This window comes from Hoplias malabaricus, chromosome 9, assembly GCF_029633855.1.
Source record: "Hoplias malabaricus isolate fHopMal1 chromosome 9, fHopMal1.hap1, whole genome shotgun sequence".
NCBI classification, from domain to species: domain Eukaryota; kingdom Metazoa; phylum Chordata; class Actinopteri; order Characiformes; family Erythrinidae; genus Hoplias; species Hoplias malabaricus.
The window spans coordinates 6,255,326-6,488,037 of record NC_089808.1 but is presented as its reverse complement, the minus strand read 5'-3'; the positions used below and the strand labels follow the sequence as shown (position 1 = coordinate 6,488,037).

Here is a 232,712-nt window from a genome sequence, read left to right as displayed (position 1 = left end):
ACTAGGTCTGTTTATGTAAAGAAAAAATTACAAGAGCAGGGGCCTTATTTATAAAACTCTGCGTGGATTCTGGAGTGAAAGTGTGAATGTGCCCAAAGAAACATCAGATTTATAAAACCGTGCACACACCTGAACACTGTTCTCTTTATAAATCACAACCTTATGAACCAGCATCATGTTCCCCCTCCGTAATACACACCTTTACCTATAAATGGTCAATGCAAATAAACTCGGGATAATTTAAATATGGAGTTCACCGTTCATTTTCACATGAGATAGTGGAGTAAATGGAGGATCGAAGTACAAAAAACAGATACTTCAGTAGTATTTATTGTTTCAGTGCTGTTTGGTGGCATCGGTCGTGGCATTAAAAAAACAAAAACACAAGCTGGTTGAGGGACAACACGTTTCTGCAGCAGTAATTAATTGGCCCATTAACCAGTCATCATCATTCGCACTAAAAAAAAAAAAAATCTTCATGATCTCTAAACACCTTTTCGCCTTATTTGTCAGCAGCTAGGTTTTAGTAGCATCAAAAAAAGCCATTATGACAGACACGCACTATTTATACAGACCTAAGATTCTGTGCAAGTTACAGCTGTTTAGGCTTGTGATTATCTTCAGCTATTACCAGCCCATAACGAGTTACTGTCTATTTATTAAGGAGTTTAATTTCTTCTTCTTCTTCTTCTTCTTCTTCTTCTTCTTCTTCTTATTATTATTATTATTATTATATCTTATATAGCACATTTCAAAAAAATAGTTTAAATGCACTTTGCAAACGAATGTATTACAGTGGGATAAAACCCAAACAGACAAAAAAATTATTTAAATGAAAAAATCTGAATAAAATACAGAGTGAAATAAAACAGGCGAGAGTAACACAATAATACGAATGAAGCAATGGAACGATAATTGTTTTTTATATTTTTCCTTTTTATTTTACAGAAGTGAGAGTTAATCTTCTTAATTCTTCTTTAATCTTCGTTTTCTAATCTTTGTGTGTTATAGACTGATACGTGTGAGGGAGGTTTGCTTGTTTATTTGCAATTCTCTATTTTACCACATGATGTCACTAATTTACGCTCTCTCTGCAGAGTTCTATGGGTCAAACGCGTGGGTCAAACCTTGCTTAAACATATGCTCATTTTTTACACAATGCATTTCTTTGTAAATCAGTTTCGTGAGATGTTACATACGCACATTTCAGACCCATTTTTGTGCATACTTTATTAATGAGGCCCCAGAAGATAATCTCTCTTAGCTTAGTGTCAGCAAATATCTGGATGAGGACAGATTCCGTCAAGTGAACAATAGACAGACGTGTCTCTGAATGCAGCACTTTAACACCAATCTCCACTTACATTAATACACCACACTAATGCAGTGTTTCCAGAAGAACATTTGCATAGATTCTTTACAAATGAATTACAAAGAAAGTACAGGTTCTCATCTGTACAGCCGTGACACTGAGGTGAATGAACATTGAAGAGATCAGACACTCACCTGATACAGTCAGTTGAACAGCTGCATTGGTCTCTGAGTAGCGTGAGCTCCGTGTCCCTGTTCCACCACATTTGTACTGACCACTGTCAGACTCTGTAACAGAACTGATACTGAACTGCTGTTCTGTTCCACCAAGTGTTTGACCGTCCTTAATCCAGCTGTAGGTCCACTGAGTGTCTCCTCCTCCCTTTATATCACAGCTGAAAGTGACAGTCTCTCCTCTGAATGCGTGTTTAGGATTTATGGTCAGCTCAACTGTTGGTCTCTCTGTGGAAACATAATAATAATCACAGAACAATGAATTATAAAAAGATATGTCTATGAACTGTATAAAGATTGATCATTTAAGAGATATGTGTGTCATGAATCATGCCATTGTCTTAAAATAATGTTTAATTTATTAGTAATTATGTAAATGTGTGTCAAGAAATATATTTTACTGAGAACACTGTGTAAAACATCTCTTTCTCCTGAAAGGGTTCTTGTAAACTTATTGATGTTTTACCACCTCTGAAATCTAAAAGTATATCTGTTAAGCAGAAAGCAGGGTGATGCAGCATAGTGGAAGATCTAAGAAAAATGAGTGCAGGAAGGCTAAGTGTAAATGGAGGAACACTAATCTTCACATTCATTCTGAAATTTATAAAGAGAAACTCAATCATTATAACTTGGAAGGGAAGGAAATCAATCAATCAAACCAGACAATCCTATTTCTTTGAGACCATCAGTAAACTCAAACAACATCTGCACTTATTTACAATATCTGATAGGCTGAGAAAGCCACCTCTGCTGCTGAATCCAGAACCACTTTCTGTGGAAAATTGTAATGAACTTGCAGCTTTCCTCAACAATAAAATGATAAACATTCAGAAAGTGATTATTAATACGTCTCTAAACAGCAGAGCTGTTCTGTGTTTGGTTTTGATTGTACAGCACTTTGACAGGCCTCTGTGGTCTTTAAATGTGCTTTAGAAATAAAGTCTGACTCGACTTGTTCTTGTACAGCCTCAAAGTCAGAGATGTACGCTGTCTGAATTCACTCCTATTGATCAGAAATCTCCAGCAGCTAAAACCATCTAAGGACATGCTACAAATAATACATGGTCGCTCCTTTCAGAGATCTCAAGTGCTACAAACTGTAGTGATTAAGCCTCTCTTAAAAAGAGCAATTTAAACAGTAGTGTCCTGAATAACTTCAGACCGATCTGTAATCTTCCATTCATAAGCACAATTACTGAGGAAGTTGTTTTGGAAAATGATTTTTTTTGCACTGAAATTAGGCATCTGAATTTTGTTGCTTTTGAATTTAAGTCTTCAGATTTCCACCTCTGAATATAATTGCTCTTGAATTCAACTCCTGAATTTTCAAGAACACATTTTCACTGTTATTATTCAAGATTAATAAATTCAGATAAAAAAAAAAAAAAATCAATCTTAAAAAAATTCAAACTATATATTTCGAAGTTGCTCAAATACGACAGACCAAATTTAGATATCAAAATACGAGTGAAAAAATTCAGAGTACACATCTGGGATACAAATGATAAGCAATTGATTCATTTGGATTTTCTGTTCCACCTCAAATGGTGCAGTAGTTGCACACAACTTCCATACAGTGGAAAAACTACATGTTTAGCTTCCTCCCATGGTTATTATCTCATTATTTTTAAAGCGTGTCAAAAATCTGAAAGGCTCACTATAGACAAAATATAACAGACTATTGATATCCTGAATAATAACAGAGAAAACGGGTTCTTGAAAATTCACGAGTTCAATTAAAGAGCAATTATATTCAGATGCATAATTGCGAAGCAAAATATTCAGAGGTGGAAATCTGACTTAAATTCTAAAGCAACAAAATTCAGATGCATAATTTCAGTGCAAGGGTGGCACGGTGTCGCAGTCACACAGCTCCAGGGACCTGGAGGTTGTGGGTTCGATTCCCGCTCCGGGTGACTGTCTGTGAGGAGTTGGTGTGTTCTCCCTGTGTCCGCGTGGGTTTCCTCCGGGTGCTCTTGTTTCCTCCCACAGTCCAAAAACACACGTTGGTAGGTGGATTGGCGACTCGAAAGTGTCCATAGGTGTGTGTGTGTCTGTGTTTCCCTGTGAAGGACTGGCGCCTCCTCCAGGGTGTATTCCCGCCTTGCGCCCAATGATTCCAGGTAGGTTCTGGACCCAACGCGATTCTGAACTGGATAAGCGGTTACAGATAATGAATGAATGAATGAATGAATTTCAGTGCAAAATAATTCAGTACTACAAATTCAAAGGAGGTAATATTTCAAAGTCTGATGAGACAGATTTGCTTCTATACTGCAGAACCTACAATTTTACAGAGAGGGAGAGAAAGAGAGCAAACATACACACATAACGCAGCGTAACATACATCACAGCACAGAGACTGACCTTATTAAGGTCCTAAATGACATTCGTCTGAATTCATGTTACCACTAGAGCAAACAAAAATAATAAAATAGCATATAATAGCTAATAGCTATGCAGAAGACAGGCAGCTATAGTCCCATTGACAGTGTATCTTTGCTTAGAGGCTTAGAGTCAGTAAATATCTGGGGACAAATTCCACCAAATAAATAAGAGACAAACTGACCTGTCTCTCCCAGAATGCACCACTTTAACACCACATCTTCTCTTTCATTAATACACTACACTGAAACACTGTTTCCAGAAGAACATCTGCATAGATTCTTTACAAATGAATTACAAAGAAAGTACAGGTTCTCATCTGTACAGCTGTGACACTGAGGTGAATGAACACTGAAGAGATGAGACACTCACCTGATACAGTCAGTTGAACAGCTGCATTGGTCTCTGAGTAGCGTGAGCTCCGTGTCCCTGTTCCACCACATTTGTACTGACCTCTGTCAGAATCTGTAACAGAACTGATACTGTACTGCTGTTCTGTTCTAACAAGTGTTTGACCATCCTTAATCCATCTGTACGTCCACTGAGTGTCTCCTCCCTTTATATCACATCTGAAAGTGACAGACTCTCCTCTGAATGCGTGTTTAGGATTTATGGTCAGCTCAGCTGTTGGTTTCTCTGTGAAAACATGAAAATCACAGAAAAATAAATTATAAAAAGTTACATCTATGAACTGTATAAAGATTGATACTTTAATAAATGCATGCCATGAATAATACAATTTTCTTAAAATAATGTATTGCCTAATTATGTAAGTTTCTAGAAGAATATAATGCCCCCCACTACCACAACACTGCTGCTATAGGTTCTTGCTGTGTCTGACTGAGAGAGGTGCCACAAAGATATACTGCAGTCAGATTACACAAACACACTTCATCAGTTCATCATTATATTTGTGTACACTGATGTCCCTGAAACAGCAGCACAACAAAACCCTCCTTTCAGCTGTAACAGACACAAACACTGTCAGTGATTGAACACGATATTTATTTTATTGATGTAATAAATGACAGCTATACAGCGATTAATTAATACACAAAAATTAGTAGATCTTCAGAAAGGAGGGGACAGAGCATTTCTTTCATGGCTGGGCAGGGAGGACGAGAAGGTGGACGTACACACGAGGAATTATTGTTAAACACAGACAGAAAGAAACTAAACCAGGACACTCAAAATAAACTACAACAAAAACAAAATAGAAAACAACCGTTGGACGGACGGACGGATGCACGCACACACACACACAGACAAGGGAGCACTGCAAACAAAGAGGTATACATACACAGGACAAACGAGGAACATCTGGAGACACTAATGAGACTAAGGTGGGGCTAGGGCAAGGCTACTCACCTGATTTAGTTTTCCTTTTCCCTGAAATTTACTTGATCCTCTGAGTGAGATTTATCATTTTTAAGATGAATAGTGCTTTATTTAGCACAGGAGTATTTTGCTTGGGGTATTTGTGAACTTAGGGTTAGGATTCAATGTGCAGCAAGCAGTAGTTGCTCACATGTAACAATATTATATGTTAGACTCCTATGTGACCTCAGATAATTCAGAGGATCCAGTGACGTTTGGATGATGCAACTCCAACCAAATCAGTAATTCATGTCATTAATGTGTTCAGATTTTTAAATAATTGTGCTAAAACTGATCCTTTTAATAATCAAGTTTATCAATGTTGTTCATCAATAATGCATCTTAATTCATATCACAGTTTCTAAATACATTTAACGACTATATCTGTGAGGCTTTCTTGCACTGCTGAAATGTACAGCTTATATGTCATTATTCATAAGAAATGATACTTGTTTTAACATATAAAAACAATTTACCCTATTTTTAAAATTTGGTCAAATCACAGCATGAACTGAACACTACGTGACAACAGTTACTTCACCTCTACCCTTCATTAAGATTACACAGATTACAGTAAACTCACATCTAATAACTCTAACTTTAGAGGAGAACTACTCACTGAAACACTATCATGATCAGAATTACAAAACATCTAATTCAAACATATCACTCATAAGAATGACATTACTTTGACATTAACTAGCCTGTCTCTTCCAGAATGCACCACTTTAACACCAATCTGCTCTTACAACAATACACCGCACTAATGCAGTGTTTCCAGAAGAACATTTGCATAGATTATTTACAAATGAATTACAAAGAAAGTACAGGTTCTCATCTGTACAGCTGTGACACTGAGGAGAATAAACACTGAAGAGATGAGACACTCACCTAATACAGTCAGTTGAACAGCTGCATTGGTCTCTGAGTAGCGTGAGCTCCGTGTCCCTGTTCCACCACATTTGTACTGACCTCTATCAGAATCTGTAACTAAAATGATACTGAACTGCTGTTCTGTTCTACTAAGTGTTTGAGCATCCTTAATCCATCTGTACGTCCACTGAGTGTCTCCTCCTCCCCGTATATCACATCTGAAAGTCACATTCTCTCTTCTGATTGCGTATTTAGGATTTATGGTCAGCACAACTGTTGGTTTCTCTGTGGAAACATAATAATAGTCACAGAACAATGAATTATAAAAAGTTACATCTATGAACTGAATAAAGATCAATACTTTAATAAATGTATGTCATGAATAAGATTGGACTGGGGACATGACAGGAACGGAGAAAGGAGTGGAACTAGGTGACTGAACAGGAGACACATTCTGGGACTGAAAAGGGGACTGGACTTGGGACATGGTAGAAGTGGAGACAGAAAACTGGACTGGAGATTGAACACTGGACGGGAACTGAGACTGAACAAGAGGCAAGGCAAGGCAAGGCAAGTTTATTTATAGAGCACCTTTCATACAGAAGCAATTCAAAGTGCTTTACAGAAAAAGAAATTACATTAAAAGCCAGAGTAAAATCATAAATTCCAATAAGACAATTACATAAAAAGAGTAAAATGATTAAAATGATTAAAACAATTTAAAATGACAATAAATGAAAAGAAATAAAAGAAATAAAATGCCGTTACAGAAAAGTGCAGAATATTTTAAACTGAGCTGTAAGCCTGCTCAAACAGGAGTGTTTTAAGTCTTGATTTAAATGTGTCTAACGTTGGGGCACTTCTAATATTCTCAGACAGCTGGTTCCATTTAAAAGTGGCATAGTAGCTAAATGCTGCCTCTCCATGTTTAGTTTTGACCCGAGGCAGGACTAACTGACTAGTTCCTAAAGATCTGAGATCTCTGCTCGGCTCATATCTCTGTAGCAGATCTGATAAATACACTGGTCCTACCCCATTTAAACATTTATAAACCAGTAATAACACCTTAAAGTCTATTCTGTAACAGACTGGTATCCAGTGTAAGGATTTGAGGATGGGGGTGATATGATCTCTTCTCTTGCTCCGAGTGAGAACTCTGGCAGCTGCATTTTGAATCAGCTGAAGATGTTTAATGGTCTTTTTTGGAAGTCCAGCTAAGAGACCATTACAGTAATCAATCCTGCTAGAAATAAAAGCATGGATAAGTTTCTCCAGGTCTGGATTAGTCAGAAAATCTCTAATCTTACTGATGTTCTTAAGATGGTAAAATGCTGATCTAGTAACCGCTTTAATATGACTACTAAAACTGAGATCTGAGTCCATTAATACACCAAGGTTGCGAGCCAGTTCTTTAGATTTGAGGGCTCTCGAGTCCAGATACGTAGCCAATCTTTGTCTCTCAGTGCTATTCCCAAATAGTATAATCTCAGTTTTATCTTTATTCAGCTGCAGAAAATTGTGTCCCATCCAGTTTGTGATGTGTTCAAGGCACTTGCTTAATAAGTCAACTGGGCCAGAGTCGTTTGGGGACAGGGCCATGTAAATCTGAGTATCATCTGCATAGCTGTGATAGGACAGCCCATAGTCCTGTAGAATCTGGCCAAGAGGAAGCATATATAAATTAAATAAAAGTGGACCAAGAATAGAGCCCTGGGGGACACCACAGGTTACTGGCATGTTCTCTGAAATATTATTTTCTATTTCTACAAAGTAGTTCCTGCCTTCCAGGTAAGAAATGAACCACTTCAGGACTGTTCCTGAGAGTCCAACCCAGTTTGCGAGTCTATCTATAAGAATCTTATGGTCAATGGTATCAAAGGCAGCACTAAGGTCAAGAAGTAATAGAAGAGATACCTTTCCAGCCTCTGTATTTAAGCGGATGTCATTAATTACCTTGATTAGAGCAGTCTCAGTGCTGTGATTAGACCGGAACCCAGACTGGAATTTGTCTAGGCTACTGTTAATGGACAAGAAACTAGTGATTTGCCTGAAAACTATTTTCTCAATGATTTTGCCAATGAACGGTAAATTAGAAATTGGCCTGTAGTTACTTATCTGAGAAGATTCTAAATTGTTCTTTTTTAGAAGAGGCTTTACAACTGCAGTTTTTAGTGAGCTCGGAAAAACCCCCGACATGAGTGAGGTGTTTACAATGTGGAGTATGTCTAGTGCTATAGTGTGAAACACACTCTTTAAAAAATTGGTTGGTAGTGTGTCAAGACTGCAAGTGGATGATTTGAGATGATTAACTGTGTCAATTAAAATATTACTATCAACAGTACTGAACTCTGACATTTTAACTAAGGAGTTTTTATGAGGTGATGGAGAGGGTACAGACTCATTGTTGGATATAGATGTACTAATCGCTTGTCTGATATTCTGGATTTTAGTGTTGAAAAAGAATGCAAACTCATTACATCTCTCAGTTGATACTAATTCAGGGGCCATCGGTGTGGGTGAGTTAGTAAGTCTGTCGACCACGGTGAAGAGGATTTTGCTGTTGTTAGTGTTATTGTTGATGATGCTAGAGAAATAGGATTGTCGTGTTTTGCATATTGTCGCGTTGTATTGACGTAGCCTATCTTCTATCTATTTCTTTGTGAATATGAAGACTTGTTTTACGCCATCTGCGTTCTGCCTTGCGACACTCCCTCTTTTGGATTTGAACAACAGAAGCATTTCTCCATGGTGCTTTCTGTTTGCAAGACATGGCCTTCATTTTAACTGGCGCAATCTCATCCATTACACTGACAATTTTTGTATTAAAACTATTCAGGAGATCATCAACAGAGTTGGATCGTTCACATGGTGTAGTGCACAATTTACTCATGAAAAGTGTAGCTGTGCAGTCCTTTATAATCCTTTTCTTGACACAAACTCTTCTATCTCTGATGACTGGTGAGGCCCACATATCAAAGAACACACAGTAGTGATCTGACAGTGCGACGTCCTTCACAGTCTCTGATATGTTGAGACTCTTTGAGATAACAATATCCAGCGTGTGACCATGACAATGAGTACTCCCTGTAACATGCTGTGAAAGGCCAAAAGAGTCCAATATGGCAAGTAGTTCCTTGGCAAAACAGTCCTTGGGATTGTCGATATGTATGTTAAAGTCACCAGCAATAACAAAATGGTCAAAGTCTGTAGAAATAAAGGACAGCATCTCTGTAAATTCATCAATAAAATTAGCACTGTACTTCGGAGGCCTGTAGACAGTTACTAGTAATATCTGTGGTGTCCCTTTCAGAACTACACAGAGATTCTCAAATGTTGTGAAGTCACCAAATGATAACTGCTTGCACTGAAAAGAACCATGGAACAAAGCAGCTAGACCTCCACCTTTTCTGCTGGCACGAGATGCATTTAAAAAATGAAAATCTGGAGGAGCCGACTCCAATAAAACAAGAGACAGGATAGAAGCAGAGACATGAGACTGGACAGGGTACAGGACAGGACAGAACCAGACTGGGATGGAGATGGGACAAATGACTGATGGGGGAATCAAGAGGAGATGAAACACTGGACTGGAAAAGAGACAGGACAGATGTAGGAAACGGAGACCAGACTGGGGACTGAACAGGAGCAGAAACGGGATTGGGCAGGAGCAGAGACAGGTGACAAGACGGAGGATAAGACATTGGACTGAAACAGGGACTGGACTTGAAACAGGACAGGAGACAGATCTGGACTAGGCAGGGGAAGAGGACCAGGACATTAACAGGGACAGACACAAACACAGTGACAGGGACTGGGACAGACACATAGACAGAAACAGGGACCAAGACAGGAACAGACAGAGGGACAAAAACAAACATTAGTGAGTCCCCAGGACTGGTACGAGTCTGTGGCATTGTCTGTGAAACCAGCCTGGGCACAGTTCCAGAAGTCAGCCCCAAAGTCCTTGGGACTGATTTAGGGACACGAACAGGCACACACTGGACTCTTTAGCAAAGGGCTGCACATTTCATCTGTTACTGGGGAAGATTTAAGGTTCTCTGACTTTTCTTTTTTTAAATATTGGAATTTCTCTATCTGTATAAATGATGTTTTTGTATAAAGAAATGATTGGAAGAACACTATCGAACCATTAAGAGCCTATCTTGGTTTAGAGTCAGTAAATATCTGGATGATGGACAGATTCTGTCAGTTAAACAAAAGACATGGCTGACCTGTCTCTCCCAGAATGCACCACTTTAACGCCAATCTGCTCTTACAACAATACACTACACTAATGGAGTGTTTCCAGACGAACATTTGCATAGATTCTTTATGAATGAATTACAAAGAAAGTACAGGTTCTCATCTGTACAGCTGTGACACTGAGGTGAATGAACTCTGAAGAGATGAGACACTCACCTGATACAGTCAGTTGAACAGCTGCATTGGTCTCTGAGTAGCGTGAGCTCCGTGTCCCTGTTCCACCACATTTGTACTGACCTCTGTCGGACTCTGTAACTGAACTAATACTGTACTGCTGTTCTGTTCCACCAAGTGTTTGACCGTCCTTAATCCATCTGTACGTCCACTGAGTGTCTCCTCCTCCCTTTATATCACAGCTGAAAGTGACAGTCTCTCCTCTGAATATGTGTTTAGGATTTATGTTCAGCACAACTGTTGGTCTCTCTGTGGAAACATAATAATAATCACAGAACAATTAATTATAAAAAGTTACATCTATGAACTGAATAAACATTGATACTTTAATAAATGCCCCCCACTACCACAACACCGCTGCTATAGGTTCTTGCTGTGTCTGACTGAGAGAGGTGCCATAAAGATATACTGCAGTCAGATTACACAAACACACTTCATCAGTTCATCATCATATTTGTGTACACTGATGTCCCTGAAACAGCAGCACAACAAAACCCTCATTTCAGCTGTAACAGACACAAATACTGTCAGTGATTGAACACAATATTTATTTTTTAGATGTAATAAATGACAGCTATACAACGATTAATCAATATACAAAAACTAGTAGATATTTAAAAAGAAGGGGACAGAGCATTTCTGTCACGGCTGGGCAGGGAGGACGAGGAGGCGGACGTTCACACAAGGAATTATTGTTAAACACATACAGAAAGAAAATAAACCAGGACACTTGAAATAAACTAGAACAGAAACAAAATAGAAAACTACCATGAACCGTTGTGGACATGAACACACGGACACACACACACACACACACACACACGCACACACACACACACACACACACACATCCAGACAAGGGAGCACTGCAAGCAAAGGGGTATACATACACAGAACAAATGAGGAACATCTGGAGACACTAATGAGACTAAGGTGGGACTAAGGCAGGGCTAGGGCAGGAATAAGAACAAAATAAACAGAGTCATGTCTTAAATGAGCACATTGTGGGGAAACAGACATAGGACAGTACATGACAGAAGCCCCCTCTAAAATGCGGAACTCCCAGGGCACATAGACCTAGACACACCAGGTGCTGGTGAAGGAGAGAAGCCTGGAAAACAAGACAGGACAGAAGCTCAGACATGGGACTGAAAAGGTAACTAGACAGGAGACAAAACTGAAAAGGAGACTGGACTTGGGACAGGACAGGGGCAGAAAAAGGAGACTGAACACTAGACTGGAACAGGGACTGGAATGGAGATTAGACTAGGGACATGACAGGAACGGAGAAAAGAGTGGGACTAGGTGACTGGTCAGGAGACGAGTTGTGGGACTGAACAGGGGACTGAACTTGGGACAAGGTAGAAGCGGAGACAGAAACCTGGACTGGAGATTGAACACTGGACGGGAACTGAGACTGAATAGGAGACAGGATAGGAGAAAAGACATGAGACTGGACAGGGGACGGGACAGGGCAGAACCAGACTGGGATGGAGATGGGACAAATGACTGACGGGGGAACCAAGAGAAGACGAAACACTGGACTGGAAAAGAGACAGGACAGATGTAGGAAACGGAGACCAGACGAGACGGAGGATAAGACATTGGACTGAAACAGGGACTAGACTTGAGACAGAACAGGAGACAGATCTGGACTAGGCAGGGGAACAGGGACCAGGACATTAATAGGGACAGACACAAACACGGCGACAGGGACTGGGACAGAGACATAGACAGAAACAGGGACCAAGACAGGAACAGACAGAGGGACAAAAACAAACATTAGTGAGTGCCCAGGACTGGTACGAATCTGTGGCATTGTCCATGAATCCAGCCTGGGCACAGTTCTAAAAGTCAGCACTGAAGTCCTTGGTGCTGATTTAGGGACACAAACAGACGTGACAGGAGCCACAGTCACAGGAACAGAAGTTTTACTTGATGTAATACCTATGCAGAAGACAGGCAGCTATAGTCCCATTGACAGTCTACCTTTGCTTAGAGTCAGTAAATATCTGGGGACAAATTCCATCAAATAAACAAGAGACAAACTGACATGTCTTTCTCAGAATGCACCACTTTAACACCAATCTGCTCTTACACTAATACACTACACTGAAACACTGTTTCCAGAAGAACATTTGCATAGATTCTTTACAAATGAATTACAAAGAAAGTAGCACATGTTCTCATCTGTACAGCTGTGACACTGAGGTGAATGAACTCTGAAGAGATGAGACACGCACCTGATACAATCAGTTGAACAGCTGCATTGGTCTCTGAGTAGCGTGAGCTCCGTGTCCCTGTTCCACCACATTTGTACTGACCTCTCTCAGAATCTGTAACAGAACTGATACTGAACTGCTGTTCTGTTCTACCAAGTGTTTGACCATCCTTAATCCATCTGTACGTCCACTGAGTGTCTCCTCCTCCCTTTATATCACAGCTGAAAGTGACAGTCTCTCCTCTGAATGCATGTTTAGGATTTATGGTCAGCACAACTGTTGGTCTCTCTGTGAAAACAATACAGCCATAGAACAATGAACTGCTGCTGTATTTCAGAAGAAGGGCTGATTAACTATATTGAATTATATAAAAATAAACAATAAATCACAACAAGCATTACATTCTGCACAGGTTGTTTTATTTTAGATTTTCCCAATAGGTTACATTCAGCCAATAAACAGTAACAGTGCATTCAATCAAGCAGGGCTGTATAACCATATATTAGTGAATTAAATCAATACTGAGGGTTGTGAAAGTGCATTAATGATCAGTGTAACAGGAGTTATTTTCATCATATTATTTTTTTCTCAGGGTAGTAAAAAGTTTCTCTTTTGTCAGAATCACATCATTCAGAGCTTTTCAAACAGCTGCTCTCACAGTGGATCACATGGACACTGCATCATTGAGATTATTTTTTATTACAAAGCACCTCACGGAACAAATGGCTTGTAATTCACCCACTTTAATGAAAACTTCTTTATTCCTGCCCCAGCAGTGGGTTTCTGTTGCTACCTCTTTCTCTAGTGTCTACAAAAAAATGACGGATTATAAAATGTGTTTAGGGTTGAAGCCTAATAAACAGTCAGCCACCAGAGTCAGTGGATCCAGCACCTTTTCAGTACAATCAAGTGTCCCTCGCCTAAATACATACCACTGATTCGACCACTGAATTGGCAGTTTATTATGTAGTAGGAGTTTCAGTTCATTTTCTGAACAGGAAAGATTCATAGAATGCTGATATTTCCTTCTGTAAACAAAACAAATAAAATTTAATACTGTTCTTCTACCTAGTTTTTCTTTCCCATGAAATTCACTGGATCCTCTGAGTGAGGTTGTTTATCAGTTGTGAGAGGAATAGTGCTTGCTCTTTCACATGAGTATTTTGCTTGGAGTATGTGTGAAGTTGCCTGTCTATACAATGGGCTGTAAGAAGTATTAGCTCACAGCTAACAACATTATCAGACTCCTATCCAGCTTATTTTGGAGCACAGAAGTAAGTAATGGCTCTTATTTATTTTTTTGTATGAGACATCCTGTTGGCTGTGTTAATTCCCATGGGCCCAGGAAAATTGGGGCGGTGGGAGTGTAGGAGCAGCACTGCCCTCCTCCCTCAATCCACAGCTGAGGTGCCCTTGAGCAAGGCACTGAACCCACAACTGCTCCTGTGCAGCGGCTGCCCACCCCTCTTGGTGTGTGTTCACAGTCCATAATGCACTATTTTGTGTGTGTGTGTGCATATTTACTGCCACAAATGGGTTAAATGCAGAAGACAATTAGAAGTCTCAGAGTCACAGAGGAGGTGTCAACCTCAGAGTTATCATCCAGAAGGGCATGACAAAGTGGACAGACATAACATGCGCAGATTTGTTTAATATCATCTTGTGGAGTGAGCGGGAGACAATGGCTCAGGACCCAGAGGCTCAGCAGCCACTCCACTAATGTTCCCTCTGATTAATGTTAGTATATTTCAGCTATACATACAAACCGGATTCCAAAAAAGTTGGGACACTAAACAAATTGTGAATAAAAACTGAATGCAATGATGTGGAGGTGCCAACATCTAATATTATATTCAGAATAGAACACAAATCACAGATCTAAAGTTTAAACTGAGAGAATGTATCATTTTAAGCGAAAAATATGTTGTTTCAAAATTTTATGGCATCAACAAATCCCAAAAGAGTTGGGACAAGGCCATTTTTTAACACTGTGTGGCAACCCCCTTCTTCTTACAACACTCAGCAGATGTCTGGGGACAGAGGAGACCAGTTTCTCAAGTTTAGAAATAGGAATTCTAACGAATAAAATATTGACATTTGCCATCTAAATATCATTGCATTCAGTTTTTATTCACAATTTGTTTAGTGTCCCAACTTTTTTGGAATCCGGTTTGTATAAGAAAAATATTTGTTACTTATTATGAAACATTTTTGTTAATGCATTATTACATCTAAAATTATATGTAATCTATATATATTTAATTACATAGTAATGAATATATTTAGTATTCTCCCCGTGTCTGCGTGGGTTTCCTCCGGTGCTCCGGCTTCCTCCCACAGTCCAAAAACACACGTTGGTAGGTGGATTGGCGACTCAAAAGTGTCCGTAGGTGTGAGTGTGTGAGTGAATGTGTGTGTGTCTGTGTTGCCCTGTGAAGGACTGGCGCCCCCTCCAGGGTGTATTCCCACCTTGCGCCCAATGATTCCAGGTAGGCTCTGGACCCACTGCGACCCTGAACTGGATAAGCGCTTACCGATACTGAATGAATTAATATATTTAAATAAATATTATTCATAATAATATAGTAGGGCTCAGAGACATTTTTTTTCTTTTAACCAAAGCTGCTAAATAAATACATATTAAATTAACCCTAAAACAAATACACAAACTGGATTCCAAAAAAGTTGGGACACTAAACAAATTGTGAATAAAAACTGAATGCAATGATGTGGAGATGGCAAATGTCAATATTTTATTCGTAATAGAACATAGATGACAGATCAAAAGTTTAATCTGAGTAAATGTAACATTTTAAAGGAAAAATATGTTGATTCAAAATTTCACAGTGTCAACAAATCCCAGAAAAGCTGGGACAAGTAGCAATAAGTGTCTGGAAAATGGAAATTGAGCATATAACGAACAGCTGGAAGACCAATTAACACTAATTAGGTCAACTGATAACATGATTGGGTATAAAAAGAGCCTCTCAGAGTATCAGTGTCTCTCTGAAGCCAAGATGGTAAGAGGATCACCAATTCCACTATTGTTGCGCAGAAAGATAGTGCATCAATACCAGAATGGTGTTACCCAGCGTAAAATAGCAAAGACTTTTAAGTTATCATCATCAACCGTGCATAACATCATCAAAAAATTCAGAGAATCTGGAACAATTGCTGTGCGTAAGGGTCAAGGCCGTAAAACTCTACTGGATGCTCGTGATCTCCGGGCCCTTAAACGTCATTGCACCTCAAACAGGAACGCCACTGTCAAGGAAATAACAGAATGGGCTCAGGAATACTTCCAGAAAGCATTGTCAGTGAACACAATCCATCGTGCCATCCGCCGTTGCCAGCTGAAACTCTACAGTGCAAAGAGGAAGCCATTTCTAAGCAAGCTCCACAAGCTCAGACGTTTGCACTGGGCCAGGGGTCTTTTAAAATGAAGTGTAGCAAAATGGAAGACTGTTCTGTGGTCAGATGAGTCACGATTTGAAGTTCTTTATGGAACACTGGGACGCCATGTCATCCGGACCAGAGAGGACAAGGATAACCCAAATTATTTTCAACGCTCCGTTCAGAAGCCTGCCTCACTGATGGTATGGGGTTGCATGAGTGCTTGTGGCATGGGCAGCTTGCATGTCTGGAAAGGCACCTCTGTCTCCAGCCGTCTGTTGAGTGTTGTAAGAAGAAAGGGGGATGCCACACAGTGGTAAAAAATGGCCTTGTCCCAACTTTTTTGGGATTAGTTGATTCCATGAAATTTTGAAACAACACATCTTTCCCTTAAAATGATCCACATCATTGCATTCAGTTTTTATTCACAATTTGTTTAGTGTCCCAACTTTTTTGGAATCCGGTTTGTATAAGAAAAATATTTGTTACTTATTATGAAACATTTTTGTTAATGCATTATTACATCTAAAATTAAATGGAATCAATATTTATGTAATTACATAGTAATGAATATATTTAAATAAATATTATCCATAATAATATAGTAGGACTCAGTGACATTTTTTTTTTCTTTTAACCAAAGCTGTAGAGCTTTTCATTGTTTGAGGCAGATGAAACTTGTATAAAAGTGTGTTATTTGTGACAGTGATTATCCTGTTATTTTCCAGACTGCATTTTAATTATTATTCCTGAAAGCCTCGATCTCCACCAGAGCCGCTCTCCTGAACACTTATTTTTAAACAAATTCACTTGCACAAAACATAAACTATTTTGCAGATATACATTAAGGATTCTAACCCAGAATATCAGAGGAGAGCTGAGCATAGTAAAAAACTGTATATAATTCAGCCCATGATTTTCATGATTTCAAAATAAGGTGGATATGATGTCTAGGAATTCTAGTGACTTTTGGGAGATATAGTCAGTATCTCCAGGCAAATCAGTCATTCATGGCATTATTTTGTTGAGAACATTTAAATACTTCTGCTTATGTTTGTTCTTTAACCATCAAGTGCTCAGATTTAAAACACAATATTGCTGCTGTAAATCATTTTAAAGTATTCATAATACATCTTAAATGTATTACACTGTTTCTAAATGAATTTAATGACTGTATTTGTGAAGTTTTATAAACTGTTGTAATCAACAGCTCATATGTCATTATTCCTAAAATAACAACAGTTACTGCACCTCTACCAATCATTAAGATTACACAGATTACAGTCACCTCACATCTAATAGTTCTAACTTTAGAGGAGGAATTACTTACTGAAACACTATCATGATCAGAATTACAAAACATCTAATTCAAACATATCACTCATAAGAATGACATTACTTTGACGTTAACTAGCCTGTCTCTTCCAGAATGCACCACTTTAACACCAATCTTCTCTTACATTAATACACTACACTAATGAAGTGTTTCCAGAAGAACATTTGCATAGATTCTTTACAAATGAATTACAAAAAAGTACAGGTTCTCATCTGTACAGCTGTGACACTGAGGTGAATGAACACTGAAGAGTTGAGACACTCACCTGATACAGTCAGTTGAACAGCTGCATTGGTCTCTGAGTAGCGTGAGCTCCGTGTCCCTGTTCCACCACATTTGTACTGACCTCTGTCAGACTCTGTGACAGAACTGATACTGAACTTCTGTTCTGTTCTACCAAGTGTTTGACGGTCCTTAATCCATCTGTACGTCCACTGAGTGTCTCCTCCTCCATTTATATCACAGCTGAAAGTGACAGACTCTCCTCTGAATATGTGTTTAGGATTTATGGTCAACACAACTGTTGGTCTCTCTGTGGAAACATAATAATAATCACAGAACAAGGAATTATAAAAAGTTATGTCTATGTACTATATAAAGACTGATCAATTAAGAGATAGGTGTGTCAGGAATCATGTCATTGTCTTAAAATAATGTTTAATGTTTATTAGTAATTATGTAAATTTGTGTTAAGAAATACATTTTACTGAAAACACAAAGGAGCTGTTTCTCGATGCTATGTCCAAAACACAAAACATCTCTTTCTCCTGAAAGTGCTCTTGTAAACTTATCGATGTTTTAGCACCTCTGAAATCTAAAAGTGTATCTGTTAAGCAGAAAGCACCAGGGTGATGCAGCATAGTGGTAAGATCTAAGGAAAATGAGTGCAGGAAGGCTAAGTGTAAATGGAGGAACACTAATCTTCACATTCATTCTGAATTTTATAAAGAGAAACTCAATCATTATAACTTGGAAGGAAAAGAAATCCAGACAATCCTATTTCTCTGAGACCATCAGTAAATTCAAACAACACCTGCACCTTATTTACAATATCTGATAGGCTGAGAAAGCCACCTCTGCTGCTGAATCCAGAACCACTCTCTGTGGAAAATTGTAATGAACTTGCAGCTTTCCTCAGCAATAAAATTATAAACATTCAGAAAGTGATTATTAATACGTCTTTAAACAGCAGAGCTGTTCTTTGTTTGGTTTTGATTGTACAGCACTTTGGCAGGACTCTGTTGTCTTTAGAAATAAAGTCTGACTTGACTCGACTTGTTCTTGTTCTCTCCCAGCAGAACAATGGCGTACTCTCCAGCACCCCCTCTAGGATCTCCAAGAAGGCCAGGTACTCTGAACTGCTGTTCGGTGCATAAGCACAAACAACCATCAGTGCCCTTTCCACAATCCAAAGGCACTAAGCAGGGGGGCTATGAGTAAGCCCACTCCTGCCTTATGCCTCTCACCCTGGGCAACTCCAGAGTGAAAGAGCATCCAGCTCCTTTCAAGGAGATTGCTTCCAGAGCCTATACTGTGTGTAGAGGTGAGCCCAACTATATCTAGACGGTACCTCTCAAACTCACGCACCAGCTCAGGCTCTTTTCCCACCAGAGAAGTTACATTCCATGTTCCAAGGGCCAGTTTCAGTAACTAAGGATCAGAACGCCAGGGCCCCGCCCTCGGCTGCCACCTGATCCACATTACACCATACCCAGATTACTACCACTCCAACAGGTGGCGGGCCCATGGGAGAGTGGACCCATGCTGCTCCTTCAGGCTGAGCCGGAGCCCATGAGTAAAAGTCCGACCACAAGACGCTCGTCGAGGAGCCCCTCCCCCAGGCCTGGCTCCAGGGTGGGGCACCAATTCATTTACAATAACCAGCATTGTATGCAGTGCAGCATTAATGTATTTTTGCCATGAACTCCAGCATTAATAAGCACTCCCTAAGGGCAAGTCAGTATTTATTAAAGATGAAAACTTTAGTTATGATCTTGAAAATTTCATAATACCTTTTTATAAATGTAGGTTGTTCCACAACATTAATTAGCACTTACTAACAGAAAAGTATCTGTAATTAAGAAGGAGTTGTCTGCTTTAGAATTGCAATTGCAATAAAAAAATCTTTCAGTCTAATGGCCACTAACATTTTATACCATGATGATAAACAAAACTTTTGTAAACACACAGTAAGCTCATTGATATCAACAGTAATTGTGAATATTCCTTGCAAAAATATGTAAACAATATTCAACATATTATAAATATTAATTTATCATATGTTTGCAGGCTAGCTTAAAATGTTAATTTTAAATAAATAACTTAGATGCTTTTTAATCATTAATTAACTGATTAAAATTTAATAAACATAATTAACTGTTAAGACGCAGACCTTAAATTAAAGTGTTACTGTGCTGGGTAGCACTGCTTATTATATAATAATATACAACATTAATTAATGCTGTTTACATTAGTGTATATAATAGATCTTTATTATTAATGATGTACCTTATCAGTTGTTCACCTAATAAATTAAGCGTTTACAACTAGTTGATCAGCACTTAATGTAAAATAATAAATGTTAAGAGGACTTTAAATAAATAGTGAAGAATTTGTGCTGTGTATAAATTATTGTGGTAAAGATATATTCCTGGAGTCTGTGCTGAGACAAACACTGAAGGTGTCACTGAAATCACTACAGTTTGATTAATCACAGTATATAAAGCCAGAAATCATAGAATATACTACTGTTGTAAACATGAATATGTATAAACAATAAGTGTTAAAGCACTCACCTTTGACACTGAGAGTAAAATTGGCACTGGACTGTGACAGTAGTGGTCTGTCTGTTCTGTTTCCTCTGCACCGATACTGATCTTTACTCTGGACATTAACATTTCTGATGGTGAGTGTGTCTGTGTTTACAGAGCGTTGCTCAGAGTGAGATACTGCAGTCCATTGACCCCCTGCATACTTCTCCCACTGATATGTCCACCCAAGAGAATCCTTAACCTGACACTTCAGAGTGACTGAGTCTCCACTGAACAGGTATCCCTCTGGTTTTACAGTCAGTGAAGGAGTGGGTAGAGCTACAGGATGAAGATAACAGAGTTTTTAGATCAGTTCCATTAATGAATAACACAAATATAATAGCTGTGTCTCTGAGGTTAAAGAGCATTGAAAAGATGCTCACAGTCTCTCCTATAAACCCTTAATGGACACCACAGTGTTTTCTCTGTGGAAACAGGAGTGGCTCAGTTCCCACAGCAGGGAGGCACAACTCCAGTCCTGGAGAGCTGGTATCCAGCAAAGTTTGGTGATTCCTCTGCTCACACACACCTGATTCAACTCATCTGTTAATTACCAGGTTTAAGGGGTGTGCTTTAGCAGAGCAATCACCAAACTTTGTTTGTTGGATACCAGCCCTCCAGGACGACTGGAGTTGTGCACCCAGGATCTAAGAAGAAGATAATAAAAAATGTCGTCAGCCTTCCATCAGTCAAGCTGCATTCATTCTGCCACAAACCACTGCTGTCATTCTTTGACTTCACCCTCTATTAGTCTCCTCCTATGCACAGAGATGGTAACACTCTAGACCTGATATTCAGCAGATATCACAGTAACCCCTCTTCACCTGCTCAGTCTGTCAATGTTCTTCCTTTGCTCAGTGAACTCTATCCCGCAATCATCTCTTGTTCACTTTTCCAAACTACCCTTCCTCACACTGACACTTCTTCCATTTCCTCCCTAGATACAGCCACAGACATTTTCCTTTCTTCTGAAATGAACCACATGCCCCCCCACCCAGGTCTGTGTCAGACCTGCCCTTATATCAAATCAGAGAAAAAAAAAAAAACTAGAAGGATTAAAAAAAACCTTTTAATTGATAAAACCTACTTCATTCTCTTTGAACCACATCTGACCACATTCATCGCCTAGAGATCACTGTTAGAAGAACAGTATGAACATTAATGGACAGTTTGTTAAATGGTGTATCTTAAGAGTTGTTTATCTTAATAAACGTAGTGTTTGCCATTAGTCAGCACTTATGTAAAGTGTTATGCACTTGTTACAGGGGCTATTTACAGAAATAGTGAGGCATTTGTGCTGTTCATAATTATTTTGATGAAAATATATATTCCTGGAGCCTGTGCTGAGACATACACTGGAGACATCATTATGTAAGTTTTCAGTTTATTAATTTAAATATTTATTAAATTAAAAAAGTGTTAAGTCACTCACCCTTCACAGTGAGGTTAACAGGAGTACTGTACAGTGATGATTGTGTTCCTCCAGTTTTCCGTACTCTGCACCGGTACTGATCTCCATCCACAGCAGCTACTGTAAAGCTCTGAGTGTCTCTCTTTTCAGTAACAGACTGGAACACTGCAGGCGACCCTCCAGGACCAGCTCTTTCCCACATATATGTCCAATCACGATCAGTCGTAATCTCACACTTCAGAGTGACTGAGTCTCCAGTGAACAGCTCTCCCTCTGGTTTTACAGTCAGTGAAGGAGTGGGTGGAGCTACAGGAAGAAGATAACAGAGTAATTATATACAGCTCTATAAATGAAAATAAATTTAAAATCTGTGACAATTAATGAACACTGAAGAGATGATCACAGTCTCTCCTATAAACATTTCTTTATCATTTTAGAGTGTATGAGATCCAGTACACTGGAGTTTTACACTCCTACAGTCTCTGCACATTACTGGAGTCAGAGGCTCACTGTAAACACTGTATTGCATTATTACATTAGTTCACTGGAAGCTGTCTCTCCAGTCAATGTTTATTTAACTCTGGACCCGAATCCCGCATTTTGCGGGGTAGAAACACACCTTATATAATCAGCTTTGTAAGTCTTGAATGTCTGAATGCGTCTGTGAGCTCCGTATACCGTTAGAAAGCGCAGATCCTACCGTTTCTAAAAATAGCGCTCTCATCGCGGTGCTGTGAAGCCTCTGGGAGTAATCCAGTGTGAAAAACCACCTAAAAATCAAGGCGCTCCTTCAAAATGTTTGTCTTATGTCCTTGTCATGAAACATTCTAATGATAGGCGCTAAAATCAGAAAAAAAAAAACCGCTGCAAAGGGACAAGAAAGACGCTGTTTACTTTCAGTTTCGTTTTGACTCACATAACGTCAACCCACGCTGTCTCTGGGCAGAAAAATATGAGTCATCAGCAAAAACATATTCCTATTATTGATTTATAGTTTTTCAAGGTTTTTTTTAGGTTTCACATCAAATAACACTGCATTAGATCAACAAATATAAACCAAAAAGCTTAAATAATTATTTATTGTGTGTTTTCTAAATAAACAAGTATTATTTCATCATTTTTTAAAAGGATTATAATAATAATCATAATTGTAAATATTATCAGCATCTGAGAAAACTGCCAAAGTACCAAAATGTTTTTTATTTGTTGGGATATTGTCCATATTTGCCCTGAACTAAATTCCTGAAAGTCTGGGCCTGCTGTGACTGTCAGAACTTTATCAGTCATACATCCCACAGCTTAGAATATCAAGAAAAACATGTCCGTCTGATGTTACAAATTTATTTTATCACAGTAATATGACATGTAATAAATTAGCATCAAAAATGCTTATGTTTTCAACTAACAGACACCTCACACTAACAATCTGTGTCAAGATATCCGATGTGGGAATATGATTTCAAGGCTGTACATTGAGAAATATGAAAAAAAAAGCAGGCGCTAGGTAAAATTTTTGGTCAAAACATGACAAATTTATAGAAAAATTGATTTATCAGTCAGCATGAAAACCTCAAGTGATTACATATTTGAGTAGCTAAGGTTCTTTAGAAAATAAAACAACATATTGAATATGGCTATGTCACATAATTACTGTTTAAATGCAACTGAAAGAGGCACTGACAAAAAAACGGAATAGCAAAATAGCTATATATATAGGGTCCAACGGGTTAAAACACAGGAACAAATACCGTAAAACATGTGAACTTTAAGACGTGAGCTGTATTATGAAGCGTTACACATTTTTCATAACACCTACAGATTAGGGTTAGACATACAGTATGAAAGTGAAGAAACAGCTTAATAAACATAATGTTCACCATTAGATGTCAAAATGTTCATTTTATTAATAGAAGTACTCACCCTTCACAGCGAGGGTAACAGGAGTACTGTAAAGTGATGATATTGATCCTCCAGTTTTCCGTATTCTGCACCGGTATTGAGCTTCATCCACAGCACTTACTGTAAAGCTTTGAGTGTCACCGTTTTCAGTGACAGGCTGGAACCCTGCAGGCAACTCGCCAGGACCAGCCCTTTCCCAAAGATAGGTCCAATCAGTCGAAATCTCACACTTCATAGTGACTGAGTCTCCAGACAACACATCTCCCTTTGGTTCTACAGTGAGTGTAGGAGTGGGTAGAGCTACAGGAAGAAGATAACAGAGGATTTATATAAAGATCCATGTATGAAAATTTATTAAAAACCTGTATTGCTGTGAGACCGAAGTTAATGAACACTGAAGGGATGATCACAGTCTCAGCTATAAACTCCTGCTTAATACACACCACAGTATATGTTCTTTGTGGAAACAAAGGAGTCAGTGTACTCAGTGTTCATTTACATCCAGATGCACACAGTTTGTATACACTTTAATCATTATTAGAACAATATTTAACACCATAAATGAACAGATACTGTATGAGATCCTGTACACTGGAGTTTTGCACTCCTACAGTCTCTAAACATCACTGGGGTGCAATATTACAGTAGTTCACTGGAAGCTGTGTCTATAACATCAACCTGGACAGGGACTGCAGATGGAAAGTAGCCATTCAGCTAAATCTGGCACATTTTATATTAAGAAATTATGTTGATTTATGTGTACGGTCCATGTTATTTAAATAAATAAATAACAGGATAACAAATCTATTTATGTACATAACTTATAAAACATCAACAACAGGTTTCAAACAATTTAGGACAAGGCCAACAAGACTGGGAAAGTTTGATTATATATTGTGTGTATTAATATCTGCCAGAGGTTGTGCTCGTCCCTATCAGTGCTGTGTTTATGATTATAAAGACTTGTTTGTGTCATGGCCTCATTGTTCTTCCCTTCGTCTCTCTGTTCCCCCTAAATTAGTCTATAATCACACTAATTTTGTAGATGAAACTACTTGTGTAAAACTAAAAAAAAGAATTATCTACAACGAGATAAAGATAAGAAAAAACTCACCTGATTGAGGCTGGTCAACATCAGTGGTGACATGTACAGTTTGTCCACTGTAAACTACTACAAACAGCCCTAGAACAGAGGATTAAGGGAACATGAATATTGCATTAATATCAAATCTAAACTGTTACCATATCCCAAAGTGTTTTCTAGCTTGTTACTTCAGTGTTGCACTCAAAGGTACCAAATGTGTTTCTGTCCCTCAGACAGAATATACAAAATATTTAATTACACATAAAGGGACTATTTCTACAGCAAAAAATCATTTTATATATGTACATATCATATCTGGGAACACAAAACATTTTCACACATGCACAAAATATTTCTACACACGGAAAACTTTATTACACATTCACACATTCAGTTAAAAGACATATTTGGTATTTTTGCTCCTGGGTTCCCCCTACATTTGCAGAGTGTAATTCCTATTTACAGCATTATCCAGAAAACAAGGGAAGAGGGAGAGAAAGGGCGGTTATCCTACAGCCCCCAGCTCCAAACGTTACATAATGCAGTTTCTGAAGAGCTGAGCACAGATCTGCAACAACAAAGGCTCTATTAAATGTCAGTGAAACATCATAATTATGTTGAGGCTGTGCCTTTAAAGGGTAAAAATACTACTTAGTGTTACTTTAAGTCAAAAAATTATATTGGTCAAATAAACCATTTTACTTTGGCACCCTTTAAACACCTAAGAAACCTCATAACATTGCTAATGCAAGTCTATAATGTAGCAGACTGGGTCAGACACTTGCAGTTATAACCAGGCTTAGAGTAGATAATGGAAAAGGGGAATTCAAAACAGATTAAAAACTGTCCATGGTTGAGAAAATAATACAGCAATAAACAGGTGAATCTGAATAACAACATGAAAAACAAATCCAATGTTTCCCGTGTGTTTCTGGCTGTGCCCAATGATTCAAGTAAGCTGTAGACCCACCGCTACCCTGAACTGGAAAAGAAGTTACAGACAATGAATGAATGAAAACAGATCCAGACAATGTGCAGGAAGACAAAACAATTAATAAATGCTCATCAAGGCAGAGTGCAGGGAATACGTGAGTAGTTAGGAACACTAGCTGATGATCTAAACATAATTATTGGGCAGTCAGACTGTGATATATATACAGTATATACACACAATACACGCTGTAGTAGTCTCCATATGGCCACACATGTTTTAGATGAGTGGGGTGCTCCAAGCTCTCAAAGTGCTTAGAGAGGCTCAGGAGGAAAAAAATTGAATACCTCTGGTTAAGACATTCCTAGTTGGAAAGAGAACAGCTTCATTTCAGGTTCACCCTGAAACTTTCATGCGATTTGACCCTGGACTAAGACTAGAGCCACCAGAAGGGTTGACATTTTAAATGATTCTGGGGGAAATTAACATTACAGGGTAGTGCAACATGGCCAAGCATGCTTTTCAATCACCAATCACCATGCTGAGTAGTGTGTAGTGTAGTCTAGTAACTTTTAAGAAGTATTTTATAGTTGTTGTTGTTTTGAGGACACCGACAGTGACTATGGGTTGTGTTAATCCAATGTCCTTGCACATCTTTGCACAAGTGGTCTCCTCCCATGGTGTGTGAGGGCTTCTGCTGAGCTTCTTCTGAACTAACTATGTTGTTCTCATCTTCAGTGTATTTGCTACAGTATTTTGTCATATTTTCTCCAAAGTAGCAGCCAAAACCTAATCAGCAAGGCAAACGCCAAATATTTGACAAAACATTCTCCTTTTGAATATAACACCATGTCCAGTCCCCACACGTTAATACATCCAGCTAGAAAGAAATGTATTTGGCATTAGCTTCCTTACTAATTTAGTGTCAGTATTTACTTTTAGATACAAGTCTCACTGATTAATATGCTGATTTACCATGGACATTTTTAAATGACCTCAATTAAATCGTTAACAATAAATACATTTATCATCAAAATAATAAATACTGTGAGTCGACTAGATTTCACACCAAGGTATGATTAATTTACAAATCAGAATTTGAACAGCACATTTTCTTAGATTTTCTTAGATCTGAGACTAACTCCAGTCCACTATTCCTTAAAAAAATGCAATAGAAACACACTAAAGTTTCAAAGTTAAAATATATTAAATAATGTTATAACAGGATAAATCATTTAGACATGTAATGAATACCTGGATTAAGTCCAGCTTAATCTGCTCTACCAGTGTTGCTCAATTAATATGTATCACACTTATTCAAAAGAGTTTTTAATGGTAAATTCTACTTACACTGGTACTGGCAAAATTTTTAGGAAATCTTCATCAGACTACAACATTTCACAGAGACATCATAAGACTCAATTTACTGGGGAATGTGCTTAGCAGAACTACAGGACACAACTTGCAAATTCACTACAGACACCACATTTCCCATAATGCCCTGGCTATTGCTTTTAGTTAGAGCCAGTTTATTTAGTATATTCACACACAAAAAAGGACATATAATTTAATACATATATTTAAATATCTAAAATAAAGTTAGCCATATAAAGGTCAAGATAAGGACAGATCATTGCAATATAGTTTAGTTATATACACTTATGACATTATAACAGGAGTCACTAATAGCTGGACCATGGTCCAGGACTCGATGCTATTCTGTCTGCACCTATAACGCTAAAACGTTCAACATTCCCTTTATTGTGGACTGAGAGTTTATTTTAACTGGTGTAACTCCCACTCCCCCTGGTTTCCTCCCACAGTCCAAAAAACACACGTTGGTAGGTGGACTGGTGACTCAAAAGTGTCTGTAGATGTGGGGGTGTGTGGGTTGTCCTGTGAAGGACTGGCTCCCCTTCCAGGGTGTATTCCCGCCTTGCGCCCAATGATTCCAGGTAGGCTCTGGACCCACCGCGACCCTGAATTGGATAAGCGGTTACAGATAATGAATGAATGAATGAATGGTGTAACTCCCATTCACACCGGTTTCCTCCCACAGTCCAAAAAACACATGTTGGTAGGTGGACTGGTGACTCAAAAGTGTCTGTAGGTGTGAGTGAATGTGGGTGTGTGTGTGTTGCCCTGTAAAGGACTGGCTCTGGGCCCACCACGACCCTGAACTGGATAAAGGTTACAGATAATGGATGAATGAATGAATGAATGTCCACTCACTCCACATTCAGATTCTCCAGTAGTATAAACTGATCTCCCCACTCCACCCATATTCAGGTTCATCAGCATGAAGGTTTGTGCAAATGAAGCTTAAAACTCAGTCATATAACAGCCCCACCTGCTAAAACAACACACATTCAACAAAGCGAGGCGATGCCACAAATGAGTTTGTCTGTTTTGTTTGGAGGCAAATCAGTCTCATCAGACTTTGAAATATTACCACCTTTGAATTTGTAGCACTGAAAATATGCATCTGAATTTTGTTTCTTTTGAATTGAACTCGTGAATTTTCAAGAACACGTTTTCACTGTTATTATTCAGATAAAAAAATTCAAGCTTAAAAAAAATCTAACAAATTTCGAAGGTGCTCAAAATTCGATAGACCAAATTCAGATGCCAAAATACGAGTGAAAAAATTCACGTTTAATGTTGCAGTAGTTGCATTCTGTTACCGCTAGATGGCAAAATATGAACACAACTATGACAATGTTAGAAACCAAATTACATCACTGAAGAAAGCTATAATATTATTTTGCAGTGAGCAGTTTAAATCATCTCTCACTTTCAGCATTCATTGTCTGAAACCACTTATCCAGTTTTAGGGTTGCAGTGGGGCCAGAGTCCACCTGGAATCACAGGGTGAAAGGCAGGAACTGTGTGACTGTGACTCTACATGCTGCACCACCCCACCAGTTTATCAATTTGGGCTTATTTTACTCACCAGTACATACAACAATCCTGGCCCTGCTCTATAACATCACAACTAACCTAACTGGGTGATGGATTTCAGCAACTTGTGAGAGGTTGTCACATTAATATTTATTCAAAAGCAGTGCATATTGCCTTTTTAGCTATATACATTATATTGGATTTTATTTATTCATTAAAATGTAACGTTATTTTTGACTTTTTATTCCCATGCAACTCAGTTCATCAGGCCTCATTTATAAGAACTCCTGCCCCACTGGATGTATAAAATCAAGTTTGGCCCTGTCTCCGTGCGCTGGCTGAAAGCAAGCTGGGTTGCATTTCTTAGTGGTTAATCACAGAAGACTTTCCAAATTCATTCATTTTTGGTAGTTGATTTCTCTTAAAAATAATGGTTCTACAAACCAGGTTTTTTTTATGGAACCCAAAAAGGGTTCTTTAGCATTGCACAAAATTAAAAACCTGGTTTGTTTAAGAGACGTGTGTGAACAAACTTTTAAAGGTTTTAAAATACTCATTTAAATGTATTGGCAAAAATGATTCTTTATGGAAACAAAAGTGGTTCTTTATGGCATTGCTGAATTAACTTTGTTGCACCTTAATTTTTAAGAGTGTCTGTCCAGTGCCTACAGATGAGTAATGTGGCTTTTCTGAAAGGTTGATGTAGCATACTTGTCATTAAATTAGCCAGAGTGCACATATAACATGCAGGAAAATTAATGCACCAAATCTTCTGGAAAAGTCTGAACATTAGATGAGTCCTCAGACTAAACATATACACCAAAACTGATAGTAATAAAAATATTAAAAGATTTACTCACAGAGAGTTACAGAGAGAGCACTGAGCTCCATACTGTCCCAATAACGACTGACTGATTCAACAATGTTCTGTGTTCAACTATCATCACTTCCTGAGAGAGAGAGAGAGAGGTGGTGGAGAGAAAGAGAGAGAGAGAGGTGTGGTAGAGAGAGAGAGAGAGGTGGTGGAGAGAGAGAGTGCAACCAGCCAACACAAGGCCAATGTCCCCTCACTGAAGGAGAGATCATTTTAATTGATATTAGACACGTTTTTCACTGGAACACAATGTTCAGAGGGCAACCCCTGAGTGAGTCACCAAAAATGGGGAAGAAAAAGATGATTTTCTGTCTGAATGTATTCAATATTCGTGTAATTGTTTATTTATTTTTTTTGTTATAAAAATGTTAACATTTAAATATATGGCATTAAACTATTCCGCTAATTGTATTCTTATATTGTTCCTCCCTCTGGGACGGTGGCTAGAGAAAAAGCCAAAAATTTGTCATTAAAGACGAGTCTTCCGTTGGTTGTGCATTATCCCAAAAACAAATGAGAAAAAACATACAAACGTCAGCAGTGTCATCAAACATGTCAAAAACATGCCAAGTCAGAAATGAAATGGACCAACCACAGTGCCTTGCAGTGATTTTCTGGCAAATGATAGTTTAATGTCAAGCAAAATGTAGTGGCATCTTATAACGAGACATCAAGTGATCTGTCTGTGTGTGCATGTGTCTGTGTGTGCGTGCATGTGTCTGGGTGTGGGTTTCCTGATCAGTTATCTGGGGGTGTCTCAAGACAAAAAGTACAAGAACCACAGACTAAAGGAGCACCCACTGTGCTCCTTATTGTCTGCTCCAATCCAGAAACTTTACATGAAGCACATACCATTTATGGAATATATGCATGTGCAAGACTGATCTAATGAATCTACACACATCCAAATATGGTCTTGACACGGTAAATTGAAAGAGGAAGAACACGAATGCTGTTGCTTTTTTTTTGTGTGTGTGTGTGTGTGTGTGTGTGAGCGTACTGTTGCTGACACTTAAAATTTAATGTGTGAAAGTTTAACATTTTAACAAGAATACGATACACAGAGATCAGCAGCTTAACTCGTAATGTGGAGGAACCATGAAATGTTTATTAACCTCATTGCTCTTAGTCTAACCTCAGTGATGGTCACTGACCAAACAAAGGAACAGGATTTAATCTAAATTAATTTAAGACCACATGGGTCAGTATAATATCACAGTGTAAACCGTGTGAACACAGTCAAACCAGAGACGTCTAACGACATCAGTTATCCCACAAAAACACATTTGGTTCAGTTTCCTTTAAAACCTGACCATCATTCCAAAGTCAATCAAATATATATTTTCTCTGACCAGAGGCATCTTGTAACAAACAGAAACACTTGTCATTAAAAAAAACAGATACCCTGCGTTTTAATTCTGATATTCACTTGCCTTCACTCACTTTCACTGACCACTTGGAGGTGTATAGTACTTATGTCAAACAAATGGCCACACAAATGGACCACACTCACACTCGGCACAAACACAAACGCACATACTGCTGACCTGATTTATTTGGTGATTCACAGATAAAGTTTGCTGCAGACTGTCCACATTGTCATATTGAGAAAAAGACACATATTTTACAAGAATGAGTGATCACAAAAGCTGAACATCAAATAAGTGTTGTTTCAATGTTTATAACCTAATTAAAATGCAAAAAATATGTAGAATATAGATTTTGTAAGAATATATTACAGTTTTTTACATTTTAAGCATTGTGGAGCATTTTATTTATTATTTCGGCTAACTGCTTTGTCCAACATTGTTTTTGCTGTTACTATGGAAATTGCATCATGTCACTATTTATTCTGTGCAAGTTCTGCTTCTGAAGTGGACTTCAGTGTTCACTCGTTCCTTCCTACCTTCGAAGGCGGACCTAACACACTTCAGTTCATACAGAAATGGAACGGCCCTTAAGATGGAGTCAGAGATTCCCCTGAGGGAAATTTGGTGAGAGCAAATTAAAACCAGTGACCCCACTCTGTCATTTTACGTGGCCTACCATTTTGTGACTGAATTGCTGTCGTTCCCAGTCACTTCCAATTTGTTATAATAACACTCACAGTTGACTGGAATATTTAGTAGTGAGGAGATTTCAACAGGACTGGATTTTTACCTGGACATGTTTCACAGTTCCTGTGAGTGACTTATTGCTTCTAAAATGTTTTTAGAAGCAGTCTGCATGCCTAGGTGCTTGATTTTATACACCTTATGCCATGGATGAGTGAATATTTTTGACAGTATAGTGTATGTTCTATGTGATGTGCTGGGAGTCTGTACGGCTTCTGTCTTGGACAGGTTTCTGTTGTAAATGTGAATTTCTGATCTCAGTGGGATTTTCTGGTAAAATTAAATCAATGAGATCAAATAGATCAATTGAGCTCACTGCTGACTGCTGTTGTATTATTTTTTTAATTTCAGAGATATTCACCTGTCCATCATTTGTGTCATTTTATGTCTGTGTACTGTGAGCATATGTTCAATAGAATAAAATCATAAAATCATAGGTACTTAGTTCTAAAATTTATTAATAATAAACAGAAAACACACCCTTTATTTACTATGCCATCCCTGTCCCTTACACTTGAAGATCAAGTGACCAGTGCCTGAAATTTTGTTATTCCCAAAACCCTTGGACATTGGTTGCTTATTGTCTTTTAACCTAAAAATGCTTAATGTTTTATATTGTTCACACACACACAAAGTACACTTTTGTAACTTAGCTAAGCAAAGAAACAAATAACAATAACAGCAAAAAATACCACAATGAGAGCAGTAATAAATTCAACATGTGTCACATATTGATATTGAAGTAATGTGGTTAATGTCAAAACCCAGTATAACATTAAAACTTCCTCCTTGTTTCTACACCCAGGCTCATCTAGTTTTACAAGTACAGACTGTAAATCCAGTAGGATTGCTATGTCTAATCCACTTGTACCCACTCAACACACAATAACACACCACCATCGCCTGTGTCACTGCTGTGCTAAGGTTGACACATGACCCAAATAACTGTGGTAGTCCTGACCACTGAAGGAAAGGAGAATGTGGGCTAAAAGTATGCAAAGCAACAAGTGGTTCATCATCACATGAACTTTGACCCGAGATGTGGTTTTTGGGTGAAATGGTGTGAGAACAAACACTCAGAGAGTTAAATATGTGTGTGTGTGTGTGTATATATATATATATATATATATATAGTGTTCAGCAAAGCTAAAGTTTAGACTACAAAATTCCAATTAACAAGAATTCAACCACAGGTGAGTCTAATTATTCATTAAACAGGTTTCCAGCAGACGATTGATTACGGGCATTACGTCTGCAAAGAAAACCTCTTCCAATTTCATGCTGTCAGCAATGGCACCACATGGAAAAGAAAATAATTTACACAAAAAAGGTGAAGGCTACAGGAACATCAGCAAAGCTTTGCTTATTAGTCACCAATACTGTAGCAAAAGTGATACAAAAATTAAAAAAAGATGGAAAAATCCAATCTGGGGTGACTGTTTCTCGTGACACAATACGCTGCATACACAGGAATGGCATGCATGGGTGTCGTCTACGAAGGAAGCCTTTTCTGAAGCCCATGCACAAAAAAGCCCACCTAGAATTTGCCAGGGCCATTCTGGAAAAGACAAAGACCACTGGGACTCTATACTCTGGAGTGATGAGACCAAGATAAATGTTTTCGGAACTGATGAATTATAAACTGTATGGCGTTGCAAAGGTGAGGAGTGCAAAGAAAAATGCATGGTGCCTACAGTGAAACATGGTGGTGGCAGTGTCCTTATGTGGGGCTGCATGAGTGCTGCTGGTGTCGAGGAGCTGCATTTCATTGGTGGTATCATGAATTGATAGATGTACTGCTCTATATTGAAAGAAAAGATGCTACCATCGCTCCATGCCCTTGGTTGTCATGCACTTTTCCAACACGACAATGATCCAAAACACACATCTAAGGCCACTGTTGCATTTCTGAAGAAGAACAGGGTGAAAGTGATTCAGTGGCCAAGTATATCTCCAGATCGGAACCCAGTCGAACATCTATATGAAATATAAGATCTATTTCAGTTTTTTATTTTTATTTTGTTCTTTTAATCATAAAATCTTAACAAAATGTAAAGTGCCACTTTCCAACCACAACATTTTAAACATTAGTAGTCATTTTCCAGTCAGTAGGTCATATAATGAGCCAGGAGTTTCTGGGCTGTAAGCAATCAACTTTCAGTTCCCAAAAAGCAAGATGCAGGGGGATGATTATCATCACCTTAAGAACAGGAGACAAAGGGGCAAATAAATAAAAATAATGTTGGGTGGGGTGATCAAAAGTTTCTCTGTAAAAAAGGTCAAAACTATACAACATTAAATAAAATATATCTCACAGTGCACATTTGAATTGCTCAGTCTGCCACTGAGAGTCTGAAGTCATGAACAGAACTAAATGCATTTTAACACCTCATCTTCTCCTCCTCCACTCACCAAACCCACAAAACAGCACTGAAAACCCACCAACACGTGTTAGACAGTTCACTTACACAGAAACAACTGAACATATCTATATAACAGTTATAGCAGTTTTGTATACAGAGAGTTTTCCATGGCAACGATGCAGGTTTACCTAAAATTGTTTCTTCAAGTTATTTTTTTAAATATTGACTCGATAATTTCCCTTTTAAAAACAAACAGCAGGATTGTCCCTAAATAATCTGTTCATTGACCTAAAGAGCATAATCTGCATCATGTGACAGTAAGAATCCATCCCAGCTTCTAGTGCGAAGGATTTTTTTTAATTCAAGCACAGCATATCAGTCCCCATCAACAGAGAGAATTTAGTTTTATATCAAAACTGATGACAGCAGGTGGTCCCTCAATAAAGTTGAGGACTTTGATCCAGGGCTGGGCAAACAGAGAGCTGAAGAAAATGATGAATGAGAATGATGAAATTAAAGTTTGTGAAAAACTTTGAGCAAAATGGCAGGTGGCCAGTGATGAGTTTCTCAGCGTCAAAATTGAACTCCAGCAGGATATTTCAAACCAAACGTTTTGAGGTCACCTGGTGAGCTGATGATGTCTTCAGCTATGTGTTTCTGAACAGAAACAGAGTAAAGCTCAGAACCCAAATATTCTAAAGCCAGTATTACAGAGCAGCGAAGCAAGAGGATGATCACTGATAAGTGGACACTGAACAAACACATGAGGGACCATACAATAACTGTCTGGCACTGTTTTCACCAGTGATTCAGTGTTTATTACTGACCTGAACTACAGCATAAATACCCAACTACATGACTACTCACAGCCTCCCAAACTTCACTCAGAGTCTACATCTCAGTTCTACCCGAGCCCCCAAAGTCCACAGTGTTGCATGCTATTTTTAACTGTGATACAAAGTATTTATTTCATTATCACAGCTTTTCAGAGGTTTTATTGAGATACACATTATCTTTTGTTGAAAGTGCATTCTCCATCTCCCCTGAGAGACTCTTTGGCTGAGCTGCCCCTCTGAGCATAATCTGTGACACTTTTTTTACTGAAGGTTATGGCATTGGGAAGTGTTAGATTGTCCTTTCTGTCAATGTAAAACCCACATCAATAATATTTTTTATACACAATTAATCTGAGCTGATCTGCAAATGTATTGTGGGCCAACACTAGCTCTGTTGTAGCAGTCACATTTAAAATTTGTCATGGCATTCTATCTGTGGTCCACATCTAACTACACTATACAGGCAACTGTGTGAGTGTTTTTCATCTGAAGTCATGGGCATTAATAAGGAGTTTGTCCCTCTATGCTGCAAGACACTACAGCATTAATGAGTCTTAGCATGTCAGCTCTTCCCAAATATGAAACTCCGTTACTCTAGAGAACATGGGTCCACCACTCCACAGCCCAGTCCTTGGGGTCTTCATAAAAAACAAGTTGATGCTTGCCATGTTGACCTTAATTTCATTTGTGGATCTTCCCATGTGTCATATCAGCAGTGCTTTTCTATGAACATTAAATAAGAGGTGTGTAAGTCAGTAATAGAGCAGCTGTGTGAGGAAGGGGTGCAGCTAAAAGTAGCTGAATTTACAAGTAAGATTTACAGGTTTAAATATGTTTTTATATAAAATTTTCAATATAAACTTTTTGAAGTCTGGTGCCATTATTAGCTAATGTTAGCAAGTGTATAAGTGCACAACTCCAGCCATGGAATGCAATGCAATTTGGTTATTTTTCAGTTTTCATAGTTTGTGACAGTTGGTCATAATTGTTGGTAATTCTCATCCTGTCCACTAAGGGTCAGTATTACAGTGGGGGAGTTGTTTACTGGCTGAACCACAAGATAGAATGAGAGTTTTTGTGGAAGTGGTTACTCCTACATTTCAGATCTGATGTTTTAAAGCCCTTATTTGAAGAACACACAAAAATGTTTTAAGCACAATTTTGTTTTCATACATTTCAAACTGTACTAACAATCTACTGCGTGGGTGGACTACGCAGTAGTAAGGACAAGCGAAAGTTCAAAAAATGAAATACTCTGGCTCAGATTTGGGCCACATTTTGGTCAAACATCATTGCTATGTGGGATTTTTTTGGGTATTTTACTTTTAATCCAGTTTGAAATGTAAATGCTTAAAGTTGAAGTTTGAGTGTGTAAGATTAATGTAGAAGAGGATGAATAACATTTTTAAATAGCATAACTTTGCAGGATAATATTAATAAATAAATACAATCTATTTGAACTTAGTCATAATGCTTTGAGGCAAATAAGAACCATTCCGGTGACATCAGGAGGCAGCCTCCATAGACTATGTCCATTTGTGTGACCTGGTGAACCCCTACTCACCTTGTGTGACACCTAGGCCCCTGCTTGTGGCCTCTTCTGCCACCTTGATCCCTTACAAACCTAGTCCCTTCATAAAAAGTGAAATGTGCTTTGCTGAATTTTGTTGAAGAATCAGTATTAAAATAGTAGTGCTTGAATTGGTTAACTGACCACCTTAAGAATCCAAATACACCCCTACTTAAATAGTTCATTCATTCATTCATTGTCTGTAACTGATAACGTAGTTCAGGGTCATGGTGGGTCCAGAGCCTACACAGAAACACTTGGTGCAAGGCAAGAACACACCTGGATGGTCACATCTCAGGTCACCACACACTCTCATATTAACAGTTATGGACACTTCCAAATATCCAGTCCACCTACCAACATATTTTGGACTGTTGGAGGAAACCCACCAAACACCCCACAGACCAGAACAGAGCTCAAACCCACAACCCCAGGACCCTGAAACAGTCTGTAAAGCCAACATGCTTTCGTTAATCATTTTTACTAGTACGTTCCAATGGGTAAAGACACTTCAGGTCAAGTGATGGATTTTGAACCTTTAAAAGGTTTTTCACACTCCTACATCTCTTAAACATACATGGTTCTTTATGTTTTTTTTTGTTTTTTTTTTTATGGCATCGCTCAACAATCCCTTTGTAGCACCTTTATTTTTAAGTGTTCCTGTCCTCAGTCACATAATGCCAGCCATCAGTAAGCAGTACACAGTGATCAATGGCACTGTGAGGCAGCATGAAGAGGGCAGCATGGGCAAAGAACAAGCTGCAATGCATTGGTCAGTGATTGTCTGGCTTCACTGCAACAATGGCAAAAGTACTTAGGAACCTTAATGCACTTCGCTGCTAGTACTGATGTGTTACCAGATTACTAGAGTACTAATCATGTGACTGATGATGGTGTGACTAATTATGGTCTTGGCTCTGTAATGTAAAGTACAATAAACGCTGTTCCTATTTCAGTATGAGATGTGATATTCTTCTTGTTGCTGACACTGCTGAACATTGAAGTGTGACCATTTGCCAGAATTCTGTGCAAACTGATCAGCAACTTAACTCCTGAGGGGCATGAAACAAGCATGAGATCAGACTGAGGCATTTACCTCACTGCTCTTGCTTTGGCATCAAAACACAACAATTTTCCAAAGCATTAATAAAACAGGACCACCAACACCAAAATAATTTTGGACCTTTTCTGTTCATTCAACACAAAATCACAATGTATACCCGACGCTAATGGCTTCTGAAGAAGTAAATTAGCTTGAGCCAGTTTGGAAGATTGTGGAGCTACACTCTACAGGAAAGTAAATCTACAAGATTGAGGGCTGTGACCACACCTTCTGCAAGTTTGACATCAGTGTGTCTGAGTTATTTTTCCCCAAAGCTGTAGCTTTGCTGCCCTCTCTTGCCTCAGTATCACTTTGTCAACCTAAAACTTTGAGTGGGTGCATTATTTGAAGGGGGCAGCATGGTGGTGCAGCAGGTAGTGTCACAGTCACACAGCTCCAGGGACCTGGAGGTTGTGGGTTTGAGTCCCGCTCCGGGTGACTGTCTGTGAGAAGTTTGGTGTGTTCTCCCCGTGTCTGTGTGTTTCCTCCGGGTGACTGTCTGTGAGAAGTTTGGTGTGTTCTCCCTGTGTCTGTGTGGGTTTCCTCCAGGTGCTCCGGTTTCCTCCCACGGTCCAAAAACAGGTTGGTAGGTGGATTGGCGACTCAAAAGTGTCCGTAGGTGCAAGTGTGTATGTGTGTGTCACCCTGCAAAAGACCGGTGCCCTGAGCCTGCAGGAGTGTAAATCAGTGCTAAACCAAGTAATCAACTTTGACGTGGGTATTAAAAGTAATGTTGATTATCTACATATAAATGCCATTTGTCTTGACTTATCCCGAGGCATCCAGATTATGGTCTAGTGGCTGTTTTTTTTTTTTTTTACTGATTCCCCTGTTCTTTACACCCTGTCTGTTCTTGAAAAATAAAAAGATTCATCTAGCCGATAGTTCTATGTTAATTTTTGTAGTATATTTGGCATGTTCCTTGCCTGACATTTGACCAATTAACATTTAATTAACACTTATGGGTGATCATAATTAGACATATAGCACATCCATAATGCTACTATTTCTAACACTTGTGCCAGGATATCAGTCAAGAAGGAGACCGTTGAGAAATGCTTTAGGCAACAAACAAAACATCAAAGAGGCCACTAATGTGGTTTGAAAGAAATTTGCATCATTTGTTAAGTAACTCTGGTCATTCATAAAAATATACTTGCACTGACTGGTGAACTTTCAGTGTTTCATGGTTTTCTGTTTCCTAGTATAGAATCACAAATGACCTCATCCTGTTGAATGGTGCAGTAGAAATTTCACTAGCAAACCCACCATATGCCTGCCTCTGAGATCTAGTCAAGTTTACTGGTTTTGTCTTTGAGTTTCAAGTATGTGACAGAAAATCCCCCTTTTGCATGTATATTTAACTTAATTAAGTTTAGCTCAGTTTAGCTCAGTATTTGTGGGCTGGCTTCCTGTTGGGCAGTGTATGTGTGAGTAACTTCCTCCCTCCAAGAGAACAGTGTAGCAACTACATTCTCAATGTGTATCTCAGTGAGCACAGACTGCCCAAAGACATAGAAAAGATTAATTAAAAAGGCATTGTCCATGAAACACCTCCTCCCTTTGGCTCTGTGCGCTGGTTTGCAGTGCAATGTAGGATGAATGTAACAGGATCTTCTGAGATGGAAAGAAAATGCAAAGGAGGTGCAGAGAAACTGTGAGAAATAAAAGAAACTTGTTATTCAAGCAACAGTTGGGCCACAGTATGTGGTCACAGAATGTTTGCCACAGTAGGGCCTTCATCAACTCCCGTGGCTGATGACAGTGGTGGTGGTGGCAGATGCGGTTCTGGCAGTGGCACTCTGTGAACAGAAACATGCAGTAGAACCTGTGGTATAAAAATCTAATAATGTCCTTACCACTAATGACTTTTTGTAAGACATTGTGTACACGGACTGGATGAGAAAATAAGCCTAGGTTAGCACTTATGTCTTCCATCCTGAATTAAATGGTCTTAAATGTGAGAACACTTTTTAAAACCACCACTCAACAACAATAACAGTAAGTCAGTGGACAGCATTCTAATTTCATTATTATACTATTATTGTACGTGGGGTGAGTAGTAGGCTAGGCCAAGGCTAAGCTACTTTTTGGCCCTGGTAAAAAAGTGAAAGGAATGGACAATATGAAAGGAAAACTTTTTTAAAATTATATAATTTTGTCTATTGCCTATGTTATGCCAATGCAGCTGCATGTCTCTTTACAAGAGAATCCAATAAATCTAGGCATATTTGTAAAGCCACCACTCACGAACATGGTTTTAAAGAGTTGCACAGTTAGTACAAACATTCAAAAGACAGAAAAGGTGTGCATTATCGAATGTGGTTGGCTGGGCTTGTCCAAAATGGGTTTACCCTCCATCTGACCAGAGAAGACTCAGACCACAAAATGATTTGCTGTATTTCAACATACGATTTGCCTGATGTATTTTAATTGAAAATGTCAAACTAATTTAATTGGCTGAGAAATCTCCATTGCATAAGAATATTTGAATATGATCACTTAGTCTAAATTGCTTATTAACACCTGTATGGGCTGTTTTTCTTGTGCTGTTTGAGTTGAATTGATATTTTATTCTATACACATGAATATTTGTATGTATTTTGTTCCTGATTTCTTAAAGTGCAAAGTGAAGACTGGGCTGCAGCTCTGTGAAAGAAGTACAGTGTATACTATGGGCTCAGTGTGACAATATGTAGAGTAAGTAGAAAAATACAATACAGGTCATATTTACTCTGCAGGATATTAGTATTATATAAAATTGTCAGGATCAATACACCACTGCTTTCCCAACACTAAGTGCTGCAATGGCTTCACTGATGTTGCTTCTGCCTCATTAATGTGGAAGTTTGCAAACCTCAGTCTGCCGGAATCTGAGAGTCTTAAGTCACGAACAGAGCAAGTTACCTTTTAGCTGTGGTTCTCAAATTTTCTCTTTCCCCACCTCAGATGTAGGGGGATTTCTGCACCCCACCTGTACTATATTGCACCCCCAAAAAATGGTAATATAATACACATGCATGTTTACAATTTTCTAATTTACTGAAGTAATGTCAACTTCTGTATCTAAATCAGTAGCTTAACATTATAACACCAGATACAACATTAACATCAATGTTCAAATTTTCAAAAATACAGAAAATTGGCTTATTAATTAAACAGTGCTTCAGTTTCTCACGTTTCCATCTGTGCAAATATGAGCAAAGGCAGGTACAAGGGCATAGGAGTGAGTTTGATTTTGGTGGGGAACCTATTTACTGAGTCAAAGCCCACCATATACACAAAACATATGCCACAAGATGAGGCAGTAAAATACTGCATATATAATCATGTGAAACAGCATTTGATTAACAGTAACTTTAGAGAGTGAGGCTGTGTCCCAAATGGCATAATATGGAACTTTACCTACTACACTACAGAAACACTGATAAGGGTGGTATATAAATATATTCACACTACCCAGTGGAAGAGACTAACGTTAACTTGATGCATGTATAGAGTGCTTTCTCACAACCTGAACACAGCTCATATTAACGTTAACTAACTCTCAGATCCTCCTGTGTTTCGCTAACAGTTATATACGAGCCGCTTTTATAACTGTAATTAGCCATCATTGTTACAGTGGTGCAGCACGTAGAGTCGCAGTCCTGGTTTGAGTCCTGCTCCGGGTGACTGACTGTGAGGAGTTTGGTGTGTTTCCTCCGGGTGCTCCGGTTTCCTCCCACAGTCCAAAAACACATGTTGGTCCAGGGTGTATTCCCGCCTTGCGCCTAGTGATTCCAGGTAGGCTCTGGACCCACCGCGACCCTGAACTGGATAAGGGTTACAGATAAAGAATGAATGTTATCTGTTGTGCTCTAGTTACTGACCTCAAGCCCAGAGCTGGTACAAAAAAAAACAGTTATCTCTTCCTGATGGTGACTAGGGGGCCAGTGAAGCTGATGATCGGAGCAGCTTTATATTTGAATAGGTGCCTTAATGAAGGCTGAAAGAAGACCCACCCTGTGACTGACTCGCAGCCAAAACACATTAATCTCTGTGAGACATGTTTAAAATAAAGATTTGCAAATAAAAGCATATATCCTATCTAATGTTCTTTTCATATGTTTAAGGGCTATTAATGAATCCATTGTGAGTGGGTGGGTGCTTTTTACTGAGTGAGCTTTATAGGCAGAACAGAAAGGCATTAATAAAGACAGGCTCCTTAATAAAGAAATGCTTGTTTCTTTAGATTTGGGTGCGCTACTCACACCCATGTTGAGAAATTTCCATTCACACAAACACTCACTGGTTTAGGTTCAGAGACCCAGCTCACAACATTAATATAAAAGTATTTATGTTATTTGACCTATTTAGTATTTGTAAGAACTGTAATTTGAAGGACACACTCTGTGTTCACAATATAGGAGTTTAAAGATCTTTATACTTTAAAGATCTCTCTCTCTCTCTCTCTCTCTCTCTCTCTCAGGAAGTGATGACAGTTGAACACAGAGCAATGTTGAGTCAGTCAGTTGTTACTGGGACATTATGGACCTCAGTGCTCTCTCTGTAACTCTCTGTGAGTAAATTTTCTTGTCATTACTTCATTAAACAGGTGCCAATAAGGTGATCAGTGTTCACAGCCTGTTGTTCTAACATTGTGGATGACCAGTGTATGTGCTTGTCTTGCTGTTTTTATTGCTGCTGATGAAGCTGATGCGTAGCGTTGTAGATGAAGTGTTGTTTCATTTAAAAATGCTTTGGGCTGGTGCAGCAGAACACCACAATGAGATGCTTCAGGTTCAGACCCGCAGATAAAGCTCATCACACTATATACATTTCTAAACAGTCTGTGAATGTAAAGGAGTTATTAGTGGTTTTGTTATAATTGTTTCACTCATTTAGTCTCATGAAGTGAATATAATTTGGATGAAATGTGATTCTGAAGAAAGGGATGATCTCAGTTTTAACGCCATGTTCTCTGTTTCTCTTCCCTGTTTTAGTGTTTGGTTCCCTTATCCAAACAGAGCACGCTCAAGGTGATTCACATTTACATTTGTTGAATTCTGAGCTGATAATTGTGTTCACAGAGTGGGATGAAGAGTTTGAGTTCAGTGACAGATGTGTGTTTGATGTGTGTGTTTTTACAGAGCAGTATTATGCAGTTCTGGGTGTGGAGCCAAACTGGACAGAAATATTCAGTGGAGAGACAGTCACACTCAGATGTGTCTGTTCAGGAGGGAGAGTAACTGACTGGATCTACCATTGGTACAGTGGTCACACTCAACCCTACGAATCTAATGAAAACTATTACATAATTTCTGCCATTAAAACACACCACAGTCAGAAATACCGGTGTTACTGTGTTGAGAAATACTATCGCCTACCTTCTGCTTGGAGTAATGAAGTGACTCTCACAGTGATCGGTACATGTCTGATCTTGTTACATGTAGTAATTCTTCCAATAACATTTTAATGAATAGATCTGAGATTAAAGGTGAGTTTGAGTGGTTTAAAGTAACATTTGTGTGATGTCATTGTACAGAGAGACCAAAAGCTTCACTGACTCTGGATCCTGGTGGACAGATGTTTATTGAAGAGACAGTAACTCTCAGATGTGACGTACAAAAACACACGGACACTGAGTGGAGTTACAGCTGGTTTTACAGTGGTCACCCAGTTTATAATTTAAGTAAAAGCAGGGAATTTTCATTCAGTGTAAAAGTGCCTTTCAGTGGTAAATACACCTGCAGAGGACAGAGGAGGAGTGACTCTCAGAAATCAAAGATCAGTAATGCTGTTACACTGACTGTATCAGGTGGGTGTTAATCTATTATTATTCATTAACTCCATCATCATATCACTACATTTAACTCTCAGGAACATACTCTGTTCTTTGTCTCTTCCTAAAGCTTTACGCACTGCTATATTGACTCTGGGGTGGGGGTGGGAGTAATTAATTATTTTACATACATTTCTTATTTTATAACATTTTACATAAAAATGCAATAAAAGGTTAGATAAAAAATGTGCACAGTAGGTAAACAATCTTTAAAAAAATGAACACAATTGCCATATTTTCTGTATCTGTAGCTAATTTAAGCTGTAATTTTACAATAAAAATGAATTTTAATTAGGTCAAAACAGAGATACCTCCACACACGAGATAACTCCACACACAAATACAAGTGCTGCTAGCTGAGTGAAATTATGACTGAAGTAAAATATTTCCTGAAAAATGAGTAGAAGTGCAAAAATAGAAGTATTACACTGTAATACTGAGTATCTGAGTATTACACTGTAAACTGTGAGATCACTGTTATTTCATGTTTGGTAAAATAAGTTATTATACAATCTAAGACATAATTACAGAGGGATGTAGGAAATCCTTTGTAAAGCTCTTATTAAGTTTCATCAAGACAAGGCAAATCTTCCAAAATGGCTTTAAAATACAATCCTATTTATACAGTATGTATTTACAGTAACACTAAGTTATAACTAACATACAATAATAAACAACATGACTAAGACAAACAATAAATATAACCCAGTAAAAAAAATTAGAGAATGACTTTAATGGATGTTTTGATCTGAAATTAAATAAACAATTGGGTGGCCTTTAACATTTGTACAGTCCTAAATAACGGAAACCTCTGTTTAACCACCACTGTTTAATAACCTCTGTGCCAGATGTGTTAACATTATGACAGCTGTTTAATGTTCAGGTAAAAGAACAGTGTGTGAAGTCTTAATGATCTCTTTCGTTCCTACAACAGAAAAACCTAAACCTGAACTCACATCAAGCTGTAAAGGACCTGCAGTGAGAGGACAGCCAGTGGTTCTGTTCTGTGAGCTGGGTCAGTCTGCTGGATGGACGTTTTACTGGTCCAAACACACACACAACCCTGAGAATGAGATCAGCACTGAAACACACTCCTACACCATCAGCTCAGTCAGTGACTCTGATGGAGGACAGTACTGGTGCAGAGCTGGGAGAGGAAACCCACTCTACTTCACCCACTACAGTGATGCACTCTGGGTAAAAGTTACTGGTGAGTGACACTGTTTACTGTCTCTAATTAGTGCTGGACATGACACGTTTTAATTGTTGTGTTATTTTCTGCATAAACATTGTTGTATGGTAAATATTTTGAATAACTGAACTGTTCTAAAGAAGATTGTTTGACTTTCTGCCCTTTAGTCCAGTCACAGCTGCTATACAACACTTTTCAATTTGGCTTTAACAAGATAATAATAATAATCATAACAAATCTGAACGGTCATTTCTGTGTTGAAGGAGTGTCTCCTCGAGTCTCTCTGATGGTCAGTCCCAACAGAACTCAACACTTTAGTACTGACTCTCTCTCACTGCGCTGTGAGGGACAGAGGGACTCTACTGGATGGAGAGTGAGACGATACACACACAGTGAGAAGGTGTCAGATTGTTCATCAGTTACAAGATCTACCTGCAACATCAGCTCCCTCTCCACATCCCACACTGGAGTGTACTGGTGTGAGTCTGAATCTGGAGCAGGCAGTGAACCTCTCAACATCACGGTGCACTGTGAGTCTACATCAGTGGTGCTGCATAGTTCTGTCAACAACTGAATCACATTTATTGCATTTAGTGACTGTCTGTGAGGAGTTGGTGTGTTCTCCCCATGTCCCTGTGTACAGATAATGAATGAATGAATGAATCTCTCTAAGAGCTGATGAGTGGTGAGCATACACTGAGTTACTGCAGATTGGTGGTCATTGAGGCAACACCGTAATGTCACAAAATATGTTCAGCTTTATGAATGCCTTGAAAAGTTCTGAATAAATGTAAATATCATTCATCATCGTTATATTCTTCATTCATATTTCCTCTGTCCCAGATGGTCTTGTAATTCTGGAGAGTCCTGTTCATCCTGTGACTGAGGGAGAGTCTCTGACTCTACGCTGTTTATATCGTGACCCAAAGCCCTCAGTCCTCACAGCTGATTTCTATAAAGATGGATCACTCCTCCAGCCCCAGACTACAGCAGAGATGACCATCCACAATGTCTCACAGTCAGATGAAGGTCTCTACCACTGTAAACACTCACACAAAGGAGTGTCACCAAAGAGCTGGGTCTCAGTCAGAGGTGAGAATGTGATGATGTTATTAGTGTTTGTTGTTAAATATCCAGTAAAAAGGTATGAAAAGTGTTTCAGTGAAATGAACAGTTGTATGTTTCAGTGCGACCAGCTGCTGAATCTGCTCCTGACCTGGTTGTAGCGACTGTGGGAGGGAGTTTCTGTCTGTTATTCATCATTTTTCTGATCCTGCTGTGGCGCTACAAAAGTAACAAAGGTCTGAAAACTCATGCATCTACCTTTTATTTAATATCATTAAAACAGCTGTATGTTGATGAGTTTACAGGTAGGAGTATCAGATGTTTAAAAACATGTAAACTATGATTGATAACAGCTCTGAGTTCCCTCCTCATTTATAAATCAGCTGAAAGTCCTCCTTCTGGAATGAACATTGATTGTTGCTATATGCTTTGAGGAAAATATTAAATCCGAGTATATTACAAATAGAGGAGGGTCCATTTGTATTTTGCAGCCATATGTGATGGAAATGTAACTTTATTTATAATTATGAAAATAATGAAAATAGGGAAGCCCTCTGCATCTTTTCTAATAAGTCTGTTTAACAGTTGTTCATCACAATATTCCATTTTCAAAATTTCCTGCCCAGATTTCATCCCTTTTATATGTTCATATTTTGCCTTATATTTTTTTAGGAAATGCACATGTTTATGACTCAGTTGAACGCGCAGATCAAAGTAACAAAGGTATATTTATATATATATTTTTTATAATATATTTGATCACTTACAAAGCTCAGTCAAAGGCTAAATGATTCTGTAAAGCTAGAATCATTGAGACTAACACTGTTCTGAATCATATGCGGCTGAAGAGACCACTGATGTCACTTTCTCACAAGTCATAAACAACAAGACGTTCAAGCACAAATGTACATCTTGATTGGATTTTTCTAATATGTAGATTTGAATATTTCATGTAGGATTAAATAAACCAAATCAGCAAAATACATCTTTCTCTTTCTTCCCTCATATCAGGCAAAGATTTTCCAGCACAGGCCTCACAGACTGAAGCCATTTACTCCAACTTTCAGCTGGGCCATGACTCAGGTACTGTGTCTTTATCCAGTCACTGGATCCTGTGTTCACCATCACTCTGTAACAGAGCAGATATCACAGGCTGAAGAGAGGTACAGATCTAAAATGTTAAATCCAGAGCTAAAGGCAGTGGTTGTACACTTTAGAGTTGAAGGATCTTCTCTAATGAAACACAGGTTAAATGTGGGAATGAGGTGTGTATTATGGGATGTTTGTTAGTGAAACTTAGTAAAAATCAGTGCAGTTGTTAAGGCTGTGTTTGCTTTGTTGTGTTCTTTATTCTGCAGATCCTGTCTCTGGATCCATGGATGTGACTTATGCACAGATTGAACTGAAACCGAGGAAGAAACCAAAGTACAAACAAGGTACAGCAAAATGAGAAAAATGTGACCTTGAGCCACATCAGTCAGTGTTTATATTCAGATCCTCTTTTTCACTGTTTTGTAATGAACTGTAGATATCTCAGGAAGCTAATTCTGTGTTTATTTTAGATGAGACTAGTGTGAATGCTGACACTGTGTACTCAGAACTGAAGCAGAACACAGACAACGGTGGGTTTTATTTTAAACATTAAAACACTGAAATATTCATATATATCTCTTCATTTGGCTTAAGCCCTTTTACAGCACAGCGTTAGTTTTACAGTGAACCTAATGAGTAACTGGAAAACTGTGTCTTTTATTGGATTCTCTGTGGCACAGTGTAAGGTGTAGAAAGAAGTTGATCAGGAGAAGACCACACTGGGGGTAAATCTCAGAGGACTCCATGCTCCCTTTTATTTACAGACTATTTAAAACTATGAGAATTTGACTGAACTCTAAGGCTATGTTCACACAGCAGCTAAAAGTGGCCCAAATATGAATTGTTTCATCATATGTGACATAGATGTTTCTTTTGTGTGGCTGTGTGAACAGCACAAATTGCAATGAATCTGACTTTTTATATTCAGATTTAGGCCACTTTCATATGTGGTATTCAGATCTGATTCATATCCGATCTGTGCCAATGTGACTCTGTCTGAACTGCCAGATCGGATTTCATGTGATATTTAGTCACTCTGGCCACTGAGAATGATATCCGGACGACGGTCCAAAGCATTTTTCATTTAAATTTGAGGTGTTTAGGACGTGGAAATGGCCAAGTAAAAGCATTTTCGTATTGTAAAAAATATCGGCAAACAAAAAACATGTGAAACTCCATAATCCAGGTTTCTGTCTCTCATTTATGAGAAAATAAAACTGTATAAAGTGTTCTTTATAAAATATACAGGATACAGAAGTTTTTTTCAGTAGTTCTATGTCAGTTTTATATTGTTATTTTTGGTATGAAGCTGTATAAATGTGGACCGTGTAGATATTAAACTCATTACCAGCACTCATCTGCTTTTCTTTGGAGACTTTGTGTTTGTGAGAGACTCAGGAAATTAATACTCTGTTTTTAACATAAAGCTCATATGAAATAAAGAAAAGTGAGGTTTTCTGATACAGCGCTGCACTGTCCGTCCCATTCCTTCATTTCAAGAACGAAAGTGCTTTGTATGAAACAGATGGACATTTCCTTCTGGTCAGCACCTGAAACATCTTCCTTTGCACATGCAAATCAGTTCAGGAGCGTGATCTGTTCAGACTGATGCCAGATATAGGACACATTATACAGACAGTGTGAACAGCAGAACAAAAAAATCTGATTTGGTCACGAAATCAGATTTGGGCCACTATTACCTGCTGTGTGAACATAGCCTAAATGGTTCTATGTTAGAAATATTATGCTCTGCTTGAGTGCAGTAGCAGTTGTTTTAGACATGCATTGTGCAATAGGATGTTCTACTACTCCATCTAGTGTTGATTACAGTTAAACAGTTCACAGATCTTATGTCAGTATTTAAGATTCATAATGGATCATCCTCAGAAGCCACAGTGTGATTTAGTGGTAATAATTCCACAGAGAATTGAGACAAAACATAAATTAGTGAAAAAGCAGTTTGGCCCTCATCTTCATGTGTCAAGCCTTTAAAGATAATTTGGGACTGTGCTCATTCAAATTCTTCACTATTTGAATGTGAACATTTTGTCATGTATAGTCCACAATACACAAATCAGACACAAAGACAAAGTGTGGTGGGCCACTGTCACATTCTGGCACATCACATGACAGCCACAATGTCTGTGTTTGTGCCCTGTGTGAGTACTTTTGTCTTCAGTACAGGGGAAATGTCCAGCTCTCAACTGAGGTGTAAATTTCTCCACAGCGGCCTGTGCTCAGTCTGTCTTCATTAGAAAACAATAACAGTTACAGTTTTCTATTGTTTTTCTCCGGTAACGGTTCTGGACGTGGTGATTCAACTTTAGTAATGAACTGAAAACACAAAGACAGTCTGCAGGTAGAAGTTCTGGTCAACACTGTGTGGACAAAAGTTTGTAGACACCAACCTATCCAATGTTTCTTCTGAAGTCAAATGAATCAGTGAGAAATCTTTCCTTTGCTAGAGCAACATCCTCTGCTTTTCTGGGAAGTCTTCACACAGAATAATGTAAGATAGCTGTAAATATTTGACCTCTTTACGCCACATGAACAGCAGTGAGGTCAGATACTGATGAAAGATTAGTTCTGAATCAGAAACACAACACCACACTCATCATTCCTTCACTCAAGAAAATTCAGTTCCACTGCTCCATGGCCCAAAACTGGAGGGTTTTATGCTGCTCCAGCGCATTGGCACTGGTCATGCTGACATTAGGCTCATATGCAGCTGCTCCACATAATCCCATTATATTAATAATGCTCTTTAATGGAGATAGTTCTCTGTGTACACCAAGATTCAGCAAGGTTCACTCATTAGAAGAGGTATATTAGAATATTTAGACAGTTTAATGAAGTGACATTTATGTTGATTTGATCATCAGTAGATCACTGTATGTGTGAATTAAATTAGGTTCAGCTCTTATTGATATTTTCTGTGATGTAAGCCGTAATTTAAATGTTATTAGCCAAACAAGCACTCAGTGATGATCCTTTTTCCCAAAGGTCCATGAAGAGTGAGCAGAACTGCACTGACCCCATCCACAAGTCCGAGTCTGGATAGAGAGGCTTTACAAGAAACAATCTTTTCAAAAACATTTAAAGCCAGTAAAAATCATGAAACTTTGTGGATGTTTGGAAAGTCTACATCTTTGAGAAATATACTATAAATTGATGAGTAAAATAAGAATATATTATTAATGAAGCTTTTCATCATTCATTCATTATCTGTAACCACTTATCCAATTCAGGGTTGCGGTGGGTCCAGAGCCTACCTGGAATCATTGGGTGCAAGGCAGGAATACATCCTGGAGGGGGCGCCAGTCCTTCACAGGGCAACACAGACACACACATATTCACTCACACACTCACACTTTTGAGTCACCAATCCACCTGCAACATGTGTTTTTGGACTGTGGGAGGAAACCGGAGCACCCGGAGGAAACCCAAGCGGACACGGGGAGAACACACCAACTCCTCACAGACAGTCACCCGGAGCAGGAATCGAACCCACAACCTCCAGGCCCCTGGAGCTGTGTGACTGCGACACTACCTGCTGCACCACCATTATAATTCATAAATCCAACAGATATCAATTAAATGTTTACCATACTATGTGCTTATAACATTAAGTGATATTACTGTATTGGTTTTGAGTAAATGGCATCCAAAATCCTTATAACTGTCCATTGTGTTTAACAATTGGTCAGGTTTGCTGCTTTATAAAAAGGAATTTCTAATAAGTAGTCCATACAACTAACCGATATCAATTGTATTTGAAATACTTTGAAATATGAAGTGATATTGCTGTATAGTTTTGGAGTAAATGGCTTCCAAAATCCCAAAGTTTGTAAACAGTTTATAATGATGAGTCATGTTTGCTGCTTTTTAAAATAATAATTTCTAATACGTATTCCATATAACCATCAGATATCAGTTCAGTGTTTACCATACTATGTACCTATGAAGTACAAAGTGATATTAATGTATAAGTCTTAAGTAAATGACAATAAAAAAAACATATTTGCCCATTGTCAATTTTGCTGCTTTATAAAATTGTCTTGTCTAATAAGTAGTCCATATAACCATTTTTTATAATTTTATTGTTTACCATACTATGTACTTATGAAATATGATGTGCTATTACTGTATAGTATATCTCACCTTTTTAAAATGGTTTTTAATAATTGGTCAATTTCCATGCTTCATAAAATTGTCATATCTAATAAGTAGTCCATATAAACATCAGATCTCAGTTCAATGTTTATTGCACGTTATTCTTATGAAATATACATTCATTTTAAGACAAAACACAGTGTGTAAGTTTACATTTTATTTAGTAGAATGATCCACCACCCAAATCAAACCTCTTCTGTGGGGGTCCTGACCACTGAAGCACAGAGTAAAATGATAATAAAGCAGAGAAACAGGTGGATGACAGTCTGTAATTGCAGATCTACAAAGTGCTTCAGTTTGGTCTGTGGAGCTGATAAAATGGGCAGTGAGAAACAAGGTAGGTGTTCCTATGTATGTTCTCTTGGTCTACATTGTCTTTGCAAAAAAATATGCTGATAAACCAATGTAACACACTTTTTGTTTCTGTGTTATAACTGTTATACTTTAACTGCTCACATTATAAAATGAAAAAACACCAACATTCCTCATGAACTCATGATTTTGTGACAATGACCTACACTAATTTTGTATTTATTGAGATACAACATGAAACTGACTTGTGCTTGTGTTTTATCTTAGAAACAATCAACAATTCGCTACAAATTGTTATGAAACATGATCAATGATGCATATAATACCTCAAAAATGAGTAGATTTTCTTGATTTGCAACTGTACTATATATCACTTTCTCAGAGAAGGCCAGTTCTTTCTTCAATAGTGTACACTTGTATCCTTGCTGTCCCAGAGGCAAAGAAAACATGACAGCATTTTAAAAAAGCAGTCACTTTCCATCAATAAAGAAGAGTATGTATTGTAAATTTACAAAGATAACCAAAAACCGTTCAGAAGTGTGTGGTTTTCCGAAATTTACGACTGCACTGAAAATCACTTTCATGAATCAGTCCCCAAGTATAGTCTCACATCATGTCGCTATATTGTCCTTTGTAACAGTGTTCAAAGTTCATGTCCTGGGGAAAGTGAACTTAAAAGTAAACTTGTATTTGGTGTTAGACTTGATTTTTCCTTCATATCAAACACTTCTTTTAAGCAGAAACAATAAGAATGTAGAGTGTAATCTTGATGGATGTGTTTTGTGCTTTTGCAGCTTGTTTTAATTTGCAGTGAGTTTGGGCTTCCTTAGCCACCGTACCCTTTATCACACTGATCAATGTACAGTTTCTGACCACAGGACTGCTATTGCCCAGATATCTGGGTGGTGGATCATTTTCAGCTCAGAGGTGACACTCGCATGGTATTGTAAATGGTGCTATTATGAGTGTTTCAGACACATCAGTGTTGCAAACAGTGTCATTGCTAGGTTGAGAACAGGCCAACAAACAAATGCAAAATAAAATGCAGCCTTATACAAGTGCCTACACTGTTGAATAGATAGATAAACATGTCTCCTGAGGTAATGAATTCATACATTTCGTAAAGGTGCCACAAAGTATTATAGAGTTAGAGTTATAGATATATATTATATAAGAGTTAAAAGTTCTGGGTTCCTATCATGCTCTTGGTGATTGTCTGTGAGGTGTTTGGTGTGTTCTCCTCATGTCCATGTGGGTTTCCTTCAGGTGCTCCGGTTTCCGGTGATTCTGGGTAGGCTCCGGACCCTGAACTGGATAAGGGCTTTACTGAAAATGAATGAATGAATGAATGAATGAATGAACCAACTGTGCATAGTTTTCATCCTTAATTGCCTAGGAAGCCGTGAACCCCAACAGGCAAACCAAAGTATGCCTTATAGGCCTCACACATCTTAGCCGATGCTTTCACAGAGTACTTTTTCGCTCGTCCTTATAAATTGGATCCTGTAAACAAAAAATAAATGTTTAACAATAAAGCATGAAAACAAAATAATTTCATTCATTCATTATCTGTAACCCTTATCCAGTTCAGGGTCGTTGTGGGTCCAGAGCCTACTTGGAATCATTGGGCGCAAGGCAGGAATACACCCTGGAGGGGGCGCCAGTCCTTCACAGGGCAACACATACACACAAACACACACCTACGGATACTTTTGAGTCACAATTCCACCTACCAACGTGTTTTTGGACTGTGGGAGGAAATCGGAGCACCCGGAGGAAACTCACACGGACACGCGGAGAACGCCAACAAAATAATTTAATTCTCATAAATGTATTAAGTTAATGTTTTGCTTGTGTATTATATTCTTATATTATATTTTTTAGCAAAATATCACTCCATAATAGGGAGTTAATTTACTGTGTTGATGTATGTAATTGTAAACCTCCAAATATGTTTATAGCAGGTAAATGTGCCAAAGAGTTAAACAAAATAAAACATTTTGAGCTGCATTCATGTATGAAAGGTCTTATACAAATAAATATATTACAGGCAACTGTATTTAATTTGTTAGTAGTATAATTTGTGTATCATATAAAATGTAGAAGTTAAGAAAAGAAGCATAATGGTTTCTTGTACCAACATTTAATGGTTATTTTAACCAACGTTCATAGATATGTAGATATCGATTACAATTATAGACTGAAGGAAAAATGCAATAAGGACAAAACACATCCATTAAAACAACAAAACCTGGGCTTCATTTCACAAAAGCGATGCAAGTTCAGAAACGCAGCAAATCCAGTCACAACACAATGGAAGTTTTCTGGAGAACCCTGTAAGATGCTGCACCCCAGAGACATGATGTGTATACACAGAACAACAAAGTCTTGCCAGAATCTGACTCCATTTGTGTGCAAAGTTTACAGCAGATTACACTCATGTTCCTATTCTGTTCTCTTCACATCAAACACAGAACAGCACCTGAATCAATGCTTATATTGCATTTAATAAACTTGTGTTTGGTGTTTGATATGAAGGAAAAATCAAGTCTAACACTTCTTTTAAGCAGAAACAATAAGAATGTAGAGTGTAATCTTGATGGATGTGTTTTGTGCTTTTGCAGCTTGTTTTAATTTGCAGTGAGTTTGGGCTTCCTTAGCCACCGTACCCTTTGTCACATTGATCATTGTTCAGTTTCTGACCACAGGACTGCTATTGCCCAGATATCTGAGTGGTGGATCATTCTTAGCTCAGAGGTGACACTCGCATGGTTTGTAAATGGTGTTATTATGAGTGTTTCAGACACATCAGTGTTGCAAACAGTGTCATTGCTAGGTTGAGAACGGGCCAACAAAGTGCAACATAAAGTGCGGCCTTATACAAGGGCCTACACTGTTGAATGGATAGATAATCATGTCCCCTGAGGTAATGAACTCATACATTTCATAAAGGTACCACAAAGTATTCTTTGAGTAATGCCACAGGTGCACCACTTGAGTTAAAAGTTCTGTCCAGTCAAAGGCCTGGGTTTCCTAAGTTCATTTTTTATGACCCTGAACCTGAGTGTGTTAAACCTGTAAAGGTAAATTGGGCTAATTGATTGGATCGATTTGATTATTATTATTTTTTTTAATAACTGTTGTATTTGAAGGTTTTATTCTTGCAGCGGGTAAATCCAAATGATTTAGTAACACAAATATTCAGTCTGATTTGTTATTAGTTAAAGAAATTACATGATGTACATGGCAAGTGGAAGTAATGTAGCGAGCGTAGAGTAGATCAGAGTGTGGCTCCTTTACAGTTGTGAGACTGTTTTCAAGTGAAAATGACATCAATCCTATATCCAACACCCACACATAAACAATGTAGATTTTCATTTGTGTTCTAATAAATATCTGAAGGTTTTGGCAAAAAGGTGGCATTAAAAAGGAAAATGATATTCCATAATTATGGAGAATGTATTAATTTAATCTCTTTGTTCAACTGGGTCCAAAGAATTGAGAAGAGGAACAGGGGTAGACTGAGGATAAAAGTTTTGAAATGAGAACAATAAAGAAAATGAATAAAGTACAGAAAAAGACTGAAGACCAAAGAATACATAAAAGTAGCAAAGCGAGTTTAAAAAGTAGTTGAGAGAAGAAAATTAAGATATATTACTGTAGGAGTAAAGGAGCAAGAAGTCAAGGATTGGAAATACAGGACACGAGAGAGAAGAAAAACAAATGGAGGTAAGATAATGGAGAGAACTTATGAGAGAGGAAAAAGGCTTAGACAGAGAGAACATACAACAAAGGAATGGGGATGAGTAGTCTAAACAAAGTGCGTACATAGTTTTTGAAGCTATATGTCAAATTGTTGTCTATCAAATATTGCTTACTTATTAAATTATTATTTATGTTTACTGTTTTACTAGATCAAGAGTGTGAGCAGCAAGTGAAGCCACAACAGTGAGAGCTGAGAGGTCCAGAAACATGAGAGGAAGGAAATAAAAGAGGGAAATAGATGAATGCTAAATGGTGATATGATAAACTAGACAGAAACAGTAGCTAAGAGGGAGGATGAATGGTGTTCACATACAAAACTGCAAGTGTTTTTAGTCTGATGCTTTTGAGTCAATCTTTGTTTTGACAGCAGTTAGTGTCGCAGTCACACAGCTCCAGGGATCTAGAGGTTGTGGGTTCAAGTCCTGCTCTGGGTGACTGTCTGTGAGGAGTTCCACATGGGTTTCTTCCAGATGCTCTGGTTACCTCCCATGGTCCAAAAACACACACTGGTTGGTGGACTGGCGACTCAAGTGTTCATAGGCGTGAGTGTGTGTCCCCTTGTGATGGACTGGTGACCACTCCAGTGTGTGTTCCCGCCTTGCACCCAATGATTGCGGGTGTTAGGCTCCAGACACACCGCCACCCTGAACTGGATAAGTGCTTACAAATGAATGAATGTTAATGATTTGGTGTATTTGGTGTATTTGATAGCATGTATTTTGTATTGTAATTTAATGACCACGTGTTCCTAAACTTGTAGAAAATCAGAGATGAAGTAGATAGTGTAGCAACCTGCCACAAATAAATTAATAACACACAGTGAGATAAAATGTGCTGTGCATTATGTTTAACTGCTGGAGAAAGTCAATGCTAAGAAGAAGCCAATAGATAGATCTACCAACACTGGCCTTCTAGTCCCATATACCAGACACTAATCCATAGGTTGCAGGTCCTTTAGTGCTGCTGCCCCCAGTCTTTGGAACACTTTGCCTCAATTTCTCATCTCTGCTCATCACTGTGTTCCTTTAAGTTTTAGCTGAAAACTTTCCTCTTCTCTTCTCTTTATCCTTGTTACATTTTTAATTTTTTAACACTCTGTAAAGCATCCTTGGATTTGTGAAAGATGCTATATAAATTAAACTTCTTATTCTCATTATTATTAAAATTGTTCATCATTTCACTAAAACATCTTCCTACGCAAGAAAAAGACAAAGTGAACATGCAGCAGGCATTTTCGTGCATTTACAAGCCTGGTGTTATGCTGCATTTAAGTGATGTTGGAAACTGGGAAATACCATTTTTCTGACTTGTGAATTGCACCCGAAAGGTGAACAAAGTTGTATTTACCACTGGTAAACTCGGGATTCTACAGGGTTTAGACAATGAAACTGAAACACCTGTCATTGTAGTGTGGGAGATTTCATGGCTAAATTGGTCCAGCCTGGTGGCCAATCTTCATTAATTGCACATTGCACCAGTAAGACTATGTGCATCCAATGGTTAAAACATTGTATCCTGAAGGCGCTGCCATGTATCAGGACGACAATGCACCAATACACACAGCAAGACTGGTGAAAGAATAGTTTGATGAACATGAAAGTAAAGTTGAACATTTCATTGTCCAACCCCTGTAGATGATACATGAGTATCATCCCCTGGAGAAAATGGCAAATATGCATTTGAACTGACTAATTTTCTGTGTTTTCTGTAGATCAAATTCAAATATTTTGATCAGGTTTGTTATTACTCAAAGAGCATTAAGTTGTTATTTAATGATATACCACTTTTTGGGGACATGTTGTATACAGTGGGTGGATCTTCAGCCAAGACATTCGCTTAAATAGAGAGGCTGAAAAGTGCTGCCATGGATACCACTGACCATAAGATTCTTATAGACAGACTCACAAAATGGGTTGGACTCTCAAGAACAGTCCTGAAATGGTTTGTTTTTTCCCTGGAAGGCAGGAACTACTTTGTAGAAATAGAAAATAATATTTCAGAGAACATACCAGGGCAGCATGGTGGCGCAGCAGGTAGTGTTGCAGTCACTCAGCTCCAGGGACCTGGAGGTTGTGGGTTTAATTCCCGCTCTGGGTGACTCTCTGTTAGGCGTGTTCTCCCTGTGCCCCCGTGGGTTTCCTCTGGGTGCTCCGGTTTCCTCCCACCGTCCAAAAACACATGTTGGTATTTGGATTGGTGTCTGTAGGTGTGAGTGTGTGTTTTGCCCTGTGAAGGACTAGCGCCAATGAATGAATGAATGCCATTGACCTGTGGTGTCCCCCAGGGTTTTATACTTGGTCCACTTTTATTTAATTTATATATGCTTCCTCTTGACCAGATTCTGCAGGACTGTGGGCTGTCCTATCATAGCTGTGCAGATGATACTCAGATTTACACAGCCCTGTCCCCAAAGGACTCTGGTCCAGTTGACTCATTAAGCAAGTGCCTTGAACACATCATTAACTGGATGGGACATAACTTTCTGCAGCTGAATAAAGATAAAACAGAGATTATACTATTTGGGAACAACAATGAGAGAGAAAGATTGGCTGCGTATCTGGACTCAAGAGCCCTCAGATCTAAAGAACTGGCTCACAACATTTGTGTATTAATGGACTCAGATCTCATTTTTAGCAGTCATATTAAAGCGGTTACTAGATCAGCTTTTTACCATCTTAAGGACATCAATAAAATTAGAGATTTTCTGACTAAACTAGACCTGGAGAAACTTATCCATGCTTTTATTTCTAGCAGGCTTGATTACTGTAATGGTCACTTAACTGGACCTCCAAAAACAACCATTAAACAGCTTCAGCTGATTCAAAATGCAGCTGCCAGAGTTCTCACTCAGAGCACAAGAAGAGGTCACATCACCCCCATCCTCAAATCTTTACAGGATACCAGTCTGTTACAGAATAGACTTTAAGGTGTTATTACTGGTCTATAAATGTCTTAATGGGGTAGGACCAGTGTATTTTTCAGACCTGCTACAGAGATATGAGCCGAGCAGAGATCTCAGATCTTTAGGAACTAAAGTTAGTCCTGCCTCAGGTCAAAACTAAACATGGAGATGCAGTGTTTAGCTCCTTTGCCCCTCATAAATGGAACCAGCTGACTGAGAATATTAGAAGAGCCCAGACTTTAGACACTTTTAAATCAAGACTTAAAACATTCCTGTTTGAGCAGCTACAGCTCAGTCTACAATACTCTGCACTTTTATTCAGTAACAGCACTTTAGTTATTTTCTTTTACTGTATCATTTTAAATTATTTTAATCATTTTTAATCATTTAACCCTTTTTATGTAATTGTTTTATTGGACTTTTATGATTTTTATTCTGCCTTTTAATTTACAAACCGGATTCCAAAAAGTTGGGACACTAAACAAATTGTGAATAAAAACTGAATGCAATGATGTGAAGGTGCCAGCATCTAATATTTTATTCAGAATAGAACACAAATCACAGATCAAACTGTATTATTTTGAGAAATTATGAAGACGCAATTAACATGCATTCACTGTGTTTTTCAAAAATATGTCTTGTTTCTAACATGGAGTGTATTCCAGTCCACGTTTTAATATAACTGTTAAAATACTAATACTAGAAAAGGATTCTATATGGCACCAAATATGGTTCTTCTCTTGTATCAAGTTTGTCGTCGCAACAGTAGAGGAACCCTTTCTGGTGCCATATAGAATCCTTGTCTAAAAGGTGCTCTATAGAACCATCTATAGCACATTCTCCATCAATCTGATGAACCCCTTTAATCATGCAAGAGGTAGTTCTTGTGCTCAGGGTTCTTTGATCATTTGCTTTACTAAAGAACCCTTGTAGAGCCATAAATGTTGAGTATATATTTTTTTACCACTGTTTGAGTCTACAAACTGCAACCAATATATTTGAATGTATTTTAATATAGATTAATATATTTTTATGACATTTATCATTAAATAGATACTTTATGATAACACATTTTCTATCCATGTTAACTGTTTTAAATTTCACCTTAAAAATTTATGAGAGTATTATACACATTTTTAAATAAAAAAAATAAGTTAACACATAGAACACAACTTGCTCTGTTATTATGTAAGCATTTAGCTATAAAAACGAATTGGCATATACAAAGACAGTCTTAAGAAAAAAACAAAAAAACAAACAGGAAATAGACGTTGATGTGGAAATATATAAATATACACATCATGAGAGGTGGGTAAATGTTTTCCTCATTGATTCACCATAGACATAATGATTAAATGTTGAGCAGATTCTGGAAGGCATTGACCTGAGCTGACATAGGGTTTAATTGAAAGAGTGATATGTAGAATTCCTCAGTTTTTCCAGATTTTGAAGCAGAGAGAAAGAGAGTTGACTACATTATCAGTGCAGAGCTTTGCAGGATCAGTTACACAGAGATTGTTTAAGATAAAAAGTGAGTTCCATCTTTTAACTATTTGTTACAGACCAACTTGTGCAAGTAAAAGTGAGGTGGGGGGAGGGGGGGTCTTTCAGACTTTGCTTGGTCAGTGAGGTTTATTTTGTTTTTTAGAGAAATACACAGAGCTGCAAGTCAATGTTAAAAAAGGTTTATGGAAACAATATTCACCAATCAGCCACGAGATTAAAACCCCTCAAGGTAAACGGAATAACACTGATGATCTGGTGACAGTGGCACCTGTTGAGGGTGGGATACTGTAAATTAGTCTGAGTGTGAATAAAGCTAATGTGTTAGCAGCAGGAAAAACAGGCATGTGTAAGAAATTGAGTGATATTAACAAGGGCCAAATTGTGATTGTCTTTAAAGTTTTGCTGAGATCGGCTCCATGATGCCAGATCTTCTGAGGTATTATTGATTGTAGTGATTAGTAGCTACAGAAATGTATATTGTAACAAGTTATTCAGTTATTCTTCTCTTCTCCAGTCATTGGTTCTACAATATTTCATTTGTTATTATTTCTCCTGTTAATGAAGTTGCTGCTCAGTGCCAGTGGTGGGGGTGAAGTGCTGTTTCAGTTTTGTTGTTATTTATAATCTCTGTGTCCTTTGACCTGGTGCACCACAGCACAACCACCATGGGCCAGAAATAAGATCATTCAGCTTCAGACCCGCAGATAAAACTCATCACAATGTATATACCTTTATAAACACTGTTTGTGGAAAGGAGTTACTAGTGGTTTTGTTTGAATTGTTTCATTCACTTAGTCTCATGAAGTAATTTTTATTTATTTCTTCTGGATGAAGAATGATGTTCTCTGTTTCTCTTCCCTGTTTTAGTGTTTGTTTCCCTCATCCAAACAGAGCGCGCTCAAGGTGATTCACATTTACATTCATTGAAGTCTCTTGGAGCTGATAATTGTGTTCATAGAGTGGGATGAAGAGTTTGAGTTCAGTGACAGATGTGTGATTGATGTGTATGTTTTTTACAGAGCAGTATGATGCAGTTCTGGGTGTGGAGCCAAATTGGACAGAAATATTCAGTAGAGAGACAGTCACACTCAGATGTGTCTGTTCAGGAGGGACAGTAACTGACTGGAGGTACCATTGGTACAGTGGTCAGACTGAACTTTTCAGATCAATTGATAACAATTACATGCGTTTTGACATTGAAACACACCACAGTCAGAAATACCAGTGTTACTGTGTTGGGAAATACTATCACCTAGCCTCTGCTTGGAGTAATGAAGTGACTCTCACAGTGATTGGTACACGTCTGATCTTGTTACATGTAGTAATTCTTCCTATAACCTTTTAATGACTAGATCTGAGATTAAAGGTGAGTTTGAGTGGTTTAAAGTAACATTTGTGTGATGTCATTGTACAGAGAGACCAAAAGCTTCACTGACTCTGGATCCTAGTGCACAGATGTTTATTGGAGAGACACTAACTCTCAGATGTGACGTACAAAACCACACAGACACTGAGTGGAGTTACAGCTGGTTTAACAATGATCACTCAGTTTATAATTTAAGTGAAAGTAGGGAACTTTCATTCAGTGTAAACGTGTCTGTCATCGGTAACTACACCTGCAGAGGACAGAGGAGGAGTGACTCTCAGCTCTCAGAGATCAGTGATTCTGTTACACTGACTGTATCAGGTGAGTGTTAATCTGTTATTATTTACACTGATATTCATTAACTCCATCGTCATATCACTACATTTAACTCACAGGAACATACTCTGAAAATTAAATACAAATTCAGAATACTCAGTTCATTAAATCTCGTTCTCCTGATCTCAGATGTCCATTTGCAGAGCACATATTCTTTACTTGGTAATGGCTTTTTAACAGCTATATGTCTTTTCACACCCACAGTGCTGAGTTTTCTTGTCACAGTGGAAGAATGAACAGATCTGAAGATTTGAAATAAGAGTGGGGTTTGACTTCCTCCTGTTTCACAAATATCAAAGTGTTAATTACTGTGACAGACTTGTGCTCTAACAGGTCTTGAATGTGTCAATGTTTGGGGTCTCATTTTCTTCATATCTTTTCATAATGTATTGAAATCCAGTTTTAGAAAGTCCACTTTATGAAGTATTCATTTAGATTTTGGTTTGAGTCTGTCTCCTCCTGCTTGAGCTTTTTTTGGAGGACAAAGATGTAACTCACTGGTTTTCAATTTGTAAGGCAAGACAAGGCAGGTTTATTTATAGAGCACTTTTCATACACAAGGGCAGTTCAAAGTGCTTGTAAGAAGTGGTCTTTGACATTTGACCAGTTCTGCATGAACTGAAACAGCATCACATCATTGTGTAATAAACCTCTGTGCCAGATGTGTAAATATTGTATGTAACAGCTGTACAATGCTGAGGTAAAGGAACAGTGTGTGAACTCAATGATCTCTTTCTTTCCTACAACAGAAAAACCTAAACCTGAACTCACATCAAGCCGTAAAGGACCTGCATTGAGAAGACAGTCAATGGTTCTGTTCTGTGAGCTGGGTCAGTCTGCTGGATGGACATTTTACTGGTCCAAACACACACACAACCCTGAGAATGAGATCAGCACTGAAACACACTCCTACACCATCAGCTCAGTCAGTGACTCTGATGGAGGACAGTACTGGTGCAGAGCTGGGAGAGGAAACCCACTCTACTTCACCCACTACAGTGATACACTCTGGGTAAACGTTACTGGTGAGTGACTCTGTTTACTGTCTGTAATTAGTGTTGGACATGACACGTGTTATTTGCTGTGTTATTTTCTGCATAAACGCTGTTGTATGGTAAACATTGGGAACAAGTGAACTGTTCTAAAGAAGAGTGTTTGACTTTCTGCCCTTTAGTCCGATCACAACTGCTATACAACACTTTTCAAATTGGCTCTAACAAGATAGTAATAATAACACGTCAGAACGGTCATTTCTGTGTTGAAGGTGTGTCTCCTCCAGTCTTTCTGGTGGTCAGTCCCAACAGAACTCAACACTTTAGTACTGACTCACTCTCACTGAGCTGTGAGGGACAGAGGGACTCTACTGGATGGAGAGTGAGACGACACACACACAGTGAGAAGGTGTTTGATTGTTCATCAGTTACAGGATCTACCTGCAACATCAGCTCCCTCTCCACATCCCACACTGGAGTGTACTGGTGTGAGTCTGAATCTGGAGAGAGCAGTAATCCTCTCAACATCACAGTGCACTGTGAGTCTACATCAACTGTGCTGCATAGTTCTGTCAACAACTGAATCACATTTACTGCATTTACAGTGACTGCCCTCAGTCAATAATACCACTAGAGTCATTTTACAGCTAGTTCCTGAACAGTTCTTGAAGGGTCATTCTAGAGAAGTGTAGCAGGTTTAGGAGTGATGTCCTTTTAAATCTGACACTGTCCATTTCAGTTGGTTTAATCATTCCCTCTTTCATATCTCTGGTCGTCACTGAGGCAACTCCATAATGTCACAAAATATGTACAGCACTTTGAATGCCTTGGTAAAGTGCTAAATAAATGCAAATATCATTCATATATCCTTCATTCATATTTCCTCTGTCCCAGATGGTTCTGTAATTCTGGAGAGTCCTGTTCATCCTGTGACTGAGGGAGAGTCTCTGACTCTACGCTGTTTATATCGTGACACACAGCCCTCAGTCCTCACAGCTGATTTCTATAAAGATGGATCACTCCTCCAGCCCCAGACTACAGCAGAGATGACCATCCACACTGTCTCACAGTCAGATGAAGGTCTCTACCACTGTAAACACTCACAGAAAGGAGAGTCACCAAAGAGCTGGGTCTCAGTCAGAGGTGAGATGTAAAGATGTGCTGAAAATGCAAAACTGACATCATCAACTTTGTGTTTTATTTTGGACAAACCGTGTTGAGGAGGTGGTGTGTGAATGGAGTATTTTTACTGCAATGTACTTTTACACAGAACCCAGATATTTCAAAACAGTATGAATGAAGAAATTAGCAAATGACTAACTACAACTGTGTGTGTGTGTGTGTGTGTGTGTGTGTGTGTGTGTGTGATCTACAGTATCTTACACAGAGACTTCATCAGTAATATCAGTGCTCAGTGTGCTCAGTAGTGTCATGGCAGTGTCTCCATATCTGCTGGTGTCCATCGTGCTGGGCGTCAAATGCTACAGAGCTCGAGGTCAGAACTCTTTCAGTGCAACTGCAGATTAAATCCTTCACAGAATCTATAACAATAATAACTGCACATCAGAAGCAGCAGACATATCTTTAGTAGATCATAATTGTTCTAAGTGTATAATACTGACATTGGTCTTAGCGCAGATTTTATTTAAATGATTCTTAAAGTTTTATTCTTCAAAAATCATTTTAAAATGTGAAGTTTAAAAAAGACATTTCAGGCTGCAATAATGTCTTTACACCAGTGGGCGGCACAGCAACATCAGTCATTTTTAATCTAATTTTTTGTTTGTCCTCCAGCTCAAACCGATGAAGATCAAAGTCAGTCTGCTGTCACAGAAGAGTGAGAATCTAAAAGAAGAACTCAGTGTAGAAAGAACTCCCTCTGTGTGTTTAAAATCTATTCAAATGAGTTTTAGAGACTGATCACTTTTACCTTTAATCATGCTCCGCTTCTGTACACGTCATGGATAAAAAATCAATCTCATACATCATTTCTTTAGTTAAAACTCCAGTGGCTGTAATAACAGCTCCAGTTCTGTCAGGTATCACTCCCTCCAGTCTCACTTCAGATCCTGTCCATTTTAACCCACTCTTCCCCTAACACTGTGATTCATATCTGAGCAGAACACAGCACTGATATTCCCACCTTCCAGGACCACCACTGTAGGGGGTCTGTATGTGACGAGGACAGTTCTAAGACAAAGAGGTTCTTCCTCTAGAGACTGGAGTAATCTTTAATCTACAGATTTACCACCAGCAAATCCACAGTGAACAAGTTTTAACAAAAAACAAAAGCCACTCGGACTCTACTGTATGATGTTGTTTGCACAGATGTAAAATCTGATAATTTTATTTTCATATATTTTAAATTCATATTCTTCTTGTTTATTAATGAAATAAATTAGATAAATTGTCAGTAAATGAGTGACATGACTTGGTTTAATAAATGTGACGGAGAGGCAAAGTCTTTCAGAGAAGTATTTGGAGTGATTTTCTTTCATTTATTTTAAATCATATTTTTTCTTGTTTATCATTATTAATATCTATAATTTCATTAGTGAGTCCACCTCCAAGTTCGGTTAAAGTATATTTTCTATAAGCTCCTCCACTTCAGACTCTGTCCAAGCTGCTGAATCACCAGCAATACCTTTGTGTTTTTCCTGTTCTGTCAGAGATGTCTCTGGAGGAAATAAATGTGTAATTGTTTACAGTAAACTTAGTTCTGTTTCATTATTTTGTTGGAAGTGCTGCAAAATCTCTGTATTTTGTTAAGTTTGAATGGAGGATAATGTAACTGCCTCCGAGGAAGCTGCAGACTGTTACAATGCTCTGCTTCCTCTGAGGCAGATTCTAAAGAAGTACTTTATTTCATAGTGGATCATATTGCTCTGTATTTTCTCATTTTACAAAAATTCATTAAAATTCAAAAGCATATAAAAGTGAATGATTAATTTCACATAGTGAATCTAAACTATAGTAAACCCATGGCATCAGTGGCGGACTCAGATTGTTTGAAGGTCAGGGGTGAATAATAAAAAGGGCACCTAATGCTCGACATGGGGCCCCACTCGTGCAACAACACCTATGATGTAATGATATAAGGGCACTTCTGAAGACACATTATGGAATTTTTTTGCTGTAGAGAAGAGCTCTTCAAACTGTGGAATTGCAGTGGCGCTGGACTGGATTGGGAGTGAAATAGTTGTGTTCCTTTGTGGTAAATAGAGGAGAATATGTGCTACTTTTTATTTAATTTATTTTTGTTCTATATAAAAGTTCTGAACAAATGGAATGACTTGTTATTTATATACACTGTAGCAGTCTGCATATTGACACATGTTTTAGTTGAGGGGTGGGGTGGAGGGTAAGTTCAGGGCAGCTTCGCCCTGAACACTTAAGGCAGGCAGAAGAGGCACAAGAAACATCTCAAGCCTTTGTTTGCTTGCACCTTTAAGTGGAGAAAAGATATTTAAAATAAATACATAAGTAAATATATTAAAGCAAATCATTTGTTTGGTCCTTAAGTGCTTGTACCTCTTTGTTTATCTTCTTTTCAGTTCCTCACACAAACTCTACTTAGCTCTGTGCTTGGCTTCCTCTCTTGCTCAGTGTTGGCTCTCTGGGTGAGTCACCATGCTACATATAAGTTATTTTCAGTCACATGACTTCAATGATGTGTGAAATCCATTAGTATATGTGAGCACTGATACAGTACAACTACTTTGTCTGGTTGTCTTAGACTTGATGCTCCGCAGCATCCTGCCTGAGGGAAGCGGGTCAAAGAGTGATTTTAGATGCCATTTGTGATGCATCCAACCACTACTGTGTCGTCTGCTAATTTTACAATATGACCCCCGTGTATGGACAGCTGAGCAGTGTGCGGTGTGCTCCCAGCATTAGAACAGATTATATAAACACCCACACGCACAAATAAGAGAATAAGCTACCTAATTAATTTTGAGCTCTTCAGCACAAAGATGTGCAAATTAGAAAACATATTTTAATTTGACCTCAAACAGACTGTCTATATAAACATTATTGAATATATTATTGTTCTGTTAAAGAAACACACAACTTCAGTAACCAAACAAATGGTCTTAATACCAAGAACCTTTTTACAAACACACACACACACACTCACACACAGACACACACACAATGAAAAAATACAAACAAGTTTGAAAATGCATAGTGTTGTAAAATGTCTGGCTGGGGCTGGGGCAAGGCTGCCTGTTAAGCCACCCCCAGCCATCAGAGGGAGACATGGTGATACCATGCCTTAATTAGGAGAAATCAGTGGCACCTTTCCTCTCCTATTTACGGAAATCCAACACACACCTCAGTGCTCAGTCTTGGGTTTCTCTTATCAGAGTGTCACACAAGTCTGGCCAGTAATGTGGTAAAGTCCCACGAGTTTTCTCCTGGGTCTCCCTTTCCCTCAAACTTTTAGTTTTTCACCAGAGCTTTGCCTTTGAATTTACCTCTAAGGGTTTCTCAGGTTTCCCTCCTTGGGATTCAATATTTTCCTTTCCCCCCATTTTTCTGGTATAAATAAGTAAATAGAAATTAAATAAGTTCCTCTTCTTCCTCCTGTTCTTTTGCAAGTGACTGTTTGATGTATTTAATTTGTTTTCTCTTATTTCCTCCCTTTTGTTTTGGGAAGCTACTTCCTGCTGTTGTTTTCATTTTGCTCAGTGATTTTTGAGCTGTTCAGTTTTCTTCTTTTCTTGTATCACACTTCCTGGCACAGTTCTCTGTTGGTAGTTCACCCTGTTTACTCTAGTCTCCCAAGCCAAGGGTTTGGTGTTCAAATCCACCCTTGGGTTAGCTGCCACATTACAAGTGTGCTATGCATGATCCCTATGTGTTTTCCTCTAATAGTTTCTTTGCATCAGCCTAGTTTTGATTTTCAGCAGATGAACCTGCTGGATCAATATTTGCATCGTTGTGTTTGACCACTACCTGCTCAACATTAAGTAAATATTTCTCAGGGCACTGTACATTGTTTAACGGAATCTCCAACTCATTTTGCCCTGCAGCTGTGGCTGTTTATGACTTACAGATCAGGAGATCTGCCACCTTAAGTTCTAAAGCATTCGAGACGTTTAATATGAATTAGGGCTGGACATAAAATAAAACACAAAAAAATACAGTCCTGACACCTTTCTGACGTCACTATGCCTCAGGATCATAGGCAGGACCTCCGAGAGTGGGATGACAGGAGCTCCACTGCGGACTGGGCACTTCTCAAAGCGATTATACTGCTTCAGCAATGCTATGAGAGACAGCAGTGCTTTATAGTGATGGGTCGGTCACGAATGATCTAGCTCTAAGAATCGGCTCCCGTCACGTGATTGGTTAAGATGTGAGAGAGCATCTGTTTGTTTACACTATGCAAGAGCAGAGTGGGGAGGGGAGTGGTAAGAGACACACATAGTGACACACACAGCAAACAACAGGAGGGAGGGAGAGTCTTTAGACAGACTACACGCTGGAAAGGTGAAGAAAAGTATAGTTTGCAAAGTGACAATTTCATGTCAAGCAGGTTCCACAAACAACCTACACAGTGCAATTAGAAGAAAAAGACAAGCATCGGTTATTAACATCGGACAATCTGTTATTAATGAAGGTGCAGTGTGTCTACTGCAACTGTTGCTGTCTCTACAACTTCTACAGCCATCTAGACATACAACCCAGAGCTTTTTTTTTTTTTTTTTGCAAAAGGCTATGATCCCTTTCTATAAAGTAGACAAAGAATTCAGAAACTACGCTCATGCTCTCTATATACAATGTATTCACTTCCAAGCAGGAATATACTTTCCCAAAAAATTATTCCAGGCCTTTATGGCAGAGAATGTGCTTCACTCCTAGAAAGGGTTGAAAAAGCCACAGCTGTTTGTCTAACAACTGAGTGTTGGACATCGTGAACTACCACATCCTACATGTCAGAGATTGGACCTGTTGGTTTACTTTTTGTATTTTACATTTCACAATTCATTTTTGTATAAATAAAGCCATATAAATAATACATTTGATATAATGTATGTTTTTACACTAGTAATTCATTTTACACATCATTTGGAGCCACTTGGGAGCCAAAAGAGCCAGCTCTTTCTTAATGAGCTGAGCCAAAAGAACTGGCTCCCTAGAAAGAGCCATAATTCCCATCACTAGTGTTTTAGCTCAGTGTTTCCTTAATCTATGACCACACACCCTGGATATTTTATGACCATGTACAGTAAATATCTTACGTATGTTTCCTTTAACATACTGCATTGAAATTATACAAATGAGTTTTGATACTGTAGTGCCTGCTAAAAATGACAGTACATGATTTAAACACATAAGAAATAGCAATGCAGTGATGTGGGCTGGACCAGATATCATTCACACTTTTCAACCATAAGAGGCTTGAGACTCAACTTGGACTTGTGCTCAAAGACATGAAACATGACTTGGACTTGTCAAAATTGACTTGTGAACATCTGTGTGTGTGGCATCAAAGTGGGGCCAAAAGCTTTGAAAAACCATGTATCAGAATCCATAACTGAGAAATTAAGGGGAGGACTGTTATTAGTATTGAGAGTCTTTAAAAACAGCATTATAAAGAGAACACTTCCATTTATTACTCATTTATTTTGTATATGCGCTAAGCTTCTCAGTAATGCGTCTCTCGGCCATGCTTTCAGTTTCAAAACCTTTCTCGTGTGTGAGCCCTAGGTCCCAATGACTAAAAGAAACAAAGAGAGACAGAGTTAAGGGTTCTTTTTATTTTTTTTATTTTTTTGCACATACACCCCACAAATTTCAGTTAATCCTAAATGATGTAAACCAGAAGGAATGTATCAAAATATAGATGTATATAGTAGATTAGTCAAATGAGAACACCAAAACCACAAAAGCATTTAATTTTAGCTGTATCAAGTTTTACTCTGAATTTAATATGAATTAGACATGGATATCAGAGATTTCAATAGAAAAGTAAATATGCATTTGGATGAATACTATTGGCCCAGTATCAAAAGTATTGTATATTCATATAATATATTAGTTAATAGTGATATGAAACCTCTAAACCAAGTTAACGGCTCTGAACAAATACACGTTAATCATTACCTATCTGAACAGTGGGCGCACACACACACACACACTCAGCAATGTAAATGGACAAAACGTTGCAAGCCTGAATCGTGGCTTGTGCACAGTGAGGCTCAAAACATCAACAGCCACTTCACTTGCTTAATGCAACCAAACAAAATTAGCTTTTGTCCAGCATGGCTCTCTCCCTCTCCACACAGCTCTTAGCCCCGCCCAATCCCAGACTCATAATTGACAGGCAACAACCAATTGCCTAGCACAGACAAAAACAAAGATATCTCTACAGAAATCAGTGAAAAGTAAGGTCTGAGCACATGAGCTATTACACTAACTAAAATTAACTTTCTATAATTTCCTGTAAAATATATATTTTTAAACAATTTTAATTGGGAAATACAACTGGATTACATATACAGGGTGGGCCATTGATATGGATACACCTTAATAAAATGGAAATGGTTGGTGAAATTAACTTTGTGTTTGTTGCACATTAGTATATGGGAGGGGGGAAACTTTTCAAGATGGATGGTGGCCATTTTGAAGTCGGACATTTTAGATCCAACTTTTGTTTTTTCAATGGGAAAAGGGTCGTGTGACACATCAAACTGGGTATAAATGCTCCCTTTTATTTACCCACTATTTAAATGTGTGAGGATGTGACTGAACTCTAAGGCTATGTTCACACCACAACAGCTAAAAGTGGCCCAAATCTGAACTGTTTGGTCATATGTGACACAGATGTGTTGTTTGTGTGACCAGCACAAATTGCATTGAGCTTCACTTTTTAAATTCAGATTTGGGCCACTTTCATATGTGATATTAAGATCCGATCCATATCCAATCTGTGCCATTGTGACTCTGTCTGAACTGCCAGATTGGAATTCATGTGATATTTAGTCACAGTGGCCACTGAGAATGATATCCGGACAATGGTCCAAAGCATTTTTCATTTCAATTTGAGGTGTTTAGGATGTGGCCAAGTCCAAGTAAAATTTTTGTATTGTAAAAAATATCAGCAAATGAAAAACATGTGAAACTTCTTAATCCAGGTTTCTGTCTCATTTATGAGAAAATAAAATTGTAGAAATTTTTATAAAGTGTTCTTTATAAAACATACAGGATAAAAGTTTATTGTTCTATATCAGTTTTTTATTGTTTTTTTTTTTGTATGAAACCGTATAAATGTGTACCTGCTTCTCTTTGGAGACTTTGTGTTCGTGAGAGACCCGGTAAAAGAATACTCTGTTTTTAACATAAAGCTCATATGGAATAAAGAAAAGGTAGGTTTTGTAATACATCGCTGGACAGTCCGGTCCCATTCCTTCATTTCAAGAATGAAAGTGCTTTGTATGAAACAGATGGACATTTCCTTCTGGTCAGCACCTGAAGCATCTTCCTTTGTGCATGCAAGTCAGTTCAGGAGCGTGATCTGTTCAGACTGATGCCAGATATAGGTCACATTATACAGACAGTGTGAACAGCAGAACAAAAAAATCAGATTTGGTCACGAAATCAGATTTGGGCCACTTTTACCCGCTGTGTGAACATAGCCTAAATGGTTCTATGTTAGAAATGTTATGCTCTGCTTGACTGCAGTAGCAGTTGTTTTACACGTGCATTGTGTAATAGGACGAGAAGACACATGGTTCTACTACTCCATCTGTTTAGGTGACGGTTCTGGACATGGTGATTCAACTTTAGTAATGAACTGAAAACACAAAGACAGTCTGCAGGTAGGAGAAATTCTGATAAGCACTGTCTGGACAAAAGTTTGTAGACACCAACCTGTCCAATGATTCTTCTGAAGTCAAATGAATCAGTGAGAAGTCTTTACTTTGCTAGAACATCTGCTTTTCTAGGAAGTCTTCACACAGAATAATTTAAGATAGCTGTAAATATTTGACCTCTTTACGCCTCATGAACAGCAGTGAGGTCAGATCCTTCACTTAAGAACATTCAGTTACCACTGTAGCTCGATCGTGCCGCTTCTCCCTATTCAACATAAGGAAGATTAGGCCATACCTAACTCAACATGCAACACAGCACCTTGCTCAGACGTTAGTAATCTCCCGTGTTGACTATTGCAACGCCCTCCTGACAGGTCTTCCAGCCTGTGCTGTGAGACCGCTACAGATGATCCAGAATGCTGCAGCACGCCTGGTTTTCAACCAGCCTAAAAGAGCACATGTCACGCCCATATTAGTTGAGCTGCATTGGCTACCCTTAGCTGCTCGCATCAAATTTAAATCACTAATGATGGCCTTCAGAGTATTCACAGGTTCTGCTCCCATCAACCTCAATAGACTCTTAAAACCATACGTTAGCGCCCGCCCTCTCCGTTCTTCAAAGGCGCGCCAACTAACACGACCAACCCCCCGTACAGGTCAGTGGAGGCTATTCTCATCTCTGGTACCATGCTGGTGGAACGAGCTTCCAAGCACTATCAGAGCAACAGGGACCCACTCCGCATTCAAGAAATCCTTGAAAACCCAGCTTTTCCGAGAGTATCTCTTGCACTGAATGTCTTTCTTTAATGCACTTATTACTTCCTGGCATATTGCACTTAATGTAAGGTATTTTGTATAATTTGTGCTGTAGTTTGAATGTTGGATCCTCTTTTGTAAGTCGCTTTGGATAAAAGCGTCTGCCAAATGCATAAATGTAAATGTAAGTTCCACTGCTCCGTGGCCCAAAACTGGAGGGTTTTATGCTGCTCCAGCGCATTGGCACGGGTCATGTTGACATTAGGTTCATATGCGGCTGCTCCACATCATCCCATTATATTAATAATGCTCTTTAATGGAGATAGTTGTCTGTGTACACCAAGTTTCAGCAAGATTCACTCATTAGAAGAGGTGTATTAGAACATTTAGACAGTTTAAAGAAGTGACATTTATGTTGATTTGATCATCATTAGATCACTGTATGTGTGAATTAAATTAGGTTCAGCTCTTATTGATATTTTCTGTGATGTAAGCCGTAATTTAAATGTTATTAGCCAAACAAGCACTCATTGATGATCCTTTTCCCCCAAAGGTCCATGAAGAGTGAGCAGAACTGCACTGACCCCATCCACAAGCCCGAGTCTGGATAGAGAGGCTTTACAAGAAACAAACTTTTCAAAGACATTTAAAGCCAGTAAAAATCATGAAAATTTGTGGACGTTTGTAAAGTCTACATCTTTGAGAAATATACTATAAATTGATGAGTAAAATAAGAATATATTATTAATGAAGCTTTTTATTATTATTATAATTCATAAATCCAACAGATATCAGTTAAATGTTTACCATACTATGCACTTATGACTTTAAGTGATATTACTGTATTGCTTTTGCGTAAATTGCATCCAAAATCCTTATAACTGTCCATTGTGTTTAACAATTGGTCAGGTTTGCTGCTTTATAAAAAGGAATTTCTAATAAATAGTCCATACAACTAACCGATATCAATTGTATTTAAAATAATTTGAAATATGAAGTGATACTACTGTATAGTTTTGGAGTAAATGGTTTCCAAAATCCCAAAGTTTGTAAACAGTTTATGATGAGTCATGTTTGCTGCTTTTTAAAATAGGAATTTCTAATAGGTAGTCCATATAACCATCAGATATCAGTTCAGTGTTTACCATACTATGTACTTATTAGATATGACAATTTTATGAAGCATGGAAATTGACCAATTATTAAAAACCTTTTTAAAAAGGTGAGATATACCATACAGTAATATCACCTCATATTTCATAAGTAGTCCATATAAACATCAGATCTCAGTTCAATGTTTATTGCACTTTATTCTTATGAAATATACATTCATTTTAAGACAAAACAAGGTGGGTAAGTTTACATTTTGTTTAGTAGAATGATCCACAACCCAAATCAAACCTCTTCTGTGGGGGTCCTGACCACTGAAGCACAGAGTGAAATGATAATAATGCAGAGAAACAGGTGGATGACACTCTGTAATTGCAGAACTACAAAGTGCTTCAGTTTGGTCAGTGGAGCTGATAAAATGGGCAGTGAGAAAAAAGGTAGGTGTTCCTATGTATGTTCTCTTGGTCTACATTGTCTTTGCGAAAAAATGTCTGCTGATAAACCAATGTAACACACTTTGTTTTTGGGTTATAACTGTTTTACTTCAACTGCTCAAATATAAACTTAATAAAAAACATCAACATTCCTCATGATTTTGTGACAATTACCTACACTAGTTTTGTATTTATTGAGATAAAACATGAAACTGACTTGTGCTTGTGTGTTATTATAGAAACAATCAACAGTTTGCTACAAATTGTTATGAAATATGATCAATGCTGCATGTAATACCTCAAAAATGAGTAGATTTTCTTGATTTGCTACTGTACTATGTATCACTTTCTCAGAGAAGGCCAGTTCTTTCTGCAATAGTGCACATGTATCCTTGCTGTCCCAGAAGCAAAGAAAACATGACAGAATTTTATAAAAGCCCAGTCACTTTCCATCAATAAAGAAGAGTACGTAATTCAAATTTACAAAGATAACCAAAAACCGTTCAGAAGTGTGTGGTTTTCCGAAATTTACGACTGCACTGAAAATCACTTTCATGAATCAGTCCCCAAATATAGTCTCACATCATGTCGTTATATTGTCCTTGGCAACAGTGTTCAAAGTTCATGTCCTGGGAAAAGTGAACTTAAAAATAAAGTTGTGTTTGGTGTTTGATATGAAGGAAAAATCAAGTCTAACACTTCTTTTAAGCAGAAACAATAAGAATGTAGAGTGTAATCTTGATGGATGTGTTTGGGCTTCCTTAGCCACCGTACCCTTTGTCACATTGATCTTTGTTCAGTTTCTGACCACAGAACTGCTATTGCCCAGATATCTGAGTGGTAGATCATTCTCAACTCAGAGGTGACACTCGCATGGTATTGTAAATGGTGTTATTATGAGTGTTTCAGACACATCAGTGTTGCAAACAGTGTCATTGCTAGATTGAAAATGGGCCAACAAACAAATGCAAAATAAAGTGTGGCCTTATACAAGTGCCTACACTGTGGAATAGATAGATAAACATGTCCCATGAGGTAATGAACTCATACAATTTGTAAAGGTGCTACAAAGTATTCTGAGCAATGCCATAGGTGCACCACTTGTGATAAAGGTTCTGGGTTCCTATCCTGCTCTGGGTGATCGTCTGTGAGGAGTTTGTGTTCTCCTCATGTCCATGTGGGTTTTCTTCAGGTGCTCCAGTTTCCAGTGATTCTGGTAGGCTCCGGACCCTGAAGAGCTTTACTGAAAATGAATGAACCAGCTGTGTATAGTTTTCATCCTTGTGATTGCCTAGGAAGCCATGAACCCCAACAGGCAAAGCAAAGTATGCCTTGTAGGCCTCACACATCTTAGCAGATGCTTTCACAGAGTACTTTTTCGCTCGTCTTTATAAATTGGATCCTGTAAACAAAAAATAAATGGTTAAAAATAAAATATGAAAACATATAATTTCATTCATTCATTATCTGTAAGTGCTTATCCAGTTCAGGGTCGCGGTGGGTCCAAAGCCTAACTGGAATCATTGGGCGCAAGGCGGGAATACACCCTGGAGGGGGCGCCAGTCCTTCACAGGGCAGCACACACACACACACACACACACACACACACATCTATGGATACTTTTGAGTCACCAATCCACCTACCAATGTATTTTTGGACTGTGCGAGGAAACCGGAGCACCTGGAGGAAACCCACATGGACACAGGGAGAACGGCAACAAAATAATTTAATTCTCATCAATGTATTAACTTAATATTTTGCTTGTGGATTATATTATTTTATTATATTTTTTAGCAAAATATAACTCCATAACAGGGAGTTAATATACTGTGTTGATGTATGTAATTGTAAACCTCCAAATATGTTTATAGCAGGTAAATGTGCCAAAGAGTTTGTTAAAAGAAGAATCCTTTAAAAACAATTGTATCTTGTGGCTAAAAATAGAATTTTATTGAAATAGTAAAAAGCTTCAATGATAGGATATAATGCTCATTTTTAATTCACATTGTTTACTCTTTTGTCATAAAACAAAGTAAAACATTTTGAGCTGCATTCATGTATGAAAGGTCTTATACAAATAAATATATTACAGGCAACTGTATTTAATTTGGTAGTAGTATAATTTGTGTATCATATATAATGTAGAAGTTAAGAAAAGAAGCAAAATGGTTTCTTTTACCAACATTTAATGGTTATTTTAACCAACTTTCATAGATATGTAGATATTGATTACAATTATAGACTGAAGGAAAAATGAAAAAAAGACAAAACATCCATTAAAACAACAAAACCTGGGCTTCATTTCACAAAAGCGATGCAAGTTCAGAAACGCAGCAAATCCAGTTACAACACAATGGATGTTTTCTGGAGAACCCTGAAAGATGCTGCACCCCAGAGACATGATGTGTATACACAGAACAACAAAGTCTTGCCAGAATCTGACTCCGTTTGTGTGCAAAGCTTACAGCAGATTACACTCATGATTCCTATTTCTGTTTAAAACAAGTGTTAGATATTTTCTTCACATCACAAACAGAACAGAACCTGAATCATTGCTTATATTGCATTTAATAAACTTGTGTTTGATATGAAGGAAAAATCAAGTCTAACACTTCTTTTAAGCAGAAACAATAAGAATGTAGAGTGTAATCTTGATGGATGTGTTTTGTGCTTTTGCAGCTTGTTTTAATTTGCAGTGAGTTTGGGCTTCCTTAGCCACCGTACCCTTTGTCACACTGATCTTTGTACAGTTTTTGACCACAGGACTGCTATTGCCCAGATATCTGGGTGGTGGATCATTCTCAACTCAGAGGTGACACTCGCATGGTATTGTAAATGGTGCTATTATGAGTGTTTCAGACACATCAATGTCGAAAACAGTGTCATTGCTAGATTGAGAACGGACCAACAATCAAGAGCAAAATAAAGTGCGGCCTTATACAAGTGCCTACACTGTTGAATAGATAGATAATCATGTCCCCTGAGGTAATGAACTCATACATTTCATAAAGGTGCCACAAAGTATTCTTTGAGTAATGCCACAGGTGCACCATTTGAGTTAAAAGTTCTGTCCAGTCAAAGGCCTGGGTTTCCTAAGATCATTTTTTTATGACCCGAACCTGAGTGTGTTAAACCTGTAAAGGTAAATTGGGCTAATTGATTGGATCGATTTGATTAATTTTTTTTAATCACTTTTGTATTTGAAGGATTTATTCTTGCAGCAAGTAAGTCCAAATTATTTAGTAACACAAATATTCAGTCAGATGTGTTATTAGTTAAAGAAGTTACATGATGTATATGGCAAGTGGAAGTAATGTAGCGAGAGTAGAGTAGAGCAGAGTGTGGCTCCTGTACAGTTGTGAGACTGAAAATAAAAGGCAGCACTGCCAGAACTATACCAATCCTGCTTCATTTTCAAGTGAAAATGACACCAACCCTACATCCAACACCTACACAAACAATGTAGATTTTCATTTGTGTTCTAATAAATATCTGAAGGTTTTGCCAAAAAGGTGGCATTAAAAAGAAAATGATATTGCATAATTATGGAGAATGTATTAATTTAATCTCTTTGTTCAACTGGGTCCAAAGAATTGAGAAGAGGAACAGGGGTAGACTGAGGATAAAAGTTTTTAAATGAGAACAATAAAGAAAAGGAATAAAGAACAGAAAAGACTGAAGAACAAATAATTAATAAAAGTAGCAAATAGTTTAAAAAGTAGTTGAGAGAAGAAAATTAAGATATACTACTGTAGGAGTACAGGAGCAAGAAGTCAAGGATTGGAAATACAGGACACGAGAGAGAAGAGAAAAAAATGGAGGTAAGATAATAGAGAGGGCTGATGAGAGAGGAAAAAGGCTTAGACAGAGAGAACATACAACAGAGGAATTGGGATGAGTAGTCTAAAAGTGCGTACATAGTTTTTGAAGCTATATGTCAAATTGTTGTGTCTATCAAATATTATTTCTGTTTACTGTTTTACTAGATCAAGAGTGGGAGCAGCAAGTGAAGCCACAACAGTGAGAGCAGAGAGGTTCAGAAACATGAGAGAGGAAGGAAATAAAAGAGGGAAATAGATGAATGCTAAATGGTGATATGATAAACTAGACAGAAACAGTAGCTAAGAGGGAGGATGAATGGTGTTCACATACAAAACTGCAAGTGTTTTTAGTCTGATGCTTTTGAGTCAATCTTTATTTTGACAGCAGTTAGTGTCACAGTCACACAGCTCCAGGGATCTGGAGTCCTGCTCTGGGTCACTGTCTGTGAGGAGTTCCACATGGGCTTCTTCCAGATGCTCTGGTTACCTCCCATGGTCCAAAAACACACATTGGTAGGTGGATTGGCGACTCAAAAGTGTTCATAGGTGTGAGTGTGTGTCACCTTGTGATGGACTGGTGACCCCTCCAGTGTGTGTTCCCGCTTTGCACCCAATGAATGCGGGTTTGGCTCCAGACACACCGCCACCGTGAACTTACAATTGAATGACTGTTAATGATTTGGTGTATTTGGTGTATTTGATAGCATGTATTTTGTATTGTAATTTAATGACCAAGTGTTCCTAAACTTGTAGAAAATCAGAGATGAAGTAGATAGTGTAGCAACCTGCCACAAATAAATTAATAACACACAGTGAGATAAAATCTGCTGTGCATTAAGTTTCACTGCTGTAGAAAGTCAATGCCAAGAAGAAGCCAAAAGATAGTTAGATCTACCAACACTGGCCTTCTAGTCCAATATACCAGACACTAATCCATAGGTTGCAGGTCCTTTAGTGCTGCTGCCCCCAGTCTTTGGAACACTTTGCCTTGATCTCTCATCTCTGCTCGTCACTGTGTTCCTTTAAGTTTCAGCTGAAAATTTTCCTCTTCTCTTTCTCCTTGTTACATTTTTTTTATTTTTATATTTTAACACTCTGTAAAGCATCCTTGGATTTGTGAAAGATGCAATATAACTTAAACTTCTTATTCTCATTTTATTAAAATTGTTCATTATTTCACTAAAACATCTTCTTATGCAAGAAAAAGACAAAGTGAACAAGCAGCAGCCATTTTCCTGCATTTACAAGCCTGGTGTTATGCTGCATTTAAGTGATGTTGGAAACTGGGAAATACCATTTTTCCGACTTGTGAATTGCACTCGAAAGGTGGACAAAGTTGTATTTACCACTGGTAAACTCAGGATTCTACATGGGTTAGACAATGAAACTGAAACACCTGTTATTTTAGTGTGGGAGATTTCATGGCTAAATTGGACCAGCCTGGTGTCCAATCTTCATTAATTGCACATTGCACCAGTAAGACCATGTGCATCCAATGGTTCAAACATTGTGTCATGAAGACGCTGCGTGTATCAGGAGGACAATGCACCAATACACACAGCAAGACTGGTGAAGGATTGGTTTGATGAACATGAAAGTGGAGTTGAACATCTCCCATGGCCTGCACAGTCACCAGATCTAAATATTATTGAGCCACTTTGGGGTGTTTTGGAGGAGTGAGTCAGGAAACGTTTTCCTCCACCAGCATCACGTAGAGACCTGGCCACTATCCTGCAAGAAGAATGGCTTAAAATCCCTCTGACCACTGTGCAGGACTTGTATATGCCATTCCCAAGACGAACTGACACTGTATTAGCCGCAAAAGGAGGCCCAACACCATACTAATAAATTATTGTGGTCTAAAACCAGGTGTTTCAGTTTCATTGTCCCACCACTGTATATAACGTTTTGATGATATTCTAATTTATTGAGATGCACCAGTATTCTCTGCCTCCTTCAAGAAAACTCTGCTCAATTTATGTACCACCAACATTAGAGGAACCAGCCCTATTCACATGGGATTTACCAGTTAAAATGAGTTTAAATGTTTTGCAGTGGTTGTGTTGTGTCAGTATTTATTCAAGGGCGGTGGATTTGGATCTGACTTTGTATTTCACCTTCCTCTTACGTTTCCCCTTTTTTGTTAGTATTATTATTACTACTTTTTTTATTATTATTTTCTTACCTCCTGTGGCAGAGAAACTGACTTCAGGAGCTGCATTAATAGCCCATTTGATCTGATCCTAAAGCCACTGTAGTACAAGCTGCGATCCACTGTGTGTTCCAAGAGCATTCTTTCAGAATCAGCATTAGCTTATTCATCAATCTGTTCTACAGTAGCTCTTGTGGGGGTTTGGACCAGATGGAGTAGTCTTTACTCCCCAAGTGCATCAGTGAGCTTTGGTTGCCTATGACCCGGTAGTTGACTGGTTGTCATTCCTTGAGCCACTTTTGGTAAATACTAACCATTGCATATGAGGAACACCCCACAAGACCAACTGATGATGGAGATGTTCTGACCAAAATATTAGGACGTCACAAAATTACTGAAATACAAAGAGGTGTGACAGCCTTATATACACTACCAGCTGCAGTTAGAACAGAATGCAGTTGGTATTTGTGTGTATATGTTTGTATGTATGGGAACATGGAGCAATGAGATGTTTGAAGTCATTGCATAAAGGGGAAACTTGAGTTTGTGCCCAAGACACCAGACCAGAACTTAAAATAAAAAATAATCTATTCTGGATTCAGATACAGAATTGTAACTTTGCTCAAATTGAGTGAACACAGAACAAAGGAATAAAGTTTCACCAAAATTTAATGTGGAATAAACCAATGAAATACAAGAAATATTACAAAATGTGCATAAAATAAGTTACACCTTTTCTGGATTTGGGCCTTGGTCAAGGGTCATGGTGGGAGTGCTTGTGTGGTTTAATAGCATCCAGGGCTATATTGTTGGGAGCTGTGGGTCACCGGGACCTACCCTTAGAGCAAGGCAGCCCATGTAACCCAGTTGGGCTCATCCCAAAAAAGCAATATGGGAGGGACATATGGACCCACCATCACCAAGGTCCAGGGTAAGGGTGTAGTGCAGTACAGGGTGGTGGTGATGGGGTCCCTGGTGGCATGGACCTTGTCAACAAACTGGGAAACTGACTCTTGGGACATGGGATGTAGCCTCACTGTGGGGGAAGGATCTGGAACTTGTGCAGGAATTTGAGAGGTACCAACTAGTTATAGTTCAACTCACCTCTACACACAATGTGGGCTCTGGAACCAACCCCCTTGAAAAGTGATATTTCTTTCCTACAGGAGCTGCACAGTGTGAGCGGTACCAGGCGAGTTTGGGGGTACTCTGAAGTACCAGGCTGGCAGCCATACAGCTGGAGCTTTTACCAGTAAATGAAGGAGTCGCCCGAATGTATCCTGGCTCACAGAGAGTAGGACCAGGGAGTTTACTAATACAATCTTTATGTGTGTTGTGGACACCTCCAGAGTGTGTTCCCGCCTTGTGCCAAGTGATTCCAGGTAGGCTCCGAACCCACCGTGACCCTGAACTGGATAAGACAATGAATGAATAAAAGAATATTTTGTAATGCATTTTTCTTGAAACCAAATCATTACAGATAATGGTTAATGTTAAATTAAATCATTTATTGTCTGTAATTTCTTATCCAGTTCAGTGTTGCAGAGGTTCCGGACCCTACCCAGAATCACTGGGTGCCTGGACAGGTTGCCAGTTCCTCACAGGGCACTCACACATTCACTCAGACCTATGGACACTTTTGAGTGGCAGTCCACCTACCAATGTGTGTTTTTAGACTGTGGAAGTAAACAAGAGCACCTGGAGGAAACCCACACCGACACAGGGAGAACATAGAAAACTCTTCTCAGAATCATCCAAACACACAAACCTAAGACCTTGGAGCTGTGTGACAGTGACACTACCGGCTGGGTCTCCATGCCACCAAAAAGTAAAGGACTAAGAAATGTAAAAAAAAAAAAAAAAATAGATGTACCACAAAATAAGAAACATAAAATGTCTTTGAAATAAAGAAAAACAATAATAAAAAGTAAAAGTAAACATTTAACAAAGTATATTTGAGAATAAAACGAATTATTCTATGGAAAAAAACAATTTTAGTAACTGCTTAATTATAATTACATTTAATTATACTGAGCATATGCTTTTGTTATCTTCCTTATTCTAAGTTCATGTGCTGCACATAAATGGTTAAAATAATAAGTCAAATAAAATTTAATGTAATAAAAGGAATATAAAATAATAGAATAAATTTAAATGATAAAAAATATATTTAAAAATAATCTAATTATATAAAAAGCTTTCATACTTCATATTAATAAACCAAGAAAAACACCTTTCTCAAAGCAAGGAGAAAACCTGAGTTAATCATCTTATCAAAAATAATAACTCATTTCTAATAACTCACTTCACTCACTGACACTAGATGACGAAACCGGCTATTCCAGTTCATAAATGTGGCGTACAAAAATAAAAATAATAAAAAAAGAAAAAAACTTTCAACACTTTCAGATATGTTCTGGGTTTTCTCCGATTACTCTGTTCTGTTGTTTTCAACTTCTTCATCTTCATCTTCATCTGCAGGTTTAGCTGTGACATACACAAAAAGGCCACAATGGATTAGTTTAATGTGTTACTACACAGTCAAACCTAAGCTATATATAATACACGCACATTTTTGATATAATAAAATCTAATACATACACTGAACAATAGACCACATCTCTTTAAAAAACTTCTGTATGGACATTTCTCATATTTTTCATTGCTTTTTGTCATGCTCTGGTCCTGTCATGTGTCTGTTTTCCCACCATGTGCAAGAGCACATGGTTCTGTTTATTATGGTTCATGTCTCTGCCCTTGTCACGTCTTAGTTCCACCTCCTCATCAGTGTTTCCATCTGTGTCTCATTTGTAATCCTGCCCCCTCGTTATCTGTCTCAGCTGTCCTTGTGTGTATTTAAGTTCCTTTGTCGCATTTTTTCTTTGTTGGAAGTTCACTTGTCTTTCACTAGTCTGTTCCTCACTTTTTGATTTGCTTCCCTTTGTATGTCAGTCTGGTCTGTCTGTTTCTTCCTTGTGCTTCGTGTACTTGTTTGGTTTGTCTGTTAGCATTTCCCTGTCTCTGGTCTGTCAGTATTTCCCTCTGTCTCTAGTCAGCAAGTAATTCCCTATACTGGTCTGTCTGTATCTGTCACTTAGTCTAGGTCTCTCTGTATCTGTCTCTAGTTTAGGTTCCTCTGTATCTGTCTCTCTAATCTGGGTCTCTGTTTAGCTCTCCATGTCTAGGTTTGTCTCTTTAGCTCTCCATGTCTAGGCTAGTCTCATTATCTCTCTGTCTGTTTAGCTTCCTCTGTCTAGGTTTAGTCTGCTTCTTTCTATATGTCCAAGTCTCTCTGCCATTCTTTATATAAGTTTTATGTCAAGTTATCCAAGTCTGTCTGTTGTCTTTTGTATAAATAGTGTTATAGCGTGTGCGTCCGCCTTCGTCAGTCCGCCCGGTCCTGACACTTTTAGAATTATTATATGTAGTTATTAAGACTGAAAGTATGTTCCTTCATAAAGCTGTATTTATGATTATAATTTCTGTTGTATGCCAATCCTCTAAATATGTCATTTTTATGAATAATACTGTGTATCTAGGAGGTGAATCAGTGACAACAGAAGAATGATATTACACATACACAATATGATTTTACACAAAATTGTGAGTGAAGTGACGATAAGTGACATTTTCAGTTAAAATGCCAAAAGAAATCAGTTTGCCCATGATTACAAGAAGACTGAGCTCATACCTCGAGCTCTGTAGCATTTGACTCCCAGCACGATGGACACCATTATATATGGGATCACTGCCATTACACTACTGAGCACTCCCAACACTGAGAACGAAGCTCCTGAATCAGATGCACAGAAATAAACGCACCAGTGAATATAGATGACTGTAAAAGTGTAATTTTATTAAAATGTTTCATGTTGAAAGCTACAAACCTCTGACTGAGACCCAGCTCTTTGGTGACTCTCCTTTCTGTGAGTTGTTACAGTGGTAGAGACCTTCATCTGACTGTGAGACAGTGTGGATGGTCATCTCTGCTGTAGTCTGGGTCTGGAGGAGTGATCCATCTTTATAGAAATCAGCTGTGAGGACTGAGGGCTTTGGGTCACGATATAAACAGCGTAGAGTCAGAGAGTCTCCCTCAGTCACAGGACGAACAGGACTCTCCATGATTACAGAACCATCTGTAGGAACATTTGAAGAGTGATTTGGAGCAGATATTCGGGGTAAATTATGTGTTGAAAGGAATGTGAAAGAAATGGTAGATTTAAGAAGTTTTTCCCCTTTTACCACAGAGACCTTGATCACTGGAATAAAGCACAGAATATGTTCTTTTGGGATAGGATGAAAATTCATCCATTCATTCCTTCATTCACTCATTTATTCATCCATCCATTTACCTCTGTAACCACTTCATCTTGTTAAACATTGTGATTTATCCAGAGCCTGCCCACAATCACTGGGCACAGGGCAGGAAAACACCATCGCAGGCACCACACACTCACAACTAGGACAACTTCACACAGCCAGTCCACCCACAGTAGTGTAGAATCTCATAGACACCTAAGATTATTATTATTTTAAGTTATGTATCTCCTAACCTAGTGTTTGGATAAAAGTATATATAATTACAATAAATATAAACACACAAATACAGTACAAGTCAATTTTCTTTTCTAAAAAGTAGTAGATGTGTTGAGCGTGTGTGAAGAACAAAGTTTGTTTCCAGATAATCTCTCGATTGTATGGATTTGTTAAATCAAAAGCAAACTTCATTTAAAATAATGATCCTACATATCTCTCTGATTTCATTCCTTCATACTGTCCCTCTTGTTGATCTTCTAACTCTTGACACTTTCTACTATGGGTGGTAGATCTTTCAGCATTGCTGGCCTCAAACTTTGGAAATCTCTTCCTCCAGTTTGAAACCATCTCAATTGAGATCTCTGCTCATTTTTTTTTTCTTTTTTGTGCCCTTAATTCCCTTTAGCACATCATGTATTGGGCAGCACAGTGGTGCAGCAGGTAGTGTCGCAGTCACACAGATCCAGGGATGAGGTTGTGGGTTCAAGTCCCGCTCCGGGTGACTGTCTGTGATGTTGGTGTGTTCTCCTCATCTCGGCATGGATTTCCTCCCACGGTCCAAAAACACACGTTGGTACGTGGATTGGCGACCAAGTGTGTGTGAGTGTTTGTGTGTATGTATGTGTGTGTATTCCTGCTTTGCGCCCAATATTTCCAGGTGGGCAATGGACCCACCACAACCCTGGAATGAATAAGCACTTAGAGATAATGAATGAATGAAAAACATCATGTTTGTTTGGACTTTGGGAGGAAACAGAAGCACCTGGAGGAAACCTATGCTGACAGGTGTAGAACACACCAAACATTTCAGGCAGTGACCCAAAGGCAGGGTTTGATCTCACAACCCCAGGACCCTGGAGCTGTGTGGCTACATCAACATGTTGCACCACTGTGCCGCCCCCAGAATAATAAATAATAAGAAAATTATAAAAAAAAGAAAAATAATAATAAAAATAATAAATAATAATAATAATTATATGCATATAATTAACTGGTCATGTTCATTAAAATATCTTACTAGATATTGGACTCTTATTAGTAGTAAGAATAAATTAGACTCACTGTGCACTGTGATGTTGATAGGTTCACTGCCTGCTCCAGATTCAGACTCACACCAGTACACTCCAGTGTGGGATGAGGAGAGGGAGCTGATGTTGCAGGTAGATCCTGTAATTGATGAACAATCTGACACCTTCTCACTGTGTGTGTGTCGTCTCACTCTCCATCCAGTAGAGTCCCTCTGTCCCTCACAGCTCAGTGAGAGAGAGTCAGTACTAAAGTGTTGAGTTCTGTTGGGACTGACCACCAGAGAAACACCTTGAGACGTTGCTGAAAAAGTGAAGATACAACAAGCTGCTAAACATACTCTTGATAAATGCTGTACAAATGAACTAAGACCATATCAAATACATGCACAATATCGGTGACAGAGTCAATGATATTGTAAGTGGATCTATATCACTTGTTGCTGTTAGGGAGGCATCGCCATGTTTATGAGACAAAAATTGGTAAAAAAAAAAGTAGATTTCATAAATAAATAGAGCAACAGGCCATTTCCAAAAGCCCTTAAAATGTTGACACCAAATTGACACCAAACTAAAAAAGCCCAAATCTCCCCATTTTCACATTAAAATTAACACAGATATGTACAACCCCAATTCCAAAAATATTAGGATGCTGTATAAAATCACAATGCATGGACTTGCGTATCTCATAGTATCTCATTCACAGTAGAACACAGATGCTGAAAGACATTTTACTATTTCATGAAAAATATCCACTCATTTAGAACTTGATGGCAGCAACACCTCTCAGAAAAGTTGGGACGGGGCACAAAATACTAGATGATGGTAAATGCTGGTGATCTTTGTGCCCTCAGGCAGTGCATTAAAAACAGATCTGATTTCGTCCTGGAAATCATGGCATGGGCTTAGGAACGCTTCCAGAAATCTGTCTGTAATCACAGTTCACTGTGCAATCCACAAATGCGAGTTAAATCTGTATCATGCAAAAAAGCAGTGATAGGTGAACACGATCCAGTAACACTATAGGCCCAGGGAAGCCAGCAAACATGTTTAAAATGGACTGAGGCAAATTTGAAAACAGTCCTGTGGTCAGAGAAATCAAAATTTGAAATTCATTTTGGAAATAATGGAGTCTGTGTCTTGCAGACTTGATAAGAGAGGAACCATCCAGCAAGTTATCAGCACACATTTTAAACGCCTGCATCTCTGATGGTTTGGGGTTGAACTGTTGCCTATGGCATGGGCAGCTTACACATCTGGAAAGGCACTATCAGTGCTGAACAGTGTAGAGAGGTTTTAGAACAACACATGCTCCCATCCAGACAACGTCTCTTTCAGAGAAGGCCTTGTATATTTCAGCAAGACAATGATAAACCACATGCTGCATCCATCACAACAACATGGCTTCACAAAAGAAGAGTCCCAGTGGGTCCAGAGCCTAACCCATAATCACTGGGTGCAAAGTGGCAGCACACCCTGGAGGGGGCACCAGTCCTTTGCCGGGCAACACACACTCACACATTCATGCACACACTCACACCTATGGACAAGTTTGAGTAGCCATTCCACCTACCAACGTGTGTTTTTGGACTCTGCGAGGAAACCTGAGAATGGGACAACATTTAGAAAAAGAAGAAGAAACACCTTTATTGATCCCCACAGGGAAATTACTTCTCTGCATTTGATACATCTGTGGTAGTGAACACACAAACACACGCTAGGGGCAGGGAACACACACACAGTCGGAGCAAGGGGCTGCCAACCATCTCGGCTCCCAGGGAGCAGTCTCTGCCAAAACTCCAACAACTGATGTCCTCACTTCTCAGATTTATACAGACTGTTGAGGTTAAAAGAAGAGGGGATACTACACAGTGGCTGACATGACCCTGTACCCAATTCTTTATTTTGCTGCTGCCATCAAGTTCTAAATGAGTTAATACATTTCATGAAATGGTAAAATGTGTCACTTGTGTTCTATGTTCTATTGTGAATTAAATATGGGTCTGTAAGATTAGCAAATAATTGCATTCTGTTTTTATTTACATTTATGTATATTTTACAGTGTCCCAACTTTTTTAAAACGTGGGTTGTACATTACAAAAAAATAAAGACTTTGAATGAACCTGTGACAGGACAATGCACGTATCAGCACAGAAGCTTGAGAAATATTTTACTAGTAGGCGATAAAATGGAAAATACTTCAAAATATATGTCAATATATTATAAATATTAGAAAGGTTGTTGTGTGTTTGTGTTCAGACAGCAGCTCCTCTGTTTCTGTGGTCTGCTTCATATCCGTTGCTTTTTTCTTCACTGTCTTCACAAGTCCAAATGTAACTGCGGCTGTGTAACTGCGACACTACGCCCCATCATGTAACAATATGGTACTACTATACGGTCAGTGTCACTGTCTTATCAGACCGTGTGTGACTCACCAGTAACGTTTACCCAGAGTGCATCACTGTAGTGGGTGAAGTAGAGTGGGTTTCCTCTCCCAGCTTTGCACCAGTACTGTCCTCCATCAGAGTCACTGACTGAGCTGATGGTGTAGGAGTGTGTTTCAGTGCAGGTCTCATTCTCAGGGTTATGTGTGTGTTTGGACCAGTAAAACGTCCACCCAGCAGACTGATCCAGCTCACAGAACAGAACCACTGACTGTCCTCTCACTGCAGGTCCTTTACGGCTTGATGTGAGTTCAGGTTTAGGTTTTTCTGTTGATGAAGATAAAGCACACACAAAGTAAGCATCCAACCTAAAACTCTTCAAATGATCTGCCAAACATTTCTATTATTCAGTGGCATTGAGACAATCACATAAGGACAGTTCAATATATGGGTATACTGTAAAATAATTTAAAAATAAAACCTCTCCGTTATTTCTAATGAATATTATTTACTTTATAGTTTATACAGTATTTTCATTAATGTTTAGAATCAGTTTCATTAAGGCATGTGTTCCCAGTCCTGGTCGTGGAGGCTACCCTCTCATATATATGTCTGTGTTTTATTTTACTAACTCAGTTATTTAGTTTCCAGGTGCTTTAATGGATCAGAAATGTTTCATCAGTGTAAACACTGATATGTTCAGGGCAGCAGTTCTCATGTATCATGATAAAAAAAAACAACAACACAGAGTTATGTTTAAATTCTTAAATAACATATTAATAAATGATAGTCATAGAGTGATCAATGAATAATTAAGGAAAACTAGTGGTTCTACAGAAAGGAGGAGACTGGTCATGTTCAATTCACTTATGACCTCAGTGAAAAATGCACAACGTAAACATCTGTACAGCTGTGATAATGAAGTGTACAGTGAAGAGATGATCACATCTGATAATGAAGGAACAAATTTACAAACAAATAAAATGTTTATTTGAGTGTTTATTAATGAATGAATTAATCTGATGTTACAATTTAAGGTTAAATTAATCATTAAATAATAAACTGATTGATTTTTTAATGATTAATGCAGTTTTTAATAGCAGTTCATCATAATATAAAATGTACCTTAAGATTTCTTCCCTCTGATAAATGCAGTGTTTACCATTAGTCAGTCTGCACTTATTTAGTGAATATAAAGTGTTACTGTGATATTCATTCAAATAACAAGGCATTTACAGTATGTTATTTATAAATGATTGTGGTGAAGATATATTGCTGGAGCCTGTGCTGAGACAAACACTGAAGGTGTGAGTGTAAAGAGAAGGTTCGTCACTTTACTATTAAATATTTATAGATAGAATATATAGAATGTACCGTATTTTCCGCACTATAAGGCGCACCGGATTATAAGGCGCACCTTCATTGAATGACCTATTTTAAAACTTTGTCCATATACAAGGCGCACCGGATTATAAGGCGCATACAATAGACGCTACAGTAGAGGCTGGGGGTTACGTTATGCATCAATTAGATGGAGCTGCGCTAAAGGGAATGTCAACAAAACAGTCAGATAGGTCAGTTCAACTTTATTAATAGATTACAACCCAGCGTAGTTTAAGGTAAAACATGTAGTGCAATGTCAATATACCCCACATAGTGGGGGGGGGGGACTTTTCCTCGATTCAATAATAATAATAATCACAATATAGTAACACTCGAAATAGTGCAAAGCGATAACAATATATCAATAACTCAACGTTGCTCAAACGTTAAAATCACACAACACACAAAATAAACACGTAAAGCTCACTTTACTAAGTTATTCCTCTATTCCCGTGTTCTTCTGTGTGACTGATCGCCTTGAGTTTAAACTCTGCGTCATATGCGTGTCTCTTAATAGGAGCCATTTTGGGGTCTTTACATAAAAAACAAATGGAAATGAAATATATATATCGGTATATACCCAGCATGCACAGCGCGCGGAAGAAAATGAAGTAGGCGGCTATTTACCGTAGTTGCGAGACCTGGCTCAATATTGGTCCATATATAAGGCGCACCGGATTATAAGACGCACTGTCGGCTTTTGAGATAATTTGAGTTTTTTAGGTGCGCCTTATAGTGCGGAAAATACGGTACTGCTGTGGTAAAGAGGAAAACACAAAGTGTTAAAGCACTCACCCTTCACAGTGAAAGTAAAAGGTTCACTATAATATGATGATAGTGATCTGCCAGTTTTCTGTCCTCTACATCGGTACTGATCTCTATTAGAGACATAATCTTCTCCGATGGTGAGAGTGTCTGTGTTTACAGTGTAATACTCAGACTGAGACACTGTAGTCCATCCACTGCCTTTACTCTTCTCCCACTGATATGTCCATCCACTATAACCCTTAATCTCACACTTCAGAGAGACGGACTCTCCCCTGAACACATCTCCCTCTGGTTCCACAGTCAGTGAAGGAGTGGGTAGAGCTACAGGGAGAAGAGAACAGAGGATTTAGAGACAGTTCCATTAAGAAAAAACACACATTAAAACTCTGTATAGTTGTGACACTGAGGTTAATGAACACTGAAGAGATGACCACACAGTGTCAGTCTTTTAAACACAGTTTATCTCAATGGAGTTAATACACAACTCAGTTTTTGCCTCTCATTTTAGTAACATACTGTGTTCTTTAAACACCACGTCTATGAAATATCACACAGTGAGCAGTACTTTCTGCAGTATCTGCTCTCTCTGAATGTCCCTACAACAACCTTTCCTCCATATTCATCTGGACAGATCCTCCACAGAGTTTTACTGCAGTGTCTCACACCAGCTGAGTTAATAGTGGGAGATTCAGTCTACAGAAATATTAGAAGACAAGCTGCTGTCCACTGTCTTTCAGGAATCAAACTTGCTGACATTTAGTTTCCATGTTCTTCCCGTGTGTGTGTGTGTGTGTGTGTGAGTATTTCCTCAGGGGTCTCCGGTTTCCTTCCAGAGACCATAAACATGGAGGTTATATGAATTGGCTACTCAAAAACACTGTCCTGGTGTGTGTGAATGAATGTGTGTGTGTGTGAATGAATGTCTGTGTGTGTGATTGTGTGTGTGTATGCCCAGATATGGATTGGCACTCTATCGTGGGGGAACCCCCTAGTGGCTGATGCAGTCCTCCAGGTGGACAGTCGTTACTGGCTGAGAGGACACTGTGTGCGTTTGGTTGCTACTTCTCACCAGTGTGTGTGTGTGTGTGGATCGAATGTTGCGTGGAATGGTTCTGTTCTGCTCAGTTTTTATTGTAAAGTGTCAGGATTTAACAAGCTGTTCAGCTGAGCTCAATTCTGTGTAAAACCTGTTTAGTGAATTCTGGTCCTATTCCACCTTTTGGAAGTGAACTTGGGCTCTTAGCTGCCTTTTGAGTCTGCACAGCTGGCTCCAGAACTGTGCTCTTCATGCAGAATATTTTAAATGAGTTTTTTTTTTTAGGAATGATGGAATACACCCAGAAAATCATTTTGGCACAGTTTTAGTGGATATTATATTTTACTCTGTACTGAAAACTCAGTGGTCTAAACAGGTCTAAACAAGTCTGTCTCTCTTTTACACAGCTTCAAATCTAGTCTAGGGATTCCATCAGCTACAGCGCATAATATGACTAAACAATTCAGAGAATCCACAGAATGTACAGCGTATTGAATTAAAATCTCTGTGCAAGGGACAAGCCTGAAAGCCTTTCAGTAATGATGGCTGTGATCTTTGGGCACCAGGTGGCAATGCATTAAAGGCCATCACAATTCTGTTGGGGAAATTACTGCAGGGTGTCAGTCCATCGCTGGGCATCACACACTCACACATTCACACCGGTGGACAATGCCGCACAGCCAATCCCTCCACTAACATGTGTTTTTGGATTGTGGGTGGATACAGTTCATAAAAAAGGAAAATGTAAGGAACGCTGAAGTTTAATTCATGCTGTGTTCATTAGTTTATTTAATACTTCATAATTATATATGACGTACAATAGTTGTTCATCCTGAAACTGCAGAGTTTACCATTGATCAGTCAGAACTAAATGTAAAGTATTAAGAGATATTAATCATTTTTTCAGATTTTTAATGCAAACATTAATAGACAGAACTCTTAGAACTGCTGCTGTAAACATGAAAATGCTTTAAAAAAAACTGTTAAAGCACTCACCCTTCACAGTGAGAGTAAAGGTGTTACTGTAATATGATGATAGTGATCTGTCAGAATTCCACCCTCTGCATCGGTACTGATCTCTGTCTGTGATAGATCTTATAGTGAGAGTGTCTGTGTTTACAGTGTAAGACCCAGACTGAGACACTTCACTCCACCAACTCCGTGTATTCCACTTCTCCCAATAATATGTCCATCTAAGATCACTCTTAATCTCACACTTCAGAGTGACAGAGTCTCCACTGAACACATCTCCCTCTGGTTCTATAGTCAGTGAAGGAGTGGGAGGATCTACAGGAAGAAGATAACAGAGGATTTAGAGACAGCTCCATTAATGAATAACACAAAGGAAAAATCTACATTGCTGTGACACTGAGGTTAGTGAACACTGAAGACATGATCACAGTCAGTCCTATAAACACCTGTTTATCTCAGTAGAGTTAATAAACACCGTGGTTTTTGGTCTCCCTGTGGTGAATGCACTTTAATTCCATACTGAAACTATGAGGCCAGTACACTGGAGTTTTACACTCCTACAGTCTCTACACATCACTGGAGTCAGTGCAGTATTACAGTAGTTCACTGGAAGCTGTGTCCATATGTATATAAAAATTCCACAGTAAAATTTCTTCATCTTCAGGATATCAATAGTCTGTTATATTGTGTCTTTAGTGAGCCTTTCAGATTTTTGACAAACTTTAAAAATAAAGATATCCGCGGAAGGAAGATAAATGTGTAGTTTTTCCATTGTATGGAAGTTGTGTTCGTATGTTGCCATCTAGCGGCAACAGAATGCAACTACTGCACCATTTAAGGTGGAACAGAAAATTCAAATGAATCAATTGCTTATCCTTTGTATCCCGGATGTGTATCTGAATTTTTTAACTTGTATTTTGGCATCTGAATTTGGTCTATCGAATTTGAGCAACTTCAAAATATATTGTTTAATTTTTTTAAGCTTGAATTTTTTTTTATCTGAATTTATTAACCTTGTGTAATAAGAGTGAAAACGTGTTCTTGAAAATTCACGAGTTCAATTCAAGAGCAATTATATTCATGTGCATAATTTCAGTGCAAAGAGGTGGTAATATTTGAAAGTCTGATGAGACAGATTTGCTTCCATAGACAGGCCACAAAACTACACACACACACACACACACACAAAATATATATTATATGTATTTTTAATTTTTTTTTTATCTATTCCAAATTTCTGGCATTTTTGTAGTCAGTCACAGTTGTTTTTGGTTAAGATCACACAGAGGAACAAATATGGAATCACTTAGTTCTGAGGAAATGATTATGGAATCGTGAGAAAAACACATCAGTACTTGGTTGCACCAGCGCTGGATTTTATAACAGCTTGAATTCTCTCAGACATGGAATTAACTAATGTCAAACAGTATTCTTCACCAATCCAGCTCTGTCTGCCTTTTATTGCTGTTGCCAGATCAGCTTTGCAGGTTGGAGCCTGGGTTGAGATCCAGACTATTCGCAGGCCATGCCATTGATATTAGATGTCTTTTTTGAAGGAAAGTTGTCATGTCTTTTGTCCTATGGCCAGAGGCATTATCATCTTGAAAAATGAAGTCATCGTCACCAAACATCCTTTCAGCTGATGGAATAAGTGTCCAAAACTTTAACATAGATTTTGGTATTTATTAAAGATGCAGTGACTGCCATCATCCCCATGCCTTTACCTGACATGCAGGTCATATCATCAATGACTGTGGAAATGTACATGTTTTCTTCAGGCATCTTCATAAATTTCACTGGACTGGGACCAAACAAAAGTTCCAGCATCATCACATTGTTCAATGCAGATTTGTGATTTATCACTGAAGATCACTTCCATCCAGTCACCCACAGTCCATGACTGCTTTTCTTTAGCCCACTGTAACCTTTTCTTTCCTGTTTATGTGTTAATGATGGCTTTCTTTAGGCTTGTCTGTATGTAAACCCCATTGCTTTTTAGGTGATTTCTTACAGTCATTGACTCCAGTTTACGACCACGTGTTTCTTATTGTTTTGTTGTGCATTTCTTGTTTTCAAGACATACTGCTTAAAGTTTTCTATCTTGATGCTTTGATGTCTGCCTTGGTCTACCAGTACGCTTCCTTTTTTACAACCTTCACATTTTGTTTGTACTTGGTGCAGATTTTAGACACAGCTGACTGGGAACAACTATGGAGAGAGATTAGTCTCAAAATACTTTACAAATGAACGTTAATCCACAAAATAAACACGAGTCACAAATACTGTTCACAAATGAACACATTCCAATCTGTGTGTCTCAGTCTGCAATTTGTACAAATACAGCTACATTCATAAATACATGTTTTTATTTTTCATAAAAATATCATACTTTTATGCAAAAATAAATACATTTGTTTAAATTTGCATTGCAAATATATGTAAAGTCAAATTCTTGAATTTAAAATTTATTTGGAAATTGTTGAATGTGCATTTATGGATCAAGTCACTCACGTGTTTTCCGTGATTTGTTATTTTTCCGTACATTTGTTCATTTCCTCTCGCAGGTTTTTGGATTTTGAGACTTTCCTTTCGCATTTCACCCGCTCCAAATACAAATGCAGCCTGATCCACAAATGTGGCCAGCAGGCGAACAACTGCCGCTAGATGGCACTGTTGTTTTCCCCAGTGTTACAGGACTGACATGTTGCTGCCAGGATGCAGCAAAACAACCCCTTGTAGGAGGGAATGTGACTCCATTGGCTCCCGCAGTAAATGACGGACAGATAATTCTGGCTGCGTATTGGCTCAATAAAAGTGATGACCAATGAGAAGCGCATGTTCTGTTTAGGAGCCATGGGGTACCCGCCCTCGGGCTGAGGGTGTCTGTCTGAAACAAACCACCCGTTTTAACAGTCCAATCAAAAAATACGAAACACATCGCGTCCCGTATCAGTCGAATTGTTCGAATTTGGGCATCATTTTGTTCGATTGGGTGAAATGCGAAAGGAAAGTCTCCGCAAGGGGAAATGAACAAATGCATGTCACGGAAAACACGTGAGTGACTTGATCCACAAACGCAGATTCAACAATTTACAAATAAATTTTAAATTAGAGACTTTGACTTTACAAATATTTACAATCTAAATTTAAACAAATGTATTTATTTTCGCATAAAATTGTGATATATCTATGAAAAACAAAAACATGTATTTCTGAATGTAGCTGTATTTGTACAAACTGCAGACTGTGAGACACAGAGTGATGTGTTCATTTGTGAACAGTGAAACATATTTGTGACTTGTGTTTAATTTGTGGATTAACGTTTACACATTTGTAAAGTATTTTGAGACTAATCTCTCTCCATAAACAACCAGCATCTTTTGCAACATTCAGTGATGATTTTCCTTCTTAAAGAAGTTAGAATCCTTTCTTTAAATGAAGACTAATTAGCAGATTGAATCTGATGCAGGATTTTGTTTTAGAACGGCAAATTACAGACTGATTCCATAATATTATTCTCAGAATTGAGTGATTCCATATTTTTTCCTTTGCTTGATCTAAAAAAAAAAAACAATTGTGACTGGCTGCAGCAAATATATTTCTCTTTTTATTGTTTGGTTGATTTTTGATGAATTGATGGTTGATGAATTTTGTGGCATGTCTCTGTGATATTTCTACAAAATCAAACAATTTAAAGAACATCCTCCGAAGTGATTTCATACTTTAGTCAGGGGTTGTATAGAGAAAAATTTCCTTGAATAAAACACCCTTCTAGAACCATATTTTTAAGACTGCCTGAATTTGTTTAAATTTCTTTTTAAAAAAGCAAAAAAAAAATTTTTGTTAGATATTAATTAGCAGTTATTAAAACACAGCAGGAAAATGAGCAGTGTTTTGTGCTAATGTTCAGGATCCAGTCTTTGAATTTCTCACTCAGAGCTCACTCCCCAGCGTCCCCTCTGCATCTGACCAGATTCTCTACAGTTTTACCACAGTGTCTCCCACCAGGTGAGTTAATTGTAGGAGATTCAATCTGATTCAATGATATTACAAGACCAGCTACTATCCTCTCTTTACACTCCAGGCATTTTTTTCCTCATTATCTGCCTGAAATTACACACCGAAATCTAGAGGCTTTTTATATATATTGGTGTGTTCTCCTTGTGTCCGCGTGGGTTTCCTCCGGGTGACTGTCTGTGAGGAGTTTGGTGTGTTCTCCTTGTGTCTGCGTGGGTTTCCTCCGGGTGACTGTCTGTGAGGAGTTTGGTGTGTTCTCCTTGTGTCTGCGTGGGTTTCCTCCGGGTGACTGTCTGTGAGGAGTGTGGTGTGTTCTCCCTGTGTCTGCGTGGGTTTCCTCCGGGTGACTGTGAGGAGTTTGGTGTGTTCTCCTTGTGTCCGCGTGGGTTTCCTCCGGGTGACTGTCTGTGAGGAGTGTGGTGTGTTCTCCTTGTGTCTGCGTGGGTTTCCTCCGGGTGCTCCGATTTCCTCTCAAGGTCCAAAAGGTGGATTGATGACTCAAAAGTGTCCGTAGGTGTGAGTGTGTGTGTGTGTGTCGCACTGTGAAGGACTGGCCCCCCTCTGAATTTGTGGCATGTTCATTAGTTCATTTAATACTTCATAATTATATATGACATACAATAGCTGTTCATCCTGAAACTGCAGAGTTCACCAGCACAGGCCCTAAATGTAAAGTATTATGGGATATTCATAGGAATAGCAGAGCATTTGTGCTGTTTCTTAATTATTTTGTTACTGAAACAAATGCTGAAAGTGTCACTAAAGAAAATCACTAAACCTCTTCAGATTTTTAATGGAAACATTAATAGACAGAACTCATAGAACTGCTGCTGTAAACATGAAAATGCTTTAAAAAAAGAACTGTTAAAGCACTCACCCTTCACAGTGAGAGTAAAGGTTTTACTGCCCTGTGACCATATCTGTCTGTCAGAATTCAACCCTCTGCATCGGTACTGATCTCTGTCTGCGACAGATCTTATAGTGAGAGTGTCTGTGTTTACAGGGTAAGACCAAGACTGAGGCACTTCACTCCACGAACTCCATGTATTCCTCTTCTCCCAATAATATGTCCATCTAAGATCACTCTTAATCTCACACTTCAGAGTGACTGAGCCTCCACTGAACACATCTCCCTCTGGTTCTACAGTCAGTGAAGGAGTGGGTGGAGCTACAGGAAGAAGATAACAGAGGATTTAGAGACAGCTCCATTAATGAATAACACAAAGGAAAAATCTACATTGCTGTGACACTGAGGTTAATGAACACTGAAGAGATGATCACAGTCTCTCCTATAATCCACTGATTATCTCAGTATCTCAGTGGCCATTTAAAAAAATGAAAGGGGAAATGACATAACTGAATATCCAAGCAAGTAAGGTGGACTATTTTTAAGGCCATGTTCGGTGCATGGCCGTGCTCCGGTTTACTCCCATGGTCCAAAAACCCACGGTGGTAGGTGGATTGGCAACTCAAAAGTGTCCATAGGTGTGTGTGTGTATATGTGTGTGTGTGAGAGAGAGAGAGAAAGAGAGAGAGTTGCCCTGTGAAGGACTGGCGCCCCCTCCAGGATGTGTTCCTGCCTTCAGCCCAATGATTTTGGGTAGGCTCCGGACCCACCATGACCCTGAACTGGATAAGGTCTTACAGACAGTGAATGAATGAATGAATGTTCTACAGGTAGTGTTCATTCTGTTGTGAAATCCATTCAGCACTGCTTTCCTGATTCACACGTTGCACTCAATAAATACATATTACATCTTAATGTAGATTAAACTGTATTCATGTTATTTACCAGAGCCATGAAAAATGACAATGGTAACCTTGTCATCCCTGACATCAGTGCAAATAGAAAAAAGAGCCACAGAGTATGAACATACAGGAAATTTAACTGATGAGAAGATTACTTTCAAATATCATGTAAATATTCTTGTGAATAAAAGGTAAAAGGTAAAAATAAAATATGTTTATAATAAAACAGTTTTCCATCTGCATTGAGTTATTACTGAGACAAATTTCCTTTCAGTTTTAGTTACATTTTGTATAAACACACCTCGGCTGAGTCTCTTAGGCCCTTGGACTCAATTCTGTTCATAATTCTGCAGTAAGATTTTTACACATGTAAAATGATAAACTCATCAGTGTGAAATGTTTGCTCAGTGTCAAAGTCACTTATTCTGTCTTGCAGTTTGTTGAATGAGTTGTTGAAATGAATCATTAAAATAATTTGTAAAACACTTTTTCATAAATATCCTGATTCATTAAAGTGTTTATTCACTGAAAAATTACACTTTGAATTTACTTTTTTGTCACATGGTAGCATGAAATAAAATAAACTATAGCCAGATATAAAATTTGAGGACATTTTATTCAAATTAAAAATCTGGAGGTACATGATTTGATATAAAAAATGTAAATGTTTTGTAGGTACAAAAAGATTTACACCTGGGGCCTTATTTATAAAACTCTGTAGGCATTCTGTAGTGAAAGTGTGTGCACACACAAAAGCCAGGAAATGGTGTGCGCTCAAAAAAGTTATGCTAAATAAAACCCTGTGTACACTCACATCTGAACACTTTTTTTTTCTCTTTATAAATCACAATCTTCTTCAAAATGTACGTAGGTGAACCAGCCTCATGCTCCATCTCCATCACACTCACATTTACCCATAAACTGTCCATTTACATCACTTCATGAACATTTACATATGGGCTTCCATATTCATTTTTGAGTGAGAGTGTGGAGACAGTGGAGGACTTGCCCACCCTCCCAATCTGTGAACCAGAGGTATTCACTAACATACACATATTCTACTAATAAGTTTGTGAATCATTACTCAGTTTGTGTGTGTTTTTATGGATGTTTCAAGAAAGACTCCCATTGTTTTACAAGTACTTAAACTTACACATTGTTCTTCCAGCTTATGAAGCTATTAGACAACATAGATTCTGCTGATTCTATCATGATATACAACATAAATCATGCATTTAATAGTAATTAATTGATGTAAATGATGTAGATTCCATCCTGATGAATGAATGCAGTGTTTCCCATTAGTCAGTCTGAGATTAATGTATGGGACACTCATAGAAACAGGGAGGCATCTGTGCTGTTAATAAATTATTTTGGTGAAGATATATTACAGTAGTTTGCTGAGACTGTCGCTGTAAAGAGAATCAATAACGTCTTCAGATTTTTAATAGAAATTTGAATAGACATAATTTGTAGAATGTACTGCTGCTGTAAACATGAAAATGTGTAATGACGTATGTGAAAAAAGTAATGTTAAAGTACTCACCCTTCACACTTAGTGTAATAGGTTTACTGTACTGTAACCATGGCGATCTGTCAGTTCTCCTCCCTCTGCACTGGTACTGATCTCCATCTTTGACATAATCTTTATAGATGGTGACAGTATTTCTGTTTACTGTGTAATACCAAGAGTGAAACACTTCAGTCCATTGACCCCCTTTATCCTTCTTCTCCCACTGATATGTCCATCCAAGTAGATCCTTAATCTCACACTTCAGAGTGACTGAGCCTCCAGTGAACACATCTCCCTCTGGTTCTACAGTCAGTGAAGGAGTGGGTGGAGCTACAGGGAGAAGATAACAGAGGATTTAGAGACAGCTCCATTAATGAATAACACAAATGAAAAATCTACATTGCTGTGACACTGAGGTTAATGAACACTGAAGAGATGATCACAGTCTCTCCTATAAACACCTGTTTATCTTAATAAACCTAAAAGTTTCTGTTCTTTCTGTGGGAATTCAAGGGTCTTAGTTTAACCGCAGTTTTCATATAAATCCAGCCACGCACAGAGTGTAAGCACTAATTCACTATTGAAACAGTGTTTAACAGAATAAATGCAGCATAAATCATACAGCATATGAGATCCAGTACACTGGAGTTTTACACTCCTACAGTCTCTACACATCACTGGAGTCAGAGACTCACTGTAAACACTGGAGTGCAGTATTACAGTAGTTCACCAGCAACAGAGTTTTAAAAGTGCCCCCATCATTAAACACCAGCATCAGGTTTCAAATCTGCTGGGACAAGGGCACAGTTCCATACTGGACAAAACTGCATGGGCTCAGGACCACTTCCCAACCCATAATCTGTGAACAGTTGTGATCAGGGATGTTTTGAAAACAATTATTAGTTCATACAGTAAAATATTTGGTCCAGAGGGGACTCCATAATTGGTCTGGATTAATCTTCGTGTCATTAAAATCCAAAGCAACTAGAACTGTGTCTGTCGACAAATACATTCATTAACTGCATTTAGAAACTCTGTAAATACTGTAATTAAAACAGTGTGAGATATCAGTCAGTGCTTAATATAAAATGTTAAAGATATATTCATTAAATAGCATGGAATTTGTGCTGTTTATAAATTTTATTGAAGATATTTTTCTGGAGTCTGTGCTGAGACAAACACTTGTGTGTCAATGAAAAGAGATTCACTACATTTCTTCAGTTTAACAGAAGGATTTATAAACAGAATTTATAGAATATACTGCTGCTGTAAACATGAAAATACATTTAAAAAGCGTTAAAACACTCACCCTTCACACTGAGAGTAAAAGGTTCACTGTAATATGATGATAGGGATCTGTCAGTTTTCTGTCCTCTACATCGGTACTGATCTCTATTAGAGACATAATCTTCTCTGATGGTGAGAGTGTCTGTGTTTACAGTGTAATACTCAGACTGAGACACTGTAGTCCATCCACTGCCTTTACTCTTCTCCCACTGATATGTCCATCCACTATAACCCTTAATCTCACACTTCAGAGAGACTGACTCTCCCCTGAACACATCTCCCTCTGGTTCCATAGTCAGTGCAGGAGTGGGTAGAGCTACAGAGAGAAGAGAACAGAGAAGAGTTGTGAACAATATTTTTTTTTACTTCAAAAGTTTTAGTCCAAAAGGGAACTCTATAATTATGAACGTGCTTTAAGAATTCACACTTCAGGAAGAGTCCTTTTAAATCACTGACCAAAGCTGGGATAAAAATTGAGTATTTCCTTTTCAACAGCTGTAGTGATGTACATCTAAAAACTTAATAAACCCCACAGTGTATGTTCATAAGGATCTCAGTTTGCTCAATGTGTTCATTTAAATCAAGCTGCACACAAAGTGTTTACACTTTAATTAATTACTGAAACAATGTTTAACAGCATAAATTAACAGCTACAGTGAGTGAGACCCAGTGGAGATGTCAGTAACATGACTGGGTTTAAAAAGAGTATCACAGAGAGGCTGATTCTTTCAGAATAAAGATGTGGAGGGGTTCACCACTCTGTGTAAAACTGCATGGGCAAAAAGTGCAACAATTCAACATTAACATTAATCATGAAATAAGAACCTGGGAACTACAGCACATAACATGGTGTTTCAGAGAATTCTGAGCTTGATAGCGAAGGACAAAGTTGTACACTCATATTGTACATCTGTGATCTTCTGCGGACACTATGTTTAAAAACTGACACATTTCTGTAGTGGAAATCACTGCATGGACTCAGGAACGCTTCCCCAAACACTGATCTGGGAACAGTTGTGAACAGGGATGTTTTGAAAAACTAATTAATTCATACAGTAAATATTTGGTCAGAAGGGCACTCTATAATTGTGAAAGTGCTTTATTTGTGTCCTCTTTAATCACTGACCAAATCAGGTAAAAACAGGAGAAAATTGTTTAATTTTTTCTCAGCCGTAGTGATGTAAAACTAATCCTTGATTTATGAAACATCATCACAATAATGATGCTAAGCCATTCTGACCCCGATATACTACCACCCCATATTTAACATTTGATAAGGTTATTATGCTGTGATAACACTTCTTTTAAACCAAGCTCTATTGTGTTTCCACGTGTCCAAAAAACATCTGGCCAGTATCCTCCAGTTTTTCCATGTGATCTTTAGCAAAAAAAGCAGACACAGCAGTTAATCTTGGAGACCACTGATTTCAACTTGCAACCTGGTAATACAGAACATTATTGTTCAGTGTTCTCCTGACGGTGGATCCTGAACATTATCATTAGTCCATGTGAGAGAGGCCTTTATATTGGAAGTGACCCTGGGTCCTATTGTGGTCCAGAATATTACACTTATTACTCTTGGGGTGATATTTGTTGGTGATATTTTTAGTGTCCACATTTTTAGACACGCTTGTTTAACTATGATGAGCATCATCTCTTTATCTGAGATCCTCAGAAATGTACTTATTTGTGCCAAGATACAGTTCCAAAAACACATGTTGTGAAGATTAGTGTTTGGTAGATTTTGTTAATTACCTAAACCTGTTCCACAGATTTTATTTTGTTTTGTTTTATTATTTATTTATTTAATTTTCCTTTATTAATTGAATTATGTTTGTTTATTTATTTTGAGGAAAATTATCCAATGTTAAGTATTTATGAGTGGCAAAATAACAGTTAGTGTTACTTTCACACAGCTCTAGGTTCCTGAAGGTTGTGGGTTCAAGCTCCTCTCAGACTGTCTGTGAGGAGTTTGGTGTGTTTTCCCTGTGTCCGTGTGGGTTTCCTCCCACGGTCCAAAAACACACGTTAGGTAGATTGGTGACTCAAGTGTCCATAGGTGTGTGTGAATGAATGTGTGGTGCCTTGTGATGGACTAGCGCCATGTCCATGGTGTGTTCCTGCCTTGCGTCCAGTGATTCCAGGTGTCCTCCTGACCCACTGCAGCCCTCAACTGGATAGGCGTTTACAGACAATGAATAAATGAACATTGCATATTACTCAGTTAGTGTTTAAATTTTTTCAGCTGAAATTTTTGAACTACAATGACTTATTTATTCATAATATACAATATTAATTCAGGTATTTGTTTGTTAGTGTTATTAGCATGTGGAGCGTAATGCTAATGTGAAATAATGCAGAATGCAATGCTACTAATATGAAAATGTTTAAAAAAAGTAAATTCACTTACCATTTACAGTCAGCTTTAGTACGTCACTGTCATTTGATGAATCTGGTGTTCCCTGTCTCTTTCCTCTACACTTATAATTACCAACAGCTGTAGAATTTTCTCTGATGCTGAGAGTGCCTGTGTTTACAGTGTAATACTCAGACTGAGACAGTACAGTCCATCCACCATGGTTCTGCTTCTCCCACTGATATGTCCATCCATCATAAGCCTTAATCTCACACTTTAGAGCGATTGACTCTCCAGTGAACACATCTCCCTTTGGTTCTACTTGCACTGTAGGAGTGGGTTGAGCTACAGAGATATGATGAGTATTTAGAGACAGCTCAGTTATGAAAAAAAAGTACATATATCTTAGTAAAGTAATACTAATGCTAAGACTGTGCATTCAAATATTAAAGAATAATTAAAGAATAACATTAAAGAATAAATTGTAACATGGACAAAACCTAGCAATTTCTTCATCTAAAGCGCATATCATCATTAAGTTTTCAGAGAATCCTGAGAAAACTCTATTAGTGTTCAGCCTTGTCCCTCACAAAAAGAAGGGTGTGACCTCTGCTGGCAGTGGGTTTAAAAACAAATCTGGTAGTAACTTCTCCAGCTGTTTAAACTAGGTCTATTTATGTAAAAAAAATTACAAGAGGAGAATACAGGTGACTATAGTCCCATTGTCAAGTTGAGGGACAGATTCTGTCAACTGAACAAAAGACAGGGCTGACCTGTCACTCCCAGAAAGCACCAATCTGCTCTTACATTAATACACTGCACTAATGGAGTGTTTCCAGAAGAACATCTGCATAGATTCTTTACAAATGAATTACAAAGAAAGTACATGTTCTCATCTGTACAGGTGTGACACTGAGGAGAATGAACACTGAAGAGATGAGACACTCACCTGATACAGTCAGTTGAACAGCTGCATTGGTCTCTGAGTAGCGTGAGCTCCGTGTCCCTGTTCCACCACATTTGTACTGACCTCTGTCAGAATCTGTAACAGAACTGATACTGAACTGCTGTTCTGTTTCACCAAGTGTTTGACCATCCTTAATCCATCTGTACGTCCACTGAGTGTCTCCTCCTCCCTTTATATCACATCTGAAAGTGACATTCTCTCCTCTCATTGCGTGTTTAGAATTTATGGTGAGCTCAACTGTTGGTCTCTCTGTGGAAACATAAAAACAGTCACAGAACAATGAATTATAAAAAGTTATGTCTATGGGATGGGAAAATGCAATATGACATTGTAATGAGATAATAATAATAATCCACCAATATACTCTATAATGATTGTTATACACAGATACATCATGATTGAAGTGTAAAACATATTGTGCTTAAGCTCATGACCTTGAAGTTCTTATTACATAACGTACACAGGTCATGACCCTAGAGTGGGGAGGGAAAGTGCTTAACAATGCACTGTAGTTAAATTAGAGGAGTTAGATCTCTAATCTCTAGAAAGATTAGAGAAGGCTAATAGATATGTTGAAGAACATCCTGAGTGGAAAACTTGACCTAACCATCTGCAAACATTATGCTGACAAGAGAAAAAAGACAACAGAAAAATGTATGGCATAAGATGCCATTATGGGAGTGTCTGGGCTTTGAGCAATGAGACATGATGTAATAATGTCCGAATGGTACACATTACCAGTGGTATATGTGACAAAGGCCCTATATATACTGCAACAAAATTTGAATAAGCTAGAGATTTGAGTGAATACTTGACTCTGTGTCTTTGTTGCTCTGATTCCTCCTCAGGCCTGAGAATCATTTTGGGACTCTGTCTTCCCTCCTGGTTGCACTTAGACAATTGCTATAGCATATAAAGATTGATCATTTCATAGATCATGGCTACTATGGGTTCCTACTGTGTCTGTTTGAAAGCACTGATTAAGTTAATCTAATAGAATGGAATTAAACAATAAATCACAACAAGTAATACATTCTACACAATACATTCTTAACCAAAGCTGAAGCAAAGCTTTTCATTGTTTGAGGCAGATGAAACTTGTAGAAGAATGTGCTGTTGTAACAGTGATTATCCAGTTATTTTGAGTACTATGAATAATATTTGGTCACTCCTTTCAGGGATCTCCCAAGTGCTACACAATACAGTGATTAAGCCTCTCTTAAAAACAGCAATTTAGAGACAGTAGTAACCTGAATAACGACATACAGTAGTGCTGGTTTTTATCTCAAATAGCTCCGTTCTTGGGCATCTATTGTTAAATATTTTCATGTTACTAGTTGTGCGAATAAAAATAATAAAATAGTATTTAGTTCTGTCACCAGGTGGACTGGTGGACAGATTTCTGGTGGACAGATTTCATCAACTTTAAAGAAGACAGATGTGATTGTTTTTAGCAGTAAGGGGAGAAAAAACTTGAGGTCACTCCTCATCTTAACACCAAAGGTCTAAAGACTAAAGACCTATGGTGTGTCTGATATGGCTCTCTACTCTCTATTCCTATACACTGCTCACTATGCAGTACACTATTATAGGGGAGCGATATCTGACGCAAAATCGTTTTAACTTGCTCATTATCGTGCAACGGCAGATTTCATTGCATAAACGCTATCACAGGTTCTACATTTCACAAATTACCAAAAAAAAAAAACTATTGCATTAAAATTATCCTTTTAGGGATAGCTGAGAGTTATTTATTCTGAATGCAATTTACCTGCATATTTTTAATTTTTTTATTTTTATTTTATTTTATTTTTTGCTGTTAGTGATGACACGTCACATGAAACCACAGATTAGACAGCTAGAGAAGCCTGCAAATCTTCCAGCCAAACAACGCAGCGCATTATGGGCTTCCGCTGTCCGCTAGGATACATCAGTTATACACTACTTATTGTGGTGCATTGTGGATTAAAAATTATACTAAAAATGCTGCACTAGGTTTTCAGAACCCAGAAATAGTGCACTATAGTGAATAGGGTGCAGTTTCAGACAAGCCGCTAGTGACAAATCTAGACATAATACTGGTATCAGATCTGAACTTTAAAGGAATACTATGCAAGAATGTTTTTTTTTTGTCTCCTGAGCTCCCCCTACCTGTTGCTGAGTGTAAAGGTCATGTTTACTGTACTGTCTTGACAGCATCTCACACGCACAAACACACACACAGAGCTTCAATAAAGCTTGGGTTCCACGGGCACAAAGTATACCTCTGGCCATTATAACCAAACAACAGCTACAGAAAAGCACTTATTACCAGCACCTATGTCTAACGCTAAAAAGTGAACATCACAATCATTTCAAAGCTGTCATTTTAAGGTAAAAATACTACAGTGTTCCTTTAACTACCATAAAAGGTAGAAACTACAAAAATTGACCTTTTACCATATTAAGAACATACTTAGAGAAACTGATTTATGCAATTTATCTCCAGCAGACTGGACTACTGAAATTAGACAGCTGCTGCTTATTTAAAAAGCGGCATCTACAACACCATTTGCAAAACAATGTCAGGATATTGTGCAAAATGTAGCAATGATTGATGTGCGAATCAGTTAAACCTTATACTTAATTACTATTTGTACAAAAAAAGGGTTTTATGTATTAAAACTATGAAATTATATTGTTTATTTAAAAATATTTGCCCATTATGAATTTGATGCAAGTAACACCATCCAAAAAAAGTTGAGTCAGGGGCAGTGTTTACTACTGTTTTATATCAGCTCTTTTTAACAACACTGTATAAGCTTACAATAACTGAAGAGTCCCGTCGCTGTAGTTTTTAAAGTGAACTGTTTTCTGTTTGTTATAGAATGTCAGCTGCTCAACCACTCAGGGTCTCCATTATAGTGTTCTTTTGTTTCATAAAGCACCGGTTATTTTAGTGTGTCACTAATTTAGCTCCTAGACTTTACTAAGAAGCTAAACTGTTGTAATCCATGCAGAATGTGAGTATGATTTGTCTTTGTCTTACTGACAGTGTTGGGGAGTAACAGAATACATTTAACAGTGTTATGTATTTAGAAATAAAAAAAAAATAAACTGGACTAATTTAGCTCCTAGACTCTTTTACTAAGAAGCTAAACTGCTGTAATTCATGCAGATTCAGAATTGGACTTGTCTTTGTCTTACTGACAGTGTTTTTTTTTTTTGTTTTTTTTTGGGGGGGGGGTTCGGATACAGCTACCATGAAAACAGATTGTATTCAGAATACAGTTACAATGAACAGACAGTATTCAGAATACAGCTACAATGATGAAATCAATGGATAACATCTATTTAACCTAAGGTTTAAATTTCTCTGTCATTACTGCTTCTGATCTCTGTCACAGCCGTTACCTGCTCCACTGCGGCAAGATGCTGTTGTGCTGTGTTAAGTCTTAAATGTTCTCTGGCTTGGGATGCCAGAGAAATCCCTGCTGACAGCAATAGGACTGAAATTGATTCACGTGAATGATTAAGAATTTATCAGACAAATCTGAGAAAAGTCAAGGAAGGTGTTCTGAAACTCGATCCAGTGCAAAGATTTTGTTGTTTTAGAGTGCAAAATGCTTCTAGGTAGGTTAAACAGGCACAGTGTTTCGAGTGAATGCCCCATGCATCTCCTCATTGCTATGAACTCATTTGCAATACTGGTGTATGGCAGGATTAGTATATATTTGGGTGTCATGTTGATCATGTGTCACGATAAACCAGCCATAAATTTACAATGACCAGGTATGTATTCAGCTTCATTACTGTGTTTTTGATATGAACTCCAGCACCTAAGGGCAAGACAGTAATTATTAAAGTTGAACACTTTAGTTATGGTCTTGCAAATTCCTTAATCATTTTTTTTTTATAAATATAGGTTGTTCCACAACATTAATAAGCACTTACTAACGAAAACGTATTTGTAATTAAAAATGAGTAGGGTCTGCATTAGCTTTGCTATTGCAATAAAAGATTTCAATCTAATGGCCACTGACCTTTTTTACCACGATGATAAAAGAAACTGCTGTAAACACACAGTAAGCTACCTGATACAGTGAATATGTCTGATGCAGTGTTCAACACATTATATAAATACATTTATAGTATATGTGTAGGCTCTTTTACAAATCTGTTAAGCAGACATTAAAGTGTTATTGTGCTGGGTAACACTGCTTATTATATAATAATATACAATGTTAATTAATGCTGTTTACATTAGTGTATATAATAGATCTTTATTATGAATGATCACCAAATAAATTAAGTGTTTACAACTAATCGATCACCACTTAATGTAAAATAATAAATGTTAAGAGGATTTTCACAGAAATAGTGGGGAATATACTTTTTATACATTTTTGTGGTAAAGATATATTATTGGAGCCTGTGCTGAGACAAACACTGAAGGTGTCATTAATTAAAGCATATAACGATATAAATCATAGAATATACTGCAGTTGTAAACATGAATATGCATAAACAAGAAGTGTTAAAGCACTCACCCTTGACACTGAGAGTAAAAGTGGCACTGGGTTGTGACAGTAGTGTTCTGTCTGTTCTCTTTACTCTGCACCGATACTGATCTTTACTCTGGACATTAACGTTTCCGATGGTGAGTGTGTCTGTGTTTACAGAGCGTTGCTCAGAGTGAGATACTGTAGTCCATTGACCCCCTGTATACTTCTCCCACTGATATGTCCACCCAAGAGAATCCTTAATCTGACACTTCAGAGTGACTGAGTCTCCACTGAACAGGTATCCCTCTGGTTTTACAGTCAGTGAAGGAGTGGGTAGAGCTACAGGAAGAAGATAACAGAGTTTTTAGATCAGTTCCATTAATGAATAACACAAATATAAAAGCTACATTGCTGTGTCTCTGAGGTTAATGAACACTAAACAGATGATCACAGTCTCTCCTATAAACACTTAATGGACACCACAGTGTTTTCTCTGTGGAAACAGGAGTTGCTCAGTTCCCACAGTGTCTATTTAAGTACAGCTGCACACAATATGTATACACAGGATCTAAAGCAGGGATGCACAACTCCAGTCCTGGAGAGCTGGTATCCAGCAAAGTTTGGTGATTCCTCTGCTCTCACACACCTGATTCAACTCATCTGTTAATTACAAGGTTTAAGGGGTATGTTTTAGCAGAGCAATCACCAAACTTTGCTGAGAAGTTGTGCACCCATGATCTACAGATGGAAGATAACAGAGCGTTGTCAGCCTTCCATCAGTCAAGCTGTATTCATTCTGCCACAAACCACTGCTGTCATTCTTTGACTTCACCCTCTATCAGTCTCTATCAGAGCTGGTAACACTCTACATCTGATATTCAGAAGTCACCCCTTCATGTTCATCCTTTACTCAGTGAAACCTGAACTCTATCCTCCAATCATCTCTTGTTTCAATTTTCCAAACTACCCCCGCCCCCCACAAGGCTGATACTATTATAGGGGACTGAATTCAGGAGGGTAGAGCAATATCTGACACTACATTGTTTGAGCTTGCTCATTATTGTGTGATTATTATTATTATTATTATTGTGCAGATTTCGTTGCATAAACACTATCACAGTGTGACTGCACACACAAGCTCCTACATTTCACAAATTACCAAAAGAAATATAACATTAAAATTATCCTTTTAGGGATAGCTGAGAGTTGTTTATTCTGAATGCAACTTGCATGCTCAGTAACTCTCAAAAACCTGATTATAGCACTTTCATCAAAATACTTCTCTCTAACAAACACAGCAACAAATCAAGACAGGGCAACAACATTATTACTTACTCATCCAACACAGAAGAATGTGTCTGTCTTATGTCATTTCTCTATCAGCTCCTTTCACTGAGGAAAGTCAGTCCAGTATTAACTCTGGTATGGCCTCGCTCTCTCTCTCTCTCTCTCTCTCTCTCTCTCTCTCTCTCTGTCCTATGTGCTGTAAAGCAGTTCTTGCAAAAGTTCTCCACTTTCACAATCCACCTCCCTGCTCAGTCTGTCCATGTCACTCCTTCATGTTTTCTTTTGCTCAGTGAAACCTGAACTCTATCCCGAAATCATCTCTTGCTTCACTTTTCCAAACTACACCCCCCCCCCCCAGACACAGGCTGACAAATATCTTGTGCAGACAACGGAGAGAAGGAGGAGAAAATCCAGTGTGACTCAGATTTTCACTCCAATCAGTTTTTAGGATATATATAAATCTATATAATAATAATTATATATATATATATATATATATATATATATATATATATATATATAGCCCTGTGAAGGACTGGCGTCCCCTCCAGGGTGTATTCCTGCCTTGCGCCCAATGATTCCAGGTAGGCTCTGGACCCCCGCGACCCTAAAAAATTGGATAAGCGGTTACAGATAATGGATGGATGGATATATATATATATATATATATATATATATTCTCCAGTTCTAACAGGGCTTTAGAAGCTGAATGCACTGGAAGGAGGGTCGTAAAAATATTGCTAACACTGACTATTCTGTGTTATTCTGACTATTCAAACACTGGAGACATCATTATGTAAGTTTTCAGTTTATTCATTTAAATATTTATAGATTGAATATTCAGAAACGGAAACTTCAACAGGAAAATCCATCACTTTGCTGATTAATAAACTCATTTTAGATAAAAACCTACAGAATGTACTGCTGCTGTAAACATGAAAATTCATTAAAAAAGTGTTAAGTCACTCACCCTTCACAGTGAGGTTAACAGTATTACTGTACAGTGATGATCGTGTTCCTCCAGTTTTCTGTACTCTGCACTGGTACTGACCTCCATCCCCAGCAGCTACTGTAAAGCTCTGAGTGTCTCTCTTTTCAGTAACAGACTGGAACCCTGCAGGCAACTCTCCAGGACCAGCCCTTTCCCACAGATATGTCCAATCACCATCAGTCGTAACCTCACACTTCAGAGTGACTAAGTCTCCAGTGAACAGCTCTCCCTTTGGTTCTACAGTCAGTGAAGGAGTGGGTAGATCTATAGGAAGAAGATAACAGAGTAATTATATATAGCTCTATAAATGAAAATAAATAAAAAATCTGTGACACTGAGGTTAATGATCACAATCTCTCCTTTTAACATCTCTTTATCTTCATGGGCTTAATTGAAACCAGGGTGTTTGTTGTCTCTGTGGAAACATAAGGGCCTCAGTTTACTTAGTGTTCACTTAAAATCAGCTGCACACAATGTTTATACACTTTAATTTATGTTCAACAGAATAAATGAACAGATGCAGTGTATGAGATCCAGTACACTGGAGTTTTATACTCCTACAGTATCTACACATCACTGGAGTCAGAGGCTGCTACTCTCCCTCATGGATATATATTGTGGAGTGTGAAAGGGCCTGGAGAGGTTGTGGCAGAGCTGCTTCTGAAGCCACTTCTTTGGTTAGTTTGGGGTTGTTTTAGGGTTTATTTGAGGGTTTGTATTGTGTTTTCTTTTTTTTTTTCTAGACATTCTTGAAAAATAAAATTGCACAAACAGCAGATTAATTGGACTTATCTTAAATAAAAATTTTAGCTGCGTATACGCGTTGTCCACTCACAATGCAGCAAAGTCTTGTGCCACAGGACTACATTTCAAAGGCATGCACAGGAGCATGCAGTTACCCAATCGAATGAGTTCAGGAGCAGGAGAAATTATACATGTAGAAAAATCCAGCAAGTAATAAATAGTAATGTAATCATTACCATGCACAATTAATATAAGGAAAAACAGCTGAATAAGCAATAAGAATTTAATTAACTAATTCTAAATATTTGTGAAGCCACCAAATACACATAAATTGTGTATTATTGTGCTGAGGAAAACCATTTTTCTGCAGCACTTATTTTTGTTTCATAATTTGTAGGAAGTATTTCAAAAATCTCAGCATTTTGTTTAATCTGAATGGAGGACAATGCAACTGTCTGAGGAAGCTGCAGAATGTCACAGTAATCTGTAAAAAAAAAAAAAAAAATACATTCTGCACACTTGATTTATGATTGCTGCCACTGAAGAAGCTGCAGAACGACATACACAAATGCTCTGATTTCTCATGTGATTTTCCACTTTGTTTTAGCCTCTGCCTCAGAGGAATAAGAAATACTTTTTCAGAATCTGCCTCAGAGACAGCAAGGCAGCCAGAGCAGGCAAATACCTTTATCTGTTTATGGCGCTGTATTTAAAAATTTCAATACAATTTGGGATAACCATTCACATTTATCCCCTCCTTTTGGTTGGTAACCAATTACATTTGCGCACTGCCTCCAGTTTTCACAGTTTCTTTGAAGAATACATATGGTGAACATATCAAAAGCTGACATTCATAAACAAAGTGTTTGGTTAGAATTTTTTAATTATTATGAATGCAAAATGCAAAACTGATGCAAAATACAGCTGTCATGAAGCACTCAAAGGTCCTGTATACGATTTCAGTCCAATAAACCTTGTATTCATTCATTATCTGTAACCGCTTATCCAGTTCAGGGTCACGGTGGATCCAGCGCCTACCTGGAATAATTGGGCGCAAGGCTGGAATACACCCTGGAGGGGGTGCCAGTCCTTCACAGAGCAATACACAAACACTCACACCTATGGACACTTTTGAGTCACCAATCCACCTACCAACATGTGTTTTTGAACTGTGGGAAGAAACCCACGCGGACACAGGGAGAACACACCAAACTCCTCACAGTCACCCGGAGCGGGACTTAAACCCACAACCTCCAGGTCCCTGGAGCTGTGTGACTGCGACACTACCTGCTGCGCCACCGTGCTGCCCCAATACAAACATGTAAAATTAAATGTATTAATATAAAGTATTTTTAAGACAATTTAAATTTTTAAATTGTTTATTTACTGATGTCCTAATTATTAATGCATTGTAATATTTCCATTACAAGCAGACCTCAAATGTCTTTACATGGCAATGGAGGTAGTAGTTAGGGCCTCTTAATGGGTTGTAGGCGGAAAGAGGTTGCATGATGGTACTCAGCTCCCCCCAATAGGGCTTACATGATGACATGACAATGCTAATAACTACTGTGTCAAAAGTTAAACTGGTGAAGGCCGTTAATAGCAATGATAGATCGTGTTCACAAGGGAAGTTGAAACTGTGGAGTCTGCAGTTTGGATTACTGCCTCGTATTAAGTGGCCATTGACAGTTTATGATGTTTCGATCACAGAATTAGAGAGGATGGAAAGGGATATGAACAAAGCCATAAGGAAGTGGCTAGAGATGCCTCAGTGTTTAAGTAGCGTGGCATAGTATGGGAGAGGGGTACTGGAGTTACCACTCACAAGTTGGAATTTAAATGTGCAAAGGTGAGTCGTGAGATGATTTTGTCAGGATTGAAAGAAGCAGTGGTAAAAGCAGCAGCGTCAGTCACAAAAGCAGGAAAGAATTGGAATCCAAAAGTGGCCGTGAAGGTAGCCAGGAGCTCATTAGAGCTAAGGGATGTTATTTATCAATTACAATGCTGAAGAGCAAGCCTTGGGTCAAGTGATTCATGGAAAGCGTTTAGTAAGGCCACATCACCAGAGAGAAGGCAAATGATGACTAGTTTTATTCGCGAGCATGGAGGGATGTTGCGCAACAGCAGCGTCACAGGCAAATCAAGGCCAGTGGCTTCGATGGGAGAATCTACAGAAGCGGAACATTTCCTGGCAAGAGTTGTGAGTGATGGAGGCAAGTTGTATTAAGTTTTTGCTGGGAGCAACTTATGATATCCTTCCAACACCACAAAATCTTGGACAGTAGGTAAGTCAAGGTATGTACAAGTTTTGGCGTGCTAAATCATATTCTATCAGCTTGTAAGTTTAGTTTGTCTCAGGGGAGGTATACATGGAGACATTAGCACCTGATTAAGTTTTTAGTATGTTTGTTGGACAGCAAATGGCTAGAGGTTAATGCATTGATGAGTGGCTGTAGTAATAATATAGTTACGTTTGTGTGTGAGGGGGAATGTTTTTGAGAAAGTGTGCAGGCTACAAATATTGGTAGATGGGGTGAAGCACAAGATTGGAAATTGCTGGTGGACGTAGGAAAAAAGATCCAGGTCCCAGGGTGCATTGTGTTAACTACACTGAGGCCAGACATGGTGCTCTACTCTGAAAGTAAAAGGGTAGTTTATTACAGAGTTAAAGGTTCCATTTGAGGATGCAGTAGATGAAGCGTTCAAAAGGAAAAGGCTGAAGTGCGTGGACTTGGTGGCTGAGGTGAGGAAATGTGGGTGACAAGCACATGTAAGACTGGTGGAGATAGGTGTTAGGGGATTTGTAGCCAAGTCTGCCACATCCCTGCTTGTGCAGTTTGGCATCAGGGAGAGGGAGTTATCAGAAAGAGCTGAAAGGTCTAGTCAGTGTTTGTTAATAAAGAGAGCACAAATTACTCAGGGACATGCACTGTAGAAATGCTATTGTGATTGTTGGTGATGTAGCACATAAAGTTCACATGATGGCACTGAGCATGCATTAATGGTACCAGTGGTCTGGGTACAGCCTTAGTCACCAGGGAGGCCAGTGTGGATTTATGGTTGTTGATGGTAAAGGGTGAGGTAGGACTGTAAAGCTGGCTTGGAGGGGGGTGGGTCTGGGACACCAGACTTCACTGTTGAGCCTTCTGGAGGTGGTTTGGGCTTAATTCAACGAAACACCAATGAGAGGAGGTGCCTACCTGATGACCCCTGTGAAGAGCTAGTGATACAGTGGCTGGTTTGGGTACTCATGGGCTAGGCTCAATGAGTAACTGTAGTTGTTAAGGATAGCTGGTTGTTATCATTGAAACGTGGCCTAGGGTATCCTGATGCCAGGTGTACTTACGGACACCCTTATGCTCGAACATAGTGTTTGTTATGGACAAACTGTGACGGGCATAGAAATCCAATAAGTGAACTCCACTCGGGTTTAGATCAGCGGGGCCGTTCCTCACTGTCATTGCCCACGTGAGCATTGAAGTCCCCCAGCAGAACAATGGAGTCCCCAGAATGAGTACTCTCCAGCACACCCTATAGGGTCCCCAAGAAGGCCTTATACTCTGAACTGCTGTAAAGTGCATAAGCACAAACAACCGTCAGTGCCCTTTCTCCAATCCAAAGGTGCAGGTAAATTACTCTCTCATCCACTGTGGTAAGCCCCAATGTAAAGGCGCTAAGCTGGTGGGCTATCAGTAAGCCCACTCCTGCCTTACACCTCTCACCCTGGGCAACTCCAGAGTGAAAGAGCATCCAGCCCTTCTCAAGGAGATTGGTTCCAGAGCCTATGCTGAGTGTAGAGGTGAGTCCAACTGTATCTAGCCGGTACCTCTCAAACTCGCACACCAGCTCAGGCTCTTTTTGCACCAGAGAAGTTACATTCCATGTTCCAAGAGCCAGTTTCAGTAATTAAGGATCAGAACGCCAGGGTCCCCGCCCTCAGCTGCAAGCCGATCCACATTGCACCAGACCTGGATTACTACCTCTCCAACAGGTGGTGGGTCCATGTTGCTTCTTCGGGCTGAGCTCAGCCAGAACCCATGAGTAAAAGTCAGAGCACAAGGTGCTCACCGAGGAGCCCCTCCTCCAATCCTGGCTCCAGGGTAGGGCCCCAATTCATTTACAATAACCAGCATAGTATGCAGTACAGCATTAATGTATTTTTGCCATGAATTCCAGCGTTAATAAGCACTTCCTAAGGGCAAGTCAATATTTATTAAATAAATAGCTATTAACTGCTTTTTAATTAACTGCTTACAATTTAATAAACATAATTAACTGTTAAGAAACAGACCTTAAAATAAAGTGTTACTGAGCTGGGTAACACTGCTTATTATATAATAATATACAACGTTAATTAATGCTGTTTTCAGGAGTGTATATAATAGATCTTTATTATTAATGATGTACCTTATCAGTTGTTCACCTAATAAATTGAGTGTTTACAACTAATCGATCACCACTTAATGTAAAATAATAAATGTTAAGAGGATTTTCACAGAAATAGTGGGGAATATACTTTTTATAAATTAATGTGGTAAAAGATATATTCCTGGAGTCTGTGCTGAGACAAACAATGAATGTGTTCCTGAAATCAATAGTTTGATTAATCACAGTACATAAAGCCAGAAATCATAGAATATACTGCAGCTGTAAACATGAATATGCATAAACAAGAAGTGTTAAAGCACTCACCTTTGACACTGAGAGTAAAAGTGGCACTGTACTGTGACTGTAGCGTTCTGTCTGTTCTCTTTCCTCTGCACCGATACTGATCTTTACTCTGGACATTAACGTTTCCGATGATGAGTGTTTCTGTGTTTACAAGATGATTCTCATAGTGAGATACTGTAGTCCATTGACCCCCTGTATACTTCTCCCACTGATATGTCCACCCAAGAGAATCTTTAATCTGACACTTCAGAGTGACTGAGTCTCCACTGAACAGGTATCCCTCTGGTTTTACAGTCAGTGAAGGAGTGGGTAGAGCTACAGGAAGAAGATAACAGTTTTTAGATCAGTTCCATTAATGAATAACACAAATATAAAAGCTACATTGCTGTGTCTCTGAGGTTAATGAACACTGAACAGATGATCACAGTCTCTCCTATAAACACTTAATGGACACCACAGTGTTTTCACTGAGTGGCTCAGTTCCCACAGTGTCTGTTTAAATCCAACTGCACACAATGTGTATACACAGGATCTAAAGCAGGGATGCACAGTCTTGGAGGACTCGTATCCAGCAAAGTTTGGTGATTCCTCTGCTCACACACACCTGATTCAACTCATCTGTTAATTGCCAGGTTTAAGTGGTGTGTTTTAGCAGAGCAATCACCAAACTGCTGGATACCAGCCCTCCAGGACTAGAGTTGTGCATCCATGATCTACAGGAAGAAACAGAGTGAAAAAACAGAGATAACAGAATGTTGTCAGCCTTCCATAAGTCAAGCTGCATTCATTCTGCCACAAATCACTGCTGTCACTCTTTGACTTCAACCTCTATCAGTCTCCTCCTATGCACAGAGCTGGTAACGCTCTAGACCTGATCTTCAGCAGATATCACAGTAACCCCTCTTCACTGCTCAGATCATCAATTTATGTCTTTCACAATCCGCCTCCCTGCTCAGCCTATCCATGTTCTACCTTTGCTCAGTGAAACCTGAACTCTATCCCGCAATCATCTCTTGCTTCCCTTCTCCAAACAACCCTTCCTCACACTGACTCTTCTTCCTCTTGCTTCCTCCCTGGATACAGCCACAGACACTTTCCTTTCTTCTGAAATTAACCAACCCCCCCCCCCCCCCCCCTTACCCCGGTTCTGTGTCAGACATGCCCTTATATCAAATCAGAGGAAACAAAAAAGCTTTAAAAAAAAACTCTCAATTGATAAAAATCTACTTCATTATTTCTGAGCCACATCTGATCACATTCATCTTAGAACCTAGAGATCACTGTTAGAAGAACAGTACGAACATTAATTGACAGTTTGTTTAATGGTGTATTTTAAGAGTTATTTATCTTAATATACGTAGTGTTTGCCATTAGTCAGCAGTTATGTAAAGTTTTGTGCACTTATTTTACAGGGGCTATTTACAGAAATAGTGAGGCACTTGTGCTGTTCATAATTATTTTGATGAAAATATATATTCCTGGAGCCTGTGCTGAGACAAACACTGGAGACATCATTATGTAAGTTTTCAGTTTATTAATTTATATATTTATAGACAGAATATTCAGAAACTGAAACTTCAACAGGAAAATTCATCACTTTGAAAATCATTAAAAAAGTGTTAAGTTGCTCACCCTTCACAGTAAGGTTAACAGGAGTACTGTACTCTGATGTTAATGTTCCTCCAGTTTTCCGTATTCTGCACTTGTACTGATCTCCATCCACAGCAGCTACTGTAAAGCTCTGAGTGTCTCTCTTTTCAGTAACAGGCTGGAACACTGCAGGCGACCCTCCAGGACCAACCTTTTCCCACAGATATGTCCAATCACCATCAGTCGTAACCTTACACTTCAGAGTAACTGAGTCTCCACTGAACACATCTCCCTCTGGTTCTACAGTCAGTGAAGGAGTGGGTGGAGCTACAGGAAGAAGATAACAGAGTAACATCTCACAAATTTTGAAGTTAATTGTGGAGGGGTCAGTAACATGACTGTGTTTAAAAGCGTATCTCAGTGAGGCTGAGTGTTTCAGAAGTGAAGATGAGGAGGGGTTCACCATTTTGTTTAAGACAGGTAACAAGTGGAGCTGGTCAAAAGGGGTGGATATATTGTGGAGTGTGGAAGGGCCTGGAGAGGTTGTGGCAGAGCTGTTCCTGCGGCCACTTCTTTGGTTAGTTTGGGGTTGTTTTAGGGTTTATTTGAGAGTTTGTATTGTGTTTTTGTTTTATGGGTGTGGGGGTTTTGCTTATGTGTTGTGGTGGAGTTTGTTGGTCAGCCACAGATCTTTTTTTTTTTCTAGACATTCTTGAAAATAAAGTTGTAAAATCCGCAGATTAATTGGATATATATTTTTTTTAATAAAAAAACTTTAGCTGCGTATACGCCATGTCCACTCACAACGCGACAAAGTCTTGTGCCACAGGACTACATTTCAAAGGCATGCACAGGAGCATGCAGTTACCCAATCGAGTGAGTTCAGGAGCAGGAGAAATTATACATGTAGAAAAATCCAGCAAATTAGTAAATAGTAATGTAATCATTACCATGCACAATTAATATAAGGAAAAACAGCTGAATAATCAATAAGAATTTAATTAACTAGTTCTAAATATTTGAGAAGCCACCAAATACACAAAGCCTCAATTGTGTATTATAGTACTGCAGAAAACCAGGCAGCTTTTAAAATCTCACACAACTTTCAGGATTCATCTGCTAAACTTTTATTTATTGGCTATGTATCTGTTAAATATACTGCTTTATTAATAATTATTTGTTAAATTGTGATGGGTTTTTATTTACAATATTCTAGTAAACAGAGTAAAGCTGTATTCTAACCTGTAATTATCTGAGTAATTAGGTACATACTAATAGGGGACATTATTTATTATGTTGTGAGCAGCAAAGCATAGTCTACACTTTTTTTTTTCATAATTTGTAAAAAATCTCAGCATTTTGTTTAATCTGAATGGAGGACAATGTAACTGTCTGAGGAAGCTGCAGAATGTCACAGTACTCTGCTGCCTCTGAGGCAGATTGTAAAAAAAAAAAAATACATTCTGCTCACTTCATGATTCATTCATGATTGCTGCCACTGAAGAAGCTGCAGAACGAGATACACAAATGCTCTAATTTCTCATGTGATTTTCCACTTTGTCTTAGCCTCTGTCTCAGAGGAATAAGAAATACTTTTTCAGAATCTGCCTCAGAGGCAGCAGAGAATCATAACATTCTGCAGCTTCCTCAGAGACAGCAAAGCAGCCAGAGCAGGCAAATACTTCTATTTACATAAACTGTTTATGGCGCTGTATTTAAAAATCTCAATCCAATATGAGATAACCAATCATGTTTATCCTCTCCTTTTGGTTGGTAAGCAATTACATTTGCGCACTGCCTCCAGTTTTCACAGTTTCTTTGAGGAATATATATGCTGAACATATCAAAAACTGACATTCAAAAGCAAAGTGTTTAGTTAGAATTTTGTAATTATTTTATAAATGCAAAACTGATGCAAAACACAGCTTTCATGAAGCACATAATGGTCCTGTATACGATTTCGGTCCAATAAACCTTGTACAGTTCATAAAATGTTTCCTCAGTGTTCCCTATCTCTCCAGTCTGTTTGTACACTGGAACAAAGTCAGGAGCTTGTATGCAGCCCCGACTCAGTGAATGGAAAACAAAACAAGAGCTTCTGACAAAAGGAACACTACTCCAGCAAATCAGCAACTTGGGGAGATCCTCGTCAGGCATGAAATAGAGAGAGGAGGAACAGGGGAGAGCTGAACTACACGTTAAGGAGATATGCATTCAGAGGGCAAGAATTCAATTTTACAGCAAATGTCCATCCTGTAGGAGCAGAGCATAGACAGTGCTTTAAGTGGAGTTGAACATCAAGGTTTTGCAGTTTGACCTTCAGGTTTCAGTCTTTGTGAGTAAACAAAAATATGTTTGAAAGCAGGATGAAAAAAAGAGACTGCTTAGTTCCAGTGTACATCTAAAATTAAGGTGCTTTGAAAAATGTGTCACTGTACAAATTAAAAGTTAACTTATACTGTATTCTGTCAAAGCCACAGAGAAACACCCATAGATTGTCTACATGGAAAGAAATGGTGTCTGCAGACATTTGTCCCATGGAGAGAGATTCCTGCTCAATAGTTGTGTAACACTGACTTATGTTTGCCTTTTCAGATAGAATCTAGAATTTTGACATGTTTGCTTTGTTGCACTAATGTGTGGATGTGAACTGAATTAATTGAATTGAGGGGTATCTTCTGGAGAAGCAAATGGGAAGTGTGTAGGTTTCCTACTTCAATTTCAACAGTCCTTCAACAGTAATTCTCCAACTTCATATATGTTGTTTTAAAACAAACTGATAGTGTCTAATTGTGTCAGAGTCAGTTACTGTTGCTACAATTTCTTCCATAAACTTTTCTTCACTGTACTTACTGTAGAATATTTGTGTAGTTACATTTGAATTGGTACATAATCTCTCCTTTAATGTGCAGTTCAGGCCATTTGTGAAAAAAATCTTACCCAAGTGACCACAGATAGATCACATAAATTCAACATCCAAACCTTCATTATTAGTCTAGTTTGGCCATCTAAAACAGTCCTAAAACATAGTTGTCTAGTTTTGAAATTTTATTAAATATCAGTTTCTGTGACAATAAAAGTAATATTTTTAAGTTGTAGAGAGGCCTCTTATTTACCAAAACAAAAGTTATCATATTTGTCTAATGGATGTTCATAGTTTTGTCTCTTTTGCTGTTTTAAACCTGTTTGTGCTCATTCTGACACTTGTCTGTAGAAAGTGGTGAAATGATGTAGATGTCAAAACTGAAAACATGTATCTAGTTAAGGGTATAATTTCATTCACTTTTCAGCTTGGTTTAGATGTTTAACCAATTAAAAATAATTTATTTATTTATGTATTTAATCGATGTACTTCATTAATGCATGAATAACAGAAGTTGCTGTTTAATGATTACGCTAATGTTCTCCATACATGAAATGATAGTGACTCATGTTTCATGATCTTTTATAAATTAAACATTTCATTCTCCCTCAACACACCATAGATGTATTTAAGTAATTCTTTATACATAAAACTCACATTAGATCATTTTGATATAGATTAACAGTAACTATTATTAGAGTGTAAGACAAATGAGTCCTAAATAAGCAATTCATTCTATAACAATTATAATTGTTAATGAGGATGAGTCTTTTATACCCTTAGATCAAAGATTCTTTCATTTCAGAACTTATTTTATTAATGTACAGTTTAAAATAACAGTTATTTGAAACTAATAATACAGTATTTGCAAAATACATGGACAGATTCTGCTTTGCCATTGTTCAGAAGGCTACTGACAGGCACTGACCTTCCTGATGGCAGTTGGCTTAATAAATGTCTGACAACAAATATGTTTTATCTGATTTACTACAATCAAAAAGTATTTACAAGTGCATGCTGGTCCCCCGGCCTCTGCGTTCCTTATTTTGACTTTAGAAAGTTGGAAACACTACGCACACATTGTATGCAGGGAGAAGGTGTAGTGAGTTTCTTGCCTAAGCAGGCCCGGACTGGCCTTTGGGAGAACCGGGAGATTTCCCGGGGGTCTGGCCTGTCATCTGGTCTGGACGCTTATGATGAGTTCGGCACAATACCGCTTGTGAAAATGTCACAAATATAATGCGTAATAAAGAAACATCGACAGAAAAAAAAAATGCTAAATTAATCATGTTTCCAGTCAACACAGCAGAGTGCGAGAGAGATAAATGAAGCATATGTCTGACTGTAGCAAAAATTAGAAAAAAAAAACAAAAAAACCTTCTGATACACAAACGAGAGTATAAGAGGTCTGCCTGGGACTGGGGCGGGGCTTCCTGCTAAGTCACCCCCAGTCACTAGAGACTCTTAATTTGAGGCAATTAGTTCCACCTGGGCTACTCCTACTTAAGGGAAGCCAACACACACCTCAGTGCTCAGTCTTGGAGTTCTCTTTTCAGAGTGCCATGCAAGCCTGGCCGGTAATTTGGTAAAGATACTTGAATTTTCTCCTGGGTCTCCCTTTCTCTCTCTCTCTTTTCTTTCTCCACCACAGCTTTCCCTCTGAGTTTCTCTGAGGGTTTCTCTTGGGATTCAATATTTTCTTCATTTATACCAAAAATGGTAAAGAAAATAATTAGAAATAAAATAAGTTGTGTTTTTGTTTCCCCTCTTTTTCTATGCCAGTGACTGTGTTCTTCATTTTATTAATAGAAGTACTCACCCTTCACAGTGAGGGTAACAGGAGTACTGTAAAGTGATGGTATTGGTCCTCCAGGTTTCCGTACTCTGCACCGGTACTGAGCTTCATCCACAGCACTTACTGTAAAGCTTTGAGTGTCACCGTTTTCAGTGACAGACTGGAACCCTGCAGGCGACTCTCCAGGACCAGCCCTTTCCCAAAGATAGGTCCAATCAGTCGAAATCTCACACTTCAGAGTGACTGAGTCTCCAGTCAACACATCTCCCTTTGGTCCTACAGTGAGTGTAGGAGTGGGTAGAGCTACAGGAAGAAGATAACAGAGGATTTATATAAAGATCCATGTATGAAAATGAATTAAAAACCTGTATTGCTATGAGACCGATGTTAATGAACACTGAAGGGATTATCACAGTCTCAGCTATAAACTCCTGCTTAATACACACCACAGTATATGTTCTTTGTGGAAACAAAGGAGTCAGTTAGCATAGTGTTCATTTACATCCAAATGCACACTTTGTATACACTTTAATTCATTATTAGAACAATATTTAACACCTTAAATGAATAGATACACTGGAATTTTACACTTCTACAGTCTCTACACATCACTGGGGTGCAATATTACTGGAAGTTCATTGGAATATTGCAGTAGTTCACTGGAAGCTGTGTCTATAACATCAACCTGGACAGGGACTGCAGATGAAAAGTAGCCATTCAGCTAAATCTGGCACATTTATACTAAGAAATTGTTGATTTATGTGTACGGTCCATGTTATTTAAATAAATAAACAACAGAATAACAAATATATTTATGTACAGAACTTATAAAACATCAACAACAGGTTTCAAACAATTTAGGACAAGGCCAACAAGACTGGGAATGTTTGATTATGTATTGTGTGTATTAATATCTGCCAGAGGTTGTGCTGGTCTGTATCAGTGCTGTGTTTATGATTAAGGAAATGTCTAGTTTTATAAAGACTTGTTTGTGTCATGGCCTCATTGTTCTTCCCTTCGTCTCTCTGTTCCCCCTAAATTAGTCTATGATCACACTAATCTTGACAAAACTACTTATGTAAAACTAGATTTTAGAATTTTCTACAATGCGATAAAGATAAGAAAAAACTCACCTGATTGAAGCTGGTCAACATCAGTGGTGACATGTACAGTTTGTCCACTGTAAAATACTACAAACAGCCCTAGAACAGAGGATTAAGGGAACATAAATATTGCATTAATATCAAATCTAAACTGTTACCATATCCCAAAGTGTTTTCTAGCTTGTTACTTCAGTGTTGCACTCAAAGGTACCAAATGTGTTTCTGTCCCTCAGTGAAATTTCACTGTTGAAAATATTTAATTACACATAAAGGGACTATTTCTACAGCAAAAAAAATCATTTTATATACGTACATATCATATCTGGGAACACAAAACATTTTCACACATGCACAAAATATTTCTACACATGGAAAACTTTATTACACATTCACACATTTGGTATTTTTGCTCCTGGGTTCCCCCTACATTTGCAGAGTGTAATTCCTATTTACAGCATTATCCAGAAAACAAGGGAAGAGGGGAGAGAAAGGGGCGGTTATCCTACAGCCCCCAGCCCCAAACGTTACATAATGCAGTTTCTGAAGAGCTGAGCACAGATCTGCAACAACAAAGGCTCTATTACATGTCGGTGGAACATCATAATTATGTTGAGGCTGTACCTTTTTTAAGGTAAAAATACTACCTAGTGTTACTATAAGTCAAAAAATTATATTGGATAAATAAACCATTTTACTTTGGCACCCTTTAAACACCTAAGAAACCTCATAACATTGTTAATGCAAGTCTATAATGTAGCAGACTGGGTCAGACACTTGCAGTTATAACCAGGCTTAGAGTAGGTAATGGAAAAGGGGAATTCAAAACAGATTAAAAACTGTCCATGGTTGAGAAAATAATACAGCAATAAACAGGAGAATGCAACAGGTGAATCTGAATAACAACCTGAAAAACAAATCCAATGTTTCCCGTGTGTTTCTGGCTGTGCCCAATGATTTCAAGTAGGCTGTAGACCCACCGCTACCCTGAACTGGATAAGAGGTTACAGACAATGAAAGAATGAATGAAAACCAGACAATGTCCAGGAAGACAAAACAATCAATAAATGCTCATCAAGGCAGAGTGCAGGGAAGACGTGAGTAGTTAGGAACACTAGCTGATGATCTAAACATAATTATTGGGCAGTCAGACTGTGATATATATATATATATATTAATTATATATATCTCCTCCTTGGATCACCACCTTAACGTGTTGGAGGGGTTTGCGTGCCTGTGTGAGCCTAGGAGCTATGTTGTCGGGGGCAATAGCTCCTGGTAGGGTCTCCCAAGGCAAATTGGTCCTAGGTGATGGGCCAGACAAAGAGTGATCCATAAAGACACGAATGAAAAAGTTAATAACGAGGACACAGCCTCCCTTGCCCGGAGCAGGGTTACCGGGGCCTCACCCTGGATTCCAGGCCTGGGGGAGGGGCTCCTTGGCGAGCGCCTGGTGGCCGGACTTTCACCTATGGAGTCCGGCCGGGCTTAGCCCGAAGGAGATACATGGGTCCACTCTCCCATGGGCCCACCACCTGTGGGAGAGGTAGTAATCCGGGTCTGGTGCATTGTGGATCGGGTGGTGGTCGGGGGCCCTGGCGTTCCGATCCTCGGTTGCTGAAACTGGCTTTTGGAACATGGAACGTAACCTCTCTGGTGGGAAAAGAGCCTGAGCTGGTGCGCGAGGTTGAGAGGTACCGACTAGATATAGTTGGGCTCACCTCGACACACAGTATGGGCTCTGGAACCAATCTCCTCGAGAGGGGCTGGATGCTCTTTCACTCTGGAGTTGCCCAGGGTGAGAGGCGTAAGGCAGGTGTGGGCTTACTCATAGCCCCCCGGCTTAGCGCCTGTACGTTGGGGTTTACCCCAGTGGACGAGAGGGTAATTTCCCTGCGCCTTAGGGTTGGGGAAAGGGCTCTGACTGTTGTTTGTGCTTATGCACCGAACAGCAGTTCAGAGTACCATGCCTTCTTGGGGACCCTAGAGGGAGTGCTGGAGAACACTCATTCTGGGGACTCCATTGTTCTGCTGGGGGACTTCAACGCTCACGTGGGTAATGACAGTGAGACCTGGAGGGGCGTGATTGGGAGGAACGGCCCCGCTGATCTGAACCCGAGTGGTGTTCAGTTATTGGATTTCTGTGCTCATCACAGTTTGTCCATTATGAACACCATGTTCGAACATAAGGGTGTCCACAAGTACACCTGGCATCAGGACACCTTAGGCCGCATTTCGATGATCGATTTTATAGTCGTATCATCTGACCTGCGGCCATATGTTCTGGACACTCGGGTGAAGAGAGGCGCTGAGCTGTCAACTGATCACCACCTTGTGGTGTGTTGGATCAGATGGCGGGGGAGGATGCCGGACAGACCTGGCAGGCCCAAACGTGTGCTGAGGGTTTGCTGGGAACGTTTGGCAGAGGAACCTGTCAGAAAGATCTTCAACTCCCACATCCGGCAGAGCTTCGACTGCATCCCGGGGGAGGCTGGTGACATTGAGTCCGAGTGGGCCATGTTCTGGACCTCCATTGTTGAGGCGGCTGAACGGAGCTGTGGCTGCAAGGTTGTCGGTGCCTGTCGGGGTGGCAATCCCCGCACTCGGTGGTAACACCCCCGGTGGGGGGGGCTGTCAAGCTGAAGAAAGAGTCCTATCAAGCCTGGTTGGCTCAGGGGACTCCGGAGGCAGCCGACAGGTACCGAGGAGCCAAGCGGCTCGCGGCCTCGGCAGTCGCTGAGGCAAAAATTTGGGTGTGGGAGGAGTTCGGTGAGAACATGGAAAACGACTTTTGGTCAGCTCCAAGAAGTTTCTGGCAAACGGTGAGGCGACTCAGGAGGGGAAAGCAGTTTTCCACCAACACTGTATATGGTGGGGGTGGGGAACTGTTGAACTCGACTGGGGACGTCACCAGACGGTGGAAGGAATACTTCGAGGATCTTCTCAATCCCACCAGCACGCCTTCCGCAGAGGATGCAGAGCTTGGGGACCCCGGGGGGGGGGGGGGGGGGTCGTCTATCACTGGGGCTGAAGTGGCCAAGGTGGTAGGGAAACTCCTTGGCGGTAGGGCCCCGGGGGTGGATGAGGTGCACCCCGGGTTACTCAAGGCTCTGGATGTTGTGGGGCTGTCTTGGTTGACACGTCTTTGCAACATTGCGTGGACATCGGGGGCAGTGCCTCTGGACTGGCAGACTGGGGTGGTGGTTCCCCTTTTTAAAAAGGGGAATCGGAGGGTGTGTTCCAACTATAGGGGGATCACACTCCTCAGCCTCCCTGGTAAGGTCTATGCGGGGGTACTGGAGAAGAGAGTCCGACTGATAGTTGAACCTCGGATCCAGGAGGAACAATGCGGATTCCGCCCCGGTCATGGAACACAGGACCAGCTCTTTACCCTCGCTAGGATCCTGGAGGGTGCATGGGAGTTTGCTCAACCAGTCTACATGTGTTTTGTGGATCTGGAGAAGGCATTCGACCGTGTCCCTCGGGGTATTCTGTGGGGGGTGCTAAGGGAGTATGGGGTACTGGGCTCTTTGCTACGAGCTATCCAGTCCCTGTACAAACAGAGCAGGAGTCTGGTTCGTATGGCTGGCAGTAAGTCCGACTGGTTTCCAGTCGGAGTTGGACTCCGTCAGGGCTGCCGTTGTCACCGGTTCTGTTCACAATTTTTGTGGACAGAATTTCTCGGCGTAGCTAAGTGGCGGAGGGTGTCCGGTTTGGTGGTCTCAGGATTCCATGTCTGCTTTTTGCAGATGATGTGGTCTTGTTGGCTTCATCGAGCCGGGACCTCCAGCTCTTGCTGGGCCAGTTTGCAGCCGAGTGTGAAGCGGTAGGGATGAGTATCAGCACCTCCAAGTCCGAGTCCATGGTACTCAGTCGGAAAAGGGTGGAGTGCTCTCTCCAGGTTGGAAGTGAGATCCTGCCTCAAGTGGAGGAGTTTAAATACCTCGGGGTCTTGTTCACGAGTGAGGGAAAGATGGAGCGGGAGATTGGCAGGCGGATCGGTGCAGCGTCCGCAGTAATGCGGGCTCTGTACCGGTCCGTTGTGGTGAAGAGAGAGCTGAGCAGAAAAGCAAAGCTCTTGATTTACTGTTCAATCTACGTTCCAACCCTCACCTATGGTCACGAGCTTTGGGTAGTGACCGAAAGAACGAGATCGCGGGTACAAGCGGCTGAAATGAGTTTTCTCCGCAGGATGTCTGGACTCTCCCTTAGAGACAGGGTTAGGAGCTCGGACATCCGGGAGAGACTCGGAGTGGAGCCGCTGCTCCTCCACGTTGAGAGGAGCCAGTTGAGGTGGTTCGGGCATCTGGTTCAGATGCCTCCTGGACGCCTTCCTGGTGAGGTGTTCCGGGCATGTCCAACGGGGAGGAGGCTCCGGGGCAGACCAAGAACACACTGGAGAGACTATATGTTTCGACTGGCCTGGGAACGCCCCGGTATAACCCCGGAGGAGCTGGAGGCGGTGGCTTGGGGGAGGGAGGTCTGGGTTTCTTTGCTCCGACTGCTTCCCCCGCGACCCGGACCCGGATAAGCGGTGGATAATGGATGGATGGATTTACTTTAGATACAAGTCTCACTGATTAATATGCTGATCTACCATGGACATTTTTAAATGACCTCAATGAAATTGTTAACAATAAATATATTTATCATCAAAATAATAAATACTGTGAGTCGACTAGATTTCATACCAAGGTATGATTAATTTACAAATCAGAATTTGAACAGCACATTTTCTGGCTCCCTTCATAGGTCCTTACACAACAGAGCACCATACACTGACAATATCTTAGATTTTCTTAGATCTGAGACAAACTCCACTCCACTATTACTTAAAAAAAAATGGAATAGAAACACACTAAAGTTTCAAAGTTAAAATATATTAAATAATGTTATAACAGGATAAATCATTTAGGCATGTAATAAATATCTGGATATCACCCGTAGACCTAGCATGAAGCCCAGCTGCTCTATCAGTGTTGCTCCATTAATACGTATCACACTTATTCAAAAGAGTTTTTAATAGTACGTTCTACTTACACTGGTACTGGCAAAATTTTTAGGAAATCTTCAACAGACTACATCATATCACAGAGGCATCATAAGACTCAATTTACTGGGGCATGTGCTTAGCAGAACTACAGGACACAATATGCAAATTCACTACAGACACCACATTTCCCATAATGCCCTGGCTATTGCTTTTAGTTAGAGCCAGTTTATTTAGTATTTTCACACACAAAAAAGGACATTTGTAAATATCTAAAATAAAGTTGGCCATATAAAGGTCAAGATAAGGACATATCATAGCAATATAGTTTAGCTATATACACTTATAACATTATAACAGGAGTCACTAATAGCTGGACCATGGTCCAGGACTCAACTCTGATGCTATTGTCTGGACCTATAACGCTAAAATGTTCGACATCCCCTTTATTGTGGACTGAGAGTTTATTTTAACTGGTGTAAATCCCACTCCCACCGGTTTCCTCCCACAGTCCAAAAAACACATGTTGGTAGGTGGACTGGTGACTCAAAAGTGTCTGTAGGTGTGAGTGTGTGAGTGAATGTGGGGGTGTGTGTGTTGCCCTGTGAAGGACTGGCTCCCCCTCCAGGGTGTATTCCCGCCTTGCGCTCAATGATTCCAGGTAGGCTCTGGACCCACCGCGACCCTGAACCAGATAAAGGTTACAGATAATGGATGAATGAATGTCCACTCAATCCACATTCAGATTCTCCAGTAGTATAAACTGTTCTCCCCACTCCACCCACATTCAGGTTCATCAGCATAAAGGTTTGTGCAAATGAAGCTTAAAACTCAGTCATATAACAGCCCCACCTGCTAAAACAACACACATTCAACGAAGCAAGCCGATGCCACAAATGATTTTGTCTGTTTTGTTTGGAGGCAAATCAGTCTCATCAGACTTTGAAATATTACCACCTTTGAATTTGTAGCACTGAATTTATTTTGCACTAAAAATATGCATCTGAATTTTGTTTCTTTGGATTGAACTCGTGAATTTTCAAGAACACGTTTTCACTGTTATTATTCAAGGGTAATGAATTCAGATTAAAAAAAAATTCAAGCTTAAAAAAATTCAAACAAACTTCGAAGGTGCTCAAATTCGATAGACCAAATTCAGGTGCCAAAATACGAGTGAAAAAATTCACATTTAATGGTGCGGTAGTTGCATTCTGTCACCGCTAGATGGCAAAATATGAACACAACTTCCAACTATGACAATATTAGAAATCAAATTACATCACTGAAGAAAGCTATAATATCATTTTGCAGTGAGCAGTTTAAATATATAGATAAGCATAAATCATCTCTGACTTTCAGCATTCATTGTCTGAAACCACTTATCCAGTTTTAGGGTTGCAGTGGGGCCAGAGTCCACCTGGAATCACAGGGTGAAAGGCAGGAACACACCCTGAAGGGGGCGCCAGTCATTTACAGGCCAACACAAACACACATAGACACATTCACTCACACCTACGGACACTTTTGAGTCACCAATCCACCTACCAATGTGTGTTTTTGGACTGTGGGAGGAAACCGGAGCACCCGGAGGAAACCCACGCAGACACAGGGAGAACACACCAACTCCTCACAGATGGTCACCCGGAGCGGGACTCAAACCCACAACCTCCAGGTCCCTGGAGCTGTGTGACTGTGACTCTACATGCTGCACCACACCACCAGTTTATCAGTTTGGGCTTATTTTATTCACCAGTACATACAACAATCCTGGCCCTGCTCTATAATATCACAACTAACCTAACTGGGTGATGGATTTCAGAAACTTGTGAGAGGTTGTCACATACATTAATGTTTATTCAAAAGCAGTGCATATTGCCTTTTTAGCAATATACATTATATTGGATTTTATTTATTCATTAAAATTTAACATGCTTTTTATTCCCATGCAACTCAGTTCATCAGGCTTCCAGTATAAGAACTCCTGCCCTACTGGATGTATAAAATCAAGTAAGTTTGGCCCCGTCTCAGTGCGCTGGCTGCAAGCAAGCTGGGTTGCATTTCTTTGTGGTTAATCACGGAAGACTCTCCAAATTCATTCATTTTTGGTAGTTGATTTCTCTTAAAAATAATGGTTCTACAAACCAGGTTTTTTTTTTTTTTTTATGGAACCCAGAAAGGGTTCTTCTTTTGCATTGCACAAAGAACCCTTTTATGGTTCCATAAAAAAACCTGGTTTGTTTAAGAGACGTGAGTGTGAACAAACTTTTAAAGGTTTTAAAATCCACAACTTGATCTTAGGGTTCTTTACTTATTTAAATGTATTGGCAAAAATGATTCTTTATGGAAACAAAAGTGGGTCTTTATGGCATTGCTGAATTAACTTTGTTGCACCTTAATTTTTAAGAGTGTCTGTCCAGTGCCTACAGATGAGTAATGTGGCTTTTCTGAAAGGTTGATGTAGCATACTTGTCATTAAATTAGCCAGAGTGCACATATAACATGCAGGAAAAGTAATGCACCAAATCTTCTGGAAAAGTCTGAATATTAGATGAGACCTCAGACTAAACATTTACACCAAAACTGACAGTAATAAAAATATTAAAAGATTTACTCAGAGAGTTACAGAGAGAGCACTGAGCTCCATACTGTCCCAATAACGACTGACTGATTCAACAATGTTCTGTGTTCAACTATCATCACTTCCTGAAAGACAGAGAGAGAGAGAGAGACAGAGAGAGAGAGTGCAACCAGCCAACACAAGGCCAATGTCCTCCACTGAAGGAGAGATCAGCTTAATTGATATTAGACACGTTTTTCACTGGAACACAATGTTCACTAAAAATCTCTTCCAGACACTTAAAGCAGCAGTTCTTAAAGTGGGGTGAGGGTGCAACCCCTGAGTGAGTCACCAAAACTGGGGAAGAAAAAGATGATTTTCTGTCTGAATGTATTGAACATTTTTTAATGAGAATATTAAAATTTAATTGTATATTGCATTAAACTATTCAGCTAATTCATTCATTCATTATCTGTAAGTGCTTATCCAGTTCAGGGTCGCGGTGGGTCCAGAGCCTTCCTGGAGTCATTGGGTGTAAGGCAGGAATACACCCTGGAGGGGGCGCCAGTCCTTCACAGGGCAACACAGACACACACACATTCACACCTACGGACACTTTTGAGTCGCCACTCCACCTACCAACGTGTGTTCTTGGACCATGGGAGGAAACCCACACAGACACGGGGAACACACCAACACCTGACAGACAGTCACCTGGAGCGGGAATCGAACCCACAACCTCCAGGTCCCTAGAGCTGTGTGACTGCAACACTACCTGCTGCAAAATGTAGTTGCAATCTTATAACGAGACATCAAGTGATCTGTGTGTGGGTCTCTTGATCAGTTATTTGGGGTTGTCTCAAGACAAAAAGTACAAGAACCACTGACTAAAAGAGCAGAAACTGACCAGGGAAAGAAGCTGGACTACCACATTAAAGGGTCTTTGCCCACTGTGCTCCTTAGTGTCTGCTCCAATCCAGAAACTTTACATGAAGCACATACCATTTATGGAATATATGCATGTGCAAGACTGATCTAATGACCTGAATCTACACACATCCAAATATGGTCTTGACACTGTAAATTGAAAGAGGAAGAACACGAATGCTGTTGCTTTGTGTGTGTGTGTGTGTGTGTGTGAGCGTAATGTTGCTGAAACTTAAAATTTAATGTGTGAAGGTTTAACATTTTAACAAGAATAAGATACATAGAGATCAGCAGCTTAACTCGTAATGTGGAGGAACTGACCATAAAATGATTATTAACCTCATTGCTCTTAGTCTAACCTCAATGATGATCACTGACCAAACAAAGGAACAGGATTTAATCTAAATTAACTTAGGACCACATGGGTTAGTATAATATCACAGTGTAAACCGTGTGAACACAGTCAGACCAGAGACATCTAACGACATCAGTTATTCCACAAAAACACATTTGGTTCAGTTTCCTTTAAAACCTGACCATCATTCCAAAGTCAATCAAATATATATTTTCTCTGACAATAGACATCTAGTAACAAACAGAAACATTTGTCATAAAAAAAAAAAACAGATACCCTGCGTTTTAATTCTGATATTCACTTGCCTTCACTCACTTTCACTGACCACTTGGAAGTGTATAGTACTTATGTCAAACAAGTGGCCACTCAGTGTAGAAATTGAGGAGGGGACGACGAGGAGTGGGCATTTCAATTGGAACACACTCACACTCGGCACAAACACAAATGCACATACTGCTGACCTGATTTATTTGGTGATTCACAGATAAAATTTGCTGCAGACTGTCCACACTGTCATATTGAGGAACAGACAAATATTTCACAAGAATGAGTGATCACAAAAGCTGAACATCAAATAAGTATTGTTTCAATGATTATAACCTAATTAAAATGCAAAAAATATGTAGAATATAGATTTTGTAAGAATATATTACAGTTTTTTACATTTTAAGCATTGTGGATTTTTATGTTATTTTATTATATAGCTAACTACTTTGTTCAACATTTGTTTTTGCTGTTACTAGGGAAATAGCATCATGTTACTATTTATTCTGTGCAAGTTCTGCTTCTGAAGTGGACTTCAGTGTTCACTCGTTCCTTCCCACCTTTTGAAGGCTGACCTAACACACTTCAGTTCATACAGAAATGGAACGACCCTTAAGATGGTGTCAGAGATTCCCCTGAGGGAAAGTGGGTGAGAGCAAATTAACACCAGAATTGAAAAGCTCCTCCTAGTGTTTGTTGCCACACAGCACCAGGGCCAGAGTGCCCTAGTTTCGATCCTCAAGTCACTGTATGCACTCTCAGAAAAAAGGTATGGAAGAGTCCAGTGGCTGCATGCTTTACCTTGCATCCTATTGCGCTTGGTGATGCAGCTGCACGGCCATCAAAACACATTCCATGAAACTCTCTACGCACTGTTCTTGAGCTAATCTGAAGGCCACATTAAGTTTGGAGGTCTGTAGCGATTGAATCCACAAAGTTCTGTGTATTATGTGCATCCGCTGACCCCACTCTGTCATTTTACGTGGCATACCATTTTGTGGATGAGTTGCTGTCGTTCCCAGTCACTTCCAATTTGTTATAATAACATTGACAGTTGACTGGAAAATTTAGTAGTGAGGAAATTTCAATGGGACTGGATTTTTACCTGGACTTGTTTCACAGGTGGCATCCTATTACATTCTAAAGTGTTTTTAGAAGCAGTCTGCATGCCTAGGTGCTTGATTTTATACACCTTATGCCATGGATGAGTGAATACTTTTGACAGTATAGTGTATGTTCTATGTGATGTGCTGGGAGTCTGTACAGCTGCTGTCTTGGACAGGTTTCTTTTGTAAATGTGAATTTCTGATCGCAGTGGGATTTTCTGGTAAAATTAAATCAATGAGATCAAATAGATCAATTGAGCTCACCGCTGACTGCTGTTGTATTATTTTTAATTTCAGAGATATTCACCTGTCCATCATTTATGTCATTTTATGTCTGTGTACTGTGAGCATATGTTCAATGGAATAAAATCATAAAATCATAGGTACTTAGGTCTAAAAATTATTAATACTAAACAGAAAACACACCCTTTATTTACTATGCCATCCCTGTCCCTTACACTTGAAGATCAAGTGACCAGTGCCTGAAATTTTGTTATTCCCAAAACCCTTGGACATTGGTTGCTTATTGTCTTTTAACCTAACAATGCTTAATGTTTTATATTGTTCACACACACACAAAGTACACTTTTGTAACTTAGCTAAGCAAAGAAACAAATACCAACAACAGCAAAAAATACCACAATGAAGGCAGTAATAAATTCAACGTGTCACATATTGATATTGAGGTAATGTGGTTAATGTCAAAACCCACTATAACATTAAAACTTCCTCATTGTTTCTACACCCAGGCTCACTTATAGTTTTACAAGTACAGACTGTAAATCCAGTAGGACTGCTATGTCTAATCCACTTGTACCCACTCAACACACAATAACACACCACCATCGCCTGTGTCACTGCTGTGCTAAGATTGACACACGACCCAAATAACTGTGGTAGACCTGACCACTGAAGGAAGGGTGAATGTGGGCTAAAAGTATGCAAAGCAACAAGTGGTTCATCTGTGGTACAAGCCCCTGGAGGCTGAACTAAAGCTTCACTGAGAGATGTGTCCTACTTCCTTGGTGGGGTGATGAACTTTGCCACACAAATTCATTGCAGTTAGCTAAAGAAGTACAAATCCAATCTGGAGTGACTGTTTCTCGTGACACAATACGCGGCATACACAGGAATGGCATGCATGGGTGTCATCCATGAAGGAAGCCTTTCCTGAAGCCCATGCACAAAAAAGCCCTCCTAGAATTTGCCAGGGCCCATTCTGAAAAAGACAAAGACTACTGGGACTCTATACTCTGGAGTGATGAGACCAAGATAAATGTTTTCGGAACTGATGACTTCCAAACTGTATGGTTTCACAAAGGTGAGGAGTGCAAAGAAAAATGCATGGTGCCTACAGTGAAACATGGTGGTGGCAGTGTCCTTATGTGGGGCTGCATGAGTGCTGCTGGTGTCGGGGAGCTGCATTTCATTGATGGTATCATGAATTCACAGATGTACTGCTCTATATTGAAAGAAAAGATGCTACCATCACTCCATGCGCTTGGTTTTCATGCACTTTTCCAACATGACAATGATCCAAAACACACATCTGAGGCCACTGTTGCATTTCTGAAAAAGAACAGAGTAAAAGTGATTCAGTGGCAAAGTATGTCTCCAGATCTGAACCCAATCGAACATCTATATTAAATATAAGATCTATTTCCGTTTTTTTATTTTGTTCTGTTAATCATAAAATCTTAACAAAATGTAAAGTGCCACTTTCCAACCACAACATTCTAAACACAGTAGTCATTATCCAGTCAGTAGGTCTTTCCCTGGCATATAATGAGCCAGGAGGTTCTGGACTGTAAGCAATTAACTTTCAGTTCCCAAAAAGCAAGATGTGAAATTAGATGCAGGGGGATGGTTATCATCACCTTAAGAACAGGAGTCAAAGAGGTATATAAATAAAAAAAAGGTCAAAACTATATGCCATTAAATAAAATATATCTCACAGTGCACATTTGAATTGCTCAGTCTGCCACTGAGAGTCTGAAGTCATGAACAGAGCTAAATGCATTTTAACACCTCATCATCTCCTCCTCCACTCACCAAACCCACAAAACACCACTGAATACTCACCAACACATGTTAGACAGTTCACTTACACAGAAACAACTGAACATATATATAATATAACAGTTATAGCAGTTTTGTATATGGAGAGATTTCCATGGCAACAAAGCAGGTTTACTTCAAATTGTTTCAAGTTATTTTTTAAATATTGACTTGATAATTTCCCTTTTAAAAACAAACAGCAGGATTGTGCCTAAATAATCTCTGTTTATTGACCTAAAGAGCATAATCTGCATCATGTGACAGTAAGAATCCATCCCAGCTTCTAGTGCGAAGGATTTTTTTTAATTCAAGCACAGCATATCAGTCCCCATCAACAGAGAGAACTTAGTTTTATATCAAAACTGATTACAGCAGGTGGTCCCTCAATAAAGTTGAGGTCTTTGTTTCAGGGCTGGGCAAACAGGGAGTTGAAGAAAATGATGAATGAGAATGATGAAATTAAAGTTGGTGAAAAACTTGGAGCAAAATGGCAGGTGGCCAGTGATGAGTTTCTCAGCATCAAAATTGAACTCCAGCAGGATATTTCAAACCAAACGTTTTGAGGTCACCTGGTGAGCTGATGATGTCTTCAGCTATGTGTTTCTGAACAGAAACATAGAGTGAAGCTCAGAACCCAAACATTCTAAAGCCAGTATTACAGAGCAGCAAAGCAAGAGGACGATCACTGATAAGTGGACACTGAACAAAGACATGAGGGACCATACAATAACTGTCCGGCACTGTTTTCACCATGATTCAGTGTTTATTACTGACCTAAACTACAGCATAGATACCCAACTACATGACTGCTCACAGCCTCCCAAACTTCATTCAGAGTCTACATCTCAGTTCTACCCGAGCCCCCAAAGTCCACAGTGTTGCATGCTATTTTTAAGCATTTATTTCATTATCACAGCTTTTCAGAGGTTTTATTGAGATACACATTATCCTTTGTTGAAAGTGCATTCTCCATCTCCCCTGAGAGACTCTTTGGCTGAGCTGCCCCTCTGAGCATAATCTGTGACACTTTTTTTACTGAAGGTTATGGCACTTGGAAGTGTTATATTGTCCTTTTTGTCAATGTAAAACCCACATCAATAATATTTTTTATACACAATTAATCTGAGCTGATCTGCAAATGTATTGTGGGCCAACACTAGCTCTGTTGTAGCAGTCACATTTAAAATTTGTCATGGCATTCTATCTGTGGTCCACATCTAACTACACTATACAGGCAACTGTGTGAGTGTTTTTCATCTGAAATCATGGGCATTTAATAAGGAGTTTGTCCCTCTATGCTGCAAGACACTACAGCATTAGTGAGTCTTAGCATGTCAACTCTTCCCAAATATGAAACTCCGTTACTCTAGAGAACATGGGTCCACCACTCCACAGCCCAGTCCTTGGGGTCTTCATAATAAACAAGTTGATGCTTGCCATGTTGACCTTAATTTCATTTGTGGCTCTTCCCATGTGTCATATCAGCAGTGCTTTTCTATGAACATTAAATAAGAGGTGTGTAAGTCAGTAATAGAGCAGCTGTGTGAGGAAGGGGTGCAGCTAAAAGTAGCTGAATTTACAAGTAAGATTTACAGGTTTAAATATGTTTTTATATAAAATTTTCAATATAAACTTTTTGAAGTCTGGTGCCATTATTAGCTAATGTTAGCAAGTGTATAAGTGCACAACTCCAGCCATGGAATGCAATGCAACTTGGTTATTTTTCAGTTTTCATAGTTTGTGACAGTTGGTCATAATTGTTGGTTGTAATTCTCATCCTGTCCACTAAGGGTCAGTATTACAGTGGGGGAGTTGTTTACTGGCTGAACCACGAGATAGAATGAGAGTTTTTGTGGAAGTGGTTACTCCTACATTTCAGATCTGATGTTTTAAAGCCCTTATTTGAAGAACACACAAAAATGTTTTAAGCACAATTTTGTTTTCATACATTTCAAACTGTACTAACAATCTACTGCGTGGGTGGACTACGCAGTAGTAAGGACAAACGAAAGTTCAAAAAATGAAATACTCTGGCTCAGATTTGGGCCACATTTTGGTCAAACATCATTGCTATGTGGGATTTTTTATGGTATTTTACTTTTAATCCAGTTTGAAATGTAAATGCTTAAAGTTGAAGTTTGAGTGTGTAACATTAATGTAGAAGAGGATGAATAACATTTTTAAATAGCATAACTTTGCAGGATAATATTAATAAATAAATACAATCTATTTGAACTTAGTCATCTTAATGCTTTGAGGCAAATAAGAACCATTCCGGTGACATCACGAGGCAGCCTCCATAGACTATGTCCATTTGTGTGACCTGGTGAACCCCTACTCACCTTGTGTGACATCTAGCCCCCTGCTTGTGGCCTCTTCTGCCACCTTGATCCCTTACAAACTTAGTCCCTTCATAAAAAGTGAAATGTGCTTTGCTGAATTTTGTTGAAGACTCAGTATTGAATTAGTAGTGCTTGAATTGGTTAACTGACCACCTTAAGAATCCAAACACACCTCTACTTAAATAGTTCATTCATTCATTCATTGTCTGTAACTGATAACGTAGTTCAGGGTCACGGTGGGTCCAGAGCCTACACAGAAACACTTGGTGCAAGGCAAGAACACACCTGGATGGTCACCACATCTCAGGTCACCACACACTCTCATATTAACAGTTATGGACACTTCCAAATATCCAGTCCACCTACCAACATATTTTGGACTGTTGGAGGAAACCCACCAAACGCCCCACAGACCAGAACAGAGCTCAAACCCACAACCCCAGGACCCTGAAACAGTCTGTAAAGCCAACATGCTTTCGTTAATCATTTTTACTAGTACGTTCCAATGGGTAAAGACACTTCAGGTCAAGTGATGGATTTTAAACCTTTAAAAGGTGTTTCACACTCCTACATCTCTTAAACATACATGGTCCTTTATGCGTTGTTTTTTTTTTTTTTTTTTTTATGGCATCGCTCAACAATCCCTTTGTAGCACCTTTATTTTTAAATGTTCCTGTCCTCAGTCACATAATGCCAGCCATCAGTAAGCAGTACACAGTGATCAATGGCACTGTGAGGCAGCATGAAGAGGGCAGCATGGGCAAAGAACAAGCTGCAATGCCTTGGTCAGTGATTGTCTGGCTTCACTGCAACAATGGCAAAAGTACTTAGGAACCTTAATGCACTTCGCTGCTAGTACTGATGTGCTACCAGATTACTAGAGTACTAATCATGTGACTGATGATGGTGTGACTAATCATGGTCTTGGCTCTGTAATGTAATGTACAATAAAAGCTGTTCCTATTTCAAGTATGAGATGTGATATTCTTCTTGTTGCTGACACTGCTGAAAATTGAAGTGTGACCATTTGCCAGAATTCTGTGCAAACTGATCAGCAACTTAACTCCTGAGGGGCATGAAACAAGCATGAGATCAGACTGAGGCATTTACCTCACTGCTCTTGCTTTGGCATCAAAACACAACAATTTTCCAAAGCATTAATAAAACAGGACCACCAACCCCCAAAATAATTTTGGACCTTTTCTGTTCATTCAACACAAAATCACAAGGTATACCCGACGCTAATGGCTTCTGAAGAAGTAAATTAGCTTGAGCCAGTTTGGAAGATTGTGGAGCTACACTCTACAGGAAAGTAAATCTACAAGATTGAGGGCTGTGACCACACCTTCTGCAAGTTTGACATCAGTGTGTCTGAGTTGTTTTTCTCCAAAGCTGCAGCTTTGCTGCCCTCTCTTGCCTCAGTATCACTTTGTCAAGCTAAAACTTTGAGTGGGTGCATTATTTGAAGGGGGCAGATTGGTGGTGCAGCAGGTAGTGTCACAGTCACGCAGCTCCAGGGACCTTGAGGTTGTGGGTTTGAGTCCCACTCCGGGTGACTGTCTGTGAGGAGTGTGGTGTGTTCATGTGGGTTTCCTCTGGGTGCTCCGTGTGGGTTTCCTCTGGGTGCTCCGGTTTCCTCCCACAGTCCCAAAACACGTTGGTGGATTGGCGACTCTAAAGTGTCCGTAGGTGTGAGTGAGTGTGTGTGTCACCCTGCAAAGGACCAGCGCCCAGGGTGTGTTCCCACCTTGCGCCCAATGATTCCGGGTAGGCGCCAGACCCACCATGACCCTGAACTGGATAAGCAGTTACAGACTATGAATGAATGAATGATTTGAAGGCCTGAGCCTGCAGAAGGGAAAGCAGTGCTAAACCAAGTAATCAACTTTGACGTGGGTATTAAAAGTAATGTTGATTATCTACATATGAATGCCATTTGTCTTGACTTATCCCGAGGCATCCAGATTATGGTCTAGTGGCAGTTTTTTTACTGATTCCCCTGTCCTTTACACCCTGTCTGTTCTTGAAAAATAAAGAGATTCATCTAGCCTATAGTTCTATGTTAATTTTTGTAGTATATTTCGCATGTTCCTTGCCAGACATTTGACCAATTAACATTTAATTAACACTTATGGGTGATCATAATTAGACATATAGCACATCCATAATGCTACTATTTCTAACACTTGTGCCAGGATATCAGTCAAGAAGGAGACCATTGAGAAATGCTTTAGGCAACAAACAAAACATCAAAGAGGCCAGTAATGTGCTTTGAAAGAAATTTGCATCATTTGTTAAGTAACTCTGGTCATTCATAAAAATATCCTTGCACTGACTGGTGAACTTTCAGTTTTTCATGGTTTTCTGTTTCCTAGTATAGAATCACAATTTACCTCATTCTGTTGAATGGTGCTGAAGAAATTTCACCAGCAAACCCACCGTGGGCCGGCTGCTGAGCTCTAGTTAAATTTACTGGTTTTGTCTTTCAGTTTCAAGTATGTGACAGAAAATCCCCCTTTTGCAGTTCATGTATATTTAACTTAATTAAGTTTAGCTCAGTACTTGTGGGCTGGCTTCCTGTTGGCCAGTGTATGTGTGAGTAACTTCCTCCCTCCAAGAGAACAGTGTAGCAACTACATTCTCAATGTGTATCTCAGTGAGCACAGACTGCCCAAAGACATAAAAAAAAATAATTAAAAAGGCATTGTCCATGAAACACCTCCTCCCTTTGGCTCTGTGCGCTGGTTTGCAGTGCAATGTAGGATGAATGTAACAGGATCTTCTGAGATGGAAAGAAAATGCAAAGGATGTGCAGAGAAACTGTGAGAAATAAAAGAAACTTGTTATTCAAGCAACAGTTGGGCCACAGTATGTGGTCACAGAATGCTTGCCACAGTAGGGCCTTCATCAACTCCCGTGGCTGATGACAGTGGTGGTGGTGGCAGATGCGGTTCTGACAGTGGCACTCTGTGAACAGAAACATGCTGTAGAACCTGTGGTATAAAAATCTAATAATGTCCTTACCACTAATGACATTTTGTAAGACATTGTGTACACGGACTGGATGAGAAAATAAGCCTAGGTTAGCTCTTATGTCTTCCATCCTGAATTAAATGGTCTTAAATGTGAGAACACTTTTTAAAACGACCAGTCATCAACAATAACAGTAAGTCAGTGGGCAGCATTCTAATTTCATTATTATACTATTATTGTATGTGGGGTGAGTAGTAGGATAGGCCAAGGCTAAGCTACTTTTTGGCCCTGGTAAAATGTATTAGTTTTTATGTGGGTGATTAGGGACAATATGAAAGAAAATCACACTTTTTTAAAATTATATAATTTTGTCTATTGCCTATGTTATGCCAATGCAGCTGCATGCCTCTTTACAAGAGAATCCAATAAATCTAGGCATATTTGTAAAGCCACCACTCACCAACATGGTTTTAAAGAGTTGCACAGTTAGTACAAACATTCAAAAGACAGAAAAGTTGTGCATTATTGAATGTGGTTGGCTGGGCTTGTCCAAAATGGGTTTACCCTCCATCTGACCAGAGAAGACTCAGACCACAAAATGATTTGCTGTATTTCAACATACGATTTGCCTGATGTATTTTAATTGAAAATGTCAAACTAATTTAATTGGCTGAGAAATCTCCATTGCATAAGAATATTTTAATATGATCACTTGCTTATTAACACCTGTAGGGGCTGTTTTTCTTGTGCTGTTTGAGTTGAATTGATATTTTATTCTATACACATGAATATTTGTATGTATTTTGTTCCTGATTTCTTAAAGTGCAAAGTGAAGACTGGGCTGCAGCTCTGTGAAAGAAGTGCAGTGTATACTATGGGCTCAGTGTGACAATATGTAGAGTAAGTAGAAAAATACAATACAGGTCATATTTACTCTGCAGGATATTAGAATTATATAAAATTGTCAGGATCAATACACCACTGCTTTCCCAACACTAAGTGCTGCAATGGCTTCACCAATGTTGCTTCTGCCTCATTAATGTGGAAGTTTGCAAACCTCAGTCTGCCGGAATCTGAGAGTCTTAAGTCACGAACAGAGCAAGTTACCTTTTAGCTGTGGTTCTCAAACTTTTTCTCTTTCCCCACCTCAGATGTAGGGGGATTTCTGCACCCCACCTGTACCATATTGCACCCCCAAAAAATGGTAATATAATACACATGCATGTTTACAATTTTCTAATTTATTGAAGTAATGTCAACTTCTGTATCTAAATCAGTAGCTTAACATTATAACACCAGATACAACATTAACATAAATGTTCAAATTTTCAAAAATACAGAAAATTGGCTTATTAATTAAACAGTGCTTCAGTTTCTCACTTTTCCATCTGTGCAAATATGAGCAAAGGCGGGTACAAGGGCATAGGACTGAGTTTGATTTTGGTGGTTTGATTTTACTGAGTCCAAGCCCACCATATATCCAAAATATATGCCAGGTAAGGCAGTAAAGTAAGATAAGGCCCTTTACTGCACAAGATGAGGCAGTAAAATACTGCATTTATAATCATGTGAAACAGCATTTGATTAACAGTAACTTTAGAGAGTGAGGCTGTGTCCCAAATGGCATGATATGGAACTTTACCTACTACACTACAGAAACACTGATAAGGGTGGTATATAAATATATTCACACTACCCAATGCAAGAGACTAACGTTAACTTGATGCATGTATAGAGTGCTTTCTCACAACCTGAACACAGCTCATATTAACATTAACTAAATCTCAGATCCTCCTGTGTTTCGCTAACAGTTATATACAAGCCGCTTTTATAACTGTAATTAGCCATCATTGTTACAGTGGCGCAGCAGGTAGAGTCGCAGTCACACAGCTCCAGGGACCTGGAGCTTGTGGGTTCGAGTCCTGCTCCGGGTGACTGTCTGTGAGGAGTTTGGTGTGTTTCCTCCGGGTGCTCCGGTTTCCTCCCACAGTCCAAAAACACATGTTGGTAGGTGGATTGGTGACTCAAAAGTATCCATAGCTGTGAGTGAATGTGTGAGTGTGTGTTGCCCTGTGAAGGACTGGTGCCACCTCCAGGGTGTATTCCCGCCTTGCGCCTAGTGATTCCAGGTAGGCTCTGGACCCACCGCGACCCTGAATTGGATAAGGGTTACAGATAAAGAATGAATGTTATCTGTTGTGCTCTAGTTACTGACCTCAAGCCCAGAGCTGGTACAAAAAAAAACAGTTATCTCTTCCTGATGGTGACTAGGAGGCCAGTGAAGCTGATGATCGGAGCAGCTTTATATTTGAATAGGTGCCTTAATGAAGGCTGAAGGAAGACCCACCCTGTGACTGACTCGCAGCCAAAACACATTAATCTCTGTGAGACATTTAAAATAAAGATTTGCAAATAAAAGCATATAACCTATCTAATGTTCTTTTAGACCGCGACCCTGAAATGGAGAAGCGGAGAAGAAAATGATGATGATGATGATGATGATGAATGTTCTTTTAGTATGTTTAAGGGCTATTAATGAATCCATTGTGAGTGGGTGGGTGCATTAATAAAGGCATTAATAAAGACAAGCTCATTAATAAAGAAATGCTTGTTTCTTTAGATTTGGGTACGCTACTCTCACCTATGTTGAGAAATTTCCATTCACACAGAAACTCACTGGTTTAGGTTCAGAGACCCAGCTCACAACATTAATATAAAAGTATTTATGTTATTTGACCTATTTAGTATTTGTAAGAACTGTAATTTGAAGGAAACACTCTGTGTTCACAATATAGGAGTTTACAGATTTTTATACTGTAAAGATCTCTCTCTCTCTCTCTCTCTCTCTCTCTCTCTCAGGAAGTGATCATAGTTGAGCACAGAGCAATGTTGAGTCAGTCAGTTGTTACTGGGACATTATGGACCTCAGTGCTCTCTCTCTAACTCTCTGTGAGTAAATGTTCTTGCCATTACTTCATTAAACACGTGCCAATAAGGCGATCAGTGTTATGTACTTAACAGCCAGTTGTTCTAACATTGTGGCTGACCAGTGTATGTGCTTGTCTTGCCGTTTTTATTGCTGCTGATGAAGCTGATGCGTAGCGTTGTAGAGGAAGTGTTGTTTCATTTAAAAATGCTTTGGGCTGGTGCAGCAGAACACCACAATGAGATGCTTCAGGTTCAGACCCGCAGATAAAGCTCATCACACTATATACATTTCTAACAGTCTGTGAATGTAATGCAGTTATTAGTGATTTTGTTACAATTGTTTCACTCATTTAATCTCATGAAGTGAATATAATTTGGATGAAATGTGATTCTGAAGAAAGGGATGATCTCAGATTTAACGCCATGTTCTCTGTTTCTCTTCCCTGTTTTAGTGTTTGGTTCCCTTATCCAAACAGAGCACGCTCAAGGTGATTCACATTTACATTTGTTGAATTCTGAGCTGATAATTGTGTTCATAGAGTAGGATGAAGTGTTTGAGTTTAGTGACGGATGTGTGTTTTGTGTGTGTGTTTTTTACAGAGCAGTATTATGCAGTTCTGGGTGTGGAGCCAAACTGGACAGAATTATTCAGCGGACAGAGAGTCACACTCAGATGTGTCTGTCCAGGATGGAGAGTAACTGACTGGAAGTACCGTTGGTACAGTGATCACACTCAACCCTACGAATCTAATGAAAACTATTACATAATTAATGACATTAAAACACACCACATTCAGAAATACCAGTGTAACTGTGTTGGGAAATACTCTCCCCTACCCTCTGCTTGGAGTAATGAAGTGACTCTCACAGTGATCGGTACATGTCTGATCTTGTTACATGTAGTAATTCTTCCAATAACATTTTAATGAATAGATCTGAGATTAAAGGTGAGTTTAAGTGGTTTAAAATAACATTTGTGTGATGTCATTGTACAGAGAGACCAAAAGCTTCACTGACTCTGGATCCTGGTGGACAGATGTTTATTGAAGAGACAGTAACTCTCAGATGTGATGTACAAAAACACACGGACACTGAGTGGAGTTACAGCTGGTTTAAAAATGGTCACCTAGTTTATACTTTAAGTAAAAGCAGGGGATTTTCATTCAGTGTAAAAGTGCCTTTCAGTGGTAAATACACCTGCAGAGGACAGAGGAGGAGTGACTCTCAGAAATCAGAGATCAGTGATGCTGTTACACTGACTGTATCAGGTGGGTGTTAATCTGTTATTATTCATTAACACCATCATCATATCACTACATTTAACTCACAGGAACATACTTTGTTCTTTGTCTCTTCCTAAAGCTTTACGCACTGCTATATTGACTCTGGGGTGGGGGTGGGAGTAATTAATTATTTTACATTCATTATTCATAATGAATATTTTACATACATTTCTTATTTTATAACATTTTACATAAAAATGCAATAAAAGTTTAGATAATGATGTGCACAGTAGGTAAACAATCTTTAAAAAAATGAATACAATTGCCATATTTTACAATAAAAGCTGTAAAAAAAAGCTGTAATTTTACAATAAAAATGAACAGCATTTCATTCAAACACTAGATTCTGTCACAACTCACTGACTTTAGGATGTTTCAGACACCGCCAGCAGTAGTTGCTTGATTGTATTTTTCTGTGCTGCTGATTGGCTGAAGGACAGTGAATGAGAATCTGAATCTGAGGAAGAGTTGAGAACCCTCAGATCACTGAGTCAAGAGGCATAGTGTAGTCTAAGTCCACACACAAATACAAGTGCTGCTAGCTGAGTGAAGTTATGGCTGAAGTAAAATATTTCCTGAAAAATGAGTAGAAGTGCAAAAATAGCAGATCAAAAAAGTATGTAAGAACTGAGAAGCATTTAGCGCCACACTCCCTGTCCAATGGGCAGTCTGTCACTCTGAAGTGTGAGATTAAGATTCATAATGGATGGACATATCAGTGGGAGAAGGATAAAAGGGGTCGGTGGACTGCAGTGTCTCAATCTGAGTATTACACTGTAAACAGAAACACTCTCACCATCAGAGAAGGTGCTATGATTAACGGGGATCAGTTCAGGTGCAGAGAACAGAGACGTGACAGACATCATATTACAGTGACACTGTTACACTCTCTGTGAAGGGTGAGATCACTGTTATTTCATGTTTGGTAAAATAATAGTTATTACACAATCTAAGACATAATTGCAGAGGGATGTAAGAAATCCTTTGTAAAGCTCTTATTAAGTTTCATCAAGACAAGTCAAATCTTCCAAAATGGCTTTAAAATACAATCCTATTTATACAGTATGTATTTACAGTAACACTAAATTATAACTAACATACAATAATAAACAACATGACTAAGACAAACAATAAATAAAACCCAGTATATAACCCAGTAAAAAAAAATACAGAATGACTTTAATGGATGTTTTGATCTGAAATTAAATAAACAATTGTGCGGCCTTTAACATTTGTACAGTCCTAAATAACGGAAACCTCTGTTTAACCACCACTGTGCCAGATGTGTTAACATTATAACAGCTGTTTAATGCTCAGGTAAAAGAACAGTGTGTGAACTCTTAATGATCTCTTTCGTTCCTACAACAGAAAAACCTAAACCTGAACTCACATCAAGCCGTAAAGGACCTGCAGTGAGAGGACAGTCAGTGGTTCTGTTCTGTGAGCTGGGTCAGTCTGCTGGATGGACGTTTTACTGGTCCAAACACACACACAACCCTGAGAATGAGATCAGCACTGAAACACACTCCTACACCATCAGCTCAGTCAGTGACTCTGATGGAGGACAGTACTGGTGCAGAGCTGGGAGAGGAAACCCACTCTACTTCACCCACTACAGTGATGCACTCTGGGTAAACGTTACTGGTGAGTGACACTGTTTACAGTCTGTAATTAGTGTTGGACATGACACGTTTTAATTGTTGTGTTATTTTCTGCATAAACACTGTTGTATGGTAAATATTTTGAATAACTGAACTGTTCTAAAGAAGAGTGTTTGACTTTCTGCCCTTTAGTCCAGTCATAACTGGTATACAATCAATTTGGCTTTAACAAGATAATAATAATAATCATAACAAATCTGAACGATCATTTCTGTGTTGAAGGTGTGTCTCCTCCAGTCTCTCTGATGGTCAGTCCCAACAGAACTCAACACTTTAGTACTGACTCTCTCTCACTGAGCTGTGAGGGACAGAGGGACTCTACTGGATGGAGAGTGAGACGATACACACACAGTGAGAAGGTGTCGGATTGTTCATCAGTTACAGGATCTACCTGCAACATCAGCTCCCTCTCCTCATCCCACACTGGAGTGTACTGGTGTGAGTCTGAATCTGGAGAGAGCAGTAATCCTCTCAACATCACAGTGCACTGTGAGTCTACATCAGTGGTGCTGCATAGTTCTGTCAACAACTGAATCACATTTACTGCATTTAGTGACTGTCTGTGAGGAGTTGGTGTGTTCTCCTTGTGTCCGCGTGGGTTTCCTCCCACGGTCCAAAAACACACGTTGGTAGGTGGATTGATGACTCAAAAGTGTCCATAAGTGTGAGTGAATGTGTGAATGTCTGTTGCCCTGTGAAGGACTGGCGCCCCCTCCAGGGTGTATTCTCACCTTGCGCCGAGGGCAATGTCCCAGAATATGTTCAGCACTATGAATGCCTTGAAAAGTTCTGAATAAATGTAAATATCATTCATCATCATTATATTCTTCATTCATATTTCCTCTGTCCCAGATGGTCTTGTAATTCTGGAGAGTCCTGTTCATCCTGTGACTGAGGGAGAGTCTCTGACTCTACGCTGTTTATATCGTTACACAAAGCCCTCAGTCCTCACAGCTGATTTCTATAAAGATGGATCACTCCTCCAGACCCAGACTACAGCAGAGATGACCATCCACAATGTCTCACAGTCAGATGAAGGTCTCTACCACTGTAAGCACTCACAGAAAGGAGAGTCACCAAAGAGCTGGGTCTCAGTCAGAGGTGAGAATGTGATGATGTTATTAGTGTTTGTTGTTAAATATCCAGTAAAAGGGTATGAAAAGTATTTCAGTGAAATGAACAGTTGTATGTTTCAGTACGACCAGCTGCTGAATCTGCTCCTGACCTGGTTGTAGCGGCTGTGGGAGGGAGTTTCTGTCTGTTGTTCATCATTTTTCTGATCCTGCTGTGGCGCTACAAAACTAACAAAGGTCTGAAAACTCATGCATCTAACTTTTATTTAATATCATTAAAACAGCTGTATGTTGATGAGTTTACAGGTAGGAGTGTCAGATGTTTAAAACATGTAAACTATGATTAATTACAGCTCTTAGTTTCCTCCTCATTTATAAATCAGCTGAAAGTCCTCCTTCTGGAATGAACATTGATTTTTGCTATATGCTTTGAGGAAAATATTAAATCCAGGTATATTACAAATAGAGGAGGGTCCATTTGTATTTTGCAGCCATATGTGATGGAAATGTAACTGTATTTATAATTATGAAAAGAATAAAAAAGGGAAGCCCTCTGCATCTTCTCTAATAAGTCTGTTTAACAGTTGTTCATCACAATATTCCATTTTCAAAATTTCCTGCCCAGATTTCAACCCTTTTATATGTTCATATTTTGCCTTATATTTTTTTAGGAAATGCACATGTTTATGACTCAGTTGAACGCGCAGATCAAAGTAACAAAGGTATATTTATATATATATATTATAATATATTTGATCACTTACAAAGCTCAGTCAAAGGCTAAATGATTCTGTAAAGCTAGAATCATTGAGACTAACACTGTTCTGAATCAGATGTGGCTGAAGAGACCACTGATGTCACTTTCTCACAAGTCATAAAAAACAAGACGTTCAAGCACAAATGTACATCTTGATTGGATTTTTCTAACATGTAGATTTGAATATTTCATGTAGGATTAAATAAACCAAATCAGCAAAATACATCTTTCTCTTTCTTCCCTCATATCAGGCAAAGATTTTCCAGCACAGGCCTCACAGACTGAAGCCATTTACTCCAACTTTCAGCTGGGCCATGACTCAGGTACTGTGTCTTTATCCAGTCACTGGATCCTGTGTTCACCATCACTCTGTAACAGAGCAGATATCACAGGCTGAAGAGAGGTACAGATCTAAAATGTTAAATCCAGAGCTAAAGGCAGTGGTTGTACACTTTAGAGTTGAAGGATCTTCTCTAATGAAACACAGGTTAAATGTGGGAATGAGGTGTGTATTATGGGATGTTTGTTAGTGAAACTTAGTAAAAATCAGTGCAGTTGTTAAGACTGTGTTTGCTTTGTTGTGTTCTTTATTCTGCAGATGCTGTCTCTGGATCCATGGATGTGACTTATGCACAGATTGAACTGAAACCGAGGAAGAAACCAAAGTACAAACAAGGTACAGCAAAATGAGAAAAATGTGACCTCGAGCCACATCAGTCAGTGTTTATATTCAGATCCTCTTTTTCACTGTTTTGTAATGAGCTGTAGATATCTCAGGAAGCTAATTCTGTGTTTATTTTAGATGAGACTAGTGTGAATGCTGACACTGTGTACTCAGAACTGAAGCAGAACACAGACAACGGTGGGTTTTATTTTAAATATTAAAACACTGAAATATTCATATATCTCTTCATTTGGCTTAAGCCCTTTTACAGCACAGCGTTAGTTTTACAGTGAACCTAATGAGTAACTGGAAAACTGTGTCTTTTATTGGATTCTCTGTGGCACAGTGTAAGGTGTAGAAAGAAGTTGATCAGGAGAAGACCACACTGGGGGTAAATCAGGGAGGACTCCATGCTCCCTTTTATTTACAGACTATTTAAAACTATGAGAATTTGACTGAACTCTAAGGCTATGTTCACACAGCAGCTAAAAGTGGCCCAAATATGAATTGTTTCATCATATGTGACATAGATGTTTATTTTGTGTGGCTGTGTGAACAGCATACATTGCAATGAATCTGACTTTTTATATTCAGATTTAGGCCACTTTCATATGTGGTATTCAGATCTGATTCATATCCGATCTGTGCCAATGTGACTCTGTCTGAACTGCCAGATCGGATTTCATGTGATATTTAGTCACTCTGGCCACTGAGAATGATATCCGGACGACGGTCCAAAGCATTTTTCATTTAAATTTGAGGTGTTTAGGACGTGGAAATGGCCAAGTAAAAGCATTTTCGTATTGTAAAAAATATCGGCAAACAAAAAACATGTGAAACTCCATAATCCAGGTTTCTGTCTCTCATTTATGAGAAAATAAAACTGTATAAAGTGTTCTTTATAAAACATACAGGATACAGAAGTTTTTTTTTCAGTAGTTCTATGTCAGTTTTATATTGTTATTTTTGGTATGAAGCTGTATAAATGTGGATCGTGTAGATATTAAACTCATTACCAGCACTCATCTGCTTTTCTTTGGAGACTTTGTGTTTGTGAGAGACCTGGGAAATGAATACTCTGTTTTTAACATAAAGCTCATATGGAATAAAGAAAAGGGAGGTTTTCTGATACAGCGCTGGACAGTCCGGTCCCATTCCTTCATTTCAAGAACGAAAGTGCTTTGTATGAAACAGATGGACATTTCCTTCTGGTCAGCACCTGAAACATCTTCCTTTGTGCATGCAGATCAGTTCAGGAGCGTGATCTGTTCAGACTGATGCCAGATATAGGTCACATTAGACAGTGTGAACAGCAGAACAAAAAAATCTGATTTGGTCACAAAATCAGATTTGGGCCACTTTTACCTGCTGTGTGAACATAGCCTAAATGGTTCTATGTTAGAAATGTTATGCTCTGCTTGAGTGCAGTAGCAGTTGTTTTAAACATGAATTGTGCAATAGGATGTTCTACTACTCCATCTAGTGTTGATTACAGTTAAACAGTTCACAGATCTTATGTCAGTATTTAAGGTTCATAATGGGTCATCCTCAGAAGCCACAGTGTAATTTAGTGGTAATAATTCCACAGAGAATTGAGACAAAACATAAATTAGTGAAAAAGCAGTTTGGCCCTCATCTTCATGTGTCAAGCCTTTAAAGATAATTTGGGACTGTGCTCGTTCAAATTCTTCACTATTTGAATGTGAACATTTTGTCATGTACAGTCCACAATACACAAATCAGACACAAAGACAAAGTGTGGTGGGCCACTGTCACATTCTGGCACATCACATGACAATGTCTGTGTTTGTGCCCTGTGTGAGTACTTTTGTCTTCAGTACAGGGGGAAATGTCCAGCTCTCTACTGAGGTGTAAATTTCTCCACAGCGGCCTGTGCTCAGTCTGTCTTCACTAGAAAACAATAACAGTTACAGTTTTCTATTGTTTTTCTCCGGTAACGGTTCTGGACATGGTGATTCAACTTTAGTAATGAACTGAAAACACAAAGACAGTCTGCAGGTAGAAGTTCTGGTCAACACTGTGTGGACAAAAGTTTGTAGACACCAACCTATCCAATGTTTCTTCTGAAGTCAAATGAATCAGTGAGAAGTCTTTCCTTTGCTAGAGCAACATCCTCTGCTTTTCTGGGAAGTCTTCACACAGGATAATGTAAGATAGCTGTAAATATTTGACCTCTTTACGCCACATGAACAGCAGTGAGGTCAAATACTGATGATAGATTAGTTCTGAATCAGAAACACCACACTCATCATTCCTTCACTCAAGAAAATTCAGTTCCACTGCTCTGTGGCCCAAAACTGGAGGGCTTTATGCTGCTCCAACCCATTGGCACTGGTCATGCTGACATTAGGTTCATATGCAGCTGCTCCACATAATCCCATTATATTAATAATGCTCTTTAATGGAGATAGTTCTCTGCATACACCAAGATTCAGCAAGGTTCACTCATTAGAAGAGGTGTATTAGAACATTTAGACAGTTTGATGAAGTGACATTTATGTTGATTTGATCATCATTAGATCACTGTATGTGTGAATTAAATTAGGTTCAGCTCTTGTTGATATTTTCTGTGATGTAAGCCGTAATTTAAATGTTATTAGCCAAACAAGCACTCAGTGATGATCCTTTTTCCCAAAGGTCCATGAAGAGTGAGCAGAACTGCACTGACCCCATCCACAAGCCCGAGTCTGGATAGAGAGGCTTTACAAGAAACAATCTTTTCAAAAACATTTAAAGCCAGTAAAAATCATGAAACTTTGTGGATGTTTGAAAAGTCTACATCTTTGAGAAATATACTATAAATTGATGAGTAAAATAAGAATATATTATTAATGAAGCTTTTCATCATTCATTCATTATCTGTAACCACTTATCCAATTCAGGGTTGTGGTGGGTCCAGAGCCTACCTGGAATCATTGGGTGCAAGGCAGGAATACATCCTGGAGGGGGCGCCAGTCCTTCACAGGGCAACACAGACACACACATATTCACTCACACACTCACACTTTTGAGTTACCAATCCACCTGCAACATGTGTTTTTGGACTGTGGGAGGAAACCGGAGCACCCGGAGGAAACCCAAGCGGACACGGGGAGAACACACCAACTCCTCACAGACAGTCACCCGGAGCAGGAATCGAACCCACAACCTCCAGGTCCCTGGAGCTGTGTGACTGCGACACTACCTGCTGCACCACCGTTATAATTCATAAATCCAACAGATATCAATTAAATGTTTACCATACTATGTGCTTATAACATTAAGTGATATTACTGTATTGGTTTTGAGTAAATGGCATCCAAAATCCTTATAACTGTCCATTGTGTTTAACAATTGGTCAGGTTTGCTGCTTTATAAAAAGGAATTTCTAATAAGTAGTCCATACAACTAACCGATATCAATTGTATTTGAAATACTTTGAAATATGAAGTGATATTGCTTGTTACAGTTTTGGAGTAAATGGCTTCCAAAATCCCAAAGTTTGTAAACAGTTTATAATGATGAGTCATGTTTGCTGCTTTTTAAAATAATAATTTCTAATACGTATTCCATATAACCATCAGATATCAGTTCAGTGTTTACCATACTATGTACCTATGAAGTACAAAGTGATATTAATGTATAAGTCTTAAGTAAATGACAATAAAAAAAAAACATATTTGCCCATTGTCAATTTTGCTGCTTTATAAAATTGTCTTGTCTAATAAGTAGTCCATATAACCATTTTTTATAATTTTATTGTTTACCATACTATGTACTTATGAAATATGATGTGATATTACTGTATAGTATATCTCACCTTTTTAAAATGGTTTTTAATAATTGGTCAATTTCCATGCTTCATAAAATTGTCATATCTAATAAGTAGTCCATATAAACATCAGATCTCAGTTCAATGTTTATTGCACGTTATTCTTATGAAATATACATTCATTTTAAGACAAAACACAGTGTGTAAGTTTACATTTTATTTAGTAGAATGATCCACCACCCAAATCAAGCCTCTTCTGTGGGGGTCCTGACCACTGAAGCACAGAGTAAAATGATAATAAAGCAGAGAAACAGGTGGATGACAGTCTGTAATTGCAGATCTACAAAGTGCTTCAGTTTGGTCTGTGGAGCTGATAAAATGGGCAGTGAGAAACAAGGTAGGTGTTCCTATGTATGTTCTCTTGGTCTACATTGTCTTTGCAAAAAAATATGCTGATAAACCAATGTAACACACTTTTTGTTTCTGTGTTATAACTGTTATACTTTAACTGCTCACATTATAAAATGAAAAAACACCAACATTCCTCATGAACTCATGATTTTGTGACAATGACCTACACTAATTTTGTATTTATTGAGATACAACATGAAACTGACTTGTGCTTGTGTTTTATCTTAGAAACAATCAACAATTCGCTACAAATTGTTATGAAACATGATCAATGATGCATATAATACCTCAAAAATGAGTAGATTTTCTTGATTTGCAACTGTACTATATATCACTTTCTCAGAGAAGGCCAGTTCTTTCTTCAATAGTGTACACTTGTATCCTTGCTGTCCCAGAGGCAAAGAAAACATGACAGCATTTTAAAAAAGCAGTCACTTTCCATCAATAAAGAAGAGTATGTATTGTAAATTTACAAAGATAACCAAAAACCGTTCAGAAGTGTGTGGTTTTCCGAAATTTACGACTGCACTGAAAATCACTTTCATGAATCAGTCCCCAAGTATAGTCTCACATCATGTCGCTATATTGTCCTTTGTAACAGTGTTCAAAGTTCATGTCCTGGGGAAAGTGAACTTAAAAGTAAACTTGTATTTGGTGTTAGACTTGATTTTTCCTTCATATCAAACACTTCTTTTAAGCAGAAACAATAAGAATGTAGAGTGTAATCTTGATGGATGTGTTTTGTGCTTTTGCAGCTTGTTTTAATTTGCAGTGAGTTTGGGCTTCCTTAGCCACCGTACCCTTTGTCACACTGATCAATGTACAGTTTCTGACCACAGGACTGCTATTGCCCAGATATCTGGGTGGTGGATCATTTTCAGCTCAGAGGTGACACTCGCATGGTATTGTAAATGGTGCTATTATGAGTGTTTCAGACACATCAGTGTTGCAAACAGTGTCATTGCTAGGTTGAGAACAGGCCAACAAACAAATGCAAAATAAAATGCAGCCTTATACAAGTGCCTACACTGTTGAATAGATAGATAAACATGTCTCCTGAGGTAATGAATTCATACATTTCGTAAAGGTGCCACAAAGTATTATAGAGTTAGAGTTATAGATATATATTATATAAGAGTTAAAAGTTCTGGGTTCCTATCATGCTCTTGGTGATTGTCTGTGAGGTGTTTGGTGTGTTCTCCTCATGTCCATGTGGGTTTCCTTCAGGTGCTCCGGTTTCCGGTGATTCTGGGTAGGCTCCGGACCCTGAACTGGATAAGGGCTTTAATGAAAGTGAATGAATGAATGAATGAATGAATGAACCAACTGTGCATAGTTTTCATCCTTAATTGCCTAGGAAGCCGTGAACCCCAACAGGCAAACCAAAGTATGCCTTATAGGCCTCACACATCTTAGCCGATGCTTTCACAGAGTACTTTTTCGCTCGTCCTTATAAATTGGATCCTGTAAACAAAAAATAAATGTTTAACAATAAAGCATGAAAACAAAATAATTTCATTCATTCATTATCTGTAACCCTTATCCAGTTCAGGGTCGTTGTGGTTCCAGAGCCTACTTGGAATCATTGGGCTCAAGGCAGGAATACACCCTGGAGGGGGTGCCAGTCCTTCACAGGGCAACACATACACACAAACACACACCTACGGATACTTTTGAGTCACAATTCCACCTACCAACATGTGTTTTTGGACTGTGGGAGGAAACCGGAGCACCCGGAGGAAACCCACACGGACACGGGGAGAACGCCAACAAAATAATTTAATTCTCATAAATGTATTAAGTTAATGTTTTGCTTGTGGATTATATTCTTATATTATATTTTTTAGCAAAATATCACTCCATAATAGGGAGTTAATTTACTGTGTTGATGTATGTAATTGTAAACCTCCAAATATGTTTATAGCAGGTAAATGTGCCAAAGAGTTAAACAAAATAAAACATTTTGAGCTGCATTCATGTATGAAAGGTCTTATACAAATAAATATATTACAGGCAACTGTATTTAATTTGTTAGTAGTATAATTTGTGTATCATATAAAATGTAGAAGTTAAGAAAAGAAGCATAATGGTTTCTTGTACCAACATTTAATGGTTATTTTAACCAACGTTCATAGATATGTAGATATCGATTACAATTATAGACTGAAGGAAAAATGCAATAAGGACAAAACACATCCATTAAAACAACAAAACCTGGGCTTCATTTCACAAAAGCGATGCAAGTTCAGAAACGCAGCAAATCCAGTCACAACACAATGGAAGTTTTCTGGAGAACCCTGTAAGATGCTGCACCCCAGAGACATGATGTGTATACACAGAACAACAAAGTCTTGCCAGAATCTGACTCCATTTGTGTGCAAAGTTTACAGCAGATTACACTCATGTTCCTATTCTGTTCTCTTCACATCAAACACAGAACAGCACCTGAATCAATGCTTATACTGCATTTAATAAACTTGTGTTTGGTGTTTGATATGAAGGAAAAATCAAGTCTAACACTTCTTTTAAGCAGAAACAATAAGAATGTAGAGTGTAATCTTGATGGATGTGTTTTGTGCTTTTGCAGCTTGTCTTAATTTGCAGTGAGTTTGGGCTTCCTTAGCCACCGTACCCTTTGTCACATTGATCATTGTTCAGTTTCTGACCACAGGACTGCTATTGCCCAGATATCTGAGTGGTGGATCATTCTTAGCTCAGAGGTGACACTCGCATGGTTTGTAAATGGTGTTATTATGAGTGTTTCAGACACATCAGTGTTGCAAACAGAGTCATTGCTAGGTTGAGAACGGGCCAACAAAGTGCAACATAAAGTGCGGCCTTATACAAGGGCCTACACTGTTGAATGGATAGATAATCATGTCCCCTGAGGTAATGAACTCATACATTTCGTAAAGGTACCACAAAGTATTCTTTGAGTAATGCCACAGGTGCACCACTTGAGTTAAAAGTTCTGTCCAGTCAAAGGCCTGGGTTTCCTAAGTTCATTTTTTATGACCCTGAACCTGAGTGTGTTAAACCTGTAAAGGTAAATTGGGCTAATTGATTGGATCGATTTGATTATTATTATTTTTTTTAATAACTGTTGTATTTGAAGGTTTTATTCTTGCAGCGGGTAAATCCAAATGATTTAGTAACACAAATATTCAGTCTGATTTGTTATTAGTTAAAGAAATTACATGATGTACATGGCAAGTGGAAGTAATGTAGCGAGCGTAGAGTAGAGCAGAGTGTGGCTCCTGTACAGTTGTGAGACTGTTTTCAAGTGAAAATGACATCAATCCTATATCCAACACCCACACAAAAACAATGTAGATTTTCATTTGTGTTCTAATAAATATCTGAAGGTTTTGGCAAAAAGGTGGCATTAAAAAGGAAAATGATATTCCATAATTATGGAGAATGTATTAATTTAATCTCTTTGTTCAACTGGGTCCAAAGAATTGAGAAGAGGAACAGGGGTAGACTGAGGATAAAAGTTTTGAAATGAGAACAATAAAGAAAATGAATAAAGAACAGAAAAAGACTGAAGACCAAAGAATACATAAAAGTAGCAAAGAGAGTTTAAAAAGTAGTTGAGAGAAGAAAATTAAGATATATTACTGTAGGAGTAAAGGAGCAAGAAGTCAAGGATTGGAAATACAGGACACGAGAGAGAAGAAAAACAAATGGAGGTAAGATAATGGAGAGAACTTATGAGAGAGGAAAAAGGCTTAGACAGAGAGAACATACAACAAAGGAATGGGGATGAGTAGTCTAAACAAAGTGCGTACATAGTTTTTGAAGCTATATGTCAAATTGTTGTCTATCAAATATTGCTTACTTATTAAATTATTATTTATGTTTACTGTTTTACTAGATCAAGAGTGTGAGCAGCAAGTGAAGCCACAACAGTGAGAGCTGAGAGGTCCAGAAACATGAGAGGAAGGAAATAAAAGAGGGAAATAGATGAATGCTAAATGGTGATATGATAAACTAGACAGAAACAGTAGCTAAGAGGGAGGATGAATGGTGTTCACATACAAAACTGCAAGTGTTTTTAGTCTGATGCTTTTGAGTCAATCTTTGTTTTGACAGCAGTTAGTGTCGCAGTCACACAGCTCCAGGGATCTAGAGGTTGTGGGTTCAAGTCCTGCTCTGGGTGACTGTCTGTGAGGAGTTCCACATGGGTTTCTTCCAGATGCTCTGGTTACCTCCCATGGTCCAAAAACACACACTGGTTGGTGGACTGGCGACTCAAGTGTTCATAGGCGTGAGTGTGTGTCCCCTTGTGATGGACTGGTGACCACTCCAGTGTGTGTTCCCGCCTTGCACCCAATGATTGCGGGTGTTAGGCTCCAGACACACCGCCACCCTGAACTGGATAAGTGCTTACAAATGAATGAATGTTAATGATTTGGTGTATTTGGTGTATTTGATAGCATGTATTTTGTATTGTAATTTAATGACCACGTGTTCCTAAACTTGTAGAAAATCAGAGATGAAGTAGATAGTGTAGCAACCTGCCACAAATAAATTAATAACACACAGTGAGATAAAATGTGCTGTGCATTATGTTTAACTGCTGGAGAAAGTCAATGCTAAGAAGAAGCCAATAGATAGATCTACCAACACTGGCCTTCTAGTCCCATATACCAGACACTAATCCATAGGTTGCAGGTCCTTTAGTGCTGCTGCCCCCAGTCTTTGGAACACTTTGCCTCAATTTCTCATCTCTGCTCATCACTGTGTTCCTTTAAGTTTTAGCTGAAAACTTTCCTCTTCTCTTCTCTTTATCCTTGTTACATTTTTAATTTTTTAACACTCTGTAAAGCATCCTTGGATTTGTGAAAGATGCTATATAAATTAAACTTCTTATTCTCATTATTATTAAAATTGTTCATCATTTCACTAAAACATCTTCCTACGCAAGAAAAAGACAAAGTGAACATGCAGCAGGCATTTTCGTGCATTTACAAGCCTGGTGTTATGCTGCATTTAAGTGATGTTGGAAACTGGGAAATACCATTTTTCCGACTTGTGAATTGCACCCGAAAGGTGGACAAAGTTGTATTTACCACTGGTAAACTCGGGATTCTACAGGGTTTAGACAATGAAACTGAAACACCTGTCATTGTAGTGTGGGAGATTTCATGGCTAAATTGGTCCAGCCTGGTGGCCAATCTTCATTAATTGCACATTGCACCAGTAAGACTATGTGCATCCAATGGTTAAAACATTGTATCCTGAAGGCGCTGCCATGTATCAGGACGACAATGCACCAATACACACAGCAAGACTGGTGAAAGAATAGTTTGATGAACATGAAAGTAAAGTTGAACATTTCATTGTCCAACCCCTGTAGATGATACATGAGTATCCCCTGGAGAAAATGGCAAATATGCATTTGAACTGGCTAATTTTCTGTGTTTTCTGTAGATCAAATTCAAATATTTTGATCAGGTTTGTTATTACTCAAAGAGCATTAAGTTGTTATTTAATGATATACCACTTTTTGGGGACATGTTGTATACAGTGGGTGGATCTTCAGCCAAGACATTCGCTTAAATAGAGAGGCTGAAAAGTGCTGCCATGGATACCACTGACCATAAGATTCTTATAGACAGACTCACAAAATGGGTTGGACTCTCAAGAACAGTCCTGAAATGGTTTGTTTTTTCCCTGGAAGGCAGGAACTACTTTGTAGAAATAGAAAATAATATTTCAGAGAACATACCAGGGCAGCATGGTGGCGCAGCAGGTAGTGTTGCAGTCACTCAGCTCCAGGGACCTGGAGGTTGTGGGTTTAATTCCCGCTCTGGGTGACTCTCTGTTAGGCGTGTTCTCCCTGTGCCCCCGTGGGTTTCCTCTGGGTGCTCCGGTTTCCTCCCACCGTCCAAAAACACATGTTGGTATTTGGATTGGTGTCTGTAGGTGTGAGTGTGTGTTTTGCCCTGTGAAGGACTAGCGCCAATGAATGAATGAATGCCATTGACCTGTGGTGTCCCCCAGGGTTTTATACTTGGTCCACTTTTATTTAATTTATATATGCTTCCTCTTGACCAGATTCTGCAGGACTGTGGGCTGTCCTATCATAGCTGTGCAGATGATACTCAGATTTACATGGCCCTGTCCCCAAAGGACTCTGGTCCAGTTGACTCATTAAGCAAGTGCCTTGAACACATCATTAACTGGATGGGACATAACTTTCTGCAGCTGAATAAAGATAAAACAGAGATTATACTATTTGGGAACAACAATGAGAGAGAAAGATTGGCTGCGTATCTGGACTCAAGAGCCCTCAGATCTAAAGAACTGGCTCACAACATTGGTGTATTAATGGACTCAGATCTCATTTTTAGCAGTCATATTAAAGCGGTTACTAGATCAGCTTTTTACCATCTTAAGAACATCAATAAAATTAGAGATTTTCTGACTAAACTAGACCTGGAGAAACTTATCCATGCTTTTATTTCTAGCAGGCTTGATTACTGTAATGGTCACTTAACTGGACCTCCAAAAACAACCATTAAACAGCTTCAGCTGATTCAAAATGCAGCTGCCAGAGTTCTCACTCAGAGCACAAGAAGAGATCACATCACCCCCATCCTCAAATCTTTACAGGATACCAGTCTGTTACAGAATAGACTTTAAGGTGTTATTACTGGTCTATAAATGTCTTAATGGGGTAGGACCAGTGTATTTTTCAGACCTGCTACAGAGATATGAGCCGAGCAGAGATCTCAGATCTTTAGGAACTAAAGTTAGTCCTGCCTCAGGTCAAAACTAAACATGGAGATGCAGTGTTTAGCTCCTTTGCCCCTCATAAATGGAACCAGCTGACTGAGAATATTAGAAGAGCCCAGACTTTAGACACTTTTAAATCAAGACTTAAAACATTCCTGTTTGAGCAGCTACAGCTCAGTCTACAATACTCTGCACTTTTATTCAGTAACAGCACTTTAGTTATTTTCTTTTACTGTATCATTTTAAATTATTTTAATCATTTTTAATCATTTAATCATTTAACCCTTTTTATGTAATTGTTTTATTGGACTTTTATGATTTTTATTCTGCCTTTTAATTTACAAACCGGATTCCAAAAAGTTGGGACACTAAACAAATTGTGAATAAAAACTGAATGCAATGATGTGAAGGTGCCAGCATCTAATATTTTATTCAGAATAGAACACAAATCACAGATCAAACTGTATTATTTTGAGAAATTATGAAGACGCAATTAACATGCATTCACTGTGTTTTTCAAAAATATGTCTTGTTTCTAACATGGAGTGTATTCCAGTCCACGTTTTAATATAACTGTTAAAATACTAATACTAGAAAAGGATTCTATATGGCACCAAATATGGTTCTTCTCTTGTATCAAGTTTGTCGTCGCAACAGTAGAGGAACCCTTTCTGGTGCCATATAGAATCCTTGTCTAAAAGGTGCTCTATAGAACCATCTATAGCACATTCTCCATCAATCTGATGAACCCCTTTAATCATGCAAGAGGTAGTTCTTGTGCTCAGGGTTCTTTGATCATTTGCTTTACTAAAGAACCCTTGTAGAGCCATAAATGTTGAGTATATATTTTTTTACCACTGTTTGAGTCTACAAACTGCAACCAATATATTTGAATGTATTTTAATATAGATTAATATATTTTTATGACATTTATCATTAAATAGATACTTTATGATAACACATTTTCTATCCATGTTAACTGTTTTAAATTTCACCTTAAAAATTTATGAGAGTATTATACACATTTTTAAATAAAAAAAATAAGTTAACACATAGAACACAACTTGCTCTGTTATTATGTAAGCATTTAGCTATAAAAACTAATTGGCATATACAAAGACAGTCTTAAGAAAAAAACAAAAAAACAAACAGGAAATAGACGTTGATGTGGAAACATATAAATATACACATCATGAGAGGTGGGTAAATGTTTTCCTCATTGATTCACCATAGACATAATGATTAAATGTTGAGCAGATTCTGGAAGGCATTGACCTGAGCTGACATAGGGTTTAATTGAGAGAGTGATGTGTAGAATTCCTCACAGATTTTGAAGCAGAGAGGAAGAGAGTTGACTACATTATCAGTGCAGAGCTTTGCAGGATCAGTTACACAGAGATTGTTTAAGATAAAAAATGAGTTCCATCTTTTAACTATTTGTTACAGACCAACTTGTGCAAGTAAAAGTGAGGTGGGGAGGAGGGGGCGTCTTTCAGACATTGCTTGGTCAGTGAGGTTTATTTAGTTTTTTAGAGAAATACACAGAGCTGCAAGTCAATGTTAAAAAAGGTTTATGGAAACAATATTCACCAATCAGCCACGAGATTAAAACCCCTCAAGGTAAACGGAATAACACTGATGATCTGGTGACAGTGGCATCTGTTGAGGGTGGAATACTGTATATTAGTCTGAGTGTGAATAAAGCTAATGTGTTAGCAGCAGGAAAAACAGGCATGTGTAAGAAATTGAGTGATATTAACAAGGGCCACATTGGGATTGTCTTTAAACTTTTGCTGAGATCAGCTCCATGATGCCAGATCTTGTGAGGTATTATTGATTGTAGTGATTAGTAGCTACAGAAATGTATATTGTAACAAGTTATTCAGTTATTCTTCTCTTCTCCAGTCATTGGTTCTACAATATTTCATTTGTTATTATTTCTCCTGTTAATGAAGCTTCTGCTCAGTGCCAGTGGTTGGGGCGAAGTGCTGTTTCAGTTTTGTTGTTATTTATAATCTCTGTGTCCTTTGACCTGGTGCACCACAGCACAACCACCATGGGCCAGAAATAAGATCATTCACCTTCAGACCCGCAGATAAAACTCATCACAATTTATATACCTTTATAAACACTGTTTGTGGAAAGCAGTTACTAGTGGTTTTGTTTGAATTGTTTCATTCACTTAGTCTCATGAAGTAATTTTTATTTATTTATTCTGGATGAAGAATGATGTTCTCTGTTTCTCTTCCCTGTTTTAGTGTTTGTTTCCCTCATCCAAACAGAGCGCGCTCAAGGTGATTCACATTTACATTTATTGAATTCTCTTGGAGCTGATAATTGTGTTCATAGAGTGGGATGAAGAGTTTGAGTTCAGTGACAGATGTGTTTGATGTGTGTGTTTTTTACAGTGCAGTATGATGCAGTTCTGGGTGTGGAGCCAAACTGGACAGAAATATTCAGTGGAGAGACAGTCACACTCAGATGTGTCTGTTCAGGAGGGAGAGTAACTGACAGGAGGTACCAGTGGTACAGAGCTAACAATCATATTTATGAATCTACTGAAAACATTTACACACATTCTGTCATTAAAACTAACCAAAGTCAGAAATACCAGTGTTGCTGTGGTGGAAAAAACTCTGCTCGGAGTAATGAAGTGACTCTCACAGTGATCGGTACACATTTGATCTTGTTACATGTAGTAATTCTTCCTATAACCTTTTAATGAATAGATCTGAGATTAAAGGTGAGTTTGAGTGGTTTAAAGTAACATTTGTGTGATGTCATTGTACAGAGAGACCAAAAGCTTCACTGACTTTGGATCCTAGTGCACAGATGTTTATTGGAGAGACAGTAACTCTCAGATGTGACGTACAAAACCACACAGACACTGAGTGGAGTTACAGCTGGTTTAAAAATAATCACTCAGTTTATAATTTAAGTGAAAGCAGGGAACTTTCATTCAGTGTAAACGTGTCTGTCATCGGTAACTACACCTGCAGAGGACAGAGGAGGAGTGACTCTCAGAGATCAAAGATCAGTGATGCTGTTACACTGACTGTATCAGGTGGGTGTTAATCTATTATTATTTACACTGATATTCATTAACTCCATCATCATATCACTACATTTAACTCACAGGAACATACTCTGAAAATTAAATGCAAATTCAGAATTCTCAGTTCATTAAATCTCACTCTCCTGATCTCAGATATCCATTTGCAGAGCGCATATTCTTTCCTTGGTAATGGCTTTTTTAACAGCCACATGTCTTTTCACACCCACATTGCTGAGTTTTCTTGTCACAGTGGAAGAATGAACAGATCTGAAGATTTGAAATTAGTTGGGCTTGATTTCCTCCTGTTTCACAAATATCAAAGGGTTAATTACTGTGACAGTCTAGTGCTCTAACAGGTCTTGAATGTGTCAGTGTTTGGGGTCTCATTTTCTTCATACCTTTTCATAATGTATTGAAATACAGTTTTACACAAGGGCAGTTCAAAGTGCTTGTAAGAATGAAACATAAAACAAGTGTGGTCTTTGACATTTGACTGGTTCTATGAACCCAAACAGCATCACATCATTGTGTAATAAACCTCTGTGACAGATGTGTAAATATTGTATGTAACAGCTGTACAATGCTGAGGTGAAGTAAACAGTGTGTGAACTCTTAATGATCTCTTTCTTTCCTACAACAGAAAAACCTAAACCTGAACTCACATCAAGCCGTAAAGGACCTGCAGTGAGAGGACAGCCAGTGGTTCTGTTCTGTGAGCTGGGTCAGTCTGCTGGATGGATGTTTTACTGGTCCAAACACACACACAACCCTGAGAATGAGACCTGCACTGAAACACACTCCTACACCATCAGCTCAGTCAGTGGCTCTGATGGAGGACAGTACTGGTGCAGAGCTGGGAGAGGAAACCCACTCTACTTCACCCACTACAGTGATGCACTCTGGGTAAACGTTACTGGTGAGTGACTCTGTTTACTGTCTGTAATTAGTGCTGGACATGACACGTGTTATTTGCTGTGTTATTTTCTGCATAAATGCTGTTGTATGGTAAACATTGGGAACAAGTGAACTGTTCTAAAGTGTTCTGAGTGTTTGACTTTCTGCCCTTTAGTCCAGTCATAACTGGTATACAACACTTTTCAAATTGGCTCTAACAAGATAATAATAATAACACGTCTGAACGGTCATTTGTGTGTTGAAGGTGTGTCTTCTCGAGTCTCTCTGGTGGTCAGTCCTAACAGAACTCAACACTTTAGTACTGACTCTCTCTCACTGAGCTGTGAGGGACAGAGGGACTCTACTGGATGGAGAGTGAGACGATACACACACAGTGAGAAGGTGTCAGATTGTTCATCAGTTACAGGATCTACCTGCAACATCAGCTCCCTCTCCTCATCCCACACTGGAGTGTACTGGTGTGAGTCTGAATCTGGAGAGAGCAGCAATCCTCTCAAAATCACAGTGCACTGTGAGTCTACATCAACTGTGCTGCATAGTTCTGTCAACAACTGAATCACACTTACTGCATTTACAGTGACTGCACTCAGTCAATAATACCACTAGAGTCATTTTACAGCTAAGTCTTCAACTAAGTTCTTGAACAGTTCTTGAAGGGTCATTCTAGAGAAGTGTAGCAGGTTTAGGAGTGATGTCCTTTTAAATCTGACACTCTCCATTTCAGTTGGTTTAATCATTCCCTCTTTCATCTCTCTGGTGGTCACTGAGGCAACTCCATAATGTCCCAAAATATGTACAGCACTGAATGCCTTGGTAAAGTGCTAAATAAATGCAAATATCATTCATATTTCCTCTGTCCCAGATGGTTCTGTAATTCTGGAGAGTCCTGTTCATCCTGTGAATGAGGGAGAGTCTCTGACTCTACGCTGTTTATATCGTGACACAAAGCCCTCAGTCCTCACAGCTGATTTCTATAAAGATGGATCACTCCTCCAGAACCAGACTACAGCAGAGATGACCATCCACACTGTCTCACAGTCAGATGAAGGTCTCTACCACTGTAAACACTCACAGAAAGGAGAGTCACCAAAGAGCTGGGTCTCAGTCAGAGGTGAGATGTAAAGATGTGTTGAAAATGCAAAATTGAAATCATCAACTTTAATTTTGGACAAACCGTGTTGAGGAGGTGGTGTGTGAATGGAGTATTTTTACTGCAATGTACTTTTACTTAAACAGTCCGTAGAACCAAGATATTTCAACACACTGTGAATGAAGAAATTAGAAAATGACTACAACAGTGTGTGTGTGTGTGTGTGTGTGTGTGTGTGGGTGTGTGATACACAGAGTCTTCATCAATAATATCAGTGCTCAGTGTGCTCAGTAGTGTAATGGCAGTGTCTCCATATCTGCTGGTGTCCATCGTGCTGGGCGTCAAATGCTACAGAGCTCGAGGTCAGAACTCTTTCAGTGCAACTGCAGATTAAATACTTCACAGAATTTGACAAATCTATAATAATAATAACTGCACATAAGAAGCAGCAAAGATATCTTTAGTAGATCATAATTGTTATAACTGTATAATACTGACATTGGTCTTAGCACAGATTTTATTTAAATGATTCTTAAAGTAGTATTCTTCAAAAATCATTCTAAAATGTGAAGTTTAAAAAAGACATTTCAGGCTGAAATAATGTCTTTACACCAGTGGGTGGCACAGCAACATCAGTCATTTTTAATCTATTTTTTTGTTTGTCCTTCAGCTCAAACCGACGAAGATCAAAGTCAGTCTGCTGTCACAGAAGAGTGAGAATCTAAAAGAAGTGTAGAAAGAACTCCCTCTGTGTGTTTAAAATCTATTCAAATGAGTTTTAGAGACTGATCACATTTATCTTTAATCATGCTCCACTTCTGTACACATCATGAATAAAAAATCAATCTCGTACATCATTTCATTAGTTAAAACTCCAGTGGCTGTAATAACAGCTCCAGTCCTGTCAGGTAACACTCCCTCCAGTCTCACTTCAGATCCTGTCCATTTTAACCCACTCTTCCCCTAACACTGTGATCCATATCTGAGCAGAACACAGCACTGACATTCCCACTTTCCAGGACCACCACTGTAGGGGATCTGTATGTGACGAGGACAGTTCTAAGACAAAGAGGTTCTTCCTCTAGAGACTGGAGTAATCTTTAATCTACAGATTTACCACCAGCAAATCCACAGTGAACAAGTTTTAACAAAAAACAAAAGCCACTCGGACTCTACTGTATGATGTTGTTTGCACAGATGTAAAATCTGATAACTTTATTGTCATATATTTTAAATTCACGTTCTTCTTGTTTGTTAATGAAATAAATTAGATAAATTGGCAGTAGGTGAGTGACATGACTTGGTTTAATAAATGTGACAGAGAGGCAAAGTCTTTCAGAGAAGTATTTGGAGTGATTTTCTTTCATTTATTTTAAATTCATATTTGTTTATCATTATTAATATGTATAATTTCATTAGTGCGTCCACCTCCAAGTTCTGTTAAAGTATATTTTCTATAAACTCCTCCACTTCAGACTCTGTCCAAGCTGCTGAATCACCAGCAATACCTTTGTGTTTTTCCTGTTCTGTCAGAGATGTCTCTGGAGGAAATAAATGTACAATTGTTTACAGTAAACTTAGCTCTGTTTCATCATTTTGTTGGAAATGCTGCAAAGATCTCTGCATTTTGTTAAGTTTGAATGGAGGATAATGTAACTGTCTCAGAGGAAGCTGCAGAATGTTACAATGCTCTGCTTCCTCTGAGGCATTAATGAAGGTGCAGTGTGTCTACTGCAACTTTTGCTGCTCCTACAACTTCTACAGCCATCTAGACCTACAACCCAGAGCTTAATGAGACTGTTTTTGCAAAAGGCTATGACCCCTGCACAACAAAAGACAATAGATGAGGAACTGGCTAAAATGATTGCACAAAATTTTCAACCGTTTTCTATTAAGTAGACAAAGCATTCAGAAACTATACTCATGCTCTCAAGCCAATGTATGCACTTCCAAGCAGGAATACGCTTTCCCAAAAAAATATTCCAGGTCTGTATGGCAGAGAATGTGCTTCACTCCTAGAAAGGGTCAAAAAAGCCACAAATTGTCACAAAGAGTCTTGGACATCGCGACCTACCACATTCTACATGTCAGAGATTGGACCTGTTTGTTTAATTGAGATTTTTGTATTTTATATTAAACAATTCATTTTTGTATAAATAAAGCCATATAAATGGTACATATATGATATAATGTATGTTTTTACACTAGTAATTCATTTTACACATCATTTGGAGCCACTTGGTAGCCGAAAGAGCCAGCTCTTCCTAGTGAGCTCAGCCAAAAGAACCAGCTCCCTAGAAAGAGCCAAAATTCCCATCACTAGTGATTTAGCTTTGAGTGTTTTCTTAATCTATGACCACACACCCTGGATATTTTATGACCAAACACAGTAAATCTTACAGATTGCTCCTTTAATACATTGCATTGAAATATACTTTTAAACATGATCATACAACTGAGTTTTGATACTGTAGTGCCTCCTAAAAATGACAGTACATGATTTAAATTCATAAGAAATAGCAATGCAGTGATGTGGGCTGGACCAGATATCATTCACACTTTTCAACCATAAGAGGCTTGAGACTCAACTTGGACTTGTGCTCAAAGACTTGAGACATGACTTGGACTTGCCAAAATTGACTTGTGAACATCTGTGTGTGTGGCATCAAAGTGGGGCCAAAAGTTTTGAAAAATCAAATAGCAGAATCCATAACTGAGAAATTAAATTCTGAAAAAGGGGAGTACTATTATTAGTGTTGAGAGTCTTTAAAAACAAGCTGATAAAGAGAATATTTCCATTTATTCAGTTTATTACTCATTTATTTTTTATATGCGCTACGCTTCTTCTCAGTCATGTTTTCAGCTTCAAAACCTTCTCGATTTCACTTTGAAAATCTTCTCGGTTCTGAGCTTTGGAATGCTTGGACTGGAGGGCGGGATCTAGTCCATCGTTGGCTGCTATAGATAAGCCCCACTCACCAAGTAAATTCTACACACGCCACTAATGAGAGTTTTATTTCTCCATTGTGGAACGCCAAGGAGGTCAATACATGGCATCTAAAAAAAAGTTGTATAAAACACAGAAAAATATGGCGTTTGTGCCGTTAAAATAACATAGTTCAAAACACGCTTTTGAATCCTCAGGACACAGTAATTTACCAAAGCCGAAACAAATGGCATTAAAAGCAGCGTTTCAAAATAAGTTAGAGCTCCATCTGCTGGTTGTGAAAGCCAATACAATTGAACTCCATCACTGACTGAGCAGATCAGACCAGCTCAATTTTCTACAGACCTCATTCATCCTGGATGGACTTTATTATTCTAAATGTAAAAATTTTATTTTTAAATATTTCTCTCATTATTTAACTTTAACAGTATTTTTATATTTCTTGTCTGTGTGTGTGTGTGTGATACTCTGTCTAATCACCTATGAAATAAAGGCAGAGCCCTAGGTCCCAATGACAAAGGTACTGAATAGTTAACAGTGATATGAAACCTCTAAATCAAGTTCACAGCTCTCAACAAATACACGTTAATCATTACCTATCTGAACAGTGGGCGCACACACACTCAGCAATGTAAATGGACAAAACGTTGCAGGCCTGAATCGCGGCTTGTGCACAGTGAGGCTCTAAACATCAACAGCCACTTCCCTTGCTTAATGCAACCAAACAAATCTAGGTTTTGTCCAGCATGGCTCTCTCCCTCTCCACACAGCTCTTAGCCCTGCCCAATCCCAGACTCATAATTGACAAGTGACAACCTAGCACAGACAAAAACAAAGATATCTCAACAGAAATCAGAGAAAAGTAAGGTGTGAGCACATGAACTATTACACTAACTAAAATTAATTTTCTATAATTTCCTGTAAAACATATATATTTTTAACCAATTTTAATAACTGGGAAATACAACTGGGTTACGTATACAGGGTGGGCCATTGATATGGATACACTTTAATAAAATGGAAATGGTTGGTGATATTAACTTGCTGTTTGTTGCACATTAGTATATAGGAGGGGGAAAACTTTTCAAGATGGATGGTGACCATGGTGGCCATTTTGAAGTTGGACATTTTAGATCTAACTTTGTTTTTTTGGGAAGAGGGTCATGTGACACATCAAACTTATTGGAGATTTCACAAGAAAAACAATGGTGTGCTTTCAATGTAATTTTATTTTTTTAATGAGTTGTTTACAAATTTCTGACCACTTATAAAATGTGTTCAAAGTGCTGCCCATTGTGTTGGATTGTCAATGCCACCCTCTTCTCCCACTCTTCACACTGATAGCAACACCGCAGGAGAAATGCTAGCACAGACTTCTAGTATCCGTAGTTTCATGTTCATCCTGTGACTGAGGGAGAGTCTCTGACTTACAGTGAATCTAACTGGAAAACTGTTTCTTTTATTGGATTCTCTGTGGCACAGTGTAAGGTGTAGAAAGATGTTGATCATTTAAAAGTATGAGAATTTGACTGAACTCTAAGGCTATGTTCGCACAGCAGCTAAACGTGGCCCAAATACGAACTGTTTAGTCATATGTGACACAGATATGTTGTGTGACTGAGTGAAAAATACAATTTGCATTGAGTTTGACTTTTTAAATTCAGATTTGAGCCACTTTCATATGTGGTATTGAGGTCCGATCCATATCCAATCTGTGCCAATGTGACTCTGTCTGAACTGCCAGATCGGAATTCATGTGACATTTAGTCACTCTGGCCACTGAGAATGATATCCGGACAATGGTCTAAAGCATTTTTCATTTTAACTTGAGGTGTTTAGGATGTGGATGGCCAAGTAAAAGCATTTTCGTATTGTAAAACATATCGGCAAACGAAAAACATGTGAAACTCCTTAATCCAGGTTTCTGTCTCTCATTTATGAGAAAATAAAATTGAGTAAATTTGTATAAAGTGTTCTTTATAAAACATACAGGATAAAAGTTTTATATCAGTTCTATATCAGTTTTTTTATTGTTATTTTTGGTATGAAGCTGTATAAATGTGGATCATGGGGATATTAAACTCATTATCAGCACTCATCTGCTTCTCTTTGGAGACTTTCTGTTCGTGAGAGACCCGGGACACGAATATTCTATTCCATATGAGCTTAATGTTAAAAACAAAGAAAATGGAAGTTTTGTGATACAGCACTACACAGTCCGGTCCCGTTTCCTTCATTTCAAGAACAAAAGTGATTTGTATGAAATGGTTCAATGTTTATTGCACTTTATTCTTATGAAAAATACATTTATTTTAAGACAAAACACAGTGGGTAAGTTTACATTTTATTTAGTAGAATGATCCACCACCCAAATCAAACCTCTTCTGTGGGGGTCCTGACCACTGAAGAACAGAGTGAAATGATAATAATGCAGAGAAACAGGTGGATGACAGTCTGTAATTGCAGAACTACAAAGTGCTTCAGTTTGGTCAGTGAAGCTGATAAAATGGGCAGTGAGAAACAAGGTAGGTGTTTCTATGTATGTTCTCTTGGTCTACATTGTTTTTGCAAAAAAAAAAAAAAATGTCTGCTGATAAACCAATGTAACAGACTTTTGTTTCTGGGTTATAACTGTTATATTTCAATTGCTCACATATAGACTTAATAAAAAACATCAACATTCCTCATGAACTTAGATTATGTGACAATGACCTACACTAGTTTTGCATTTGAGATAAAACATGAAATTGACTTGTGCTTGTGTTTTATCGTAGAAACAATCAACAATTCGCTACAAATTATTATATGCAGCATTGATCATGTTTAATAATACCTCAAAAATGAGTAGATTTTCTTGATTTGCAACTGTACTATATATCACTTTCTCCGAGAAGGCCAGTTCTTTCTGTAATGGTATCCTTGCTGTCCCAGAGGCAAAGAAAACATGACAGCATTTTAAAAAAGCCCAGTCATTTTCCATCAATAAAGAAGATTATGTATTGTAAATTTACAAAGATAACCAAAAACCGTTCAGAAGTGTGTGGTTTTCCGAAATTTACGACTCCACAGAAAATCGCTTTCATGAATCAGTCCCCAAATATAGTCTCAATATAGTCTCACATCATGTCGTTATATTGTCCTTGGTAACAGTGTTCAAAGGTCATGTCCTGGGGAAAGTGAACTTAAAAATAAACTTGTATTTGATATGAAGGAAAAATCAAGTCTAACACTTCTTTTAAGCAGAAACAATAAGAATGTAGAGTGTAATCTTGATGGATGTGTTTTGTGCTTTTGCAGCTTGTATTAATTTGCAGTGAGTTTGGGCTTCCTTAGCCACCGTACCCTTTGTCACACTGATCGTTGTACAGTTTCTGACCACAGGGCTGCTTTGTCCAGATATCTGAGTGGTGTCACTCACATGGATGGATCACTCAGAGGTGACACTCACATGGTATTGTAAATGGTGCTATTATGAGTTTTCAGACACATCAGTGTTGCAAACAGTGTCATTGCTAGGTTGAGAACGGGCCAACAAACAAGTGCAAAATACAAACCGGATTCCAAAAAAGTTGGGACACTAAACAAATTGTGAATAAAAACTGAATGCAATGATGTGGAGGTGCCAACATCTAATATGTTCAGAATAGAACACAAATCACAGATCAAAAGTTGAGAGAATGTATCATTTTAAGGGAAAACATATGTTTCATGGCATCAACAAATCCCAAAATAGTTGGGACAAGGCCATTTTTACCACTGTGTGGCATCCCCCCTTCTTCTTACAACACTCAACAGACGTCTGGGGACAGAGGAGACCAGTTTCTTGAGTTTAGAAATAGGAATGCTCTCCCATTCATGTCTAATACAGGCCTCTAACTCTTCAATCATCTTGGGCCTTCTTTGTCGCACCTTCCTCTTTATGATGCACCAAATGTTCTCTATAGGTGAAAGATCTGGACTGCAGGCTGGCCATTTCAGTACCCGGATCCTCCTTCTACGTAGCCATGATGTTGTGATTGCTGCAGAATATGGTCTGGCATTATCTTGTTGAAAATTGCAGGGTCTTCCCTGAAAGAGATGACGTCTAGATGGGAGCATATGTTGTTCTAGAACCTGAACATAGTTCTCTGCATTAATGGCGCATTTCCAGACACGCAAGCTGCCCATGCCACAAGCACTCATGCAACCCCATACAATCAGTGATGCAGGCTTCTGAACGGAGCGTTGATAACAACTTGGGTTATCCTGTCCTCGCTTGTCCGGATGACATGGCGTCCCAGTGTTCCATAAAGAACTTCAAATCGTGACTCATCTGACCACAGAACAGTCTTCCATTTTGCCACACTCCATTTTAAAAGACCCCTGGCCCAGTGCAAACGTCTGAGCTTGTGGAGCTTGCTTAGAAATGGCTTCCTCTTTGTACTGTAGAGTTTCAGCTGGCAATGGCGGATGGCACGGTGGATTGTGTTCACTGACAGTGCTTTCTGGAAGTATTCCTGAGTCCATTCTGTTATTTCCTTGACAGTGGCATTCCTGTTTGAGGTGCAGTGACGTTTAAGGGCCCGGAAATCACAAGCATCCAGTAGAGTTTTACGGCCTTGACCCTTACGCACAGCAATTGTTCCAGATTCTCTGAATCTTTTGATGATGTTATGCACGTTTGATTATGATAACTTAAAAGTCTTTGGTATTTTACACTGGGTAACACCATTCTGGTATCGCTGCACTATCTTTCTGCGCAGCAATGGTGGAATTGGTGATCCTCTTACCATCTTGGCTTCAGAAAGACACTGACACTCTGAGAAGCTCTTTTTATACCCAATCATGTTGTCAATTGACCTAATTAGTGTTAATTAGCTGTTAATTCCAGTTAATTCCAGCTGTTCGTTATATGATCAATTTCCTTTTTCCAGCCACTTATTGCTACTTGTCCCAACTTTTCTGGGATTTGTTGACACTGTGAAATTATGAATCAACATATTTTTCCTTTAAAATGTTACATTTACTCGGATTAAACTTTTGATCTGTCATCTATGTTCTATTACGAATAAAATTTTGACATTAGCCATCTCCACATTGAATTCAGTTTTTATTCACAATTTGTTTAGTGTCCCAACTTTTTTGGAATCCGGTTTGTAAAATGTGGCGTTATATAAGTGCCTACTCTGTTGAATACATAGATATGTCCCCTGAGGTAATGAACTCATACATTTCGTAAAAGTGCCACAAAGTATTCTCTGAGTTATGCCATAGGTGCACCACTTGAGTTAAAAGTTCTGGGTTCCTATCCTGCTCTGGGTGATCGTCTGTAAGGAGTTTGGTGTGTTCTCCCCGTGTCCATGTGGGTTTCCTCCAGGTGCTCCGGTTTCCGGTGATTCTGGGTAGGCTCCGGACCCTGAACTGGATAAGGGCTTTACTGAAAATGAATGAATGAACCAGCTGTGCATAGTTTTCATCCTTGTGATTGCCTAGGAAGCCGTGAACTCCAACAGGCAAACCAAAGTATGCCTTGTAGGCCTCACACATCTTAGCCGATGCTTTCATAGAGTACATTTTCACTCGCCTTTATAAACTGGATCCTGTAAACAAAACATAAATGTTTAACAATAAAACAAAATTATCCAGTTCAAAGTTGCGGTGGGTCCAGAGCCTACCTGGAATCATTGGGCGCAAGGCAGGAATACAAGGCAGGAGTTTGTTAAAAGAAGAATCCTTTAAAAACAGTTGTATCTTGTGGCTAAAAATAGAATTTTATTGAAATAGTAAAAAGCTTCAATGATAGGATATCATGCTCATTTTTAATTCACATTGTTTACTCTTTTGTCATAAAACAAAGTAAAGCATTTTGAGCTGCATTCATGTATGAAAGGTCCTATACAAACAAATATATTACAGGCAACTGTATTTAATTTGTAAGTAGTATAATTTGTGTATCGTATAAAATGTAGAAGTTAACAGAAGAAGCAAAATGGTTTCTTGTACCAACATTTAATGGTTATTTTAACCAACTTTCATAGATATGCAGATATTGATTACAATAATAGGAAAAATGCAAAAAGGACAAAACATCCATTAAAACAACAAAACATGGGCTTCATTTCACAAAAGCGATGCAAGTTCAGAAACGCAGCAAATCCAGTCACAACACAATGGAAGTTTTCTGGAGAACCCTGAAAGATGCTGCACCCCAGAGACATGATGTGTATACACAGAACAACAAAGTATTGCCAGAATCTGACTTCATTTGTGTGCAAAGCTTACAGCAGATTACACTCATGATTCCTATTTCTGTTTAAAACAAGTGTTAGATATTTCCTTCACATCAAACACGGAACAGCACCTGAATCATTGCTTATATTGCATTTAATAAACTTGTGTTTGGTGTTTGATATGAAGGAAAAATCAAGTCTAACACTTCTTTTAAGCAGAAACAATAAGAATGTCGAGTGTAATCTTCATGGATGTGTTTTGTGCTTTTGCAGCTTGTTTTAATTTGCAGTGAGTTTGGGCTTCCTTAGCCACCGTACCCTTTGTCACATTGACCTTTGTTCAGTTTCTGACCACAGGACTGCTATTGCCCAGATATCTGAGTGGTGGATTATTCTCAACTCAGAGGTGACACTCGCATGGTATTGTAAATGGTGCTATTATGAGTGTCTCAGACACATCAGCGTTGCAAACAGTGTCATTGCTAGGTTGAGAACGGGCCAACAAAGTGCAACATAAAGTGCGGCCTTATACAAGTGCCTACACTGTTGAATAGATAGATAAACATTTCCCCTGAGGTAATGAACTCATACATTTCGTAAAGGTGCCACAAAGTATTCTTTGAGTAATGCCACAGGTGCACCACGTGAGTTAAAAGTTCTGTCCAGTCAAAGGCCTGGGTTTCCTAAGTTCATTTTTATGACCCTGAACCTGAGTGTGTTAAACCTGTAAAGGTAAATTGGGCTAATTGATTGGATCGATTTGATTAATTTTTTTTAATCACTTTTGTATTTGAAGGTTTTATTCTTGCAGCAGGTAAATCCAAATTATTTAGTAACACAAATATTCAGTCAGAAATATACCCATCCTGCTTCATTTTCAAGTGAAAACGACATCAACCCTATATCCAACCAAGAAGTCAAGGATTGGAAATACAGGACACGAGAGAGAAGAGAAAAAAATGGAGGTAAGATAATGGAGAGAACTGATGAGAGAGGTAAAAGGCTTAGATAGAGAGGACATACAACAGAGGAACAGGGATGAGTAGTCTAAACAAAGTGTGTTTTTGAAGCTATGTCAAATTGTTGTCTATCAAATATTGCTTACTTATTAAATTATTATTACTGTTTACCATTTTACTAGATCAAGAGTGTGAGCAGCAAGTGAAGCCACAACAGTGAGAGCAGAGAGGTCCAGAAACATGAGAGGAAGGAAATAAAAGAGGGAAATAGATGAATGCTAAATGGTGATATGATAAACTAGACAGAAAGAGTAGCTAAGAGGGAGGATGAATGGTGTTCACATACAAAACTGCAAGTGTTTTTAGTCAGTGACCCCTCCAGTTTGTGTTCCCGCCTTGCACCCAATGACTGCGGGTTAGGCTCCAGACACATTGCCACCCTGAACTGGATAAGTGCTTACAAATGAATGAATGTTCATGATTTGGTGTATTTGACAGCATGTATTTTGTATTTTAATTTAATGACCAAGTGTTCCTAAACTTGTAGAAAATCAGAGCTGAAGTAGATAGTGTAGCAATCTGCCACAAATAAATTAATAACACACAGTGAGATAAAATGTGCTGTGCATTATGTTTAACTGCTGTAGAAAGTCAATGCCAAGAAGAAGCATCATTCTTTTTTCTCTAGCATCATCAACAATAACATTAACAACAGCAGAATTCTCTTCACCATGCTTGACAGACTTACAAACTCACCCACACCAATGGCCCCTGAAAGATGTAATGAGTTTGCACTCTTTTTTAACCCTAAAATCCAGAATATCAGACAAGTGATTAGGAAAATGTCAGAGTTCAGTACTGTTAATAGTGAAATTTTAATTGACACAGTTGGTCATCTCAAACTATTCACTTGCAGTTTTGACACACTACCAACCAAGTTTTTAAAGAGTGTGTTTCACACTATAGCACCAGACATACTCCATATCGTAAACACCTCACTCATGTCGGGGTCTTTCTGAGCTCACTAAAAACTGCAGTCGTAAAGCCTCTTCTAAAAAATAAAAATTTAGAATCATCTCAGATAAGTAACAACAGACCAATTTCTAATTTACCGTTCATTGGCAAAATCATTAAGAAAATAGTTTTCAGGCAAATCACCAGTTTCTTGTCCATAAACAGCAGCCTAGACAAATTCAGGTCCGGGTTCCGGTCTAATCACAGCACTGAGACTGCTCTAATCAAGGTAATTAATGACATTCACTTAAATACGGAGGCTGGAAAGGTATCTTCTATTACTTTATAACCTTAGTGCTGCCATTGATACCATTGACCATAAGATTCTTATTGATAGACTCGTAAACTGTGTTAGACTCTCAGAAACAGTCCTGAAGTGGTTTGTTTTTTACCTGGAAGGCAGGAACTACTTTGTAGAAATATAAAATAATATTTCAGAGAACATACCAGTGACCAGGGCGGCATGGTGGCGCAGCAGGTAGTGTTGCAGTCACACAGCTCCAGGGACCTGGAGGTTGTGGGTCCAATTCCCGCTCTGGGTGACTGTCTGTTTGGTGTGTTCTCCCCGTGTCCGCATGGGTTTCCTCCGGGTCCTCTGGTTTCCTCCCACGGTCCAAAAACACATGTTGCTAGGTGGACTGGCGACTCAAAAGTGTCTGTAGGTGTGTGCATTGCCCTGTGAATGACTGGCACCAATGAATGAATGCCAATGACCCGTGGTGTCCCCCAGGGTTTTATTCTTAGTCCACTTTTATTTAATTTATATATGCTTCCTCTTGACCAGATTCTGCAGGACTGTGGGCTGTCCTATCATAGCTGTGCAGATGATACTCAGATTTACACAGCCCTGTCCCCAAACGACTCTGGTCCAGTTGACTCATTAAGCAAGTGCCTTGAACACATCATTAACTGGATGGGACACAACTTTCTGCAACTGAATAAAGATAAAACTGACATTATATTATTTGGGAACAGCAATGAGAGGCAAAGATTGGCTGCATATCTGGACTCAAGAGCCCTCAGATCTAAAGAACTGGCTCGCAAACTTGGTGTATTAATGGACTCAGATCTCAGTTTTAGCAGTCATATTAAAGCGGTTACTAGATCAGCATTTTACCATCTTAAGAACATCAATAAAATTAGAGATTTTCTGACTAAACTAGACCTGGAGAAACTTATCCATGCTTTTATTTCTAGCAGGATTGATGACTGTAATGGTCTCTTAACTGGACTTCCAAAAACAAACATTAAACAGCTTCAGCTGATTCAAAATGCAGCTGCCAGAGTTCTCCCTCGGAGCAAAAGAAGATGTCACATCACCCCCATCCTCAAATCTTTACAGGATACCAGTCTGTTACAGAATAGACTTTAAGGTGTTATTACTGGTCTATAAATGTCTTAATGGGGTAGGACCAGTGTATTTTTCAGACCTGCTACAGAGATATGAGCCGAGCAGTGATCTCAGATCTTTAGGAACTAAAGTTAGTCCTGCCTCAGGTCAAAACTAAACATGGAGAGGCAGTGTTTAGCTCCTATGCCCCTCATAAATGGAACCAGCTGACTAAGAATATTAGAAGAGCCCAGACTTTAGACACTTTTAAATCAAGACTTAAAACATTCCTGTTTGAGCAGCTACAGCTCGGTCTAAAATACTCTGCACATTTATTCAGTAACAGAACTTTAGTTATTTTCTTTTATTGTATCATTTTTAGTTGTTTGAATCATGTTTAATAATTTAATCATTTAACTCTTTTTATGTAATTGTTTTATTGGACTTTGATGATTTTTATTCTGCCTTTTAACTGTTTTTTTTTTTTTTTCTTTAAAGCACATTGAATTGCTTTTGTATGAAAATTGCTCTATAAATAAACTTGCCTTGCCTTATTCTCCAGCTTCTTATTAAATACTCATTTCCACCTTAAACAGCTATACGAAGCTAAAACTAGAGTTAGGTTTTATAATCAAACACCTTTTGAAACATCTTATTACTACACTTATTTCCCATTTTATCAATTTAACTAAGTGTGCATCATGTCACTAAAACATCTATCTTCTAGTGAAATGCTATATTTGCTGTGTACTACCAAACTTGATTTCTCCTATTTAAGGTGGAAATCCAAGGCATTTCAAACACAATTCTTACTCTTTAATTTGTTTAGAACACACATGCACACACACACAAACGCACAATTTTCAGCTTTCAGTCATGTTATCCACCTTCTTGGTATAAAACACAAAACGACACACCTTTCAAACACCACTATACCTCACTTTCTTTATATGAAACACACCTATGTCATTTACTTATCTTACATACATAGGCATCTAAAGGAGAATATCTTACTCTGTCTGCTCCTCACAGCATGAGTATTGTAAATTATGGAAAGTCTGGTTATGGGTCAGAAGAGAATGGGTTCCTGTTCTGGGTCTTGATTCCTCTCAGTGCTTTTTCCTCTTACTCTGAAGAAGTCATTCCCCACCGTGTTAGAACAATCACTGGATTAGAAACATCTACTTTGTGTCTACACTCATTGTTCATTTTATCAGCTCCACTGACCATACAGGAGCACTTGTAGACAGCACAGTTTTTGGAACATAAACTGAGACTGAGAGAAGTGTAACTGAGAAATGCACATACAAACAAAATAAGTAATTTAGAAAATGTTCTCTTCATAAGCCTGTTTTTATAACTCTCAATATAACAGTCCTCTCCTTTTCCAAATTTAATTTCTCATATATGGATTCAGTTTATTGGTTCTTCGTTTGGCCCCATTTTGAGGCCATATATGTGTGTGTGTGTGTTTAAACGGAATTTCAAAATGTCAGACACCTTTTTTTACTCTCTTTCTCTCTCACACGTACACACACACACACTCTCTCTCAGGAAGTGGAGATATTTGAAAACAGCATTGTTGAGTCAGTCAGTTGTTACTGGGACACCATGAAGCTCATTGCTCTCTCTCTAACTCTCTGTGAGTAAATGTTATTTCGTCTTCATTAGAGTGAGTGCAGTTTATGAAGGAGTTAATATTTATCCAGGAGAAAATAAAGTATACTTAATTAAATATACTTCCATGCACTAAGTGTGCTATTTTCAGTGTACAAACAATGTACTTAATTATACATCGTTAGTGTCAAGGAGTGTTATGTTTACATTAATAAAAATTAATCCTAATAGTATTAAACAAATAGTGTTGATTTAACACTGGTGAATTTGAGGTATAGTAACTGTATTATTTTGAGAAATTTTGAAGAAGCAATTAACATGTATTCACTAATATTTTAGAAAAACAGTCTTGTTTCTAACATGGAGTGTATTCCAATCCACCTTTAATATAACTGTTAAAATACTAATAAACTATAGAAATTATATTCATCAATCAGAACATTTAGATAATACATTATAAATGTGATCTATTTAGTATAATAAATATACACTAAATATGGTTAAATCAAGTGTAGTTTTGTGTAGACTCCTAAAAATAATGGTTCTATAAAGGTTATTTAGTAAAGAAAATAGTTTTATATAGAACCTTGAACACAAGAAGAACCTTTTGCTTGATTAAAGGGTTATCTGCATCATGAAAGTGTTCTTCAGATTGATGGAGAATGTGTTATATATTTTCTCCCTTGCTTATAATACTTCTCAAACTTAATCTTTTCAAATGTTCAGTTTTGTGTCTTTGAATGTATTAACTATTGTAAATTTGAGTTCTTCATTCATTCATTATCTGTAACCGCTTATCCAATTCAGGGGCGCGGCGGGTCCAGAGCCTACCTGGAATCATTGGGCGCAAGGCGGGAATACACCCTGGAGGGGGCACCAGTCCTTCACAGGGCAACACAAACACACAAATTCACACCTACGGACACTTTTGAGTCACCAATCCACCTACTAATGTGTGTTTTTGGACTGTGGGAGGAAACCGGAGCACCCGGAGGAAACCCACGCGGACACTGGGAGAACACACCAACTCCTCACAGACAGTCACCCGGAGCGGGAATCGAACCCACAACCTCCAGGTCCCTGGAGATGTGTGACTGCGCCACCGTGCCACCTCTTTGAGTTCTTGAAAAGCGCTATATAGATATAATGTATTATTATTATTATTATTATAGATAACACCTTTCAGAAAAGGATTCTATATGGCACCAAATATGGTCCTTCTGTTGTATCAAGTTTGTTGTCACACCAGTAGAGGAACCCTTTATGGTGCCATATCGAATCCTTGTCTAAAAGGTGCTCTATAGAACCATCTATAGCACATTCTCCATCAATCCCATGAACCCCTTTAATCATGCAAGAGTTCTTGTGCTCAGGGTTCTTTGATCATTTGCTTTACTAAAGAACCCTTGTAGAGCCATACATTTTAAGAGCACATATATATATATATATATATATATATATATATATATATATATATATATATATATATATATATATATAACCACTGTATGAGTTTGAGTCTTCAAACTGTAACAAATAAATTTGAATGCATTTTAATAAAGTATAGATTAATATATTTTTATGATATTTATCATAAAATAGATACTTTATGAATAACACATTTTCTATCCATTTGAACTGTTTTAAATTTCACCGTAAAAATGAATGAGAGTATTATACACATTTTTAAATAAAAAAATAAGTTAACAGCAGAACTGAAACACAACTTGATCTTTTATTATGTTATGGTTTAAACATTTATCAAGTGTCAAGCAAGCATTTAGCTATAAAAACAAATTGGCATATACAAAGACAGTCTTAAGAAAAAAACAAAAACAAACAGGAAATAGACGTTGATGTGGAAATATATAAATATACATATCATGAGAGGTGGGGAAATGTTTTCTTCATTGATTCACCATAGACATAATGAACTTATAAATGAAGAGACATTAAGGCCTGTACCTCAGTGTATATGCTGAGGACTTTATGAGCAGATAAGTTTTGACGTGTATGTGATGCTTTACAGGAAGGTAGTGGAGATTAGGGTTGATTCTAGGCTTTAGGGGCACTGAGCCTATCCTGCCCCAGATTTTTGATTATTGTTTGTTTGTTTGAATGAGGAAATAATATCTTTTAACAATGACTATTTTGATCTAATAAAACGTAGGTCAAGGTATAGCATTTTTCACATTGAATACTGATCTGCTGTGGGTTGTGTAACCAGATGAGAATGAGTGACCCTACTGTGGGCAATGACATCACATCATTTTGATCTCACTCTCTCATCTGCACCTGTCACTCTCTTTATATCTTCAATCATTCTATAACAACCTAAAGAGTGTTTTGTGATGCAATGCAGCAAAAATGAGGACATTGTAATGTGTTAGTGCTGACTGACAATGTAAAGAAATACTTATGTGCACCACTTACTTGAACCACCACTCACTCTCAAACAATAGCAGCAGAGTTCTGGGCCAACTGAAACCTGTGTAGTGAAGGAGAGCTGATGCCAGACAGGAGAGAGTTACAGTTGTCCAGTAGCCTGGAGATAAAAGATGGGTACAACATAAATAAGAGTATGTTCAGCAGGTTCTAGAAGGCATTGAGCTAAGCTGATACAGGGTTTAATTGAGAGAGTGACATCTAGAATTCCTCACAGATTTTGAAGCAGAGAGGAAGAGAGTTGATTACATTATCAGTGCAGACCTTTGCAGGATCAGTTACACAGAGATTGTTTAAGATAAAAAGTGAGTGGGGGGGGGGGTCTTTCAGACATTCAGACATTGCTTGGTCAATGAGGGTTATTTAGATTTTTTAGAGAAATACACAGAGCTGCAAGTCGATGTTAAAAAAGGTTTATGGAAACACTATTCACCAATCAGCCACGAGATTAAAACCCCTCAAGGTAAAGGGAATAACACGGATGATCTGGTGACAGTGGCACCTGTTGAGGGTGGGATACTGTATATTAGTCTGAGTGTGAATAAAGCTAATGTGTTAGCAGCAGGAAACACAGGCATGTGTAAGAAATTGAGTGATATTAACAAGGGCCACATTGGGATTGTCTTTAAACTTTTGCTGAGATCAGCTCCATGATGCCAGATCTTGTGAGGTATTATTGATTATAGGGATTAGTAGCTACAGAAATGTATATTGTAACAAGTTATTCAGTCATTCTTCACCAGTCATTGGTTCTACAATATTTCATTTGTTATTATTTCTCCTGTTAATGAAGCTGCTGCTCAGTGCCAGTGGTGGGGGCGAAGTGCTGTTTCAGTTTTGTTGTTATTTATAATCTCTGTGTCCTTTGACCTGGTGCAGCAGAGAACAACCACCATGGGCCAGAAATAAGACCATTCACCTTCAGACCCGCAGATAAAACTCATCACAATTTATATACCTTTATAAACACTGTTTGTGGAAAGGAGTTACTAATGGTTTTGTTTGAATTGTTTCATTCATTTATTCTCATGAAGTAAAATTATTATTTATTTATTTATTCTGGATGAAGAATGATGTTCTCTGTTTCTCTTGCCTGTTTTAGTGTTTGTTTCCCTCATCCAAACAGAGCATGCTCAAGGTGATTCACATTTACATTTATTGAAGTCTCTTGGAGCTGATAATTGTGTTCATAGAGTGGGATGAAGAGTTTGAGTTCAGTGACAGATGTGTGTTTGATGTGTGTTTTTTTTTTACAGAGCAGTATGATGCAGTTCTGGGTCTGGAGACAAATTGGACAGAAATATTCAGTGGAGAGAAAGTCACATTCAGATGTGTCTGTCCAGGAACTGACGGGAGGTACCAGTGGTACAGAGCTAACAATCATCTTTATGAATCTACTGAAAACATTTACACACTTTCTGTCATTAAAACAAATGATAGTCAGAAATACCAGTGTTGCTGTGGTGGAAAAAACTCTGCTCGGAGTAATGAAGTGACTCTCACAGTGATCGGTACACATTTGATCTTGTTACATGTAGTAATTCTTCCTATAACCTTTTAATGAATAGATCTGAGATTAAAGGTGAGTTTGAGTGGTTTAAAGTAACATTTGTGTGATGTCATTGTACAGAGAGACCAAAGGCTTCACTGACTCTGGATCCTAGTGCACAGATGTTTATTGAAGAGACAGTAACTCTTAGATGTGACGTACAAAACCACACAGACACTGAGTGGAATTATAGCTGGTTTAACAATGATCACCCAGTTTATAATTTAAGTGAAAGCAGGGAACTTTCATTCAGTGTAAACGTGTCTGTCATCGGTAACTACACCTGCAGAGGACAGAGGAGGAGTGACTCTCAGAGATCAAAGATCAGTGATGCTGTTACACTGACTGTATCAGGTGGGTGTTAATCTGTTATTATTTACACTGATATTCATTAACTCCATCATCATATCACTACATTTAACTCACAGGAACATACTCTGAAAATTAAATACAAATTCAGAATACTCAGTTCATTAAATCTCGCTCTCCTGATCTCAGATGTCCATTTGCAGAGCACATATTCTTTACTTGGTAATGGCTTTTTTAACAGCTACATGTCTTTTCACACCCATAGTGCTGAATTTTCTTGTCACAGTGGAAGAATAAACAGATCTGAAGATTTGAAATTAGTTGGGCTTGATTTCTTCCTGTTTCACAAATATCAAAGTGTTAATTACTGTGACAGTCTACTGCTCTAACAGGTCTTGAATGTGTCAATGTTTGGGGTCACATTTTCTTCGTTTCTTTTCATAATGTATTGAAATACAGTGTTAGAAAGTCCACTTTATGAAGTATTCATTTAGATTTTGGTTTGAGTCCGTCTCCTCCTGCTTGAGCTTTTTTTGGAGGACAAAGATGTAACTCACTGGTTTTAAATTTCTAAGGCAAGACAAGGCAAGTTTATTTATAGAGCACCTTTCATACACAAGGGCAGTTCAAAGTGCTTGTAAGATTGAAAGATGAAACAAAAGTGTGGTCTTTGACATTTGACCAGTTCTGCATGAACTGAAACAGCATCACATCATTGTGTAATAAACCTCTGTGCCAGATGTGTAAATATAGTATGTAACAGCTGTACAATGCTGAGGTAAAGGAACAGTGTGTGAACTCTTAATGATCTTTTTCGTTCTTACAACAGAAAAACCTAAACCTGAATTCACATCAAGCCGTAAAGGACCTGCAGTGAGAGGACAGCCAGTGGTTCTGTTCTGTGAGCTGGGTCAGTCTGCTGGATGGATGTTTTACTGGTCCAAACACACACACAACCCTGAGAATGAGATCAGCACTGAAACACGCTCCTACACCATCAGCTCAGTCAGTGACTCTGATGGAGGACAGTACTGGTGCAGAGCTGGGAGAGGAAACCCACCCTACTTCACCCACTACAGTGATGCACTCTGGGTAAACGTTACTGGTGAGTGATACAGTTTAAAAACTGTAGTAGATATTAGTTTTTGTCAATACGATTACTTTTGGAACTACATGCTGTAGTTTTGGAATGCAGCTTCATTTTTTCCCATATGGTCTTTTTCCAATATAAAATATGTATCTCCATTTTTGTTGTTTTTTAGATTACTAGAATATTTGAAAATTCCATTATAAATGGACTGATATAAATGCTTCTAAATTAATTGGAATAAAATCTTTTTGCATTGACTTCCATTGAAAATATTTTTTTTTTGGCAACACTTTAAATTACAGCCCACTAATTACTGGGTAATTACAGAGCAAGTCCCTGTTAAGTAAGTCGTAAGATAAAATAATTGTGTAAGTATGTAGTTATTACAGGGTATCTTACAAACATTTTACAAATAAGGCACCTAACTACGTTCCGAATCCATTGTACTTCTAAGCATAACTGTAGATTACTTTAAAATTTTAGTTAATTGTGTTAAAAGTGTGACAGTTTTTGCAAGTGACTATTACTCTCTCTTATAAATATTTCTTATAAATAAGGGACTATTTTACTATATATAACTATTTTGAAATCACTGCAGTTCTGAATGTAATTATAGATATTTTAAAATTATTTATAGTGCACATACAGAGGACATGGTCAGCTACTTTCACTACAGGCACTAGCAGAGTTTCATACTGTTTAGTTTCAGGACATGTGATTTACCACAATAATCATCATCACATACTTCAGAGATGTTCTACACTTTTTAGCCTCTATGTATTGAGGCATTATATGAACATAGCTGAATAATGAGGAACTGATTAAACAAATTGTAAGATACCCAGTAATAACCACATATTTCTAGAATCATACCCTTTACTTAGTACTTATTTTACCTTACAGCTTTCTTAACAGGTGCTTACTCTGTACTTACCCAGTAATTAGCGGGCGATAATGAATAAAAAGATATAGGCAGACATATATATATATATATATATATTTTATTTTTTTTTTTTCATTATGTTATCTGCATAAACACTCCTATATTTTAAACCTTTGAAATGTCTGACATGTTCTAATGATAGGTGTTTGACTTTGTCATTCAATGCAATCAAAGCTGGTAAAACCCATTTCCATTTAGATTTAACAAGATGATGATAATAATAACACGTCTGAGCGGTCATTTCTGTGTTGAAGGTGTGTCTCCTCCAGTCTCTCTGATGGTCAGTCCCAACAGAACTCAACACTTTAGTACTGACTCTCTCTCACTGAGCTGTGAGGGACAGAGGGACTCTACTGGATGGAGAGTGAGCCGACACACACACAGTGAGAAGGTGTCGGATTGTTCATCAGTTACAGGATCTACCTGCAACATCAGCTCCCTCAACACATCACACACTGGAGTGTACTGGTGTGAGTCTGAATCTGGAGAGAGCAGCAATCCTCTCAACATCACAGTGCACAGTGAGTCTACACCAATGTTGTTGTAGTTCTGCCAACAACTAATACACAGTGGTTAGAGGACCAGGCTTGGTACTGTAAAATTGCCGGTTCAATCACCAGGACCGGCAGGAACATCCATGGCTGAAGTGCCCTTGAGCAAGGCACTGAACCCCCAAACTCTCCCCAGGCAGTGGGGATGACTGCCTGCCGCACTGGGTGTTCACAGCCCTTAGAGCACTAGTGTGTGGGTTTGTGTGTTCACTGCCACAGATGTACAATGACAAATAATTACACATTATTACATTATTGTACATTACATTTAGTGCAATTAAAATGACAGCATTAAGTCATTAAAAATATTATTGTAGTTTTTAAAGCAATATGTTAATTTTGTCTACAAGCAGCAGAAAGATTTTTCAAGAGTGTTTTCTGATGCACAGTGAGGCCATTTTAAGAGAGTTTTCTGCTGATTGGCTGATGGACAGTGAATCTAAATCCAATGGAGAGTTAAGAATTCTTAGAGGTCAGGAAAATAGAGTAGCCTCAATCCATACTAATTTACTAGAATTGTTATTGGGAGAGCAAATGCACACAAGAAAATCAGTGCATCAGCAAAACAAACTTAATTTAGTCAGAAAACAAACTGTTATTTTACCTGAGTAAACCTTTTATTCCTTTTCTCACTTATAAACTCAAGAAGAAGTATTACAGTCTGAAAATACACAGTAAATAATGTAGGAATACTTTAAAGCTGTATTTCAGTATGTTGCTACCCACCACTGGGTCTGAGACACAGAGTACACGGTTCACAGAAAGACATCAGAGACAACTAAGATGTGATGTAAACGGCAACTTATAAATCTCCATTTTTTGTTATTGTAGTTACTATACAGTGTTTTATCATGAGCTGAATCAGTTCTGTTAGAACAGAGAAAGCTCTAAATGTTGCTGTACTGTGACTTTATAAGGTCTGAGATGGACAATGACTATTAAATACAATCAGTTGCAATAGCACCTGAACACCAGAACATACAAATCAAATGAAGCTGACCAGGTCATTCATTTTCTGTGTTGTAGATGGCGCTGTAATTCTGGAGAGTCCTGTTCATCCTGTGATTGAGGGAGACTCTCTGACTCTACGCTGTTTATATCGTGACACACAGCCCTCAGTCCTCACAGCTGATTTCTATAAAAATGGATCACTCCTCCAGAACCAGACTACAGCAGAGATGACCATCCACAATGTCTCACAGTCAGATGAAGGTCTCTATCACTGTAAACACTCACAGAAAGGAGAGTCACCAAAGAGCTGGGTCTCAGTCAGAGGTGAGAATGTGATGATGTTATTAGTGTTAGTTGTTAAATATCCAGTAAAAGGGTATGAAAAGTGTTTCAGTGAAATGAACAATTCTATGTTTCAGCACGGCCAGCAGCTGAATTTGCTCCTGACCTGGTTGTAGCAGCTGTGGGAGGGAGTTTCTGTCTGTTGTTCATCATTTTTCTGATCCTGCTGTGGCGCTACAAAACTAACAAAGGTCTGAACACTCATGCATCTAACTTTTTTTTATTTAATATCATTAAAACAGCTGTAACATCACATAACAAATGTGGTGGACACCACTGTAAAACTTTAGGAGGGCTACCGCTGATACGTAGTTTGTCTTGTGTTCAATCCGGTGTGTTGGCCAAGAACACCACTTGAGGCCAGAGTTAATTCAAGAATTTATTAATCCATGGACATGAGGAATGAGAGCTGTGCGTGTGGTCTGTAAAAAACAAACACAGAGAAGACTGTAAATATTAACACAAGTAAATAACAATAAGAATAATAAAGAAATACAACATATGTCAGACTGAGATAAACGGGTGTGTTTCAGTACAGCAACATCAGAGCATTAGTCATTATAAATAGTCCTGAAACACCACCTAGCGGTCAGTTCCTGTAACTGACTCAATGATATTCAGAGCAGACGATAGCAGCATTACTACAGTTCCTCCACCCACCAATTCAATGTCCATCCATCCATTATCTGTAACCGCTTATCCAATTTAGGGTCGGGGGGGGGGGGGGGGGGGGTACAGAGCCTACCTGGAATCATCGGGCGCAAGGCGGGAATACACCCTGGAGGGGACGCCAGTCCTTCACAGGGCAACACACACACACACACACACACTCACATTCACACACATTCACACCTAGGGACACTTTCGAGTCGCCAATCCACCTGCAACGTTTTTGGACTGTGGGAGGAAACCGGAGCACCCGGAGGAAACCCACGCGGACACGGGGAGAACACACCAACTCCTCACAGACAGTCACCCGGAGCGGGAATCGAACCCACAACCTCCAGGCCCCTGGAGCTGTGTGACTGCGACACTACCTGCTGTGCCACCGTGCCGCCCCAATTCAATGTCCATAACAAATTAAGAATATTACATATATATGAACATATAACGTATAGAGTGAATAAATCTACACTTAAAGTATGACACTATAAACAGGAGATAAATTCACAGTACACAACCGAGAGAAGGGAAACTGAACGTACAAAAGTTGCACATAGACTGAACACACTCACCTAATTATGCAGTAATGCTCATAAACATCAACTCGCGACGTTTCCTTAGCACCAACTTACTAATATGAATGAATAACACTTGACTCATGTTTGGTCAATGACGCACAACGGCTAGTTTTGAATCACACAATGCAGACTGAGAAGGAACTATGGTTGTTGCAATTTACAACTGCTCCCCTAGTAAACGATGCTGGAAACTCACGCGAGTCATGTGACAAAGCTTCAACCAATGAGAAATAACCGTGGCTAAATGCATATTTATAAAAAAAAAAACTAAATATTAACATGCACATTTAAGCTGTTATGTATTGAACGACCATAAGTCTGCTATGAACACTGGGCCTTTTTAACAGTAACTGTATTTATAATTATGAAAAATTAATAATAAAGCCCTCTGCATCTTTTCTAATTAGTCTGTTTAACATTTGTTCATCACAATATTCCATTTCCTTTTTATATGTTCATATGTTTCCTTATATTTTTTTAGGAAATGCACATATTTATGACTCAGTTGAACGTGCAGATCAAAGTAACCAGGGTACATTTATTTGTTTTTTAATAACATATTTGATCACATAGAAAGCTGAGTCAAAGGCTAAATGATTCTGTAAAGCTAGAACTTGGAGACTAACACTGTTCTGAATCAGATGCGGCTGAAGAGACCACTCATGTCACTTTTTCACAAGTCATAAAAAACTAGATGTTCAAGCACATCTTGATGGGATTTTTCTAATATATATATATATTAATATTTCATGTAGGATTAAATAAACCAAATCAGCAGAATACATCTTTCTCTTTCTTCCCTCATATCATTCATTCATTATCTGTAACCGCTTATCCAGTTCAGGGTAATCATTGGGCGCAATGCGGGAATACACCCTGGAATGGGCGCCAGTCCTTCACAAGGCAACACACACATTCACACCTACGGACACTTTTGAGTCGCCAATCCACCTACCAATGTGTGTTTTTGGACTGTGGGAGGAAACTGGAGACACAGGGAGAACACACCAACTCCTCACAGACAGTCACCCGGAGCGGGAATCGAAGCCACAACCTCCAGGTCCCTGGAGCTGTGTGACTGCGACACTACCTGCTGCACCTGTGGTGCACCACAGGTGCAGCCCTGCCCTCATATCAGGCAAAGATATTCCAGCACAGGCCTCATATTAGAGGTGGGCGATACCGGGAATCTTGGTATTGATCCGATACCAAGTAAATACAGGGCCAGTATCGCTGATATCAATACGGATACCTATACCGCTGGTCTTCACAGGCACATACAGCAGCAAAATATGGGGGGGGGGGTGCACACACTGCTCTGCGCTGTGAAAATCTGCTCACACACAGATTTTAGTGGGAGAGCAGTGGGAGAGAAAAAAGGCTTGAGTATCTTTTTACACGAGTATTTATCAATACCAATACCAGCGATATGTATCCAGTCACTGGATCCTGTGTTCACCATCACTCTGTAACAGAGCAGATATCACAGGCTGAAGAGAGGTACAGATCTAAAATGTTAAATTCGGAGCTAAAGGCAGTGGTTGTACACTTTAGAGCTAAAGGATCTTCTCTAACAAAGAAACACAGGTTCAATGTGGGAATGAGGTGTGTATTATGGGATGTTTGTTAGTGAAACTTAGTAAAAATCAGTGCAGTTGTTAAGACTGTGTTTGCTTTGTTGTGTTCTTCATTCTGTAGATGCTGTCTCTGGATCCATGGATGTGACTTATGCACAGATTGAACTGAAACCGAGGAAGAAACCAAAAGACAAACAAGGTACAGCAAAATGAGAAAAATGTGACCTCGAGCCACATCAGTCAGTGTTTATATTCAGATCCTCTTTTTCACTGATTTGTAATGAGCTGTAGATATCTCTGGAAGCTAATTCTGTGTTTATTTTAGATGAGACTAGTGTGAATGCTGACACTGTGTACTCAGAACTGAAGCAGAACACAGACAACGGTGGGTTTTATTTTAAACATTAGAACACTGAAATGCAGCCTGCGTCTTAATGTGTACTTTCCCGGCACTTACTGTGTATCTTGTTCTCTCCTTCTTACACTATTAACACCGGGAAACAATGGGGAGTGGGTTGGATTATGTAGTGGACAACTATTATCCCAGTTTACCCTGTAAATACACAAAAACAACAGGGAGTGAGCTTTACTTCTGTGTTTTGTTGTTCAAAATTTGCTCTGCCATTGGATTGAAGACACCCACACATCATAGTAATGTGGAGCATTTATTTTCCTTGTCTACACAAAGTGCGCAAAATATGGTTAAACAATGTCAACAAGCACCATTCATTCATTATCTGTAACCCTTATCCAGTTCAGGGTTGCGGTGGGTCCAGAGCCTACCTGGAATCATTGGGGGCAAGGCAGGAATACACCCTGCAGGGGGCACCATTCCTTCACAGGGCAAAACACACACTCACACATTCACACACACACCTACAGACACTTTTGAGTCGCCAATCCACCTACCCACATGTGTATTTGGACTTTGGGAGGAAATCGGAGCACCCGGAGTAAACCCACGCGGACACTGGGAGAACACAACAAACTCCTCACAGACAGACTTTAGCGGGAGGAGAGAAAAAAAAGCTTGAGTATTGATCTTTTTACATGAGTATTAATCAATACCAATACCAGCGTTGGTATCGATATTATCAATATTTGGACCGATCCGCCCACCTCTACCTCACAGACTGAAGCCATTTACTTAAACTTTCAGCTGGGCCATGACTCAGGTACTGTGTCTTCATCCAGTCACTGGATCCTGTGTTCACCATCACTCTGTAACAGAGCAGATGTCACAGGCGGAAGAGAGGTACAGGTCTAAAATGTTAAATTCGGAGCTAAAGGCAGTGGTTGTACACTTTAGAGCTAAAGGATCTTGTCTAATAAAGAAACACAGGTTCAATGTGGGAATGAGGTGTGTATTATGGGATGTTTGTTAGTGAAACTTAGTAAAAATCAGTGCAGTTGTTAAGACTGTGTTTGCTTTGTTGTGTTCTTTATTCTGCAGATGCTGTCTCTGGATCCATGGATGTGACTTATGCACAGATTGAACTGAAACCGAGGAAGAAACCAAAGTACAAACAAGGTACAGCAAAATGAGAAAAATGTGACCTCGAGCCACATCAGTCAGTGTTTCTATTCAGATCCTCTTTTTCACTGATTTGTAATGAGCTGTAGATATCTCTGGAAGCTAATTCTGTGTTTATTTTAGATGAGACTAGTGTGAATGCTGACACTGTGTACTCAGAACTGAAGCAGAACACAGACAACGGTGGGTTTTATTTTAAACATTAGAACACTGAAATGCAGCCTGCGTCTTAACGTGTACTTTCCCGGCATTTACTGCGTATCTTGTTCTCTCCTTCTTACACTATTAATACCGGGAAACAACGGGGAGTGGGCTGGATTATGTAGTGGACAGCTGTTATCCTGGTTTACTCTGTAAATACACAAAAACAACAGGGAGTGAGCTTTACTTCTGTGTTGTGTTGTTCAAAATTTGCTCTGCCATTGGATTGAAGACACCCACACATCATAGAAATGTGGAGCATTTATTTTCCTTGTCTACACAAAGTGCACAAAATAGGGTTAAACAATGTCAACAAGTACCATTCATTCATTCATTCATTATCTGTAACCGCTTATCCAGTTCAGGGTAACGGTGGGTCCAGAGCCTACCTGGAATCATTGGGGGCAAGGCAGGAATACACCCTGCAGGGGGTGCCAGTCCTTCACAGGGCAACACACACACTCTCACATTCACTCACACACTCACACCTACAGACACTTTTGAGTCGCCAATCCACCTACCAACATGTGTTTTTGGACTGTGGGAGGAAACCTGAGCACCCGGAGGAAACCCACGCGGACAAGGGGAGAACACGCCAAACTCCTCACAGACAGTTACCTGGAGGAAACCCACATGGACACAGGGAGAACACACCAAACTCCTCACAGACAATCAGGTCCCTGGAGCTGTGTGACTGCGACACTACCTGCTGCACCACCATGCTGCCCTTCAACAAGTACCAATTTAAGATAATTACATTCAACAAAAAACATAAAACAATGATCTAACAACAATCAGTACCTGTAATCTTACTTCATAATTTACATTCCATCTTAAATGACACCTTAACTCACCTCAGACTCAGAGTAAACATAGTAAAAAAATGAAACGATTTCATTGCACAAAACATACTCAATATATACCAAGATGTTGGAAATAAGTGGGTTAAGGCAATCTATGTCAACAATTAGAACATATAATACATTTTCAGGCCTAAAACTAAGGAGCTGCGCCATACCTTCTCTCAACACAGTTTTATAAAAAATAAGTGGGGAAACGGCCTACTTCCCACATGGAAAGCTATTGAAACGCCTCCCCTTTGGACAACTTTCTCTAATAAGCTTTTTTATTTATTTATTCATTCACTGTGGTGAGCTACATTATCTAGTCCATTAAGTGAAATACAAGATATAATTATTAGAAACATAATAAGTCTCTGGAATGTGAGTGAAGCTTGCCCGCTGAATAAAAACATAAACAATGACTGTCATACACATAGAATGTACACCATAAATTCAGAGAAATTACATGGTAAAATATTGGAAATTACACTTCTATTCTCCAATATTTAAGTACAAGAAAGAACCCGTAGGTATTTGATATTTACCAATTCATATCAAGAATTTGTAAGTTATGTGAAGGTACACAAGTATGAGGTAAATTTCCCTTAAAACACCGGAATGTACACCATAACAATTGAGGAAATGCAATGTAAGTGTCAGGGAAGTACAAGTTAAGACGTGGGCTGTATTATAAAATGTTACCAAATATTCATATAGCTCTTCATTTGGCTTAAGCCCTTTTACAGCACAGCGTTAGATTTACAGTGAATCTAATGAGTAACTGGACAGCTGTCTTTTATTGGCTTCACTGTGGGACAGTATAAGGTGTAGAATGATGTTGATCAGGAGAAGACCACACTGGGAGTAAATCTCAGAGGAATCTATGCTCCCTTTTATTTACAGACTATTTAAAACTATGAGAATTTGACGTTTCACGTGTCAAGCTGCTACAAGCTACTACTGATGCTTCCAACCTTTAAAGATAATTTGAGACTATGCTCGTTCAAATTCTTCACTATTTGAATGTGAACATTTTGTTATGTATAGTCCTCAATACACAAATCGGACACAAAGACAAAATGTGGTCTGCCACTGTCATGCTCTGGCCCTGTCTCGTGCTTTCCTGCTGTCTGTCTCCCTCGTTTCCTTGTTTGCCATGTGCTAGGAGCACATGGTTCTGTTTTTGTTCTGTTCTTGTCTCCACCCTAGCCCCGCCTTAGTCCTGCCTCAGTCTCTGCCCTCTCTTTCCCAGGTGTTTCTTGTACATGCTCTGTGTTTGTTTCAGTGCTCCCTTGTCTGGTCTTGTGTGCAGATGTGTGTTTCATTGTCTCAGTATTTCATGTGCATCTACACTGGTCCACGGTTGTTTACTGTTCCAGTTTGGTTGTTGTGTTCTGGGTGTCTCTGTTTCTATTTGTATTTAATAAAAATCCTTGGCATGTACATCTGCCTCCTTATCTCCCTACAACTGTGAAAGCCACAATGTCTGTGTTTGTGTCCTGTGTGAGTACTTTTGTGTTCAGTACAGGGGAAAATGTCCAGCTCTCTACTGAGGTGTAAATATTTTCACAGCGGCCTGTGCTCAGTCCGTCTTCATTAGAAAACAATAGCAGTAACAGTTTTCAATTGTCCTTCTCCTCTGTGTAGGTGACGGTTCTGGACGTGGTGATTCAACTTTAGTAATGAACTGAAAACACAAAGAATGCAGGTAGGAGAAGTTCTGATAAACACTGTCTGGACAAAAGTTTGTAGACATGACCCTATCCAATGTTTCTTCTGAAGTCAAATGAATTATTGAGAAGTCTTTCCTTTGCTAGAGCAACATCCTCTGCTTTTCTGGGAAGTCTTCACACAGGATAATGTAAGATAGCTTTAAATATTTGACCTCTTTACGGCACATGATCAGCAGTGAGGTCAGATACTGATGATAGATTAGTTCTGAATCAGAAACACAACACCACACTCATCATTCCTTCACTCAAGCACATTCAGTTCCACGGCTCCGTGGCCCAAAACTGGAGGGCTTTATGCTGCTCCAGCCCAAGATTGACACTGGTCATGCTGACATTAAGTTCATATGCGGCTGCTCCACATCATCAATTATATTAATAATGCTCTTTAATGGAGATAGTTCTCTGTGTACATCAAGTTTCAGAAAGATACACTCATTAGAAGAGGTGTATTAGAACATTTAGACAGTTTAATGAAGTGACATTTATGTTGATTTGATCATCAGTAGATCACTGTATGTGTGAGTTAAATTAGGTTCAGCTCTTGTTAACATTTTCTGTGATGTAAACCTTAACTGAAATGTTTTTATTAGCCAAACAAGCACTCAGCGATGATCCTTTTCCCCAAAGGTCCATGAAGAGTGAGCAGAACTGCACTGACCCCATCCACAAGCCTGAGTCTGGATAGAGGGGCTTTGGACTGTTTCTTTACAAGAGATTGAAGCAGTGATTTTGTAGTTTAGATGTAATAGTATAATGTGGCCTTCAAAAACATTTAAAGCCTGTAAAAGTGCATGAAACTTTGTGGATTCCCCGCTCTAAACCAGGCTTCACCCAAAAGCAAACTCTAATCCAGACCTGGACAGAGTCACTGTTCTCTCTGCATCTGTGAGAAATTTACTATAAATAAAAGAGTACAATACGGATAAGAAATAATAAGTATGTTAATAAACCTTTATTGTTGTTGTTGTTGTTGTTTTTTCTGTTATGGCAATCAGTCTAAGTGTCACCAGGAAGGAAGATCAATGCTCAAAGAATTCTAAGGAGAAATCAGAGGAACAAAGACACGGAGTCAAGAATTCTCTCCAATGTCTAGTTTATTTGAATATATGCTGCAGTATATATAGACCCCAGTCACGTACACCCCACTGTCATGTGCCCCTTCTGCACGTACACCAAGCATCATGTCTGCCATTCGGACATTATTACATCATGTCTCATTTCACAAACACAGACATTCCCTTAACTGGCATGTATCTGTTATCTTCTATTTCACTTCTGTCCGCAAAATGATTGCAGACGGTCAGGTCAAATTTAAATCTATCTAGAGACCCACTTCCCTATTTTATTCTCAGAAGTGTGATGTTCAGCACTCCCCCCCCTCCAACATTTCTCCTAGGTCGTGCCCTGGGTCACAATGTAACAAGTTCTTTAAGGTCACAAGCACAATATGCCCTATGTCTCTTAATAGTTTATTAGTAATATTTAATCAGAAGTACTTAGTATAATTATGCACTGAATATATTGGGTTTTCATTATCGATATTACTCATTGGTGTTAGTGTGCATTTTCCCATCACAATTTCAGCTGTGGTGATAGACAATATGTGCAGATGATCCTGTAAATACAGCAGTAGCTTCACTCAATTGAGCCAATTAGATTAATTGTGTACTCTCCGTGTCCAGTTCAGTAGAGAGAGCAAGAGGGAAGGGAGAGTGAGAAATGCATGGCTTGCTCCAAAATAAGGAAACCTGATGCAGAAACTGAACTGTAAAGATGAGCAGTCACAGCAGTTTATGTTCATTCTTCCTGCAGCTGGTTCTCTACCTGTGTGTTGTACATGTTCCTAAAGTGTGGCCACTGAGACCAATCACATGTTGACCTTTAACTTTAGCATCTGTCCAAATCTGTAAATAAGAGATTTGATTAATTTGTGAAGAAAGTGTAGAAAGTCGTCAGCTGCAAATGTCTGCTTTTTCCCTAAACGCTGAGCTCAGTGTGAGCTGCTCCAGTCCTTCATCAGGTTTTTATGAGTTCTGAACGATCAGTGTGATAAAAGCAGCCCTCCCCACTGCACCAGAGCTCCTTCAGTACCTTTAATGTTCAGTCTCTGTCCAGCTTTTTCATTGTGTCTTATTTTTTTGTTATATATTTCATTAAAAACATATTGGACTGAAATCTTTGTGTATTAAACAGTGTTGTTTTTGCTGATGTTCTGCAGCATGTTTAATGTGGGTTTCATTTTGTTTGTTGTTCTTCTAAGTATAAAATGGACCTCATTCATGAAAGCTTTGTAAATACAGGTCAAAGTCAGTCAGTGCTTCTGGTTTCAAAGAGACAAGTCAGTCCCTCACTCTGGGTGAAAAATAAATCACAGACCAGCTGCCCCCAGCCATAGGAGTGGTACACACACACACACACACTACCCTCTGCCACAATTTACAGTTTCATAACTGTCTTATTTATTCTTATTGTAAATAAATGAAACATCATTAAATAATTTATACACATAACATGCATAAAAAAATTTGTGTGTAATTCTGTGTGTGTGATTTTTGTATAAAACAATTAGAGCTGCAATAAAAAGGAAGTCTGTCTGGCTGTCTGGCTCTCTCTCTCTCTCTGTCAGGAAGTGATGATAGTTGAACGCAGAGCATTGTTGAGTCTGTTGTTACTGGGACACCATGGACCTCAGTGCTCTCTCTGTAACTCTCTGTGAGTAAATAATCATTACTTCATTAAACATGTGCCAGACGGTGTTATTTACTTCAGTTATTGGTTTTAATATTGTGGCTGACTGATGTATGTGTTTTACTTGGTGTTTGTGCTGTTGCTGGTAAAGTGTATCTAAAAGTAGATGAAGTGTTGTTTCCGTTTAAAACGCTTTGGGCTGGTGCAGCAGAACACCACAATGAGATGCTTCAGGTTCAGACCCGCAGATAAAGCTCATCACACTTTATAAACATTTCTAAACAGTCTGTGAATGTAAAGGAGTTATTAGTGGTTTTAGAATAGTTGTTTCACTCATTTAATCTCATGAAGTGAATTTGGATGAAATGTGATTCTGACGAAAAGGATGATCTCAGATTTAACGCCATGTTCTCTGTTTCTCTTCCCTCTTTTAGTGTTTGTTTCCCTCATCCAAACAGAGCGCGCTCAAGGTGATTCACATTTACCTTTATTGAATTCTCTTGGAGTTGATCATTGTTTTCATAGATTGGGATGAAGAGTTTGAGTTCAGTGACAGATGTGTCATTGATGTGTGTGTTTTTTACAGAGCAGTATCACGCAGTTCTGGGTGTGGAGCCAAACTGGACAGAAATATTCAGTGGAGAGACAGTCACATTCAGATGTGTCTGTCCAGGAGGGAGAGTAACTGACTGGATCTACTATTGGTACAGTGGTCAGACTCAACTTTACAAATCTACTGAAAACATTTACATAATTTCTGCCATTAAAACACACCACATTCAGAAATACCACTGTAACTGTGTTGGGAAAAACTCTCCCCTACGCTCTGCTCGGAGTAATGAAGTGACTCTCACAGTGATCGGTACACGTCTGATCTTGTTACATGTAGTAATTCTTCCTATAACCTTTTAATGAATAGATCTGAGATTAAAGGTGAGTTTGAGTGGTTTAAAGTAACATTTGTGTGATGTCATTGTACAGAGAGACCAAAAGCTTCACTGACTCTGGATCCTAGTGCACAGATGTTTATTGGAGAGACAGTAACTCTCAGATGTGACGTACAAGAACACACAGACACTGAGTGGAGTTACAGCTGGTTTAACAATGATCACCCAGTTTATAATTTAAGTAAAAGCAGGGAACTTTCATTCAGTGTAAACGTGTCTGTCAGCGGTAACTACACCTGCAGAGGACAGAGGAGGAGTGACTCTCAGAGATCAAAGATCAGTGATGCTGTTACACTGACTGTATCAGGTGGGTGTTAATCTGTTATTATTTACACTGATATTCATTAACTCCATCATCATATCACTACATTTAACTCACAGGAACATACTCTGAAAATTAAATACATATTCAGAATACTCAGTTCATTAAATCTCGCTCTCCTGATCTCAGATGTCCATTTGCAGAGCACATATTCTTTACTTGGTAATGGCTTTTTAACAGCTACATGTCTTTTCACACCCACAGTGCTGAATTTTCTTGTCACAGTGGAAGAATGAACAGATCTGAAGATTTGAAATAAGAGTTGGGCTTTATTTCCTCCTTTTTCACAAATATCAAAGTGTTAATTACTGTGACAGTCTAGTGCAGGGGTCGGCAACCCGCGGCTCTTTGATCCCTCTGATGCGGCTCAGCTTTTGAAAATAATTACTGAGTATTTAATTAAAATGTATTTTATTTTAGTGCGTTCATTTTCAAAATGTAATTCTATGAAGATTATGGCGATCTTGTAACATCTAAAATATTTTAATATTTAAAATATTTTTGTTGCTCTTAATACACGTCACAACTTCCAACGTGCGACACCCGTCAGTGTGCGGTTTCTTGAACTTTTTGACAGCTGACTGCACGGCGCCAGTAAAATAATGACGGCACGCAGAGAGAGGACAGCATTTTTGTTTGCTGCCAGTGGATAATTTAAGTTCAGTGTTTTTTTCCCATTACTACAAGGACTCAAATAGACATTGAGTATTTTACTTAACCGTCAACACAATGTCTTTTTTTTTTGAGTTAAAAATGTTTTGTTGCATGCAGAATAGTTATTTCATTTTTTCTGCAGTCGTTCTTTAATTTCATAAATGTAACACAGTATAGTTTGTTTATACAGAGCACAAAGGCAAAAAAAAAAACCCCGTTATGCGCAGTGTTATTTCATGTAAAATTTCAAAAGGATTTTGTGGCTCCCAGTGTTTTCTTTACTGTGTGAAACGGGTCCAAATGGCTCTTTGAGTGGTAAAGGTTGCCGACCCCTGGTCTAGTGCTCTAACAGGTCTTGAATGTGTCAGTGTTTGGGGTCTCATTTTCTTCATATCCTTTCATAAGTAATTAAAATCCAGTTTTAGAAATTCCACTTTATAATGTATTCATTTAGATTTTTGTTTGAAAATCTTTTTAAATTTCTAAGGCAAGACAAGGCAAGTTTATTTATAGAGCACCTTTCATACACAAGGGCAGTTGAAAGTGCTCGTAAGAATGAAAGATGAAACAAAACGGTGGTGTTTGACATTTGACCAGTTTTGCATTGTGTAATAAACCCCATGTGCCAGATGTGTAAATATTGTATGTAACAACTGTACAATGCTGAGGTAAAGGAACAGTGTGTGAACTCAATGATCTCTTTCTTTCCTACAACAGAAAAACCTAAACCTGAACTCACATCAAGCCGTAAAGGACCTGCAGTGAGAGGACAGCCAGTGGTTCTGTTCTGTGAGCTGGGTCAGTCTGCTGGATGGATGTTTTACTGGTCCAAACACACACACAACCCTGAGAATGAGATCAGCACTGAAACACACTCCTACACCATCAGCTCAGTCAGTGACTCTGATGGAGGACAGTACTGGTGCAGAGCTGGGAGAGGAAACCCACTCTACTTCACCCACTACAGTGATGCACTCTGGGTAAACGTTACTGGTGAGTGACTCTGTTTACTGTCTGCATTTAGTGTTGGACATGACACGTGTTATTTGCTGTGTTATTTTCTGCATAAATGCTGTTGTATGGTAAATATTTTGAATAGCTGAACTGTTCTAAAGAAGAGTATTTGACTTTCTGCCCTTTAGTCCAGTCACAACTCGTATACAACACTTTTCAAATTGGCTCTAACAAGATAATAATAATAACACGTCTGAACGGTCATTTCTGTGTTGAAGGTGTGTCTCCTCGAGTCTCTCTGGTGGTCAGTCCCAACAGAACTCAACACTTTAGTACTGACTCTCTCTCACTGAGCTGTGAGGGACAGAGGAACTCTACTGGATGGAGAGTGAGACGACACACACACAGTGAGAAGATGTTGGATTGTTCATCAGTTACAGGATCTACCTGCAACATCAGCTCCCTCTCCTCATCCCACACTGGAGTGTACTGGTGTGAGTCTGAATCTGGAGAGAGCAGCAATCCTCTCAACATCACATTGCACTGTGAGTCTACATCAATGTTGCTGCATAGTTCTGTCAACAACTGAATCACATTTACTGCATTTACAGTGACTGCACTCATTCAGTAATAACACTACAGTCATTTAAACGCAGCGTTTGCTTATTGACAGCCTTTTGGTTGGTTAAGGGAATATTCTACAGAAAGGTGAATTCTTCTTTGCTGCTGAATGGTTGATGGAGAGCCTCAAGCCAAACACAGGAATTATTGTCAGGTGAAGAAATGCACACACAAGCAGTGCACTAACAAAAAATGAATTTACAAACTTGCAGAAATTAAACATAAATGTAATGTACTTGAGTAAATCCTAGATTCATTTTATCACAAATAAAGTTGAGAAAAAGTAAATCGATGGGCTCCGGACCAATCGCGACCTTGAACTGGATAAGGGTTACAGACAATAAATGAATGAATAAATATTCTCAGTGAAGAACAAATCTATATAAAAAAAGCTGTATTTCAGTACAGCTAACGCATTACTCTTGCTGAGGTTTGGGTGGATCCCAGTGTCAAGGTGCAGTGACAGGGACATGGTATTGAACAAACGATGCTGTCCTTTAGTTGAGACATAAACTAAGTTCCTGAACTTTAGGGTCATTAAAGGCCCCTGGGCATTTTCTAGAGAAGTGTAGTGGGGTTAGGAGTGATGTCCTGTTAAATCTGACACTGTGTCCATTTCAGTTGGTTTAATCATTCCCTCTTTCATCTCTCTAAGAGCTGATGAGTGTTGAGCGTTCTCTGAGCTGCTGCACATTGGTGGTCACTGAGGCAACTCCATAATGTCCCAAAATGTGTACAGCACTATGAATGCCTTGATAAAGTGCTAAATAAATTCAAATATCATTCATATATCCTTCATTCATATTTCCTATGTCCCAGATGGTTCTGTAATTCTGGAGAGTCCTGTTCATCCTGTGACTGAGGGAGAGTCTCTGACTCTACGCTGTTTATATCGTGACACAAAGCCCTCACAGCTGATTTCTATAAAGATGGATCCCTCCTCCAGACCCAGACTACAGCAGAGATTACCATCCACACTGTCTCACAGTCAGATGAAGGTCTCTACCACTGTAAACACTCACAGAAAGGAGATTCACCAAAGAGCTGGGTCTCAGTCAGAGGTGAGATGTAAAGATGTGTTGAAAATGCAAAATTGAAATCATCACTTTGTGTTTAATTTTGGACAAACCGTGTTGAGGAGGTGGTGTGTGAATGGAGTATTTTTACTGCAATGTGCTTTTACTTAAACAGTCTGTAGAACCCAGATATTTCAACACACTGTGAATGAAGAAATTAGAAAATTACTAACTACAACTGTGTGTGTGTGTGTGTGTGTGTGTGTGTGTGTGTGTGTGATCTACAGTATCTTACACAGAGTCTTCATCAGTAATATCAGTGCTCAGTGTGCTCAGTAGTGTAATGGCAGTATCTCCATATCTGCTGGTGTCTATCGTGCTGGGCGTCAAATGCTACAGAGCTCAAAGTCAGAACACTTTCAGTGCAACTGCAGATTAAATCCTTCACAGAATTTGACAAATCAATAATAATAATAATAACTGCACATCAGAAGCAGCAGGGATATCTTTAGTAGATCATAATTGTTATAACTGTAAAATACTGACATTGGTCTTAGCACAGATTTTATTTAAATGATTCTTAAAGTTTTATTCTTCAAAAATAATTCTAAAATGTGACGTTTAAAAAAGACATTTCAGGCTGAAATAATGTCTTTACACCAGTGGGTGGCACAGCAACATTTTAAATGTATAGGTCTTTTTCAGTCATTTTTAATCTATTTTTTTGTATGTCCTCCAGCTCAAACCGATGATGATCAAAGTCAGTCTGCTGTCACAGAAGAGTGAGAATCTAAAAGAAGAACTCAGTGTAGAAAGAACTTCCTCTTTGTGTTTAAAATTTATTCAAATGAGTTTTAGAGACTGATCACTTTTACCTTTTAATCATGCTCCACTTCTGTACACACCATGGATGAAAAATCAATCTCATACATCAATTCATTAGTTAAAACTCCAGTGGCTTTAATAACAGCTCCAGCCTTGTCAGGTAATATTCCCTCCAGTGAAAAAGCCGGTCGGACTCTACTGTATGATGTTGTTTGCACAGATGTAAAATCTGATAACTTTATTTTCATATATTTTAAATTCATATTCTTCTTGTTTATTAATGTAATAAATTAGATAAATTGGCAGTAGGTGAGTGACATGACTTGGTTTAATAAATGTGACGGAGAGGCGAAGTATTTGGAGTGATTTTCTTTCATTTATTTTAAATCATATTTTTCTTGTTTATCATTATTAATATCTATAATTTCATCAGTGCGTCCACCTCCAAATTCTGTTAAAGTATATTTTCTATAAACTCCTCCACTTCAGACTCTGTCCAAGCTGCGGAAACACCGGTAATACCTTTGTGTTTTTCCTGTTCTGTCAGAGATGTCTCTGGAGGAAATAAATGTGTAATTGTTTACAGTAAACTTAGTCCTGTTTCATCATTTTGTTGGAAGTACTACAAAAATCTCTGTATTTTGTTAAGTTTGAATGAAGGATAATGTAACTGCCTCCAAGGAAGCGGCAGAATGTTACAATGCTCTGCTTCCTCTGAGGCAGATTCTGAAGAATTACTTTATTTCATAGTGGATCATATTGCTTTGTATTTTCTCATTTTACTAAAATTAATTAAAATGTTTGCACAGAACGATGATTTTAAAATCAGTACATTAGATAAAGGCATACAAAAGTGAATGATTAACTTTACATAGTGAATATAAACTATGGTAAACCCATGGCACCAGTGGCGGACTCAGATTGTTTGAAGGTCAGGGGCGAATAATAAAAAGGGCACCAAGTACTCGACATGGGGCCCCACTTGTGCAACAACACCTATGATGTAATGATATAAGGGCACTTCTGAAGACACATTATGGAATTTTCTTGCTGTAGAGCAGAGATCTTCAAACTGTGGAATTGCAGTGGCGCTGGACTGGAATGGGAGTGAAATAGTTGTGTACCTCTGTGGTAAATAGAGGAAAATATGTGCTGCTTTTTATTTTTTTTATTTTTGTTCTATATAAAAGTTCTGAACAAATGGGGTGACTTTGTTGTTATTTATATACAGTGTACCTGGCTGCATATTGACACATGTTTTAGTTGAGGGGTGGTGTGAAGGGTAAGTTCTGGGCATCTTCACCCTGAACACTTAAGGCAGGCTGAAGAGGCATTAAGAAACATCTCAAGCCTTTGTTTGCTTGCACCTTTAAGTTGAGAAAACATATTTAAAATAAATACATAAGTAAATATATTAAAGCAAATAATTTGTTTGGTCCTTATGTGCTTGTACCCCTTTGTTTATCTTCTTTTCAGTTCCTCACACAAACTCTACTTTATATAAACACCCACACGCACAAATAAGCTACCTAATTAATTTTGAGCATGTGTATGAATTGAAATAGGTTTAGTTCACTGAAAACCCTGCCTCTTCAGCACAAAGATGTGCAAATCAGAAAACATATATTTTAATTTGACTTCAAACAGACTGTCTATATAAACATTATTGGTCTGTTAAAGAAACACACAACTTCAGTAACCAAACAAATAGCCTTAATTCTTAATCTCTCTCTCTCTCTCTCTCTCTCTGGAGCAAAGGTGGAGACAAGGAAGAAACAGGAACAAAACAAAACAAAGAACCACATGCTAATACATACTTGACAAACACAAGAAGCAATGAGACACAGACAGCAGGAAAACACTAGACAGGGCTATACATGACAGTGCCTGATTTGAATTACTAAAGAAACACTACCATTTAACCATTCAACCAAACTGCAGGTCCCAGAGTGCATTGTGTTAACTACACTGAGGCCAGACATGATGCTGTACTCTAAAAGTAAACTGATAGTTTTATTTCATAGTGTTAACAGTTCAATTTGAGGATGCAGTAGACAAAGCATTCGAAAGGAAAAAGCTGAAATGCCCGGACTTGGCAGCTGAGGTGAGGAAACGTGGGTGTCAGGCACATGTAAGACCAGTGGAAATAGGTGTTAAAGGATTTGTAGCCTTGCATTAGATAGCATACTGAGCGTCTCTATGTGTTTTTTGACATTTTGCCTTCATTGTTGACTCTGCCTTTTGGCTCTCCTTTTTGCCCTGGTTTTGGATTGTTTTTTGACTTTGTCTCTCGACATAGTCACTTGTTTTGCCCTGTTTATTATGTTGTTTATTCAAGAAAGTGCCTGCAAATGGATCCCCCATCTGAATGGTCATAGTGTTTTTTTTGTTAGTATTGTTTTCTTTAAAAGTAATTATTTTTTGGCAGTTTATTTGAAACCATGTTGTGATTTGCTTGTATGTCTGCTGAGATGTTAAAAATATTTTTAAATATTATAATAATACTTTTTTTTTGAAAACCAAGACAAAAAGACATTTAGCCTATGTAATTTAGGCAGTGATGAAAAAATGGCAAAAACAAGTTAAACACTGCAAAAAAAAAAAAACGTGCTTGATATTCAGCCTTCGGCCAAATGTTTCCTTTTGTTGGGTTTCAGCCAAAAAATGTTTTTATGGTGCATCCCTAGTATTAACTTTTGTTTCAGTTTGTCTGATATGGAATTCTCACCAAATTTAACTTTCCATTTTTCATCACTAATCAAAATTGGAGGATGGGCACCACTGGGTCTTAGTCATTAAAGTTGTGGAAACCAGACTGATCTTCTTGAAATCAAACATACTGCAAACTGGCCACCCCATGGAATACAATGTAATACCTATAATAAAACACATGACTGTGAGTTACAATTTATTCATGGGAAAAACAAGGGGCAATAATGAAATTTTGAAATGCATCATATTTCAAAATGTTTAAATTTCAGGATATTTCATTACACCTTTTTTTACCATATACATCCTGTAACCTGTGGCATTTATACGTTTCTTATTCATCAGTTTAGGAGATGGTCCAGGACAGTATGGTCACTATTAACACTTGGCTCAAATCTCTCAGGCAGAAGCTTTTCTGTGGCACACAAGTAATGTAGCTTCTGTGGAATCCTCTTCGAGTTTCAAATGTAATTTGTCATCTTAATATGAGACGTGCATGTTTTTTCAGAAGGATGACTGTGTTCAGTGTCCTCATCCTCAGTAAAAAATTTCTATATTTTCAGCACTAGTGTCAGCTGCTTTTTCTGACAGATTTGTGGGTTCTTGAAAGATCCACCAGATACATATCTGTGTACCCTCAGAGTCCACACTCCCCCATAAAAAACAGACACACACACATTCACTCACACTGTTGAGTCACCAATCCACCTACCAACGTATTTTTGGACTGCAGGAGGAAACCAGAGCACCCAGAGGAAATCCACACAGACACGGGGAGAACACACCAACTCCTCACAGACAGTCACCCGGAGGAAACCCACGCAGACACAGGGAGAACACACCAACTCCTCATAGACAGTCACCCGGAGGAAACCCACGCAGACACAGGGAGAACACACCAACTCCTCATAGACAGTCACCCGGAGGAAACCCACGCAGACACGGTGAGAACACACCAACTCCTCACAGACAGTCACCCAGAGGAAACCCACGCAGACACGGTGAGAACACACCAACTCCTCACAGACAGTCACCCGGAGTGAGAATCGAACCCACAACCTCCAGGCCCCTGGAGCTGTGTGACTGCGACACTACCTGCTGCGCCAGCGTGCCACCCCTATGAAGTCCATACATACTCCAATTCACAAAGATAAGTGTTTGAATTAAAACATTTTCCAATATATTATATTAACCTGTCTGCTGTGTTGCTGTCTCTCATGTGTCCTTAGATTTGATGAAGCAGAGAACATTGACCTACATTTCTGGCATGACAATTTGCCTTCTTATCTGTCACTGAACTGTACTGAACAAGGTACTTTTTTCTTCATCTACGGGGAGGTAGTTCAGATTGTGTCATGTCTGACAATATTATATCATAATTAGCATGTACACATGTAAGCTTATTTATGATACATTGAATGTGTACACCATGTTTTACAAAGTGTGTTCTTCCACTTCCAGAGGCTCCTTTTAATATCCTCTTTGCAGTAGCAGGGAATTGAGAACATGTCTATGAAATAAAATGTTATTTAAAATCGTTACATGGGTTATTACACAACACTACAGTACATACGCAAGTCATTATTTTTTATATTAATTCCAACTGTAAAACATACAAATACAGTCAACAGTTTTACATAGCCAACAATTCTCACTAATAAACAATAAATCAATGAAACAGAGGCCTGTTGACTTAGGACTGAAAGTTAACAGGAGTTTTTAGCACAAAAGTAGCAAATTCCTGAAATATAGACACATTACTAGCATGAGGACACTGGGAACATTCTAACAGTTTACCAGAATTTGTATTTGTAAAATAAACAAATAACATCTGATAAATGTTTTCGGTAACAGGAAACTATGTTGTGATTGGCCTTCTCAGTCATAGTTACATTACCTTAAAATACACAGAAAAATAAATAAGAGAATACATTTTTGGTTTTGCCATAGCTTTCAATAGATTCAAATGATGTACGTTCCTATTGAAACTGTGACCTGTGGAATGTTTAACATACTCTAGAAGGGGTCATGTGTTAGAGAATCAGGACTGAGTGAAAACCTGGGGCCAGTTTCTCAAAAATCTTGATCCAAATTATCTGGATAATCAAATCCCTTTTTTTCCCATCTAGGATCAAAATGATCTCAGAGATTTTGCCCCAGTTTTTCAAAACATTTTCAGACTGGACTAAGCTGGTCCAGATATCTCAGGATAAGGATTTCTGGATCTGGATTTTCTGTGATTTAATACTTCTCAATATTGCCATCTGCTGGACAAATAAATACCATTTTTTGTTAATTATATATAAAATCATCAAATCAAGCATTTTTAGAGCAAATCGTTCCCTTTATTCTCCACACATTATGATTAATTGCTTATTTACATTTTATCCTATCTTCACTTTTACTTTGTATACCTTTTATAGTCACAATTTTGTCTGAAAACCACTGAGCTACATGTACGTATGAAACAAATTACTAAAATGTCAATGATCAAGAGAGAAACAAGGGTTTAACACAGCATTCCCATGCTTTAAAGAGTTTTTTTTTTTTTGGAAATATGTTTGATTGTGAGTGCTTTAAAATCACTTTTACAGAACACCGGTTTATTTCCAAGACTTTTCTGTACCGGGTGTGTCTTCAACACACTTGAGTCCTGCTTGATCCACCTCTCAAGGTGGGATAATGATAATCCTGTTATTTGGTACCAAAACTATGCAGTATTTCTGATAGAGGTTTTGCAAAACCCAATTGTAGCATTAAATCCTCATTAAAGATTGGATTTCAAAATCCAGATCCAAATTTTCAGGGTAAAAAAAAAACTAATCTGGTTTGGAAAAACCCATTTTTCAATTTTAATCCAACTAATCTTGTTGGATACCTTTTGAAAAACAGGCCCCTGAAGGCATGATTAAATGTGTATTTTAACTAAAATATTAATAATTTCCTTTGAAAAGAATTTATTTAGCATATTTAAGATATGGAATCAGAAAATTAAAAACAGATTACTGAAGTATTTCAGCCATCATTGTTCATAGTAATTTTTTTGGTGTTCTTTGTAGTTTTCATTAATATTTTAAATAATAGATCTTAAAGTTGCAATTAGATCCAAGTACAGAACATAGTAAAATATTTTGTTTAAGAGGCACCCATTTGCAGAAAATCCCAAAAAACTTGAGTAACACAGCCCTGATAGCAAGAAGATGGTTGGTCAAAGTTGGAGGTTCACTAGTGTTTTGCACAGTGTTTCTGGGCGGACCACATATATACATACATCTTCAATGTCCTCAATAGAAAGAGGCACCAGACATACCACGTGCCACATCTCCCATCCATCCATGGCATATCCAGCCGGCGTCGTTCCATCAGGACAGGTGGGCTCCCCCGTGCCCAAGCTTCTCCTTGAGAAGATGGTGCCAGTAGCGTTGAGAGACCAGCTGATCAATTCCATTTCTAATTTTAATTCGAAGAGCGGCATTAGAGAGACTCCGAGGGTAGACAAGACAAGACCAGAGAAGCGAGCAGGAAAGATAAGGAGTGGAGAGGGAAAAAATGCGACCGCCTCCCATGCGAGCAAGAGAGAAAGATTTATATCAGACTTATGCTCATTATATCTCCCATAGTTGTTGGTAATATTTGTATTAGTTTGTTTTCCAGAATAAAAGTCTCTGTGAATGTAAAATCTGTTTGAGGAGATTATAAATGACATATATCCTGTACAGGACAGTAATCTGAGTGGTCCGATGGTGGACCAGCAGTGGTCTACAGTCAGTGGTGTGCCAGCCATTTTATGCCAGTGGACAGATATATGCTCGCTATCTGGGAGCCTTGTATTTTAGGCAATATTATAATATGTAGGGCGGCACGGTGGTGCAGCAGGTAGTGTCGCAGTCACACAGCTCCAGGGGCCTGGAGGTTGTGGGTTCGATTCCTGCTCTGGGTGACTGTCTGTGAGGAGTTGGTGTGTTCTCCCCGTGTCTGCGTGGGTTTTCTCCGGGTGCTTTGGTTTCCTCCCACAGTCCAAAAACACACGTTGGTAGGTGGATTGGCAACTCAAAAGTGTCCGTAGGTTTGAGTGTGTGAGCGAATGTGTGTGTCTGTGTTGCCCTGTGAAGGACTGGCACCCCCTCCAGGGTGTATTCCCGCCTTGCGCGGGTAGGCTCTGGACCCACTGCAACCCTGAACTGGATAAGCGGTTACAGATAATGAATGAATGAATTATAGTATGTATATATAATATTTTTGTTAGTTACTTACCTTTTAACATCAACGTCCATAAAATCCCTGCTTCCACAGAGTGCAGTGTGCTTTCTTTAGACAATTTTTGATGCCCCCCTTTTCAGATCAAAGTTTTTGATTTAATGAAAACATGCAAATATTTGATTCACTCAAATAGAAAATAAAAATCTAGCTATCATTAACTTAAACGTGACAACTATTTTAACAGAAAGAATGGCAACAGAACACTGACACTTGAACAAAGCTGAGGCTCGCGGAGCAGTTCAATCCTGCTGGACTAGTGTCAGGGGCCAGCCCCAGGCCACCAGAGGGAGACACAGAGCTGCTGCACAGTAATCTGGAGCAATTTGCAACACCTGTGTGTACCCTTTAAAAGCCAAGCTCACATACACACTTGTGCTTAGTCCTGGTGTTTCAGAATTCTGGAATTGGACTGGCTGGTAATTTTTGGTAGAGAGCATTTACTCTCAGGTCTCCTTTTCTTTCAAGATTCTTTCTGTTGCACACACTGTGCTCAGAACTATTTTCTTCTCTCTTAGAAGAAGAAGAGAAAAAAAAAACAACAACAAAACTTTGAGCTCACTCTGGCTTCTTTTTTCTCCCTCACATCAACACCTTGCTTGCAGTTTTTGGTTGAGAAAAGAGATTTAAAATAAATACATTAATAAAAATGTTATGACAATTTGTTTGGTCCTTATGCCCTTATACTCCTTTATCTTCTTTTGAGTTCTTCACACACTCTTCTTAGCTCTGAGCGTTGGCTCGCTGGGTGAGTCACGAGGCTTTCGAGTGATTTCAATGATGTATGAAATCCATTAATATATATATATATATGGGCACTGATACAATACAACTAGTTGGAATTTGAGTTTAACACCTTCAAGGATGGAGTTGTTCCTCAGTCTCACTGTCTTACACTTGATGCTCAGCAGCTTCCTGCCTGAGAGGAGAGGGACAAAAAGTGCATGCTGAATGAGACATTCCTGATGCAGGTGGTTCTCCTTCCTGGATCTGGAGTTGTAAATGTCTGTAGTGGTGGAGAACTTACTAAAACAATGCTCTGTGTGGCCTTCACAAGTCTCTAATGGTGATGCTGGTGCACAGAACACTCTTCACCACACATCTGTAAAATGGGGGTTATTTAAAAAAAAAAAAAAAAAAAAAAAAGAGAGACCGGTCCACCTCAACTGTCTTAAGAAGTAAAGGCTTTGTGCTTTCCTGATCAATCGGGCAGTTTTTTTCCTTCATGAGATGTTTGGGGGACAGATCCAGGTCCTGCACCAACTCTCCAGGTGTCCCACCACCTGCCTGTAGCAGGACTCATTACCATTTGTGATACATCCAACCACTACTGTCATCTGCAAATTTTACAAGTAAGAGGGGATGCAACCTCTCCCTTGAAATGGACTTTGTTTGCCTTTAAATTGTAAATTGAGGTTCTGAAATGGGGGAAAAATAATTACATACTGAAATACATGCAAAAATCTAATTTCTGGTCCTAATGAAGCTTAACCACTTACTTTAATCTAAATGACTAATTACTTTTTTTTTTTTGTCTCAGTCACATAGGCTTTTTGCATTTCACATTACATTAAGTGAGCATGGCTATAGGCATTCACCCAGCAGTAATGTATACAAAATTTGCATGTCGCAGCGTTTTCACTGAAATAAATTGAATTTCGCTAGCAAATTTTGTGGACAAAAATACCAGGCCATAAAGCTTTAAGAAAGCATTATGTATGCATAATAGCAGCAGGAAGTACATCAACCATGTAGTTGCATCTGCCTGAAGAGAGAAACTAGTGATCCATTATCTGCTATTCACTGTTATGTACCAGCAGTGGACTAATGTTGTAGCGTGGTAACAGTATTTGAATTATATCTGCTTAATTATGGTTATTAATTACAAAATAATTAATTTTAAATGTATCATAAATTTGGATACTATTCACGCTAAAATGTGGGTTTTCAGGTTTTTCAGACTTCAATGATAGGCTCGATACACAATTATTTCAAATCAAAGAGCTTTATTGGAAAGAAAGAAATAGTCATTTAATAGACACAGCACAATTATTATAAACTCACAGACGGGGATCAATGCAGATGAAACCCTTCTTATGAGCCTACTCAGTGGCTAGGCTATATGGCTGGTGTTATTAATATAGTCTATGCTACATGAAAGCTAACTGGTGACTAGAGTGTAAGTTTACAGAGTCTCGGCGTCCTTCTCAGTGAGCGGAGTCAGAGCTCTTTTCTTCTGTTGACCTGATATAGCGACTTTTCAGCGACTCTCTTCTAAAAGTAACTCCGTTTAGCAACTCAGCTCACTACGACTCCATATAAGATCATGCAGATATGGTTAGTATACATTTTACCTGAGAATAATATTGGAAATCACATGATTAAACAATAACACATTGGATAATGCATAACTGGAGTAGGAAATGCATAAGTGTCAAAGTGCCTTTTTGGGACAGAGATAAAATGAGAGCAAGAGATGCACACATGAGACCCAGGGGTGAAGATGCCACCCAATGTTCTCTGCGCCTCCCCTGCGAAGCCCCGGTAATACGGCAATAAATTTATAATTTGTAATACATTAATACGGAACGGTAATACATTTTAACTGGTTTATTTACAAGCTTATAAAAGGGGGGGGGGGGGGGGGGGTCAGCGATTCCCCCTGCTCCTCTTGCTCAGCCAGCCAGTCCTCTAATGTCTTTCCTTCTGCAGTGGCATAGAATGACCTGTTGCCTATCCTGCTATGTCCGAACTCCCTAGTCTTTGGTTGCCCACAGCTGGAGCATCTGTAGTGGGTTTGCTGGTGGAACTTGGCGGGAAGTGTGGAACAACCCTGATGTTTACTCAACGCTTCCGCTTCCTTCCGTCTCCTCCACTCTGTTATCCTGCTCCATTTTCTCATGGGCTTAGTTGGCTGGGTCAGCTGTACTGGCTGGGGAGGTACTGGCATAAGGGCCGGCTGGAATGGCTGAGACGCCAGCTGAAGCAAGAGAAGTGCCGGCCGGTTCGTCAGAGGGACAGTAGAGTCTGCGCGGAAGCCAGAGGCTGTGGCTGGCATGGCAGTTGTACCGGCAGAGGCAGAGCAGACACAGGAGCTGCGGTAGCAGGCTGTCTTCGCTGTACCGCTGGCCCAGACAGGCCCAGAGGAGTGGGGAAAGCAAAGGTCCTAGGGTACTCCTCTGGCACCTTCTCACTAGGCTGTGGCAATGGAACGTCAGCTGTGTGAGGCTTGGCTTGGGCAGAGGAATCTCCATTGCCAACACCGTCTGCTCCTGTTTCTTCTGGATGCTGTTGTGCCTTTAAAAAAAGAGAGAACACAGTGTTATTCAGAGCTTGCTGGAAGAGAGCGTTCCAAGCATTGATGTTAATAAATAAAGTCGGCTTAAGTCTTACCACACAGAGAGGGTGTGCTGGTTGATCTCATACAACTGAAGCGACGTCGCCTGCACGAGACCTGGGCTGTTCAGGACCAGCCTCCTGATCCTGCCGTAGTCCTGCAAGATCACAGCCCAGCAGTTCACCCTCGCCCCAGCGACCCTTCGCCCATGAGGGTGAACAGCACACAGCTTCAAGCAGATGGCTTCCACAAGGTGGCTTACATCTGGCCACTGCACAGGTCCCGTGCCTTCACCCAACAAGCAGCTGTTGGGAGAAACAGAATAATACAGAACACGTTATTAAACATAAATGTGCCAGCGCAGATCACGCAGCATTAAATTCCTTGTCCAGATGTATGATTAACCTACCGCTTTAAACTCTCGACCCCGCTGGAGACCGTGGTCTTTGAATGGCTGGCCTTAAAGCATCCGTGTAGCAGCCGCTCACTGTGCCTCGGCTGGTAAGAGACACGTTGCTTGTCGACATCCAGCAGACGGTTCCAGAGAGCGATGATGTCTGCAACCTGCTTCTCAGACAGACAGGTTTCGTCGGGCAAGTCCACCAGGTACCTGGCCAGCCTCCCCACACATTCGTAGCCTGGCGCTCCATCCGGCCCTCTGAAAACTTGACAAGACAAAGACGTACAGGTTAATTGTGCTCCTATTTCCATGTATGGTTAAAAGCTCACATAGTGTAAAAATCAAAGCACTTACTACTTCTGCTCCCGGTGCTTGAGAGTGGAAGACTGGGTCTGCGGAAAAGTCTTCAGACTTTGCGGGAGATGCCTCAGCCACCTTCGGGAGAGGGTCAACGGTGGGGTCGTTGTCCACTCCGACAAAGGACTCAGCTTCACCGAATCCTTCGTCCTCCCATTCTGACAGGTCATCGGGGGCATCCAGGTCCCGACCGATGTCGTCCCTCAGCTCTTTGCACTGCTGGGAGAAGAGGTATTCGACACTGATCAGCTCACCTGAAACACAAATGATCACACACAGCAGTTTAATAACAGTGGCTATTTGTGCTGAGTTAAAATAGATTGTGATGTTAAAACTCACCTGAAGGGTGTGCAGACTCTCTAGGTGACTCCGGAGGAGGCGGAAGAGGGGTGGACGTTGCTGTGGCAGACTGAGAAGAAGGGGGCCCCTGCTGTGTTGGCTCAGCATCCCTCTTCTGTATGTACATTTGAAGAGCTTCCATCTTTGTCCCACGCCTGCACGACTGAACTCTAAGTCACTGGACATAACTGTCTAAATAATTGTAATTGTTTTTTTATTTCATTTCTTACTGATTCTAATAATAAAACCAACATGAACACACCCTACGTACTCATATAGAACATGTAAATGAAAATTAACTCTCACCTCCTTTTTCTCCTTGTTTTGGACTCATGAAGTTCCTTGTAGGTGTTTGCCTTGTGAGCTCCAAAGCCCACCAGACGGTCGTCTGTCTGCGTGTCCCATCCCTTACGTTGCTGAATGGCATGAGCCATGCAAATTTAAAGGGCCCTATTTGTAAGTATGCTCTTGCGGCCTCTTAAAGGATCCGTAGCCGAGGAAGGTGCGCTCTGAGTGGGGTGCGCTTTGGAAAAGTCTAGCTGTTTCCGATCTCCTTGAAAAGAAAAAAAACTCTAAGTCGAGACTTCCATAGACCCCGGTGATGCAATATTCAAGCCCAGAGTAGTGACCAACCTCTGGGCTAAGCTTGGTTATAAGCTCGGCCTTCCTCTTCTGGAGGTCAAATGTGATCCGGAGTAGCCCGCTCTGCTGTAAATAGCGAAATGCCTCATCATCTAATTAGTGACCTGCATGAATGGATTAACGAGATTCCCACTGTCCCTACCTACTATCTAGCGAAACCACAGCCAAGGGAACGGGCTTGGCAGAATCAGCGGGGAAAGAAGACCCTTTTGAGCTTGACTCTAGTCTGTCACTGTGAGGCGACTTAAGGGGTGTAGAATAAGTGGGAGGCCCGCCGATCGCCGGCACCGGGACGGGCTGTCCGTGAAATACCACTACTCTTACTTGTTACCTCACTAACCTGGTGAGGGAAGCGGGGGGAACCTTTTGCCTTGCTGGGGGTTCCTTGTTCAAAGGCGCTAAGCCCTGGGTGGGGGGGTCGCTTCGCGTTGAGTCCACCTTCCCCTCGCGGGTCGGAGGCAAGCTCGCGCGGGGATGGCCCCTTCTCTCCCTGGGGCAAGTTCCTCCGGGGACAGTGACAGGTGGGGAGTTTGACTGGGGCGGTACACCTGTCAAAGCGTAACGCAAGTGTCCTAAGGCGGGCTCAGGGACGGACGGAAACCTCCCGTAGAGCATAAGGGCAAAAGCCCACTTGATCTTGATTTTCAGTATGAATACAGACCGCGAAAGCGGGGCCTAACAATCCTTCCGTCAGCTTTTTGGGTTTTAAGCGGGAGGTGTCAGAAAAGTTACCACAGGGATAACTGACTTGTGGCGGCCAAGCGTTCATAGCGACGCCGCTGTTTGATCCTTCGATGTCGGCTCTTCCTATCATTGCAGAAGCAGAATTCGCAAAGCGTTGGATTGTTCACCCACTAACAGGGAACGTGAGCTGGGTTTAGACCATCGTGAGACAGGTTAGTTTTACCCTACTGATGTGGCGTTGCTCCGATAGAAATCCCGCCCAGTACGAGAGGAACCGCGGGTTCGGATACTTGGTATTCGCGCTTGGCTGTGGAGCCAATGGTGCAAGGCTACCATCCGAGGGCTTACAACTGAACGCCTTTAAGTCGGAATCCCGCCTAGAAGGAGCGATACGTCCGTGCCCAAGTTCGATACGGTTGGTCTGGGATAGCCATGAATGCCGACTTAGGGGACCAGAGCATTTGGGTGAATAAGCCCCTGGAGGTAGGGACCGGGGGCAAGCCTTACCTAAGCCCAGAAAGAGGTGTTCATAATTTATTGTCCGATAGGGAGCTCCGGAGGTAGGGGGTGATGGTGTGAATGAGGCCGACCCAAAGAACCAGAGCATTCGAGTGAATAAGCCCCTCGGAGGTAAGGACCGGGGGGGCAAGCCTGAAATTCTCCACCCCGGGAATAGTGAACTAAATTCGGGAAGGCGTTGTTAAAAAGGGGGGTCAATTCCTTTTTTTTTATTCAACTGAAAGGCACAAAGGGTCTGAGATGTGAAAATTCAATTCAGCCCTCATTTTTTCGTCAAGTGCAAACCCTAGCCAGGAATCCCAGTGGGGCATTTTAAGGTCGAACTTAGAAAAAAATTTTGACCCTCTTCGTCCTAGGTAGAAAGCCCAAAATGGGGCACCTTCGAGATCCGAAAATTCGAAGGGCACGGGCGTTTCCAAATTGGTGCCGTCAGGACATTAGGGTTACTTTTAAAACGATGAAAGTTTGGGTACACCCTATGTAACTATGACAAGCCCAAGGCTCTGGTTAGACTCTGGGCATGAATATTGTGAGTTTTACGCCTAATCTCACTGGAAGTGACCCAAAACCTCGAGACATCCGTAGACCCCGGTTATGCGAATTTCAAGCCCGAGGAGTGACGCCCTCTGGGCTAAGGGTGGAGGTATGCCCGGCCCCACCTCTGGATGTGTTCAAAACCTAAGTTGAGACATCCGTAGACCCCGGTTATTCGAATTTCAAGCCCAAGGAGTGACGCCCTCTGGGCTAAGGGTGGAGGTATGCCCGGCCCCACCTCTGGAGGTCTAAAATGACTTCCATGGACCCCGATGATGCGAATTTCAAGCCCGAGGAGTGACGCCCTCTGGGCTAAGGGTGGTGGTATGCCCAGCCCCCCCTCTGGAAGACTAAAATTTTTTTAAATATTTCGAAATGCTATGCCCAAGGGAGTGGTGACCCGATGGGCTTCAAATAATGGGAATGTCCGCTCAACTTCCCTGGATGTTTTCAAAACCTAAGTCGAGACATCCGTAGACCCCAGTGATGCGAATTTAAAGCCCGAAGAGTGGTGCCTTCTGGGCTAGGGTGGTGGTAAGACCGCCCCCCCCTCTGGAAGACTAAAATTTTTTTAATATTTTGAAATGCTATGCCCAAGGAAGTGGTGACCCGATGGGCTTCAAATAATGGGAATGTCCGCTCAACTTCCCTGGATGTTTTCAAAACCTAAGTCGATTTAAAGCCCGAAGAGTGGTGCCTTCTGGGCTTAAGTGAATGTTGAAACCAGTTCTTGGAACCGAGATATGGGGGTATGTACAGAAAGAACTTACAATTTGATGAAGGAAGTGGCGAGCCTTCGAGTTAATTCTTGTAAGTTATAGTACGTCTTACCCTAGGATGTCTCCAAGTTAGACATCCGTAGACCCCGGTGATGCGAAATTCATGGCGAAAGAGTGACACCTTGTGGGCTTAAGTGAATGTTGAAACCGGTTCTTGGAACCGAGATATGGGGGTATGTACGGAAAGAACTTACAATTTGATGCCCGAAGGAAGTGGCGAGCTTTCGGGTTAATTCTTGTAAGTTATAGTACGTCTTACCCTAGGATGTCTCCAAGTTAGACATCCGTAGACCCCGGTGATGCGAAATTCATGCCCAATGAGTGTGTTCACTTCTAGGCTATGCTTATGAAACATTTCTGGGGTGTAAAGAATGAATACCATCGGTTTAATAGATACAAAGGCATTTTATTAAAAATTATGCGGTTCAATGGGGTGTCACGTCCGGCTTGAATCGAGTGCAGCCAGCCGGTTCATCCGTGCTTCCAACAGTTCAGGGCCAGTCAATCCATCGCGGTAAAACCTTTCCGCTGTTGCGGGATCATGGCACATGGCAGTGGTGATATTGCTCCGTTGGTCTAGCGGTAGTGACGAAATCTATGGGGGTTGAAGGGAAAATATAACATAATTTAGCCCATGAACTGAAACTGAAATTCAGATATACATTTAGTTACATTACCTGATTCGAAACAGCGGTCCTAATCAAGTTGAAACCAATTCAACCATCGAGCCGTGCCCTCCGCCAGGCTGCCCTCAGCATGACGTTAGGTTGTCATATTTGCCGTCCCCGGGTTTCGAACACGTAGCGCGGCTTAACCTCGTAGGCTTGTACCAAACAGTTCATCCATGAAATTTCCTTAGGCGACAGAGCCACAGGCGCGTCCCCGAATGCGCCGTTCGTTTTGTGGCTTCTAACATAGATTACGCACCCCAAATCAAAAATTTGAACATTTTCAAGTTCTTCCGCTAACATGTTCGTAAGCACAACCGATCTGTGTCCGCTTATAATGGCTAATGTGCCCATCAGAAATCCCTGTAATAGGTTCATGGTTGAATGGCATAGCGGCGTACTCTTTGCCAATAGTCTCGGGATAATCTTGTCGGCTTTCGCTAAGAACTTTTTCAAATGATCGCATGGCGGGATTATTCCCAGTTTGAACCGCTTAAATCTCTGTCGATGGCCGGTGATGTTCCTAGCTATGTCACGGTTAGCCTTGGTGAAACTTAGCTTAATGCGTTCGAATTCTTGGGCGCTCAGTCCGACACTGTCGGGTTTAAATGCGTATAGATACGCCATGAACGCCTTAGCGTCGTATAGTAACATTTTAATCGACGTGTGAGTATAACCGAGCAAAGTCAATTCTTCCAGCCAGCTTCGAACCTTACGGTGGTTCACAAAACTAACGTCCGAATAGACGCACATTTTTGGGGCACAGTGAATTAGGAACCTCACTGTATGCGACTGTCGTTGCTGGTTGTTTTCAATGTCCTTCGCAGTAGGATTGGCTCTAAGATGGTATGACGCGAATTCAGCGATTGACTTACCGACAAAGGTGTCCTTAAATCGGAGTGGGAGTATCAGTCGCCCCTTAGGAGGAACATTGGTTAGCGGTGTGTCCGTGTCGGATTTGGAAGACACTTGGGTCGGGGTCGCAATGCGTCGATCACCGGTGTCGAGGCCAGAGGTGGATGGGTGTACGTCGGTGTCAGTAGGGCAAGTCCCCCGAAATGTGTCTGAGAGAGAGAGTTCTGGTGCGTTTCGCCGCGGATAAAGCCACATTCAAGGCCAGGCCTTGAAGCAAGTGCTTTGAGCCTAGGTGCGCCGCTAAGCTAACCGGTGTTTTCTGATAACAAATCGGACAATCCCTGCCTTTCCGACCATCCCCGGAGCGATCGAGACAAATTATAAACTGTACCTCATTCGCAGTTAGTCTATGGAACGATTGTAAGTGATTGCGGTAGCCATAAACCGACTGTTCGCAGAGAGAGCAACGCCGCCGAACCATTGTGTTTACCGGTGTGAGAGGAATGAACCTAGCCGGTCTTCCGTCTTTTAAAGGCCCGGATCTTTACGTCAGCCTAGTTAGGGTTATGCTTTGTCTCAGAACACCCCCATGCCTCATGACAAAACAGTTTACTTTTTCTGGCATGAAAACCATTAAAAGGGGTGCTAGGTACATCCTATGTCTGCCCTTACTGTTCCACAGGATTTAACAATATGAAACATCACAAATGTGATTTTCATTGCAATGTATGTCTTGACAACGACTGTCCTAAACAGCCTAAAAAAATTGTATAATGCAAATATTGTCCAAAGATTTGTATATCACAGTATTGTTATGGTAAACAAAGTAGCGATCGATTCAAAGGTTGATCAAACTTTTATGCAAAACTAGATTCTCTGTAACACAGTGCAGAATCAGAGTAACATCCAAAAAACATTGTCATGCAAGTCACTGTAAAAACTGCAGAGTCAAAGTGGATTCAGAAATCATGCATGATTGTTTTATGGAACCTTTTAAAATTTGAAATTTCAGACAATAAGTATGTCGAGGTAAGGAGTGGACAGCCAAAGAGGACAAATCCATAGCTGCATTCTTTAGGAGGTTTTGCAGGGAAAAGTACCAAGGTTATACTTTCATAGCGCACAACGCTAGAGGGTATGATTCATACCTTTTTGTTTAACCATTTGGTAAAAGAAGCAATCACACTTGGCATCATAGCAAAAGGTGATAAAATATTGTGTATTGAAGATGCTGAGTATAAACAGAGACTCATTGATAGTCTCCCTATGAGACTGAGTGCTATTCCAAAGGCTATGGGGTTCACAACAGACAGAAAAGGGTATTTTTCACATTTCTGGAAAATCAGAGCTATGTAGGGCCTTATCCACAGCCTGGGGTGGACACTATGATGGCCAAAGTAAGAGACATTTTTTGAATGGTACAATACATGTGCAGGAAAGATCTTTAACTTCAAGAAGGAGATATTGTAAGAATGATGATCACATTCTGAGAAAGGGGTGTTTAGCCTTCAGGGAAGAGAAATTGGCCAGTACAATGGTTGATCCGATCAAATGCATCACTATTGCTAGTGTCTGTCTGAAAATATTCAGAATCAACTTTCTGCCTGAAAACATTTTAGCTATCCCAACTTTTAGATAATTACATCGACAGTCAAATAATTCTCAACACCTTCCATACAATGACTCAAGTATATCTCTGATAGAGACAAGATCCCCATCCGACAAGCCCTCAATGAAGGTCAGGTCAAATTTGGAAATTATTCAAATCAAATCATCTTTGTTTGTATAGTTCTTTTTACAACTGATGTTGTCACAAAGCAGCTTCACAGAATTCCAGTAAGACAAAGATATTTGACATATACTGCACATGACCTATCCTCCTCTGGTCAATCTACTGGTAATAATAGTTAGGAGTCCATGAGAACTTCAGTGTAGGGGCAGCTTCAGGGCACTTGGTGGTTGCTGGAAGCATGGAGGAGGATCTCGACAGTCATCCATCAGTGTCCAGACGGACAGGTGGGCAGTCGTTTACTCGGGGAGGGGGGGGGTGGTAAAGGGATGGAATTAGTTTTGAACTGTTTGGTGAAGCAGAAAATGTGAACATTAACAGAGTGTGGCTAATGACTCTGGCAGATCTGACTATGACAGCTTTAACTAAAAGGAGAGAACCAGAAGGACACACAGACGCAGGAGCATCCTGAAACACTGGCATCGCTCCGCTCCACCGTCAACAAACCTGAGCAATCACGTGAAGCGGCAGGACGACAGCACCAGCGTCTCAGTTTACTATAATTCCCTGTGTCTTTGGAACCCCCCCGGATCTGCCGCATTTATCTATGGGGGAGCATTAACTACCAAAAGATAAACTAAACAATTGAGTTTTTAGCCTAGATTTGAAGATTGTGACTGTGTCTGAGTCACGAACATTTTCTGGAAGATCATTCCAGAGTTGGGGGGCTTTATAAGAAAAGGCTCTTCCTCCAGCTGAGGCTTTCTGAATTCTGGGAACAATTAAAAAAAAAAAAAAAACAGTATTCTGCGATCTGTGTAAACATGGAGGCTCATAATAGGAAATAGTATATTGACAGTATTCAGCAGCAACCCATGTAGAGCTTTATATGTTAGAAACAATTTTGTAATCAATGCCGAATTTTACAGGCAGCCAATGAAGTGATGATAGAACTGGACTGATATGTTCAAATTTTCTAGTTTTAGTGAGGACCCTAGCTGCAGCATTTTGAACTAGTTGAAGTTTTCTTAAATTTCTGCTGGTGCATCCTGACTGTAGTGCGTTACAGTAGTTAAGCCTTGAAGTAATAAAGGCATGTACTAATGTTTCTGCATCCTGCAGGTATAAGGCATTTTTAATCTTAGCGATGTGGCGAAGATGTAAAAAAAGCTGTCCTAGTGATACTGCCTATGTGTTGATCAAATGATAAATCCGGGTCAATTATGACACCAAGATTATTATTATTTTTTTTTTTTGCTGCTGAACCAGGTTTAACTGAAAAGTCAGTGAGATTTATAATTTATTTCTTACCACTTTGGACCCAAAAGCAGGACCTCTGTTTTGTTGCTCTTTAGAAGGAGGACGTTATGCAACATCCAGACTTTCACGTTTTTTACACAGTCCTCTATTTTCTTTAATATGCGTTTGTCATCGGGCTTGGCCGAAATATAAAATTGCGTATCGTCTGCGTAACAGTGAAAGTTAATGTGATGGTTTCTTATAACTGTGCCTAGCAATAACATGTATAATGTAAATAATAATGGTCCTAAAATAGAGCCTTCCAAATCTTACTTTAGAATACTTTGAATTTAAATTGTTTACTTTTACGAATTGATAACATTCGTTAAGTAAGATTTGAACCATAATAGGGCTGTCCCTGTAATTCCAACCATGTTTTCTAATCTTTCTATGAGAATATTGTGTTCTATATCGAAGGCTGCGCTGAGGTCAAGAAGCACAAACAGGGATACATGGCTTTGATCAGAGGCAAGAAGAAGATCATTTGCTATCTTGACTAGAGCTGTCTCTGTACTATGATGTGGCCTGAATCCAGATTGGAATTTTTCATATATATGATTCTTATGTAGATATGAGGTTGTTGGGCCACGGCTATTTATAAGATCTTGGATATAAATGGCAGATTAGAAATAGGCCTGTAATTAGACAGTGTACTAGCATCAATATTTGGTTTCTTGATCATAGGTTTAATAACTGCTAGTTTAAAAGCTTTGGGTACATGGCCCAGGCTAAGGGATGAGTTTACTATAGTTAAAAGAGGATTGATAATAGCTGGTAGTACTTCTTTGAGCAATTTTGTGGGAATTGTATCAAGTGTGCAAGTTGTACAGTTTGCGGAGGTGATAATCTTCTCTAATTCTAACTGTGGGAGTGGGTTAAAGGTTTCAAGTCTTTCTTTTACAATTACATTATGTTTTATATCAGTCACATCGGGTGGCAGCCAAGTCGGATTTAATGCTGTTGCTTGAATTTGTTGTCTAATTCTCAATTTTATTATTAAAAAAGTCCATAAAATCTTTACTGGTGAGAGTTGCTGATTTTTTGTAGTTCTGGAAAGCACACTAAACAGTACTCTCTGATTATTTTTATTATTTGAGATCAGCAAGGCCAGATATGTTGAGTGAGCTTTAGTGAGGGCATTTCTATATTCTATAAGGCTGTCCTTCCAGGCAGAGTGGAACACTTCCAGCTTGGTTGATCGCCATTTCCGCTCTAGTTTCTGTGATGTTTGTTTTAAAGTACGGGTTTTATCATTATACCATGGGGCGAGCTTTTTCTGTCTTATACTTTTTCTTTTAATTGGTGCTACATTTCCTAAAGTAGATCAACAGGTATTTTATGGGTAGTCAGTTAGTACATCTAGCGCCATTGGGCCTGATGGAGATATTTCTGGGAGGTTTTCTATAAATTGTAGAGCAGTAGATAGTTTTATTATACACTATGTAGAAAAGCGAGGGGACTTGCATATATTATGGCTAAGACGTAGCCCATATGAAATTAGGTAATGGTCGGAGATTGCTGAGGATTGCGGTAAGATATTAATTTTGTCTATGTTAAGACCTAGTGTCAAAACTAAGTCTAAAATGACTGCAGTAGTCTGTAGGCCCTGTTGCATTTTAAGTAATACCAATAGAGTCTAAGATTGAGGTAAATGCCTTTTTAGTAGGTCTCTTTCCTTCTCAAAATGGATATTGAAATTTCCTACAATTATAACTTTATGATTGCACACCACTAGGTCTGCAGCAAAATCACTGAATTATTTCAGAAATTGAGTAAGGCCCTGGTAGTCTGTAAATGTTACATAATAAAAATGTGTCCTTTATTGTGACCGGATTTGGAATAATGGTGGAGAGGACCTCAACAGAAGTGAAGGTGTCACATTGTTCAAGATTTCTAGTTGTTTTTTGGTAAATTACACATACTCCACCTCCTTTGCCTGATAATCTTGGGCTGTGTACATAATTATCCCTTTGAGGTCGGCTATGCCGCCGGCGGGATAAAATTGAAATTCCACATAAACACGTATATAACTCTGCGAGATTTTATCCTAAAAAAAAATACAACATACCTCGGAAACCTTGAAGGGTCTACTTTCCAACTATATATAGGATGAAACGATATATATATTTATATTCTTGTGAGAGAAGCGTAAACAACAACCGGCACATTTTTGAGGCACAAGCTTTTTTGTTCCGCCCATAGACGCGTTCTGCCATTCATATGTTAACACTATGGTAATTCGGCAGCTACTAGTGGAGGATCATTGGCTGATAATTTGCATGAAAACGCCCAAATACAGAGCACATGTCGCGGAATTGTTTACGTGGAGCTTCGTCATGTCGCACTCACGGGAGCTGGAGCCACTGCGGAGGAGAGCTTTGTTCTGGAAAATGAAGAGAATTTCAGCTCATCTGACGAAAGCGGGGAGGACAGTGACGAAGAAAGATTTATTTTGAGATGCGGATTGATCCGAAGGAGGGTTTTTGTGATAGGTAAGTGAAATATTTCCTTTCAAATGAAACAAACCCACGCTTCGCGCTCACTGTGTACACTCCGCGAATTCCGGATAAATTAAAATAAAGAATAAATTAAATAAGTATTACTTTGTATATGAAAGCATAAATGAATGTAAAAAAAACCTGCTGTTGTGTAAACGGGACATTCAAGTGTAGCCTGTTGCTAATCTGAGTGTGCATGCTGAGAGTGCTAACACTACCATGCGAGGCTCCAGTACCATAAGTGTGGCTTATGGCTGTATATGTTTAGCCTAGTGTGGTAATGTCATGTGTAAATGGCCTGTGTGAATGTAATAGTGTCATCCTATGTAGCTTGTTATGCTATGTACTGCTATACATAGGTCATATGTAAGTACTGTATTTGAAATACAAGAAATTATTAGTTGTAGTGACTGTTGGCATGTATAGCTAATCTTTGTAACTGCTCAGAAGACAGTTGCTCACATTTCTTATTATTTTTCTTTCAGAAATGTGGAAAATACTCCACCTCCAAGCAAAGACGACGGCGTCAACCAAGTCTGCAACCACCAACGTGTAAACACATGGTCCTTCCACATCTGCTCTGTAAGTTTAGCATTTTGCAGTACACAACTCAGCACAAAACTTTGAAGTGGTACAGAAAACTGTTTCTTCACTTCTTGGACATTGCTGCTACCAATGCCTACATTCTCCACAACAACTTATGCAACAGGACAGCCTGACCCACAAGGCATTCATGGAAGAGCTTGTTGAACAGCTGTGTGCTATGCAAAAACCCCATGGAAGTGTGAACAGTGTGATGTCTACCTTTGCATGCAGCCAGACAGAAACTGTTTTAGAGACTGGCATCTTTTGTTGAACTGACTCATACATATATACACACACAAGGATATACAGTATGACTATCTTTAGTATATTATCACTATGTTTACATGTGAACACATTTTCCATTTATTTTAATTCATGCCAGTTATTTATTTTTTTGTTTTTATTGCTTGTTTAGTTCTCTTTTTTTGAAATAAACTGTGATAAACTCTGCCTCTGGTCTCTTCTCTTTTGACAGCTGTGGCAGTGACAGCTAATGGGCCATTCATTAGGCAGTGGGGTGGGGACCTCGCACCTCGGTTTTCGCACCTATCTTCATACATATGCAACGTAGGAGCCAGTGACTGAGAAAAACAGAGTGTCACCTCACATTTGTTATGTCCTAAGTATAAAATTACATACAATTTATGAAAAGTAGAATCAGCAGTGTGTTGCCAAGACCCGTGTTCACAAAGTTTTGACCTCAAAGGTCCCGGTGAGGAATGTTTAGAATGTGTTTTTTCACAGTATATCAGCACTTCTGAAAATAGGTTTTTGGAAAGTCTAAGTTTAGAGTAAATTTAATCAAAATGTAGATGTATGACACTCTTACTGATTCAACACTGTTGTTGCAGAGATAGTTCTGAAAAATGCATGTGTAACACTTTGAAATGATTTTTTCTCAGATGCGTACAATTTGTAAAACAATCAAGGCATGTCAGACTACACCAGGGTGTCTGAAAACCCCTCAGACTCCAGGGGGTTATAGTCTAGGGGGGTGGCTTCATTTAGTGCTGAATATTCGTTTGGTCTAACCCATGTTTCTGTGAGACAGAAAATGTTGAATTTATGATCACTTATGATATCATTTACGGTGACTGCTTTTGAGTTTAGTGATCTTATGTTGAGTAACCCAAATTTTAGTTCTGAGGTGTTGCTGCTATCATGTGTGTATGATTTAATATTGATTAGGTTGCTGAAACAGGCTGATTTTGTTTTTCTTACATTTTGTTCGGGGGAAAGACACAGTCAGTTGAACCTAGGTGACGCCTCAAGGCAGTTCGCAGATGGTCAGTTTAGCCTGTCTGTCTGCGGCCTGGTCCCGGCTCTGGATTGTCAGCAGCTGTCTACACTACTCTGCTGACTAACTAAAAGACTATGTGCTATGCTGCAAGAAAGTAAGGCGGCACCCTCCTGCGTGGGGTGGATACCATCCCTACCTATAAGACCAGGCTTGCCCTCGAAACATAACCAATTGTCTATAAAGCCCACTTGATTTTCGGAACACCACTTGGACATCCAACCGTTTAATGCTGAAAGTCTGCTGTAGGCTTCAGCGCCGTGCCACATTGGGTTGGGACCAGAGCAGATTATGGCATCGGACATCGTCTGGGCCAGTTTAATCACCTCTCTAATATTACCCTTAGTTACCTCAGACTGCCGCAGACGAATATCATTGGCACCTACGTGAATGACTATCCTCGAATATCTCCTATTAGATAATAGTATAAGGTTGCCACTAATATCCGGCGCTCTGGCTCCTGATAAACAGCTGACTGTTACTGCCGGCTCCCCTAAAGGAGTAGCTAAATTCACGTGTCGAACAATAGTCTCCTGTAACTAGAGCACTCTTAACAGGCTGCTCAGAGGGGGCTTCGCTGAGCAGGGCAAACCTGTTTGACCCGCGAATCGGAGGAGAGCGGTGTCCCAGTGGGCTAGCTTTGGCCTCAGCCTTAGCTTTCTGGCTATGTCGCCGAGACGTCACCCATTCACCCTGCTGTGAGGGCTTTAACGCCGGAGTCGAGTGGGTGCTAACTCTCCCTGAGGCACCCGGAGTTGCTAGCACTGAATCTCACTGTTTATCCCTTGCTATTAATAAGCTCAGGATGCGCACTTCTAGCTGGTCCACTTTATCTACCAGAGCTACCAGCACCACAGCTAACTAGCTGACACTTAGCACAAACACAACCACTATCATTATTGCTAGAGGTGGAAAAGGGGGTTAAGCTAAACATGCCACACTCTGAGCAGGCAAAACAGCCAGTAGTAGCCATGGTATTGCAGGTACTTACCGCTTTTGGTTGATTATAGGAACTTACACCAGAAACGTTACTCCAGGGGACGGTGGCAGTTTTAGTGCCTCTGTAATAAATACTCCTGCAGAGACAATCTATAAAATGGATCTATGCATGGTTAGTAAGTTGTAAAAACAGAAATAAGTAGAGAAATAACAGTAGAAACAAGTAACAAGAAAACCAGAGTGATCAAAACAGCTTCTTCTAAATGGGTACAGGACTACTTTGTGGATGGTTATTATGAAAATGGTAGTGTATGAAATGCTTTTGAGTTTTTAGGATGTTTTTATCACCGATGTGATAAATGCTTTCCTTCAAACTTAACACATCCTCTAAGTAATAATTCACAATCCTTTGGGGATGGTTATCAACATTCCTTGGATAAAATTCAGATTTTGCAAAACACAACTTGAACATAACTGTGATGTGGGAGCATACCTGGAATGAGATGAAAATATCAAACCAGGATGATTTTTTTTTTTTTTTTTTTTCAAAAATCATAGTTTAAGATATGGCACAGAAACAGGTTTATGGAGAGTGTATGCATCCTGCGCACTAACCAGTTTTTAATTTCACCATTGTTTAGACTTTTACCTAATTTCTCAACTCCTCCGTAAGACCCTGGGTCTGAGGGCATGTAATAGATATGCCTCATCAACTGCTCAGTCATATTGTTTGTGATAATGAGTCAAATAGGTGTGAACTCATTATTTTACTGATTTATATTCAGAAACCTTGTGACCTTATTTAAATGTAAATGTATTAAACAAAAATTTATTTTTATTGTAATAATTAAAGACACCAGAGTCAAACGTTTTAATTTTTCAAAACACACACTATGAATTAAATTTTATATATAGAATTTTATTTTTTCAAAAATCAGTTTAAGATACATAAAATAATTGCATATTATTACTTTTCAAAAATCACACATTGGAGACGTTCCATGAGATAATGGATCTTGCATATTCATATTACATTTGATGGATGGTTCAGGTAGTTCCAGAGAGGATGGAAAGCATAGATGGGGTAACAAACCTGAGTTGTGCTCAGAGTTGTGAAGAGGTTTGGTTAAAAGACGTTGCAGGTAACTTTCTTGGAGCATGTAAAATATTAGCCATTGTCAAATCTTCTGATCACAAGCAGCTAATATACTCTCATGCCTCAGTGCTAATACCCCCCTTCTAAATGCTGAGTTATTTATCATAAAAAAAAACAGATGTGTGTAACAAAGGGTGGTTGGGAGGGGTCATATGATAGCTTGTTTATAAAGGATTTTGAAGATAAAATTAAACTAATGAAAGCTTTTAATCAGAATAATTTTTAATCACTAATACACTATTAATTATTTGAATTTGGAGACAGATAATTGTATAAATCAATGATTGTATTTGGGTAAATCATCAAATTAAAATATAATTTTAACTAATTTAAACTAATCATTTGAAGTTGTAGTCAGAATTTTTATATATATATATATTACAGCCCAGCATCTCCTTACTGAGCTGGTTGAGGGTGGGCTGAATGTGGTCAGTATAACACCGCAGCACCAGCTCCAACTGTTTCACAGCTGATGCAGCGTGGTCCTTGTCCCACCTCACTGGCCCTTCCAGGAGGTATGCCAGAAAGTTCTCGGCATTCGCAGAACTAACTGTAGAGCAAAGAAAACATATTTAAAATCACTTCGCCATGAACTCACATGCATACAATCGCAAATTTAAAAGAAGAAAAAAGAAACTCACCAGGAATTAAATGATTTGAGGTGAAGGTGGATTGACTCCAGGGATGTGGAACCATGTGCACAGCGGTACACGGGAAGAATGACCCCTTCCTTGGTTACTTGCCCCGTCTTGGTGTAGAGCTGGAGTCCTGGAGGATCCTGAATGCAATCAAGGTGTTGCTGTTGAATGTCCCAAATGACATCCATCCGTTCCTTGTCCAAAAGGGAGACACCAGTCGTATCCTTGACGTCAGTGAAAGCCACCAGCAGCTAATCTATGGGCTCCTTGATTTCTTGTGCCCCACGTCTGCGGCGGCGACAGTGCCGAGCGAGCAGCTTTGCACTCGGCTTGGAGGTGAGACCTGATGTCCTCTGCATGGGGCGAGGGAATAGACAGCATCTGCGGTGGTGCCGCCAAACTCTGTACCGCAGCACCAGGGACCCGGAACTTAGTACACACGGCAAGGTGGTGCATCGTGTTGGTCATCCAGGCCTCGCTGTGCTACTCTTAAAGCTTATGGTACAGCGCAGTGGTGCTGTTGTCAAGGGACAGCTCATGCATCAGCTGGACGACTTTTACGTCACAGACTTGGTACACAAATGTATCAGAGTTTAGAGAGGACAAACCGGATGTAGATGCCAGCTTTTCCTTGTCTGTGGGTTCTGAAAAAGACAAATAATTAGCAATTAATGCTTAGCTCACACTATAGAATGTGCTTTATGACCTGAACTAATGTTAAAACTCTGGGTGACTCCGGAGGAGGCGGAAGAGGGTCGGATGTGGCTGTGGCAGACTGAGAGGAAGGGGCCTCTGCTGTGCCAGCTCAGCATCCCTCTTCTGTATGTACATTTTGAAGAGCTTCCATCTTTTTTCCATGCCTGCATGACTGAACTCTGAGCCACTGGACAAAACTGTTGAAAAGACACAATTACAGCTGGGTTAATTTCTTACTGCTTCTAATAATAAAACCAACATGTTCAAACAATACACCCTACATATTCATATAGAACATTTAAATGAAAATGAACTCTTATCTCCTTTTCTCCTTGTCTTTGGACTCATACAGTTCCTTGTAGGTGCTCGCCTTGTGGGCTCCAAAGCCCACCAGACAATTGTCTGCTTGCGTGTCGCTGAATGGCGAGAGCAACTTCAGGGAAGGAGCTGGCATACTGGAGCAGTACATCCTTGTTGCTCATAAGTGCAGTGTCATATCTGTTTCCAGACTCACGCTCCATTTGGTGTCGTGAAAGGACCATGACTGCATAGCCCAAGTCAGTCTCCAGCAGCCACTTGAAGGTTTTCCTTGATACCGCCCAAACTGAAGAGTACTCTGGCTGGCCACCAGCTGGATACCAAGGATTTCTTCCTCTGGCCACCACTCTCCTCCTGGCATCCGTCAAGACGGTCTTGGGGTTTTGGGCCTGGGGAGACGCACCAGATCTGACACTGGGCAAGCTCTCTTGCTGCCTGGGCTGCTTCAAGTGTGGATCGAAGGGTGAGCTCACCGTCCGCCTCAATATAAAGGAGGAGCACAGGAAAATACACACTTCAACTTGCGCTAGTTATAAAGTAGTTTCCCTGTAAATGCGCATTTTAACCACAAGTGGGAGCTCGGCTTCCTCTGTTTTGGGGGTGCTTTGAATTTCCCCCCTCTGTTTAGCTCATTTTTTTTTTTTTTACATCTGAGGTCAGTTTCAGGAGAGAGACTCGAGTGAACACCAACCTAATTCACGAGCACTTTACGTGGTTTCAACAAACACAAGCCATCGTTTTTGTGGCTTCAACTATAGCTCACGTTTTTTCACATGGCTATTGTTTTCAGACTGAACCGGAGATTCATGGTTCGTTAGTAACCTCCAATCGCCTAGCGCGTGATTCTTTCAGCCCTGGTAGCAACCCAGATTTGAACGAGTGGAGGGGTTGGTTCTGTGGTCCATCGCCGGAATTCGCGGTGAGGGGTTGAATTGGAGCAAATTTTACCACTGCGTGAAACCATGGATACTGGAAGCCTGTGCTAGCATTTCTCCTGCGATGTTGCTATCAGTGTGCGAACAGTGGGAGAAGAGGGTTGCATTGACAATCCAACACAATGGGCAGCGCTTTGAACACATTTTATAAGTGGTCAGAAACTTGTAAATAACTCAAAGAATAAAGTTAAAACCAAGTTTACCATTTTCTGGTGAACAAAAGTTGGATCCAAAATGGCCGCCATGGTCAACATCTTGAAAATTTCCCCCCCTCCCATATACAAATGTGCCACAAACAGGAAGTTAATATCACCAAGCATTCCCATTTTATTAAGGTGTATCCATATAAATGGCCCACTCTGTAGAGGAGGATAGGAACCCACCCCACCCTATGAGCCTGTTCCTCCCAAGGTTTCTACCTCAGCTCTGAGGGAGTTTTTTCTTGCCAATGTCTACCCTGGCTTGCTCACCTGAAAGGTTTTATGTTATGTTCAGTTGGAAAAAGCTATACAGTTTCATTAAATTTTATTACAGTGTACATATAAAAAGGGAAATCATTCCTAAACATGTATACTTCCATTCATTCATGCTTTGTAATCACACATTTAGTTCAGAGTGGCAGTGGGACCAGGGCATACGTGGAATCACTTTGCAAAATGCAAAGCCTGGAAAACACTCTGGAAAAGCAAATTATTTTGTGGACTCTCGCTGTTTTTATGGAACCATGGAATATCCTTATAGGTGAAATGGATGAGTATAATGCTAATGCTAATAAACTATTAATGTCTTAGCTAGTAATGTTTAACATGGTTAAAGCACTAAGTAAAGAATAGGAAAAGATGGTCTATGTGACTTCTGGTTTAAAAACAGAAAAGAAAACAGTATGGGAGTTAAATGGAAAAAAAAGCATGTTTTTTGTGTTTCTGATCCTGCAGCAGAAAAAGAAGAATGACCCATTTCCCCACTTTGAATGATACCTCTGCTCTGGGCAACTCAAGCCATTTGCAGAGACCTGCTGCTCAGAAGGCTGACTCTGGAAGTTTAATCTCATATTATACATACACAGCAAAAAGAATGCACAACACAATATGCCTGTATGTCACTTGATTAGAGGACTATGAGGAGATTCTGGTCTAAAATTTAATTATATCTGTTTTTCATAAATGACACCATAGCCACCATCCTTCATCTGGCTCTCACACACACCTCAACAATTAAGAGAATTTAGTTCAGCATTCAACACAATCATTCCTCAGCAGCTGATCAGAAAAAAGGGGCCTTCAACACCTCCCTCTTAGTCGGTCTGGATCAGGAACTCCATCACCACCAAACTGAGCACTGTGGACCTTGAGGGCTGTGCACTCAGGCCACTTCTGGTCACTCTGCTGACTCACGACTGTCCAGAAATGTTTGACCTCAAAAGAATGGTATGGGACCACTCTCTGGTGAATATTGACAGAGATCATCAGGAGCTCCAAATTACTTGGTGTTCATCTAGCAGAGGATCCCACATTGTGCCGCTGTTAATTTGTGTATGTCACACTTGTGTGCAATGTATAAATTTCTATTTCATTTAATTATATTCTCTTCGGCGGCACGGTGGCGCAGCAGGTAGTGTCGCAGTCACACAGCTCCAGGAACCTGGAGGTTGTGGGTTCGATTCCCGCTCCGGGTGACTGTCTGTGAGGAGTTGGTGTGTTCTCCCCGTGTCCGCGTGGGTTTCCTCCGGGTGCTCCGGTTTCCTCCCACAGTCCAAAAACACACGTTGCAGGTGGATTGGTGACTTGAAAGTGTCCGTAGGTGTGAGTGTGTCTGTGTTGCCCTGTGAAGGACTGGCGTCCCCTCCAGGGTGTATTCCCGCCTTGCGCCCGATGATTCCAGGTAGGCTCTGGACCCCCCGCGACCCTAAATTGGATAAGCGGTTACAGATAATGAATGGATGGATGGATGGATATATTCTCTTCGTCATATAAAATAGTAGTATACTGCACTTTATCTCACATGACCCCAATGATGTGAACTGACACTGGTCAAGATGTATTTTTTTTTCCCTTTGACAAGGGCCAGATTGTGATAAATAGAGAGTGGGTGAGAGTAGCTTCAAAATTCAAACATTGTTGCAGACCAAGGACACACAAGTCAGCAGTACACTGCTACACACAGATTATGTATGAATGGTTTGAGTAGTGTTACAAAGAGTTTAATGAATTTATCAAGCAAGCAGTGTCTCAGTTCTCTGTTCATTTGTGTGTCTGGAGGATGCATTGGAAAACACAAAAGTCTAACTATGGAGGACCCATCGAGGGCTTACCATGTTTATGGCTCAGGGCTGTTTTGGCAGAATAAAGTGAACCAACAGAATATTAGGCACGTAGGTTTATGTATTGGTATATCAGTGTCTAAACAAAATATCCTGCTTGTGGACCCTACAGAACTGGTAACAGTCAGTATAAGCCAACCTGTGTTTGTTTCTGACTGATATGGATAATTCACACAGTAGGAGACTTACTATGGTAAACCTTAAAGAAACTTACTAAAAATCAGAAGGACCAATAAAATATTGAGTGAAAAACAAAAAGATGAAGTCAGCATATTAAGTTGTTT

The 232,712-nt window shown here is 39.1% G+C and overlaps 2 protein-coding genes and 1 long non-coding RNA gene across 3 annotated transcripts; 2 read left to right on the top strand and 1 right to left on the bottom strand.

Moving 5' to 3' along the window:
• The first annotated feature begins 41,990 nt into the window (after window positions 1–41,990).
• On the top strand, window positions 41,991–202,446 carry LOC136707268 (basement membrane-specific heparan sulfate proteoglycan core protein-like). Its single transcript, XM_066681247.1, has 33 exons — window positions 41,991–42,021; window positions 42,446–42,481; window positions 42,593–42,868; window positions 42,988–43,260; window positions 44,219–44,494; window positions 60,706–60,978; window positions 61,743–62,018; window positions 144,098–144,370; window positions 145,754–146,029; window positions 162,259–162,531; window positions 163,163–163,438; window positions 163,682–163,948; window positions 164,300–164,553; window positions 164,778–164,889; window positions 182,151–182,186; window positions 182,305–182,559; window positions 182,679–182,951; window positions 183,736–184,011; window positions 185,194–185,460; window positions 186,517–186,765; window positions 186,870–186,974; window positions 189,723–189,800; window positions 189,927–189,986; window positions 191,055–191,132; window positions 191,259–191,318; window positions 196,573–196,623; window positions 197,034–197,069; window positions 197,186–197,461; window positions 197,581–197,853; window positions 199,240–199,515; window positions 199,755–200,021; window positions 200,917–201,158; window positions 201,853–202,446. Exons 1-33 carry the CDS (start codon window positions 41,991–41,993, stop codon window positions 201,976–201,978), a joined length of 6,456 nt encoding a protein of 2,151 aa, XP_066537344.1. The 3' UTR covers window positions 201,979–202,446.
• On the bottom strand, window positions 81,421–96,176 carry LOC136706743 (Fc receptor-like protein 5; the record flags this gene model as incomplete). Its single annotated transcript, XM_066680357.1, has 8 exons — window positions 81,421–81,568; window positions 82,773–82,874; window positions 82,969–83,217; window positions 84,680–84,946; window positions 87,078–87,353; window positions 89,205–89,498; window positions 91,210–91,500; window positions 96,080–96,176. Coding segments are annotated over 8 exons (1,632 nt in total), but the record flags the coding sequence as incomplete, so codon positions are not given.
• LOC136706744 (uncharacterized) lies at window positions 193,825–194,672 on the top strand. Its single transcript, XR_010804141.1, has 3 exons — window positions 193,825–193,886; window positions 193,996–194,039; window positions 194,539–194,672. It is a non-coding gene; the product is annotated as an uncharacterized lncRNA (long non-coding RNA).
• Window positions 202,447–232,712: the final 30,266 nt, after the last annotated feature.

Coding starts and splice junctions, on each gene's coding strand:
- LOC136707268 (XM_066681247.1), top strand. CDS start 41,991: ATGGACCTCAGTGCTCTCTCTGTAACTCTCT. Junction 184,012..185,193: donor ACTCTGGGTAAACGTTACTG/GTGAGTGATACA, acceptor TCTGTGTTGAAG/GTGTGTCTCCTCCAGTCTCT. Junction 197,070..197,185: donor CCAAACAGAGCGCGCTCAAG/GTGATTCACATT, acceptor TGTTTTTTACAG/AGCAGTATCACGCAGTTCTG.